Genomic DNA, 288,358 nt, shown 5'->3' with positions numbered 1-288,358 from the left:
ACCTGACAAATTGAGTGATAGTACACAGATCCAAATACACACTCAACAAAAGGGGGGGCCAAATATTCATACTAAGAAACACCACCAATGCCTTAATGCCAGATGTCTAGGCCCTCTTAAAAACAACAAAGAATCGGTAGGAATAACCAATACAATATTTCTTTTTCAAAAATTAATATTCCCTTAGAAACATTCCCCTCCAAAAAACTCAACTTAGATGTCATACAAAACAATGATTTCAAAATAATAATAATAAATATGTTCAAGGAAAGGAGGACATGAATGAATGCCAGATGGAAGACCACAAAACATGAACAGTTGAGTGGAATAATAAAAGCAATTCAAGATGTGAAAATAAAATTGAATAAAAAGGAGATCTCAAAAGAAAAGTCAAACCGAAATAAAACTCATAATGAAAAATTCAGAAAGTCATATTAAAAAACTCTGGAGAAAGCTTCACCAATACATTGGATCAAGTGGAAGAGAGAATATCAGGTTTTGAAGACAAAGTGAAGGAATAAGATCAATCAGGCGAAGCAAAAATTGAATAAAAATAAAAAAAACACATGGCTAGAACATCTAAGAACTCTGGCACAGAATAAAGGAAGCAATCTATGAATCACAGGTGTAGAAGAAGGAGAAGAGACTCGGGTCAAAGGCACAGAAAGTATTTTCAATAAAATTATAGAAGAAAATCATAAATGAATACTTTTTATTGAAAAAGTATTTTCAATAAAATCCATAATCTAAACAGAGATTCCTATCCAATCCAGGTATGAGAGGCAGACAGAACACCAAATGTACAAGAACAGAGAGTAAACTCCCCACAGCGTAAAAATAGTGAAGATGCTTTAATGGCAAAGATCAACAAAACAACTGTCAACCAATCCTAGCAAGGATTCCGGGAAAGGGAACCCTCATTTACTGTTGGTGGAACTTAAAATTAGTGCAGCCACTCTGGAAATCAGTATGTTGAACCCTCAAAAATGCTAAAAATGAATCTACCATAGGACCCAACTATACCACTCCTCAAATTATATCTAAAGGACTTGACAGTTACTCACTCGCTCAGCCATTTTCATGGCTGCTCTATTCACTATAGCAAGTGGAGACAACCTAAATGTCCTTCAGTCAAAGAATGGATGAAGAAAATATGGTACATATGCACTGTGGAATACTATTCAGGTACAAAGAAAAATGACCACAATATAATTTGCAGGTAAATGGATGGAACTAGAGATTATATTGAGTGAGGTAACCGAGACCAGAGAGAAAAACATCATGCATTCTCTCTCATCTGCAATTTCTACTTTGGAGTCTTCAGATGTGAATACATAACCTGGAGTAAGGCAAATCCAGGAAAGGAAAATGGACCATAAATTAAAGGGAACAACAGGAAGGAGAATAAGAGTGTACAAGTTATTTGAAAGGGGAAATGGGAAAAAAAAAATCGGGCAGGGTGTTAATTAAGGATGGAGGAGAGAGATCCAGCACAGAAACAGACTCAAAGACATAAATCACATGCTCATTAGATGCAGAATGGCCTTTGACAAAATCCTATATCTTTTCTCACTCAACAAAAGCACAGGGATACAGGGGACATTAACAGAATTAAGATAATCTACAACTAGTTTACAGCCAACACCATGCTAAATGGAGAAAATCTCAAAGCATTTTCACTAAAATTAGAAACAAGACAAGGATGTCCACTATTGCCCAACCCACTCAATATAGTTTTGGAAATCGTAGCGAGAACAAAAGAACAAATGAAGGCGAGAAAAGGAATACAAACAGGAAAGGAGGAAATCAAGTATCTCTACTTGCAGATGATATAATGCTATACACATCAGACCCTAAAGACTCCACAAGAAAACTCCTATGGGTAATGAAAACACTCAGCAAAGTAGCAGGATAAAAAATTAACACACATACAAAAAATCAGAAGCCTACCTACACACAAATGGTAAACATACTAAGAAAGAAATAAGGGAAACGACCCCATTCACAATAGCCTAAAGAAGATTCTTGGAATAAATCTAATGAAAAGACTTTTAGAATGAAGTTTCAGACACTGGAAAAAGAAATTGAAGGAGAAACTAGAAGACCAAAAGCCCTCCTATGCTAATGGATTGGAAGGATTAATATTGTGAAACTGGCCATCCTGCTGTAGTGGTTTGAATGAGAAGTCCCTGACAAGTCTCAGGTATTTGAATACTTGTTCCCCATTTTGGTGGCTGTTTGGGGAGGATTAGAAAGTGTGACTTCGCTGGAGGAAGTATGTTGCTGAGAACAGGCTTTGAGGTTTCATAAGGCTCTTGCCATTTCAAGTCAGCCCTCTCTGCATTCTGTTTGAGGATCAAGATGTGAGCTCTCTGCTGCTGCTCCAGCAAAATGCCTATATGTCTGCTGCCATGCTTCCTACCATGATGGTTATGGACTCTTGTCACTCTAGAACCAAATGCCCCAAACAAACCTTTCTTCTATAAATTTTCTTTGCCATGGTGTTTTATCATGGCTATAGAAAAGTAACTAAGACATTTATCAAAAGCAATTTACAGATTCAACATAATCTCCATCAAAATTCAAATGCAATTCTTCACAGAAACTGAAAAAAAAAAGTTGAATTTCACAGGAAACCAAAAAAGACATAGAGTAGCCAAAACAACCCTGAACAACAACAAAAACTGTTGGAGTAATTACCATGCACAGGTGGTATGGTCTGAATGTTAGATGCTGGCTGCCAATTGGGCTCATGTATTTTTACAGTCAGTCCCCAGCTGGTGTGCTCTTTGTGGAGGTTATGGAACTTTTAGGAGGTTGACTTTTTCTACAGAAAGTGGATCATGGAGGATGGGTCTTTATAAACCAGCCCTGTCCAGCCAAGATGTAAGGTAGAGTCCTAGCTGCATGCTCCCACCACCATGGAACCTTCCCTTCTGTGATGTACTGTATCCCCTTAAACTGTAAGCCAAAACAAATCCTTCCTTAGTCTAGGTTTGTCTGGGATTCTGTCACAGTGATGAGAAGAGTAGCTAAAGCCATAGTTTCCTCCATTTCTTTGGGTGTTATTTGTGAATCCCCGAACCATGTCACATGTAAACTCATTCTGAATAAATCTGTGCTTTTCTGTTGTTGATCTACTTTTTACCATAAGTGTCTGAGCCACAGATCTAGTAATGGGTGAGAAAGTAAATGTGTTCCCCCTCCTTACAGTGGTGATGGTCACAAACATCAATATATTAGAAACAATTGATTTGTATATTTTAAATGGGTGAATCATATGGCAGTTGATTATATTTCAATAAAGTTGTTAAAGAACACAAAAGAACTCCTTTTTTGCTCTCGTATTTGTCAATAAGACAAGCCATCTGCTATTTTTGTTATCCATGATATATGCTGTGTCCCCAAATTCAACTTACTTTTTTCCTCCCTATTAAAATCAACCATTCTCTGTCCCATTTCTTTTTCATCCATTATTAAAATGAGTATGCCATACACCTATCATTCCTAAATGCTTAGCAAGTAGTGTGTGGACATACTAAACATTGGATCAAGAATGTGCCTGTGATGTGTCACATGAAAAACTCAGGAAACTGGGAAGTCCGGCATGGAGGCTATATTTTGGTAAATGTCACAGTTAACAGGCTAAATATTTTTCTGAGTGCTTTTCTTTTTGTTGCCAAAAAGGATAGGCTCATGGCTAAATCTTAATTTCCAGAAGGAAAAAATGAAGGCAGAAAAAAGGCAGTTGCCCAACATCCTGAGTCACTGGAGTCATTTAGCATTACAGTAGTATCTGGAGTGGCTTTGGTTTCCTGGCAATAAAGCCCTTGGATTCATAGAGGAGCTCAGAGTTTGAGAGAGTAGCAGAGCAGTCCAACAGTAGTCTTGGGGGAGTTGCACATAGAAGGAATGTTTATCTATGTCTGAGATCAGTAATAATTCTTCCAATCCCAGTACCTTCTCCAGCACTAAACTCCTACCATGTATACTTACTTCCTCTAAGGAAGGGCACTTGATCTGAATCTTATTTTAGAACTAATGAACATGGACAAGTCAGGTAGTCTCTAAGTCTTGGTTTCCACATCCTTAAAAGGACAACCTTTGTATAAAGATTGTATCTGTGCCCTTTGCCACACTATGCTTTCTGGAATACTCCAATGGTCTATAAAATCTTAATTAGGACATTTGACATTTTGCATGACTGGGTGGAATGTTTCAGAGAAATTACATATATCAAGAAAATCATTGGTTAAATTAATGACAGGCAGATAATAACACAAAGTAAAAACTTAAAATAGATCTTTGTACAATAAATGCCAAGAAACAAAAAGTGAGAAAATCAAGGTGAAGGACAGATTCATTAGTTAGAGGTCATTTGAATTCTTACTGTATTTATATGGCAAAAATCTGAATATGCACATATGCTTTTTATGTATCCAAAAATAAAGGCTTCAATGTGTTTGGATTTTAGGTCTTAAATACATATACGTGGGTGCTGGGGATTAACAGATGAATTAAATTTAAGATTACTATCTATCAGATAGGATATCACTTTCCCCTTATAGACCAAGCAGCTTTGTACCAAACTACTTTCCTGAGGTTTTTTTTTATATTCAGTAACTCATTTAATAAAGCAAGAATACCGGGATAGTTGTCATTGTCTTTATCACTCTTCCTCTCCAGATGAAATCATGAGGCAAAGAAAGGTTCAGTATCTCCCTCAATGTCACACTACTGTGCCAGGGCCAATGTGGTACTGACCGCATTTCCCCCTCTTTCACCAACATTTAACTTCTTAGCTAATAACCTTGAAAAATGAAAACATAGGGTTATTACTAAATTCTTTCTTTTTCTAGGGGATAGGCAGATGGTGCATTACTGAGAATTGAACCCAGGGCCTCATTCATGCTTGAGATGCAAGTGTGCTCCCGTGGATCTACACCGCCCACTCCCACCCCACCCCCAGATGCTGCTCTCTTCACCACAAAGAAACTGTGATGTTTGGTTGTTGCCATCTTGAAATAAACCTAGACATACCTGGGAAGAGAAGATCTTAACTGAGAAAATGACTCCATCAGATTGGCCTGTAGGCAAGTCTTTAGGTCTATTTTCTTGATTAATGACTGATGTGAGACTGAGTTCACTGTAGGTGGTGTCACCCTTGGTCCTGGGTGGTATATAAAAGCAGGCTGAACAAGCTGCAGAGAGCAAGCCACTAAGAGGCATTCCTCCATGACTTCTGCTTCAGTGATGTTGTGAGAAATCCACCAGAGGAGACCACTTGTACATGAGTTCAAGCCAATAATATCTATCCATTGATGTACTTGTTCAAGCCAATAGAAAGACTTTATTAGCAGGACCAGGGACTATACTGTGTGTTTGGGACCCAGGTGCACTCCTGAGCCTTTTTGGGGGTGAACTTTTAAGCACAAACCTATACACTGGAACTACAGTTAGCAAGAACTGTTAGTCAGAAGTGAAAATACAGAAGCCAAAAGGCAAGGTTAGTTCATTAAGGGCTTCTCAAAACTATGGACTTTGATTTAGGTCTTTGCTTTCATTTTGGCAATTATTTTTTCATCCATGCTGGGTTTCAAGGCCTGAATGGTGCTTCCATCATGGTGTCAGTTGTGCTAAGGTCTAGGAGCCTGTTTCAGTGCCTCTGTCTAAGTCTCTATCCTGATTTCTTATTCTAACTTCTCTCAGTGATACAGTGTGACCTGAAAGTGTAAGATGAAATAGACCACTTCTTCTCCAAGGTGCTTTTAGTAATTTTTTTTGTTTTGTTCTTGTTTTTGTTTTTATTTTGCCACAGCAAGAAAAACTATAAGACAGACAACTATGCAAAGAATTTCTATGTCTCAGTCAATGAGAAACTTTTCCCAGATAGGAGTCTGAGTGCTGAAGGAACACTAGTCCATACCATATTAATATCCACTAGTACACTTGTTCTTACCAACATGTTTGTTTAAAATCTTCAAATTACCAGTGTTAGACACCTTTCACAATTGGGAGAAGGCAGCTGAATGGGGTAATTTAAAGGATCAGAGGTTTATTTGGGTCCATTGGTAAGAGGCTTCAGTCCCTGGTCTGCTGACCTGAGGAGAGACATAATATTACAATGGTGTGGAATGTGGCATGGGGATGCTTCTGTCAGCAGGGCTTAGGGATGAAACGGAGAGGGAGGGGAGGCCCTACATCTAGCTATGTACTCCAAAATGGTACACTTAGTAACTTACCTCCTCCAATGAGGCCTCACTAACAGCTGTGAATTCATCTTGAGATAAATCTACTGGTGAATTAGCACCCTAATGATCCAATCACTTTTCAATACTAGCATCACCTGGACACTAAACCTTTATACATGGTTTCCATACCTTTATAAATGGTCAATCCCATTATGGCAGAGTTGAAAACAATGTAATCTGTACTTGCTTATACTTTATTTCTTCACCTCTAATAATCTAAGTATGAATAAATGTAAATAAAGCACGACATATCCATAATACAGAATACCTGAGAGTTTTCATCAGCCACCGCCTGAGAGTTAACATGGACATGGAAATAACCTTATGAAGATTTGACTGAGAAACAGTTTACTGATTACCAAAGGTGTTCCAAATAGAAACAGCGCTCCATGGGAAAATGTCAGATCTGTCTCATACGCTTCTTGGTTAATTCAGTCAGTTTTCTCAGCAAAGAGACTAAAAGTGGGCTGAACAACAACCAGTAAAGAGGGAAGCGGGAAATCAGACTTGGCATCGCCCTCAAAACACACAGACAGACAGACACAGACAGACACACATACATAGACAGTCACACATAGAAAAACACGGACACACATAGACACACACACACACAGAGTCACACACAGAAAAACACAGACACACATAGACACATACACACAGAGTCACACACAGAAAAACAGACACACATAGACACATACCCACACATATACACATACACACAGAGTCACACAGACACACACAGACACACACACACACACACACACACACACACACACACACACACAGAGGCATGATGATCACTACAGTGATTACAGAAAATGAACAAAGTTCAGAAGAACAAGAGTTAGAATCTTTCACACCACACCTCTTTGAAATCTCATTTCCCCCATTTGTGAAATCACATCCTTCCGATTTTGTTTCTCACAGGAAACAGCTGCAAACTATCAATTTTTTATTGAGTACTGTTAACATGAAGGCAATATAAATAGACAGAAACATTAATGCAAACTACTGCAAACTAATTCACTGGAACTATTGATTCAAATAGACTGCTTTCCCCCACTTGTCTTTTCTCTTTTGATCAATATGAATCTCAGCCTCCTGCTTCTCACCCTCCCCCCACTGCTGGTCCAATTGCAACTTAAGCCATGTGTTACCTATTTCAGATGAACATTCCCTGTCCTGTGAATAAGCCAAAATGTTTATTAAACATGAAAATGAAGGTAATTGCTTCTGTTTCAGTTATTTGCTCATAAGAGGCCTGGTTCATTGAAGAAGAGGGCTGCATGCTGCCCAGGGACTGCCAGCCACTCTTTAGACCCATTTCCTCCCCTTTCAGGGCCCACATCCAGAAGACATTTCCCATCCTGAACTTGGCTCAGTTGGTTCATCGAAACCTCCCAGCTGCTAGCCTCCATGTTCTTGTTCCTTTCCTTGACTGGATGATAAAACGCACGGGATATGTAGAAGCTGCATGATGAAGTCAGAGGAGCAGGGGAATGGAAGGAGACTCCTTACACATCCCCCAGTAAGAGAATGGCCACTGGTGACACCAATCGGGAATTCCTAATGGGTCTGGATGTGAGCGGCAAATTCAGTCTTTCGTATTTCAACAACTATGTAGTTTGCGGTGTCTTTGTTACAGAACCCATTTTTGTTTGATTTATACAAGTTTTCTTCCACTTGGAAAGAACTGACTGGTTTGCAGGAGGCAAGAAATATGATCAGGTCAGATAGATACCGTGATGATCTATTTTGATTGAGAAAGCAGAGGCTCCACAAGATGAAATCAATAACAATAACAAAACACTAAATTGTTTTGTATATAAATCCAAAGACTGGAGTCATCTAAGGTGCTTAAGAGGCTTTTAAATGTCCAAACTCTGACACACGGACACACACACACAGACACACACATACACACCTGCTGTGGGATGTTCTGTATGTCAAATGTGTTGCTGATTAGTCAATAATTAAAACACTGATTGGCCATTGGCTAGGCAGGAAGTGTAGGCGGGACAAGGAGGAGAATAAAGCTGGGAAGTGGAAGGCTGAGTCAGAGAGACACTGCCAGCCGCCAAGATGAGAAACAGCATGTGAAGATGCCGGTAAGCCACGAGCCATGTGGCAAGGTATAGATTTATAAAAATGGATTAATTTAAGCTGAAAGAACAGTTAGCAAGAAGCCTGCCATGGCCATACAGTTTGAAACCAATACAAGTCTCTGTGTTTACTTGGTCGGGTCTGACGGCTGTGGGACTGGCAGGTGAGAGAGATTTGCCCTGACTGTGGGCCAGGCAGGAAAACTTAAGCTACACACACCCACACCACATACACACACATATATATATTACTATATATCTACTATTGTATATACTATATAAATATCAAACTACTATCCAGCACTATATATGTACAAATATTTTATATTTACTTATAATATACATTATTTATATATTTATACTATATAATATATTATAAACTTACAATATATATTTATTTATAATGTATAAAAATATTCATACATAAACAATGCTGGATAGTAGTTTTATGTCAACTTGGAATGAACTAAAGTCATCTGTGAGGAGGGAACTTAAACTGGGAAAGTTCCTTCATAAGATCAGCCTGTAGACAAGCCTATAAGGCATTTTCTTAATTAGTGATGGAGAGAACCTAGTCCATTGTGGGTGGTGCCATCCCTGGGCTGGTGGTCCTAGATTCTATAAGAAAGCAGGCTGAGCAAACTGTGAGGAGCAAGCCAATAAGCAGCACCCCTCCTTGGCCTCTGCATCAGCTCCTGTTTCCAGGATCCTATCCTGCTTAACTTCCTGTTCTGACTTCCTTCCTGTCCTGACTTACTTCAGTGATGGACTACAATACGGAAGCATAAGCCAAATAAAACATTTCCTCCTCAACTTTATATAGGTCATGGTGTTTGTTTAATCATAGGAATAGTAACCCTAACTAGGACACACACACACACACACACACACACACACACACACACACACACACACACACACACATACACACACACATACACACAAATATGGATGTGTATGTAAGTATTAGAGATATTAAATGAAGATGCAGAAGAGAAGATAAAATGGAAACGACAGCATCAAAGAACCTATAGAGAAATCAGCAGTGACAATTACTCAATGGCTGGCTGACCAGTAGGATTTTAGGAACCTGAATGTGTCATATTGATTTCTATGACACTTTGCTATAATGAGGAATATTTATGTAAGCCTCCATGAATCATTAACAATGACAGCAGGATGGTAAATTACATACTACATGTTGATATGCAATAATGCAGCAGTCTTCATCATTGACTCTGATGTAAGACTGTCTACCATTTAAATTATATTAACCAGTTAATGAGTGACTTTGGGCAATTTAAGTTATTTGTCTGGCATTCTCTATAAAAAAGGAATGTTCTTGAGTTTTTGTCAACTTGACAATGGCTATCTCATGATGGAAAAGCCAAGACTCCAGCCGCTGTTCAGTCCATGAGGCTGAATGTCTCTCAGTCTCAGTCTGGTGCCAGAGTCCAGGGGCATTCCAGAAGATCTGCTGTTTTCAGTCTGTTGGAATCCTGAAGAAGTTGGATTTATTACCAGTTGCAGCAACAGAATAGATGAACTTGCCAACAAGAGTGAGAGCAAGCAGGCAAAAAGGAAAAACTTCCTTCTTCCACACCCTTTTCTGTGGGCTGCCATCAGCAAGTTGGGCCCAGATTTAGGATGGGTGTTCCTTCTTCAAGTAATCTGGTTAAGAATATCCCTCACAGGCTGGGTGGGATAACCATGCCTTTAATTCTAGCACTTGAGAGGCAGAGGAGGTAGCTGGATCGCCTGAATTCTAGAGAAGGCAGGCAAATCTCTGCGTTCAAGGCCATTACAGTTCCAGGATATCCAGTGCTATATGGAGAGATCCTGAGGGAGAAAAACAAGAAAGAATCCTTCACAACAATTCCCATTGGCTTAGGTTTAGATTGACAGCTAGGATTAGCCATCACAGCAACCAGTTCGAAAAACAGCTTAGATTTTTACATATTAGTGTCGAACCTGCATAAACCTGTAGCTGAGATATTTCATTTCTAGACATATGCTTGTATATACAATAGAAATATATGCATTTGGCTACTAAAAACCTGTTACAGGTAAGTTCATCATAACATTAATTTTAACACCCTCAATATGAAAAAACTAGAAAGCATAAGTAAAGAAATGAAAAAAGAGTAGATGGATGAACAAATTCTATCACATGACTAAATCTATATAACACAATACCATACAGCAATAATAATGAATAATGCACTCTTGATATGCACAAAATGAATAAACTTCACAACAATAATATTGAGAGGAAGAAACCAAGTATGAAAAAACAGACACTATAGACCTCATTTGTTTACAATGAACATATTTTAGCAAGTGAAATGTGCACATTGTTTCACTTCAAGGTTGTAATGACCCTGTAAAGGGCAGAGATAATAATGGAAAGGAAACATGATCAAGGATTTTAGTAACATTCCATTTTGCCCCTGTGCAGTGTTTATACCTATATATTGTTAATTTATGTCCTCTAATGCTTTAATATATAGTTGTTGTTTTAATAAAGAAAATTCTTGATAAGTCTAGAGTCAGTGTTACCATTGCTAGACTCAATATAGTATTTTCTCTGTGCTCTCAAGATTGCAAATGTTTGTCTTCACCATTATTCAGATATGAATATTTGGGAAATCTCTGATATTCCACAAAATGACCTAAAACAGTGACACTTTTTAAAGTAGTCACAAACTAAAACATATACTACTACTGTCATCTCACAATCCAATAATTCTATCCATATTTTCTCCCAGGTTTAAACTAAAAAGGATGTCTATTTCCACAGCTGCCCCCACCCCATATTTCCATTGTTCTGAAAAATAGGAATTTTCCATTACCTGAAAAATATGAATTTATTTTCCTTTTCTTTTTAAATGATCTGTTTTATATCAGTTGTTTAAATACATTTTTAGTTAAGTTTTTCATCACTGTGATAGAATAACTAACAGAAACAACTAAATGGAGAAGAGATTGATTTGAGATCCAAGTTTTAGGGAATCCCAGCTCATCATAGTGGGGAAGGATGTCTCACCTCTTGTTCAAAGTGACTTTCTTCAAAGTGGCAGGAACTTCATTCAAAGTGGCAGGAATCTACACCTGCAACTTCTTCAAAATGTGGTAGTGGGGGGGGGGCAGTTTGCTAGATCAGAACCAAAGACAGGCATGTGCTTCAAAGGCCAGCCCATAGTACCTTACACCTTCTAGCTAGGACTCATGTCCCAAAGGCTCTTTCACCTTCCAAAACAGTGACACCAGCTAATAAGCAAATGTGTAAACACATGATCCCACGGTGGACAATCAATCTATAATGTGAGTAGATAGCTAGATGCTTGCAAACATGATAAAATTTCAGATTAATACTGTAAGAAGGATTTAAGTTAGTTACCCTGTCATTTCTAGACTTACTGATGCCATTTTCCTTACAAAACATTTAATTATCAATTTAAGAACCAGAACATTCATCCCAAAGATCTCATATCTTTTGTGGTTTATAACTCAGGCTCCTTGGTTTTGCATATCTCTCCCTTTTTAACTTCTATCTGACTCGTCAGACGAGATTTCATTAGACTGGAAATTAAATATCTATTGTGTGACTTGTTACACAGACCCTACAAAATATATGAATAAGTAAATGAATAGATATTTTCATGATGTACCAATGTGGATGTCTACAAATGTTAGAGTGTTTCCAAATGTTTGAGAAAGGGGCAAAAAGAAATAAATAAAATTGTATATAGATATCTGATGTTTCAAGTATCAAAAAGATGTCATGATATTTTTCCCAGGTATTTCTATGTATTCCATGAGGTCCTCAGAGTACAATATGATTACAGTCTGACTACTTCCATAGATCATTATGGAGTTCCCTGAAGATGGTGGGACCATTCATATATTCCGTTAGCAGGTAAGTTTCTAGATGTTTCTAGAACACCTACAAGTAAATAAGAACAAGGAAAAGCAGAAAAGGGAGCATCATTAAACTATCTTCAGCGATCCCACCACTCTTATCCCTTCACTTCCCTCTTTAATTTGTTCCGACAGGAAAATGTCAAGCAGAATCACAGCAGATCCTGCTCATGAGTGTTCTCTGAGCTTGTGATGCTCTAAGAGCTCTGCACACATGATTTTTACGTAATGCATCTTATCTCCATTTTGCAGCTGAAAGCAGAAGCTCAAAGAGGTTTTAAAAACTAGTAATATAAAAATCTAAATTCAGATTTGAGTCAAAGCATGGGTTCATTCAGTGACTCAATAAGTATTTTGGGGTGCCTGTTCTGTTGGGTCTAACCTCTATACCTAAATTCCCCTGTTACAAAGAAAGAAGTGGTTGTGTCTCTCCTGACAAGATCATTCTCTGCCCCTCCTTCTTCATTTGCTTTTTCCATTCTTACCACTTGTAAGCAGTAAATCTTCTAGCTTATTGTTTAAAAAGAGTGACGTTGCATTTAAGTAGAAGAAAGTACATCTTGTCCTTTTGTGCTGTACATCTTAATTCTACCACTGAAACGGACCTTAAAAGTACCAACCCTATTCTGCCAGAAAGAGCCAGAATTGCCATGGCCCTGACCTTGATTCCTGGATGGGGTTGGCATACGGCAGTGCAAGAAATCATGTAGAAGAAACCACTTCTGTTGACTCCACAAGAACCACAAGATGACTCAAAAAGAAAAGTAAAGACATGTTTTCATTTTATTGTCATTCCATCTGTGTTCTTACCAACCTGTAGCAGGGTTATTTCTATTCTGATTCAGATTATACCTGTATTTCTACCAAAGCATCATTTCTATCTGAGAATCACCAGCACCTTTTCCCCAGCACCAGGTTTTATGATGGAAAAGGCAAGGAGACAGAAAATGAAGAATCTCTAGAATCTAACTCTGTAGGAAATAATTCTCAACTCCTTCTTTAAGCTACAATTTATTTCCATGGACTATATGGTAAGTTAATTAGTTAAACAATGATTCTATTTTGTCCTATGGCTCAGAGAACACACAGCTTTACAAAGTGGGAACAAATATGGATTTAAGACTTGCATCATGGGATGCTGGAGTGGTGGCTCAGTGGTTAAGAGAACTGGCTCCTCATCTATAGGACCTGGATTCAATTCTCAGCATTCACATGGTGGCTCACAACCATCTATTTTTCTTGTCCTAGAGGATCTTACACCCCTTAGTGGTGACACCACCTCCATGATAAAATGCAAAATTAAGTTCTGCATTGAAAAATTAGCATGAATAATTTCATAGCTGTTGAAGTGTACATAAGAATAAAGATACTGTCTGGGAGATCAGCTCTCCAATAAGTGTACCATTAGTCTTAAGGTGACTAGATGACAGCTAAGAGCTGAGAATATGCAAAAGACACCCTCACTCTCAATGACTTCCCAAGTCTGTCTAAGGACATCAATGGCTACATACAACAGTGTTTTGTCCTGTGCTTTGTAAAGAGGATGCAATGTATAATATTATAATGCATGCATTTCTACTTTTCCTTGTATGACATTTTCATGTAAAATTCTATTAAGCAGAATATCATGAAACATTTATAGACTAATTTGTAGAAGTCATAATTTGCTGTATAGAGTATTGATGCAAAAGACGTGTGACTTCAGTGTAAATGAGGTTATTTATACTCTATTCTGTAAATTCATTCATTTACTTAATAAATTCAGCATGTATTTATTATATCTCCATTACGAATATGGTGCTATTTATGACATTAAGGTTATAGTTTTTTAAATGGAAAAAATCTCTGCCATAAGAAAATAGGCATAAATTAAAAAATGAGAGAAGCTGCCAAGAGCTATGGAGTGAGATAAAAATATAAGTGAAGAAAGGGAACGAATTGGTTATAATTTTAAAGATAGGTCATAGAAGTCCTCATGAAGATGGCACTTTAAAAGATTTAAAGAATTTGAGTGAAGAAACCATGAACTCAACTAGAAAAATGGTTCTCCTGGCTGAGAGCATGCCACATCCAAACGATCTGAGGTAAGACAGTGGTTGGGACTTAGGAAATGAGAGCAAGAAGACAGCATAACCACAACAGACAAGACACAAAAGAAATTTGGAGGAAATAGCTCCATGACATATTGGCTTTACCAGAGCCTGCACTGTGGGCTGATAAGTGGCCCAGAAGAAGCAAAGCAAACATTCAAATAAGCAGAACTTAGCAGTGCTCCTATCTGGGGGGGGGGGGGGTGCAAGGATTAGTTATCAAAGCATAGGAATTGATATTATTTGATTGATTAGAAAATACTAAAATAGAAGATCTGCTTTCTGGAAAGACTTGAATGGACTATGAAACCTCGGTGGAGGAACTATGTTTGAATTAATTCTCAACAGAAAAAAAAGCATGTAGAATTTGTAAAACAAAATGTAAAACTTGTATTGTACCATCCCAAATAACTGTGTATCTGTCCACCACAGAACAGAAACTTTGTAGCAAAGGAGTATGAACTAATCATGTCATCACTGATCAAATGGGAAGAAGAGGTAATACCCTTCATGACTGAATGGCTCAGAGTCAGGGAAGCTTCAGGACTCATTTGATTCATCAAGTCACTGATGCCAAGATTCTGCCCTGTAATCCACGCTGATACTTTCATCCCAAAGAAGATGTTTCTCATGGTAAAATGTCTGTGTAGGCAGGGTTTAATATCTCACGCCAAGTGATCCACATGATGTATTAAGGTAATTTTCACAAGTTTTTTCAACTCTAAATAGCTCACCTTTTCCTTTGTCTAATTGATGTAAACTAAACCATAAGCTCATTCCTGGCAAATATGAGGAATACCATGCATGGATTTATGTATGTTGAATAACCATTCCTGCATCTCTTGGATGAAGCCCACTTGATCATGGTGGATAATAATCTTTCTGATGTCTTCTTGGATTTGTTTTGCAATTCTGTAACATTGAGAATTTTTGCATCTATATTTATAAGGGAAATTGGTCTGTAATTCTCTCTCTTTGTTGGATCTTTATGTGGTAGTGTATCAGGGTAACTCTGGCTGTGTGAATAAATAGGGCAATATTCCTTCTGTCTATATTTTGTGGAATAATTTGAGGAGTATTGGCGTTAAGTCTTCTTTAACGGTCTGCAAAATTCTGTTCTAAAACCATCTGACCTTGTGGGTTTTTTTTTCTCTTTTGGGTAGACTTTTAATTACTGCTTCTATTTCACTTGGAATTTTAGTTCTGTTTAAATTGCTTACCTGCTTTTATTTAACTTTAGTAGGTGATATGTATCAAGAAAATTATCCATTTCCATTTTTAACAGGTTTTTAAAGTATGTCTTTATGATTCTCTAGATTTCCTTGGTGTCTCTTGCTATGTCCTCCTTTTCATCTCTAATTTTGTTAATTTATATAATCTTTCTCCACCTTTTAGTTAATTTGGTTAAGGGTTTGCCAATCTCATTGATTTTCTCAAAGAACCAACTCTTTGTCTCATTGAGTCTTTGTTTTGTTGTTTGGTTTCTACTTTACTGATTTTAGCCCTGAGGTTGGAGGGAAAGATCACTGTGATCTGCTGGAGATGGGGGCAGAGAGGAGGAAGAGGCTGCAGCAGATGGTCTGCTACAGATATGGGGATGAGATAGGGGGATTGGATTTGGAGGAAAGGAGGGAGATGTGAAGATTGGCAGTTAGAGTACCTGCTTCCCTGGCTGGAGTGGCCTGTGGGTTCTCAGGGAATGCCTGCTGGAATTGGGGACTGGGATATAGCAATGAGAGGACAGAAGAATGTTTGGAGGGGAAGATAACTGGAAATGGGGGCAGGAAAGGGACAGGAAAGCTGCCACAGGCAGTCTGCTATAGAGCAGGAAATAAGACTGAGTGACTGGATTTGAAGAAGCAGAGGGAGTTGTAGTGATCTGTTATTGTTCTACCTGATTCCCTAGCCAGACTCATGCTCTGTTGTTTTAAGAAACAAACAGATAGCATAAGTGTTATGCTCTCTTTATATTGTTGGAGAGTGTTTGCTAAAAAAACAGTGTTCTGAGTATTAAGTTAAGCTCAGAAGAATGCTTGTATGAAACAGTATAATAATGCCACCAAACTCCACAACAAAGAAATGTCTGGGATTCCATCATCAAGGAGGAAAATCCAATAGCTTTGTTTTGCTGCTTTTAAAGATTAAACTAAAAGCTTGAAGCAATATTATCCTTTTTGCTTTGATCGTAATAAAAAATGTTCCAGATATCTTATGCAGACAAGAAGTCAAGGTCTACACTTCATTCTCAAATTCCTTCAAACATACTCAAATACAGACCATTAGTTCAAAGACTTTGAACAAGAAAGATTTTTTGCTTTTTTTTTTGATAACCTAAGAAATTTCTAATTAAACATCAGACACACAGCATTCCTTCTTCCCCTAGAGTTCAGTGCTGTTTTCTTTCTCATGGTAATTGATATTTCTCTTCACCCACTTATAAATTAATATTCTGGACACTTTCAAGGTTCATCATGCTTTGGCTTGGCAGCAGGGTTTTAAATAGATCCTCGAGTACCATGTAACTTGGTGTAGCTTGAAAGCAGTACCCAAAGGGTAACAGTTCCTATGTTCAAATCCTGCTCACCACTTACTGGGTGACCGTAGACAGCCTGTTTGCCCTATCTGAAACTCAGTTACTTCACTCATGAAATCAAGATTAACAGTGTTACCCCACTCCATGGATTGCTGAATTACTATATGAATCCCTACATGTAAGGTTCCTAGTTACTAAACACATATGGTGTACTTATTGAAGTGTTAGCTCTAACTACAATCAGTGACTTTAGTGACAACTTCAGGAAATTCTTTAGAGATGACTTTACTCACCCGTAAAGATAATATGGCTGGACTGATAGTTAATCTCTAGTTCCCTTAAGGAACATCTGGTCTAGTTTTCAATCCAAACAATATCAGTCAGAATGACTCAGCCAGGCCATGACTAAATAAGGCAAACATTCTCTAATTCGACTTTATTGCTGACCAAAATGTTTATTTTCCTCTGCTTAGGGCCAGAGACAATGTTAAATCAGGTTGGTTGTTCATTTTGTTTCATAGACAAGGAGTGTTTAAGCTGAATACAAGGATTCTAATGGTCCAATATCTAGACAAAATATTTTTAAGGAGAAAAAATAACACCATTCTTATTCTGTTGGAGTTTATCTAGCAAATCCCAATTATTTTGTTTAATAACTCCCCTCTCACAGGGAAGAAAGATGGAACCAATGTAACTGATCTCCAAGTAGCTGTCTACACTGTGGTTGTGCAACGTTGTTACTGACAAGCCTTCCGCCCCAACAACTGTTAATCCTGAGAGACTCTCCAATTAGTATAGCTCTTTCTGCATCCAAAGAACTATAGAGATAAGGGGACATCTGAGGTTGTCTGTAGTTCAACCATGTTATCTGAGTGAGAAGATAATTTTAACACGAGGCTGAGAGCTGACTTACCGAAAGTCATGCAACATGTTTAGGAAAAAATCTAAACCAGGATTGTCTCACCTAACTCCCAAGGCAGCATGTTCCACATGATTCCAGCATTCCTAAACTCCACTGCCTGCAATAACAGAGAAAGTCTTGGCACAGTGAGTTCAGAGCTATATGGAACTTAATTTCTTTTCTGTTGTCCATTTGCAAATTGAAAAGTGAAACCAAAGTTCTTCTCCACTATGGCCATCTGGATACCACATGTAGCATTTTTGGACCCACTGAAACAAGTTGTTGGTGTGGCCACACATAATCCTAGGTGAACAGCAAGTCATTGTATTCGGGGTGATTTTTAACTATCTATTCCTGAAGATTTAGGATAGTGAAGTCACAGGCTGAGTGCTCTAAGGGGATTATTTCATTCACTGCTAGAAAGAACTCATGCCTTAGATAATATTATTTCCACTTTTGAATAGGGGAGAAAACAAAGAGAATTCAAGTGAGTTGTTTTAAGTCCCGTAGTTGTGGAGGATCAGAGTTCCTTGGCCACCCTTGGTAGTTTTACCCCAAACCTCTGTGTAGGTTTGTTTTTTGGTTTGAGGTTGTTGCTACCCTTGGGAGATCTGTCTGTCCATCTCCTTCTTATTTTGAAGTTTACATGAATGTACTAGGCTTGTTATCTGGACAATATATCTTCCATTATTCTACCTTATTTATTTCTAAAACACATAACAGTTAGATGCCTGCATTGTTATGGTAATACATGCCTATCATATATGTATTTCCTTAGTTTCCACTACAAGCCAGTCAGTTGGTAACATTAACTTACAAAATTTTATAGATTTTAAATTTTATAGATCAAATTTTATAAACTCAGATGCTTACCCTGTATCACGTTTAATAAATGGCATAATGTTCTACTTTGTTCTCTATTGCCGTGATAGACACCAGGACGAAAAGCAACTTGAAGAGGAAGGCATATTCTGTCTTACAACTTATAGTCCATCTGAAAGAAGTCAGGACAGACTCTCAAGGCAGAGACCTGGAAACAGACACTGAAGCTGAGGCCACAGAAGAAAACTGCTTACTCTGGGGTTTGTGCTCCATGACTTTGTTATCTTGGTTTTCTTTTATACAACCCAGGACCATGTGCCTAGGGGTGGCACCACCCAAAGCAGGATGAACCCTCCCACACCCATCATTAATCAAGAAAATATCCCACGGACTTGCCTATAGGCCAACCTTATCAGGACAATTGAGGTTTCCTTTAACCAGCTGACTCCAGCTCAGTAGTTCTCAACCTATGGGTCTCTACCCTTTCACAGGAGTCGCACATCAGGTATCCTGAATATCAGTATTTACATTACAACTCATAAAAGTAGCAAAATTATAGTTATGAAGTAGCAATGAAAATAATTTTATGGTTGAAGGTTATAACATGAGCAGCTGTATTAAAGAGTCTCAGGATTGGGAAGGTTGAAACCCACTGTTGTAGCCCATGTCAAGTTGACAGAAAACTAACCCCCACACACATTCATCACAAAAGTTGTGTCCTTTAATCTCTCTCTCTCTCCTCTCTCTCTCTCTCTCTCTCTCTCTCTCTCTCTCTCTCTCTCTCTCTCTCTCACCTAACCCCTCTGTCTTTCTGAGATCCACTTGTCTTATTTTCAGAAAAAAATATATTTTGGCTTCAGGAAGAGTGGGTGGTACCAGATCCCTCTCTTCATCACTATTATCATGAAATACTAAGAGCATACCAAGGGTCTTGATTTGAAAATCACTGTTGTAAGAGCTGGAAGGATGGCTCAGTAGTTAAGAGTTCTTGCTACTCTTAAAGAGGATCTTGCTTTTATCCCCACCACCCAGGCTGGGTAGCTCACAACTGCTTACAACTCCAATTCGGAGTTGGAAGGTCTAACACCCTCTTTTGGCCTCTGTGGGCAGCTAAGCACATGTAGTGCAAATGCATGCACTCAAGCACACACACACACACACACACAGAGAGACATTAAATAAATAAACAGATCTTTCTTCTTTTGAGAAAATAAAATTACTGCTTTAGAACCCAAGCTGGTGGCTCACCTCTATGAATGCAGCCTGCAGGAGCCTGGGGCAGGAGGATGCCCTGAGATTGAGGCTAGTGTGGTCTACAGAGCAAGACCTTAAAGGGAAGGAGAGAGAAAAACAGAAAGTGACACAGAAGAAAAACAATATTTAGAATTTTTTCAAATATTTTCTTCTCCAAGTGTCTTATGTAATTTTCACTGGCTCACAACACAGAAGAATTGTGTTACTGCAAATACTAGTTGGTGTGTGATTATGCAACTATTACAATAGTAATAAATACTAATAAATATGACAAGGTGGTAACAATATATGAAGGAAGAGGAAGGGAAAATTGCACACAGTGTCTTATTATATCTCTATAAATGTATGGGAAAAATATGCTCTGGAGTGGCTATATTAGAGCAGAAGAATTATGGGTGTTTTTTTTTTCTTTTTAAAATTTCATCCTAGAGAGACACTGATTCAAGATGGAGGGGGGCAGGAGGGGGGATGGCTCTCTGAGGAGCCTGAGAGACCCATGGAGGCTTCGAGGGGAGACATAGCAGTGGAGAATCAGCTCCCCGAGTGATCAGTACCTCTGGAACTACTTTAAAAAGGCAGATATCAGAAGTTGCTTTTAAAAAGTAGTTTCATGGAATTGGGAAAAAAAAAGAGACAGAACAAAGCAGAGCACCTGGTGGAGAGCAATAGGTAGGACAGCGCTACCACAGCAGACCAAGGAGCATGGCCTCGCTGAGGAGGCTGCAGGAGGCTCCAGCCACCACTGGCCTGCCATGCCCCATCACTGCTCGCAGGCCCGACCTGCAGCATGGAGCTGCTGCTGCTGTTGCTGCTGTCACTTGCTTGGATAGGAGAGGTCAGGGCTACCTGCAGGTTAAGAGCACAACGGTCCTGCCAGGGATGTCAGCAGTGCAGCTGGCACGGAGGGGCAGATTAAGTGTACAGTGGCCTGGAGCTCATGTGGGTCCTGTCCCTGGACACGCTGCCCAGCCACATGATCACCACGACTCTGGGCAACAACAGCATATCCGGGATGAGTCTGAGTGATATTCCAGTATTTATGATACTTCAGAAATCTTAAACCAGATCAATGACTCACTGAAATCAGTATTTGCATGTATAGCTGTTTGGGCAAAATAATATACTGTGTGACCCACAGTAGATGTCAATGCCATTTTGATGGATGGGTGCACAATGGAGGAATGGTGGTGTGGAGAGGCATGTGCATCGGAGAGGGCATAACTGGAGAAGCAGCAACAGGGAGCATGTCATTGACAGTGGGATCAGTCAGCTTGCGGTAGTCCATGCTGCTGCTGGAGGTCATGTTGATGTCTGCAATCTATGCTGCCTACAGTGCCCACATTGATATCCATGGTCCATGTTACTGCCAGAGACCATATTGATATCCCTGTTCTGTACCTGTCTGTGGAGACTGAAACCATGTGGATGTCTATGATCCATGCTGCCTCTGGCTGCTATGGGCCATGGTGTTGATGACTAAAGACTCATAATTGAGAATGAGAGCCGGGGGGTGGGGGAGTGGTGGTGCCCAATGCCTTTAATCCCAGCACTCCGGAGGCAGAGCCAGGCGGATCTCTGTGAGTTCGAGGCCAGCCTGGTCTATAGAGTGAGGATCCAGGACAGGCACCACAACTACACAGAGAAACCCTGTCTCGAAAAAACCAAAAGTGAGAGAGAGAGAGAGAGAGAGAGAGAGAGAGAGAGAGAGAGAGAGAGAGAGAGAATGAGAGACATTGGAGACTTCTGTGATACCCCCTAAATAAGAGACAGTCCAAACAGGAAGCTGTTGAAGAAATTCTTTAAAAACTGTGATAAAGATTTGAAAGTATAGCTCTTCATAGTTAATGGATTCTGGTGGAGGATGAGGAAGGACTAAGTTTTCTTTAAGGCTCTGGCCATTGGGAGTTTGACCATGCTTCAGTGAGTATGTGAGCAACACAAATTGGACTTCCTGTGTTTGTTTGTTTGTTTGTTTGGGGGGGTACACAAGAATGGGAGGGTGGACCTGGGAGGAATGGGAAACAGTGTGATAGGGGTCCATTGTATGAAATTCCCAAATAATTAATAAAAATACTATGTTGAGGGAAAAATAAAAATAGATAGATAGATAGATAGAAAGATACATACATATATACATACATATAATTTCATCTGAGGTTAATCTATCACCAAAATTAGGAATACTTACAATGAAATTATTTTTTAAAGACATTACAGAGAAAGTTTTCTTTCTTTAACTCGAGGAAAGACTTTAGTTGTACGTGGAACACTCTGTACAGTAACCCTTCTTTGGATTGTATTTGGGGATATCTATCTTTTAATGAACAAGTAGCACCTGTAAGATTATGTTAAGGGCAGTGTTTTGATATGGAATCAAGAGCCTGATTCAGTAAATTAAGCTTATATTCTAAATATTAGTTCTCTAAATTACCTCTGTCTTGTCATGACATAGGAACATGCTAATTTTACACACTGGTTTATTTACTAAAAAAACAAAACATGCTGTTGTAATATAGCTCTGACCATACAGTATGTCAAGGTTACAGTCACTTTTTAAGATACATACGATTAGGAAAGAAGTCAATCAGAATATAAAGAAGAGGGAAAGAATGTTGGGTGGGAAAGAAGGTAGTCATTTGGATAACATTTAATTATTTTTCAAGTGTTTTGTGATACATATCAATTATTTTGTAATAGCAAGCAGGTTTCAGGAAACCAAGAACCTATAGTAAGAAGCAATCAGGATCAGTGTCTTAACTGAGACTCCAGTGTGAAGGGGCTATTTTGATCTGTCTTTCAGCTCCATCTCCCTAGATGTGCAGAAAGATCATCCAGTCTCAATATGGCCCCTTAAAACCACATAGCAGATGTTTTAATTCATACTGTGTGTAAAAATGGATATGCCTACAGTAAAATTTTAAGATGATAACAGGCTATCTTCTCAAAGAACTCATTTGATTTACTTTTCAATACAGTTCAACTCAAAGATTTTAATAAAATTCTTTAAAAAAAACTATTACATCTCTGCTGTGTTTCCTATTTTGTAACATTTGTAACATACCAACAACAAATCCATTTATGAGCAATGTCTATTGTCTGTTAGCCTGTCTGGACTGTTTCCCACAAAATCTGGGAACTTTCAAAATAGTATCTGCCTGCACACTCACTCCTAGGACACCAAATAGACAAAGGTCTGAGGTTGCCTCTGGTTTGTTTTAAGGAATATCTGTAACCAGGGTAGAAAACACCACCCAAGTGTGAACAATCATTCTCATTTTCCAGAGTCTATCCTGATGGTGGCACTGAAGGATCCACATTCCAGAACATTCCTCGGTGCTGGGCAACTAGCACACTTGGTCATCCTAAATCACGTGCTTTGGATCCTTATATGGGACAGAAGCTTTACCTTTAGTAATGGAACAGAGAAATCACACTGGGAAGATTGGAATGCCATACCCTTGAAGGATGGAAGTCATCTTTGGGGAGCATAGAAACCATCATAACAGCCACACTAGAAAGGGGAAAACACTTTTTACCTAATTTCAGGAAGTTTCTCTTTCCCAATGGGCATTTTATTTAAGAGACTGTAATAGAGCTTCCTAACTGTTAATGACTTCACTCTAAAAATGCTTAGAAAAAGCTGAAAATAAAAACAACTTCACCTGAAATGTAGGTCTAATATTCAGCCACTGTGGGGATTATTGTCTTTGTTTTTCTTTCCTTTCAAATTTCTGCTGGGGAGACAGGAACTCAAATATTGACAAGTAAGGGATTCCTTCTAGAATCAAAGTGCCTGGGTCAGTTGTCCCACCTGTTGACACTGGAATGTGTAACAAGTCTTTCTTTGTCCTGCCAGCACCCAAATAATGAATGGCCCAGAGACTTCTTATTAATTATGAAAACTCAGCCATAGCTTAGGCTTGTTTCTAACTAGCTCTTGTAACTTAAATTAAACCATTTCTATTCATCTATGTGTTGTCACATGGCTTGTGACTTTTACCTCACCTCCTGCATGTCCTGTTTCCTCTGCACCCAGCTGGTGACTCCCCTTTTCTTTTCCTCAGAGCCCTCTCTGTCTGGAAGTCCCACCTATACCTCCTGCCTAGCTATTGGCTATTTAGGTTTTTTATTAAATCAATCACAGTGACACAACTTCATACAGTGTAATCAAATATCTCACATTTCCCCCCTTTTGTCCAAATAAAAAAGAAAGGGTTTGAACTCTAACATAGTAAAACTATATACAATAATAACAATTATCAGGTAAAAATTGTATTTACAATTTCCAGTCCATTTGTATTTGACAAATTTGGAGAAATTACTCTATCATCTATCTTATCATGATGAGTTCAAAGTTTTATACCTAAACCATTTTTGTCATAACTTGTATTACCAACCTAAAACTATCTGTTTAGACCTCCAAAAATTTTCTTAGATAAACAATTTAAGGTTTTATGCCTCTCAACCTTATACACTTTATACCTCTTTTGTGAGATTATTTTCTGCATTTTGTAGCTAGGAAAACTGTAAGTATAACTATTTCATCTTCAACTCCATCAGAGACCTGAGAAAGATACAGAATTACCTGAATAAACAAGAAGTGAGAGCAAACAACTTCCAAAACTATAGAAATGACAGAAACATCTGGCTGCCTGGACAGTCACTCAATATTCCTCTGCAACTTTGGGGCATCCATCTTTGGCCGACAGTCCTAGAATAGCTGACAGACTTTTCTGAAAAGCAGTAATTTTGAAGGACTATCCTACTTTGCCTTGGCAAAGTTCAGCAGTCATTTTCTTTTGTATCTTGCTTGTCCAGTTTGGACAGCATCCTGTCAGCAGTCTAGGCAAGGGCATTCTCTTTGCTAACTTTGCCACAATAAAAGCAAACTCGATATGGAGGTCCTTCAATGTGCATCATTCTTTTTTTATATAGATTGGTGCTGCCAGAAGCAAATGTGTCTCAATGTCATGAAAAGCTTGTGTTATTAAGAACTTTTAAATGCCATACTCTGTAGATTTCCAAAGTGTTTGAAGATCACCTATCTGTCTAAAATATATCTCTTTATAACCTTGGAAACATGCCTAACATGACTACAATTTTGATTGTTACGGATGACTAACTACTAATCTGTATTTCTTAATTATCCTAAATAGCTTTCAAGCTTACATTACATTGTTAAATGAGGTGCATATGTACAATGTTTTAAACAAGAGTGAAAAAATATATACAGTATGACAAAAATAACCTTAAATTTGTGCCGCGGACTGGGTCTCAGTAGGAACACCAGACCGAGGGAGAACAGGTTGAAGGTACTCAGGATAAGTGAGATTTGGCGAATGACAGACAGATACAGACACGAGAGTATGCTGTGAAACTGCTGCAATTTTACTCAGATCAAGCAGTGTTTTTTATACAATCATTTGAAGAAAACAAGGCAATCTGCCAGTGGGGAGATAGACATAGAATCAACAATGTGGTCACACAATTTTCTCAGAATGATTAATAGATCTCATGAGTACAGGTGTTATTTCCTCTATTATGATTCCTCATCCAGACAGAGAACATTATGGCACTAGCTGAAGTTTTTCCTTCTACATAATTATTAGACCTTTGTTTTGTATCAAAATTAAACCCTTCCCACCATCGTTCTAACCATGGTTTCATTTGTGTGAAAATATTTAACCTTTGCTTGCAGGTGAGAAGGCACCAGGGGGGTTGGGACCTAGCTATTCTTTCCATGAACTGTAACTTATGCCATTCTGTTTTCATACTATTATGATTCACCCATTGGTTCCCATGTTTATCATAAGCTCCCGTAAAGGGCAATGGCTCCAAATAATTATTATATCTAGGATTAAAGTTAGGGGGTTGCCACCACCGACCCTTGATGAGAAACTCTATTTGTCCCTTGATAATTCTTGTAGGACTGGCTAGTTCCTGTAAATGCTTCCTTGCAGCTGCTGTTGGCTGCGCGTGTGGATTGCTTATGAGTTCCTGGACTTTTCCTTTCATTCTCTCCTCGCTAGAATCTTCGTCTCTCTGAGTCATAAGTTCTTTTTGCTCTAAATCATTCATAAATTCCCTCAAACTTCTAGGACCCTCTTTAACTGTTTGCCTAAAAGCTTGAATTATAGGTGGGGGTATTGAGGCCACTTTTGAGGAATCATTATTCTCTTTATGGGGCACATCAGGAACATTGAGAGCTAACTCCCTGAAATCAATACACAAGGAAACAGCAATAGTCACAGCTGCAAAGAGAAAAAAGGCAGAGTGCCAGCCAGCCTCTGCAAGCAGATTTTGCGTGGTTCCGTGTAGCCTGGCACCATGATTCGGGCAGATTGATAAGGGGTCACTGGGGGCATAGACCCGAGGGCCGCGAGCCCCCCTTTCCCACGTAACCACCTCATCCAAGGCATTTGTCACGTGGGCAACACCGTCGTGGGCATGGCAAATTTGAATCAGTATACAAAAATCCATACCAACATAGAATGTTCTACACTAATGATTGTTCAAAGTAGACTCAAAAATCCACCCTTTCATCCCATCATTTCTATACTATATGCCACCACACACTTTTTCTATTCATAAAGAGATCCCTGAATCTAATCTCCTTTGATCAGTCTTTTTCCTGTACATAACTAGTAACAACTTGTAACCAATCTTGCTAAATGATGGCAAACATCCATAATGCACCAAATGACCAAAAACCATCCAACCCACCTCTTGGGAATGTGGATGTCATGTTCTCTAGACTGATTCTTGTTGTCTGGGGGTGATGGCATCTTTTGGTGACCCTGAAAAAACTGGGATAATGGTCAATTCCTGGAAGAGCTATCTGCATCATTTGTTGTTTAGTCTCTGTGTAATGGGAAAGCACAAGGCTTATCTGAAGTCCTGACTGGAGCTAGACCATCTGCTAGCAGCTTTGAAGACATTCTGGATGCAGAATTTTGAGGAAACTGCAACAGAGACATTCTCAGAGGGTGGATCATTTGGGCTACTTGCCTTTATTGTTACCTGGTCCATTTTTATTGAAAACACACAAACTTCTGAAGGTAGCATATATATCTGCATCAACACAAATATGGAATGTGCACAAGACAATTAAAGATGATTTTTTGTTTTATGTTTGAGCAGGTAAAAAGCAGCTGTCAAGTTTATAAGTTTTCTGGACTGTATAACCAATCTGTAACATAAATCTTTATTCATGTCATATGAAAGGATGGCATGTGTCATGAGGACTCTGTAGCTAACAAGATTTGTCATGTCTCATCCAGTCTCAGAGCTGTTCCCATGTTGAAGGATAATCTTATACATCACCTGTCTTGTAGTTTTTCTTTTGTTTCTTTTTGTATGTTTCTAGCCAAGATTTTCAGGAGGCCTCTATGGGTCAAATCTAATTTTGATTAACTTTGAAAGAACTTGTATCTTTTCATTTCCAGTGGAAATAAAAGCACAACCCTTTCCCCAATATAACACATTTTTTTTAACTTCCATTTTGAAGTTAAAACATTCTTAAAACACGTAGGTCGGTTTAATTTAGCAGTTTCCATAATCCAATGTCTCTCAGCAGCTATTGCTTTTAGAACATTAGCATTTAAAAAATTCAAAGTCAACAAAACACCATATAAGATCTAGACACCCTGTATATTTCCTATCTTTATGTAGCTTATTCTTTTTATATGACTTTATTCTTGCTTTAAAAACATTACTTTATTATTTTAAACTTTTTTTCTATGACTATCTATACCTATTTTCTTTTCTTTCTTTAGCATCTAAGCACATTTTTAAACATACTGTACCTTTTAAGAGGTTTTTCTGCCTCTGGACCTGGCTTTAAAAGGTGCCCACAGCATTCTCTGATTCTGTGAGACAAATCTTAAACTTCCATGTCAACTGCCACATGGCTCAGCTTAACACATGGCACTGACACATGGGGCTGGTGGCTGGCTCCAGCCCGCACGCAGCAACCTGTAGCCACACCTCTGTATGCCAAACATTGGCCTGCCTGAGAGACTGCAGGACCAGGAAGCTGCATCTGGCTCTGTGTTTGCATGTTTGGAACTTTTTTAAGAAGCTTTTTCAGGTCCTATGTGGAAATATATGCCCCCACATTAGATGTCATATGTAGCAAGTCTTTCTCTGTCCCACCAGTTCCCAAATAAAGACACAGAGACTTCTTATTAATTATGAAAGCCCAGTCTTAGCTTAGGTTTCTTTATAACTTAAACCATTTCTATTCATCTACATGCTGTCACGTGACTCATAGCTTTTACCTTTCCTCCTGCATGTCCTGTTTCCTCTGTGTCTAGCTAGTGACTTGCTTGTTCTTCTTCCCAGAGCTCTCTGTCTAGAAGACTCACCTATACCTCCTGCCTAGCTATTGGCTGTTTGGCTTTTTATTAAACTAATCACAGTTTACACAACTTTACATCATGTAATCGAGTGTCTTGTAACAGGAATGACTTGTTCAGGGTCTGTACTGCTTTCTTTATCTTTGCTGGACACAGCGCAGCTGGGGGTGTAACATTAGCACCTCTCGAGCATTCTCCCTGGTGTGAGGAGGATTGGTTACTAGAGATGGAGCCTTTAAGAATGAGCACACACGGCTATGAGCAAGCAGTTACACAAACTGAAACAAACCTCACATGAACATGGTGAAGCACAGCTGTTTGTCCTTCCCACATCATGGTCTAATAGTAAACCCTGACCAAACAAATGCTCTTCAGTTCTTGTCCCAGACAAGGTCACATTATTTTCCCCATGGAAAATCAAAGTGGTTTTTTTGTTTTTTTTGTTTTATCTTTCTCCGATCCTGTTAGAGAGAAAGAAATTTTGTGGGACCTTGTAACAAGGGCTCTTAACAGTCACCTCCAGTCCAGAGTCTTGTTGAATGCTGGCTTATGGAATCTTAATAAGTTGGGCTGTCCTATCCAGAGCTGTGTTCCCTTTAACAATAGGCTTCCTAGCTGGGCTCAGAGAGCAGTCTTTTGCAACACTCTAGTCATCCCAGCCACATGGAGGAAAATCAAGGGATGGTGATACTTTAGAAACACTAAAATGACTGGTGTGTGGTCAGCTGACAGGATTGCCAGTGGCTTACACATTGGCCTTCAGGGAGAACTGATCAGATTCTAATCCAGCCTTGTTTTGCCCCATACTTGCCCTGTAACCACAGAGATACTTTAACTTGAAGCTTTTGTCTGTGTGTGTAATAAGGAGTAATGACCGTGACTCCCTGGAGCCTTTGTTGGGTTTAAATAAGCCGAGACCTCTGATCATGTGGGGAGTGAGGAATGAATGTGTTCAGCTGGCACTGAGCACTGATGATTCTCTTTGCTTCCTTATCCGTGTTCCAGCTTCAACAGCCTGATTCCTTCCTAGAAGCCACCACAGGATTGATCGCAGCCTTAAGTAATCACAGGATTGATCGCAGCCTTAAGCCTTTGAAGATGCAAGAAGCAAGTGCTCAAACATTACTAAGGCTTCCTAAACTTCACTAAATCCCACCATGCTTCCAGTCTCTGCTCATCACAGGGGTCTCCCAGAGTAACTTGAATTTCAGGCTGGCCACAATGTCTCTCTGAACTTTTCTTAGAATCTAAATGTAGGACGTCACAAACTATCATCACTATAAAAATGAGTATTATTAAAAATAAAATAAATATGGGAGGGGTACAGCTTTACAAAATAATGTGTTTGCAGCCAGTGTATCCAGCTGCTTCTCATTACAGACAGCCATGCCACAGCAGGGTGTACCACATAGCATTTGCCAAATTTTAGTATTTGAATTAACTTTGTGGGTTTTGCCATACTGACCCAGTAGACACACTAAAACTGACCTATAATTTGCAGAGTGATACTTCATTTTTTATTTTTCTTGGTTTTTTTTTGCTTAAATTGTTTGGAGAAAATATTAAGTCATAAATACCACTGGGGAATCAGTCTTTGGAAACTACTGATCTAATTCAGACCCTCTGCTTTTGTAGACCCGGAAAGCATGGATGAGAAGAAGAAGGAACGTGTCATCACTAAGCATGTTATTGACAGACCTGAGACTGCAAGTCAGACCTTCTTCACAGCAGTTCTGTTCAGCATTGTACATTGTCTCTGTGAGTTCCAATCTAGACATGGCCTGTTCTAGTTAGCCTGATACATTTCAAAGGATCTGACAGAATTATCTGTGCTTAATCTTGAGGTCTCATAAAGCCAGCTAAGGGACAGAGTTGGTGTAGCGGCTTCTAACACACAGCTAAGGCTCTCATACAAGGAGTAACTTCTATCTCAGCTACTGTGATGATTCACTAACCTTTTCCACCTCTACAGTGGCTGCTCACTAACTTACCCACAAGTAAAAAAGCACTAACGTCAATCAGAATCGAATTTGTTCATTTTAACAATGGAATTATAATAGTAAAGCCACCCTTAAAAATAGTGTTATGGAGAATAAATCATGTGCTGTATAATTAAAACATTTAATTTATATGTTTTAATATCTATACAGGGCTGTTCTTTATTAGCCTGATTTCCATCAGTATAAAAACATCTACAAAATAACTAATGATGAAGAAAAAAAGATTAGTTTGGCTCACAGTTCTGGAGGTTCCAGTGGCATAACTCTGGGCTGCTGGGAGGGCAGCACAGCAGAGCAGGAACAAATCTACTCCATGCATGAGCCAGGAAGCAGTGTTAGGACAGAAAGGGTCTAAGGCCACATGAGGAAAGGGGAAGCCAGCACAGGGGCCCAGGGCAAGAACCTGGAGGCAGGAACTGAAGCAAAGGCTATGGAGGAGTGCTGACTACTGGTTTTCCCCTTGGTTTGCTCAGCTACCTTACTTACATAATCCAGACCCACCTTGCCTGAACAGCACTGCCACCTTGGTGGGCAGCTGCCCCATCCCCCATGGGTCAGTAATCAAGAACCTGTCCCCACAGACATGTCTACATCCCAATCTGATAGAGGTAATTCCTCAAATGAAATAGATCCCCTCTTCCTAGGTAGACAGCTCTTCTCCACTTTCCTATGACTCATGAGTCAACTTAAATATCTTTTTAGCCACTGAACACATTGAAATCTCTAGATTTCAAATGCAGTAATATGAATTCTGTCCCTACCATGGCATTCTGTAATAGAAATAATCTACTTTGTCAGTTTTATAGAAAAGGAAAGCAGCTTCAGGTTAGCCTTCTAGTCCTCTATTCCAACTACGTTGCTTGTCTCAAATGCCTCTTAGATAGCAAGTCTACTAATAGAGTCCCAGAATATAGAAGTATTACATCCCCAACAGGCTGTCCTACTAAAATTATGTATAGTGTCTGTCCTGATAGCTTGTTAGATTTTTTCCATATTTCTGTCACTCAAACTCCTATTATTTATATAAAAATAAATCCCAACTTTGAAGAATAAGAAAAATTAAAAGTTTTTTTTTCAGGGACAAACTTGTATGTGAGTAGAAAAAAACATGCCTTGTCCACAGTATACTGTCCAAGGCTATTTTTAATGTGATTCTGTGAAAACTGAAATTTTGCAATCTGTAGATAAGTGACAAAAATGTCAAAAAAATTATTTGCAGAAGATCAAACTCTCTTCAGAAGTGTTCAGATTACCCCTGTCCTCTTCTTTGGGTGAATGAAGAGTGTAATTTTGCCTCCATTTGCATATTCATTTCCATATCATTGACCTATAAATGTGTTGTTGTTGATAGTTTTCCTGCCTATATATTTCTATGTTCCTCATTAACTTGCTGAATAAAATATTTACCTTGTATATAAATATTTTATCCTTAATCAGTTTTGTTTCAGTGTGAGTCAGCCTTATGTTACTGTAACAAATACCTGACAAAAATCAACTTACAGAAAAAAGGTTCACTTGACTCACAGTTTGGAGGGTTCCAGTCTGTGACTGGTTTGTCCTGCCGCTTTGGTTCTGCAGTAAGATGACTCATCACGGTAGGAGTGCACGGTGGAGCACCCAATAATTCATGGCTGGAAGAGGGGGAGCAGGTTCAGAATGTCACCATCTTCTGTGATCCCTCAGTACTCGAGTGATCTACAGACCTCCCTCTAAAGGTTTTCACAACCTCTCAATAGTGGCCTACTTTGGAGTATGGGACCAAACTTTTACTACCTGGACCATTTAAGGATATTTATGAACCAAAATATAGCAGTATCTCTAGGAGAACCATGACTTTACCTAGTTTTGAAAATAATATTTCAACAAATATATATATATATTTTATTCAACAAAAATATATATATATATTACATAGTTTCAAGTTTCTGGATTATGAGTTTGGTACCTCTACAGGTCAAGATAGGCAAATTTTTGGAGATTACTTAATAGCATTTCCTGGGGGCTTTTTCTTTGTCTACATCAAAGGATTTAAGATTTTCCCCAAATATAAAACCCACTGCTGTAGAGGCCTGACAACAAAGAGGTCATTTTCTAATCTCTTCCACTCAGTAGGCAACGGGGTCATTCAAGTTTCAAGAACTGCTTTTGTCCCCTCTCTCCTCCAGGCTTGCTCATGTGAGGGTCCTGCAGGTAGGAGTGATTCCAACGGGCTCAGGAATACAATCGCAGCGATTTCCCAGAACAAACGACAAAGGAATACTGCAAACTTCTATCCATTGAGTGACTGTCTCGTCCTTTCTTTAGAGAGGTAGCCTTCTAAGGTTAACTGGTTAAGTGATGTAACCAAGTTCATTCAAGCACTGGATAATGCCCTGATTATTTAGAACTTTCACAGGCAGTTGTGTGTGTGAGATGAAGCTGAACAGCCACCACAGTGAGGCTATCAGTGACCTCACAAAGGTCAGGAGGGAGAGCTCTCTCCCTTCCCCAAGTATGGCATAAGTGGAACAGTCTCCCTGATTTTAACCTTTTTCTGAAACGTCCTGAATTGAATAAAGAAGATGGGGGTGGACACTTATTGTCTAGTTTGCTGTTCCAGTACATGCTACATTACATCCACAATTCAAAACTTGTAATCGCTTATTTAGCAAATACCTTAAAAGAAACTTGTTTTGATAAAGAAGCATCCCATTAAGGGATTGTTTAACTCTGAAAAACTATTCAAACTATCTTTAGGGCCAGTGCCTGGGTATCATTAATGTAAAAAGCTCGATGATTCTAATGTGAAAACCATTCAAATCAGAAATATCTTGAATTTTAATGGCATCTCACTTTCCTAAGAACAGCATGGTCCTTTTGTAAGTCCCAAACTGAAAAGCTTTTTTCTTACCCATACAGTAAGGATACATAACAAATATTACACTAGGCTGCCATCAATACAGAAAAGGGAAAAAAAGATATATCTGAGAATTACATGTTAATCCTTTTCCATCCCACAATCTCCCAACAAAGAGTCATAAAAGTGACAAATGTCTCATTACCATATTCAAATGGAATAAATTGAAAGTCACTCGGCTTTTTCAATGATTAATCCTGACCAAGCATCTTTTGCTCTTTGGTGACCGAATAATATTAATGTACAGTAAGCAGGTGATTCATATTCTACTCACACTCAAATGTCTTAGCTAGAACCAATGCGGAGGAGGATCAGGCTGTGCTCCCCAGCTTCCCCATTCATCCGTGGATTATTCTTTTACAAGCAGTCCCAGCACAGCAAGACTGATTCACATCCAGCTGAGACAATCGTCTTCCTTGCCCGGGCCTCTTCTGGGAATGCCCCCCCCCCCAATCCCCTCCACATGTCTAGTGTCTCCTTCTGTAAAGATACAAGCAGCCATTTTTGTGTGCTTTCTCGCGCCAGTTGAAGTGTGCTAATTATTTCACATATATTGCTGGGCTTAGGCCTTATGAAGCTTTGTCAATGAGGTAAAATTATCTCCATTTTACGGATAAGGAAACAAACATTGTGAGTTTAAAAAAACTTGACTGTGGGCAAAGAGCTAGTATTTAACACCTGGATTTGAATCCACATCTGTCTGGCTCTTCTCCATTGTATCAAATTTCTTCTTGTCTTACTAAATCCCATCCATATTCTACTTTGTTCTAGCTTAAATTAGGGAGAAAATGCACTCAGCTGCTTTAGGAAACCTCACCTTAACATTTTGATTGCCGATAGTAACTGGCACCCACTGGGAAAGTACCGGACACTAAATATTTGTTATTTCCATCATATTTCTTGAAATATCTATTCTAGACTTCTAAGACATCTATTTATTGATGTGTTTATTGTTTGTAGTGCTGGGGGGCAAGACAATCAAACCCAGGAGATTCTGATTGCCACGCAAGTGCTTTAACACTGAGCCACGTTTCTGGCCCTATATGTTTAAATTAATGAAATATTTTACACGTCCAAAATTATGTATCCATGCTTAACTATGTACATCATATAAACTTACTTGATTCTTTATATTCTTTTTTTTTTTTTTTGGTTTTTTTGAGACAGGGTTTCTCTGTGTAGTTTTGCGCCTTTCCTGGAACTCGCTTTGGAGACCAGGCTGGCCTCGAACTCATAGAGATCTGCCTGCCTCTGCCTCCCAAGTGCTGGGATTAAAGGCGTGCGCCACCACCGCGATTCTTTATATTCTTAGCACCTGCACCTCTGCTCATGGCAAAGCATTTGCTGTTAAGACTCAACTAAGTCACCCCTGTCCTTCTGGCCTTTTTGCATGTAGTATTTCCTTCTGTAGTGTGATTCTCCAACACACTCTCCTCTCTGCTCATTTTTGAGAACTCATTTGCTCTCACCCTCTGAAGATGTGTTTCATGTTCACACATTCTTTCTGTGCTGTTTACCAGGATTTATTTTCATCTTCAATTCACTGTTTTCTCCCATTGTGTCAGGAGTTGCTCACTACAATCATAGATGCATCAGGTGGCAAAGTGACCATGTACGATTCTTAACTGTAAAATTAATTTCAGTTTCTATCATCCGTACTGAATTGCTGAAACTGTATTGCATATGGTTTTGTTAATCCTGCTGGCTGAGAATAAGACCACTACCACAATGTAAAGCCAAATTTGAAGCAAGCTTTAATTAAATAGTGGCCAGGTGGATGGACTCTGGCCAGGTGCTTGGCTGATAGCTCAGGCTTCTTACTAATTAGCTCTTACAACTTAAATTAATCCATCTCTATTAATCTGCATTTTGCCACATGGCTTTTACCTCTGTCCCACTTTGTGTGTCTGACTTGTTCTGTGTCTGGCTGGCGACTCCCCTGACTCTGCCCTTCCTCATCCCATCATTCTCAGTTTGGCTTTCCTGCCTAACTTTAGCCTGTTCAGCTATTGGCCAGTCAGCTTGTTTATTAAACCAGCCATAGCAACATATATTCACACAGTGTACAGAAGGATTATTCCACAGCACAACCCCACGAGGCCACAGTGTTTCCCATCAGGTGCAATCAGGGGCAGGCATAAGGTATCTCCTATGCCTAGGTATCTCCTGCACACATGTGATCAAGCACATCCGATGAAAGGTGTGCCACACAAACACAGGACAAACGGAAACTTCTTCTTCACTGCAAACAGAACTCTTAACCTGCAAGACCTACTTTTCCTGTTTCAGTCTCACAGTTTCACTTCCCTCTACCTGTGAAGGAAACCGAAGCCATTTGGTACAAATGGCAGGAACATGTAAAACTCTTCTAATCAGTGACTTTCTCCTTTCTTTTTTACTTACTCTCTTTACTGGAACTGTCCCCAGACGTTGTCTTTTGATGTACATAGAACACTGGGCATCAGCTTGTGTCAAATTTAGTAAGAAGAATAAGGAGTAGAATGATAGAATTAATTCCTTTGTTAACTTCTGCTTAGATCTTTTGCCATTAACATTTAGAACATGATTTCAACCCTCTGGAATTAATGTTAAAATTTCAAGCAAAGTTCTTTTGTTCTTGTTGTTGTTTTGTTTTGTTTGTATTTTGTTTTGTTTCTTTTAAAAGCAATAAAGCTGGGCTAACTCAGGAGCTGGCCCAGTTGGTAAAGTGTCCACTATTGGAGTAGAAATCACTGGCCTAGTTGGAGACCTGACATTCCACTTAGGCTGGTTCAATCACTTTGGCTAAGAGACCACCCCTAGGAAGATGGGCTCAACTTACCCATGCTAAAGAGATGGGTGGAATAATTAGCTGTTTAATATGATACTGTAATGTGATACCTTCCCGGAAGCCCTGCCCTTGGGGAATACCAGAATTGCAGCCCACAGGGATCCTAAATCTGCCCAATTTTCTGAATAATTCAGAAAAAAATAATAATTCAGAAAAACATGGCTTTTCTTTTAGTAAGTTTTGTCTCTTTTCCTTAAACTTTTGGGCTTCCCCCCAGTGTTCTGGGCTTCCTTACTCTTTCCCAGGCTTTCCTCCCTGCCAAGGGACTGCTCATTGCCAGAGTGTCTGACCTCCACCTGTGGTGGCTTTTTCTCCTCCCCTCCCTCATTTGCCTCTTCCATTCAGGCAGCTGCTGATGTTTTAGAATACACCTACCCCATGGATTTTCTTTTAAAGTCTAATAAAATTGCCCTTGTACTTCAATCTGAGTTTGTTCTTTTTTTTTGAGACAGAGTTTCTTTGCATAGTTTTAGAGCCTTTCCTGGGACTCACTCTGTAGCCCAGGCTGGCCTTGAACTCACAGAGAGCCTCCTGAATGCTGAGATTAAAGGCATACGCCACCACAGCCTGGCTGAGTTTATTCTTAAATTATGTTATTGAGAGTAAAAGCCTCAAAGGGGACCCACAATTTTGCCTGTATCACTACCGTGCAAGCATACTGACAGATCCTCAACACTCACGTAAAATCTGGGAGCAGTCATGAGTGTCTGTAGACCCAATGTTGGGGGCATTCAAAGACAGTTGATTCGTGGAGCTCCTTGGCCAGTGATCTATGTGCATTGATGAGCTTCAAATTCAGTGAGAGATACTGTCTCAAAACATAAGGTGGAGAGCTACTGTGGAAGACAGAAGACGTTCCATATTAACCTCTGACCTCTATGTACATGTGCGCTCATATGTAAACACATCTACCTGTACACACACATGTACACACCACATAGACATGTATATACCATAGACAGAGAGGGAGAGGGAGGAGAGAGAGAGAGAGAGAGAGAGAGAGAGAGAGAGAGAGAGAGAGAGAGAGAGAGAGAAAGCAATAAAGCCAAGACAAAAATCCCTTATCATAAGAACTATGGTCAATATTTTCCTAACAGAAAATTTAAGCCTTTGTCTCTCCACAAAAAGAATATGGACATACTCTTCAAATAAAAAATTTAAATTCATACCATATTTTGCCTAGCTTGGCCCTGTGTTCATCTGGTACATGCTGCCACAATCACTGTAAGTTGTACATGCAACCGCCCTGTTGTATCCAGAAAACACAGTTCCCTTGAGATCTGCCACCTCTGACTCTTAAAATCTTTCCTCCCCTCTGTCATAGATGATTCCTGAGATTTGAAGAAGTGTGCTAGGGATGCCCCATGTAAGGCTGAGCACTCAACATTCTCGTATTCTCTGCACATTTACTGTTTGTAGGTCTCTGCGTTAACTGCTATCTACTACAAGGAGAAGCTTCTCTGATGAAGTCTGAGAGATGTACAAATCTATGGATATAGTGAATTCAACAAGAACTGCCCAAGTTCAAGCCAGACAAGATCCTATTAAGGAGATGGGGAGATCAGCACCAAGTCTCACTCCTTGCTAACGAACTATTGGCAACTGAAAGCTTCTGGGAGAGGGAGAGTCAGTTTTCCTCAAGGGTGGAACCCATTATAAGTCAATCACACTCTAAGGAAGGCCCCTCACCCAAGGGTATTTGGGCACCACAAATTGGACTCAATGGTTTTGTTTGTTTGTTTTAAGAGAGAACAGAAAGTTGGGTGGTTAGGGAGGTGGCATAGATCTGGAAATATTTGGAAGACAGAGGGGTAAAGGTGATCAAAACACATTGTATGACATTCTGAAAGAACTGATTAAAATATTACTTAAAATATTTTACACCAGCGCATTCTTACAGTTTAGGAAAGGCCACAAATGGCTGACTTGCAACCATCATTGGGCCACTGCCTTTGCATAGAGGATTCCAAGAATAGTTGTCTTTTGAAGATGGACCTGGACATTCTCAGACTACATTTACTATGTGTGAACCCTGTTACTAGACCCTGAAGGGTGTGGGTGCTGAAAGAACAGTTCCTCCTGGAGCGTTTACCTAGAGCAGGACAGCATAGTAACACCTGGGATTCTTATCTACATCAGGACTACACGCCAGAAGAGGTAATATTTAAAAAAGCTTATAGCACACAAAATCTGGTTAATAATAACACTGGTAGCGGTATCAACATGGAGGATTAAAGTTAATCTAGTGGTGATCCAGCCTGGAGGATGGGAAAAGAATATTTGCCAGATATATATATATATATATATATATATATATATATATATATATATATATATATATATCTGAAAAAGTGTTAGTACCTAGAATAAACAAAGAACTCAAAAAGCTAAACACCAAGAAAACAACCCAATTTAAAATTGGGTCCTAGAAATGAACAGAGTTCTCAGAGGAATATAAGTGACTAATAAATATTTTTATTTATATAATTTTTATATTTCAAATAATATTTTCACTCCTTTTTTGAGAATTTTATTCAATTTATTTTGATCATATTCACCCTCTCTCCCATAAATCTTTCCAGATCCACCCCACCTCCATACCCACTTAAATTTGTGTTCCCTTTTTATTTCAAGTCCATGTAGTCCAATTTCTGCTTCTCCGATATTCTCCCAGAGTAGATAAACCTATCAGGGATCATAATCCTTAAAGAAAATTAACCTTCCCTCTTGCAGTAGCTATCATCTACAAACAGCTGCTTGGCTAGGGCTTGGTCATGGTGCCCACCTCCCTCCTTCATGCTAGGATTTTGTCTGGCTTGAGCTTGTGCATGTCTTGTGTTAAAAAATATTTTTAAAAGTGCACACCATCCTTCTCCAAGTAAATTCAGATTAAAACTGCTTTGAAATTTCATCTTGCCCTAGTCAGAATGGCTAAGATTAAGAAAACAAAATACAACACATGTTGATAAGGATGTTGAGAACTGGGGACTCTCAGGAACTGTTTGTAGGAGTGCAAACTGGTACAGCAACTATAGAAATCAGTATTGATGTTCAAAAACAGTACTAGAAATAGATTAACCATGAAACAGCTCCTAGATACATGACCAAAAAACTTTTTCCCCACAACAGAGACACATGTCTATCTATGTTTATAGCTGATCTATTCAAAATAGTACATGGATGCAGCCTAGATATCTATCATTTGATCAATGGATAATAAAAATGTGGGATCTACACACATGGAATTTTATTAAGAAATATGAAATTTGTGTAAGCAGATGCGGCTGGGACATATTATACTGAGTGAAGTAACCCCAACCCAGAAAAAAAAAACTTCACACATTCTTATTGGTATGTGGTATTGCATCTTTAGATTTGGGTGTTTCATTCTCTGAACCTGCAGAAACCACAAAACTAGAAAGGAGCCATTGGGGGTGATCTTAAGGGAAGGTTTATAATACCATTGATATGAAGGGTAGGAGGGTAATAATGGGGAGGAAAGTTTTGAGAGGGATGGAAGGGTAGAATGGAGCAAGGGGTGGGGAGGTGTAACTAACAAAAAGGATGTTTGAAAAAAACATACAGAAACCTATTATTTATAAACTTACACATGCATGTTTTTTAATACATGAAAGAGTTAAATTGGAGTTAGCCTACACAGAAGACAATGTGGTCCTCTTAGCAGCAATAGGTTGCCAGATCCAAACTAAAATGCAAGGTGTTGGATACCTCCCCTACAGTTGTTGGGCAAAGGTGTCCTGGATACTCTCAAAATAATATGGACTATTGCCATTGCTTTTGTTGTCCATTAGAATTTGACGGCAAGACCCTATTACAGAAGACATCACATTCTTTGTTCATCAGACATGAATTGATCAAGTTGGTACTGACCAGTAAGCTTCCATTTTGCTGGACAGCCCCTACAGTACTGGAAGATGCCATGGAAGTTGTTGGAGGGAAAAGCCATCATCAGTGTAAGCCATAGCACTAAAAACAGCATGGTTCTAGCACAAAAATAGACACATTGATCAGTAGAATAGAATACAAGATCCTGATTTAAACATACACACCCACAGCTACTGGTTTTTGACAAAGACGTCAAAAATGCACATTAGAGAAAATATAGCATCTTTAACAAGGTATGTCCATGCATGCAATAGTGGTATGAATATTATGGAGGTAAGTAACCACTTCCTCATTGGATTTAAGGCCGGCTTCACAGGATGAAATGCATGCCTGACTATACAAATCTGGCCAAGTACTCACAACTGGGGAGTTCACAGGCCCTAAAGTCAAAACTGCTAGTATTATCTGGCTAAATAGATTTAATGTCAAACTGTTCTCTAAATTCATGTCTTCATACACAGAGAATAATGCAGCTCTCAGACCTCATCAGAGAAGTGTGTGTGTGTGTGTGTGTGTGTGTGTGTGTGTGTGTGTGTGTGTATAGTAGTAGTAGTAGTAGTAGTAGTAGTAGTAGTAGTAGTAGTAGAAGTAATGTTAGTAGTAGTAGTAGTAGTAGAAGTAGTAGTAGTAGTAGCAGACTGTGGTTAATGCAGAAACTTACAATTGAACAAATAAGCATCAATGGACTATTCAACCACAAATGAAACATCTGTATCACCCTCCCACCACCACCCCACATCTAAGGTTCAGGCTTGTTGCACAGAGTGGGGAGTAAGATTGTAAGACCCAGAGGTCAGAGAAGACCAGAGTGAAATGTGTCTTCTGAACATGACGGGACCACTGTACTGGTGAACTCATGTTGTGATTGCCTACGAAAGATCAAACCAGTCAACACTGTATCATGGTGGAGGAAGGGGCTCACCAGGCCTGATCCCTGAGAAGCTATTAAGTTGATGCCTTCTCAGAGGGTATTTTTAAAGAAATGGGCCCTGGTAGGGCACTCATTCTCCAGTGAATGGTCCCGCATTTATGGGAATGTTGAAAGCAAGTATTTGGTTAAGGGATAATTTACAAGCAAACAAACAAAAGACACAAAGTTGAGAGGGAGAGGGAGGAGGGGAGGGTGAATCTGGGAATAGTCAGGGGGAGGAATGTGGGACAAAATGGTAAAAATAGATTGTATGAAATCTCAAATAATTAATAAAATATTACACCAAAATTTAAAAATTAAAAGTCAATATGTAAAGAAAGATTTGGTACAGATGGCCTCAAGTTAGAGACCCCAGAGAATCCTGTATTCCAGAATGGCTGAGAACAACGTACAGCAGAATCACTGGGGGGAAAGGGGAAGATGCATCTTTCCACACAGGCAAGATTACTGATGTCCATTGTCAAATTGCCCTGCAGACATGCTGCACCTATAAACACTCCCAGAAGTGATAGATGCAAGAAGTCATTTTACTATATGTCAACCTAACTGTGTAAACTATAGGTCAAGAGTTGGAAGATTTATATAAAAGTTCAGGTATTAAATATGTTTAGTAGTAGATGGTATTTAGTCTTCATTGCCATTATCTAGCCCTGTTCTTACATACAAAAGCAGCCAAGGTAGTATATAATCAAATGAATGTGATGGTATAATAAATAGTATTTGTGGACATTTAAGTTTGAGTTATATAAATTTTCAACCGTGATTTTTTATTTTATCAACTATCAATAGATACAAGAAGCATTATTTTTGAAGGTTTATTTTTACTTTCAATCGTGTATATATGTGCGTGTCTGTGTGAGTGTATGCCATATGTATATAGGTGCCCAGGGAGGCCAGAGGCATCAGATCCCCTGAAGCTGGATTCCAGGCAGTTGTAGGTTTCCTAATGTGGGTGCTGGGAATATAACTTTGGGCATTCTGGAAAAGTAATGTGTGCTACTAATGCCTGAGCTATCTCTCTAGCTCTCTAGAAAACATTCTTATTTTGGTGCCATAGAAGAACAGGCTGTAGTTTTCCTGTTTCTATCAATGCTGAGTCATCTATGGTAGTAATAGCAAAGATTGCTTTTGGAGTAACAGTTTACTTCCACATGGGTAAACAATACAGCTGATTCTATGCATACACACTTCCATTATTCCCCTTTAAAACTACCCAGGAAGAAACTAATCTTCTCTTTCGTCTTACTCCAAAGCTGTAGGCATCTTCTACAGAACGAGAGTAGAGAGATTATCCAGGCACACAGAAATTAAGTTCTCTGGATTCTCCTCCTCCTCCTCCTCCTCCTCCTCCTCCTCCTCCTCCTCCTCCTCCTCCTCCTCCTCCTCCTTCTCTGGATTCTAGGTACAGGCTATTTTTTAGTCCACCATAGGAATTTCTGGAACCACCTAGAACTGAAAGAGTTAGCTGAGACCACATAACATCAAGGATGCGTAACTTCAAAAGGATCACCTTATTGTAATCATTCTCAACCTGTGGGTTGTGACCCCTTTTGGGGGTCTCATATTAGATATCCTGCATATCAGATATTTACATTATAATTCATAACAGCAGCAAAATTACAGTTATGAAGTAGCATGAGATAATTCTATGACTGGCGGTGACTACAACATGAGAAACTGTATTTAAGGGTCACAGCATTAGGAAGGTTGAGAACCACTGCCTTACTGTGAATAAATGAAGCAAAATGTGGTGGCTGTTTCTTCTGTACCCAACTGGTAACTAATCAAGATTTTGTGTAAAACATTCTTCCCACATTTTCATATTAAATTTCCAATTATAAACTTGCCAGCACCAATTACCATTTGCATCTTATAGCAATACTGTGAAATAAACAAAAGTGAGTCTACTCTCCCACTGTAGACATAGTGAGAAAACTGAAACAGCCTGCCTGAGCACACTGCTAGTAACTGACGCCACATGAGCCAAATCTACGTCCGCCAATATGCTTCTTCTGCTAGTTCATAAGTCTCAGTGCTCTCTAGTTTTATGCCAACTTGACACGAGCTAGTCATTTGAGAAGAGGGAACATCAATTGAGAAAACTCCCCCACAAGACTGGCCTGTGGTGCATTTTCTTGATAGATTGCTGATATAGGATGTCCTCATTCACTGCGTGGTTCCACCCCTGGACTGGTGGTCATGGGTGCTATAAGAAAGCACGCGCTGCAAGTCATGTGGAGCAAGCTAGTGAGCTACACTCCTCCATGCTCCCTTGAGTTCTGTCTGGACTTCCTTTGATTGTGAGGAAGTATAAGCAAAATAAACCCTTTCCTCCCCAGGTTTCTTCTGGTCATGGTGTTTATTATAGCAACTGGAACCCTAACTAAGACAGTTCCCCACCCACCAATTCAACTCAAGGAAAAGATAGGGCATCATACTTGATTCAATGCATAATTTATTGCATATTACCATGTGCTGTGCCTGTACATTGTTTTGTGCATTTGCGATTATGCCCTAAATATACTATGCAGCAAAATTCTCCCACTGAGATGTTACTTTGGGACCAGCAAGATGAATCAGTGAAGAAAGGTACATGCTGCTGAACATGATGGCCTGAGTTCATCCCCTGAGTCTCACAGAAGGAGAGAGCTGCCTCTCCTGGGTTGTCCTCTGATTTTCACATATACATTGTGGCAAAAGTGCATGTACACACATATACACACACACTAAATAAATGTAAAAATACTTTAAAATAAATATTAAAAAACACTAAAGGGCTACTTTGTATCATACAGTCAAATCTATACCCTTGTGGTCATCCTCCAACATCATAAGCAGTAGATGCTTCAAAAATTTCTGAATTGTTTAGTACTAAGTGCTCTGATTTGGGTGAGTTGCATGGACACATAAGATGCAATCCATATAGCTCAGTTTTCAACAACTTTCTCCATGGAGTAAGAACATAAGTAGGGATTCCTCACCTATCAAAGTTTCTGGTATGTGTATAGGGAGCAAGGAGTTCAAGATAGTTTCTAAGAGTCCTGCTCATCTGGACACACACCTACTTCAAATTATGCACTCAAGCACCAATGTAGGTACTACCCTGAGAGGATTTAAGCAGTTTTCCTTAAGGTTAGCTAACTGATTGCAAGATACAGAAGTTATCCAGGGTAGTGATTCAAAGCAACAGCAATTCTCCTTGAAATAAGAAAACAAACCATGGTGAACTGCCCACCAGAGGACTCACATGACAAGCATAGGAAGCAGACTCTGGTAGCTAAGCATGTTCCCTGTTCAGAGCCAACAGGAAACTGGCAGAACAGACTTGAAACTTGCATCTATAAAGAACTTAATTCCATCACCAATCAATGAGCCTAGAGGATGACCCCAAGAGAACAAAAAGAGTCAGTCTTTGGATTGAAGAAGGAGGAGGAGGATGGGAAGGAGCGGGAGGAGGGGGGAGAAGAGAAGGGGGAGTGGAGGAGGGGGAGAGGAGGAGAGGGGAGGAGGAGAAAATTCTTTCACAAAACATGTATTTATAAATGGTTTTCTTGATTCAGTATTATCAGAGGTTTGTAAAAAGGGAAAAAAAAACAAATCAGGAAGACTTGATTTTTATATTATCAAGTACATCACAACCTGGGAATGTCATCCTTTTAAGTGAAATTATATCTGCCTTTCTCACATGGAATTTTCATTTATGCCTTTTCCCAAGTTAAAGACATTTTAGGACCCAGTTATAGATATTACTAGCAGGCCTGTGAGTACATAATGACTCAGAGAAACTGAGTTCAGTTTCCACCACCCACATTTGGCAGCTCACAAGTGCTTGTAACTCAACCTCCATGAGATCCAACACCCCTGGCCTCTGCAGGCATTCCCATGAACATACATATACCCCTACACAGACATATGCTTATACAAGTAGTGAAATGACTCATCATTATATGATTTATGATGTGTTAATTATTTATTATTGGACTTATAGGTAAATACGAATTTACCAGTCAATGTCAAAAATTATGGTCATAAAATGAAAAAAAACTGCTATTAATGTTACATCCATATTTTTATTTTATATAATTGTCAAGATCTGTACCCAGCAGTCTTGCTGCATTATTTTTTGCATTCTAGGATGCCTACCTATGTCCTATGTCTTTCAACATTTTAGTGTGAGATTTTATTTTTAAATAAGTTTTAAACTAAAATAAGGGGAAATTATTCCATTAAAATAAAACATTTTACCAGATAAATAATCCATAATAATTTTTTCATGGTACTTAAACTTATATTTTCTGTTAGAAGTCCTCCTACATATATGGAATGAACGTATGGTTTTAAAAATTCTTGAAATTTTCAGTCTATTTGATATTCCATAGTTAATTCTATAACTTTTCAAAGAGACTTATAGCAGATAGCTAAAATATATATTTTGTAGATTATACTTTTACACATTTTAATTTTGTAATCTGTTATCTGGGTAGAAGATCATATTAAACTTTTTTATTAGAAATAGTTTTAGAAATTGATAATATGCTTTTAATGTGAAAAGAATTCTTAGAGCCAAGCAAACATTAGGTAATATTAAGTAAATTGTTAGACATTGCATGCATGGTTAAAGCTGAGTAAATTTTTATAGCCTGCCTAAAAGTCAATATTTAAAAACATTTGCCCAAACTCTAATACTGGCATATTTTTACATAACAAATCTCACATTTGTGATTGAGCATATCTTTAAGCTAAGATACCTCTAGGCAACAAGTGTCTAAGAATACCATGATAGAATGGAAGGCAGTCTGATATGGCTTCCCAAACTACATTCTTCACTTTGATTGTGCCTAAGACCAATTAACAACCAGTAGCAACATAAATTATATTATTCTACCTCTGTAAGGTGAAAATTTTCTGATGGCATTAGCTCAGTGTTTATTGTTCACCTATTAGATCACAGATGCTGGGGGTAGGCCCTGAAGAAAATGAAAGCAAAGTTTGCAGAACATAGCTATAAATTGGCACAGCATGCCTCTCATTTTTTTTCCTCCCTAGCATTACAACTGTTCGTTTTCATGTCCTTGATGAAAGAATGGAAACAGAATTTCTATAATTCCTCCAAATTTATTCAGCCTCTCGTGGATCCAGCATTGTGGTTCAGAATTTCTGACTTCATGTCCATGTTTTTCTAACAGCCCTGCCATGCATCACATAAATACTCTATTTCTTAATAAGACATGAAAATTGTAGGTACATTATTCAGCTAATTGTGTGCTTGTACTTTTCCTTGTGTTTCCAATACAAATTATTCAGAAAGCCTAGAAATATTTAAAGGATCCCATTTCTTACCCATTTATCATAATAACAGTAGAAGTCAGGGAATGAGGCATTCCAGGGTGCGGTCTAGACAAGGAGTTATTTACTAGGAGAAAAATGAAATCAGAAAAATAGTACCTGGGCAAGAAGCCATAGCCAATGTACTTATATTTTCTACATTTTTACATAGCCATAAAGTTTTCAGTGAAGAAAGTATTTGCCATTTTCCCTGTTGTCCCTGAATTTTAGTCTTGGCTACTTACATCTTTGTCCAGTTTCCACTTAGGAAGGATCCTGAATACTCACTAGTCTGTGGACCAGAAAGCTTCTTTTGGGTTTTGGGCACATTTTCAAGCTCATCTTACTTGTATGCTTTTCCTTGTATATTACTTAGTTTAAACTCAAGGGAATACTGAGTGAAATTTACTTCAGAAAATGTTATACGGAAGTTTCCTTTACAGTTCCAAAAGTGTTCTCAGTAACAGAAAAATGGTTTGCTCTTGAAGGTTTTTGTAACACACTGTCAACTTAATGAGAATCCCAGTGTCCTGAAGACATACATCTTTCAATTGGAGTGGAGGACCATTTGCCTAGGTATATGAATTGTGAGCTCCTTCACTTTAGGATGAGGATGTCTGATGTTACTGCTGCAAGGTCCAGCTTTCCAAGTGTTAAGGATTCTTCATACATCACCCCTGGCTAAAGACTGCTTGAAAGCAAGTAACTAGAAAATTCATTTATTTGGGTGCTTGGTAAATGGCTCAGTTGATATGGTGCTTGCCGCACACTTATAAGATGTGGGTTCACATCCCGAGCACATACATTAAAAGCTGGATGAAGAAATGAGCCTATGATTCCAGTACTAGGGAAACAGGGAATACTAGAGGCTTGCTGGTCAGCTAGTCCAGATAAGTACAGGGTCTCCAGGTTCAGTGAGAGATCCTGTAGTCAATGAAGACACTGCACATTGACCTCTGGCCTCCACACATGTGCACACAGAAAAACATGTACACACACAAATGCAACACACACGTCAACAAATAATCATTTACTTAACAGGGAAAACAGGCTTCAAAATCCTAATGAAATGAGACTCTGAACAGATGGGTAACTTTAGAACATTATGAGTACCAGAGGGGGTAAAGAGTGCCTAGTGCACTTCAATATGATATTTTATTACTCAAAAAACAAATACAAGTAGGTGAAAATTTATAAACTCTACCTGTTGAGTATGGGTGTTCACTAAATTACTCTCTTCCTTTATTTTTTTTAAACTTTAGTTGAAAAGGAAGGAAAGGAGGAGAGATAAATAATGGGTTCCTTATGGTTTTAATCTTTAAAAGCAAAAAGTAGAGGGATTGTTTTATCAAACAAATAAAATTTGGTTGTCATGGTAATAATATCACGTTTAAGTGATTAATTTATAAATGGACTGAAACCATGAATAGTAATTGGAAAAAAATAATACAATGAGTTCATTTTGTAAAAGCTTGGAAACATAGGAAATGCTCCAACTGGCAGGTTGGATAGTAAGTTTGTGTTTTGCTTTGTTTCTTTCCTACTACATCCTGTAACTCAATTTCTTGTCTGGCTCTTGTGTGGAGATCTTTATTTCAGAGTTTAAAACATACCTGTCTGCACCACGGAGACAAGAACCAAGAGCCTGGGAAGGGAATATCCAGTTTGTCATCATGGTCAGCAGCTGCTTTAAGCATTTGCCTCCCTCCCACTGAAGGCAAAAGGAGATTCTGCATTTGTGCTGCCTTTAAAGCATTTGAGGAGGATAAAGTCAAGAAGACATACTCAACATATAACCCTGGAAAGGAAATTCCAACTGCGCTCCACCTGGAGGGTGATGTGTCGTGCCCTATTACCTAGTTGTCTGCTGGAAGGATTTGCCTTGAGCACGTTTGTGAGCCTTCATTTCACATCCTCATCACAGCAACCCTTCCCCCACTCAGCTGTCCAGCTGCACAGGTGTTTGGAATGAGGTTCTCAGCTGACAAGGAAACCGACTTCACCTATTCTTGCTTCATATTTTCAGCACTCTGTCTTCATAGTAGAGTAGGATATTCTCGTTTAGATCAATAATTCTCTGTAAGCAATTTCCCTCATGTATTTTTAGCTAAAATACATGTATTTTTAGCTAAAATATCACCCTGGGTACACATTTGAGAATAATATTTTTATTATAAAAGTAACTCATATTTGCTAATATATTTAAAAATACAGAAATGCATAAAGAAACTGAAAATCACCTACAATCTATTGACTTACTCTCTAATAATTAATAGTATCTTTTTGCCTACATGAACATGTTTTAAAATATAGAGATGCATAAAGAACTTAAAAGTCACTTGTAATACTATTGATTTACTCTATAGCAACACAGTAGTTTATGTTTACAGTCTTTGCCTACATTAATATTGTAAATATTTAATAGGAAAATTCATAAGGTGGATAAAGAAATATGGAAGAGAGCAATGATTTTTATTATCTATCCCAAATATTATTATGGTGTGTGTCATTTTCCTCCGTAAAATTCTGAAAAGTTAGAGGTATGCAGCATGGTCAGTGTAAACCTTGCACACAGAATTAACCATGTATCTGACATTCGGAGAAATCAGGAATTGGTCTTTAGTGCTCACTGTACATCAGGAAGAGTGACAGGCATTTTATAAATACTGTCTCATTTATATCTAGTGTTTCCAGTTGAAAATAAAGTTTTCTTACTTCTCTGACCATGAAGCAAGGAAAAGATGATGTAATTTCAATTTTTTTGTAACAGAAAATGATGGGTTATATTTAGAAATAGTTAAATTCATTGTCAAAATCTTGCAGCTGCTACTGTCGCCTGGAGCTGCCCACTGCCAGCCACAGTTAACTGGACCATACTCTTCATCCTCACTGTCAACCATGAGCCCTGAGGCTGCATCTCTTTTGAGCTGTTTGTGCACATAGTTTCAAAAACAGCAGGGGATATTTATATTCTGACCACCGAAGAGAAAGGATTTGGCTCCAAGTTCCCCTGGTTGCCTAGAAGTATTGCAGGATACAAGTCTAGGCATTCAGGAGGCTGAGGCAGCAGTGTCACAAGTTCAAGGCCAGCCTGAGATAAATAACATGATCCTGTGTCTGTAACACGAATTGCTAAATGCTCTTATTCATAAAAATCTGGAGCCACATATTGGGGTAAAAACCTGAGAGATGAGAGGAATAGGAAAAGCCACAGACAACCTCACCTCACAGACACCTCAGTCTCCAAAGAGACCTACTTCCTGTATACCCACGCCTGTATAATTTTCTGTTCTGTCATCTCATTTCCTCTCTCCACCCAGCTACATCACTTCCTGTCTGTCTGTACAGACCTCCAGGCCTCTATGGTTAGTGCTGGGGTTAAAGGTGTGTGTCACCATGCCTGACTCTGTTCCCCAGTGTGGCCTTGAACTCACAGAGATTCAGATGGATCTCTGCCTCCCAAATGATAGGATTAAAGGCATGTGTTACCATTGCCTGACCTCTATGTTTACTGTAGCAGTTGGCTTTTTCTTCTGATCCTCTGATAAGTTGTATTGGGGGGCACAAAGAAAATATCACCACATGTGTCTCTGAAAATAAAATAAAAGCAAGAATCCCCAAAGAAATATTCGGGGATCCTTATTACCAGGATGGTGACTCTGATACCATAATAACACTAGCAACAGGTCCTCTCCATCCCGGGATGAGGAACTTCATGAGAGTTTCACCCCAAAGCATACAGGGTCCAGCACCTTGTCCAGAGAAAATGCTAAGTGACCACAAGTGGTTTTCAGTTTTTCGTCTGTGATGTCAGGGCAGAATGGCTGTATGGCAGACACTTGGCCTTTAGGTGAAAAGCAATGAGTATGATGGAAGTCATGGAGCACTTTGGGCTCCAGAATGGACAAGCCAGTGAGAAGATCTCCTTTGTGACCACAGCCAACTTTAATACATCTGATTTGTTTGTCTTAGCTGCAAGACCAGCCCTTCTATAGCTCAGGGATATGCTCTTTCATCCCACCTGTTTGCAACACCCTGCAACTCTTGTGCTTGTGTTTTAGTTGTTCTTTGAGTTCCTTATGATCCTTAAGTTTAGTTGTATTATAGAGTTAGGTTTATGATTGTACAATAAAAACTCTAAAAAGCAAACCACAAGTTTATTGTTGACTCAATGCAAATTGTATGAAAGTCTGTTTTTTCCTGGATTTTTGAACATGCATCTCCAGCCTTAGTGAGTGTTAAATTTTATGTTCTGTTGGTTATTACTTTTTTGTCTTATGAGAATGTGGTACAATTTGTTTTTAAGTAGGATGTATTCTGTGTTGCCTTATAGAGATTGTACAGTGCACCCCACTGCTGACTGCTGAAGTGTTCTTGTCTTCTGCTGATCTATGGGTAATAGAAGATGCCTCCGGAAGACATTTCTCTGAAGTTATAATCGGATATGCTATGGACTTTTATCACAAGTCATCCTGATGCAAAGTGGCATGGGATTTACTGCAGTTACAGGAAATGCAAATTTGATCTGTGTGACAAGTTGAAACTCTATTCAGCTGCAGGAATTAGAGAAGTATTTCCTATTTTTGAACATTGTTTTGAGTAACTACTTTCCTGGGCAGTGTAGGTTAAATGCCTGCAGCCGTACTGCTTTTCTTATATGTAATCGTCATATTTATCTTTTTACTGAAAGGAGATATGACACAAATGCTGTTCCTGAGGCTAGCACGTCTAAGTGGTAGGACATTTCTTTGTATGAGTCCTTGTCTGAAATTTAACTTCCACCCAAGAACAAGGTAAGCACTTAGGGCTAGGTTGTTACCTAACACCCGACCTTTGTCCTTCCCAATTATGATGTCTCTGATCCTTTTGAGGGAGCTCTACCATACAGAGATGTTTAAGAAAAACCAGCCAGTAGACTCTTTGAGCTCCAATTGGAAGTGCTAGCATTGATATTTTGGACAAGTAACATAATATAGCTAAGCCTCACTTTTTCTGCTGGTTATAAAAAAGGGAATGATCAGATTACTATAGCTGAAGTCAATGCATATGAAACTTTTACCATGACATATTACTTAAAAGCTGAAACCTTCAATAAACCTGTGGGATGAGTGGGCCAGACATGTAGGAGAAATACACAAACCAGTGAAACATGACACGTGCCTACGACCACATACTTGCAGAACTGAAGTCAGAGTAGCCATTCTTATTCCGGTCTCTTAGATAACTGCTTTGCTTGCTTCATTAAGCACATGTGTGTCCAAGCAGCCATTGACTTTAAAATGTGATGTTCGGACAACAAATGTAATTACTAGGCATGCACATTGCATCATGCATAGCAGTGAGAAAACAGAGCTATAAAAAGGGGGTGCATCTATACAACTGCACAGCCTGATGTGCATGCCTAGGAGCAGCACACATGCGCTCTTGCAAGTGTGCACCTACATTTGAATATGCACTCCCTCAGAGGAAACTTTAAACTTTTCGTACATAACTTGCTGCAAGTTAGGACTTTGTCAAAATCTGAGCATTTGCTCAGAAACTTCAGTTTTCTAAATAAATAAATTAATTAATTAAATAATTAATTAATAAAGATACCTGACCTGCAACATCTATTAAGTTAGTGAACATGTTGCAAGAAATATCCTTAGCACAGAGCCTAGCACTACAAATGCCTAATGGATTCTTTAGACCCAGATGGCCATCCGCCCGCACTGCCTCCGTGTGTTTCCCTTCCCGGAAACGGTGTTCTACAGAAGAGGGGCCCTGCAGCAGTGCATGGAGCGAGATTCTAGAACGTGAAGGCACTAAGAGTAACGACAAAGTTACAAGGAAACAAGTGCCTGAGCAGTGGCGGGAATGAGCTGCAGCACCAGTCTCTCATAGGGAACTCTGGGTCCGTCAGTAACCAGCAGTTCTTTAAAGGAATCGGTGCTTGAAATTGAAGACGGCGATGTTCTAAAATAGAAAGTGGTGATGGTGTCATGGGCCTATGAGGATGCTGGACTGAAGTCTATCAAATTGTGCAAACAGGCAAATTGCATAGTATGTGAATTATTTGTCAATAAAGATTTTTATAAAATGTAAAAAAAAAAGAATCATTGCCTAGAGACTGTTTAAGAAATAATGCATCATTTTCATAGTGCACAGGGCCTTTAGCAAGCGTCTTTTCTGTTCACTGTGTATAGGTGTACCTTGTGTTAACGCACCTGCCTTTGCTTTTCATTCAGGCTGACTTTCATTCCCCCAACCTCTTGTGACTGCCATACGCCTGCCATTGAGATTCTTTATATATATATATATATATATATATATATATATATATATATATATATATATATGCATTGGCATCAGATCTCCTGGCACTGGAGTTACAGACAGTTGTTAGCTGCCATGTGGGTGCTGGGAATTGAACCTGGGTCCTCTGGAAGAGCAGCCAGAGCTTTCAACCGCTGAGCCATCTCTCCAGTCCCCAGCCACTGAGGTTCTTTCGCATCACAGTTCCTAGAGTTACGTTCCACTCTGAAATTGGGGCTTAGCATTTTGATTCATCAAATCCAGTGCAGAAGTCTTTGAAGATCCCCTGTGTCCACAAAGAAGGCTGCTGCATACTCACAAACACCGAGTCTATACGAAACAGTTACAGGAACTTTATAAATGCCCCTTGGCACTGTAATTATTAAAGGTGACTCATGGAGCATCCTTTATGTGCCTATAAATGTGTTATGCAGAACATATACACAGGTGAACTCAACAAAGCAAACTTATGCACTTGTGGAGCTTGGGCAGTGGGAGGAAATGAGTTCTGAGAGTAGACTTGGGTCTGTAAAGTAAAGCGGACAATGTTGGGCCTCGATGGATGGCTTTCAGGCAGGGTGAGGACAGGTCCCATCTGTTTGTATAACTGTTGTTCTAGGGGTCTGGGCAGAACAGACAAGCACTTGATTCATGTCAATTGAGTAAACGATGCACTCATGAGAGGGGCCCGATTAGATCAGGGCACTGTTTACTCTCGGATTAGGCTGTGTGTGCAGGTGCAATGTGAATTCTGTGGTTGGTAGAATTCTAACACCTGGGTCTATGTGGGTGGATGTGCAGAAAGAGCGCATGTTTAGGTGAAGTCTCTGGATGTAGGTAAAATAGAAGCCAAAACCTTTGCCTGTCCAGTTTTTTAAGGTAAATCTAGGCTTGTGTGTGAACCAAAGTGGGAGATTCTGAGAGGTGAATATTGGCTTTGGTCTCTATGTGAGGTATAAGCCTGGAGTTTGTTTGATGGACAAGATCTTAATTACAAACATTTTGCAAGACAAAATCTGAGAATGTATGCTTGACTGTGATAAAATGTAATTGTGTCTGAGGCAAATTAAAGTTGGGTAAACAGCAGTCTGGGATGGCATACATGAGTTCAGAGTGTGTTTAGGTGAGATAATTACAGACATTTTGTGATTGCTAGTGGTATTAAAGTGTTTTCCTCTCGCACTGGCACGTGTTTGCATAGGTATGCATATTCGTGCATGTGTTTGTGTGGAAGGTTTACATGTAATCCAGTTCAGGAACTTGCGTGAACGTGAAGGTTTGTGAGATGATTCTGGAACCGGGTGTAATTTTGAGATTGGATGAGGCAGTCCCAGGTAGAACCAGGAGTCTGTGGTAAGTTTAAGTAGTTAGCTTCTAGATACAAACATCTTGGGCAATTTGCTTTGTGTCCACAAGAGGATCAAAAGGGGTGTGTGTGTGTGTGTGTGTGTGTGTGTGTGTGTGTGTGGAGTTCCAGTAGGCACACAGGGCTTGTGTGCCCATGTAGCCGAGTTTTTCAGCCTGAATTATTTCTAAGACATCTGAATTGTATCAAATTGTGAATCAAGTCCCGAGAGCTGGCGTGACCTGGGAGCGTGTGTCCCTATCCGTGCTGCGCGCCGGGACAAGTTTGGCTTTGGACCTGGGACCGGAGCTGAGGCCACATTAGGGCGGCGGAGTAGGGGGGGGGGGGGGGGGGGGCGGTGGCCGAGGAGGTGCGGCTGGAGCGGGCGGGCGGTCCCGGGGGCTATGGGAGCCGGGGCTTCGGCTAGCTAGCTTGGCTGGTTGGGGACAGGCAGGAACCGGAGCAGCACTGCCGCCTCTGGCGCGAAGGCTCAGGCGCCTCCTCCCGCCCCACCACTGTGGGCTCTGTGCACGCTGCCGGCTGCTGCTCTCTCCAGAAGAAGAAAGCCCGTGAGCCGCTGTCGCTTGAACCATGGCTTCGGGCCGAAGGGGCTGGGACAGCTCCCACGAGGACGACCTGCCTGTGTACTTGGCCCGGCCGGGCACCACGGATCAGGTCCCCCGGCAGAAGTACGGAGGCATGTTCTGCAACGTGGAGGGAGCTTTCGAGAGCAAGACGTTGGATTTCGATGCCCTGAGCGTGGGACAGCGCGGCGCCAAGACTCCCCGGAGCAGCCAGGGCAGCGGCCGCGGCGCGGGGAGCCGGCCAGGGATGGAAGGGGACGCGCACAGGGGCCAGGGTCGGGAGGAGAGCAGGGAGCCAGCGCCTGAGTCGCCCAAGTCCACTGGGGTGGAGATCCGGAGCGCCACCGGCAAGGAGGTCCTGCAGAACCTCGGTCCCAAAGACAAGGTAAGTGAGCCCGGGACTCTTCTCCTCCGCTGGCCCTCGCCCCCTTCCCCAGCCTCAGCCGCCATGGCCCCGGCACAACTTTCTTGCTCACACTTTACAAGGAGATGAGCGACCAGGCTAAGAAAAAGAGCATCCTCCGGGGGCCCAGGTTTCTCACGTGTCTCCAATTGTTTCATCTTCCTGTGTGCACTGTAAGGGTCTCAGGCCTGGGTCGTCACCCCAGTCACCCAGCTGCACCCCTGGCCAGTTAGTTCTGGGTGGGTGTGTCAACCCTGCCAGTCTGGGAAGACTTAGTGATTCTCAGACTCTCCCTCTGAGGAACCAACCGCTCAATTGTCTTGGTCCCCCTTGGCCCCAGATTAAAACAGAACCCAGGTCACCAGGGCAGAGGGCAGATTGATGCTAAGAAAATAGGGTCATCTCTATAGAGTTTGGATTAAAGCATAGAATGAACAGTGTCTTCTCTGACTTCTCCTGAAACTTTTGGGTGTGGGGCCACTAAACACCCAAGTCTTCGTGCCTCACTTCAGTGGTAGCATGACGTTTCACATCTGTGTTTATGAAGAGTGTATTTGTGTACATAGCTTGGCACAAGCCTGGGTCTCAAGGGATGCAGCTGTCTCTGTAAAAATATTACATATTTGAAAATAGACGGGGGTATTCAGAGAGCATATTAAACTAGCACGAGCTGCGGGCCCCCTGTTGCTCTTACATGTGTCAAAGCTAATTTCTTTTCTGTGTGTTTTAGAGAAAAGGCTCACGCCGCACTCAACTGTCTGAGATTGCTGTGGTGATTTATGTGTTTATTTCATAGAAAGTCAGAGGCGCGATTCAGAAAATTCAGGGCCGGCGGAGGTCTGGAGGAGTCAAAGTTCAAATCGTAGGGTTTGAGTTGGTGAACAGTAGTCATCAGAAACCCTCACCCCAGTCTGGTAATGGCTGAGCAATCCACCGCCCCCCATGTCCACCCCCCCCCCATGTATGATTCCTCACTAATGCCATCATGAATAATATCCTGCAATGGAAATGTCTGCTTCCCAGTGATTACCGTTAATACTCATCCTGCTCTGAGCTGTTTTTCCATTAACATGCAATGAGGTAGTGAAAGGACAGCTTATCTCTCCCTGCTTCGATTTTGGGTAGTAGCTTCTTGTTTTGTTTTGTTTTTTAAAACAAACTTTTAAGTACTGCTACCAACCAGGGAAAGCAAGACCCGAAGCTAGTGCTATGTAGAGGGGCCCTTGGCAAGGTAATGTCAGTGTCCCTTGGAATTACTCATCGACTTCATGATTTTCACATCCTCCTTTGAGTAACCGACTCCTTTAGGCCCGGCCCACTAGTCCATTTAGGGAAAGCGTCTGGTATTTTAGAAAGGCTTTGGCAGATTGCTCAACTGAAGAATAGCCCTTTATAGAAAGGTAATTGCTTCTCTCCATGTCTAACCTCATCACTCTTAAAATGTTCCTTCCCTGGCATGAAGGGGGGCAGGAGGGTATGGAAAAGGTCAGAAACAATTGGTGTGAGTCAGGATATTCCCCTTGCTGGAACACCCCTGATGTAAGCCAGATAATATGCTTGGTTTGCAAGACCGGAGCATGGTAACTAGAGAAAGGAAAATGTTCTTCCTTCAAACCCAGCAATTCTCCCGTTTTGTTCCCTCTCACAAACTCTATACTTTTGGCTCCTAATTGAAAAATAATAATATGACTTAGACATCAGCACAGTTTCTAGAGCTACCCGGGTTTTTAAGTTCAGGCTTGCTGTCTGCTTCATGCAGGCCATGTTATTATCTCTAATTTTCTTTAATCATACTGTTTAAAGAAACACACAGAGGTTATCTAGCTCTGTACTTGATGGTTATTCCCTCGAGGCTAGGGACTGTGCGTTTGGATTTATCTCTGTGTCTGGGATGCCTGGCATATTGGAGGTGTTTGAGACATGTTTGATATTAAAACTCCTTATTTAAAACATCTGTTTTTCTAGACTGATGCAAAATGACATCTGCACTGGCCTAAATACTGCTTTCATCGCTGGGGAGCCCACTACCTCATGAAGCAACTTCTGAACATCTCAGATCAGAAAGTTAACCAGTTTGCCCACCTGTATAGTTTCTGCAGGTTGTCCTTAGTTCTTATCTTAGAAGAGTATGCATTTCCTTATTCAGAGACATTTAAAAGACTTTAAGTATGTGGTTTGGCTCTCATGTCTATCTGAAAAAAAATGGGCAATAACATAGTAACAAAACCTAAGCCTCCATGGCTCTACAAAACAATAACACCATCTTCCTTTTCTTGTACCTGCCAGCTGTCTACAAGGGTCACAAAGGGAAGTTCGGTTCATGATTGTCCTTGAGAGATCATCTCCACACATCATCCGTGGAAAGAGTCTGTGGCTAGTTGCACACAGACATGGAAACTTTCTTGCAGAAGTAATGAATGTCATGGAATCTCTGCTTTCATTGGTTAAACCTGATATATGGCTTTAGAGGGACTAAGGGGATACATGCTTACCACAATCCTGTAATACTAGAAATAATTTATAAATTGCTCTACTATCTGTCCAAGAACTAGGGATAGACTACGGGGCGCGGGGGGAGCTGGCTTCATCCCCTCACCAATAATCTAACTTAAGCCTGTAACTAAGTCTCCTTGTGCTCTACATTTCTCATCTACAAAATGGTAACAGTGACTGCTTTGTTTATAACAAGAATTTAGCATGTATTCAACTTCATTTCTCTTTATATGTTTGAGGGCACTCTCTCTCTCTCTCTCTCTCTCTCTCTCTCTCTCTCTCTCTCTCTCTCTCTCTATCTCTCTCTCTGTGTGTGTGTGTGTGTGTGTGCATGCACAGGCACAAGTGAAAACACATGAATGTCTGTTTATCTATCTGTCTGTCTGTCTCCGCCTCTGCCTCTGCCCTTCTCTAGGGTCTTACTCTAGCCTAGGGTAGCTAGGAACTCATTTTATAGTCGAGGTCCTAAACTTGTGATGACCTTTCTGCCTCTGCCTACTGAGTGCTTGGACATGAGCATCTTGCCTTTATCAGTCTTTTTTTTTGGTTTTTCGAGACAGGGTTTCTCTGTGTAGCTTTGCACCTTTTCCTGGAACTCACTTGGTAGCCCAGGCTGGCCTCGAACTCACAGAGATCCACCTGGCTCTGCCTCCCGAGTGCTGGGATTAAAGGCATGCGCCACCACCACCTGGCATCCTTTATCAGTCTTATAATCCATAGCTTTCTTACCTTCCTCCTGTAAGAGCATTGCACTGTTGTGATTTCTTTCTCAGTCTATGCTGTGCTGTAATTTTCTTCTGAGAAGGCAGTGCCTTGGCTTGTGAGCTGAACCTGGGGCTCCAGATGGGATGCAGCCATGGCAAAATGCATTAAGCTGCTTCATTTTCTGGATTTACATGCAGCATATGTCTTGTGTTGTACGAGATTACAGCTAATGATTAAGTATCTGTGTCTTATTGTCTTCATAGTAAGCTTCTTGTTACTCAAGCTTTTGGAAACTCTTCTTCATAAGCTTCTGTCACACTGAGATGGCCCATCCCATCTGGTTCAGATGAATTAAAAAAAAACTGTAGAATTTTGTTTTCTTGCCTATAGATTCAGCACTCTTAGCTGCCTCCTCTAACTGAAGAGTACTTTTGAAGCTGTAGTCTATGATACAGCCCCGCCAGCTTTATGCCATCAACAGACTTGATAGCAAGTACCATGCTTTAGGCACTTTCTCATATAATATATTAGAAAGAAATTATTGCATGTATAAGGAAGTTGAAATAGACATCAAATAATCTCAAATCACATAGATGATAAGTAGAGAGCAGCAGAATTCAAACTCCGACTTTTCTGATCAAGCGCATTTTGTACACAGTGAGTGGCATTATTATTCTAATTTCAGTAGCCTGAGCATTGAGCCAGCTCCTGACATGTTAAGATAACACCAAGCAAGAACAGATCTTCCACCAACACCACTAGAAAACTGTTATCCTGCCGCGTGCTCATTACTCAGAGAAGCTTTGGGATGAGTCGCTCAGCCCATGAGGACAGTTGATACAAGATCCTTATTTGTCCAAGTCCATCTAAATCTACTAAGAGATTATGGAGAAGTATGTGATTGAAAAAAAAAATCAAGATATATTTTGTCCCTGAAATACTAATCACCACACCCCTCTTAAGGGAATGAGTGTTTTTAGTAAATTGTGAATAGGTTAATTAACAAAAGGATTTGGCAGAATAAAAACGTAAAAAGCTTTCTGCGTTATACAGGGAATGCCCAATTCATGGTTTAGGCCACCACACCAGCTAATTTTGTGATTCTAGACCTACATGCAAGTGGTTATTTTAACAATGTGCTTAAACTTTTCTCATGATAGATACTCATACTACCAAAGTTTTCCAAGGTTGGCTCGCATTTATGATATGACACCAAGTGCATAGGAAAGCGATTTTAAGTTAAAAAAAAAAGTGTACTTTAATCATTTCTTAAGATGCTTTTCTGCCCAAGTGTAATTTTCAAAGCAACAAGAAAATTACCAAGAGGAGAAGAATTATGACATGGTGTCTGCAAGAACAAATGATACCTCAAAGGCTTTGTTATCCAGGAAAACAAAGCCATGACACTTTGATTACATGGGTTTGCTGCTGACTCAATTCCAGGGATCTTGGCTCATTGCTAGTTCCCTGTTTCCCATGTGAGGTTCTTCAGTACAAGATGTTTCTCCTATGAAGTCAGCCAAGGCTCTGAGGGTAGAAGAGAGAATTTGAACAAAAACAAAAAAAGCTATGTGGACCCTTACTTTTTTCGTCCCGAGTTTTAAGTGTTCAAATTTGGTTGGTATTCCCTTCCTTGCCCTGCAAAAGGGATGATCGCTGGAAATAGAAGTACAGATTTATAAAGGACCCTGGCTGTCAGAGCCCAAGCCTAGGAGTGCAAATGAATTATAGGAGTTAGAGTACCAAGTACTCTAACACAAGAGCGGATGTATGTTGTCTAGGGAAAAGAGATCTTGCTTTCCCAGATCACAGAATAGCCTTGAGTCCAGTGTTCCCGCACCCGAAACTGAAGTGTCTGAAAACCCTCAGCACTGTTGGAAAGTTTGGCAGTGGGTTTGGAGGAACATACAAAACATGTCTTCTAAGTAATGCTGCAATTGGCAGGGTTCCCTCAAACTAATGGTCCCTGGAAACTGGTTTTTGCTGACTGTTCTTATAATGTGTAAGATGGCTGGAGTGCTGTCTGTTAGGGTTTCCGTCAGCGACTCCTGGAGCTGATACTGGTCATGATTTATTTGTGCTGGGCATCCTTCTGTAGAAATGTCCCTGTGGGATGCAGATAAAGCTTCCTGGAAGGAGAAAACTTACAGAGAGGAGTACAAAGCTGAACCTCCACTTCTGCTTGGGTGGATTTGAACTTCCTATATTAAACTTCTAGGAAAATAATGTTAAAATATATCTCTGTTCTTTATGTGACCTCATGGCATTTCGAAAGACAGTTCAGCTTCATCAGGAGAGCAATAACAAGAGGTAGGGAGAGCAAACAAAACCAGAAAAATTATTAGCAGTCTCAACTTCCAGTCCCAACCAAGTTACCAGCTGGACCTTTGCCAACTTGTCTCCCTCCCCTCTAAGCTATAGTTTCCTCCTTCCTGAAATGAAGGGGCTGGTCCAGAGGGTTGCTATGGTAATGATGCATAAACTTTTCTGACTATGAAGGTCTTATCTAAAATTTTGAACATATTTGATATTCTGTATACCTGTGTTCACACATATTTATATATATATATACAAATACATGTATATATGTGTATAAACATGTTATATTTAAAATATTGTGTTGATAGAGTATGAGAACTCTAGAATGCAAGCAGCAATGTAAGCTGTAAAATAAGAGTGTCGTGGGCAGAGGAGAGAACTCAGTGGGTGAGCTTGCTGTGCATGGATGAGAACCTGAGTTTGAAAAGCAGTACTCACATGACGTCCAGGTGTGGTGGCATGTGTCTGTAACTCCAGCACTGAGACACAGAAACAGACACACTCTAGGGGTCCTTCACTATACAAAACAGAAATCAACCCCCAGCCTCCATGCTTGCAACACACACACACACACACACACACACACACACACACACACACACACACACACGCCAGGGGGGAAAGAGAGGAAGAGAAGAAATATCATAAAAGATACAAATATAATTCTTGTTCTTTTTTCTCTTTACCCTGGTGGGTTTTGTTCATTCAATTGGGCTAGTGTTTGCAAGCATGTGTTCTCTAAACGAGAGACATAGACAGGACAGTTATGTTCTAGCATTGTCAATAATGAGCTCATTGTTACCCAGATCTTTAGTGATGTAGGCTTCTTACAGAATAGTTTCTAGGAGAAATTTTCAAAATGGTGGAGCTGAAACACTTGTGAAAAGGCCAAGTAAAAATAGATTTTGGTTTGTATTCATCATTGTCAATGTGTGGGATTGGACTAAAGAGGTCCAGCTTAGCCAGGCAGGGGTGGCACACACCTTTAATCCCAGCACTTAGGAGGCAGAGGCAGGCAGATCTTTGTGAGTTTGAGGTCAGCATAGTCTACAGAGTTAGTTCCAGGGCAGTCTAGGCTACACAGAGAAACTCTGTCTCAAAAAGCCAACCAATCAACAAACAAAAGAACATAAAAAGAGGTCCAGCTTAAAGAACACTATAGGTAACATGGGAGTTCCCAAATCACCCTTTTCCATTTGTCTGTTACATTGAATCCCAGCTATGTAGGTACACATGGAAGAAAAAAAAAAAACAAAGACAAATTATACTATGTACTGGTGCATGTCTACAGTTCCTGTTATTCAGGAGGCTCAGGTAGGGGGTTTGCTTGAGGAGCGTGGGACTCATTTAAGCATCACACTAAGAACCATTTCAAAAAAAGAAAGGAAGGGAGGGAAAAAAGATAAATCAGGTAACAACTAGAAAACATTAAAAAAAAGACAAGCCTCCATTTCTTCATAATCTTCCAGAGAAGCTCCATGAACACAATAGTGGATTTTTTGTTCATCTTTGCATAACACACACACACACACACACACACACACACACACACACACACACACACTTCTAAATTTAGTGGAAAGACGCAGTATTTTTGTGTTTAAGTTCCCTTTTCCTATATACCACATTTTGAATGTGGTTGCCGTCACCCCAATTTGTATGTTAAAATACACATCTTTGCGTGATGGTTGTTGGGGAGTAGGGCCTTCAGCTCTTGTGAATGTATGGGATTCAGTGTCTTTATGAAAAAGATCCCATGAGTTGCTTTGGCCTTTCCACCATGTGACACAGCCAGAAGGTTTCTTCTGTAAGTCAAAAAGTATGCCCTTGCCAGACAGGGAATCTGCCTTGATGCTCCACTTACGTATAAGAAATAAAGATATGTTGTTTACATGCCGCATACTTTGTATTGTTTTATTACAGTAGGGTGAAATGACTAAGCTACTCAAAAACAAGGCAAATCAAAACAAATGGCAGTAACAACAAAACCCTAGCAAAGGCTTTCAGCCACTTTAGGTGGAGACACAGAATTTCAATGCATTTCTGTCCCCACGTACACACTAGAGTCTTTACCAGCACTACCCCACAGGAGAGTGTTATATTTCCCATAGTCGATGCAGTTATCCTGACATAGCATTAGCACCTAAAGGTCTATAGTTCACAGTAGGATTTACTCTTGGTGTTGTACATTCTATAGATTCAGACAAGTCTACAAACATTTTTCTACCATTCTAGCATCTTACAGAATAGTTTCACTGTGCCTAAAATCCTTCGTGCTGTACCTATTTATCTCTACCTTTCCCATTACCCATTGTAACCACTAATGATTGTACGGTTCAGTCTTAACCTTTCTAGTGTATCAGATGAAGTCACCCTGGGAAAATTGATTCTAGGACCACCTGGATACTGACATCTATGGGTACTCAAGTCCCTTAAGTTTGCTATCTTTATCTATTGGTGGGGGACTAGTAGATGTAGGAAGCTGACTGTAATTAGGATAATACACTATTTATCCTTCCCATATAGGCTTTTTTCCACTGAATTATACACGTTAGTTTCCTCCATGTCTCTCCATGGTTGATAGCTCATTTTTTTTTTTTAAGTACGGAATAATATTGTGTTGTTTGGCCATGTCATAGAGCATTTATTTTACCACTAAAAGGAGTAAGAATAGTCCCAAATTTTGGAAATTATAAATAAAGATACTTTACTTATGTTAACAGACTTTGTGATAACAAACATTTTCATTTGAGTAAATAACAAGGGGCATAAATGATTAATCATTTGGCAAGTGTGTATTTGGATGTGTGTCAATTTGCATGCTATCCAGTGAGAATCTTACTACTCAGAAAGTTGAATAACTCTTGCAATTGACAGTCTTCTACATCTAATAGGTGTAAAGGCATCTTGTTGCTTAACTTGCAATTCTTCAATGGTACCAGAATGATTTGAAGCATTCTTTTATCTGCATCCTTGCATCTGTAGATATTTTGTGGGAATCTGATAAGGGCTTTGGTCCACGTTTTAATCACATTGTTTGCGTTCTTATTGTTGGATTTTAAGAATTTTTTGTGTTTTGAATAACACTCTATCAGATGTGTCTTTTGTAATTATTTTTTCCCATTGGCTTCTCTTCTTGCCTTGATATTAACTTCTTGCAAAGATCTTAATGTCAATGAATCTCAGCTTACCAAGTTAGTTATTTTGTTGATTGCAAAGTTGGTATTGTTTCTAAAGCACCGTCTCGCTCCCAAGGTAGTCTGTGTTTTCTCTTGTGTTATCTTAGAGCTTTGGAGTTTTTCATTTCTCATTTATGTCTGTGCTGTTTGAAATAAATTTACACAAATGAAGTAAAGATTGCATATGTTTTTTTTCACATGGGTGTCCAGGTGTTTTAGCACCATGTATTGAAAAGAAACTTACTTTGCTCCATTGTATTGTTTTTGCCTCTTTGGAATAGTCAATTGCCTATGTGTCAATCTATTTCTAGGCTATTGATTGAGATCCATTGATCAATATACTTGTTCTTTTGTCAATACCACACTGTCTTGATAACTGTAGCTTTGTACTATATTTTAAAGGTAGGGAGAGTCAATTTCTTTATCTTTATTCTTATCCTTCAACATGTGTTGGTTATTCTGTCTGGGTCTTTTTCATTTCCATATAAACTTTACAGTAATTTTGGCAATAGTCACAAAATGATTTCCTGAAAATTTAGACATGCATTGAATCTGCAGATCAAATTGTAATATACTGATAAGTCGACAACATCAAGTCTTTATAACTATGAAGATGGATGATTTGTTCATTCATCCAACTTTCATTTCAGAATTTCATCAGCTTTCCTCTTTTACATCTTATACACACTTTGCTAGACTTACAGCAATTTATTTGGGCAGTGCTATTGTAAATAATAGTGTTTTATTCAAGTCTAGCTGTTCAATGTTGTTATATAAGAAAGCAAGCCAGGTGGAGGTGGCGCACGGCTTTAATCCCAGCACTCGGGAGGCAGAGCCAGGAGGATCTCTGTGGGTTCAAGGCCAGCCTGGTCTACAGAGCGAGATCCAGGACAGGAACCAAAACTACACAAAGAAACCCTATCTCGAAAAACCAAAAAAAAAAAAAAAAAAAAAAAAAAAAAAAAAAAAAAAAAAAAAAGAAGAAGAAGAAGAAGAAAGAAAGAAAGCAATTGACTTCGTACATAAATTTTGACTCCTGTATACTTTCTGTCATCCTTAGTCCCAGGAAGAATTTTTGAGCAATTATTATTATTTTTTATTTTCTACATAGATGATTGTGTCATTAACGCAAAAAGATGGATTATTTCTACGGGAATGACTTTTCTGAATAGTGCTGCCTGTAGCTTGCCTGTACAAACCAAACTTTTACCCAGCCTGTAACCAAATCAATAATGTGCTTTGAGATCATTTATAACTATGTACTCATTCTGCTTACATGCTGTATCCTCAGCTGTTTACGATTAATTAACCTTTAAGGAAAACAATATAATCAGTCTCACTTGGATGCAGTGTAATTAACTCCTACAGCTCAGCTAGGTGCATACCTGTAATTTTTCCATGTTCCCCATTTCTCTCCCCATAGCCTATCCATGCTCTTCCTCTTTTGCAGTTTTCTTGGTTTTTATCATGAATAATAATACTAGGTTTTGTAAATTGCTTTTCTTACATTTATTCATATAATTACATAATTTCTTTTCTTGTTTACCCTGCTGAAACTATGTACTGCATTAACTGATTTTCAAATGTTGAACAAGTTTTGTACTTTGATGTAAATAACACTTCACTGTGGTATATAATTATTATTTACATTTATTATTATACTTGATTTTCTAATTTACATTGAGATGTTTTTGAATTATATCTAAAAAAATATTAGCGTATGGTTTTCTTTCTTGTAATCTATGCCTCTGTCTTTAGTATTACAATAACACTGTTCTTAAAGAATGAACTAGGAGATGTATGTTTCTATCTTTGGCTGTGGAGAATTGGTATAATTTCTTTTCAAAATGTTTGGAAAATCCATCAATGCACCCATTTAGTCTTCATACTTTGGGTTTGAAGTTACTGATTATTAATACTACTTGTTTAATAGATATAGGTATACTCTCTTAGATTTTCTATTTCTTCTGGTGTGAGTTTGATAAATTGTGTTTTTGAGGGAACAGGTCCCTTTCATCTAAACTATCAAAGTTGTTGTTCATAATACTTGTTTATTAATCTTCCAATAGCCATGAGATTTCTAATGATGTCTGTTGCTCTCTTTATCCCACTATATGCCTCTTGTATGGAGTTAACAAAGCATCACAGCTCAGTGGAATCCAACATGTGACACTAGTTTAATTAAGATGAACACTGAAAGTGAAACACATAGCAGTGAGAACTGAGACCAAAATATGGAAGCAGAGTTTGGTCAAATCCACAAGGATGTCATAGTATCAAAGCAAAAAAAGAAAATATCAGAATCTATGAAATCCAGAGAAGAAGCTGAGAGCTAGAACAAAGGGAAGGAGGCATGAGAGGGGAAAACACACAGTTATCATTCTGCACCCCAGCTGCCTAGTGATCATTTTCATGGCCTCTGTGGCTTTCAGGCACTTTGTTGATTGAAAGACATTCACTAAGGGTAGGTATTATTCAAAGGATGGTGCCAGAGACAGGGCTTAATCCAAGTCCACAGGACCCAGGGTCCCACACACTGTTATTATAAATGATCTTTATTGAAAGCAGAGCCATTTGGTTTATTTCCAAGAAGCTTAAGTATTCTAATGAAAAAACATGCCATGCTTGTGCTAGGTTATAAGTGGGCTAGGGAGGGGTTCTTTTCCTCTGGGTAATATTCCCACTTCCTGGCACTTAGATCATAATAAATAAACCAGTGCAAGGAAAGTTGTATGATAAATGGATATTGCTTGAGAAGAAAAACATAGTTGATGAATAACAATATATCATAAGTTTGTTAGGGATATAGTTTTCTTCTACACACTACCCAAGGGGGAGTTATGAAGTCAATCTGTAGTACACTATAAAGTCTTTTCAGTGATACTTCAGGGCGAGGAGTGAAAGTGGCAAGTTTAGATTGGGTATAAGGGGTTTTAAATGAAGATAGTATATCCAATATACATGCTATCAACAAAGACTTTGTAAATGAATGATGCCTTTCATTTGTGTAGAAAAAAAGTCTGTGAACTTTTTCCATAAAAACCAGATAAGTATCTAAGCCTTTATAAGCTATAATATATGTGCTCAATTATCCAATTGTGTTTAGCAAAAATATTTATTGAAAGAAATATACACACAAACACACAGACACATATACACACATACACACACACACACATATGAACTGTATGCCAATGGTGCTTTATTCACAAAGAGTGGCTTATTTATAGGTAGTTTGTCAATCTCCTATATTTCTCTTGACTACAAGAAAAAAGTCACGTGTGTGTGTGTGTGTGTGTGTGTGTGTGTGTGTGTGTGTGTGTGTGTGTCTGTCTGTCTGTCTGTCTGTCTACCTCTGTCTGTCTCTGTATCTCTCTCTATGTGTGTGTATGCACATACATGCATGCATGCTGTTGTCAAGAGCAAAGCAAACCCTAACAAATTTTCAAAGAAAAGATTTAGAACTCTGAGGTAAACATTGGAACTGAGCAAGGAAATCTGAAAGACATTTTAGATTGTTCTCTTTCAGATGCCTAAGATTGGAAGAGGAAATTAAAAAAATAAATACATACCTTCATTTATTGAAGAGGAGAAAAATGCAAGATATTCAGAGAATGCAGATTTATGAAGTGAAACAAGATTTGTTGAAAAACAAAGACAGGAGAACGGGGGAAGTCGAAGAGGACTATCTGTAAATTACAGAGGGAAAGAAACAAATAAAGGAAGTCTGTGTGCTTAGGAAGGAGGGGCTGAATACAAAGCTTTGCTAGGATGCGAGAAAAGGGAGAGCTTGGAAGGCTATAAATATCTGCAGCTGCAAGGAGAAGAGGTACATGGAAAGAAATCCTCTTGGAGTTATGCACAGTACATGATATCATTAAGTGGATGGAGACAAGGTTAGTCTCACTCACACCTAACACATGTCAACTGAGTCAAGAAATAGAGTTTGGAGAGCTGAAATAATGGCTCACTCAATACATGTGGTTCACACTTTGTATGGAAAGAGTCTTCTTTGGGAGAGTGAGATGTTGATCCCTTAGATGTATGTTCACTGTTCAGTAGACTTGTCCTAGATCAGAAATTCAGCCAGAGCTGGGACTGACTACTGGGGACAGTCAGTGAGAATCAATGACTCTCCATTGGCTCTTTCACTTGTTCTTTGGCTCATTCATGGGCCCATCAGATTTCCACTGAGCGTCTGTCATTTGCCCCTGCATGGGTCAATTCACCAATCTATGAGGTTCTTGAAAAGACTGGATGAAAAAGTAAAGGCACCTTCAAATACGAAGGCTCAGAGGAGCACCAAGTGCTCTTCAGGTCAAAAGATAAGGGAAGCAGAAGACTGGTGACTTCAGAGAGATAGGCAGCGTGAAACAGATTCACCCAACTAAACTGCTTGTGCTAGACAAGAAGCAACTTTAAATTTCAGTTTCAAAGTTTGGTCTTACTGTCTCACTTAACATGTAAATAAAATAAAATCTTGAGAGAGAAATTAGGATGAAAATAAAAATAAGTGCTTATAATATGAAAACACTGCATTTTAATTGTGATATATATATTATATATATATATATATCATCCAATTGCCTTTGAGTGATACAAAGTATGTTTATAAGACTCTCTAATCATGACAAATAACTAGTTCTAAGAAGTTTCCAATTACCCCCGAAAGAAGACTGTATGCCCTTCAACATTTTCTTCCCATTCTTTTTTCCCTCTAGCCTCCAACAGCTACTAGTTGCTTTATCTTGTTATGCATTATTCATCCTGGATATTCCACATGAGTAGATTGTATGATATGTATGCTTTGTGTTTCTTTTCTTTCATTTAACGTAATATTTTCATAATCAGTTTGTGTTCTCTGATATATCAGTACTCTATTTTTATGGCTGGATAATGTCCTATCATATGGGTATAGCAGAGTTTATTTTTCCACCATGAACACTGTATTCTTTCCACATTTTACTCATTGTGAATAACAATGGGTCAGGCACTTTGTAAAGTTCTGTGTGTTTATTAATTTAATTTTGTTGTATCTACACACATTCTCAGAGGGAACCACCATAGTTATACCCACTGCATGTGTGAAGGAAGAGACCTCAGGTAAAAGTCTCACTCATGATGAAAGGTTTTGGTGTGTATTAATTTACACAATTAGTAGAAAATACCTATAAAATGGTGGAATTTTGACCTAAATTTCCCTCTCCTCATGTGAGCAGTCTTTCCAGTCTCTCTCAGCTTTACTCTGAATGAGAGAACATATCCCATGCTACTAGCTGCCTTCTGCAGGGTTCACTCAAGTCATATATATTTAGTGTATTTGGTATACATCAGTTTAGTCAAATCCCTCTGTTGAATAACACAAGGAAATGAAGAAGAATTGGAGACTGTGTTTGAAGAAGTCACCCTGTGTATTTTAATAATAAATATGCAATATAATTGAGAATATTAACTAACAGAATTATAAATAAAATATGACACAGATGACCAAAACTGCACAGCCATGACAGATGATGTTGCAGAATGATGTGAGAAAGCACTCCTTATTCCCTCTCCCAGTCTTCAGAAAGAAGGCCTTATCAGTTCCTTGGGTAGGAAAACTATAATTTAGAAAGGATTCATAATCCTCATGGGGCCCAAAGCTAAAATCAATCTATACCTCCAAACCCAAACACACCTACAGTTTTAAGAAACTGAGTAGAACTTAACAAAATTTTATCAGTGATACATTTCTGAGCGGAAAGATAGTGGAGACCATATTTCCTTCTATTTCTTGCTTGTCCTTTAGCTATGTTTCTAAGTGAATAAAAGCAGTGCAAGGCAGAGGAGATGGCCAGAGGGTAAAGCATTTGCTGTGAAAGTTTGAGGACCTGAGTTCAAATACCTATCTATATCCCCAGGCACCCACCTACAAACTGGGCATGACCATACCTACCGATGACCCAGCCCCACACACACACACATGTGCACACCAAAATAACATAATTAAATTAGTTTAGATTAAAAATAGCGAAGTTTGCCGAGCGGTGGTGGCACCTGCCTTTAACCCCAGCACTCGGGAGGCAGAGTCAGGCAGATCTCTATGAGTTCATGGCCAGCCTGGTTTACAGAGTGAGATCCAGGACAGGCACCAAAACTACACAGAGAAACCGTGTCTCAAAAAACCAAAATAATAATGATAATGATAATAATAATAATAATAATAATAATAATAATAATAATAATAAACTTCTTTTGGAAAGAAAAAGAATCGCAGAGGCTAAAGAGGTGGCTCAGTGATTAAGAGCACTGTGTGCTCTTCTAAGGGATCCAGGTTCACTTCCCAGTGTGCAACCATGGGGCTCACAATTGTTGGTGAGTCTAGTCCCAAGGGATATGACATCCTCTTCTGATCTCTTAAGGCATTGAATGTATATGCTGAACAGACTCACATTAGTGGAAACATTAATAGACATAAAATCGAAATAAATAATGTATATGGATACAAAGAAGAACATTAAACCTTTCATGCCAGTCTCAGAAAAGTAAGGAAGCACGCAGGAGAGAATCTGCATATGGAAGGTGCCGTCTGTGGTTTGTCTCTTTATTTGAGATCTATTGATGGATGCTGACTGTTCGTCCTCCCTACATAAGCATTTCCACTTCATAGTTCTTCTGGTTGAGAAGGTAGTTGACAAACCATGCCCAATCATGCGCAATTATAACCCAGTTTTGTGTGACACTGGTGGAAAAGTGGGACATTCAGTTATTCAAACGATATACCTCAATCCTCCTGACACATATTCAGAAATTGTCAGCTGTTATTTCAGGTTATTGCAGTGAGCACTGGCCCGGGGCCTGCTTCTGCCTGTACTGTAGATCCTTCACAAAGGGCTTGAGAAATAACCCTCCTCTGTATTGTTTATACAAAAACAGTATTAGCTTGTTATTGTTGCCGTTGATAGGAACAACTTCATAAAAACTATTCATTGTCTCCAAGGACTTGGTTGATGTTTGATTCCAAATTTATTTCTCCTTTTAAGTTCCATCTCTTTGTTTAATCAGCAGTGATGTGGCTTCACAATAGCTGTAATATTGTCATAATTTCCATAGAAACCATCTGCAAAACTGCAAACACAGGATTACACCCTCCCTGCAGGCTGAGGTAGGAAGGCCAGATGGGTGAGAAGGAAAAAGACTCTCAGGGAGCCATGAATCACTTGGTGAGGGAAGAGATGGTGGGAGAGGAAATCACTTTAGAGAAAAATTGTGTTTGGTGTATTCTTAGCCACAGGGTGAAATCCCCTAATGAAGTGGCTAGTGGTGTGGGGTGCTTTCCAAGGCCGATGTCTGAGTAAGTTACTTGCTGGGGGTGCTAAGAAAGCTGAAGACAAAGGATTCTTCCTCTGGGGCCTGCTGATCTCACAGTCCATCAGCCACAGGAGAGAGAGCCCTAAAGTCTTGGTCAGCTCCTGTGTATGAAAAGATAGAGAGCTGGGTCTAACAACACTCACCTACCGGGATAGACCTTTCACATGACTGTCTCATCACACCTGCATGATATCCCTGAGGGCAAGGCGTTCTTATTCCTGCGTTACAGGTGAGGAGACTGGGCAGTTCTCCAGACCTCACTGTCCTCTTGAGTGTTTTTAGGGCCTCTTTCCCACACCCTCAAAGCCGGGTGAGCATCACCTGTGTGTGTGTTCCTGGGTGCATCTCTGTTTAATAATGATTATATTGTAATACAAATATTAGCTAACTCTCCTTCACTAGCCTGGGAGTGGAAACTTTGAGTGTAATGTCTTTAGCACCCAAGTAGCACCAACCCATGATTGACTCAATAGTCCTCAACTTATCCTTTTGATAAAAGAATGAATGAGACATTCCCAGTTAACTTATTAAGTTGATCATCTTTGTAGCTATACCCCTGAGAGCTAACACGGTGTCCATTGTGTACAGGCCTTCAAAAAATATTTGAATGGAATAGTGAATGAATCAGCCAGTTCATTACCCAGTGTTATCATTTTGTTGGTGACACCAAGCTTTTCTAGTTATAGACATAATGCTACTGTGGCTGGTAAGAAGTTCCTTTCCACATCTGGTCAGAGAATTCTAAGCACATGACTTCCTTTCAGTAGCTTGATATTGCTTGCTTTTAAAGGGATAACCCATTGTATAACAGTCATTACTCCAGCCAGATGCCAAAAACACTTGTGGATCTGACATCCAGGAGAACAGGGTGAGAAGTGGTTGTATTACTTAATTGTAAGCTTGGCCAACTCCTTTCACCTTTCAGAGTCTACATTTCTCCCTTTAAAAAGGTAGTTGAGTTCAGTATGGGAATTTTGTAGCTGCACCACTCTCACGTTTTACGTGGGGTCTTAGTATATTATTCAAGCTGGTTTCAAATTCATGGGCTGAACTGATTCTTCTTCCTGAGTCTCCTGACTATCTGGGCCTGAAGGTACACATTCTCTTGGCCAGGTCATTCCCTCCCTCTAGAAAAATTATCTGAACAAGTTCATAATCCCAGTGAAAGCGAAGCTGCTTTGATGGAGGCCCTCCTTCCCTCCCCTTTCACCTACCCTACCTCTACCCCGACCCCTGCTCCTTGCCCTCTGAGGAGTTCACTGGGAAGCAAGGACCTCAATGCACATAGCTCAGTGTGTTCTCATTTTGTCTAGCAGTCCCTAGCTTTCAGGTTCAAGAATTCTGTAGACACTAGACCTGAGCCCTAAACCTCATTCAGCAGTCTGAACAGATGACATGAGCACCCTTTTCATCATGTCCCATTATTGAACCCACAACCATCAGGTCCCCAAACCATATTATCTTTGAATAAGTCATTCACTTCTCTGGTCAGTGTCTACATCTATATGTTAGGACAGGTGTTATTATGTGATTGGATTCTGTGAGATTTGTGATGGCAGCTACCATTTCCTATAATGAGTAAGCTGTTGGTAAATTATGTGGGAGAGGCAGGCTACCTAGGCTTTGAGTGTCCTTACATGGTCTTGCTGGTTACACTGAAAATGAAAATCTTCAACAGCTCTTATTTCTCCTGTTTTTATTTTCCATGAAAAAAAATCATGAGACATGGGGTAATATTTTTCCAGATAAGGCATTCAGTCTTGTTCTCTATTACCATAAAAGTGGTGAATTCCCAAGCTTGTCAATCTTACTCTGTAGAGACCTACTATGTGTGCAGCCATCTATGACGGGATCCCCACAAGACCTGGGGGTCATGTGCAACCAATGCCAACCATGAGAAGTGTTGGCTAATGCTTTTGCTTGAGTGAGAAAGTTCTTTGTCCCTAACCATGAGACTCCTGTGTTCTGCCAGTATCTGTGAAATAATAACAGATTAACTTTTAGGGTATAAGTAGTAAAACAATTTGAAACTCTGCAAAGTTCTTGACATGTATACTATACTAACAATCATCACAGCAGCACCGAGGTACCATATGTCATAGATAGAAAAATAAGTCTCAGCAGGCTTCAATAGCTTGCTAAGCTTTATGTGGCTGTTATGTGACAGAGCTGAAATTAAGCTTGCACTGTCTGAAAAGTTACACCCATACCTGCATTTTCTCTTCAAATATTGAAATGATGACAGAAGCAGGATGCACATGTTACTATTTTAGTAAAAACATACACACTGATTCACTTCAGTGGTTGTATATTGACTGTGGTCTTTGCTCCCCGGAGCAAAGCTGTCTGTCTCAACTTTTGTGGAAAACCTAGATTTAATGACGACCACGATGGCCACTGGCAACGTGACATTGAACAAGATGTTTCATATATTATCCGTGTCAGTCTGTGTTCAGACAGCCTATCAAGAGTTTTAGCCAGTAATACAGAGAGATGATTAAACGGGTATCAGTCCTGTTACAACCAGAGGAAGCAGCAGCAGCTACCCACAGCAGAGTGTACAAAGAGGTGAGGCTGCCCTTGCAGGGTGAGTGCTCAGGTTTCTGAGGAGGCAGCGCCACCCAGCTGCCTTGGTTCACCTGAGTGGGTCTGACAAAACTAGGAGCCACTGTAGGTGAAGACTATAGCCATTACACAGGGCTGAGGATGTCAGGACAGAGAAACCAAGAAGTCTGCTTCCATTTCTTTGGCCCTCTGGTCTCCATTTTTGGCTTTCTCGTTATGGAAGCTAAATAGGAAACTAGCTGGTTAATGATCCCAAGTCATACAGTGGCAAAGTTTGAGCCCAATACAAATTATGAAAGGAATAGGGACTTGGAGCTGAGTGACAGGCACAGAGAATCCACAATCGCTGTCACTGGTCCCTTATCTGTAGACGAGGATACTATCGTCTATTCCATCCGACTCTCTTAGAATATCCTATGAAAAAAACATTCTGTTTCTTGAAATTGGTTTCAAGTGCTCACTAAATGCAGGCCTTTGAGTTACTTGTTATGCTGTTTTCCTCCTGTATAATCCACTGTCTCTGCTCGCTTCCCGGTGGGACTTGGGTGTCAGGATTACTGAGGGATTATCAGACCATCTGGGAAGCTGTCCTGCCTAAGCTCCATGTGTTGTGCAGGCTTAGGCCTCAGCACTTGCCCCGAGTCAAGATGGGAAACTTCTCCCCAGGGAGATTTAATTAGTTGCTTGTCAGAACAGCATTGATGGATGGACTGCCTGTCTGAGACCGGCTCTCTGGTTGCTCTGATGTGGGATTCTCAGTTTATTTCATTTGTCATTCTGCTTCCTCTTCATCTCAAAACTAAAGCCCCTCACCTCTCCCTTCCTTCATCTCTTTCTGTCTTCGGACAAGATAAATTACCCCTCACTGAGATAGCAAGACTCATCCTCCCAGGCAGCTAGCTGACTTGAGCTCTGGAGACCCGTGGAACACCTCCTCAGGACAGACAACGTGGGCCAAGGCCGTCTGGCCATACTAGGGTTTGAGTCCCTGCTCAGCATTTAGTAGCTTTTTCACACCCAGGATCCTATAAAATGACCATTATAGTTATACAATATAGAAAAAGAAAAGAAAATCTCCGTAACCCTGTACTCTCAGCATGCCTTTTTAAGGCCCTCAGGAAAAGATGGGTATCACTGCTCTTTCTATATACCATTTTTCTTTATGAGTTATTGATATGCTCAGAAAAAAAATTTGTTAATTTGTGTATACCACAAACATTTACTGCTCTCATACAAATGCTAGATACTGTGTGAACAACTGATGAAGACAAATTAGCACACTTCATATCCAACCTCATAAAAATAGCTTTTCTGAGCCGGGCGGTGGTGGCGCACGCCTTTAATCCCAGCACTCGGGAGGCAGAGCCAGGCGGATCTCTGTGAGTTCGAGGCCAGCCTGGACTACCAAGTGAGTCCCAGGAAAGGCGCAAAGCTACACAGAGAAACCCTGTCTCGAAAAACCAAAAAAAAAAATAGCTTTTCTGTCTTTTAAGGAGCAGGAGAAAGGAAGGCTGGCCATAAACCCAAACTTAAAACACAATGTGGTAGACATTGTCATGGCAGGGTGCCCAGTGAACCCCAGAGATTCACTGACAGACAGATGGAGAACCAAACCAGAACTTGGGAAACAGAGAGGGCCCCTCATAACCTCTTTGCACATTTGAGATAGCTTTGCAAAGTATGGATATGAGGCATGGTGGTAGGAATGTATGCTGTGAGGAGGGCAGTACATCGGGTCCCAAGAAGAGATCAGTAAAAGATGAAGTACAGCATGTTCAGGAACCTAAAGGCATAGGCTGAGCAAAACCAGATGTCAGCCCAGGCTGTATTTTCAGAACGTTATGGAGAATTGGCAGGACATTTTAGATGTTCTTGGTGGCCTTTCTTCCAAAGGTTCCACCTGGTTCTTACATCATACCTCTTTCATGCTATGGCATTTGTCTAACCAATAATCAACTGTCTCACCTCTTCCTAAGGCACATCTGATTTTTTTGAGAAATAAAATATGTCCAGACTGAAGACTGCATTTTCTGGTCTCCCTTACAGCAATGCACAGCTCAATAGAAATCCCGGGCAGCATTTATATTTACTGGCTGGAGAGTAGGTGAACCACCTGCAATAGGCCAGTGTATATAAAAGGATTATTTGAACCTGTGAGAGGTCTAGAGACATGTTATCTTCTGTAGTGCCCAGCCTAGAATAAATCCTTTACTGAAAACCATTTTATGTAAGAGTAGTAATTGAGAAGAGAACTCAGAGTACTAAGGTCCAAGAGACACACATTTCAGTCCTAGACCTAATTGTAATTCAGGATAGGGTGTTAACTATCAAATAAGACAAGTCCCATGGAAAACAGAAATAAAGTCTCTTCCACAGAGACATTGTGATCATACAATAAACTGTGATAGTAATAGTAGATGACATTTATTGCTTCCTATATCCCCAGCAATTTTAGGTATTTTATATGTATCATCTCACTTAAGACATAAAATTTCATAGTAACCCATTAGGACTCCTATTTATAGATGAAGAAAATGAAATGGAAAGATTAACTAACCTTTTCTGGGTCATAAAGCTTCTAGACGGTGCATTTTCAGAACAAAGCTCATCACATGGAAAGAATTCTGATACACTGCAAAGTAACAGAATAGAAGACTTGGGAAACCATTTTCATTTACATGTTAGTGATAAAGTAAATGACACATGCTAACCACCTCCCTACCTTGTGTTCCATGATGTTGGTATTTCTTAAAGATGGCGGTGGTCTCTCAAAGCCTAATATGGTTCCACAATCATTATTCTTTGCAGATAACCCTTCTTTTCTCTGTGAGTGCCTTTAACATGATGCTTTTCTTTCAAGCTCTGCAATATTAGCAAAGGGTTAGGTGTTTTGTTTTTCCTTCCCTGAATCCAATGCATTCTTCAAATGTGAGGATTCTAGAAATGTCAGAGACTTATGTGACCTCTCACCCCTTCTCCATTCCTGTTGAGAGTTCTTTGACTTTATGGCAGACAGCCTCTCTAATATCCAGATGTTTTCACCACTCCTGATTTTGCCATAGAGAGGGTTAATTAGTCATATTTCCTTTTCAGCTCACAGATTCCCCTCTTCAGATGCATATAATCTTCTGTTTAACCCTTTTTATGTTTTTTAATTCATCTATTTATTTTACATCCCGGCCACAGCCTCATCCTCCCCTCCTGGTCCCCCTCTCCCATTCTACCCACCTACCCCCAAATCCCTCCTCTTCCATCTCCATCCAGGAAAGGGCAGGTCTCCTATGAGTATCAGCAAAACATGGCATGTCAAGTTGTCGTAAGACTAAGCACTGTTAAGCCCTTTTTAAATGAGAGCCCCCTGTTTAACCATTTTTGTGTATTTAATTTCTTTTTATTCATTATTTTATCCCATTTTCAGATAATATATTTTCTTTTATATGATTTTATTCCATTTTTCTTTAGGAAACTTAAATTTTCTGTTTTTATGCTTTTCTTATATTTATGTGTTAGGATGGGGAATTTCTTAATTTAGAATTTGGGTTTTTTTTTTATAATTTTGCATCAGTTCCACCCTTCCCTGTCCTTTAAGATCTTCATGTACTCTCCCCACTCCTTCTCAAATCCCTAACCTCTTCTTTATTATTTTACACGTATGTACACACACACACACACACACACACACACACACACACACACACACACAAACTGCTGAGCCCATTTGATGTTGCTCAAGTGTTGTTCACATATACATGCATTTAGTGCTGACAATGTGGGGTTAGAGAACCAACTATGGGGTTCCTCCCTGGAGAAGGCTAATTCTTCCTCTCTGAACAGCCATGGATTGTCTATAGTTCTTCATCTAGGGTTGGGGACTGATGAGATTTCCCTCATCTGTGCTTGTATGTCAAATAGTGTTATCATTATTTAGGTTTGGTTTAGAAATCATATTATTCATATTTCGTGGACAAAGTTCCTCTCTCATATATAGAAGAGACTATATATGAGAGAGTGGGCCTTAATCCAATTAGACAGCTGTTAGTTACCACTAAGTTGTAAGTCTCTAGTGCACCATTGAAATAGCTTGTGGGGCTAGTCATTACCTACAGGCTTTACAGCTAGGTGTGACTATTGATTGCTTTTCTCCCTTGACAATTTTCATAAAAATTCAACCATGATGATAATGATGAGAAATACTTATATGGAGAGACAAAGAGTTAGTTCACCACCACGTGGAGTGATAATGCTCCCCTCAAGAGCCACAGACTAGCTTAGCAAGCAGGAGAAATATTCCTTGAAGTAGTTGGTCATTGTTCTTGATTGCCTCCCAGAACTTGGAGGTAATATACTATTGCGGAAGACAGCACAAACCACACACCACATATACTTTAGACACAAGACTTGGAGAAATCAAGCTTACATTGACCTGGAAGCCTCCTCCCTGAGTACTAACATAGTATCGGAAGACATGTGGAGATCTCATCACTTCATGTTGACTTTATCTGCACACTTATTTTGTTTTATGAAGTTTTAAGGGACTTGGTGCATTAAATATACTACTTAAATTTTGTCAACTCACATTATATGAAATTTTTCCTGAAAGTTTCTAATGATCCCTGATCCATTGTTTTGCACTGTGGTAGATAACCCAGTGGTATCCTTATCCTGCCCATTGTTAATGTTAAATGTTTGACTTTAGAAACTCCTAGAGGTTTAAAACAGCACCTGAGCTTGTATGGGGGTCGCTCTGTGTTATTCATTATGAAGGGACTTCTCCCATAATACTTCATAATGAACATGAACCAAGTCAACAAAACTTCATACCATAGCCTTGTGTTCATGAAAACGCCCTGGCCTACCTTTTTTCTTCACCCAGAGACCAAGTTTACATGGAAGTCTCTGTTCCAGTCCCTCCCTGTTTTGGTGTGGACCAAAGGACCTCACCTTTCTACTCAATACATCATTATGGAAATCAATTATCTTATACTCAAAATAATTTGCCCTCCAGTTGAACCCTGGGTAACTGAAATTTTATGTTAATTCTAACAAAACTGGTTTGTTTCCTCTTTTATGACTAGATGATTGAGGAAATGACTAGCACTGGGGCCCACATTTTCCATTTTTAAATTATAGAGTAATTCCCATACTTTATTTAATTTTGAGTTTAAAATGCAGCTTATGACCACCTACTTATTCATCAATTCTAACTGTAACTCCACCATTAACCTGTTGTGTACTCAATAAAGCAAAATAGAATCAATGTGTCTCAATTTTCCCACTTGAGAAATGACCTTAATAATACTATTAACTATAGCCTTTGGAAAATTCAGTAAGTTGACACATGTAAAACATTTAGACAAGCTTCTGGACTTATACATTGAGTAATTAATTTTTCATTATTGTTACTGTGGCTATCCACAGAATAAAATCATACATTCATTTTTGAGGAAATGTGCATTGCTGTGACTTTGTGATAATTTTTATAACTGAAATAAATTAATGTCTCCAGATTTTTTTTTACAATAATTCCCTCTCTAAAACATTTAAAAATATTTTCAAGAATTTGTCGCCTTTCTCGGTATAATATGTTAAGAACTGGTACTACTTTTCCCCCTTCCTTTTATTATCATATTTTCATTCATTCTTTGAGACTATCATAGATGTATACATTTTGATCATATGTACCCCATTACTACCTTCCTCAAAGTCCTCTTAGACCCTTTCCAACAAAGTCATGTTTTATTTTTAAACCCACCAGGTCTGATTAGAGTTGCTCATATCACATGACCATTCACTGCAAAATGGACATCTACACTCCCGGGGGTCGGCGGGGGGGGGGGGGGGGGGGGGGGGGGGGGGAATAGACTCTTCCTTTCCTAGTAGTCACCAACTGCAAATAGCTCCCCTGCTAGGGTATGGTCTGTGCACTCCTCCTCTATCTAGGCTGGACTGTAGGCTAGCTTGATCTTGTGCAGGTAACCAAATGAGAGGACATATAAGCTGTCTCCATAACTTAGCCAATGTGAATAGTGCTGCAATAAGTCCTGATGTGCTGGTGTCTCTATGTATGTTCACTTGGAGTTTTTTTTTCTGGAACAAAATACCCAAAAATGTTAAATAATTTCTATCTAATAATTGACAAATTATTTTCTAGAGAAACTGCATCATGTTGCAATTCAACGACCATTGTAAGGGAGATTGTCATTTTAATATTTATTATTTCCTTTCAATAACCTAATCTATGAAAATACAGTATCTCTGGGATGATGAGACGTTCTACACTTGGATCACAGAACTCTTTGCACAATTCTGTGAGGACACTTTAAAACCAAGTAAACTAGGGGATTTAAATGGGTGGATTTTATGATTATGTAATTTTAGCTCACTAAAGATTTTTTAAAGGTTATTACAAGAGAAGACCTATTTGTATTACAAAATACATTTCATCCCTTTAGAAAAATTGCAATGTAGTAAGAATTTACCATGTGGCATGAATTCTGTACATGGCTTTATATGCATCAGTGTATATAATCCATTACATGTAATTCAGTCAAAAACACTGCCACATCAGGTAACAGAACATATTATTAACCATGGTGAGGTTCCAGCACCAGACTGTTTGAATTCAGGTCTCGACTCACCACTAACTAGCTTGTCAATCAGTGTAGACCTCCGTATCTTTTTCTGTAAATATGAATGTTGAGGTTAGCTTTCTATGTGAGGGTTAGTGAAATAATGCATACGAAGCACTTAAAATACTGTACAATGTCATTATCATTATTAAATTTATGAAGACATTTTCCTTTTTAGCAGTTCATAATTGCATGATAATAGTGTTATGAGAGAGTGAGCCCTGTATATTAATAAAAGATGATATATTTGCACTGTGTTCATGGAGAACAAGAGAAACAACTGACCCTTATGGATCCCCTACCACCAATAGATACTGCACTTATTGAATGTAGATTTGGACATTTCATCCACACAATGCCACATGATAAGCCTATTGTTTATCTTCATTTTATAGGAGAAGAGACAATAGGAGAAGGTGAGTTAGGAACACTCCCCAGTTTAAAAGAGCAAGTATTTGATGTAACAAAGATAGAAAGTTAGATCTTTCTGCTCTCCAGAGTTCATGGTTTTCCTCTTTCACGCACAAAAGGATTGACATGAGACCCTTTTTCAAATATTATAAATAACAAGATATTAATATTTTTAAACTTTTCTTCCTTTTTTACTTAGGAAATAAAACAAACTATTTTGTTTAGAATATAATACATATTAAAAAGAAACTTGAGCCAGATATCCGGGTACACACATGTAGTGCCAACACGGAGGAATGGAGGCAAAAGAATTGTGAATTTGATATTATTCTTAGTTACACACCAAGACTCTGTCTGGGGAACACACACACACACACACACACACACACACACACACACACACACACACGGAGAGAGAGAGGTGGGGGGCAGGGAATGGTGCCTAATGTAGTCATTGAGAAAGGAACTCAAGGATTTATGACAGTTTAGGAATTGAATCACAATTTGCAAATAGGCAAATCCAGAGTTCGAAAGTTGATTTTCAGAGTATCCACAAAGAAATGCAGAAGTATATTTTAGATATTAGAATAAAACAGAGTACTCCATGCCAAGCTCAGTTTCAACATAAACAGAATAAAGAGATTTCCAAATTAAGACGCAGAAAAGAAAACTGATTGGATAATATGACATGCAACCGTTTCTGAAGCTTCAACATCCTTGAATTCATCTTTGTGTTCTTTCATTTTCTTCTTCAAACTCTTTCTCTTCAGAAACTGCCGAGTGTTGTAATGGAAGCAGAAGGGGGATTCTAAGAGCAGCCAATTTATCGAGAAAGACAACAAAGGAAAGTGGCTTACTTTGTTGTCAGCCTCAAAGTTACGTATCCCACTCCCCGGGTTTATGGAAGAACTTGGCCACAGGTCTCTTCTGGAAGGAAAACTCAAGGATTTGGAAGCTTATTTGGAAAATTTGATCTTTCTGATCCCTAAATCATGTGGGAGGCAGAGTCACACTGCTCGGTCACACTGGTGACTGGCATTATGAATGGAGATCTCTGGATGACAGCCCACTAGATGATTTTCAGAGCTCTAAGTGCCCTACTTCATGCGTTGGCATGCTGCAACTTGATTTATTTTATTTATTTTATTATAAGCAATAAAAAAAATGTTTCCCATTTGGTTAAAAGGAAAAAGTCTTGGGTTGTACCAGGGGCTTCTCTCAGTCACGAGAAGTAACCTTAAAATTGGCTGAGATGCCCTGTGAGAAGGAAAAACTGTAATCTGCAAGTTCCAGGAGGATGCTGCAGAGTCCAGCTTTAAATGCGTTTCATTTTGCATTGCTAGTAATGGCTTGGAAAGAGGCCATCAACCTATTAGAGTAATTATATCCGCAGATGAAGGTAAATAGATGGTGCTATAGACACCGATCGGGAAGAGACATAGTGCAGAGCAAGCTACAGAGATTAGAAATGCGGTCAGGAAATGAGCAAATGAGACCAGCTTGGAAGCTGGAAGCATGCATCTGGACAAAGACATAATTTGAAAACCAGAAGGGCTCTTTTTCCTTTTCTTTCATTCTTTCTTTTTTCCTTCCTTTCTTCCTTTCTTCCTTTCTTCCTGTCTTTCTTTCTTTCTTTCTTTCTTTCTTCTTTCTTTCTTTCTTTCTTTCTTTCTTTCTTTCTTTCTTTCTTTCTTTCTTTCTTTCTTTCTTTCCTTCCTTCCTTCCTTCCTTCCTCCCTCCTCTCTCTCTCTTTCTTTCTTCTCTCTTCTTTCTTTCTACTTTTCTTTTATTGAAAATGGATTTTTTTTTCATACAATATATTCTAATCATGATTGCTCCTCCTTCAACTCCTCCAAGGTCTTCCCCACCTTTCCTCCCATCTGGATCCATACCCTCTCTGTCTCTAGCTAGAAAACAAGTATCTAAAGAATAATAAAAATGAAATGAGATCAAACAAATCAGAATAGGACAAAACAAACTAACTGAAGATAAAGGGCCAAAGAAACCAGCAGGATTCTTCACAGGGGGCTCATAACTTGGAAAACGACAGCAGTATATTTGAGCAAGTATTAGTCCCGGACATACCTGTAACACAATGGGGAAAATAGAATACTTAGAGCTGGTGTTCATGTGGTTTTTTTTTAAGATGCATTTTTCTAATCACATTCATTTCCAATATCTCATTTGGTCATAAGCCCAGAGAGGTTAAAGAAAAAGAATGGATTCTTCACTGAAGAAATAAGAAAGAGCTCAATGAGTTGCTTAAAATTAAAGGTTTTGTTAATAAAATACACACGACTAAAACCTGAGTCTCCTAACTCGTTATTCTCTTCACTATATCTTGTCATGATGCCCTGGATCTCACCATGGTAATTCGTGGTTCAGTATTGGCCTCTTTCTTCTGTTGCACATAATTTGATTTCCTTTGAAGCCTAGTTTAGTATTACTGAACGTTTGTGCATGGCAGGAAAGTACTCTAGCTTCCATTTCACCCGTCTCATTGGGATGAAGCAGGGCAACATGTCAAGGTTGATAGCCCTCTGAATTTGAAGCTTAAACCTCACAATGATACCACTAACTGGAGGAGCTATGGGTGAGCAAACCATGTGCCTTTTCCAGTCTCATGCTGTCAGGCTAAGTGAATGGGTCACTGTTATCATGTAGGATCTGTCTTTTTCAATATCTAAAAGAAGAACAATTCTATAGAAAACAGCCAGTCAGAGATGGAGACCATGAAGCCCATGAGGACTCAGGCAAAGAGAGAAAACGTAAAGGGAAAACCATAAACCAGAAGAGAAAAACAGTTCTTATGGCAAACAGGCACATTTAAGCATTCATTTCACCTTGGAAAAATTAATTTCCTTTCTATTTTCTTATGTTCTTGTTACAGCACCCTTCTCTTAAGGGTGTTATTTTGTCCTATAGGTGTAATGATGTGTGAGTGTCTAGGTACCATTACTTCTCTTATCTGTTGATACCAGGTTAAAAATGGAGTGTAACCTGTCTTAGGATTCTGACAACAGCATGATGGCATGTGTGTGTGTGTGTGTGTGTGTGTGTGTGTGTGTGTGTGTGTGATACTGGCAATGTTATAACCTACATTTGCTCTGATAAATGCCTGTTACTCTGAATAGGTAGATACAACCCAACCATGCCTATGCAATGACTCCTTATTTCTACTCCCTAGTGACAAGATTGCAGGTCAACTGACTAGAACACAGCCAATCACATTCTTTCCGATTGGGAATTGGAGGCAAGAGACACTCATTTTATTCTCTGAGAATGTGATTAGAATGAAGAAATACAGAGTTGCCAATGTTGAGGGAAGGGGAGAAGAATTGTAGCTAGCGTAAACACAGGAGCAGGGAGAATGATGGGGTAGCCTCAGAAAGTGAAAGAGACTAGAGCTGGCAGACACTTGTGCTTATATTTTCCCTGTGGCCTGTTTTTTTTTTAATTTGTCTGAGATTGTTACTGTTAACTTTTTATAGCAAAGTGTTATCATTAAAACAGTACATGAACTAAACCACATCCTGTTAACACACAAATAAGTCCATCCAAAACATTTTCCAGAGCTAGAGAGATGGCTCAGTGGTTAAGACTGCTTGCTGCACAAGAATGAGGGCCTGAGGTTAGACCCCAGAGCGACATTAGAACGTTGTGTGTGATCACCCCCACACTCATTACCCCAGCGCTGTGGGGTAGGGGAGAGGAGATAGGAGAAACCTTGGGACTTGCTGGTTCCAGGCAGCTCCAGGTTCAATGAGAGATCTTTTCTTTTCTTTTTTTTTTTTTTTTTTGGTTTTTCGAGACAGGGTTTCTCTTGTGTAGCTTTGCACCTTTCCTGGAACTCACTTGGTAGCCCAGGCTGGCCTCGAACTCACAGAGATCCATCCACCTGGCTCTGCCTCCCGAGTGCTGGGATTAAAGGCGTGCGCCACCACCGCCCGGCGAGAGATCTTTTCTTAAAGGAAGAGGCAGAGTGATAAAGCAGGACACTTGATATCCTCTTCTCGTGTTCATATGTATATACCTCACATACACACACAGGGACACACACAAACCCAAAAGACTACCCTGTGTCATCCCATTACTATGTCAAGATCTCACAATCAGCTAGGACTCACATCTAGTTTAAGTTTCTTTATGTGTGTATACATGCATGCTTGCCTACAAGTAGTACGTATTTATGTCATATTTATTCAAAGCTACTATTCATCAAATATCTCTTTGGTGAAACATCAATATATTAAATGCTATCGTGCAGACAGTGGCTGGACTGATGCACAGACTGATCACCCCCAAGGAGTCCAAAGGAGATGCTCATAAAAACAGATAACAACAATGTACTTTATAATTGCAGTAATAGAGGTCGACAACAACTCTTGGAATGACTGGGGACACTATAGATGGTGTGAGAAGCTTTTCAGAAAAGATAATGCTGCAGCTGAGTCTTAAGGATTGTTTGGCATCTCCAAAGTCAAAAATGGTGATAATCATTTGAGGGAGAGGCTGTGATTTGGGCAAAAACAGCAGGATGTGAAAGAGGAGCTCAAAATTCCTGTGGTTTCTGGAAAACAGGATGCACTTCAAGAGTGAAGAGATGAAGTTACAGAAATGAACGGAGGTTAGACGTAGTGACTCATATGTCGTATCAAGAATCTTGGAATTTACACTGAAAGAGCTGACAGAGAAGTGAATTAAAAAGATGCATTTATGATGAGATCTTCTACAGTGATTTTCTCTGAGTTGATTCAGCCAGGTGAGGGGAGATGTCACCAGGTAAACTTTACTGCAGGAGGTACAAGGGAGGGTTCTAGAATTTATCATAGATTTGTTGGGTGTTCCAAGTACCTTAGGAAGCAAAAGGTACTACTTGAGGGTGCTTTAAACTTGACGTCAACGGAAGGAAAAGAAAGAAAAAGATCGAGGCAGAATTGTATGAGGGTAGAATGATGCCTTAGCTGGCCTTGCAGAGGGTTATAAAGAGAGGATAAGCCTCATAATCTGTCTTCTGTTCCAATAAAAAGGACCAGCCTTTACAGCTTGTCATTTAGTGTCATCGGATGTGGGTTACCCCCAAGTCAGTGGTATCTTGGGCAAGGTAGATACCATTAGTTGAAACAGTGCTAAAAGCTGATTCATAACTGAGTCTCTTGACAGCAGTACTTGCAAAAGCTAGCCCTTCATTCTCCAAGGAGGATCTAAGTAGCATACCACGAGGCTTACCCGGTTGGAAGTGAGAGCCATGTGTTCACTCAGGTGCATGAATAAGTCTGAAGTTCAGGGGAGAGGGCTGTCCAGAGGTAAGTAAATGTTTTTAAAAAAAAAAAAAGCAATGTTACGTCAGTGACGAGAGACTGTGTGGTCTTTTAGGGTTCATACACCCTTTGAGAATCTGAAAAAAAGCAGAGGACTTTCTGTCTCTCCAAATGGGCTGAAATATGTATCCATGGAATTTCTGGATGTTTATTCTCTTCTGATTAAGTTCTCTTACTGACACTATACCTTGAACAACATCATGCAATGTTTTAATTAATTGAAGTACTTAGATATTCTCTGGAAGCGTCCACAAGATGTCAGGACCTATTCTTTATTTTTACCTACTTTTTATAGCATTGGTACATTTAATCACATTATCCTCATTTTACAGAGGAGACTGTATCCAGGGCTACCACAGTCACTACAGGGTGAGGGTAGAAGTTAAATACTGACCTGTGTAACTAGCAGAGTTGGAGTCCGTATCTGGGCTCCATGGTGTGATCCATGTGTTCCCACAATGGCCCAATAAAGGCAACAAATGGCTTCTTGCCAGAAGGGAGGAAAGCAAAGAGGCCTCATCAAAGGGGTTTATTGAAACCACCCCACAGGAGCCTTCAGTGGTGTAGTGTTGCTGGGGAAGAAGTTGACTATTGGCATCAGGCAGACAGCCCTAGAGTCTGGACTGTAAGGCTGAACTACAAGGCTGTCAGATTAAAGGTGCCCCAGTAGTCATAGGAGTTTATCACACTGCTTCTGGTCATAGGTTATAGGATTACCTCAGTCATTTTTCATTTTCATTGATGATGTAATAGAAAAGAGAAAGAGTCTGCACTGTGTTAATTGTCTGGTTAGTTTTTTTATTTTTTTTGAAATAAATTTTATTTAAATATTCTTGGCTCTGTCCATCAGGCTTCTCTCTCTCTCTCTCTCTCTCTCTCTCTCTCTCTCTCTCTCTCTCTCTCTCTGTGTGTGTGTGTGTGTGTGTGTGTGTGTGTGTGTGTGTGTGTGTATGTGCATTTGTGGTGTATATACAGGTTTGTTTGTGTCAAATGTGTGTGGATGCACATATATACATGTGGACGGAGGACTACAATATCATATGTCTTCCTCCATTGCTCCATACCTTATTTATTGAGACAGGATCTCTCATTGAACCCAGAACTTATCAGATCAGCTAGATCACCTGGCCAATGGGCTCCAGGGATCCGCTTGTCTCCACTTCTCCAGCACTGGGATTACAGATATGCGTTGCTGCACCTGCCTTTCCTACCACCTTTTTATACTAGTTACAAAACTCAGTTAACAAGTCAAGTCATGGTAAAAAAAAGTCATCAGAGAGCTAAAGAGTTAAGTGAACTTTCTCTGCAAACATGGTTTCTGTCTTTATCTGAGTAGGATAATTGATACTCAACATTCCAATTACCTAGTCTCGTCTTGAAAACTTTCACAGTTACAAAGTGTTTACACACCTTGGACCTACTTACAAAAAGACTTTCAACAGTACAGAGAGTTGTCAGGAATCAGATATGTGTAAAGAGAAACTCAACCTTACAGTAGCCACATAGTAAGTATAGATTCAACTTAAACTTTATCATAAACATAGAGATATTCATTAACTTTTCCTTCTCTTTTTAGACAAAGGAAAGTTGGCAATATAGTGTACTGTCATCATGAAGTTGATTATGATAGTGTTTCCTTTTTAAAAAAATCACGTCTATTTTATTGTTTAATTGTATGTCTGTGTGTCTGTGTCTGTGTGTGTATCTGTGCATGTGAGGCCAGAAGAGAGTGTTGGATCCCCTGGAGCTGGAGTCACAGGCAGTTGTGACCCTCTCAGTGTGGACGCTGGAATCCAAACTTAGCTTCTCTGTGAGAGTGGCAAGTGCCCTTAACTGCTGAGCCATTGATTCGTTCCACAGTTTCTATTTGTCTGTATGTTGGGGGTGGGGTGGAGGGATTCGGAAGGCAACTTGGCAACTTGAAGGAATCTGTTCCCCGCTTCCATCCTGTGGGTCCTGGGGATAGGATTCATGTTGTCAAGCTTGGTAGCAAGCATCTTTTCTGAACCATCTCACCAGCCCTGTAGTTCCACTTTTCCAAAACCATCATACAAGCTTTTTCCATAGCCTTTGCCTAGGGAAAGAATGCAAACCCATGAAATGAACTTTAGTTTTGATGAAAGCTGAGTCAAGCTCTGTGAGTGTTATAAAAATTATTTTCCACAGTGGCATTGACTAAAGCCCTCATTGCGGCAGAACCATCATCCTACAAACGAGCATCTTTGATGCGCCACTTTTCTTCATGCTGGGAGTACCCTGGTGTCGTGTGAACAGTAGTGTCCCTCCAAATTCAGTTGTGCAGTTCCAGCACTCTGTGATAGTGATAAGAGCTGGGGCTCTTGAAATGATGAGGAAATGATGAGGAAATGGTGAGGAAATGATAAGGAAGTGATGAGGAAATGATAAGGAAGTGATGAGGAAATGAGGGATCTGCCATAAGGTATGGAAATAGTGCCCTGTTAAAGATTAAAAGAGGTTGAAGAGAGCTAGTAGGCCTGCCTATTCCACCCTAGAGCGATACAGAAAACACTATCTACCAGAAAAAGACTCCTACCAACACAGAATCAGAGAGTGTATTTATGTTGGACTTCTGGCCATAAGAAACATGAGAAGTTTCTGTTGTTTATAAATTACCCAATATATGGTATTTTGTAACAGCAGCTGGAATAGACTGAGATAATCCCCATGACAGGCAGAAGCAAATCAAGTATTAATAACACAAAACAATTGTTTCTATTGTCAATGAGCCCTGGAGGGTTTCAGAGGTTATTGTAAAATTTTTGCAGCTATCAGATAACAGAAATCCAGCCTGGTTACTTTTTTATAATATGTAGTAATGAAAAAGGTACATTTCATAATGTTCTGTATTCCATGGTACAGAAAGTCCTTATCTAACTGTGAATGTGGCTGTGAGGAAAGACTGATATTTGCCGGGTCCTGGGAAGGGCAGGGGTCTATTTTCAGTTAATCCACTATCGCTGGGGCTCTAAAGTCTATTCTTTTAGTGATAACTTCTGTAGTAGTTCTTCTTCTGTTGCTGTGAAAAAAGAAAACTGACCAAGGCAACTTATAGAAGTAAAGATTTCTTTGGCTAACTCTTCCAGAGGGACAAGAGTCCATCTTGGTGGGGAGGCATGGCAACAAGCAGGCATGGAGGCAGAAGGAAGCTGAGGGATCACATTTCAAACCCCCTGACCCCTGCCACCCTCCCAACACAAGTCAGAGTTAGCAAACTGAAAGTACGGCAAGGCTATGAATTCTCAAAGCTACCCTTACCCTCCCCAGGAATATACTTCCTCCAGCAAGGGTGTACCTCCCAAGCCTCCCCAAACAGTGCTACCAACTGAGGACCAAGTATTCAAACATCTGAGCCTATAGGAGACAGGTCTCACTTAAACCATCACGCCCTCTGGTACAACGTTATACACTGTCAGCTCTTTTAAAATGAAGCAACAGCACATCTTTCTGTTTCCCGACACCTAGTGCCTCATGCTCTCATCAGCATACCCACTCAGCTCTTCTACCCATTTTATAGATAAGGCAAGTAGGCTCATAAGACTTTTCAGGTTGTTAATTCTTAAGGGCAAAATGTTGAGAACAATTTAGAAAATCTGTGTCCTGGGTTTTGCCTCTTGTGCTCACATAGTTAATGAAAAAGTACTAAGTAGATCCTAAAAATTGTTTATGTACTCTGCTTGGGAGCCTGTGATTATCTGATATTGGGCATCCTGGATACAGAAATGTGAAGTCTCTGTTGGGATCAGAATACAGAGGTAGCCCGCTCAACGATGAAGTATTCATTTATTAATAAAAGATGTATGCACAAAAGAGGCCTGACTCTCAGTCCAAGCTCCCTAGAGACTTTTTCAGTATCACCTGGCTCTGGGGCATCTGTCTCGTCATTCTGCTGCTTCTCTGAAGACAGAGGGCCAGAGGCTGACAGAGCTTTTAGCCCCAGAACATACGCTGTAGCTGAGTACAGGAAACGAGAGAGGAAAACACACAGCCTGAGTTCCTTCCTGGAGACAGATAAGAAACCTGGAGACAAGACCTGGGGCTGCAGCCTCGCGCTTTGGCTGTTCTGCTGTTCTGAGTGTCCATTAGGAGTGAGGATCAGGCCCTTCCTCCGGACTGTTGTGCTGTATACAGTGTGTGCAGGGGGTGCTGGGATCTGAATCCATTCACTGTATTTCCGTTTATTCTCTTGAATTCATTCAATGGAGCACTCAGCGGCTCCTGCATGTGTTCTGAAATGGGCTGTTAAAAGTCCCATCCAGCAAGTGAGCCTGAATGGGGACCCACCTACACCCTCTGAATGTGGGTGACAGTTATGTAGCTTGGTCTATTTGTGGGGTCCCTAGCAGTGGGACCAGGACCTGTCCTTGGCTCATGAGCTGGCTTTTTGGAACCTATTCCCTATGGTGGGATGCCTCGCTCAGCCTTGACGCAGCGGGGAGCAGCTTGGTCTTGCTTCAATTTGATGTGCCATGCTTTGTTGACTTCCATGGGAGGCCTTACCCTTTCTGAATAAAGATGAAGGAGGAGGGGATGGGTGGGGGTGGGGAGTAGATGGCAGGTGGGGGAAGGGAACAGGAGGAGAGGAGGGAGGGGAAACTGTGGTTGTTATGTAAAATAAATAAAACATTTTAATTAAACAAAAAAAGATTCAGTCATGTGGTTCAGGGTTCCCATGTGTAGAGTGTGGTGTCCTGGGGAAGAGGCAGCGCCATGTAGACAACTCTCTGTTCCCCTGAGTATAAACAAGCATTTGGAATAAGATAATTAGGGTCTCCAAATGATCTAACGCCAGAAATTCAAATGACCACCAACCAGGCACGTGGTATAAAGAAATGGAAACCAGAGGCTTGTAAATGAACCCAGCAGTGGACCTTCTGTTTAACTGAAGATATGTTACATCTAGATGGCAAGGTCTATAGTACATGGGTGCTAAATTATCAGTGAGCACAAAGTTGCCAAGTTCCTACATTTTTTGGATCTCTAAATATGCTAGGAGTGGTACTACAACACACCTGTTGTTCCAGCGCTAGAGAGGCTGAAGCAGGAGGGTTGCAAGTTTGAGACTAGCCTGGGCTGCAGAGAGAGACCTTGTAACAAAGAAAACAAAATTTCGAAACAAATAAGAAATATAAATCTGAATGTGAAATGCATATATTTTGAAATACTGCTAAGTAGAAAAGTGTCTCTCCTTTTAGACACGTGATGTCACTCCTTTGTGCTGTTTGTTTGATTTTCTAGGAAGCAGGTTCCGAGGACAGTGTTCAGGAAGTCGATGAGGGAGTGTCCCTGGAGTCACCCTCTGTTGAAGGGCAGGGGAAGGAAGGAAGGGAAGACCGACTGGGCAGAGGGACAAATCCAGCTTCCACTAGGCAATTCTTAAGCGACTTAACACAGGCGGCTTTCCAGAAACAGCTGAGGGTTGAGAGTCTCGGGGAGGACTAATTCAGTCAGCGGAAGGATCTGGGAGGAGCGCCAGCCTCCCTGTAGACAGCAGGCGAGGCAGGGGCTTTCCTACCTGAGCCATTCCCCGGCCCCGAGACTCACTTCTTCGTGTAAATTCTAAAAGAAACTACTCCAGCCTTTAGATGTCTCTTCTCTTGAGGCGTCCCATGGCCTCCCTTCCACAGCTGGTCTTAGACCACAGTGATGCCATTATTGTCTTCTACCAACCATTCCAGATGCCCCTCTCTCTTAGCTGGATCAAATGGCTCACCTGGTGTCAGGATTCAGACTCTGAGAAGTCAGAGCCCCTGGTCATCGTGCCCATCTCAGGTTCAAGTTCACTGTAGTTCATGTGCTTCCTCATGTACCATCAAAGTTGGGCAACTTGTTACCTTGTCACCAAGGTACAGCAGCAGGCCCACCTCTTCCTGATAGGGTCCTATTATGATGTTGACTTGTTGTTGTTGTTGTTAATTATTTTGACACAAAGCACAGCTATCAGGTCCAACTTGTATTTCAGTAGTACCCTTGCTCTGCCCCCTGGTGGAAATACTGTTTCTCTGGTGAAAAGACATGAAAAACAGAACTACAAAAATAGGAAGTATGTATCTCCCAGTTGGGTTCTGGGAGTGAAGGTAAAGAGGGGTACCCTTCTTCCTGCTATGGTTCTTATAACCATGTTTGGACATCTCTGCGGATCTAATATCACTTAAGGACATTAATATAAAATGTACATTGTTTCCAGAAAGTTAGCGCCCTGTCTTTCCTAAACATTCTTTCAGGATGATGTGTTCATGTGGCATTTGACGTAACACATGGGACCTCGGGCCATGTAGTCTTTTTTTTTTTTTTTTTTTTTTTGCAACTTGTTTGCTATTACCCAGACCCTTTGTTACGATTCGATATTACATGGGATTTCATGCCAGGACATCAGTCATGCCTGACACTCTCATGTAGTAGTGTCTTTGACACCCTAGGAACAGGAATGCCAAAATGGTTTATTTCCATAAAGATGAATCACTGTCTCTTCAGATGTGTTCAACTTGCAAGTGGCTGTTTGTGTCTTTGCCAGACATTTGGGAATCAACCACTATTGTTCTCTGTTGTTGGCAGGGTAAACATTGATTGCAACAGTAACCAAGTAAGTGTTGATGAGTGGGTGTTGGTTTCCTGCAGATCCTCTAGCCCTGTCACTGTGTCTACTTCACCGATGCTCCCACTGTGGCACTGATGTGGCTGATGACAGAGTCAGGCTAATGTCAACAGACAATCACTTTATCTACCTTACTGTTTAGTACCTCTCTTTATGAATGAATGCTCTCTGGAAGATTTTAACGTCCAATGTATATATAATAGATCTCCACTCCTGGTACCCATCCAAATAAGCATACCCATATGCTTGTCTCAAATGCTTTTCCTTACCATTTTGATTTTCCTCTTTCCAGGTCCCAGTCAAATATATATATATTACACACACACACACACACACACACACACACACACACACACACACACACACATATATATATATATATATATATATAAAACAAAACCATGTGTTTTCTTCCTCCACCTTCTGTACCAGAGAGTACAGACAGAAAGGTACTTAGCAAGATTAGTGGGTAACATGAGAAAGGATGACCTGATCATCAGACTGAATTGTGCCTTTCAGCTCTCCTCATGCCCCATGTTGGATATTACCAATGGATCTACTTCCATTGGTTATGGAGTCAAATTATTGTATGACACCTTTCATCTAAGAGAACCTAGCTCATGATGGGCTTGTCTCTGCTCAGGCTTCTTTCTCTACTGCTGTTCAGTATCCTTCAAGGATCTAATTTTCAATAAAGGTATATTTCTCTTGTACCAGAGTCAGAAGAATCTAAATTATCATTCTCCTACTATTATATAGCCTCTGAGTGGCATCTTTTACCACCTGGTAATATCACAGTTTTTGCGTCTTATTGCAAGTCATTGCAGCCAGATCATGCTGTAGAGCCCTTCATTCATTATTCTAGTCAACATTCAGAGGAGAAATGCTTTTGCATGAGTGATTTTTAATACATTTCTGGGTATGAAACATGTTGTCTCTAAAACCTGAGGTGGTTTTTCAGACTTGTGTTGCTTCTGTGTAAAAAGTGTTGCTTAGTGCAGTGGTCTGTCCTCTGCTCTGGAGGGATTCGGTGGAGAAATGTTGGAAACTATCTCCCTGTCTCTAGAGTTCATGTGCCTTACCAAAGCCAACAATGTACTTATGATTTCCTACTCATTTAGTTGGATTTGTATCATGCCGTTAATGGATTGTACCACTTAGATGCTCAAATTGTATACCAGCTTAGATCTTTCATACTACGTTGTGATGGAGAGGAGCATAATCAGTATCATCTGGGTTTAGGACTGATAATACATGTATTGTCTGTTCCAAGACTACATAAAGCATTTTTGATCCATCTTTCTCATAGAAAGTCACTCATTTGCTAAATTAATGGCTCTACACAATGGACTTGAATCCATAACAATCTGCTCTAGAAAAACACACAGTCTCTTAGGTTTGGGCTATTACTTAATTCAGTCTTTCTCTGGAAGTTATCTGGCTTATATGATATCCAGACTAGTGAATTAAATAGAGATCTTTAAATGTTCATCTTTCATCTCTTTAAAACTAGAATAAAAATAAAACTTACATAAGAGTGTGGGTTAGTTTTAGAGTCCCCTGCTGGGTCTGCTGTCCCTGAGGCTAAGAAACTTATGTGGAAATTGTTTTGTCATATTTGTTCATTATAATAGTTCTGTGAGAATGACCACTATGTGGATCTGTTCATCTAAGGGGCTAAATGTGAGCCATGGCTCCATTTATTACCTATTCTATGTGGCTTCACTCCACAGAGAACCTTTGTTGGTCTTCAGTTTCATCTGAGAACCTGTTGCCCATCAGGCAACAAGACATTTATGTATATCCCTCAAGATAATGTCATTCCACCAGGTTTCTGAATGTCAGAGGCCACCTTCTGCCTCTATTATGGCAGAAATGATTCCTACTACCAATTTTGACATAAAATGAAAATAAACAATATTTTGTAGGTTTTTTATATGTAAGTAAAAAAATAAAATATGAATTTCTATTGAGTCCCAAGTACAAGCCCCACCACTCTTCACAAAATGTCTAAATCTACCTCCCTGGTTTTCTCACATGAGGATTTCAAATGAATGCTCTGGTACAAAGTGATTTTGATAGAATAGGAAGTTCCTGGTATGGGACAGTGAGTACACATACCATAGCCTCACCAAAACTAAACAGCACCCTGAACCTTCATTCCCAGCCTTACATACATACATACATAGCTGGAAACATGGATTTTATTTTACTTTTTAGGAAAAGTGACTCACAATAACATCTTTGAAAAATTAAAAGCAAAAGATTATTGGAATTCAAATAAATAGATCAGGCTATGACATGCCCAGACAAAGCTATCAAGATTTTCCTAGAAGTGAGAATATAAAGTCACCCGTCTGTCTAACCTATGATGAAGCTCATTGTGTAAAACACCCAACACTTCCCTCCCAAACTCATGTACCTGGCTCATGCCTTTGAAATGAGTGACAGTCAAAGCTTTTGGATCAGGCAAGAACCTCTCAGGATCACAGTCTCCTAAAGAAAAGAGTGAAAAACTCCACCTAGAGAGACGCAAAAGGCTGCATACCTTCGCCCAACCTAACGTGAGTTTGAGATGTTGGAATTAGCTTACAACCATACTATTTTTGTGGTTAGGTAGTTTATATTAATAGTGTGCATTAAAGATAAATTTATTTGTCAGTTTACTTCTTGGCTTAATCTGTAAGCATCAAATAATATCAGGGATTGATCTCTTTAATTTTATTCTGTCACTTTGGAATTCCAGACTAAGATTTTATTTGTTTGAAATATAGGCAAAATTAACATGTCCAAATGACTTAATGAGATGCTCTATGAGTAATTTTTTTTTTCTGTTTAGCGTGATAGCAGCCTATATTTCTCACAAAGGTCTGATATATAGATCTTGTTCCTTCAGCACTTGTCTAGATTTAGATTTATCTTTGAGCTCTTTTTCCTCCATCTTTCAAATAAAGACCAAATGGAAATGTTTTCTTTATTCATAGCACAGAATATAAATATTTTCAAAATATAAATATTATTAGCAGTCAAAACTGCAAGGAACATAGCTAGTTCTGACGGTTTTTGGAGATTGAAGGGTAGACAGAATTTTCTGGGATTTTTCCTTTGTGTATTCAATTAACCTTTCTCTCCCTTGATTCTGCTCTATTCCAATGTCCATTAAAAAAACTTCAGATGATAGAGATAAACGAGACATAAATGAGTTTAGTAGGTAAACATCAAAACCTCCGAGGTGGGAAGGAATCGCTGTTGCGTAATTCACTTCGGTCCTCTCTTCTCTCTTACCCACTTTAGACTCTATCCTTGACCTTCAGTTTCCTTGAATTTCTTTGATACTTCTCTAACCCCTACCCACAGGTATAAAGATAGTGTGGTTGGAGGAACACCTACAACCATGCCGCTGCTCTCTTTAAATGCATGGCCACTGATGGAAAGGTTCCATAGCGCTGCCCAATAACTACACCACTCCCCTTCTCATCTCTTTTCAGCTCTCCTCTAATGTCCCCTGCTGTCTCAGTGGATGGCAGAGAAGATACATGTAAGAAGACAATTTCCATCCACTACCTTTTCAAATGTACCTCGTTGCCTGTCTCTGCAACGGCGTACTCCAGAGGTTGTGGAAGACCCATCTTCTTGCTAGCTTAGGACAAGCCTTTCATTTGAACACTAGGTGTCACCTGTGCCGTCTGTTCAAGAATTCCATGAAGAAATTGTCTCATTTCTTTAGTGCCTCCTTATTGATTCTGATATTTACCATACAAATACATTGTTGATTTTTTTTTTTACTGAATTATCATCTGCTTTATGTGCTAGCCATTACTCTATCCCCCTCTCCCTGCTTACAGCAAATCATTTGAAATAGTTGTCTGTGTTAGAAGTCTGCAAATTCTACCTTGATTTTCTCCCAAAAAGACTCCAGTGAGCTTTTACTCAAAACAACAAGAAACCCACTCTGGAACATACAGATATCCTGTTCTAAAAATATTACATTAATAAGCTTTTAAAGAGGTGCTGGGATTAAATCTAGAGCCGAGCACATGACAGGCAGGTTCTTCACCACTAAACTAACCCCAGCAATCCTTCAATAACTTAATACATCATCTATAACACACACACACACACACACACACACACACACACACACACACACACACACACCTCTTGTGTGTGCATGCACACGTACATGTATCCTACCCCACACAACACTGAAATGGCTAGTAAAATACTCTTTTTGGAAATACTCTAGTCAAAGTCATTGTAATCTTGAGAGTGTTTTCACCCAGTGAGAAGTTAATTCTCTATTATCATCATCTTAGCTTTCCTTTAAAAGTGAATGCATTCTATTTTCCTCGACATTCAGAACACCCTGATGGTGGTGTCCCTCTGTTGCACTCACTTATTGGTTCATCTCCTCTAGTGCTGTTTTTTTAAAAGACACCTGCAGCTTCTAATCTCAACTGTTCATCTGCTTCCTCTGCTTTTCACTTGGATATTCACAGACACATTTCTGACTTTTCCATCCACTCTCATCCTTCCCACAGCTTTTCTATGCCAGTTCAATCTGTTTGATTGGAATAGAAAAGAAGGAAAATTTGCCCTTTACCCACTAAGGTTCATCGGACTAGACTGACAGGTTAATTGGAAAAGAGACATGCACATTTATGATGTGCACAGAGGCAATCATGAGGTAATTATGCACCAACTCCATGTCATTCAGATACTGTGTATCCTGGTTTCACAAGAAAGGGGGAAAATAGGGATTGTGGACAATTTTTAAGGGATTAGCAAATAATTTTAGTGGAGCTAAATGGGTTTGGAGAGCACACAATGGCCATGGACAAAGTGTATGATCCACAGAGTAGAAGGTAGAGTTATATTGAGACTGAAATAGGCACATTTGTGACAACAACATCCAGGTGTAATGACAGACTTTTGTAGATGAATTTCTAAACAGTCTTATTAAATAAGAAACACAGAGCCAAATACAAAGGTAATAGCTGAAGAGATCAGAGAAATGGCGAATAGCCATGACTAGCCTTAGCTTACCACCTCAAAGCCGTAGCTTCCCAAGAGAGCTTCTTCCCGTCTACCCTGTGCTTTTATTGCCTTCCTGTTCTGCCTTCTCATTGGCTCTAAGCCCAGCCACATCACTTCCTTGTCACTGCCTGTCCATACAGACCGCCAGGTCTCTATGGTTGATACTGGGATTAAAGACATGTATCAGGATTAAGGGTGTGTGCTACCATTGCCTGATTTCTATTTATGGCTGACTATTTGACCTCTGATCTCCAGGCAAACTTTTTTATTAACATACAAATAAAATATCACATTTCAGCACAAATAAAATATCACCACAGACTTTAGTGTTTCTTCATATCATATGGGTTTCATCTTTGGTTAATGATGTTTCAGTCAGAAGACTGAAGCAATTCTTTCCTTTGGTAGAGCTGTCCAGGGAGACAGGGAACTTTGCAGAAAGTTTTCCAAGCCTTGCCAATAGGGGAGAAGCAAATGGAGGTCAGAGTACCTCTGTTTGGAGTTGGGCCTGAAATGTCCTGACCCATTAAACACTCGTCTTTGGGACCTAGTTTTCTGAATCCCAACAGCATCCTCATTTTCACTGAGTTGCTCAAATGGAAAAAAAATTAAGTGTGATCCTTTCTCATAATCCAGTCACATCCATCAGCAGTATTGATGTTTTTACTTTATAAGGCACCCAATATGGGACTGTTACTTTGGGAAAAGCTAGCATTATTTCAGGGGGCCTTTGGTGGCCCCTGTGTGTAAACTACTCTTCAAACACGCAATGCCTTTAAGTGACTTCCTCTTCCACTTTCTAACCTCACTCATCTCCAATGTACTGGCAATCATTTTAAATATGACATAAATGTTGTTTTGTTTTGTTTATTTGACTCACCTCTTTTCTTAGAATGCCAGCTTCATGAGAAAAGGAATTTTTGTCTGATTTGTTTAAATATGTGTATTCCTCTTACCTTGGCATCATGACAGAAATTCATCGAATGCTAGTTGAATTATATTATAAATCATCACAAAGCCACTCCACTGTGAGATAGGTAATACAATTTTCAATTTACAGAAAAGGAAACTGTGAAACTGTCTTAGTTAGTGTGAAGTTAGAGAAGAGATACCATGACCAAGGCAATTCTTATTAAAAAACAAAAAACAAAAACAAACATTTAATTGGAGACTTACAGTTTCAGAAAGTTAGGCATTATCTTTATGGTCCAGAGCATGGGGGCATATGGGCAGGCATAGTGATGAAGAAGTAGCTGAGAGACTTATATCCTGATTCACAGGCAGCAGGCAAAGGGACACACTACACCTGGCATAGGCTTTTGAAACCTCCGAGCTCATTCTCAGTGACACACCTCCTCCAACAAGGCCACACCTCCTAATTCTTCCCAAACAGTTCCACTAACTAAGAACCAAGCATTCAAATACATGAGTTGATGGGGAGCAGAGGGGGATTCTCATTCAAACCACCATGGAAACCAAGTTTCAAAAAGTAAATGTGAAGTGGTGAAAATGATAGACACAGGAAATTGACACAATGACCTATGAGCCAATGCTCCTTTTCCTTCCAAGTCTGGGGCCTTAAGCAACACACTTGTCTGGACCCAGTCCATGCTTTTTCCTTGGAAGCCAATATCAAAAGTTTTCAAAATTCCCAATTAAAAAAATGTTTGTTTTTCTATTGCTGTGATAAAATGCCATGGCCAAAGCAACTTTTATAAAAAAAAAAGGGGGGGGTTTATTTGGGCCCACCTCCAATGATGTACTCTCTTCAACAAGCCCATTCATTCCTCCCAAGCCTCCCCAAACATCACCACCAACTTGTGACCAAGGATTCAAATGCAGTAGACTAGAGGGGACATCTCACTTAAACCACACAACCAAGCCCTTGGTCTTCTCCATAAGCTTTGATATAAGCTTCTTTAAAGTCATGGCCTCCCAATCAGTGTTCAGGGACAAGATGTACTCTACTCAGTCATCGTTTGGACTATATGTTGCCTTGGGATTTGGGGGTTTCACCATATTAACAAAATGATTCTCCAACCATCTTGAATTGAATCCAGAATCAGGAGACTCTAATATAAGCTACAGAAAATCAAAACTAGTATTTTAATGTAGAAGAAATTCTAAATGGTCTTATTAAATAAGAAACACAGAGCCAAATACAGAGTTAAAAGTCCAAGAGATCAGAGCACTAGTGAATAGCCTTTAGCTTACCACTCACTGTTTTCCTTCCCCTGAGAGAGAGCCTTCTCTTGTGTGACCCATCTTTTTATTGCCTTTCTGTTCTACCTTCTCATTGGCTCTAAACTCAACCACATGATTTCCTAGTCACTGCCTGTCTATACAGACCTTCAGGTCTCTATGGTTGGTATTGGGATTAAAGGTTTGGGTCACCTCTTGGCTGTGTCCTTGAACACACAGAGACTCTGCCTGCCTTGTAATCAAATTAAGGGCATGTGCCACCACTGCCGAACTTCTGCTAAATAAATGGCTTGCTTTTAGCTCTGATTCACAGGCAACTTTATTTATTAACATACAAATAAAACCACATTTCAGCACAAATAAAATATCACCATATTTTAAAATCTAGATTCCAATTATATGGAATAGTTGCAGAAAGGCTATTCTACCTGTATAGTCTTCCTTGAGGTAGCAATTTCAGTGATCAGGGACCTATTTGAACCATTCAATGAATAACATTGACACATTTCCTGCATGGAGCCCACATTCTCTTGAGGGGGAGAAATCTATTTCCCAGCAATAATACCAAGTGTAACACTAATAAACCACATGGTAAAAAGTACTATGAGGGTAGATAAGTCAGAGACTGGGGCTAGCAAGTGACAAATGGCATTCTTCTGAATGAAAGTGGGAAGTAAACTCTACAATTGACAGTGTTATCATTCACCTTTCTAACTCTACCATCTAGAAAAATGATGCCCTTAAGTGAGTACAATGAAAAGATTATATGTGTATTATGGGGCTGTGTTACTAATGAGAGATCCTCAAGTAAATAACTCAGCCAAGAGTTATCCTGTAAGCTTATAGAGCTGAAGGATGGCTTGACAGACAGAGAAGAATCATAGTCTGGATGTTTTTAAAGGCAAGAACTGAATCTGTTGAAAGATTGATAGGAAGGGTTAGAGTATGACTGATGGAGTGCCGTCGAGGATGAAGACAAACCTCAGTCTGAGTAACTAGGATAGAGTAACCATTGAGTAGTTATTGGGTGCGGCAGGTTTGGTGGCCAAAGTTAAGTTTCTTTGGGACCTACACCAAGTCTCTATTTCTATGTGTCCGAGTCCCTCTGTCTCACCGTTTCCTGAGATACTTAAAGCCAAGTCTCGCTGTGTATCCAAGGAAAGGCATGCTGAATCCTTCTGTGGAAAACATCACACTAATTCCACTGCTCTCTTGGCCAGACACAGAGGCAGCCTGAAATGATGGTTGTCTTGCCTTTCATATTGCTGGAATCACCAAGGAAGGCTTTTTTCTTTAATTATCCCGAAGGCTTCTTCTTTTTTTTTTTTTTTTCAAAGAAAGAAGAAGATGACTGAAGGGACGGCTTAACGGAAGAATTGTTTGTTGTATGTTTCTGATGATGGCAGCAGCTTGAACCAATTAGCTGGTTATTATGCATTCCTGTGCATGGACATTTGCAGCCATCTGATCCCAGGAACACATCACGATTCCTACTGAGCATGGCCTCTAGATTCAATCTCGACCTCAACAGGTTTAGTCAACTCTTGTGATTTAAAACAGCACACACCCAAATATATGATCATCAAGTGGTCAAAAAATATGGCAGGAATCTAGTGAAGAATGTTCTGGATTTCAGTGACAGCATCCAAGGTGATAAAGGCATAGAAACCCATGAAGTGAACAAAAATGAGAGAATGAAGTAAGGAAGAGAAGAGAGAAGAGGAGACAGAAACGGAGGAGGAAGAGAAAGAGCGGGAAAGAATAAGAATAGTAGTGGCAAAGATTTGTTTAATTGTAAGCATTCGGTATCCATCTTTGTTTTTCCTAAGCAAATTTATCAAGAGCTCTTCCAGTAAGAGTTAAGTTTGGGACAATAAAATCCAAGAGAGACAGAGACAGGGAAAGAGACAGTCAGACACGAAGGGAAGCACACACACACACACACACACACACACACACACACACACACACACACAAACACACACCCCGTTCTGCATATTTTCATAGCCCATAGTTAATTCTCTCTTTGCTCTAAATATAACCGTACTCATTTGCATGCCAGTCCCAGAATTCTTTGTGATCTCACAACTCCCTCCTGGCTAGTGGTTTTAGCATCCGTGTAAGAACAAACGGAAATGTTCAGGGTGTTTCTTTGACCCAGCCTTTTCTCTCCCTTTCTTGTCTCATCCTTTCCTGTGTCTTGAAAAAGAATTCAAGGTGGTGACCTTTGCTCGGCATTCCTCCTCCTGGCCAAAAAATAAATTGGGGATTGTTGCCATTTTTCTTGTGAAAATTGCATTCTGTCCAATTGCTCATGACTAACCGGAAGCCTTAGATGAACATACTAGAAAGGGAGTGTTTCAGGCAGTTAGTGTGTCCTTTGATTATGTGATCAGGCTAGCTCATTTCCTGTTTGTGGGAAGCAGAGGCTATGACATTCGGAGCCCTCTTTCTGTAGGTGCCTTGCATAGCGGTTCTGTTGCAGGAAAACCTTCAGTGTAATTACAAGATGTCAAGAAGTGTGGTCGGAGGGTCTGCCTTATAGCAATGTCAATGTCAGATCCCTAACAGATTGAATCATGCTTAATGACATGCACGGAATTCCTGTTTAGTGGAAGGAACATTTGGGCTGAGAATTGGAGAGTGGGGGTAGTCATAGGAAGCTTAAGAAGATTTTCTAATTTTTGCATAGTAAGCCAGTTTTTTGAAGTTATTTAAATTGTATGTTTGGGATTATTTTTTAGGAAAGCATCCCCCCTCCCCCGCCTCCCTCCTTGCCATCGCTGTTCCACCCATAGTGGCCTCTCCAGTTTCTCTTGGCCTTTTCAGCTAAAGGACTTTATGTCCCAGCACTTCAAAGGCCATCTCTTTCACTCTTGCAAATTGTGTCTTTCAACAATAAACTCGAGATTTTGCGCTGCGCACCTGGCTGGTTGCTCAAAGGCAGCAACATTGGCAAAAGAGGTCCCACTCACAAATCCGTGACTGCACACGGGAACGTGCAGGGCTTCTACCTTCCCCTTACAGGGGTTTTCTCTGCCTCGTGCCCACAGAGCAACACAATGCTCTTTCTTGGATTGTAAGAGTCAGGCAGAGAGTATTTTTAAAATACAGGGAACGAGCAAGAAGCCGTTCCTCTTACACACATCCATGCCCCGAGTTAATTTTCTTTGCATTTTTAAATACATGTGTCCATGGTCTAGGAGCATCAGACTTTGAGTCAAACTGCATGAAGTCTGACCAGTTCTCTGCTCTCTTAAGGGCTGTGCCTGCTGTTTACAAATACCCTGCGAGTAGCCAGAGGCGCCGCCCAGCCTTTGGTTCTAACAAAGGCAGCGGCGCTACACTCCGTTCGCAAGTGGCGGAGGACAGCCGACTCCCGGAGATGAGTCCGGTGCCATCTCCTTTTTAAAAGCATAGTAGGGAAGATGGGAGATCGGTGTAGGGGATGGTGGGAGGCGTGGGTGTTCGGAGGGGCTTGGCCCTGGAGGCGCGTGGGTCACTAGCGGGGCTTCGCCCGAGACTGCAGCATCTATGCCCTGAAAAGTCCCTCGCGCCCCCTGGTGGCTGAGGAGCCGGCTGGCTCCGCGGAGCTAGCAAGTAGAGGCGGGGAGGCGGGTGGGGAGAAAAAGTGGGTGAGGCAGATGCAAAGAAGAAAATCAATAGGGATAAGAGAGAAGAGGGAGGAGTCTCAGATCAGCCATTCCTGCCTTACGGGGTCCCAGCTGGCACCACAAAAGAAAAAACAAAAAAGAAACCCTAACCCGGGCGTGAACGCCAGTGGAGGAGGGTGCGAGCGGCCGGGGGCGGGTCGGGGCGAAGGGAGACCGGGGAGATTTACTATTGTCTCTGGCAGCCGCCGCGGGAGCCCGGGAGGGGGGCGGAGGCGAGAGGAGGCGGCGGCACCGGCCAGCGCACCACTCGTTCCACCTGATCTAGGGCGCTGCGCGCTGAGCCAGGCGCGCGAGCAGCAGCAGTAGCAGCAAGGCAGGCATCCCCTGCAGCCAGCGCCGCCACCATGTCCTACCAGGGCAAGAAGAACATCCCGCGGATCACGGTGAGTCGGCCGGTGGCTCCTCGCCGGCCGCGGGCGGGGAGGCTTGGATGCCACTGGCGTCCCCGCCGTGTCCCTCGGGAAATAAGGACCCAGCGCGGTCCGGGTGCTGGAGTGCGGCGGTCAGCCCAGACGGCGCGGCCGGCGCCAAGCTGATGCAGCGACCCTGGGGCTTGAGGAAATCAAAACAAAGAGGAAAACCTTAAACACTGACGCGGAGAACTTTGGGTTGTTTGTCCTTTTCCACCGCCCAGGGCGCCTGGCTCACAGGGCTCCCCGGATCCTAGCCTCGCCTGGGGATGGGGTTTGGGGATCAGTGTGTGCTCCTGCAGCTTGAGGTGTGCTTTTTGTTGATGGATCCTTTGGGTCTGGCAGGGTATGCGAGATGACACCTTTCTCCGCCGGTACTTGGCAGCCGGACCGCGCCCCTCTCCTGGCTCTGGCAGTATGGCTTTGATACCGGCGACTCGGAGAGGGCGCTGTGGGTGCCTGGACTACCAATCCTCAGGGATACCCTCCTTTCTCACATTTAAACCGATCTAGGTTTGGGTGTGTCAGATTCCAATCTCAGTAGCTAACGTGGCTGCAATGAAAATGACCAATTTTCTTTTCGCCTTAATCGTTTACCTCTTTCATGCCATTCCTATTCCTCGTCCCAGAGAAAGCTGAGTTTTCAGAGAACATTTTAGTTTGCAGTTGCACACGGACGCTGAGTGCATGCGGTGTACAACTGCCATTGTGTGTGAGACTGAGGCGCCCGCGGCTGGCTGGTGCACCTAGGGCGGGGTAGAGAAGGGGACATGCTTTTATCAGCTACCGAAGGGGCCCCTTCACCAGTTTCCACCCAGGTGGTGTCCTGGACAAAATACCTTGCCCAGCCTGAGATTCCTCCCTGTTGAATTGACTTGATGTCCTGAATAGTGGGGACATATGGCAGTCTGGGATAGCATTAAAACAAAAAAGCAAGAGCCAATGACATTTGGTAGTTTAGCAAGAAGTAGTATGGTTGTTGTATTGAGTGTGTGTGTGTGTGTGTGTGTGTGTGTGTGTGTGTGTGTGTGTGTGTGTGTGTGTGTGTGTGTTGTGTTAGAGGGATGGGTGGCTACTCCATCTTTGCAAGGGGAACAAAGGAAGTGATAGTTAGCCTCTGAGAGGCTCTGCAGCTGCCCCAGGGCTGACTTCTACCTGCCACCTGCTCAATTTGTAGGGATCTGCCAAGATTTTGCCATGAGCCTGAGTCCGTACACTTGTTCCTCTTGTACTTGGAATAGCCCATGCAATTGAGTGAAGGACCTGCTTCATGCCCCTACTGCACCGCATTGTTAGGTGCCTTATTTGTATTGTAGCATCTCACCTTCAGCATGCACCTGAGCCTTCCTTCACTTTGACAATTGCACCCCACCTCTACCAGCTGTCCACCTGATCCCAGGGAAGAAACACTCCCGAGGGAGAATAGCTGAGCTGGGTAGGGATTCTTTTGCCTGGCAGAGGCTTTGGGCTTAACAGTATACTCCTGTATCACTACCTGACAGCATTCACGCCCCATTCTTGGAAAATATTGTGTGGCTGCAGCACGGCCAGCGTTTGCTTGGTGCCAGGTGTCTTTGCAAAGAGATATAGACGGTATCACACAAAAAAAATCTAATTGGGACCTTAGCTTTATTTTTATATCGGTTACTTGGTTGAAGTGACGAGGACCACATCTCTTCTGCTATTGCAGCTGGAGGTCCACTGCATGCCATTTATTTACACCTAATGGATACTTGCCAAATATCCTTTTTGGGACAGGCAGAGAACCATCCCCCACCCCGTCCAATTTTTAAAGGCCTCAGTCATTCTTCTTACAGACCCAGCCTGTGACATGGCATTGAGGACCACACCCATTCTTCTAGGTATCATTTCAGCTACCTTTCAGGAAAGATAAAGACATTAAGCCAGGATAGCTCGCCTTAGGAACCATAGAAACTGTGGCTGTGCCCTGCCCTGTTCTCAGGAGTGGGCTAATAAGGGGTTCCCTTTTGTCTCTGTTTGGATGCTCTTCCCTAGGGTACTTCCTTCATTTTCAGTGTGGCTCCCATTCTTTCTCTGTGCATGGGTGTGGTGCTACATACAGCCGGTGCTGGAAGCTGGAGCGGCATCTCCAGCAGCTGGCAAGGGACTGGACAGTGGGTGTGAATTTCTTCAAGCCAGGCTGCCTGGCAGTCATTGTTAAAAACCAGGCAGATGACAAGGAGGGCATGGCAGGGGGCGGGGCTGGTCTTTGGGGATCAGGAATCCATTTCTAGATCTTTCTCATGCTTTGTGCTTACATTGCTGTGAACAAGGATTCTTTCTTGGAATAAAACATCTTTGTATGTTTGTATGACTATAAAAGATTATCTTCACACTACAAGTATTAAAATACCTTCCCTAGACATAGGTTAAAAAATATAAAAATATGGACACAGCTCTACACAGATTGAAAATGTGATTAAAGACCTAAATACAACATGTGTTCCCTACTGTTGATATTGGTTCATTTTTTTAAATGACTAACCTTCTAAAATTCGAATGAAATGTCCTATTCCCTGTCTTTTCTGTTAAGGCAGCCCCACCCAGTAGCTCAAGTGCCACTATAGGCTGAAGACTGAAGGAGGCAGTCTTTCCTGAACCTGACCCACTTGTCTGTCTAGACACCACCTTCGGCCACCATTTTTGGTAGAAGTGTAGGGAGGTTTCTCTTTTATTTTGCTTTATTGCTTCCCTCCTTCCACCTGCTCCCGCTGTGAGCTGAAAGCATTTCTACTCTCAGGTGTGCACTGGTTTCCAGAGGGCAGGAGGATTGGCTGTTGCTGACGGAACTGGGGTGGGGCTTTGCTTGTGAGTAGCTCAGGCTTGGGTCTCATTTTGCCTTTTCAGGGCATCAAGAGGAACCAGGCTTTCCACCTCAATACTTGCCCTGGGCTCTCTGTGTCAAATGCTAGTCATTCTGGATTGCTTGACTGATTAAGCAAGGGATGCTCTAGGTCAACTATTTGATACAGTGCCTGCTACATAGTACCAGTTGAATGAATGGGTGATTAAAAATATCTCATAACCTGTTATTTTGTTACAGTATTGTGTTGTGTGCACTGCATGTTTTCCCCATTCAAGCCTAAAATTAATACAGTCTGACAGTATACTTATCCATAATTTAGGGATTTAAAAAATACTTCGAGAATCTTTTATCTAATATGTTCCATAAAAAAATACGGCGTTTGGAATGATACCTCTACCATGTCAATACTGCAGGCATTTTTGATGGGAATGGTCAGTCATTTTCTCTCTCTGATATAAGCTCCAAATTGAAGCTCACCTCAGGAATGGGAAGACCCCTGAAGTGTGGGTACCAGTACTGTCTGTGCATTTTCTTATTTGAGCATCCACAGAAAACCACTTCCTAGTTTGGAATGTGGAAACCTAGGTAGATGGAGTCAGTTACTCAGAGTCACACAGTGAGAGTTTGGAGGAAAAGCTGGAAATCATGCTCACAGCTTAACCAACTTCAAAGTCATCTTTATGCAGCTGGTGCCTCCCAAGGGCACATAAAGAGCCCCAGAATTCTCTTGTTCCCCCACCCTCCCTCTCTCTTTCTCTGAGACAAACTACAGAGAGGTAGCTTTTTCCAGCTACTAAGGGATTTCTTTAAATAGTGTCTTGTAGATAACTACATCTCTGTTCTCTGGAGGTTGTGTTACCTGTGTGACCTTTGAATATTGCTGGGTAACATACCTCAGAATAGCAGCTGGCAGTTTCAGTCTAGAGCATGGAGCCTGAACTCTGAGATCTTGCTGGAAAGGGGGCTATTGTCAGGCTGTAGGTTCAATGGCCATTTTTTTTTTTTTTTTAATAAAAGAGTCCAGTGAACTGGAGGAGTGTCTGTGGCCTTTGGAGTGGGGGACTAGACTTGACTTGGAGGGAGGAGGCAGTGACATCTGCACCCCACATCTGTGTGTCCTTTGTGCTTTAGAAGGTATCACTTAATGGGAAGAAAATGTTAGGAGGTGGAGAATTAGAATTTGGAGACCAAACGAAGGAGACAGCCTATCTAAGTAAGGAATCTTGGAAGGGGAATTCCAGAGTGAAAGACAGATGAAATATCTTAAACACTTAGGAATGGGAAGCATTTGAGCTAACTGATTGTGGAAATGTCAACTCAGGTCATGCCTGTAATATCTGTTTTGTTCCTTTATATTCTGAGCAGGTATGCCATGATTCCCAGCCAGGCTATTCTTTCTGAAGAACAAGCAAAATGCCCCAGGTGTACTAAAAGCTTTGAGTACCAGTTGCTGTGACCAAACCAGTGAAATACTTGGGGGAATTCCAAACAGAGTTCTTAAGAGAATTTGACACTTACCTGGTTCAACCACCAGCGTGTAAATAAAACTCTTTCCTCTTCATTCCACTGGGCTAATGGGAGGTTCAAAGAGCCCTGACCCCTGAATATGGTCCGTGAACCCAGATGTGTTCAAGACAGTAAACACTGGTTTGTTTAGAAAACCTCCATTACTTCAGAGTGTGAACATTAATAAAGGAACATTTGGCAGCTGTCTGGTTTGTAAGGAGACTCCCCCGGGAAACTTTTAAAACATGTTTTCAAACACACACACACACATACAAAAAAAATGAAAATGAAAATTATGTCATATAAAACATTAATAACTTTTCTTGCCTTGGCTATATTATAAGTCTGTCGAATTGTGCCTGTTATTCATTTCTGACCATCAGACCAGAGTCCATCTTTGGACAGATCCAGAAACTCTCGGAATACATTTGAATTGTACTGTTTTCAGTCCTAATCGGCTTCAATCTTGAGTGACGGAGGCTGGAGGACCCTTTCTGTCGGGTTGTTCACAACTCTACTTGTCATGGCTTTTTCTCTCCCATTTTCTTCCTAAACCAGAAAAACTAAATTAAATTTGAAGAAGAACAAAAACCCCTTTGTATCCTATACAGCTCTTTGGTTTTTAGCTGCTGGCATGTTTTATAGAACCATTTGTATCTGCTTATTATGCTTAAAAGCTGCAAAATGTTAACCCCAGTAGGGATGTGTCCCTAGGGTACAAATGTGCCTATTTGGTCCAGCCCTCTTAATCAGGAGGGAACAAGAAGATGGGAAGCGTCTTCCGCTCCCAGGTGATGTTAATAGGTGAAAAGAAACCATGCCCCCTATACCCAGTGAAGCCCTCATCAGGTCCATGCACAGCTTCACCTGTCCTCCATCTTCCCTCAGGCCGGTGGGAAACAAGTGGAAAAGACCTTGGAAAACAGAATCTTCTAGAAGTCCCTCTTTCATCAAATCAAATTCAATTCATGTCTGTGTCAACATATGAAATAGAGTTCCCTCCAAAATAAAAGCACGTCTGGTGAAATAGGATGAGTCCTTCCACCTGGCTCTTATTTTGAACTGAGTCCCTTCGTGGAGTAGATATATGACTTCTCCTGAGTATCCTCTGAGCTTCATCTCTGGTTAGCAAGATGAAGCTTAAGCACAGTGGAGCTGTTATAGTTCATTAAGTGACTGAGCACAAACTAATGGAATTATCCCATGTAGCCCACCACAAACAACATGGATTAGTTCATTTAGTTCATTACAAGTTGTACATACAGTTACATATCACTATTGTACATTCTAGAGAAAGGATCAGATTCCCTAACTTGACTAAAGTCACAAGGGTAAAAAGAAAGACCCTGGGATTGTTCCATCCAGAGACATGAAGAGTTGCCTAAGCAAGAAAGCAGGAGTTCCATGGATACACGTGACTACTCCCTTCCCCCGCCCTCACCTCTAATTGTCTACACCTGGTAGCTGAGGCAGCAAATGTTTGCAGGAGTTGGGGGTTGGGCTGGCCAAGTGTGTAACATCACTGCTGGAAGAACAGGGGAGCCTATGCCCTTCTGACGTGGTTCTTTCAGGCCTCTGAGTTTCCTTCTGGCTTTTGCCCAGGAGCACGGAGCAGTACAGGATGGGAAAGCAGATGATGTTTTTTTCTGCCTTGCTTAACTGCAGATCTGAGCCCAAGGCCCCTTCTCATTCTCTGTCCCTGTCCTTTTCCCAGACAGAAGAAGCCAGGCTCCTATTCCCATTCAGCTAAGCAGTGACACACCCAGCACTCTAAGCCAGATGGAAGCTCCATAACATAATGGCCCAGGAACCTATGTGGGACACCAGGAACTCAAAGACACATTTCTCATGGCTTACTTTTTTTTTTTTTTTTTTTTTTTGCCATAGAAATACTAAACGATAAGCTATGAAGGATAAGTGAGAATTCTTGCCCCCATGATAATATCCAGGATCTTGTACATCTTATCCATGCACTTTAACTTTGTACTGAACTACTATAGCCACAGCCCAGATTTTATCTGAAGAGAGGCATCCCTTAGTGAAGAGTCTCTTTAATAACCACAGTGTCAGAGGGCCCTGAAAGGAGTGTTCTCAGGTCTGCCCTTGCCTCTCATTTACCTGAGACTTTAGGCAACCTCAGAATCTGCATGGGTAAACAGATCTTTGCAAACTCTGATCCCCAAGGTCCCTGCTAATGGGAATGATGCCAGGGGTCAGCCCTTCCTCCTCTGTTCCACGCCCACATAGAAGTTATAGACTCCTCCTGGGAGGGAAGCAAGAGTAGGGGAATGCATGAGACGCTGTTGGCTTCCACTCAGCAGGACCAGCCAACATCTGTGTTGGATATAAGGGACTTTGGTTGCTTTTTACCCGTAAGGTCTCAGCTTTTCTTATTTAGGGAGTGGACAGCTAATAGACTCTCTGAAAGAACAGTGGGGTGATAATGAGTGATAGGCCCTTTCTTTAGCAGAGCTTAGGTTAATGAAAACGAACATTATTAAAGCGATGCCATGATTCATTTGCTGTCACTGTGCCTCCTTCAGTGAAGGCTGCCATTGATAAAGGCACAAAGGCGACAATTGCCCCAAATCTAGCCTAGTCAAACAAACAAGCAAACAGAAAACAACTCTGAGCCTGTGCTCGCCCAAGCCTTTTTGGCTGCCCGTGCTGATGTTTTAAATATGATGGCTGCTGGCCAGTGGAAACAGCCGCCTCTCAAAAGCCCAGTAATGCCGCGGGCTCTGTGTGAGGTTACCAGTGAACCTCCTGCACTCAGATAGGTGATCGGCACATAGTAGGTCCTCTGTGTAAGCTAAAGAAAAACCCACAAACAATGCTGAATGAATACATACATTTGACACTGACCTGTAGCATTAATTTAAATAGAGAAGATGACCTGAAAGAACGTGCTTTTGCTCCTGAACACCAGCCTCTCTTTCACTGACAACTTTGGAGAATATTCATTCCTAAGACTTAAAGATACAGTCTGAGTGTAAGAAACTGCCTCACTGAGCCAAGAGAAACGGGACATCACTTTCACTGAATAAGCAAGTTTCTGTGGTTCAGGGCCTGCCTTCAGCAAATGTACCTGGAAGCCCTCCATCATATTTACACCTTTCTCTTACAACGTGCCCACTTCCAAAATCCGTGCACCCCTGTTTCAGGGATCTACTGGTTATAAACAGACACATCATTTCTCTTACGAAAAGCACCTTAAAGAATGCATTTAGATCATTAACTCTTCTTGCAAATAAAAGAAATTGTCACTGTGACTCTTTGAACCTGAATGCAAAGTAAAACTTAAATGGCTGCCTCTGTCTGCCTTTGTACGTAAACCGCAAAGTCATTAGAGTTATTAGCTGCTATTAAGCCCATTGGCACATGCACAATTAATTTGGTATTTTAGAAATACTGACTAGGGGAGCAGTTTATTGCTCTTTGTTTTTCTTTTTATATTAGAGTTGAACATTCAAATAGAAGGTTGTTATGTTTGCTTGTGTGTTCTCAGAGATTTCCAGAGTCTCACCCCACAGTTGTCCTCTTTTTTAGGGCTTGTATTTGGAGTTATTCTTGGCATTCAAGTGTTTGGTAAACCTCATGTATTAGTTAGGTTGGGTCACCACTGTGACCAAATGCCTGACAAGAAGCGACTTGACAGAGGAGGAAGAATTTATTTTGGTTCAGAGTTGGGTTCACAGTCCACGTTTTCAGAGGAGGGATGGCGGTAGGCAGCTCCATGGTAATGAGAGCCTGAAGCTAGAGCTTCGCACTTCCTTACACCCTGGCAGGGCAGAAAGTAGATGAGGAGCAATGCCAGCCTGGAGCAGGGCTTTTCATGTCCCCCATTTTATTCATTCTGGCTCCTAGCCCATAGAATGATGCTGCCCATATTCAGGCTGGGTCTTTCCACTCCCGTTAGACCTCTCTGGAAACACAAGCTGAGAAGTGTCTATAGATGACTTTAAATCCACCAGAGTTAGTAGTTTAGATTAGCCATCACCCTCCCTGGTTTGGTTTTCAGAGTGTGGTCCGTTAAAGCACATTTTTTGAAGCTCATGTCAGTGTGAACCATGGAGTGACAATGAGTCTCTGTCTTTGCTACTGTTTTCACTGTGGTGACAAAATTTCTGGAAAGGGTGACGTAAGGAAGGGAAGGGTTGATTGTGGCTCACAGCTTGAGGGGATCCAGTCTGTCATGAAGAGACAGCATTGCAGCAGGTGCCTCCATGGTGACAGGAGAGATTCCTCACCTTCTCACGTCCTAGTGAAAGATGAAGCAGAGAATGGTAGGAAATGGGACTTCCTCATAAAAACCCAAGGCTTGCCCCTAGTGACTCTATACATGAGCTGATGAGGGGCATTTCAACACAGAACATTCTTGTTGTAATAGCAGTTGCTGGATCCCTTTGCTCTATAGGAGAAGGTAAAGCCTGGGAGGTCACTCTATTCATGGATTTAGGACATTGAAATCATTTTGAATTAAGTACTGCATAGTTTATGATGGTGACATAATATTGTATTGCAATTCAACCAGATGCAATAGAAACATTTTGATATTTTTATGTTGTTAAATTGCTAGTATTTTTTGACCACTAGCCAAGTAAAGATCGTCACAGGAAATCTAATGCAGATAACATAAGGAGCATTAGTTTTACAAGAAGATTCGATATTTACTGCACCTTATATTAATTGACTTCACTCAGTGTCTCACTTAATCCTGAAAACAGTTTGATTAGGTAGAGTCCCAGCAGAGATCTTTTCATTTTATTGGTGAAAAAAAATGTAAAAATGAAGCTTTTAGTTCACAGAAGCCTCGAGTGGCCGAAATTCAAATTCAAGTTTATCTGACTCAGAACTCACATTCTTAACCCTATTACATGGAGCCAATTTATGTTCTACAGTTCAGAAAATCTCACATTTCTGGAGACACAAAACAGTCTCTCCTCAAGTCCACACTATACCCTCTCTTGTGTCCCATGAGACATAAGTGGTACAAGAAATATGAGAAGCAGCTCATTGGTGACCCTCCTCTGCATGGGGACTGGACCTGCAATCACTGTTTCCCGTCCAGAAGCTTTCCAGCCTCCCCACTCAGAGCCCAGTCCTAACTTGTCTTCAACATGAGCAACTTGGCATGGAAATAGGTAGGCCTCACTTTCACCCCCAAGGCTGCTGTTCACTGAACTAGAAGAAATACCAGTGAGAGGGTTTCTTGACAATGGGAATTTCACTTTTTCATTGAGGACTCCACACTGCACATAATAATGGTAGCCAAGATTCTGGAGAGATTTGGTTTGCCGTGGACCTGAAAACTTCATGTAGTCAAAGTGTCCTTAGCGCTATTTTAGAAAATTTGTTTAAGGTGAGCCAACAAAGACCCAGTTGAATCTGGCTTTTTTCCCATTATAGGTTACCGAGCATTTAAACTTAAGTTTTTCTTCCGTGTTACCAAAAAAGTAGTTATAGAATTATTCATCAGCAATATAAATAAAACAAAGGCAATAATCATAAGTGCCAATGAAATTAGCAAGAAATAGTCATTGAGAACCTTATTAGCATGCCCATCCATTGGGAACTTTTTCCTTATATGTGTCATTTATTAAAATATTACTACATGTTGTTCATGCTCTTCAATGCTCCCTCAGTTTTTCTACAATACAGTATTACAGTTCTTTTTATTTTAAGTACTTTTCCATAAAATTGTTTTAGCCTGCTCAATATATTAATTATCCCTTTGCTTGGGGAATCCAGTTAAATGAATCCTAATTTTTTTTCTTTAAGTTTGGATTGTTTCTAAGATCTTTGTATCAACAAAAACTAGAATGACATTAATTTCCAGCTCTAGGTTTACATATATTTGAGGTCAAATGAAAAGCTACCATGTGAGGAGAAGAGTCATTTGTTTGGAGTCCCTCAGCTCACAGGGCTTAGAAATGAGATTTGAATAGTAGTCTTGCCTGGAATCTCCCTATTGACATCGCCACAGCACTGTACCAGTTTTCATGGAAAATGCCTTTTTTCTCTGTTTCTTTCACTCCTCCAATGAGCACATTTATTTCCTCACCAACATCCTTTGCTTGCTTGTCTGTTTTCTTAAAGCTCTGATATTTGTGGAAATGGGTCGTGTCCTGGAAGCCAAGGTTACCCAGCTGGAAAGAGAAAGTGGCTGGCTCTTCCTTGCCCCTCCCCTCACTGGCTTAATCCATAAGCTTGGAAGCTGATTTTCATTTTCCATTTTCTCTGTCCTTTCTACTCTCCAGGAAAGCTATATTTGAAATTATTGTCTCTTTTCCCTCAATGTTGACCTGTGTCCCAGATCATCATGAGATTACTTGTGTAGAGTTATTGATAATTCAGCAACAGTTTTCTGTTTTATCCAACACAGCAGATTTAAATTATGGCCTGATAGAAATGGGAAGCCTCAAGCAATCTTAAAGGTTTTAAAGCCATTGGCTCCAACCCTCTGCTTCTAGAGCCTTTATGCTGGGTTATTCCCAAAGAAGACACCTTTGATTTGTTTCAATCCTTCCCTGGTGTTCTATCACAGAGCCTTTTTGCTACAAGAACTCACAGGAGCACATATTTTGCTTGGTTAAGGGCAGGAAGACAAATTTCCTGTTAGCCCAGTCCTTTTGTTTACATGTTTAAAACAGTGCAGGTAAGAGGTAAAGTCATTTGCCAAAGGCCATATAAGATGTTTTCTTTCTTTCTTCTTCTTCCTTTTTTTTTTTTTTTTTTGGTTTTGTTTTGTTTTTGCTTTTCAAGACAGTATTTCTCTTTGTAACTGTCCTGGAAGTTGCTTTGTAAACCAGGCTGGCCTCCAACTCAAAGATCCTCCTGTTCCTCTGCTTCCCTGAAGTGGTGGAATTAAAGGTATGAGCCACCACACCTGCTCTCTCTCTCTCTCTTTCTCTCTCCCTCTCTCCCTCTCCTTTCAAGTGGCATTCCTCCTTGTTGGCTTTGGGGATTTTTCTCACTTTTTTTTTTTTTAAAGGTAGGAGAGAAGAGAATGTTAGGAATCAAACAGTCCCTAACCAGATCCATACATTTGCTTCCTAACTTCCAGTCCTTAAAATGTGACTGTGTTTGGAGAGAGGATTTTTACTTTAAGTACTGAGAGAGAGAGAGAGAGAGAGAGAGAGAGAGAGAGAGAGAGAGAGAGAGAATCAAGTCAAAAGAAACCTTTAAGGGACAGTCTTAATCCAATATGAATTAAAAAAAAATCACACCCCCACCCCTGCACGCACACACAGGCAGAGTACAATTAAAGATCCTGGGAAGAAGAGAAAGTGGTCCATAAACCGAGGAGGGATGGATGTCTCAGCAACCATACTTGCCAACCATCAGACCTGCAGCCCTCACAGGGTCACCCAGCGTGAAGATTAAAGGCGGAGAACTTAAACATTTGAAAGCTTATCTTGTGACAAGAATCATTATTTATACAAAATAATACCACGCTGGAGCATGAATTTAGAGATGGAATCATATTCCAACCTTGAAGGATGCCTGGGATATAGTTACTCTTAGCTTTACTTCAGAGGCGAGCGAGCTGAGGCTCAGAAAGTCAAAGGCCTATGGTTACTGATGGAGCAAGGTCCAATGCTGTGGGGTATTTGTACACTGTGTGAAAATCTATTGCTGTGATTGGTGTAATAAAGAGCTGAATGGCCAATAGCTAGGCAGGAAATATAGGTGGAACTTCAGGGTAGAGAGAGAACTCTGGAAAGAAAAAAGGCAGAGTCACCAGCCAGACATGGAGAAAGCAGGATAAGCACTAGGGAGATGAAGTAAGGAACCTTGTAGAAAAATACAGATTTAAAAATACAGATTAATTTAAGTTATACAAACTGGTTAGGAACAAGCCTAAGCTAAGACTGAGCTTTTATAATCAATACTAAGTCTCTGTGTCATTATTTTTGGGTTGGTGGTGTCCACAAGAAAAATCTGATTACAGCCCAAATTTACCTTCTTGTCTGACTTTAAGTCTTCATTGATACCCCATTCTCCTTCCCAGTGAGAGAGTTAAGCAGGCTGTGAGGAGCCCTTTCTTACCAGGAGCTTTGGTGTTCAGAGAAAGAAGCAAAGGACCCCAGTACTTCAGTGAACTTGGACCCAGTTCAGTTCGGAGATAAGACAAGTTTGGCTTCTGATTTCAGGGTAAAAATTGTGATAGGGGAATATAAGAAGACAATGTAGTTAGGTTTCTCTACAGTTTACACTTCCAAAAAATGAGGGTATGGATATCTACATACAATAAAAAATTAGCATTCCTAGTGACAGATCCCTGACCCTGAAGAAATCTGACCCTCCAAAAGAGAATTAATTACCCACTCTACTCACCTTTGCTAAAGCAAAAAACCAAATCCATACAGACGTGTTATAAGTAAACACAGAAGCTCTATGTGAGATTTTCCCATAATATAATTTAGAAATATTTCAATTAATTTTAAGATTTTACTTTGATTGAAACAATAAGATGATCAATATGCAACCAATGGAAAACAAGAAGTAGAAATCAGACACGCAGCACTCCCTCCTGTGTGGTATGCAGATGCATGCTCATCTATGCTAAGTTTGCCTGATCTACCTGTGAGCTAGATCTGTCGGCAATAAAATCTTCAATTCAGACCCTGCTCACTATTGGTCATCATTGGCTCCACCCTAGCTCGAGCCCATCACCTTACTGTAGGAATTCCCCTCAGAGCTCCATTGTGTTCACCTCTAAATTTATTCTCCATGGGTAATCACAACATAGACCAGGTCAAGTGACTGTCTTGTTGAAAAGTCATCTGTCGTACCACAAATAAAAACCAACCAATGCCCTGGCTCCCGAGGCTGCATGTGTCTCCTGCTGCCACTGGCTTCTGGTGGCTTGGCCTCCCATCCCCCCTTGTCCTTGGTCATGTACTTGCCTCTAGCTTACATTGTCTGTATTTGTTGTTGTCTCTAAGTGAACATGGGATTTTCTTTTTTCTAAGACTCTGCCATTCAGAACTTTCTTACTGACAACTTCTCATATGTACCTTCTTGGAAAACTTAATAAAAAAATGTAGATGTTGTGTTTATCTAAGTTGTTTTATTATCAATAAAGACTCGGGAGTCAGATGTTGGGGTGAAAACCTGACAGATCACAGAAGGGATGGAGGAGTGACCAGTTGACTTTCCATCCACTCCCCAGATCGAAGAGACCTCGAAATCTCTAAGTCCCTCCCTCCTCCTTCCGATGCATCTTCTCTCTCCATATTCCTGGCTTCTCTGTGGCTAATTCCAGTCAGCTAGTCACTGGCTCCACCCTCTGATTCAGGGTTAACTTTATTAACATGGTCTTGGGGTGTCACAGTGTGAGCAAATATCCTGCAACACCTACACTCTCACCTCTGCATTCCGCTGTCAGCTGTCTCCTTTCTTTTTTTTCTTTTTTTTTTGAGACAGTGTTTCTCCGTGTAGAGTTTTGGTGCCTGTCCTGGATCTTGCTCTGTAGCCCAGGTTGGCCTTGAACTCACAGAGATGCGCCTGACTCTGCCTCCCGAGTGCTGGGATTAAAGGCGTGCGCCACCACCGCCCGGCCTGTCTTCTTTCTAAATGTCTCTAGTCTCTGCTGAGATTGTACCCCCCATCCTGTCCCATGTTTGCTCTTTCTCCTTTCCATCACCATAGTGGCCGATTTGTTGTTGTTGTTGTTTGCTATCATACCACTAGACTTTAAACAGGACACACTTACAAACATCAGACAAAGAACTGGAAACATGAATGAATAAAATATCACACTGTACCTTGGCTTTAAACAAACGTGCTCTCCCCGGTTAACTGGTTTGAGGGCAGGAAGGAAACAGGATTAAATATGAAGACAGAATGGGGGACTATTTGGAGAAGGGAAACAGCCAGAGGGACTGTGGAGAGCAGTGGGGGATGGGACAAACTGGAACAAAGAATACTGACACATCTATATGAAAATGCCATCAGGAAACCCGTTAGTAATGTAAAAATTAATAGCCATGAGGAAAGGCCCCTAGACTATCTTCTCAGGGATAAAGGGGTCATATCTGTGTGGTTCCCTGCTGTCTAAGCAAGGCCTTGCTTGGGCTCCCCTTAGGAGTGAGGTAAGGAAGAAAAGAGGAAAACTAGGGAGGATTGGGGTGGCAGGTGGTGCAGGGGAGTACTTGGCTCTTTTTCCAGACACAATTTAATACATCTCAGAGTGTATAGTCCTTTGCTGGGCATAGAAAGCTGGCAACTGTTAACTTGAATTTGAAACATTTCTGGGCAGGTGCACGTCACAAGGGCTAACTGCAAAACAATTCCAAAAGGTTGTTCTCCCTGGTGGTGGGAACATAGAATGTTAAGTGAGGATCCAGAAGAAGGGAGCACAGCTTCATGGCTTTGTGGGTAAGGATGAAGTCAGGTTGTCTTCAAAGATGGGGAGCGTATTCCTGTAATGTTTGCATGCTCTTGGACAATAGGAAGCAGTCTTGAGTGTAGTCCAGAAATTGCCACTTGTTCCTACAGCCTGAGAAGCTGGTTGAAGATAAAACTTTGCTACAAGTTTGGATTGCTTTTAAGTGGGGCCTCATTTGTAGCTCCTTCAAGAGTTCATTTCAGTCCAGGCCTTCCTTGTTCTCTAGGAGTTTGTAATTTTCCCTGTCAATATAACTTGGGAAAGTTTGGAGTCGGTGAGTCAAAATAGTTGCTGCTTTAATAGGCCCCTTGCTAGTGAAAGCGGCTGTGGGTATATAGGTTTGTCAGACAGATGGAAGGCTGCGACCAAGAGAATTACTCATGACCATAATCTGTTTTGTGTGTTAAGAAAGGACCAGAGAAAATGTGGCCTGCCTTCCCACCCTACGTTCCTTTATAAGAAGTGTGCTGTGGTCTTTACCATAAAATAGTTAGGACTTTTTTTTTTTCTGAGCTGAACCAAACTTAAAAAAAAAAAAAAAGAGGTGTGGGGGAGGTAAAAAGTCAAACTTTTTTGAGAACTGAGGAAAAAGGAGGCAGGTAGGCAACAAGATAGATGATTTTCATCCTGAGATGTGGGTTCTCGCTTTTAAAGGAACAGATACTTGTTGAATATCTTCTGTATCCAGAATTTAGGTTCACAAAAGTCTTTGGGGGCAACAACCATTTTCCGGAAGGCCCTTCTTCCTTCCTCTGTCTGGCTGCCCGGGCTCAGGCCCATCACATGGGTTCTTGGACTGCAAAGAGGACAGGGGCCCTTCTTTGTTCTCCTGTTCAGAACATTCAAGTGTGCACCAGTTACGGCAAGCTTGAGCCCATCTCTGGTCTTGAAACAGTGCCTTTCCCCAACACCCTTTCTTCCAGGAATGTCTCTCCGGTGGGAGCTGGAACAATGCAAGCTGTGCCGTCTGTAAAACGTGTCCACCATGGGACAGTTTTAGGGAGTTGCATAAGTCAGTGGTTGCATGCTTTTAACCACAGTTCCCAGGAAGTCTTGACCAACTTTTAAAATATAATCTCAGACTTGGAAAAGGATCCCTGTGGCCTCTACTAATTGCTGGGCGCAAACGCCTGTCATTTGAAGGTGCCGCTCACATATTCCAAGGCCCAAGCCGGCATTTCGCTTCTGGGAATTACATTCTGGCTGGCTTTCAGATCTAGTGAAAAGGTTTCTTGTTTCTGAAAAGCAATAGGGTGAGAATTCACCAGGCTTCCCTGTCACTGTAAAGATGGAGTCAAAGCCAGCTGTCAGTCAGAAATGATTAAAGGGAACTGCCTCATAAAAGAGGGGTGGTGTCCATTCATCCACACAGCAGCGGAGACAAGACGTCACTTGCTGGAGCCACAAATCTATGGTTCTTGATTCCTGATGATCTATCGCCTTTCATTGTCTTTATGGACTTAGGAATTTCTAGTGTGGTATTAACGCAAGTCCATCCATTAATATCATTTTCCTAAATCCCAGGCCCCCATTTCTGCTACCTATCTATTTGGTTGGCCAGTGCCCCAAAATTATTATTCAGTTTCGCATCTCATCGTTTTGTTACTTTTTTCCCCCCTCTGTTTTTATTAATGGCTCTTCCTTGGGAACCCTGTTTTGAACCGTGGTGAACTTTTGTACATCACTCCCCTTTCTCCAGCTCTTTAGGGATCAGACTGTCCTCAATAATACACTATGCATTTTAAAATTCATGTTCTTGGTGTCATATCAGACCATAATAATCACTTCAGTCTTTATCCATTTTGTAATTCCTGCTATGAAATCTCTTCAAAAAGTTATACAATGCCTTGTAGATTTTGCAACTAAATAATGTAAGGAGTTAAATAGAGTTTTTCGAATTCCCCGTATTGCCTTCTGCCTTCTATTCTACTGTCATTACCACGTTAGCAGTCTGATGTTTACTCTTCCAGACTTTTCTGCTGCCCACACAAAACCACAATAAACATATTGTGATGGCTAATCCTGGTTGTAATTTGATCTGGGACTAACTAAAACTCCAGCAGCTGAGCACACCTGTAAGGAGATCTCTTGATTGAATTATTAGAGGTTGGAAGACTTACTCTAAATCCAGATCATTTAAGGAAGGAGGGCTCACCATAAGTCTGGATAATTTGAGGTCTGAAGAGGCACCCTAAATCTGGACTAATACACATGTGCACGTTTAATGTTTTGTGCATTTGGACAAGAATTACACCCTGTTTTGCCCATCCATCTCTAGTGTGGTTGTTTTGGGTATTTCTTTAGCTCAAATTTACAGCTTTAACCTGCTTTTAAAAATAGCTTAGGCACCAAAATAAATAAGTCTAAAAAATAATTTGGGGCCAGAGAAATGGCTCAGGGGGTAAAGGTGCTTGCTGGCATGCATGGTGGCTGGAATTCAGTTCCTGGACACATGACCGAGGGAGAAAACCAATTCCCAAAAGCTGTTCTCCGTAGACGAATTTCTAAACAGTCTTATTAAATAAGAAACACAGAGCCAAATACAGAGGTAATAGCCGAAGAGATCAGAGAAATAGTGAAGAGCCACGACTAGCCTTATCTTACCACCTCACCGCAGTAGCTTCCCCAGAGAGAGGGTCTTCCCGTCTAACCTATGTTTTTATTGCCTTTTGCTCTGCCTTTTCATTGGCTCTAAGCCCAGTCACATCACTTCCTTGTCACTGCCTGTCCATACAGACCTCCAGGTCTCTATGGTTGGTACTGGGATTAAAGACTCATGTCACCAGTTTGGCTGTGTCCTTGACCACACAGAGACTCTGCCTGCCATGTGATCAGATTAAGGGCCTGTGCTATCACCGCCTGACTTCTGTTTATGGCTCACTGTGTGACCTCGCTATGTGACCTCTTATCTCCAGGCAAACTTTATTTATTAACATACAAATAAAATATCACATTTCAGCACAATTAAAATATCACCACAGTTCTCTAACTGCTACATGTGTGCTGTGGCATGTATGTTACACACACACAATAAATAAATGAATAAATATAAATGAATAAATAAATAAATGTAAGATAGCCTTGGAGATAGGGTACAGCTCAGTGGTAAATCATTTATATAGCATGCTGAAGGCTCTTGGGATGCTCCCAGTATTGAAAAAACAAAACAAATAAAATCCCCCAAATAGTAATAAAATAGTCAGTACAGTAGGTCATGCCATGGTTATGTTGTATGTCGTGGCTCACTATTGGATGTTACTTGTTCTCCTGCTTCTCTGTCTTCTTTTGTGACCCTGCTCCTAGACCTTTGTGGTTCACATTAATAATCTCCGTTGCCTTTGGCTCTAGTTATATTTCATTCACGTGGTACTGGTAAGAGGTTGGCAAGGAGAAAGTAACAGGGAATACGTGATATTTTTCCCCCTGGACTCTCTGCAGGGCCTGAGATGGTGGAATGTATCCAGGAAAGGAGTACAGCTCCCTACCATGCAGCCCTCAACATACATCAACCCTTCCCAGTTCTAGGAACCACTTCCGCATCTGGCACCTTCAAGCCTAGCTGGTGATGAGTTCTAGGCCCCGCATGTGCACATCCATTGACTTTTCTTAACTCAGGTCCATAGTGTGTCAGACAATGCCATCGTTAAATTCTCCTGAATAATTCAGGCTGAGTGTTACTTCTATTTCCTGCTCTTCTCTTTCCACATGTGCTAAAACTACTTCTGTCTTTTTATCCTTCTGTTGGCTGCTGTTTTCCACGTAGGCACTTCCTGTACCTCCAGCATGGCCGTTCTGTCAACTTGACTCTTTCTACATTTTCAAGTCTGGGATTAAATTTCATACATCTTTCTAAAATGGTTTCTAAGAGTTTTCTATTATTCACAGAATAAACGTTGAACTCCCTAAGTGATTGCCTCCCATCCCTGGCCCCTCTTTGAGTACCATTAGTATTAGGAGTCCCGCCCAAGTCCTCAGTTTCCCACTGGAATACCTTTCTTACATCGGAACCATCGATTCTCCATTGACTGGTAATATGATATCAGATTATGAGTTAACTCCATCAATTCGTTGGAATGATGAGGGCATGTAAGTCAGCACTATATTGAGGTTTTGTTGAACTAAAGTCCATAAACTTATGACCATTTTGACATGTAAGAAGTTTCTAGTAAGTGTCATAAGTCACAGTAATAAATAATTATTTATTATATAAATTAGTTACAAATTAGTGCTTCCTTACTCTGAACAGAATTTGTTCTGATCCGTATGTTCAAACCAGTTACTCTCCTCCAGATTTATGTCAGACAAGGCCTCTAGGGGTTCTCTGATCTCTGCAAAACAGATCTCTCTCTCTCTCTCTCTCTCTCTCTCTCTCTCTCTCTCTCTCTCTCTCTCAAGTTTTCTGTTTAGACTAGTTTTAAGATTGTGGGGGAAACTTTGCATGGAGTACAGAGGGCTCCCAGTCTTCTCTCGAGTTGGTTGGGCACACTTGCTGCAGACGATGAGCCAACATCGATACCACTGTTGGTGGCAGTCCGGTTTCTATCAGGAGTCTTTCTTTGTGCTGAATGCATGATGTTGTTTAGCCACAACTACGGCATCATCCCAGAGAGTTTCACCATCCTAGAAAGCCTCGGTGTGCCGCTTTTCACCAACTCACCCCTCCCCACACTCCCACCCGCTGGCAATCATTAATCCTTTTATGGTTTCTAGTCTTACTCTTTTGTTTTCACTCTGCATTCTTACTTGAGTTCCAGGGTTACTGTTATTACTGTTTGATCTTCATTTCTGCCTACACCTGACATCAAACATTCTGGCTAATTGTCATGTAAGCCTGTGTTTCGGGACTGATTTAGGAAACGTGTTTGTCCTTAGAATCAAGGCCAAAGATGAATTTTCACATTTGTTTCCTAATGATATAGGCACAGTGCTGATGGATTCTGCTCAGTAGGAGTCGGGCCCTTCATCCCTAGAAAACACATGAGCGAGAGAGAGAGAGAGAGAGAGAGAGAGAGAGAGAGAGAGAGAGAGAGAGAGCCAGAGAGCTTTTACCTACAGTGCACAGGTTTGAGATTCGCTGGAAGAACAGAACCAGTGGGATGTGACTATTTTATAAAAGGGGGCGATACTAGAATGTTGCACATAATAAGGGCTGGGTAATCCAATACTGGCCATCTGCCCATGGGAATGGCTAAAAACCCTATAGCTGCTCAGTTCACAAAGCTGGATACCTCAGCAGTCTAATCTCGAACTGAAGACCTAGAAGAGTACAAGAGAATCTCCGTTCTTCAGTCCACACTGGGAGGATGAAGAATCTGAGTCTAATCAGAGCATAAGATGACAGAGGTGGAGGTGGCAACTGCCGCAGCAAGGGTAGATGCACTTGCCAGCAAGAAACAAAGGTAGGCAGGCAAACAAGGCTGATTCATTTCTGGGTGTTGTTATAACTGGATGGTCCATGAGAATGTGCTTCCCACTCTAGAAGAGGCTCTTGTCCATTTATTTAGTTAATCTTTCAGTTAATCTTTACAGGCAATTATCAAAGACCTATTCAAATGTATCTTTCAGTTGATTCTAGACCTTATGAAGTTGACAATCAAATTAATCATCACGGAGTCTAAGGGAAAACTATGTAAAATCCAGAGCAGAGACGGCATGGAGTAGGTCTTCAGAGCTCTGACTCTTCTTCGGTCCTTCCTGAATTTTACAGTATGTTCCAAGAGCATCGTGCTTCTTAGAGGGTTTAGTACAGTGAAAATAGCTACTTGATCCTTGGGCTAACTGGTGTGAGTTTGGCTGTTATCCTACTTTGCTCTCTGTTGCTGTGATAAACACCATGACCAAAAGCATCTTGGGGTGGAAAGGGTCAATTTGGCTTATACTTCCACATCCCAGTCCCTTATTGAGGGCAATCAGGGCAGGAACTGAAACAGAAGCCAAGGAGGAAAGCTGCTTTCCGACCTGCTCTCCCTCGAGGCTCAAGTTTAGCAGTCTTTCTTCTACCTCCCAGGATCACCAGTCCAGGGGTGACACCACCCACTGTGAGCTGGACGCTTCTATACCAATCCTCAATCCAAAAAATAAAAATGAAAAAAAAAATGTCCCACAGACTTGCTTACATGCCAATCTAATGGAGGCATTTTCTCAACTAAGGTTCCCTCTTCCCAGATGATACCAGCTGGTGTCAAGCGGACAGTAAACTAACCAGCACAGCTTTCATTGACATCTGTATGATAAAAGTGGGAGAGCGGAAGTCATAGCACAGCAACTGCGGTCATATTTGTAAAGTTTTCACTCACAGGCCAGCTGCGCCCAACCCTCTATTTTGCCACTAGTCCTCATGGTTGCCCATGAGGTAAGCATTCTTAGCTGTGCTCTATACAGATAGGAACTTTTCATCCCCGGTAACAGTGTCGCTGCCACCATCAACAGGATGAGAAGCAGCTGGCAACTGAGAGCAGCAGCCACCCCCTCCATGGTCCCACAGCCACCATTTGTGGCTCGGCCCAGCTGCAGCTTCTCCTCAGCAAGCCTCCCAGGCTAGCCTCAAACTCTGGATCCTTCTGCCTCTGCCTCCAGCAAATCCTACCAGCGTGAGTCACCACAACCAGCTGCATGCAGCTCAGGCCTTAGCTGAGGCCCACAGGGCTACAGGCAAGTTAGCTTTTTCGAGAATTCATACCCAAGAAGTTGGGTACCAGATGTAGCACGAATCTTAAAAGGTCTTATTAATAAAAAACTCAGAGCCAGGTATTGGGGTTAACACTGAAAGATCAGAGAAACAGAACCAGCCACAGCTAACCTCACCTTGCCAATTCCTCAGCTGATCTCATTTCCTCAGAATGAAATCCTCTGAGTCCTCATCTGAAATGAATGTCAGCTGTACTGCTGCTAAAAGCCTAAAAGCTTAACCAGGCTCTAGTTCCTGGTCCTCATACCTTACATACCTTTCTGCTTCCTGCCATCACCTCCTGGGATTAAAGGTGTGTGTCACCATACCTGGCTGTTTCCAGTGTGGCTTTGAACTCACAGAGATCCAGATGGATCTCTGCCTTCAGAATGCTAGAATTAAAGGCGTGTGTGCCACTATTTTCTGGCCTCAATATCTAGTGGCTGTTCAGTTCTCTGACCCCAGATAAGTTTATTAGGGTACACAATATATTGGGGAATACAGTATCACCACACCTAGGCTTACTATTTGGGGCTTTGAATGTATTGTAGTAAGACAGTGTGTACTTTTAGAAGGCATTATTTAAGGGTAATATTAGGTAGACAAAAGCATAGTTTGAACTGGGTTATGTCAAGAGTGGTGAAGAAGATGTGCACATGACTAATCAGACCTTTACAGATCCGGCTGACCTACAAGAATGGGAATTTCTCCTGGCTCCTCCTGTCCTGTGCTAGCATCCTTCCCCTCTGTGTTTCTTTACCCTGCCTGACCATCCACTTGAGCTTGTCAATGTCTAGACTCTTGTTGAAGACTGTCTGTTATCAGGGAGCTAGGATTAAAGAGCCATCTATAGTTCATTCCCCTGTCCACTGTGACCCAGGACAGACCCCATCACTCATCGAGGCCTTTGATAGTTTCATCTTTAAAATGGTTAAAGTGAACTTCTGGCAAGAGAAGAATGCACATGTCTGGCTTTGACGTGCCAGCCACCATGCCCTGGTTCACACTGCTGCTAGCTACTGCCCCCTTCACCCTCTTCTTCTCCTCCCATTTTCAACCATCCAGGACCAAACCCAAGATGATAAAATGAAAGCAGTGCTTCCCACATACTGTGTAGTCTGCGTAGTGGCTGCATTTTGAAAGGGGTCTCATTTGCGTCCAGCAAACCTTTGTGGTCCTTTGTGTGTTTAGATGACTAGAGGAAGAAAGTGGGTTTGAGAAGCGTATCAGCACCAGTTCAGGAGTTTGAAATGGGGTTACCCTGTTAAACTGTGCCCTATCTCGTGGAGGGCTTGGAGCTAAGAACCTGCTCCTAAGAACTCCTGAGAGTTTTCTCTGTCTCAAAATCATGATTGTCACCCAGGGCCCTGGATACAGATCCATATGCTGGGTGAGGAGCCTGGGCATGGGGTGGTTTTAAGTCCTCACCTCACCTGCTGGAAGAGAGTGGATTGCTATATTCTCCTGAGGGCTTATTTGCAGAGGAAGAACGACCTGGAAGGGCCTTGGGAACTTGCCCTGGAGTGGGCTGGTGAGGTTAGAGGAAGAAACCTTGGCTGTCCTTGACAGTTGTTGAGGGCAGGCTGGGGTCTAGTGACTCTGAAATTCCCTTTATGGAAAAGTTTGTTATATTTTGATTAACAAAGTGTTTGTTCAACTCTTATTTATTCGCAGTGTGAATGATAATACAAATGGGAATTGCTCACATTCACTGATAATTTAGTGTTCAAGCAGATAGCACTTCACATACATACCCCTAAATCCTTACCAGAACCCTAAGAAAATGACACTATTTTCCTTATTATATAGACAAAGTACCCGAAACCCAGAGAGGGAATGCCCCTTGTCCAAATCCAGGTAGTGTTAAGGCTCTCTCAAGGAACTGTATTTACTCAGAGGCAGGCTGAGGACTTGAGTGCTTAGAGCCTCACCGGTACCTTTTCCTGAATTCACCTCCCCACCCCCACCCATCCCCCATGAGTCAACAGGACTATCTTAGAAAGCCAGGTTTCCTCTCTTGTTTTTGAATGATGCTGCTTTGGGAAAGAACATCAACAAGATTTCATCCATCGAGTTTACCCATCCTGATCTATTCTTAAGGGTAAGAGTGTTTTTAGAGAGTGAGATCTAATTGCCCAAATGGGAATTTATTTAAAATAACCACCTGTGCCTTCATCTACATCATAAAAGGATAGTGAATCACTACAGAAGATCAGGGTCTGTTCTTTGTGGTCATAAGAGACTTGATTTTGGACAATGCTTTGACCTCCTTCCGTGTTCCCTTCCTCTTCTTGGGACTGCAGCCTCTATTCTAAACAGCTGGGGTGCCTGCAGAATTACAGAACACACAGGAGTTAAGTACTGTTCTCTGGCTGACCCAATGGCTGTACAGAAGTCTGTGCAGACTGTGGCTGCACCAGGATAGTCTTCATTGCCTCAGACAGCGGTGGCAATTGACACCCGCGTCCTTTATAGCAAAGACTAGAGGAGGAAGCTGAAATGCCGAACAAGTCCATTAGGGTTACGTTCCATTTCTTTCTCTATCCTAATTTGAATTTGCAATCAATCCACTCATTCCTGTTCTCCGCATCTTTAAAGGTTTGTTTGATATTCTTTTTCTCCTTCCTCCCCTCCCCTCCCTCTGTCTTCTCTCATTTTCAATTTCTCTCACAAACGTATAGTTTTAGTTCCTCTAATCATTATTATACCCCAGTGAAGGAAAAACGTTCAACTTTTATCATGTTTTAAAAGCCCTTGCTACCCTAGATCATAAATCAATTCCCTTGATGAACTGCATTAACACTTTGGGGCCATAAGGGGCAGGTCTAATGCACTGATTTATAAGCAGGGCTGAAAGTTAATGGATTCCTAAAGTTACCTACCGCAGAGAACTGGCTGCACTTTAAACACCACAACAGTTAGATTCCGTATCAGAGAAGAGAGTCCTGTCATGATGGAGCCCTGGTCATAAGATGTGAATATTTTTGGTACAGTAGTCCGGGGTGAAGGATCAGTGTGGTGCCAAAAGGGGAGCCCTTGATTTGCTTGTACCTATAACTGCCCCACTCTGTTGCTTAGAGTAAATCACCCTGTGTGTAGCTCCTTATTTAGAAAACAGGAACTTGAATCTGTCCTGAACATATGGTACTCCAAAAGGCTTTTAGAGGTATTAACACAAACATAATAGTAAAAGAATAAATAGGACTGAGACTAGATGGATTATGATACGTACTGTCAATAATCCTTCTGGACAACAGCCTGAAGAGGTGAAATAGGTATAGTTTATCCACCCTGTGCTAATGGAAAAACAAAAACAAACAAAAAACCATAGAGACTCTGAGAGGGTAAATCCTAACCCAAGATCACACACCTATGGAAGTGTTCCATGGAATTCTCATAGTAGTAGTAAGAACACAACTGGATCCAAGCTGAGCAGCAGGCCACCTGAAGCACTCTGGCCTGCAATACATTGAGGTATTCAGTCCTTGCTGGCTAAGCAGGGTCCGCCTGATGATATCAGACTCTTCTTGAGTATAGACACTAAAGTAGTTACTTTTCTGTAATAACATGCCATGGTCCAAAGCAACTTATGGAAGAAAAAGTTTATTTAGGCTTGCAGTTCCAGAAGGAGAGTCCATATGGTGGGGGAGGCATGGTAGCAGGCAGAACAAGAAGTTGAGAGATCACATCTTCAACAGCAACAGCAAAGCAGAAAGAACAAAGAGGAAGTAGGGCAAGGCTATAAGCTCTGAAAGCCCACCCCCAGTGACATACTTCCTCTAACAAGGCTGTACCATGTCCCCAAACAGCTCCACCAACTGAGAACCAAGTGTTCAAATATCTGAGTCCATAGGGGACATGTTTTCAATCCACAAGTATCTTCCAGATTATCCCAGAAAGCTCTGGAAGTATCCTAGTTCTTCATGCTTATCACTATATGACAAAGATTGGGCATTCTTAACTTGACTATGGATGCTTAGATGCCTCATTGGCAGGAATAGAAAATAAGAGCCCACAACTCATATATGCTTTGTTGAAGATAACTATCACAGGTGTTGGGTTTGTGCATACTGTTGGGTTTTGATCCTGCCACATGCATATCTATGAGGCTGGTCCATGAGTTCATAACAAGCATTGTTTTATGTGTACAAAGATGATTGGTTTTACCTGGTTTGGGGGTGACCAGTAGTTCCATTCCTCACAGCCCTTGCATCCCTTGGTATCAATCTCAATAGTTGCCTTTCAAATTCTTAGTGTCAAATGTTTTGCCTAGGCTTCCCTTTATAATATAGCCCTTGTACATGGGGTTAAAATGAGTCAAGTGGGTTGTTGTGGAGGAAATAGAGAGCAGGCTAAAGAGGAGCCCCCATGGAAAGTTGTGATCTGTTAGTTCAACTTTTCATGTCTCTGCTCTGCATAATGAAAACAAATAATAATAATAAATAATAAACAGCAATAACACTTACAACCCATGATCAGGGTCCCTGTTCCTTCCCCCTGAAACCTACACCAGGCCTATCACTTGTTTTTGGACTCCGTTTTCATTTACTCATCCATTGTTAAGCCAGAAAGGATTTATCTAATTACCATTTGAAAAGTGTCCAGTGATGTGCTCTCAGTGGTGTTGATTGTATTTGGATCCACTCCTCCTTGTGTGGAACATCAAGGAAGACTGCACAGTTTTGCTGATTCATAACCTTGTACTCCATCTCCATTCAATCTATGATCTGCAGAACTGATGTTGGTTTGATATTCCTCTGACATACAGAACATATATGTGTATTTTGTGATCAACCATAGAGCATATTTTCATTGTTCCATGTTGGATCACTCATAAATTTCATCTAATTTGCAGTTTTTTAAAAGACTTTATTTTTCTCATGATTAAAGCAATAAGGGAGTGCATTCATTCCTAGTCAAAATGCATCATATAACTGTATGAAAAATGTCCTTAGAAAACTCAATACTATGTATCATGGATATTAAAACAAAAAAATGAAATGGATTAAAAGAATGTGAGAAATACTGTATATAATGAAGCAAATATAAATCATACATAATTTCTCCTTCTCCCACGTTAAATAAGTACAATACAGTTTTTATATTTTTCCCAACAATGATTCTCTTACACTTTGTGATCTAACAGAATTGAGCAGTAACATGAACAAGTTTTTCATTTTGACAATATAGGTAATATATATGTATATTTCTAAAAGCTGTGACAGTGACAGCTTTCAGATGCAAGAGGTGAAACCCTGGAATAATGTGAATCAGAACTGGATCCCCAACAAATATATCTCACTCAAATGTGTAATGCACTGATCACACAGAGGTCATTTACCAAGTGTGTTCTTGCTAAATGTCTGAAAGAAGAGGTAGTTAGGAACACCTTGGCAACACACTCTTCCCCTAGGTACTGTGATAGTGACTCATGTCTTCCTTCTTTTCCAGAGTGACCGTCTTCTAATCAAGGGAGGAAGAATCGTCAATGATGATCAGTCCTTTTATGCTGATATTTACATGGAGGATGGCTTAATAAAGTATGTTTATGAAACCACCTTCTACTTCCCCTCTGCCTAAGAAGAAGCTTCAATTTCATAAATAAAGTGAAAACACTGAAAAAGTGAAAACAAAAGAATCATTTTGAGGGCCCCTTTGTGCAAAATGTATTAAATGGAATGCTATGGGTGATAGAAGATTGGGTGATGTCACTTCTGTTCTTAAGGATACTGATAAGTGTATATGAGTGACAGCATCCTAAAAATACCAAGGTGTGTGTAATAGGTTCCAAAGTAAAATCAGAATATACACAGACTTTTTGTTAACAGGTAAGGCTTTAGATTAGAGAAAATACTTAAAAGTGAACTTGAAAAAATAGTGGTGAGTTTTAGAAGGGCAGGGTACAAATAGGACATACATATAAGGCATGTTTTCCAAATATATTCATCAGCAATCTACAATTTCTCTATAGAATGATTTGCTACTGAAGAAGCACGGGCAGTTGATGTTCATGTATCAGTTCATCTTAAAACAGGGTTGGATTAATATGATATCATATCATGAACAGCAAGGTACACCACTATATTAATAAGATGTTGTATATGTCTAGAATATCCAATTCATCCTGCTAGCAGGAGTGCTTCCTATTGGCAAAGCATTTGTGTAAGGTGCTAGACATTGCTATGTGACATTCTATAGTAGGCATTCTGCAAGCTCAAATCAGCATTCCCTCTGTCCTTGGGACCTTAGAGTCTGAGGGAAACTGAGGTTTCTGAATATATAGCAAGGATCCAGCATTATGAGGTAATAGCAATATCAAGAACTGAATAACAGGCTAGATGGAATTCATAGTGAGCAATTGTTAATTACAACAGCTCATGTTTATTGATCCCTAAGGTGCTTAATAGTATTTTGTGGGTTTAGCAGAGATGAACTTTTAATCTATATAACTCCAATGAGGAGCTGTTACATTTTTCAATCAAAAGAATTGGGTCATGGTGAGATTAAATAATAACTTGTCTATGGCTAGTAACTGGCACAGTCAAGACTGTAAATCCAGGTAGCCTCCAGGTAGCACACCTACACAGAGTAGACTTGGCTACCAGCAGAATGATTAAATAAGGAGACAGAAGCTGAGATTTTAGAGAACACTGTGGGCTTAATTAGTGTATTGGAGAAAAGTGGATGAGGCATTTTTCTTTCGGATAGGGTATTTTGCTAGTTGCAAGGATGGGTGAAACAATGTATGTAAACATCTATAAACACACACCACACGGGTCCATCAATTCTTCATCCTCTTGATTCTCAATTTCTCCTGGAGGAAGAACTAAGAAAAAGAGTAGCAGAACCGGGCAATATCTGGACTGAAGTAGAATTACAATCAGAGGCTGCATTTTTTCCACTGTGTGTTTTGAGTTGTGGTGGCCCTGGAATGGCCCCGTGGTGATGCGGTGAAGTTGAACTCTCAGACATGTCAGGAATACATTAGCTGTGGACCTAGAATTTGCTGGTCAGTGACTTTTTTTTTTCCTACCCCAAGAGAATCTTTTTGGCTAGGTTCAGATGGAAAGTACTCACACCAACCAGTAGTGGGTTACACATGTGTCCAAGGTAGGTGATATTCATTGTTAATGTAAACTGTGAATCCTAGGTATACCATCAGGACAGACTTGACCAGATACCTAGATCAAAGTTATAAAGTCAAGCAGTATTGAAAGTAGAGATCTTCAAGCAGCATTTTAAGGCATAGGTAACACATTCATTGTGAGGTGCACCTTTGAAACACTCATTGAGTTGCCTCCAACCCCACCTTGCTTCCCACCCCTATTCCTTCCTGGGATGCTCTAAAGCTTCCTGGGTCACACCGTACCTTAGGGAGATTGTCAAAATAATCTTCCTTAGTTTGAAGCCTCTATTGAGATACTGACAGTGCAAAAAGCAGTTGGTGTGGGAGAGATCTGCATGTTTGACTCTTTCATGGTGAATCTGCAATGGAGTGCCATTGGCTGATCAGGGAAGGGTGGAGTAAGAAAAAGAAGCCTGAGGTGGGGGGTGACTCGAGCAAAGGTCTCTCACTAGGGCACAGCAAGCCTGCTTTGAAGATGCCTGAGTTCCATATCTGTTGTTGTACTGAGTCTTTATCTTCTGCTGCTCCTAGGCATCATGCATTTCACACTCTCCCTAGCTTTCCCGGTGTCATCCCACACCACTAAAAAAAGGAGCAAAGTGAAAGAAACCATGAAAATAGTTAAGTAAAAATATTAGTCACATGCTGTGCTCTAGACATCGGCAATCCATAGATTTCAGTACAAAGCCATAACTCAAGGCCCATACAGATAATTTTGTGTCCACAAAAATAGTTTTGTGCACACAACTATCTCTTCTTGTTTAAAGACAACTGGAGTTGTGAGTGACTTTGAAGACCCTAATTGTAGCAGGGTCCTATGCTGTTTTTCCCTTTGGGGGGCTGGGGGGAGGGGGGCAAGTAGGTGCAGAGTCAACAACACAGACTTTGGGAGAATGTCGAAACAACAAGCTCAGTTTATTCAGGAAGAGGCAAGCCTTATATACCCTCTACCCCACCCTGGGGGAAGGTTTGATGAATATACATCTGTCAGTATGACATGGCTGCCTCTCATTGGTCCAGGTCATATCCAGATCATGTCTCAGCTGCTGCTGCTAAGGTCCTTAGGCAGACCCAGGTTGGCTCTCAGAAAGTACCTTTTTTACTTGTTTGGGCTGGCTGGCCCTCAAGCCTGTTAGGGATGAGTCATCCCACAACCAATGCCTAAAATCCTTACATCCTACGCTTGTCTTGAGTGTCTCTCTTCTTAACTGCCGGTTGTCCCACTGTCTCACCAGGCAAATTGGAGACAATCTGATTGTCCCCGGAGGTGTGAAGACTATTGAAGCCAACGGGAAGATGGTGATTCCTGGAGGCATTGATGTCCACACTCACTTCCAGATGCCTTACAAGGGGATGACCACAGTGGATGATTTCTTCCAAGGGACAAAGGCTGCCTTAGCAGGTGGCACCACCATGATCAGTAAGTCCTGAGACTAGACATAGTCCTGCCGCTCAGAGATCTGGGCTTGCCACAGGTGCCAAGCACCTGCCCTCTGATAACACTGACACCTGACACACTTCTCTCGATTTGGTTTGTGGAATTTGTGTTCCTAGAGGTGGTTACTCTTAAGAAAACTGCCAGCTCCCTGGAATTACACAAAGGAGATGCACAAGTCTCATGCATGAGAGAAAGATAAGTTAGAAAGAATACTCTTTGAGACTGACAGTTCTTGGGGTACTCAGTGGACTTAGTACTATTGGGTCATTGCTGTATTTTGACCAATTTGTATCTTTAAGATTAGAAAAGCTGTGAGTGGTTTCCTTTATTTATTTTTGTTTTATTTTACTTCTGGTAACTACTAACTCTAGGGGAGCTTGGGAAGTGGCATGCCCTTGGATTACTGAACTGATAGCATTCCAGACAGCCCTTTCTGTCTGAGGAATCTCAATGAACTGGGTACTGGCCCAGAGCTAGCCTCAAACTGGGGAGACAGAGCACTGTTTACTTAACATCATATTCCTCTACCCACAGGCTCAGAGCAGCCTGAGCCAGAATTACAGTCTGTCTTGACCTTCCTTCAGACTTAACCACTAGCAGCGGTCAACTTTAGCTAGGAGGTAAAAGCCCAGAAAAACTGTAGCAAGGCCATAAAAGGTGTAGTCCAGGGAGGCCTGAGGTTTCCTCCCAGCTGATGGGAAGGAGCCAGCTGACTTCTCAGCAGCTGTCTGCCCAGGAAAGCCCTCATGTCCTTGAAGACATTAGGAATGTAGCTGGATGCATCTACTTTCCAATCAGTGTGCTTAGGCTTCTCTGACAGAGGAAATGCGTGATCTTGGCTTTGGCTTGGCTGCCTGCCACCTGGGCAAGGAATTGGGCCTGTTCTGCATGCCTGCAATGTTTTCTATGCTTGATCTTCTACATCAGTGAAGGGGCAGAGGGAAAATCAGAGATCTAAGTGAGGAATAAAGCTTCCAAGGAGCCACAGATGCAGTCTCGCCCTTCGTAGATAACTTAGAGATGCTAGACGTGCAGAAAGCAAAGGGTGCATTTAACCCTCCTTCACTGTTAGAGCTGCTGTTGCACAGTTTCCAGCTTAACAAGAGGATTGTAACCTTTGTACCGTATTTCAAGCTGCTATTTTTCACTAAATCATGGACTATGAATGTCTTTCTGCTCTTTTGTTCATATTCTACTACAGGTTTTTAAGTAGATGTCTTTTGTCACTCTGTGGAAGTTTTCTCTAAGTTTTAACTAAACTTCTCAATTTTTTCAACTTCAGTCACTTGCAATTTTTCATTTACATAAATGTATTCTCGAACACCCTAGAAACTAGCAGCTACAACTTGTTTTCCTAGGTATGATTCTTGGGCATGAGGATAATTATTGAGTCAGGTCTGAAAAAAGGTCCAGATTTTTGATACATATTTCAATGTCAATCTCAGGATAGTTGAACCAGTCGCATGCTTTACCTCAGCTGCCTGGGGGGCACTGATGAAAGTGGGACTTTGGCCTAACCCTTACTATAATAGCAGCAATTTATTTAAAAATGCGTACCATCCATGGTTGCAGGGAAGAGAGTGAGTTTGAACTCAGCGAAACCAATTCTTGTTAACCTTGGCCACTAGTTCCTGTCATACATCTAGAACTTCTTCTATCCAGGGAAGAGAATACAACTGTTGTCACTATCAGTGACTCAACCTCAGCAATCGTAAATCCCAGGTACTCATCAAGACCTAACATTTATTAATGCTTAATATGTGCCAAGTATCAGTATAGTACTTTATATGTATTTTATCATTTAATCATACAGCAAACTCAGAGGGAAACTGCCATTATTACCTATTCCCCTATCCTCTTAACACCCATTTTAAGAAGAGAAAACTGAGGTTTCAGAAAGCTAATAATTTGTCCCAAGTCCCAGAGTTAGATATTTAAAGCACCTGTCTCTTTGAAGGCACCAAGACACAGAGGTTGTACAGTCATCGCTAAGCAGGAGGGAACAGACCTGTGGGGTGCAGGGAAGAACCAAACTGTTGTGAGTCATTTGGCCCTTTGTCTTTCAGTTGACCATGTAGTACCTGAACCTGAGTCTAGCCTGACGGAGGCCTATGAAAAGTGGCGTGAGTGGGCTGATGGGAAAAGCTGTTGTGACTATGCTTTGCATGTGGACATCACCCACTGGAATGACAGTGTCAAGCAGGAAGTACAGAACCTCAGCAAAGACAAAGGTGAGCAAATCATGCTCTCCAGCCTCCTGTCTCTTGGCTGCCATGTCTGTCTTTCCCACAGTGACCCACTTATGGGAGTCACTCCCCTAGTTTAGAGTCTGGTACCTTAAGCACGAGTGCTGAATGTAGGGCTTTCTCCTTTGTTCCAGGCACTTTGTGTTTATGCAACTTCACTTACTTTTATACAGGATCCTCACGGGATAAATAGTGTTAGTCATAACAGTGCAGATGAAAAAGCAGAGGGTTAGAGTAACTGCCCAGGATCTCATTTAGTAAGCAATAGGTCTATCCAAAGACGACGCTTTTCACTTCCATGAATGTCTTAGGTTTCTATTGCTGCGATTAAACATCGTCACAAAAAGCAACTGGGGAGGAAAGGGTTTATTTCATTTTATAGCTGGTAGTCCATCACTGAAGGAAGTCAGGACAGGAACTCAAGCAGGGCAGAAACTTGGAGGCAGGAACCGAGTCCAGGGTTTGAAGAAGTACCGCTTACTGGCTTGCTCCTCATGGCTTGCTCAGCCTGCCTTCTTATATATAGCACCTCAGACCATCAGCTCAGGGATGGCACTGTCCACAGTTAACTGGGCCCTCCCACGTCAGCCATAATAAATCAAGAAAATGCAGGACAGGCTTGCCCACAGGTAGGGGCGTTTTCTCATTTGAGGTTCCCTGTTCCAAAATGACTCTAGCTTGAATCCAGTTGACTTAAAACTAACCAGTACAATACATTTTTGCCAGTTTTGCAGAGGAAGAAACTGGGGCAAGATGACTGATCCTCCCTGAAGTCACATTGCTAACAATTCTGAGATCAAAGATTTCTAACCCTTATCAGTTTTGCTCAAGGCCAGACTGTTAATATTGTATAATAATGGCATCCTCAAGATCCTCAAAAAAGGCTAAGACATGCCAGGAACAAGAATAGATTGATTATCTGGTTACGAGCGAAAATATGTTCCTTCAGTATGTCTCTGGCTCTCTGGCTCTGTCTCTCTCTCTCTTTCTCTCAGTGTGTGTATGTGTGTGTTTGTGTGTATGTATGTGTGTGTTTGTGTGTGTGTGTGTGTGTGTGTGTGTGTGTGTGTATGTGTGTATTGTTGGAGGAGGTCCTCTCACTTTGAAGATGATTTTGGTTCCATTATCTTCTTAGATGCTCCTGTTTTCTGTTTTTTCCTATGTTCTGATCACCAGACATTTAGCACCCACAGGAACATATATACATATGCAAATATGTACCATGTGCTCAGCTTTGTAAGGTGATCTAGGTAGTCAGAAATGGGAAAGCAACAGCCTCCGCTGAAGGTCCAGTGCAAAAGCAAGCAGTCCAGTGAAAGGCAGAAGAATGGATGCTTAATGCACAAGACCTGTCCGGTCACTGTGCAAGGACTTCAGGAAAACATCATGTGTCTATGTGGAGGGGAGATGCACCCTCAGAGAATGCATCTTTTCTTCTCTCTCTTGCTGCACCCCAAAATCCTGCCCAACCCTTGGGAACACAAAATATGCTCTTAGCCCCTCCATCTTTCTGGTTTTTTTGTTTTGTTTTGTTTTTTGCCTGTCAGTAGAAAATTCAGTGGCTTTAATGAGCACACAGGGCCTGGGCCATTCCAAGGATGACTTGGAGGCTTTTGGAAAGGGGAATGTTGTGGAAAGCTGCCCTGAGCTGACCCACGCTGAGTATGGACATTCTTGAACTATAATCCACTTTTGGCTGGGGAAACTGTGGGCTAGGTTGACCCTAATGGTTAAACCAAAATTATTTTCCTTCTTCAAAATGGTTTTCTGTTCTACCACCCCACCTACCTATTGACTTTGGGTGAAAATCAATAGATCTTCTCCTATAATGCTGATGATTTATGTATTTAAGTAAAATGTACAAATTATTATCTGTCCTCATTTGCTGTTAGTTCACTGAGGCCAGGTTTTATGTCCATTTTTATTTCTACATTTGAAACTTAGTATTATGTGAAAGAGTCAGTCTTCAAACTATGTGTCTTAGTCAATGTTCTATTGCTGTAAAGACACCTCGACCAAGGCAACTCTTGGAAAACATTTGAGACTGGCTCACAGTTTTTGAGGTTTAGACCATTTTCATCATGGTGGGAGGCTTGGCAGCAGGAAGGCAGACCTGGTTCTTGAGAAGTTCAAAATTCTACATCCAGATCAGCTAGCAGCAAGAAGAGGGAGACAGTGGGCCTGACTTGAGCATTTGGAACCCCAAAGCCCACCCTCAGTGACATGTTTCCTCTAAGGCCACACCTCCTCCAACAAGACCACACCTTAATCCCTGTCAAGTATCTCTACTCCCTAATGACAAAGCATTCAAAAAACTGGACCTATGGGGTGGGGGCATTCCTATTCAAAGCACCATAAAGAGTATGTAGTCAACATCAACACCCTTTTATTATAAAAATCCAAGTATTTCTAGGTTAAAAAGCTAAGTTTGACTTTGTACTTTCTTTTTTGTCTTTCTTTCTTCCTTCCTTCCTTTTTTCTTTCTTTCTTTTTCTTTTTTTTTTTTTTTTCGTTCCCTAGATAGGGTTTCTCTCTGTAGCTTTGGCTGTCTTGGAACTCACTCAATAGACCAGGCTTGAACTCACAGAGATCCACCTGCTTTTGCCTCCCAAGTGCTGGGATTAAAGGCATGTGCCACCACCACCCAGTTTATTCTTTAAATGAATTATAGAGAATGGAGGGTAAATAGTATACTTACAAAAAATATACGTGCACTCTGTGTATGTGTGCATGCATTTGTACATGTGCTGTGAATGTGTGTCTTCAAAAGTACAGTTTCAATAACAGAAAATGCATAATGTAAGAATATCCCTGCTATATCTTAGAAGCAAATTTTTAGGGATGGGGCATTTAGGATTTGGGTTTTATTTTGATATAGCACCTTACTGGCTGGCCTAGTACTTTTTATGTAGTCCAGCCCATCCCTAAACTTTAGAGGTGCAGCAAGGGATAGAGAGAAAAATTCACAGCAGTTCTTCTGCCTCTGCCTCCCCAGTGACAGGATTAAATGCTTGTCTCCTCACCAGACCTGACTCAGAAGAAGGGCTTAAAGTTAGCTTTATTGTCATCTTTCTCATAGACACCTCACCCTGCAGCCTAATATATACCAGTCATTCACCAAATAGTGAAATCAACCCATCCCCATGGAGACCAAATGCTTGCCTCACAGGGACTAAAAGCTTTTGAAGTATTGCCTCCTTTAGTGGCGAACTGCTACCTTATGAGGCGGGAGTTATTTTTCCAATTCACAGAGAAGGAAACCGAAGCCCAGAAGTTAAACATTCTCAGCTCATTGCAGTATAGGGTACATCCACGTGTTGCAACCTCTAGTGTCTGGGCACAGCTGGTGTGCTATCGTGATTTCTCTGGTGTCTGCGTCCTTGAACAGTATGAAAGTTATCAGTCTTCTGAACTGTAATCCTGGGAATTGGGGTTAGCAAAGGATACCGAAGAAGACATCATTCTTCGAGGAAACCACTGATGAACTATGGATTTTATAGGCAACAGAAGGCATGATAAGATGGGGCATTCAGAATGTCCCCTTTCTTTTGGGTAGGCACCTGAGCCATGTGCTCAGAGCGCATGCGTGGTAGACATGTGGCGGTGGTGGTGATAATTAATGTTGTCTTTTTCCTGATTTTCTTCCTTTCCTTGTCTTGCAGGTGTTAATTCCTTCATGGTTTACATGGCCTACAAGGATTTATATCAAGTGTCCAACACAGAGGTAGCAACCCATTTGATTGCGTTGTTTGGATTGTCCGCAAGCATGGGTTTCCTATTGTTGCTAATGACCTGGGCCCTTGGAACATGAGTCATGGTGCTTACTGGTGTGGGGCCACTATGTCAGGCTGTCTATTGAAGCCCCTGCAGTCCATGCTGCATTTCAAAGAAGTGAATGGAACAGGTGCCCATGGCAAAGCAGAGAAGATCTTGAATTTCTACTGGCAACAGTTGTCTTAAAGACTAAGAGGAACACTATTGTCTCTAAACCTCTTATAAACTTGGTGAAAATGTGGAGTTCTCTGCTTCCTAAGATTAGGCGGGCTTCCTGCTATTGGGTACCAGCTTGGCTGTCATAATTGTATCAAGTGACCTCCTAGGAAACCATGGGTGTGTCTCAATTTGATAGATCTGAAACAATCAGGGGGAAATGTAAGAAATTAGCACTCTTATCTTCTAGGTGGAGAGTAAGGGCATGTTTGTCTTAAGAGGTTCAGATTAAGAGTTTGAGTATTGTATTAGCTTTGACCAGGCTGTCAGGGGCTTGTGGAACACTTGTTGAAAAGAATTCTGATACCATGTCTCAGCTCAGTGAGAAATTACTCCAGGAGAGATGGATACCACAGAGAAGGCTTGTTAGATATTGGTCCTGTCTGTGTAAATCCAGACAAGTCTTTCATAGAGACAAAGCCTCCTAAAATGTCTTTGTTTTTGTTGTTGTTTATTTGTTTGTTTTATTTTGATTTTGAGATAAGATTTCTCTGTGTAACCCCTGGAACTTGCTCTGAAGACCAGGCTGACCCTTAAACTCACAGAGATCCGCCTGCCTCTGCCTCTTAAGTGCTGGGATTAAAGGTGCATGCCACCATGCCTGGCTAAAATGTCTTTGGACTACATTCCTCTCTGGTTTAAGATATTGTTTCAGGTTTGGTTTCAGTAATTGGCCTTTATGTGAAGCTGCTAAAGGTGGCTATGAGGTTGTTTGTTTCTATTTCAGCTCTATGACATCTTCACTTGCCTGGGAGAGCTGGGGGCCATTGCTCAAGTTCACGCCGAGAATGGAGATATCATTGCCCAGGTAACATCATGGATCAAACCTTTTATGTGTGTGATCTTGGGTCTGCATCCCACCCATTTCCTCTCTTCAACATGACTTGAATGCCCCAAGGGTTCAAGACTACCATAAACACATTGATAAAGCCAAAAATCCACGCTAAAAAAGCTCTTAGCTCTAGGCTCACACTTATAATTCTAACAAGGACTGACCATCAAATGTTTACAGCCATTAGATGTGATAAGTGAGCTTTTTATTTCTGGCTGTAAACAGTATATCTTAAAGAATTAATCTTCAGCAGCACAGTGGTGGCACACGCCTTTAATCCCAGCACTCAGGAGGAGGCTGAGTTCTCTGAGTTCAAGGCAAGGGATACACAGAGAAACCAAATAAGAAGAAGAAGAGGAGGAGGAGAAGAAAAAGAATAATAATAATAATAATAATAATAATAAGAAGAAGAAGAAGAAGAAGAAGAAGAAGAAGAAGAAGAAGAATTAATCTTCAAGGTCAGGTGGTGGGTACACATCTTTAATCCCCCAACTCAGGAGACTGAGGCATGAAAGATCACTGGGAGTTCCAGGCCAATCAAGGCTATATAGTGAGGCCCTATTTCAGAAAACCTAAAACCAAACAAAAAAGAATTCATCTTCAGATTAATGTCCCCATAAATTATAAGTTACTAAGCTTACAAATTTTTTTTTTAATATTTTGCCTGATGTCTTCCTCTCCATTTGCTTTTAATTTTGAGAAAGCACCTCTAACTCAGATATTTATCTAGTTATGGAGTGAAGACAGGTATGTCTAAAAGTGGTCTACTAAGTTTTCTCTCCCTAAAAGCATTTAGGCCTAGAAACTTCTGACAGGATTATAAAGAAGACAGTGTGATCTTGGTTGTCCACTTAACTTCTTCTAGAAATCAACTAAAACAAACTCCTGAGCACTTCTCTGGAGGTCTCTCTCTCTCTCCCTCCACCTTTACCTCTTACCTCTTCCCCCACCCCCACCCCAACCTTGTTCTGAGACAGAATCTCACTTCGTAGCTCGGGCTGTCCAGGACTTTCCATGTACACCTTACTGCTCCCCCCATCCACCCCTCCCAACCCCCCGGGAACTCACAAAGATCCCATTGCCTCTGCTGGGATTAAAGGTGTGTGCTACCACGCCCAGATACAAAGGATTTTCCCGCTCTGATCATTGGAGGTGGGAGACCTTCCCTAAAAGTGGGCGGCATCTTCCCGTGGCAGCCCATATAAAAGGACGCGGTAGAAGGAAAATTTTAAGCGACTTGCTCTCGCTCTTGCTGGCAAGTTGCCCTATCCTGGGGATCGGCGTTCCTTCACCGATATTAGGACCAAGTTCTTCAGGATTTCACCCAGGACTCCTTCAGTCTTCGGCGCCAGATAGGATCTGCTGAGAAGCCTAGCATTCTGCACTGAACAATTCCAGGATCGTTGGCCTCTCCAGAGGAAGAGAGACGGTTTGACTTCCCTGAACACATCCTTATTGGAGAAGGCAAGGCTACTCCTACAGTGTTAGGCCATGGCACACATGTCCCATCACCATGACCCCAGTTTCTACAACCTGGAAGAATATGAAATTGAGGTGGAAATTGAGAATGACCAAGTGGAAATTGAGAATGACCAAGCGGAAATCGAGGATAACCAAGAGATAGCAGCGGCAGGAGGGAGCTGCGGTGTTAATGATCGAGGCTTCATGGACAAACCCGAGTACCAGGGTACCCCAAACCACCAGGGTGATATGAACCACGTGGTCAATTTGAACTACATTGGTTCTGACGTCGCCATCACGAGCCAAGGTTACCACCAAAACACAGGACAGCTACAGTTGGAGGAGAGGAAGACCTTAGTTGCTAGGGTCCCACAGCACTGGAGGAGCACTCGACCACAGACCCGCAGGGGTCTCACACCATGGCAATTGAGCGAACTGGAGAGTGTTTTCCAAGAAACTGAATACCCTGATGTGATCACGAAGAAGAATCTTGCGAAGGGCCTCTTTCTTAAGGAATCAGAGGTTCAGTCTTGGTTTAGGAAGCGAAGAGCCAAGGAAAGGAAAATTTAGAGCTTACAAGGTGCCCCTGATGGTACCCAAGAGATCTTTCACTAAAAGTTTTTAGAGGAGCCCTGGAGTACCAACCTTCTCCAGGAGCAAACATCCCTTCAGCAGTAAAGAAAGTTAGTACAAAGCCAGCCATAGCTAAGGGAGACCCTGATTTAGAAGAAACAAAAACAAAACAAAGGAACAAACAAACAAAAAAAACCTCACTGAAGTAAATACAAGAGCCACATAATCTGTGAAGAAAACAATGGTAGAGAAAGCAAGGGATGAAAACAAGAAGAAACTAGAAGATTCAGTAGAGACCTGACCAGTCTTGGCAACCAGGCTAGTTTCAGATTGGGCCCTTTCTTGAGTGAGAGCAGGGCGGGTTCTTTGCTGAAAATGAGCCAAAGCTACGTGGCATTCTCTATCCTAAGGGAGCATTTCTCTGAAGCCAGAAATCTGATCCAGGACTGCAGAACTCACAACCTTAGATAATAACGAATTTGGGTCTTATGGGGATCCGTAGTCCACTGGCTTCCTAGAAACCATATTGAGTAACTTGATGAAAGAATGATGAAAGCAAGTGCCCAGAGCCCCAAACTGATCATTTGTAGGAAGCTGAGCAATTTCCCATCCATCTCCTGGGCTGCTTCATGGAATAAATGCACAGATGTGTCTTCCTTGGGGATATTCATTCAGCACTGGCCTCTGCCAGGAGGAGCCAGCAAGAAAGCAGAGGGTGACCTCTGTTCATGTGATGACGTGAACAGCAAGAAGCACAGTTCCTTCACACAGAGCCATGAATAACTGGTAGAACTAGACTTTAGCTCTAAAATTGATATGCCCCCATAGGCATCTTTACTCAGAGATCCTGTGTCTGGGGGTTCCTTGCTCTTCATATCCCATACATAATACAGGGTTCTAGCTGTTGTGATTTCAGAGTCTCAGCAATCCCTGGGTCCTCTTCATCCCACCCTTTCCTGACCTCAGGAAGATCTGTTCTCCATCAGGAAAAAGAATTGGGGCATTTTTCCATTTGGATGAGTTTCTGGTGTGTATTTATTAGATTCAGCTTTAGCTGAAGATTGAATCATGTCATCTAAATGAAGGCAGCTGCTCGCCTCAGAGTTTCGTGCTATACTTTTGCAAAACCAAGAGCAAAACAAAATGTTTGCATACAAGGACAACTTTCAGATCTTTCTAATTCTAAGCTGGGCTGAGCTTTCTTTTTTTATGCATTTGAAAAATGTCCTTATGCCCACAGAGAACTGTAGCTTCCACTCCTCATTAAAGAAGATCCCTTTTGCAAAGTAGTTAGCCCTGAAATTATGTACCTACAAACACCTCTAAAAACACTGAAGAGGGTGATTATATATTTTTGCACTTCTGTATGTGTAACAATTATAATTAAAGAAAAAGAGACCAAGGGGCCATGGATTTGGAAGGAAGTAAAGGGTGGGAGAGGTGGGAAGGAAGGAAGTAAAGGGAAGAAATGATGTAATGGTATTCTAATTAAAATAAACAAACAAAAAAATTAAAAAGAAAATTGAATGTATCAAATTTACTATGTTCCAAGCCAAAACAAAGCAAGGCCATTGGAGAAAGCCAATGTTCTGTGACCAGAATAGTGAGGTTAATTTCGGGTGGTAGTGGCACATGCCTTTAATCCCAGCACTCGGGAGGCAGAGCCAGGCGAAAATCTGTGAGTTCGAGACCAGCCTGGGCTACAGATCGAGATCCAGGACAGGTACCAAAACTCTCAGGGGGGAAAAAAAAAGAATAGTGAGTTCGTTGTTGTGATGTCTGCTAGGAAGCAGTGTGTTTCCAGAGTGTGACCAATGAGCTGGCTGCATCCCATGTTAACACATGTGACTAGGATAGAGGTCAAATAAGGCAGAAGATATCTAGTTGTAAGCCTTAGCAGCCCTTATGTGCCTCCTTAGGGAGGACTCTTACTGGAGTTTGAAAGAAAATATGTCTAGAATTCAATCAATGAGAATGGCTAGAAGACAAAATGGATGTGGTTCAATAGAAAAATCAGCCTAGGAGGGTTTTAGAGAATTTTCTATGTGTGTGATACAGTGCTGGCTTTCTCCTGCCACTCCCCCTTTATTTATTTATTTATTTATTTTTATTTATTTATTTTTTTTTTGAGACAGGGTTTCTCTGTGTAACCTTGGCTGTCCTGGAACTCACTTTGCACACCAAGCTAGCCTCCAACTCAGAGATCCCCCTGCCTATGTCTCCCACGTGCTGGGATCAAAGGCACGTGCCCACCAAGCCCAGCTTCCTGTTCCCCTTTTAATTTGTCTGGGTTCCAAGCCCACCCATGGAATAATTCAGCCCACCTTCAGTTAATCCTGAGGCACACACAGAGGTATGCCTCACTAATCTAGTTTCCTAGGTGATCACAGATTCAATCAAGTTGACCTGGGATGAGAGGCCATAAAGCTCATAACCTCCAGATATGATCATTTTCCTTATCACTCCTCTTCATCTGAATTACTAACAAGAAAAGAGAGGTTCTTTTCAGCTTCTAGGAATCCTTTTGTGCCAACCTTACCTCATAGTTTCCAGGTGATACAGGCTTGTCCCCGCTGACATCTCTCCTAAATTACTAGCATCTCTCAAGCCATTAGACCGGGGTCACTGAAGCAGAAGTTCTTAGGAACTAGCCTTAACAATTTCAGGGTGCAACTACAGATGATGGTAGCCTAGGGTTTCTGCTACCCCTAATTGTATTTACCAACCACCTGCTTCTCCATAAAAGTTGTTCATAGGTGTGAGGATAATTGGAGTCTGCCACAAGAAGCACACCTGTCTGTCATATCATAATGTACATAGCATTTTCACCAAACAGTAACTCAAGTAATGCTGTCAAGAGGCATGGTTCTGTCTGGTTGAATTCTGCATCTACTCATCTAATCCATGAATTTGAAATAACAAACCCAGAGGCAGTTATTAAAACACGAGTTGTTGGAATTTGATGCCGTAGCTTCTCATCAGGCCAGAATAGGGTTGGAAATTCGCACCTGGACTAAAGCAGCCCAGATGAACCTGAAAGAGATGGCAGGTACTGTGGGATCTGGCCCTAAACTGTGAGCTACATGGCCTTAATCCAGGTACTTAACCCGAGCATAGCATGGAGCAGATGTCAACGCCTTTTATTGAATATAAACAGCTAAATTCAAGATTGAATCAGCTAACAGCTCAGGCAAGGGTTTGTTCACAGGGAGCTGTGTCTGAAAGAGATGAAGAGTAAGTGACATTTTATTGGTAGTGTAGACAAAACAGGAACACTCTTAACTATCTTCCTTTTAATAAAAACAAGAAGCCAGTTAACTTTTTAAGGATTCGACTTTACAACTCCAAATGTGGAATTACATATTTGTCCAACATATAAATTTTATTCTTTCCCCCTTGAGAGCATCTTAGCCCAGAGCATACAGATGTAATTTTCCCAAATCTTGGCTGCAACCATCTAAGAACTTTCTCCATTCTGTTTTTATTTTAGGAGCAGGCCCGGATGTTGGAAATGGGGATAACTGGCCCAGAAGGCCACGTTCTGAGCAGACCAGAAGAGGTGGGTTGCATGGAGTAGAGCAGAAGGGCCTCACAGGGAAAAGACCAAGACAGCAGTAAGAGTTGAAACTGATGGTCACAGTCTTAGCCTGCCACTCACTTTACATTTGGAGTGATTCTGTTTGGCCCCCATTTCCTGAGCCACATCCACACACAGTGTAGGCATGAGCATGGCTGAAAGGAAATAGCATCTATGAACATCACCTAGCATGACTTCTCTCAAAGACCTCTTCTTGAAAGGAATGTAAGGGAGGAGATGCTCACCTCTGACCTTCAGTTGCAGGACCCTCCTTCAGTAGGAGTGCTGAATGTCTAAGTCTTTGTTAATCATCGTGAGTACTGGAGACATTCTTATGTACTCTCATATTACTTTGAGTCTAGCAAAACACAGACAATGTGGAGAGGGGGTTGAATAGACTTTTCATAGGCGTTATGCCTATTCATTTGAATAAAGTGATGATTGTGGTCAGAAATGGAAGTTTTCCACTCATGATATGAATCAGGGTATGCATCTGCAGAGCCAGTCAAAGGTGACTAGGGGCTAATTCCTATCTCTTATGTCAGCAATTTCTCAGGTTGGCACAGGGCTCAGAGCTTGAAATTAATCACCCACCAGTCTGAAAGCTAGGTGGTTCTGACCTACCAGCCTTGAGTGATATCAATGGTCCTCATGTCAGGGGAGCTAACCCTGTTATGCCAAACTCCACAGAAGAACCAGAACCTAAAGATTTTGTTCTTTCCTCATTTCTTCTAGAGCCCAGAAAAAGTTTAAACGTAACACAAATATAGAGGAAATTTCCTATTACAAGGAGGTATCCATTTTCACAAGCTGAATACACTTATATCAGGGCATCCAGATGGAGATAGAACACAGTCAGCTTTCTAGAGGTTGCCAGTTGTTACAGCTGTTATGGTTAATGATGAATTAAATTATAATTAAAATTAATGATTGACATCTCAGTTACACACAACATTCCTGAAAAAAAAAATCTGTGCCCTAATAATTCTAGGCACCTTCTCAGGGACACGTATTTCTGGCAGTGCTAACTGCTTGCCTTGTCTCAGTTATTCTTGCTGCCACTCAAGGTAGTGACATTGTGTGGGTAAAGAGCCTGAAGCTTAGAGAAAGTCAACCAGGGGGCTGACCATGTTTAAAGAACTGGAAAATCACTTATATGGTGTTACCTGGCCATAGTTGCCAACACTGTTTGTGAAGCGATAAATACTGGTCACTGGAGGGATATGCTGGCAAGACAGAGTTCTTTAGATGCCGCCAGGGGATTTCACAGCGAAGTCTATTTTTGTTCCTTGGTTTGTTTTTTCAACCTCACTCCACCCCCACCACCTCAACCTTTCCCAGTCCCATCTCCTTTTTAGTAAGAAGGCTACTTAGCTGGAAATCTCAACAACTCCAGAAGCTCTTTTGAGTAAAGCAGAAATGTGATGTAACCTTCTAAAGATAGTCACGTCCTCAAAGTGCAGAAAAGCCTGCCCTGCTGGAAGGGAATAGGATCAAAGAAGCCAGGACTGAGGTCATGGGGCTGCTGAAGTGGTCAGCAAAGGTAGGAAGCGAGAGTGAGTGCAGGAAAAGCCAGCTGCTCTTCAGTTCAAAGCTCAGCCAGATGTAGTTTCCAGTGATGCTGTTCAGAAAGGATAGCCAGAGTCACACAGCATAGTCTGTGGGTTGCAATGTCTGGGAACTTGAGAGGGCTTCACCTGCATCCAGGAGCCTTCTGGAGGATGCCAGCTCAGCCAACCCACTTCCTCAAGCTGACTGAACTACACTCACCATAGAGTGACTGGTTTGCATTATGCAGCCACTAGACATCTGTAAACTATTTGGAGCATATTTTTCAAGTGTTGGTCTGTGCAAGCTAACCCAGAAAGTCATATGCATATGAAAAAGAATGACTGATGATTCAATGAGAAATCACCACTGTCTCCACTCCAGGCTGAACAGGACTTGTTCAGGGTTTGAGCAGTAGCAGACTTCACATTGGTCAGAAACTATGGTCAACAATCACACCAATAGCCTCTGTCCTGGGCACTAATTTCTAAAAAGGATTAATCATTTAATCCTTACAATGGCCCTAGATGCCAGAACTCACTGTTACTCCCACTTAGACAGGAAAGCAGCAGTACTGAGTGGTTATATGATGTACTTGAGGTTACCTGGCTGGCACACAGCAGAACCAGGATTCACTCTTAGTCCACCCAACGAGCCTGAGCTCTCAAATATCACTTGGTTAATCAAATATGGGGAAACCCATTACTTCTCATGTATTAAGCACAGCTGGGTTAGTTGGCATATTTGAAAACATGAATTGGAGTAGGTTGGAAGAGAACAGCAATAAGAACAGTGTTTGTACTGTGGAGCTTGGCTTGGGAATTATTTTAATAAGAAATCCTTCATAGCACCAACTCTTTGCTGACCCCATTGCTGCAGGAAAGGACCTGATGTCCTTGGGTGCCTGATTGTCTTCACTGGAGATTCTAGACCTGATGATGTGATTGGGTTTTCCCAGAGACTCTGCTCTGAAATCGGGAAGTAGAGGCTTCCATTTGGGGAGAGGAGAGAGGCCGTGCTCTAGCCCCACCCTGTGCTGTTCTCTTTAGCCTCCTCACAGCCTTGTATTACCACCTTTTAAACAGGCAGGCAGTAGCAAGGGTGAGAGAGGCTCATGCTCTTACTGACTCCTGGGGAATTTTTTTGTTTGTTTGTTTGTTTTTTGTTTTTTTTTTTGTAGCTGGAAGCTGAGGCTGTGTTCCGTGCCATCACCATCGCCAGCCAGACCAACTGCCCCCTCTATGTCACCAAGGTCATGAGCAAGAGCGCAGCTGATCTCATCTCACAAGCCAGGAAGAAAGGTGATTAGTACTCTCAGGATCGTGAACCTCCTACTGCACTACGTAGCTCCCCCGACCCCCAATTCCTGGCTGTTCACTGTATTAGAAATGGCACCGCCTTTTCTATTCCTTGTCATGCTCTCTAGGAAGCCTCTGTCTACAACTGGGGTTCTATGGTTTCTCCAATCTGGTATATAAGTAAACTGAAGTAGCAGGAAGGTTAAGTATTTTGCCTGAAATAACAGCGTAAATTAATTTCTCTGAGACTTGGTACATCTCTCACTCACTTTCCATCTGTCTAATGTCAGTTTGCATTATCTGAGCTTTGTAAATAGACACACCAGTCTATATTATATAAGTGTAGAAGTCGAAGATCCAGGCAAAATTGGCTTCAACAGCAACCCAAAAAAGCAGAGTATTGGTTGTAACCGGGGCATGATTAGCTTAGAGGTTTAAGCAATGACATTATTACGCTAAAGCTTTCACTGTTTCCTTCGTTCTTTTTTTCTTCCTGGTGGTTTCATGATCAGTATTAACAGTAACAGGAATAGATGATATGGGGTTTCTGGGGGTTGGGGGGAGGAGATCTATTGTCCTCAGTTTCTGGTGATGGATGCAGTGAAGAAATGGCCCAAGCAAGTGTCTAAGAATAGTGTGGATTACCTTGTCTGGGGTCTGTATGCATCCCTGAATCGAAGCACACCCTAAAGAAGACAGCATTGTCTGGCCCGATCTGAGAGTTCTCATGACAGGGGTGAGGTCATGCCACCTGAGCATACAGGTCAGCACAAGTTCGCTTAGAAAAGAGTTTTATACTGTGGTCTTCACGGCCCAGGGCTCTGTCCTCACTGCCTTTCTGCCCTCTGCTTTGCTGTCCACTGCTATTAACTGGGGCTTGCAGTGTCTGTCTCAAATCCCATTTCAAAGCTTTTTTTTTTTTTTTTTTTTTTGAGTTTTATATCTTGTCCTTAGTGATAGGCTTATGGGCTCGGTGGTGAAGCTGTGCCCGTAAACAGTGTGATTGAGAAACCAGAGATATGCGCTGTGCTTGATTGGGAAAGAAGATACCCCATGAGTCATGCATTTGCTATTGCTGTGTGCTGATGGTCATCTGCTAACAGAGAGACCCAAGCTGAGTGATTCCTCAGCTAAGTGGCCCTGTTCAATTTCCATGTGGGGGTGACTAGGGTGCTTAAGAAGAACTGGGCTGACTTCTGACAGTGTTTTCCAGCTCTCTAGCATTCTAGGAAAAGGTGGCCCTTTTCTATGAGAGAGGCATCTGTCTAGGTGTCCAGATGTCTGCTGAGCAGTCAGGTTCTGGGTTGCTTCCCATTTATTTCTCCATGATCACAGTAAACCTGCTCTTGTCTCTCAGCAGTTAATGGTGCCACTCTGCTGGATGAGAGGTGTTCAGGAGAACCAGGAGAGCAGTCAAATTCTCCTTCCTAGAAGTAGGGGGGGGGGGGGGGAAGAAGGAAAAAAGAAGAGGAGGAGAGAGGCCACCACACTCACTCTTTCAGCCCTAACCACCCAGGCCATTAACCTCTAACGCCCTCTGCTGGTGTTCATGCCCTACTTGAGCTCTATGCTCAGAATAACTAGGGAACCTGAGGTTGGATTGTTTTCAAGCATATGCTGTTCTTGCTTCATATTTCGTGGTAGACATTTCTTTCCATTAGCCTCCTGGCTATGATTCTCTGCAAGGAGAACTCACACAACTGTGTCCACCAGGCAAAGGGATGTGGAGCCTGGTGACAAGACAGGGCTGGGGATACTGAAGCCATGGACACCTTTTGGACAGTCATTCTCAGGGAGCATTGAGAGCACCTCCAGCAGGAAGGTGGGGGGTGGGCTTACTCCTTCCTCCCGAATCTGTTTCTGGTCAAGTTCCAAAGAATCTCATCACCCATCCCTAGTGCTCTTTAAGAACTCTGCTGCTCATAATGAGTCTTAAAAAGTTACAACTTAAAGCAGGGAGAGGGGTTGTCTCTCTGTGTAAAAAAGCATTTGTGTAGAAGCTCAAGGGCCTAGGCCAGTCCCTGCGCGCGCGCACACACACACACACACACACACACACATACACACACATACACACACACACAGAGCAATACAATGAAGTACTGAAATTAATATTCTAAATGCAGAATTCTCAACTCTGAGACATGTGACAGGGGCATTATTATCACACTTTTAAATGAAGAAATTGATGGAATCAGCTGGGCAGTTCAGTATTCAAACTCAGATACAGTGGAGAACTTCAGTTTCTTCAACTTCTCTTCTAAATGTAGTCCCAAGGAACAGTCGGTCCTCTCTTAAGGATGTGCTTCTTGTAATAGCTGAGTGTTTTCCTTGAATCTCACTTCTTCCTTTATCCCGATCCTATATTTTTGGTCAATCCTTGTTAACACCATCCCTGAAGGCAGGGATGCATATGTGAACCACGGATATTTTCTTCTGGTTTTCTGCGGTAGACATCACTAATCAATCATGGATATTTTCTAGTGAATGCAGAAGCATTGTTAGAATTTCCCCCTACCTAGTATTCTAGGATATCCTTGATTGAAGTTGAAATGAGGCTAAAACCTCTTCATAACCCTGGCTATGAAATCCTGCCTAGAAAACGACTGTGCAAACTTCTATGGCAGAAGGCCGAACAAGATGAAGGTTAAAGATGCCCGAGGCTTATCGGCATATTCCTGTCCTGACGCTGATGCAGAGAAATTGAGGGGCCAGCCAACTTTGGCGAGAAGCATTTCCTTCTGGATCACTATCTCTTTCTAAAAAACATCCAATACAAGCTTAATCCAGCATCCAAGGGCCAGCCCCATCGTATGCATTTCACATTGTTCGGTCTCCAGCACCAAGTCAGTGTTTGTCAAAAAGGCAAATGCATAGCCAAAGGAGACAGTAGTTAAAAAAAGAAAACAACAGCAAGATAAAAACATGTAAGAGCCTCTTATCCTCCAGAATGGGTTTTACACTGCAGGGCCGAATCTTGTCCTTGGAGCAGGAGAGCTGGCAGTTCCCAGCAATGTGGACCACACTCGGGACTTCAGGCCTCTCACAGTGGAAAAGTGCAGACAGTAAAGAAATTAGTGTTGGGGACCAGGCCCGGTTGGTTAAGTGTCTGCCTTGCAAGCATTAGGACCTGAGCAACAAGCTGGCATGGTGGCCTGCTCTTGCAGTCCTAGCTCGGGGATGATGAAGACAAGAGAGCCCCTGGGACTTGCTGGCCAGTTGATTTTGTCCAGTTGCTGAGCTGCCAGTTCAGTGAGAGACCCTGTCCCCAAAAGTAAGATGGAGGACAGTGGAGAAGGGCATCTGGCATTGGCCTGTGGCCTCTACACCCATGTGTACAGATGCATAAATACCTTCCAAAATGACTTCCACTCACATGCCAAACACATACACAGACACAAATACATACAAGAAATTAGTATTTATTAAGGATCTACCATGTGCCAGACCCTTCATGTACGCTAAGTCCTTTCACAAGTCTGAGAAGTAAACAGAATCTCATTTCATCAGTTATGAGATATAGGGCATACTGTTCTGACATTTTAATATTTCAAAATGAGCATGGCTCTTGAACTCTGTATAACCAGTATGTAGTTTTATTTTCTTCATTTTTAAATTTAAATTTGCTTTCAAAGTGGGAGGCTTACTGCCACACCTTACAGCTAATGGCTTCTTACTATTTACAGAATACAAATTTGTTCACAGTTAATAGAAAAAGAGACTTAAAAAGCTGTGAATAGAAACTTGAACCCTAGGCTTGCCTAAGTTCAGAGACAGAGCCTTGAGAAGAGTTAGAGTTCTGATTAGATATGCTGGATTGGAGCAGTACATATTTCTTGCAAAACTGACATTCACCCCTTCCAGGAAATGTGGTCTTTGGCGAACCCATCACTGCCAGTCTCGGAATAGATGGAACTCATTACTGGAGTAAGAACTGGGCCAAGGCAGCTGCATTTGTGACATCCCCACCTCTGAGCCCTGACCCAACTACACCTGACTACATCAACTCCTTGCTGGCCAGGTTGGTGCAGAAATACCATGGGTTCTGTGGAATCATCTTGGGACCACCTGGGATGGGGGCTGCAGTAGTATGGTCAAGACAGTAGATCAGAGTCTGCAGCAGCATCAAATTCTCCTGCAGTCTGGAGTACAGAAAACCGGCTCTTCTACATTACAGTTCAATTGATGACACAGTTTCGGTGTGAATAAGGGTCTCAGCAGCTGATTACTATAATGTGCCAAGCTTGTGCTTACCCTTGTCCCTCGTAACAACTTTATGAGTGAGGCACTATTATCACCATTTTACAGATGAAGCAACTGATGATCAAGGCACTTAAAGTTATTTGTCAGAACTCAAAGCATTTGTCATGATGACACTTAGCCAGTAATTATAGGGAGACTCAGAATCAGGCTACTGGTCATTTGAGTCCTTATATTTCTACAACTTTGTGTGTGTGTGTGTGTGTGTGTGTGTGTGTGTGTGTGTGTGTGTGTGTGTGTGTGTATTTATACAAGCATGCATGCCTACACCTGAATGCTTGCCTGCTTCTCTTTATGTGCACCTTGTGTGCAGGTGCCTGCAGAGGCCAGAAAAAGGCATAAGATAACATGGCACTGGAGTTAGAGCCAGTTGCGAGCCACCTGATGTGGCTGCTGAGAACGAAACCTGGGTCCTCTGCAGCAACAGCAAGTGCTAATAACCACCGAGTCATCTCTCCAGCCCTCACCTGATTCTTTGACATTTGCCACAGAAGACAGTCTAATGATCTAATTCTATCGCCTTGCTTTCTGAGCCCAGAGAGGAGAGGAAACTACCCATGCTCACTCACACAGCTTAGTGAGGGATGGAGGCGCTGCAGACTGAAAACATGGTTCTGCCATTCCTCAACCCTCTCTCCCTGCCGATGTTCTCCAGCTATCTCTCCTAGTCATGCGAACCTTTCTCCTTTCCCAGCGGTGATCTGCAGCTCTCTGGAAGTGCCCACTGTACCTTCAGCACTGCCCAGAAAGCCATCGGGAAGGACAACTTCACAGCCATCCCTGAGGGCACCAATGGTGTGGAGGAGCGCATGTCTGTCATCTGGGACAAGGCCGTGGTAAGGGACTGCATCTGCTTCATCAGTCGCTGGATGAAGCCTCTCTGATGACATTTGGGCTAGGTACCAATCTATGAGTATAGCAGACTATTGTTAGGCATCATTACACTGACATTTTTTTTCTCCAGTTGTGTTTGGTTCAATCCTAGGTCTCTGGGCCAAACAGCTTCTGGGTCCTGGCCCTCCAGGCAGTGTCAGAGGTGGGCTTACTCTCATGGCTTGGGTCTCAAGCTAGGCCAGTCATTGCTTGGCCACTCCCACAATGTTTTATCTTTACAAATCCTATTTGAATGTGTTAAAAATTAACATAAAACTTATATGCTGCATACAGATATTCCTGTCAATATGAATCCCATAACTGGCCCCCTAAGATTAAGACCCTAGTGATATCATAGATGATTTACTGTGTAAGAGAACTCTGTGATGGTCACAGGACAACAAAATCAGCACTAACACACTTCTCAGAACATATCCTCATTATTAAGCAATGCTTATCTTTAGTTTTTTTAATTGGCAACATGATACATGCTCAACAAACCTCAGACAAACACACACCTGGAAAAAGACACATAATTCTGTAACACAGGCATATCCACTGTCACTATTTGAGTAAGGCTTTGCATATCTATCCTCTGAATATAGAAATATACACATATACCTAAAGAATGGGCTCACACTCACTTTGTTTTTACTGTAAATTCTCTCTGATCTTTCTTGGAATTAGTAGTAAATGTTTAAGTAAACGATATGCACATAGCTAGAAAAACTGCATTTTCAGAAGTAACTTCGCTGTTAAGTCACATGTCTCCCTCTTTTCCCTGTGAAGTTCAGGCTATCCAGTGGACCCCTAAGCTTGCTGGATAGATGGAATCTGTGCTCAATCCCTTTGAACTCCTGGGCCTTTTGTGGTCACTTTGCTCTGAGCTCAGAAGCCTGGTATGGATGGAGCCGCCATCGACCTGGAGACAGGCACAGATCTGCAATCTTTGTATTTCAACAGGCCACAGGAAAGATGGATGAAAATCAGTTTGTGGCTGTGACAAGCACCAATGCTGCCAAGATATTCAACCTGTACCCGCGCAAGGGGAGAATAGCCGTGGGCTCGGACAGCGACCTGGTCATCTGGGACCCAGACGCTGTGAAGATTGTCTCTGCCAAGAACCACCAGTCGGTGAGGCATAGGTTGGCGGGATGGAGAATGTGTGTGCAGAGCTGACTCCGAGGAATAAGCTGATAGGGTGGGTCAGTCTCAGAGACTAGAATGAACTGCAATAATCATCTAACCCCGAAGAGCTTTTTGTTTGGTCTGTGTACTGCTTGGTTTTGAAAGCAAGGTCTCCTGCTCAGGCAGGCTTTGAATTTGAATTGCTAATAACCCTACTTCTGCCTCCCAAGGGCTGGTATAAGAGGCATGTGCTCCCAACCCCAGTTTGCCTTAAGTTTTATTGGCATAAAAATACTTAAACTGTTTATTTCTTTCTCTTGCTTTCCTGAGTGAAGTAGTCTGCAGAGAGGCTCTGCCCTTCCTGGCCACTTGGGTTTGGAGGCATAGAGAGGAAGCTCTTCTCTGCACACTTCCAAGATTGCAGAGCCTCTGACAGACTTTATGTTTTTGAATAAAGAGAGAGTTAACTATTTTCATTATTTGCTCCAATTCTCCCAGAAGATTGAAACCCAAATCCAATACCTTAAAGAGGTACTGAGTACTTGGTAGCAAAAATAGTTCTTGAAGTAGTTATATGTCAGGCACCTTGCTTTCTTTCTATTCAGTGAATCTCATGAACAGTGGATACGTTTGGGTGGGTACTGTTATCCTGTGATTGTAGTTTTGCCTAATTTCTAGAAGTGCATAGAAAGTAAATAATCTCTGTAGCTGGTGGCGGAGCTGACATTCAAATCCCAGAATCAAGGCAGTACCCCCAACCAATGCAGTTCTATCTTCCTGCTGAGCAAGTGAGGAAGGTATGCAGAAATCCTATTTGAAGTAGGAATGGCCTTTGCTTAAACACCAAGTCACATTGTGGTGTAGAATTTTGCACTGTTCTGGGCCAAGGGGCCATGTGTTCTCCATTCCCCACTCAGTGCAGGCTCCATATATGGCAGCATATCCCTGGGGGTCTTCTAGCTGAACTCTGAATACATCCGGCAGTGGCAGTGGAAATCGAATTTCCATTAAAGATCTTACTAGAAGTGAGGCACTTTGCTTTGCTTGAGGCATCTTTATCCAGGGTGCGTCAGTCTCCTGTTCCTTATCAAAGCAGGCAGGTGTGTCCTGAGCTTTGCCTGGCTTTATTTGGTGACTCAGTTCCTACTGATACCAAAGATGGGGTCCCAAACACAGGAGATAACCTCATTCCTCTTTCTTTTCATCCTATACCCATGGTCTGGCTTTGTTCTCGTTCCTGAATCTAGGTTGCAGAGTACAACATCTTTGAAGGGATGGAGCTTCGTGGGGCACCTCTGGTGGTTATCTGCCAGGGCAAGATCATGCTGGAAGACAGCAACCTGCATGTGACTCAGGGGGCTGGCCGCTTCATTCCCTGCAGCCCGTTCTCTGACTATGTCTACAAGCGCATTAAAGCCAGGAGGAAGGTGAGTGCCAACGAGCCAGAGGGGTCAGAAAGGGAGTGGGGTCCCATACAGTCCTGAGATTCAGAGGACCAGCCCTCCTAGGCCCTCATAGTAAGTGTCACAGCAACAGCTAGATGCTGGAGAAATGGGGCACAGGACCCACAGGCTATAAGGAAGACTTCTAAAAAGGTTTTGGCCAAAGAAAGTTTTTATTTCCTCAAATACTTTCTCCGCATTATTATAGTACTTTGGTTTAAAATTGGAAGGGTTTGATGTAATGATAGTATATTTTCATAGGAAACTTGTTCCCAAAGGCTTATAATGAGAACAGATTGACACCCAGCCATCTCTCTTCCAGTCTACTCAAGGTTGCTTGCTTGGAAAAATGCCCAGAAGCCTCTCTTTCTCTCCCTTCCTCCCCCCACACTCTTTCTCTCACACACACAAATACACACATACACACATACACAAATACACATACACACACAAATACACATACACACACAAACACACATACACACACATGTATATACACATACACACTTATACACATATGCACACACATACACACACATATATGTACACACATATGCACACACACATACATACATGCACACACACACATGCACACATACACTTAGATACACACAAATATACACATATATACACATATACACACATATATATACACACATATGCACACACATACATACGCACACATACATATACACACATACACACACATATACACACATGCACACACACACTTAGATACACACAAATATACACATATATATACACACACACATATATATATACATACACACATATACACATACATACATACACACATACACACATATACACACATACACACACATATACAGACACACACACACACACACACATATACACACAAACAGAAGCTTGGGTTGATGTAGAGATAGGGCCTGGGCATTTCTTTCAGAGTCCCTCTCCTGCTTCCAGCTCTTTCTGGAACTTTGGGGACCCATAAAGCAAAGCTAGACCAGGTCCTAGACTGTGATGGAGGTGCGAGATTTGAGCTCCCTGCTCCAGTTTTGTCTTGCTAGAAAAGGGAATAAACGTCAAACTTGCCCAGTAATAGACTTCTTATATTATGACTTAGATTCTGGGACCAAAGAAATGCCACAGCTATAGTATTGCTGGGTGGGGAGTACTACGCATTTCTTATCCCATGAGGGACAGCTGCACTGTGCCCAGGTCACTGCACACACGGCAGGGCTAGGGCTCCATACAGGTCTCATCATGGCCCATCTTCACTGTCAGGCTCAGAGGGATGCACGCCCCCATTGCTGCACTATGGCCAGTGCTGTGATGGAGTTTGCATGCAGGCTCTGCTCCTACTTTGGGTGGTCTCACCATGTTAATCTCATAGATCATAAATGCCTCTGGGGGACACAGCATGATTCACAAAGCTATAAACCCCAGCTCTTGGCATAATCCCAACACAGAACACACACACACAGTTGACTGGTGCTGCTGACTGGCTCTACAGTCCCTAGGCAAGTTCACAGCCAAAGGTCAATGGGTCAGACCACAGACTCTCAGTTGAGGGCTTCAAGACCCTGACATGTGAAAAGCCCTGAAAAGCCAGGGGTGGACCTCCCATGGGATCTCATGCCACCAGTGTATGTGACCTCAACTAAGACTCCCGTCCTTCCTGCTGGAGAAGGCTCTTCTCCAGCCATCCTGATAGTACAGGTCTATTCCATCATGCCCCTACTTCCAGCTAGCTGTACTTCTGATTCCTCTGCTGCCAGCATCGCCACCTACTGGTATCAGCATACACTCAGCTGTTTCCCGCCTCCAAGGGCAACATCATCAAAGGGCCATTTGATCCTAAAAGACCAGCGGTTGGTCCTCAATCTGGGGGATGAATGACCCTTTCACAGGGGTCACCTAAGACCATTGGAAAACACATATTTACATTACGATTCACAACGGTACCAAAATTGCAGTTTTAAAGTAGTAATGAAAATAATTCTATGGTTGGGGGTCACCACAACATGAGGAGCTATATTAAAGGGTCGCAGCATTAGGAAGGTTGAGAACCACTGCTCTAGATAGAACCTCATGTCTATAGAGGCCTTCATGGATGATCTCCATCATCAATTTCTTGTGGCAATGTCTCTTATTTCACATTCATATCTGCTGTTTTCTCCTGGATTCCTTTCCACAAACTTTTTACTGATACACCTCCCAGAGCACATCCTACAGTGTTGGGTCATTGACTGTAAGAATGTCTGATAACATGTTTCTCTGGCTGCAGATGGCAGACCTGCATGCAGTCCCAAGGGGCATGTATGATGGACCAGTGTTTGACTTGACCACCACCCCCAAGGGGGGCACCCCAGCTGGTTCTACTCGGGGCTCTCCCACTCGGCCGAACCCACCAGTGAGGAACCTCCATCAGTCAGGATTTAGCCTGTCAGGTGAGTGGAAGGAGCTGATGAAGAGGGGAAATGGGGAGAGAGGAGAAAAGAACAGCATCCCTAGGCTACACACTCAAGTCAGACACATTTCCCAGCCCAGCACTGGTGTCCTCTGTAGGGAGATGATCAGTATTGAGAACAGAAATGTTTTCCTAATCAGCAAGTGATCCTGGTAAGAAAACCAAAGAAGGCATTGTCAAGTTTGAGGCCAAGTTCAAACGTTAGCAAATTCTTCTTAGAGATCAGACCTAGCTGGGGGCAGGTTGATGGAGCTGATTCCCACTATGAATTGATAACAGTGTTCTATATCAGTGTATAAGAACTATGGGGTGTGTGTGTGTGTGTGTGTGTGTGTGTGTGTGTGTGTGTGTGTGTTCCAATCTCAGTGTACATACAACTCAGACTGGTTTTTATGTTCCTCCACAGCAGCCTAGTTCCCCTCCATAGTAAAAATGATGCCAGCAATAGCTTCCACTGACTTCCAGTGACTGAATATTTACCATGTGTTTCCCGTATTATCGATCTCATCTATTCTCCAAGAACTCTTTACCATAGAGAATGATTGTTTAATTGCTCCATAGCTGTCTTTCAATGGGGGTGGGGGGTAAATGCAGGTGTGTTACCCCATGATAGCAATTGTACATGTGAGGGGAGCAAGATAACAAGAAAGAAAAGACATATTTAAAGGTGAGGCCGCAGCATATAGAGAAAAGAGAGGAAGGGGCAGAAGGAATAGAGAGACCACGGAGGGAAAGATGTGGGAGATTCAGGGAGAGACAGAGAAAAGGGACCCAACATTTTGAGGTAACTTTGAGAAACAATTGAGGTAACTATGGTTCCCAAGTAGTTCGGAGTGTGTTCACCTTTTCTCTGGCTTTTTGGCCACTGTCAGTCCTTAAACATTCAGAGGCTCCTTTCTGAATGGGACCAAGTATACGTTAGCACTTACATTAACAGGAGACCTTGACCCTCCAGCTTTGGAGGCCTTGGGCAGGTGATCTCCCCTCTCCAGAATCCCTCTTTCATGGAATAATTCATTATTTTCCTCCCAAACCACAGTATCGAGGATGCAGTGGAATAACCTTCAGGCTTTAACACATGGCCAGCCACAGTCAGTATAAGCAGCCATCCCCATGTTCTTACCAATGTTAGCGACATGTGCAGCACCTTACCTCTAGGGAGGAATTTGGGTTTTCCTACCAAGACAGTATTTTTTCCAGGAGAGGGTGTCATGGATATGCAAAGGTCAAGATACGGTGTTAAGTTTCTTGTGCGCCAGGAAAGTTCTTAGTATTTATCCTTCTCAAAGTTTCTCACCGTCTCTTCTCCCTACACCTTCTGTCCCCTTTGCTTCTCCCTGGGAATTTTGTCTCCATCTGCAGGCACCCAAGTGGATGAGGGGGTCCGCTCAGCCAGCAAACGCATCGTGGCGCCCCCTGGGGGCCGTTCTAATATCACATCCCTGAGTTAAGCAAGCCCTCCCAAAGAGGGAGACAGAAGCAAGAAGAGATTTTTTTCTGAAGCCAAAATGGTACACCGATATTTAAGAAGGAAAGTGAATCCAAACAGTTGCGATCTAAAGAATCAAATAAGCCTCAAGCCTTATGTTTCCCGATGTTATGCTCGCTTGCCTAGCTTTATGAATTGCTTTGATTTCTGTTTATGCATAACCTTGATTTCTTCGATCCCCCCCCGCCCCCACTTACATGCATGCGATCAGACAGGCCGCTAAGGTAGAGTCTGCATATTATAGTGTTGAGAGCGTATGTAGCGCTGCATCTTACGACAAGGGGACCAGACGAAGCTGGGACGTCAAGACAATGAACAAAAGGCAGGAAGATTTCTTTGGGTGATTTGGGTGGTGGGAGCCCAGGGCAAGGTGGAGGGCACAAAGGGGCTGGAGTGGGGTGTGTAGGAGGGAGGTGGGTGGGCTGGGTGAGCAGGAGGGTATTGTGTGTTGTGTTGATGATGTACGTTAATTTCCACGGGAAATGGCCACTTGTGGCAACTGGATGCTCCATCACAGTCCCCTGGGATCTGCAGAGAAGGCAGGAGGTCTTTGGGTCCTGGACTTTGTCATATTCTTTCCTAGTAGATTTTGTTTCTTTAATCATTTGTTAAATGTCAGAATCCAGCCAATTCTTCCACTTGTTTTATGATACCAGTGTTTGCTTTCCAAGCCTCTTTTCTGGGTTGTGAAGGCCTCACAGGCAGAACACATGGAGAGAGAGGTCTCTTCCTCTTCTGCTTCCTTGGTGCTCATCAAAGGCTGCCATGGACAGTGCGGCACAGGTTCTGGTTGGGGAGAGCAGTGACTTTTCGATGGCCTTCCTCTTAGCCCTGGGGAGGCAGCGCTCTCTCTCTCTCTCTCTCTCTCTCTCTCTCTCTCTCTCTCTCTCTCTCTCTCTCTCTCTCTCTCCTGCCTGCAAGCTGAGGGGAGACACATGCTCTTGCCTGCTGACTTAGCATCATGGCAGAGAGACTCAAGGGTGATGTGAGTGACTATCTCTTGATCTTCTTGGATCAAAACACATTTGTGATTTTTCTTTTTTCTTTTTCTTTCTTTCTTTCTTTTAAAATCTTTTTGGAAAACTGACTTTCTCAGTTGTTCTAAATCTTGACCCCTAATAATAATCTTAGCTTCTATGGCAGTAAAGCAGAGATTTAAGGAAGCCAGCCTTGAGTAGCAGGAGTATACCATGTGTTACCATCTTTTCAATTCTAAGCCATGTGTTTCCTCTTCTACTAGCAGGTCCCAGGGGTGGGGAATGTCACTTTTTCATTGGTACTAAAAATCTCCAGGGTGAGATGTATGAAGTGACAGGATGCACCCTTCTTGTCGTGGCACATGAGGGGAGTGGGCAGCAATGTTGCACCCTTTTTTTTGTTGGAGTTGGAAGTCCATGTCCCTATCACACTATTTCCAAAGCCACTTGTGAACCTGATTCTGTGAGCAAGATAGGGGTCTGTGGAAGCCAGTGGGCTCTCCCGCAGGTAACATGCTATCAGCTTTGGCTCAGACGTCTGTGCTCTGGAGGCCCACTTGGAAAGAAATACCACACTGTACTAAGTATTCTGAAGATCAGAGCAGGGCTCATACACCTTCTAAGTACTTAGGAGAAGCCACCATCTCTGCCTGCAGGTGGCTTTTGTTTATTTGTTCTGGTGTTTTTGGAGGTGGAGGATTTATTTGTTCCTTTTGTTTTGTGGAGCCGGACAATTGAGTCCAGGGCCTCTCCCGTGCTAGGCAAGCTCCCTGACACTGTGCTACACAGGGCCCCCAGCCCTGACTGCAGGTTGTAATGAAACTGAGAAGCAGAGAAACATGAGCAGTTTGGTTCTGAAGGGATTTGGAAATAGCAGAGGAAGGGGATTTCCCTGAGCAAGTTAGTTTCGGCTCCAATCATGGAAAAGGCCCTTTCAACTTCTCAATAGAGAATCTTGCTTTTTAAAGCTCTCATGGTGCTTTCATTTTAAAGGAAAATTTAGCAGAAGAAAATGAGGGGAGTGTAGTCTTGAATTACAATTCAAAGATTGGGGGATTTCTCCAGGAACTCAGAATGACTTTTACAGGGAGTTTTCCAGATCCGAAGCATGTTTACTATATACCTCAATAGCCAGGCTTGGCTGCAGCATAGGTTGTAGTACCATCAGTTGCCACCAGATGGAGGAAGAGACATGCAAATTAACTAATTCTGGGCCACAGCTGTGTGGTTTCCCATGCCTGAGACCAACTGGTCCCTCCAAGGGCCTCCCTGGTCATGAGAAATAACCTTCTCTGGGTCATCTGTGCTGCACTTGGGTCTTCCAAGATGTGCCACTGTGCCGAAACTTGATGTTCCACTCAAGCATTCTCTGTGTGAGGTGCAGCTTCTTGAAGCCCTCAAGGTGGGCCAGCACCATCTCAGGACGTCTCCCTTTCTTCATTCACTGTTAGTTAACACCCAAGCATAGAAATTCCTGAAACTTCATTGACAACTCCCCCACTGTTTTCTCAATATGAGGATTTTTTTAAGCAGCGTGTTCCTTGAGTTGAAATTTTATATTTAAATTGGTTCTGCTCCATAGATACATCAGAGAGACAGCCCCAGTCACTGGGTTTCTGGGAAGGAAAATGACAAGGATTGGGAGCTTCCTCCAAGATCACTGGTATTTTATTTAAAGGTGGGAGGCATGATGGGCACTATCTTCTCTCAAGAGGCTTTGTCATCCGGGCTTTCCACCCAGCTCCCCTCGAAGAACACCATGTAATTTCTAAACCCCAAGTTGTTTCTAAGCTCCGATGGCAATCTATTGACATTCCCTCCGAAGGGCCACAGGCTTGAGCGGTTGAGAAGATCTTGGCAGAGCAATGAAATCAGCTTCCCAGTGAAGATATTCCTTCTAGGTCTAAGTTTTTTGAAACTAATAGAATTATAGTCATCCTCCAAAATGGTCTTTTCCCCACTTCAACGTCCAGTGGTTCTTTGGGTCATTTCTTCGTGACAATACCCAGAGATATTATCTCATCTCCCAAGGCCTGAATCCTAACTCTGGACTCCATTCTGCTCATTCTGCTAAGTCCCTTCCAAGAGGCGAGTGCTTCCCGATGTTGATTCCTGCCCCAAGGCCCCAGGTCTTCTCCCCTAGCCGGCCCCAGCTTGAGTCCTGATGCAGTCATGGGCTGGCCCAGGCAGCCAGCATTCCTCCTCGTAATCCCCCTTTGAGACCTGGTGTGTGGGTGTTCAGTTCTGTGTCTGGTGGCTATGGACAGACAGTGAGTCTCCCTGTGACCTGTGCTAGCTGTGAGGCAGCTCGGAAACTGAAGAGCTGCTTGATTTGAACCGTGAAGAAAACTGTGTATCGAGTTAGCTGAGATTAAAGAAAAAGAAAAAAAAAAAAAGCTCATCAAGTGACTGTTAATGTAAACCTGGTTATTAAAATAATTATAAAATTACCAACATCGTTCTCCAGTCTTTTGTGCATGGAATGCCATTTCACCTACTGTATTGAAACTCGGGGAGACTGGGAAAACGATTCAGTGGGTAAGAGTGCTTGCTGTGTAGGAACAAGGATCTGAGTTCCAATCCCAGCATCCACATCAAAAGCCGGATATGACCACCATGCATGCCTGTAACCCCAGTGATGCGGTGGGATAGAGACAGGAGGATAGTTGAGAGACCTTGTTTCCATGGGAGAAAGTGATAAAGCAAGACAGCCGATGTCCTCCCCTGGCCTCGGGGACCATGCACATAGATGCATAGCCACATACAAATGTACATGTTTCACACACACACACACACACACACACACACCACACCACATAAAAAACCCACAAGGCAAAGAGAAAGAAACCCCCATAAGAAGACACAGTTGGAAGATGACAACTGCGTACAGTTTTCGATCACATTCATTCTTAGTGTAAAAAAAACACACACACAAAAAAACATATATCGGGGGATAAGTCTAGCTGACTCTAGGACAGACTTTAAAAGGTTTTGTTTTATTGTACTTTGGTGTGTTTCTGTCTTCAGTCAAACCTTGTTACTATGCTGTTCTGTAAACACGTTCTACTTATTTCCAAAAGCCTGGACTTGGAGGGGAAAACCCCCAAGTAAATCCATGATATATTTTTTTTCTTCAGAGAGTTGATCTCAAACAGTCCAATGAGTGTCTGAAAAGAAAACTGTTGGCTATGCCCACTCTTCTAGGAGCTTCCCTGTGTATATTAGAGAGTTGGAGGTTCTGATTAGTAAAACGAGTCTTTAAATGTTGTCCAGGCTTGGGGATGCAGCTTAGGGGTAGAGCATTTATTTAGCCAGCAGGCAGAGGGCCCTTGGTTAGATCCCCAGCATGGCAAAAACAGAAACAACCCCATGCCCCAAACAACAAGGAAATAAAGTCCAGTTCAGGGCTCTCAGATGATTTTGGCTACTGTACCTCCATCGCATCTCTCCCAGTGTTGGGAAACATTCCTGGATCCAGTTCTCGTTTATGTAGGGCATTCAGTTGGCGAGGTGTACACTGGTACATGGGGGCCACTAGAAGTGGGATTTTAGGATGTCTGAAGAGCTCAGATAGAATCGTGAGACACGGCATTGCTAAATGTAAGTGGTGAACCCAGGCAGCTTTCCGTCTCAGCCCAGCCTTGCTGAAGAGGTGCTTCTGCCTCCGTAAAGCTCATTCCGTGTGGAGGCAACACCAGTCATTGGCATCTCCAGGCCTTCACTTTACCTTCCTAGTGTACCCCAAAAAGAGATTCCCTCAATAATCCCAGCCAAAAAGGATAAGTTTGATCACCTTCAAGACTGGTGAAACATGTCTCCCTTTTCATGACCAAGGAATAGCTAAGCCTATTAAAGACTTGGGTGACTTTAAAAGGAGCCATTGGCACCTGCAATGATCCTAGTTGGGATGCAGTGTTCTGGGAAGGATGAAACAGCTTTTTAAAAACACTGATGACAGAGACACACTGGCTAACTTTCATACCTATGGAGTCTGGAAGTGTTCAGCAGCTGAGTCACACTTGACAAGGTCAGGAATGAGAACACTGAACAGGGATAAGAATAACAAGGGTATTCTGGTTTCCAAGAACTTTCCAGAATCAGCTCTCCTAAGGCCAACCCATCACAGAGGGAACAAAAACCCAAGGAGATGGGAAATAAAGGTACCAGAGCAACCTGCAAAATGAGATCACGTACCTAGGGCTGGCTCTCTTCAGAATCTAGGGTGCTGGATCCTGATCTTTGCTCGGCTAGCTACTGGGAACAGCATACTGGACTCTTGGCATGGTCTGGGCAACAGGGCAGCTGATATGCAGGACTTCAGAGCCCACTAACTCAGGACAAGCCCAGGAGCTCGCAGACTGTGGAGCTGTTGTGAGCCTGCAAGTTAGTTGAAAGTTCTCAGCGTGCCTGCTGTCCTTTACCTCAGATTATGTATGGGCCTTGGAATATCCTCCCGTGGCTATGGCATAAGAAAAGGAACAGGACCCTTAGGAGTGGAGACCATCTCAAAAGAGATACCAATGGGCTGTTTGTATAACTCAGGTCACAGTAAAGGGCAGAAGGCAGGATTCTGGTGGCATGCACTCTGTGAGTTCACTAAAATGTACAGGCACAGATCTCCAACACTATCCCTGCTAAAGGCTCATTCTTCTCAATGGAAATGGAAGTAAGGAGAGGTGACCTGGGATGGCCAAACACATACACAGTTGACAAAGGAAGGCCAAGGGCATGTTGTTACAGAAGACATTTTAATCCGTGCAGGCACATTTACATCACATACACTATGGCTCAACAGAAGCACACTTTTTTCTTTTTTTAATTTGGGGGCTTCTAAATCAGCCACCAGTTTAGAACAGCACAGAAAAATGAAATCTGGAGTCTCGGTGTCTAACATTGGGCAGAGACACTGAACTCATGGTGAATAGCAATCAGCAGTGGACAGAAGTAGGAGACAGATTTTGTGTGGACAGAACACAGGAACACGGAGGAGCTGAGCAAAGTGCTAGCCATGCCTGTTCACTAAGCGGCTGAAGCATTGAAGTTCAGCATCCCTGTCAACCTCGAGCAGCAACATGGGTCTCAATAACCGCACTCTTTCTTCCTAATTACATATTCACACATCCACTAGGAAAGCCATAGCAATAGTCGTTTCTGGATCCCCACTAATTAGATTACTGTGGTTTATTTAGCAGTGTTCTGTGCTGCTTGTAATTCATTCCTGTCCTAAAGATGATCTTGGCCAACACCAGGGCTGCTGTGGGGCCATTGGGTCCTAGCAGGGTACTTCCTTCTAGGGAGTGGGGATCATGGCCAGGGGTACTCCATGGGTAGGCTGTCCCACCTCTCTACTCTGGGTCACTGGGAATGCCTGGAGATAGCAGTTCACTGTGGTGTCACAGCCAGGACACTCTGGTTTTCAAACCTTCCTCAGGCCTTTTAGATGCTCTGGAATGTACGGGGGGAAACTGCATGGAGAGGTTCTGCAAGTAGCAGAAAAGAGGATGAAGTAGTCACACGGTTTTCTGACATTCTCAGTCCCTAATTCTTCTCAGAAATATAATCGAAGGGATGTTTCATCTGGGGGGTGCTAACATTTAGCTCAAATTAGGGAATAAAACCAAGACGCAGTCACCAGGAACATTGGGAAAGTTTTGTTTCTGTTGCTTTTAAATCTCTTATTTAAATACACAGCAGTGGGCAGTGCTGAGACTCAGTTATTCTGCATAGCCAGATGCAGGGATTCTGTTTCTCCTGGTGCTGGGGATCTAACCCAGGCCTTCATGCATGCTATGCTCATATTCTACTGTGGATACTGTGGAGGTACAGACCCAGCATAATGAGTTTTTTGTTTTTGTGTTTTTCTTTTTTTTTAAACTTGAAATACACTGTGTGCCACTCATCTGACTGGCACTAGAAATCTACCCAACTCCCACACTAAACTATAACCAGCACATCCCCAGTTCTGAAAGCCAGTGGTTCTCAGAAAGATGCTCAATGGGAATAAAAACTAGAGATTCGAACTTCAGAGATTGCATGGGATCCTATGCCCACCTTAATGTTTAAAGATGCCTACAGTCCACAAGTCCTTATCATCCCCAGCGGAGAGCTGCTGACCCTACTGTCCTTTGGAAATCATTTCTGAAAGCTGATGTTTTGGAGGATGCTGACAAGATCCAGGAGAAGGAGGAGCCAGGTGAAAGAGGGTGAATCCATAGTACATTAGGTCCTCAGTACAGACAGACAACAGGCAGAAGCTGGAGTGTGTGTGGTTCCTGACACTTGTCGAGGTGCCAGCCTGGAGCAGAATCCAGTCACCTCGGGGTTGCTATGTTTGACCCATTCACCTGCCTGAAAGTCAGGGCAAGTGCTTTGAATTAAACAGTGACTAAACATAACCAAAATATCACAAGCGACACGAGAACTTCAGAGACAGGAGTTGGATAAAAGAGGCAGTTTTTGATTCTTTAAAAAAATATGGCTGCTCTTAGTAGAGAGGCACTATCACACAGCTATGCCAGAAGCTCTGGTGAACCATCAATGCTGGTCTTAAATTCAGCTCTTGCTTGTCTACACAGATTTACTTGCCACAGTGTCTACCGCCAATTTCCACCTGTCTGCCTGCCCCAAATGACAGCTTGCTGTCATCATGGTGACCACTAGATGGCCTCAGTTTCCAAGGAGTTGAAAACAGTGCTTTGTAAAGCCCAACTACTTCGTTCTACCCAGTGATGTCAGTGGGGCACCCCAAAAGGTTCTAGATTTCATTTACGTCAGCACAGTGGTGTTACATCACATGCACATTTACATGAATACACTTTGCACACAATTGAAATATAAAGACAGGAAAGAGTGAGACATCAGTAATATTTTAAGGGGCTAGGCAATTCTTGCCTACCATCTCACAGTGAGTATAACGTAGAGGCATCAGTCTCCCTGAATTTGACCTCTGGGATCTGTACGCATCCTGTTGCTTTAAATGTAAATCTAGTCTGTAGCCATGTGTAAATTGTTCCATATGTTAGGTGACCAATATGAAAAATAAAGGACCAAACGAAAGGTAACATGTTTCATGACACAGAAGCAATGGACTGGCTAAGTTTTCCTTGCCTTGTGCTACTTGGAGTTAGGAGTTTCTCAAGGGAAACTTTCTCCAGCTTCCTGTTTTAACATGCAAGATAACTCTCCTGTAAGGTGTAACTTCACTGACCCGTTGAAAGCCTTCACTGGGGCAGCACTCTGTTAATCCTCTCCAGAAGCAGGTCTCTGCCTTTCCTGAGGAAAATCAGCCTTCAAACGGCGGGCGTACCAGAGAACGGCAAATGGAGTCCAGTATTTCACCACTGCCATGCTGAAAGTATCAGAGCTTGCGGCATTTACTAGACTGCTGCCCGTGACTCCTTCCATCAGTTCAACGGACCAAGGCCTTATCACTGAAGAGAAGTTGAGAGGCCATGCACACAGCAGATCCTTGTAACAGATACCATGCCAACATAGCTCCCCGCTGCAAGGTCCTATGAGTCTCTATGACTCCTAATCTGACCTATGCACTTGTTTCTGATGGAATATCCTATTCCTGTCTAATCAGGCCTTGGAATTCTGGTCTCTCTATGATATTTTCTAGCCCTGAAGAGGCTCACTGTATACAGTGTCCGTTTTTACAACGTCATCAAAAAAGAATGAAAAAAAAAAAAACCTACATTCAAATATTCATTTAAAAATAAAAATAAAGCCTGTTTAGAACAAGAACTGTGGCATTAACAGACTAAAGGCTAGCTCATCTGAAATAACGCTCTACCTTTCGAGCAGTGAACAGAAACAGAGGAAGTAGTTAAACGAATTGCTTAAGGTCACAGAGTTCACTAGTGGTGAAATCAGATCTGAGGAGCTCAGATCCAGGGCTCTCTTCGCTGTAGAGTGTTACCACCTTCGAAGGATGTTCATTCACATTCTGTAAGTCGTGAGGTGTGAAGTGGTAAGGACTGCCCTTAGCTCTTCCGGACGTGATCATCAGAAGTTTCTGGCCAGGTACGGAGAACTGTCCCCCCAAAATGATGAAACCTCACAGGTTGTTATTCTCGCCATCCTCCTCATCTGCATTGTTTTTGGTTTGTTCCAAGGCTAGATTTGCTTGTCTTTGATTAAAGTCTCTTTTTACTCTTAAAGGAGGAGGAGGAGGAGGAGGAGGAGGAGGAGGAGGAGGAGGAGGAGGAGAGAGAGAGAGAGAGAGAGAGAGAGAGAGAGAGAGAGAGAGAGAGAGAGAGTTGTTCATTCAAAGGAAAAAATGAGTTTAAGAAATGATAGCATATAATCAAATAACTTTTTTATTCTTTTAAAACAATTAAAATATAATTCCATCATTTATCACTCCCTTTTCCCCCCTCACCCCTTATGTCTGACTCAGCCCCCTCCCAAATTCACTGCCTGTTCCTCTTTACCCATTGCTGTTACAAATACAAATGAATAAATATATAAATACGACCTGCTGAGTCCATTCAGTTTTGCCTCAATTTACAGAGAGGCATGAGCTAAGAAAACTTTTAAAAATCATTACATTGGGCTGGTAAGATTGCTCAGTGGGTAGAGACACTTACCAACAGACCTGAGAGTAACCCGTGGGAGTCACAGGTGGAAGGAGAGAAATGACTCCTACAACTTGTCCAATGACTAGCCCCTGTCCTCCAAAATGTTAAACCCTTTTAAAAAGTCCTTGTGTTTACATCCCAGTTCTCATAAGCAAAACTACAACACTAGGGTTATTTATCAGTTAAAAAAACACTGACAGAAAAAAGGCTCCAGAAATTTCAAAATTTTTATTCTAGATTTGCATCACTTTTATAATCAGAAAAATAAAAACTCTTAAAAACATATCAAATCTCTGCAAATAAAATCTGCCTAAATAGCGCCATTTCAAGCTGCTGGTCTGCACCCCACCATTACTCACTTTTCTCTGTTGAAAATTATAAATTCCTTCTGCACAGCATCAAGGTGCTCTTGAAGAAGACATGTCTTCAAGGTGAACATAACAAAGAAACAGAGGCATGCTTAGCTGGCACACAGGACCCTCAAATAGCCAATAACCTATATTCACCGAGCAACCTGGATCAAAGAAGTCCTGTTTCCAGATGGGGAACAGATTCTGGGAGCATGGCAGGAGAGGAATCCCTCTACCAGGGCCATTGTTCTATCAGAACTAGGTACAATGATTTTGGAATTCTGGAATATATATATATATATATATATATATATATATATATATATATATATATATATCACTTTCAACTTCCATCGGAAAGTTATTACAGTAGTAATAACAGGTTAGTTACAATTTCACCACTAATGCAGCAGTGGTTAACCCACCCTATGTGCCCCTGTCAGGGAGTCCTGTACATGCACCTTCAGCAGCCTATACCGCAGCTTTCAGAAAACAGGATAGGAAATTACGATGATGTCCTTCAAATCCTGGGGCTTTGGTAGGTTCTGCTTGCTGCTGGTCATCAAGGAGGGGCAGACAACCTAGGGGCCATGGGAACTGTGCCTCCCTCATCACCAAAAAACCCCCAACATCAGATAAACACAGGCTTCTGAGATGACCTCCCCACGGCGGCAGCTCTGGGATGAACCGCACTTCCCTGAGCTTGTTGCGGGGGGCGGGGGTGGGGGGTGGGGATAGGGGGGCCCACCTACCTGAGACGAGTCACATTTTCTCATCTCCTTCTCCTTTTTTGCCAGGCGCTTCTTTTTCTTGTGAAGAGGTTTGGACTCCAGAATCATTTCTTCCAGTTCAAAAGTCGGGTCACAGTTGAGCCTGCCTTTCTGTAAAGAGGAAAGCATGACTCAGTCCTCAGATCCTTGCATCGTTCCTAAAACAGCCTAACGCAGAGAACAATACCTAGTCCTAAAGGGAGCAGTCCAAGCTTAATAACTTGGGCCCCACTGAGGTTTTATAGCCTTTACTGCCAGCATTGTCTTTTACATTCTTTGATTGTATAGCTTGTTTATTTTTACAAACTTCTAACTATCCCTCAGTGAGTAATGAAGGAGACCATATTAAAATAATACTTCTAAGGTCTGAGCTTCTGGCTTTCTCAGTTTGTTCCAATAACCGCATAGACCAAAATCATGGCCATTGCTTGTTCAGCTTCCAAGGTCACCAACCAAATTTCAACATCAGGATTTCGGAGCATGAGGCCAAGAATTTGCCACTTGATAAGTTCTCCAAACGAGTCAGATTCACAGACAGACCCAAGATCTATACGGTGGAGCTTCTCCCAGGAGTTAGGAGTGGCTAACAGAAGGAAGTTTGAATCTGCAGCAGATGGCTCCCTCATAGTCATACATCAGCTATGCACACAAGTACAAACCTCTTCCCACTTTCCTGTCACTCACTAATGTAGACACTTAGACCCTTGAATGTCACCACACCACTCTCTCCTTCCTTCCGCAGGGCTTTCACTTGACACACTAACTGGCACCTTATCCAGCTGTTCACTGAAACATCCATGTGCCCATGTCCCCAGAACAAGTACCTCGCTTGGACTTGAACAGAAAACTCAAGTCTCCACAGGAGCACATCATTCTTGCCAGTGTTCCTTATCCAGTGGTATAATGCAAATCCCAGGCAGAGGAGAGGGGAGCCTCAGTAGGGCCCTCGCCTAAATTTTATCCAGCAGTATGGAGTGGGACACAATGACCCTTGTTTGGGTACTCACCCAATGGGAATCATCTCTCTGTAATTATTAGTTCCTAAAACTATAGATCAGTACAATAAAACTTACAAAAGAAAAGGAATGATTCTGGGGGTGAAGTTTCCCACTAACCAACTCACAGATTTCTGTGGACATCAAAGATCACTTCCTTTCAAAAAGAAAAAAAAAGTATTGTTCTTTTCAACCAGCATATTTCTGGAGATAACTATTTGGGAGACTAGAAACCTCTTACAGCACAAAACATGGTTAAAACCTAGAAGCCCAGACATCAACATCCCTAGATTAGAATCCCAGTTTAGCTTCTTGTGGGTTGTGTGATTTTTAGTCGCCAACCTACCCCCTGTATCTCTCTGTTTTCTTCTCTGTGTTGGGACATTTTTACATTACTGGTGTCATCACCAAATGAGACCCTGGATGGACTTGTAATGTGGACGGAGTGTGGGAACCCTTAGGGCTTGTTAAGCTTGACTTACCGTTGGAACGAAGCCGGGGATGAGCCTCTTCTGCAGCACTGCATCCCAGTTTGTGTCACTCATGTAAGGGAAATTCTGAATGTCAGTCAAGTGAGAGAACCGTTGGTCTGGATTAGGTTCAAGTAGCTGTCGATGAAAGACAAGCACCATTGTCACAAGGAAGGCCAGATAGGTGGGCCCCCAAATTTCCCCCTAAGTGTTCTCAACCAAATATCCAAGGGGAGTTCCTTGTAGCAGAAATCGAGCAAGTGGTTTGACAAGACAGCGATCCCCTGCTCCTCCCCACGTACAAATCAAGTGGAGAATGCATGCTTTGGAATAACACTAGAAGTAATGTTTGCAACATGACAGAGACAAATGGCTTGTCCCAGGAATTAAACAAAACTTCCCTTCCTGACTCTCCTACTGAGCAAGTTTGTTTCCTAAACCTTGGCTTGCCAAGCTCAAGTCACAGGAAACAGTATGAAGTGAACATCGCTTTACAGAGCTAAGACCTGAAGCTGTGTTTTTCAAATGATGAGAAATGGCCGCAATTCTTTTTTCTTTGTATTGTTTCTTCAGTTTATGACCCATTCAAGCCCATATGTGGTCTCACTGTACCTGGCTCACATGCAACTCCAGACCACACACAACATATGACTTCAATTCAACAGCAGCCAAACAAGCTCATTCACTACCCAAGGAGACACATCCATTGACCGGGTGACAGTGTAGTATTGACAGAGCAGTGTCAATATGCTTCTCTTGGTTTCTATACTTACAATGGAGTTGTAGAAAGCAATATAAGGACCCTTGTCAGTCAGAAAATCACACTAAGTTGTATTGCTCTCAGGGAAGGTGTTAGAAGAGCTAAGGTGTGAAGCAGTGACCCAGGAGGAGAGGGTGTCATGTGTAAAACCTAGTGGTGATATGTTGGTGAGGAATGGGAGGAGAAGGCCAATCAGCCAAACCAACCAAAGGGTGACCAAAATTCTCAAAGTTTGAGAGGCTGTTTATAACCATTGTAATGTACAATTTAGTTTGATCTTTATTCAAAGACCAATGAGAAGTTGCTGAAATATGGGAAAGGGAATGGAAGAGAGTGGAGTGGCAGAAGCATGTGACACATCAGAAAGGACTTGATGGCAGCTGGATTGGAGAAATGCCAAGGAGACAAAAGGCAGTGAAGGTGACAATGGCTATTGAAAGGATAAATTCAGGATCAGGTGATAGATTAGATATGAGAATGATGAGTGAGTCCTGGTGAAAGGACCAGCCATTGGGAGGGAGGACACTGGGAGAGACCCAAGAAATACAGGGAGATTAAGAATTATATGCCAGACAGTGAGTTTGAGAAGGCCTTGAGACACATAAAGACATGATAAGAAAGCCATGTATTTGAAATGGTTAGTCACAGCAGCCATTTGACAAATGTGTGTTATCCTGAGCACATCTTGACTTCTAACCACAAACCGGGATATACACTTCCTTTCTTGACTTCCTTCCAACATGCTTCCTCCTGTCTCACCTTTTTAAGAAGGGATACCATCTCTTGCGACCAAGCAGAAGGGTACGTTACAATTGCCGTCTCAAACATGTTCACAATTTCCTTGCTGGAAGTACTGGAGCGGATATGATATGGTCTCTTAAGGGAGAAAAAGAAAGAGCCTTCATTTTTACAAGTCAAAGGGGGAAAAAAAGGCATGCAAGTATTTATGAGGTAAACTTTGAAATAATAAAACCTCAACAAGAAAACCTTCAAGATGATTGACAGGTAGCCATATGGGGTACCTGGTCAAGGGTTGTCAGAATTACTACAGGTTTTTTTAAAAGAAATGTCATGGACTTTAGTTTTTCATCAAAATATCCTAAGTTTTAAGAACTTGTTATTTTACAGATCCAAACAAAACATTTCAGTGGATTGAACCAGTCTCTGATGCACTGATTTCAAACTGTTTTGTTCATAACTTTCAGGTGTATTTATATAAAAAGTGAATAATGAAGAGAAAAACTTCAAATTATTGTAGAAGATTGATTACAAACGGATCCATAATTTTCCCATAGCCTTATCTGAAATACAACGAAAACTAGGTGTTGTGGTGTGTGTTTGTAATCCCAGCACTTGGGAGGTAGAGGTAGGAGGATCAGGAGGTTAAGACTGGCCTCAGCTACATAATAAGTTCAAAGCCAGCCTGGGCTACCTGAGAGAGATGCTTTTAAACAAACAAAAAACAAAAATGTAAAAACTAAACATAATGAGAAAGTTAAGGATAGGAAATATCAACTCCAGTGTCTAATACTCTGCTTCCATGAAGTATGTAGTGGAGAATTTTATGCTGGGCTAAAAGGTTAAACAAACAAACAAACAGCAATAACAACAACAAAACTTTTCTAGAACAGTCACGGTCATCTTTGGCTTTAGCGTGAATAAAAGAAATTACAAACCAAAATGAAATCCGTATGAAAATCTCATTTGGAAACGTGTTACTTTCTAACCTATTCTGAAAATTTAAAAAAAAATAAAATGTTTTTTAAAATAAAAGACAAGCTAATGATGATTTTACATCTGTCCACTAGAGGGCAGACGTTATGGGTACTAACCTCTCTGCTGGGCTTTCCTGTCTTCTAGGGAAACTGTGAGCAACTTAAGAGCCAGACAAAATTTCCACATTAGATTAATCACGGGACGCTAATGTGTGTGTACACATTTAGCACATGACTGACCTTTTCCAGATGTTTAAGTAATCACTGACCGATGGACTAATTTGGAGGAAGAGGGAGTGTTTGTTTTTCCCAGCAGACAATTAAAAGGTTTTATAATGCAATCATGGGTTAGAGCTTCGAGGTCAGAAGGCTTTGGATGCTAAGCCAGGTCATTCATTTTCTGACCCTCAGTTCCTTCATGTACAAGATGGAGCTACTTTATCAGCAAAATGAACCACTGCCAAAAGGTTGCTGGGGAAAACGGGAGGAGGTAATACAGGGAAAGTTCTCTGTGGAGTGACTGGTGGCTAGCTGACAATATGATGGGACATGTCATAGAACCTGAACGTGTGCTGTCAGCAAAGAGGGAGAATATATGACTAACGGGCGTGGCATGCAGGAAGGGAAAGGGTTAGATGGGAGTAAATGGTGTCTTGTGATTGTGTTTCAAGAGTACAGAATGAGTAAGGGTCAGTGGAGAGACAGCACAAGCGTTGCATCCCATCCCAGAAATCAGGAAGCACAGGCAGGAGGATGGCGAGCTTGGATTTAGCCTGGGCTACACCATGATTCTGTCTCCCAAACAAAACACAAAGAGCTGCAGCTATGGGACAACCAACACTACAGGCATGGCTCCCTGGAGTGCTATTTACCGTTAATACAAAAGTATAAAGGACATGGAGGTACTTTGGCCTTCTGATGACTGAGACTGGGGGGAGGGGGTGACAACAGGTTAATGTTTAAGGTCCGATCCACCCAAAGTGCAGCTAGGTTCAGTAGGGGCTCTTAAAGCACATTTTCTCATTATTTTCTTTTTTCTATAGATAAGAGTGTGCAAATTAGCAGGAAATTATTGCTCCACACACCTCCTCTGTGGTTTGGTTATGATGATATTTGTAATTAAATGTTGCTATTTCATTTTCTTCCGATTAACTGTATTTTTCCAGCATAATCACGTACCGTCTTTTAGTGATTCCTTCCTAGAATGTGCCAAAATGGATGTAGAGTGCTTTGTCCCTCCCCTCATTTAATATGACATGTGTTGACGAAAAGCTACACAGTGTGGATGATATTAAACTATGTAAGCTATATATCTCAGTTTTAAAATGAATCAACAGTCTGATCACATGGAACAGAAAACACAAAAATTGATATGCCTGGAAATATTTGTAAGCTAATGTATTTACAAAATAAGAGTTAGTTGTGAAAGTAAAATACACTGAGTTATTATCATATAGAAAGTTATATTTGTACATATATACATATATATGTCTCAGCAGGAAGTTAAGGCATGATTTGTTTTTGTTGAAACTGCTAAATATTTCTACATATAAATATTTGAAGAGGGTTTATCCACATGAAAATAGAAAGATTTGGGAGTGACAACAAAATACTAGGGATTTGTTTTATTTTGTTTTGTTTTGTTTGTTTGCTGGTGTAGATTTTGTTTTTGTTTGTTTTAATTTTCTATTTAATTTTTTTTTGAGTTACATAACTTCCCCCCTCCATTTTCTCCCTCCAAACCCTCCCATATATTCCCCGCTGCCAGCATAATCCCTAAATATTTATCCTCATACCTACAGCTAAGTATAGTTCTCTCACCCCTCACCAAGGAAATTTTTCTTTGCAACAGATGGAGACCATTACAGAAAACCACAACCAATCAAAATGCAGAGTTGTGGAGTCCATTCCCAACAGATATATCTACAACACAACTCCTGCCCCTAAAGATCTAAAGATCATTATGCAAGAGGCGTGGCTCCACCTGGTGACTTATGGTAAAACGCAGAAGAAGAGGGGTGAATTACAGATGAAAATTATGGAGCAACAAAGAGTCAGAAACTGAAAACTTGCATATTTGGACTCTATTCATAGTGTAAAAATAATGCAAACAAAACAAAAAACAGGAGAAGAAAAAAAATTAAAAAGGATAAAATAGAAGCTCTTGGGGGTGGGGGGTGGGGAGTGCTATTCTGAAGAGAATGTGATGGACAAGGCTGGACAACTAATTGATGAGGAAATGCTGCTTGTGAGCCACGGGCTTACAAGAAAAGTCAGAGGTGCGGGTCGGATTGTGCCAGTAGAGAGAGCGTTTGTTTGAGTTCAAGCGTTCAGACAGTGGGCTGCATTGAAGGAAAGGTGTCAGACAACTCAGCATCTTCTGTCCCATCTTCATGGTCAAAGAGAACGAGTTCGACTGTTGATTTGAACTTGGTACCCCTTCCTGCCTTCTTATTTGTCCCCTCTTGAGGGGGACTGTCTAACTGATGTCCGTGCCCATCACTCTATTTTGGAAGCACATGATGTGTCTGGCTTTACAGGCTCCCAGCTAGATGAGAATTCTGCCGCAGGATGAAACATGCCCTGAGTCCCATCCACACTGGATTTGGATGACATTCAGATAATGCTCGGGACTCTAGAGATGATGCCGGAGGGAGAAATGGCTATTGCTAATGGAATATAATGAGTGTATTTTACATGTGAAGAGGAGGTGGGTTTTGGAGATCCAAGAGAGAGAAACACCAGGGTGTGGATGTGTCCCTCACACACAGTCTTATGTTGGAGCTCTAACCCTCAATGAGATGGTATTTGAAGACAGAAGTATGGCAGACAGTTTGAGACAGAATATATCCTGATGGAAGAACCTGACAGTTTAAGAAGATGTAAAGACTCCCCCGTCTCTGTTCTTTGCTTTCATATCCTCTCTGCATCCTTAGCTTCTTCCCCCTGTTTCCCTCCCCTCCCTCTTCCTGTTTCTCTGTTGTAAGGACACCAGAACCCAGCGTTGCTGACTCTCTGACCCGCGGACTTCCAGCCTCTACCAGCTATAAGAAAATAAATATCCTAAGTTACCCAGTTCACAGGATGCTATTTTGGTAGGCTGGGCTAACTATGATGAAACTTGGAGAGATATCTGAATTCTGCATTAGTTTGTAAAAATTGTATAAAATATCATTTTTTATTATATTTCTTTGATTTTTTTTTTCTAGAGAAGAGTTTCTTGTGTGAGAAATGTTTCCATTGACAAGAACCCTACTCCAGTTTGCCAGGGAACTCATACCCAGCAGCCACGCCGGACGGGGGACAAACAAGCAGTGCACAAGTTGTCTAGTGCCAACATCCACACTCTTTTGTGAGAGGTGTATCTGAATTAGAGCTCTGTCGGGTGATTGCAAAATGATTTTCTTTAAACACGCACGTATATTTACCCAAGATAGTGAGGTGTATTGATTTCCCTTCACTGGGAGTTTCTGATATCCATATTATTAATTTATCTATGTAATTAATGTTAACTGACAGATTTGGGGACACATATAGGACACTGGACTAATCTGTGCAGAGGTCTCAAAGGGTATTATTAATACCAGACAGTGTAGGTGTTTTCTGATTTCAAGTAAACTGCTGCTTGGTTCTTAGCAATTACTGCATTCTTTCATTCAGAAACAGAATCTGAAGAGGCTAGGAAGATGGATTAGTGGTTAGGAAACTGGCTGCTTGTGAAGGGTTTGGTTCCTGGTACCCACATCAGGTGGGTTACAGGTGCCTGTAACTCCAGTTTCAGGGGATCCAATGCCCTCTCCTGGCCTCTGTGGGCACTGCACACATGTGGGGTACATGCACATACTTGGGCACACATACATACACATAAAGAAACAGATCTTGAAAGCATGTTTTCTAGAATAATAAGAAATGAGAATGTGTGGTTCTACTGTACCCGGCCTCTCAACAGTTCGTAAGCTGTCACCCCCAGGGACCACCAGTCGACAGCAAAGGAGTACCCTGTTTCCTTCCTGGAGCTGAACATCTCAGGTGCTGCAAAACACAGAAAAGGTCAGTTTCACTCCCCATGACTCCAATCAATCTATTTTCCCAACACATTCCTCCGAAGAAGAATTAGCAGCCTGAAAGGTGTGAACTCTGTCAGCGATGTTTATTATTCATTGGTAGATTGCTCACAGCAGGCAACATTTTCTAATTTTTTAGCTCTCTCAGCACTCCCATTCATCAGCTAGCACAAACAGATACACATAGATCTTAATGGACAAATTCTTCTCTTATTTAGAGCCAATTACTCTGTAGGTCCTATTGGGCCTCAATTGAGCCATTACCTCTGAGACAAAAAAAGCTGAGGGGTAGGGAGGGGTATGTGTCTTGATCTGGAAAGTCTACACTAAAGGGGCTGAAATATATAGCAATCTCAAACAATACTTAAGAGTTGTACAAGACACATATTGGCTTGGGGATACCTGGCAGCATCAAGGGAGGTGAATGCAGCCTCCTATTGTGTGTGAGAGCAGGAGAAAAGGAGAGAGGTCACTCAAGGGGAGTATAATACTTTGCAATAACCATGGGACATTCATACTTTATAACTACAGTTCTTTGAATTGACTCTACTGGAAATCGGTCACCATCAACTGAACCTTCAGAGATGACGACCCCCCCCCCCGCCTTCTTTAAGCACTTTGTTATACCTTTCTAAGAATATACTTGCAACCTAAAGGTTACAACAGGGGACATGAAGTGCAAAGCAAGGACAGGTATGGTGCTGTTGCTCACCAGTACACACACAGTGTCTACTACAGAACCTGGCACTCAGAGTCGGTAGATAGAAACTTATCACACAGAGGAATGAACATTGAAACCACCAGACTTGTGGTTTCATTATCTCTCTAGTTGTGCTGGGTTCAAATGCTGCCTCGACCACTTACGGTGCCCATGAGCAAATCAGTTGGCACCGCATAATTCCTGCCCCCAGCGAAATCGGAACACTAAAAAGACTTCTTTATCAGTTTAGAGACTAAATGAATTAATGCATGTCTAAATGTCAACATAGTGTCTGGTATTTGCAAACAAACAAAAGACACAAAAGCAAACGTCCATAACAAATGAGGAATTTATCTAGCTCAAAGGTGCACAGAGTTGATGCCAAGCCTCCTGTAGTGAGTTCCTGGGCAAAGGAAATCCTGAAGACATAGCTTCTTTATTCAAGCCTGCTTACCCGTGCATTTGAATCCTAACTAAATTTCTGTGGACAGCTTCCCATTACAAGGGCAGAATATCGACATCCTGATGCTCAGGACCGACTCTAAGAGCTTCGTGCTGGAGGACTAAGTGGGTCTCCTGCCCTGGTGAATTCATGTTTCACGCATCACTGTGTCCGCTCTTCAAGTTCCAAGTCCCAGTGCAACTGGGGAGATAATGGCCCTGACCCTACAGTGCTCCTGCACCCCTGGATACAATGGACTGTATTTTCTCATTCCTTCTTCAATGTTGTACCACAAATCACCTCTAAGGCGACAGGTGGCCAACACTCCACTTAGAAGACATCCAGACCATTTGGAACTACGGCAGAGACACTGTTGTTAGGAAATGCCAAACAAAGTAAATATTATACTATCAAAACAGTATACTCTCTAATATCAAAGCATCCTTGGAGGAGGTATGACTATTCTTTTTTTTTTTTTTTTTTTTTTAAGACGGGGTTTCTCTGTGTAGTTTTGGTGCCTGTCCTGGATCTCGCCCTGTAGATCAGGCTGGCCTGGAACTCACAGAGATCCGCCTGGCTCTGCCTCCCAAGTGCTGGGATTAAAGGTGTCACCGCCACCCGGCGTGACTATTCTTTTTGATATTCCGCAGTACAAGTAGATGTCTACCTTTGATCTGCTATTTGCTCTGTTTTCAAACATGAAGCCATTTGCATATGCAATCCTTCACTAAACAAAGCTTCACTGTGTGCTAAGTAAGCCCCGAGGAATTGTGATGGGAGTTTAAGAACAAAAGCCATGACAACATACAGAAGTGCAGTGACTCTTTAGGCCCTCACACAGGCAGACGGTGATGGGAGAGGCCGAGGGGCTTTCTCTGATTCTTTGGGAAGATCCCCTGCTCCCGAGAGGAGCCAAACAGAACTGGAAAGGTATCACTTTCCCTCCAAGTAGACAGGAGGTCTTTTGTGTGGAACTTTTTTTTTTTTTATTTTTTAAAGAGTTTTTCAATATACACATTTAGAAAGCATCTGAAACAGAAGAGAAGTGAACAAGTACGTAGAAGCCAGTGCCCCTGTGGCCATCATGCATGATCTTGCTCCCACCACAGCACCTGTCCTGTCCACTGTGCCTAGAACTCACCATCCTGAATTTTAATTGAATAATGCTGTTTTTTAATATTAATATATAAATTTCTAAAGAACAGTTTAATTTTGCCTGTATTATATATACTTCCTCAGGGCTATGAATTAATGGACTGAGGGAGTAGCTAGCGGCCTGTTTACTTAATTTGTTTCAAGAAATTATAATAAAGGAAACATTAACAAAGTAAAAAATGGAAAAAAGGTGAAGGAAAGCATCCTTATATTCTATCAAGTCCTTTTAAATGAAATGCTAGTCTCTGTAGTCATTTGTGTCTTGCTTCTTTAGCTCAATAATATTTGCTCATGATTTATCCAAATTACCAGGCAATTTGGTTTGTTTGAATTTAGTTCTACATGAATACATGGTGATTTACATACCTGTCCTATTGTGGATAGCTGTTGGAGTTATTTTCAATTTGGGAGTATTGCAAACAGTGCTGTTTGGACCACTGCTGTGCTGCCATGCTCCTGTATCATTAGTGATGCTGTCAGGAGGGGACATGCTGGAGATGGGGCTGTGCATTTCATACACCTAGATAAGTACCCAACTAAGGGCTGTGCAGTTCACACCAAGGCCAACAGCCAAAGTTCCTTTTGCTCAACACTCTTTTCCACACTTTGGGTTTTTACTGATTTGTTGCATGTGCCATTTTATTTCATTGCAATTTAAAATGAATTTCCACTGATTATTAACAGGTTTGCTACAATTTCCATGTTTAACTGGGTATTTAAGGATGATCATTTGGTGTTCAGAGTTTAAAAACCTAGACACTAGGTTTTTGTCAGGAAGTAAGGAAAAGGTCTCCCAAATAATTCTATAATATAATGAAAATAACTCACAAGATTTAACAGAAATTACCTCAAATCTCATCCTTTAGTAAACTGTGAAAATGATGAGTTTTGGAAAAAGAACATAAACCCATATAGCCCATACATTAACCTACATTATAAAGCTATGACAATTAATACTGAAAACCCCAGAGTACAGATATTAGTATATGAAGTTACTTAAATGATGATTAATGATTTTCAAATTGGCATGGGAGGGCTATAATTTCACACAGAATTTTCAAATAATTACTTAATAACCTAACAAAAGTAAAGTAAGATTCTTACTAAATGTATGTTCAGTGAAAGTAGTGTAGAACTGATAATAAGTAAAAATGAATAGAATAAATAAAGTCTTAGGTAAACTTACCTAAGATGTGGAATAAGAAGATTTAGCTAAGAATAGCATCCATGACAAAAACCCTGAATAAGTCCACAAGCAAACCTGAGAGACAGGACATGTGCTCCACATGTGCCAGGCCCTGGGCATGAGTCCTAGCCCTCCACACAAATATGAGTAGTTTGATCATATTAACAAGAAGTTCAGGGCACGTGCGTGCAATCCCATCAGTCCGGAGACAAAGCAAGGAGACTGCTGCACGTTTGAAGTCTGAGCTCATAGAAAGTTCCAGGCCAGCCAGAGCAACATGGAAAGAGTCTGCCTCAAAAACTGAATCTTAAAGCCAACAAATTAAGGAGACAGAAAACTTGTGTATAATAAGACAACAGATACTACACAGTAGGAGCTAGGATTTAATATACCCAATGCATAAAGGAAGGGATTATTTACATAATCACTAAGAAGCACAAAGTAGAGAAGAAAAGCAGACCCAATAAGAAAATAAGCAGATTCTATGAACATGAAATACATAAAAAGCCACAGAGATGGATTTCAACATCACAATGTGGTCCACTCCTACTGATCGTTTTGGGGAGGTTGAGGTCCTGATAATTGGGCACAGGTGAGGATGCAGGGAAGTTCATGTGTTATGTTCTTCCAGCACAAGTGGAAATCAATATGAACCTTCAGGTAGAAGCCTTAGCATATGTGTCCTGTAACCAGGAATTCTTTTTTGCAATGTTAATTTTAGTTAATAAGTAAAACTTATATATGTTCATTGTGTACAATACATTTTAAAATATGAATATAGTATGAATGGATAAATTAAAACAACTATTAATTCAACACATATTTACCATTTTTTGACATTTTGTGTGTGTGTGTGTGTGTGTGTGTGTGTGTGTGTGTGTGTGTTTGTACACTTGTGCACATTCCATTCTGTGATGTGAATGTGGAGGTCAGAGGACAACTTGTAGGAATCATCTCTCTCTTTCTACTATGTGGGTTCCAAGGATCTGCTCAGCCATCTTCTTGGCCCCCTCCTGCTTTTTATATTGATAAAAAACCAAAGTTACTCTCGATTCTCAAGCATAGAAGACAATGTTTTATAATAGAAGTCATCACAGAGAAATAATGAAGTTGGTAGAAATGATTCTGCTAACAAGATTTCTATTACAAAATTATATTTCAAACTGAGAAACAACCAAGTACTCAACAATCAAGGAAGCTGGACACATTGTTGTGGTGCACTCTGATCTGCAGCACATGATACAGAATGTTAGCTCTGTTTCCTGACATGGGAAAATGAACAGTGTTAGTTATCAGACAAGACTCGGGCTCTGTTGGCAGAGGAAGGAGGTGTGTTGACTGACTTGAACGAAGGGCATCAGATGGCTCACAGCTGTGGTTCTCAACTTTCCCAATGCTGCGACCCTTTAATATAGTTCCTCATGTTGTGCTGACCCTCAAACATAAAATTATTTCATTGCTACTTCATAACTGTAATTTTGCTACTGTTATGAATCATAATGTAAATATTTGATATGCAGGATATCTGATATGTGACCCGTATGGAAGGGTCATTAGAGCCTCCCTTCCCAAAGAGGTCACAGCCCACAGGTTGTGGTTTAGACCAGGCTCCTCATCTTTCCTTGGACCTGTTCGCTAACTGCTCAGATTGCTCACTTCTAAAGTGGAAACAACAACAGTTATTGCCTTGCAGAATTGTCTTCAGAGTGAGTGATCCAAGGCCTGATGTCAGAATATACCCAGCAAGCTAGAAATGTCAGTCATTACACCATTATCACTGCCATCTCCCCAAACGTTCCAGGCTAGGTGTTTCTAGATTCAGGTTTAATTTCATGCTCTGTCAATCACTTGCTCTGTGACTATGATCATGCCATTTTCTCTCTGGGTTGGATTTTTTAATGTTGAAATAAAAATAGTAGTAAAATCTGTCTCATGGAGTTGTTTTAATGATGTAATAAATATTAAAGATGTAAGAAAGCACCTGGGACATCAAAGTACTTACTACATGCTAGCAAATGTTGTTACCTTTACATTATCAAATGGATATTTACATTTAAGAAATTTAGTCTAATCCAACTTCTAAAAATGTAAAGATAAATGTGTTTGTACATAGAGAAAAACATTCAAAAGGAAGCTATAAACATCTATTGGTAGGAGAATTAATTTACTTTTTGCTTGTCAGCATTCTGCACTTTTTTCATAGTGGATGTGTGTGTACATTCGTGTGTGCGCATGCGTCCCCTCCCCCATGGTTTCTCCTCTAATAGGGAGAAGGCTTTAATTGGTGAACTTCTAATTGATCTGGATTATACTCACACAGCTCTAAGGAGAGCTAGAATAATGAGGTGGAATAGGAGGGCAGAAGGTAAGAGCATGTGGAGGACACGCCTCTCATCTCATCTTTGATTCAGCCTAGACTTCTGTCTTCTTAGTTTTTTATTCTTTCTTTCTTTCTTTCTTTCTTTCTTTCTTTCTTTCTTTCTTTCTTTCTTTCTTTCTTTCTTTCTTTCCTTCTTTCCTTCCTTCCTTCCTTCCTTCCTTCCTTCCTCCTTCCCTCCTTCCTTCCTTTCTTTCTTTCTAGTTGATTGCTAGTGTTCTACACCACCATTGTAAAGTGGGTGCTAGGAAATTACCAGAAGGCATAGTTTACTAAATTATATGAATACAATTTTAAAAGAAAAAGCAGGCTCGTAACCATAATTCTTCATGAAAAGAGATCTATCAAAAAACCCACACACGCTGGGCGGTGGTGGCGCACGCCTTTAATCCCAGCACTCGGGAGGCAGAGCCAGGTGGATCTCTGTGAGTTCGAGGCCAGCCTGGACTACCAAGTGAGTTCCAGGAGAGGCGCAAAGCTACACAGAGAAACCCTGTCTCGAAAAAAAAAAAAAAAAAAAAAAAAAAAAACCACCCACACACACACACACAAAAAGGCAAAAGCAGTTGTTGGTAAAGCCATAGGCAATGTCCTTCACACATTCCTTTTGGAATACAATGGGAAACATTTCTAACATGAGTGGCAAACTAAACTGGTTTGGCTCTTAAAGAATCATGAGTGGAAATTACCCAGCACTCATTTCACCCCTTATGCTTCCGAATATCTGAAGCCAGACAAAGCTTGACTTAAGGCTAAGACTTTCATTTCAAGATGACTAATTGTTACTGTGCAGATCATGGTAAATTGCTGAGGGTCGGGATGTCTTCATGTAAAAATGATAGGTATAGTCAGCCTTATAGGTCAGGTTGAGAAAAATAAATGAATACATGGATGTAAAGTATCTAACGCATTGTCTGGTCCACAGGAAGAGTTTGATAAATACTAGCAATAGCAATTGCCCATTAAAAGGGTGAAAGTGGGATGGTGCCTGGCCTGGTGTCTGGATCCCAATTTCCTTGTTCTATCCTATGAAGATGCTAGAAACGACAAGTGTGAAAAAATTAAATTATACAGATATTACACTTAAAATGACTGGGGAGAGGAAGAAAGTGGTCCTCCCGTGCTCCTGTCACCATGGAAACCATCCCTAGAAACCTCAGATGCATGCTTTATGATTTGGCGCCAAGAAAATAGCCTATAATGTGGAAACCTGTGGAGTAAACTGGACAGACCAGCAGGCCTACATATTCCCTTTTATCACTAGAGTGCCATGGGTAGTAGGCAGGAAAATGGGCTGAATTATATGTGCTCATTATTTTAGAAGTGACAAAAGAAATTTATTCTCCCCACTGGTCATTGAGAGCCATGAAATCTGCAGTTGTTCAAATATTACATATAATAAGGCCTCCCCCCACCCCGACAATCTTATGGTGGTCTTTCATGTAAGAGTGACCCCCCGCCCCTTACATGGAGGAAAGAGAATAAAAAACTGGTAGGAAATAATTGAAAGTGACATCGCTCTTATCCTTGATTTTTCAAGTTCAGACCTTTTTCTATGAAATTCTCTGGCCGTATCTAGCTTGTTTCATCCATTCTACCCTTTACTGAATCCCTTCAGTTTCAACAGCTTTAAGATCTTCACTAAGTAAGAGAGATGCACAAGCAGAGACTAGTTTCCTTCTCCTATCATCTACTAGTAATCCTGCATTGTTGAATGTCTTGTAACTGGTTGGTACCCCACCCCCATCCCATTGATAGCTTATCAATTATCACGATCGAATACATTTTAATCCCTTTGCTTATTATAATGCTTCAAATATCTTAAAATTTAGTATGGTGAATCTTGAAAGTAGTCTCTCAGAGCTCAGTCACCCACCTCACCAGGCTGGATTTTCAAACCTCGGTGTAGGGATGGAGGACTGGGCTGGCTCTTACACACCTCCATCTCTTGTTTCCCAGCAAGCACTGCTTGTGTTTGAACATGTAAAAGGGACCATGAGTTCCTACTGCAAGTATGATGAGTCTGCCACAGGGTCGGCAGAGCTTGTCATTTCAGCTTGCACATCAGTGACCTGATGACTTTGTAAGCCTGTTGATGACAGGGGATCTACCCTTAGAAAGTCTGCGGCAGTTAGTCTGTACTGCAACTGGTGGCATCTCCAGTGTGCCATACAGACATGAGTCTCCTTTCTAAGCTGTAACCCAGCACTGGAGGTACCCCTGTGAAGCTGGACCACAAGTTTTACCAATCCCTCTCCACACACCGAAACAGTCAAGTTCTGTCTCCTACTACTAATATGTGTCTCCGTAGTCAAGAAACCCTCACAAACAACTAGGGTCTGTCAACTCAGGAAACAGCAAGCCCAGCAGGCAGACAGATATCTAACTCGAATCTGAGGGTTAAGATCCTGATATTACAGCCAAATCAATAATTAACAGATAATTATGAGAATTAACTCACATCTGTAGCAGTGATGTGAAAGAGGATGCACTTCATTACTGTGAGAACCGCATGTCTCCTGATAAATAGTTCTGTATATTTTTCAGCGCAGACATGGGGTACAGCAAGTTCTACTAAAACGGTGTTTCTCTGCAAATGAAAGCACCACTGACAACTGAAGATGGAATTTGTAGCTGATTTGTTGCTACAATTAAATGTAGATTTTATGGGCTATTTGACTCCCAGCCCTGCATTGTTAAATTCTTAATCATCAAGGCAAAAACCAGTTTTTGTAAACGAAGGAGTGCACATAACCGAAGAGTTCTTAGGCATAACCTATTAAGAAAATTAACTCATGAGATTGCTGTGGAAACAAAATTGAAGCTAACCCCCTAACTGGGAAGGTACTTTGGAAACTTTACCACATTGTGCATGCATACAGTATAATTTAAATAATACTAAAATCATTACTCTGGTCATATGTTATGACTCAACTTATTTCTGATTCTTTTTGTTTGATTTGTTTTGGATCTCTCCTACTGGCATGTAAGTTCCATGAGGTAAAGACATTGCATGTGTTGTTTTTTAATGGGTCATGATCATGTCAAAACCCTTTCACAAACATGGGTAATTAGCTATTGACTGAATTCATACTTTCATTCAGAAATGAATAGACAACTAACTAGGACATAAGCTAGCATTTGCGGAATGTGATCGATGTCCCTGCTGGATCAAGGTCACCCCATGTAGCTTACTAATGCAGGTGCTTCACTTCAGACCTATGACATCAGTAGTCTCTCAGGTAAAGCCAACCAGAAAGGAGTCTGTCTGCTCCCAGTCCAAGTCCTTTTGAATTTGACCCTCAGCAAATGGTATCTAGAAGAATCAGAAATAAAAGATCTGTTCTTACAAAGGAAAGACACTTATGAAGCTGCTCACACCCACCCATGTAAGGCTTGGTGCCAGCCACGGTGGTGATCCGAGTCTCCTTGGGCAGCAGAGCAGCAATGTTGAAGTCTGTGATGTGCACATGCCCTGCGGGGAGAGGAAGACCAGGAGAATGTTAAATCCCTTCAACCTAGAAGAACAGCCATCCATCTAATTGAAAAGATCTGGATGCTTAGCCTGTTAGTTCTGGTATGCTAGCTGCAACTGAGTACAGGCAATAAAAGCTCCCTTATTCCATCCTCTAGGCCAATGAAGTTTTAAACCAGCAGGTCTGCAGCAGCCAGAGCATGACACGCAGCCATTAGTCTCCGACTATAAACTTGTAGTACAACCTCAGACTGTTTGAAATGTGGTAGACGAGTTCATGCTCCAGGAACTCTTCTGGGTGTTTTTGTCTGCTGACACCAGTCTAAACTGCCTATCCTATATATACCATATAGGCCACAGCCAGGGCCTTGAAAAGTATCACAATTCTCATAATCTCATATGAGATCATTTAAAAAATACAAGTAAAACTACTGGCACAGGTATGGGTGCATATTTTTGTTGTTGCTGCTGTTCTCCTTGTTTTGCTAAGACCCCATTTGTACGGGGGAGGCAGACAGGTATGTTGCATTCAGTGACTTCTAACAAAGTAAATTCTACTAAGGGACAACAGGAAAATGTCAGAATTTTATTTAAAGGGATTGGGGGCCAGGAGATGAGGTCTGTGTCCAGACCTCTGTCCCTGACCAGTAGTAGACATTAAGTCTTTTTCCTACATTGAACCTAAATTTCCCCACACTAAAAAATAATGGGTAGATTAGACGATGTCTAGGGACTCTGAGTTGTGAAACACAGCAATAAACAGGTCTCTCCTGGTTGTAACACACTGCAATAAAATGTGTGTGTAGCACTTAAGTTTGGTAAAAAATATACCTTACATAATGTTCCAGGGTTCCTGTGTATACAACTGGAAGGAAAAAATGGGCAAAGCAGGAAACTCAAGCTAAGTTGTATGTTAGCTGTTGACACAACAGGTATCTGCTTGCTAGGAACTGGGAGTGTTGGCATTCCCATTTACATGTGTTGGCTGCTTTGATGAAATAGGGTTAGAAGAGGGAATACCACTTTATTCTCCTTCCAGGGTCCACAGTCCAAACTCCCCACACCAGACTCCACAGTCTGCTTCTGCCTATCCAGCCCATTGCTAAGGAAAACTCTCACTCTCTCCATCAACATGGCTCTGTTTTGTGCAGAAAGTACTTTCTTTTTGTTTGTATGGCATTTTCATAAGGTAGAAGCAGCATTTGTCAAAATGAAAGTTAAAGTATTCTTGGCCAAATCATATCAATGAATAATTTCACTAGCTCTCTTTAACATAGTTCTTGGTTTCTTTTTACTTCTATTTCTCCGTAGATCATGCTCCAAATATTGGACAACTTTGGATTTCGATGCAGATTAGGTGGGCCTGAAATTGCCCCTGTTATGAGTCTGTTCTCTGGAGTCAGGATGTGTGGCTTTAAGTCTAGTCCCCGCCACTAACCAGCTAAGTCACCTTGAAAAAGTCACCTGTGTTCTCTGACTGTATTCTCCTTACTAGGTAAGGTTATGGGAAAATGAAAGACAGTAGTGACTATGGGAGACTTAGCCCAGCACTCGTCAGGGTACCAGAATTTTGACAATCATCAGAAACTAAATCATAGTTTTTGCAAAACACACGTTCCCCTCCAAACTCCCCTCCAACTACAACTGAATGGATAGGAAAGTCAGGCATCTGCATTGAAAACAAAAAACTCCATAAGATGGTCATGAGCAGTTAGGCATGGAATCCTTTCCTAAACCTTGGGGAGGTTTTCCATCATCAGTGTATGGTTGCCTAGACGCGTGTTGGAGTAGAATGTAAAGGATGCTTTGGATACGCCCAATCCTGAAGCCTGTTCTCTGGACCAGAAGCATCAATTCACTCAGGAACTAGTAAGAAATGCAAAACTCTGAGCTTCTCCATATTTCCAGGTCAGAAACATGAAGGTCCATGTCCCAACATTCAAACAAGCCCTTCAGGTGACTGATGTCACAGAGAGCTTGACATCACTGTTTTGAAAGAAGACCTGGCTCAGTGGAATAGTGAGACAAGTCTCACAAGACTACAAAGTCAGTATGGGGGAGACTGGCCCAAAGAAGACAAACCCAGTCAGCACTGACTATCTTCTGCTCAATGTGGGTGAGTGAATGATGAGTATTTACTAGAACCCGCACACGATTCCTTCAGTTTTCACAGTGCTGTCACTACCTGTCCCAGCGAAGTGGTTCCTGTTGTATAGGTAACTGGCTTATAGCTAAGTTCATAGGGTCCAGAAGTGGCTGAATTGAAATTAAGATCTAGAGATTGGTTTAGGATCTAGATGTTGTTCTAGTGACATTTTGGTTCAGATTCTGAACCTCTCAAAATGTTGTGTGTTCTGTCACAAAACCAAAGGACTGAGCAACTTGAAACACGTAGTTTTTGATTGACTCAGACATCTTCCCCTGCCAGGATGTGAAGGAAATATGTGAGACCTAGGATTTATAGGAGCTCTAGCTGGTGCTATGCCAACTTCCCAGTGCCATGGGCAAAGCTGAGCCTCAGTTCCCACGGGTGCTTCTGTTCTGAGCTTAGCCTGCCAGCTCTCTCCTGTGCAGTGAGGGTGACTTCCAAGGCTGGGTTAGAGGGATGGGTCCACTGGAATGCTGATGGAAGGAATCAGGACTTTCCTTGAGAATGAGGGAATGTTATTATACCTTCTTCCACAACCCAGGGCTCCAAGCAACTCCTGGAATAAAGTGACCAACCTTAACACTATAGAGATACTAGATTCATTGTCTTTGCTTTGGTGCTCACCTCCGCATTGTAGGATGTTTGCTGTAAAGTTTTTTTCATACAAGACTAAGGACTTCCTGATCTAGATACCTGGGGGAGAGTTTCCACCTTGGACAGCTTAAATAACCTGAACTCATCTTTCAGGGCTATTCAGATCAGCTATCACTGTTATCTGTATTCTTCTTCACTGTGCTCAGTTTGAGGCCCCTTTCCTCAACACATCTCTCTAAGACACCATATGTAATCAGTTGGCAATGGCCACAACTGTTAAAACATCCAGGTTTGCACGTGTTTACAGTATGTGCAATAAATAGAATTTCCCTGTGATGTCAGCTATTCTCAGCTATAGCTAAGACGTGATCTTCGTTATCTGGGGCCACATGTATTGTCTTACATTTTAAATAGGATGCTTTCTTGAATTTTTTCAGCATGTGTTGGGACTCTTCATGGAGGAAGCTGATAAGATAGAAGGCTCCGTTCATTCTCATTCTCAAGAATGAATTTTCACCTCCCTCTCTTGTGACTACAGATATTACGAAGCTAAATTATGTATAATTTTATAATCACCAAAGTCTTTGATATGCCAGACAGACATTATTGTTCCTCTGAATATAACATTCATTTCCCGACTAACTTAAGAAAAACACAAGTTCTTTAGACACTGTGTAATTGATAGAATTGGATTGGCCAATTCAACTGGTAGGATGTGAAAATACGTATCACGACAGTTTGCTCCGATTCATCCAAGACCTGATGCCATATTGGCCCTGAATTAGTATAAGTGAGATATCTGGGGAGAGCAGTAACTTGAGTGTTCAAAATGAAAAACATTTTTTATGTCAAATGCTGAATCATAAGAGATGTTCATTCACACTGCAAAGAGATATTCATACACCATCTTGTATGATCTCACACGCATGCCACCACGTGCTGGTGAAAATGAACAATATGAATCATTGGAATAAAACAAAGCTTCATCCATTTACTGAGCACAGGTGAATTAAGACAGGACCCACAGGATGTATACCATACTCAAGTGGAAGGATGGGCACAGGAGGAGGCGTGTAAGAAAAATGACATGGCTGCCCTTCTCTCCATGCTAGGGGTGAAATACCGAAAATGTGGTGGCAGAGATCAGTGACGCTTCAGCTCTAAGAGGAACATGGGGAATCGGAACAGCTACTGCTCCAAGGGGCAAGCATCAGTTTGTGGTCCAGCTGATTCTCATAAGAACAACCACGTCAGAAGCTTGGAGGACACAGGCTTGGGAATGTAGTCACTTAAAACCGACTAATAATTTTGGTTCATGAACAGTGCTGAAGTCCTAAATTGTTTGTAATCTAAGTGAAAATGATGTCAAAACAATGATCTTTTCTAGAAAGGGAGCCCCAGGATAGGGTTTCCAGAATGGATCCCAGACTTTTCACCCTGTCTGCTTCTATATTACTCATAATCTTTTCTTTTATTAATAGCAACAATTCTGAAGGTGAGTTCAGAACAGGAATACAATATAGTTCCTATGGCTGTTGCTGCTGTTCATTGTTTAAATCAAAGCCTGGAGAGTGAAAGGGGGCAATGGAGATTTCCCATTATCTGAGACACTGGAACTGTCCCTCAGGAAGGCTAGGAAGACAGTTTCCATATCCCAAGCCACAAAGCCCTAACCAGAATGAAAATGCCAAGAACAGTGACCTCAGATAACTGTGTAAATGAAGGAAGACAGGTTGGACCATTACAAGGAGAGTTACTTGAAGATTAAGGTAAAATGACCTTGTTTAAACCCAGGATTCAACAAGAAAAAAAGGATCATTGGTACATCACATCTTAAAAGCCACAGTAATTCTCAGGGGAAGGCTGGTAATCGCTTAACTTCCATAGACTCTATCTGTAGAGATCTGAGCTATATCAGATACATACTGCTCTACACAACCACACAGAACATCATCAACACAGTCCTTGGCCAGCTCTGAAAGCCTCTACAATCTCATGGAAGCCCCACTCCCATTTGGTTCTAAGTGGTTTCTGTTCATTTGTTTGTTTGTTTTTATGGCCGACGTTGCATCATACGTTGTCAGTGTTGTGTCGGTGCTTAAAAGGATTCCAACATGTTCTTGTTTTCTGAGAAACAAAGGCACAGAGACTGTTTGGGCAACTTGACCAAACTCTGAGAGCTAGTGAGAAGTGAACTGGGTTTTAAAACAATCCAGCTCTGGTATTCAGACTCTAAACAACACTATAATCATTCTTTTGCAAGAGTAGACTCTCTGTGGGGCTAAACTTGAAAACTAATTGACTAATTAACAAATAATTCACTCACTTTCTTCCTAATCTATAATCACCAAATTTCCAAGAAAAAATAATGATGATGATGAGGACAATGATGAAGAGAAAGTAAAATGAAGGATGATGGGTGCATGTGTAGTATAAGCATGATCAAGCATGTTCTAAGAACCAAGATTGAAACTGGAGTGAAAAATGTTTCCATTGGTAAGGTCTACATGTCTCCTCAGAGTCTTACAAATGATATAGTGATAGATATTCTTGCCTAAGGGCAGCTGTCTGTCATGAAATGTAGACCAAAACCTGGTTCTGCTAGGCCAGCCATGTTTTCCCAAAAGCTTGGTGGCACAGAGTTGCTTTTTGTCTAAATAACAGAAGGGTGGTGTGTACAGGCTGCCCTTCTCTCCAGTAATGAAAATTCATAGTGTATTTAAACCAGGCATGGGAAGATCATGCCTCCCCTGGAAGTCTGGGAGAGCTGGTGTTTTCATGAAGGTCACCTTCATGGTAAGTCTCAGCAATGCTCTGAATCTCAGAAATGTGTTCCAAAATATCAGAAGCTATAACGGTAAAGAAACAAGACACTGGAAGGAAGCGGGGGCAAAAAAAATCCCTTCAGACAGTCCATAAATAAGTAATGACTTTGCGCTTTGAGATTAGGGGCCATGAACAAAGGTGTTTCTTAGCTCTCTGAGCCTAGATGGGGCTGGGGGAAAAAATCAAGTTTCAATTCAAGAAGGTAAATAAATAATAAGGGAAGGATGGTCCTTGAAGTTTCAGTTTTAATTGCAAATCCTGCCTATCAAAGTTGAAAACATAAGGCTCTTCACAGATTCAGGTTTGCTTTGCAGAAGTTTTTCAACATGAAACAAGGGTGAAACTGCCACTGTGAAGTCAGGTGAGGGCAGCTAAGCACCCTGGGACTCCACAGAGCTTGAGTCACACATACCACTTTCCTAACAATGCACCTAGTAACACAAGGGCCCCCTCCTGGATCAATCCACATGTACCTGCTGCTTTAAACAATAAAGTGAGTTGCTCTTTGACTGTCCTATAGCAGTACCCATTTCCATTTGAACATATTTTAAGATACAGTAAGGAATGAGGGAGGAAGAGAGATTAACCAGTGTACTAGCTGGTTTTGTGTGTCAACTTGACACAAACTGGAGTCATCAGAGAGGAAGGAGCCTCAGTTGGGGAAATGCTTCCATGAGATCCAAACAGTAAGGCATTTTCTCAATTAGTGATCAATCGGGGAGGACCCAGACCATTGTGGGTGGTGCCATCTCTGGGCTGGAGGTCCTGGGTTCTAAAAGAAAGCAGACCCAGCAAGCCATGGGGAAGAAGCTAGTAAACAGCATTCTTCCATAGCCTCTTCATTAGCTCCTGCCTCCAGATTCCTGCCCTGTTTGAGTTCCTGACCTGACTTCCTTCAGTGGTGAACAGTAATGTGGAAGTGTAAGCTGAATAAACCCTTTCCTCTCCAACTTGCTTTTGGTCATGGTGTTTGTTGCAGGAATAGAAACCTAAGACAGCCATTACTTCACACTAGTTTGGGGCTCATGTACTTTAAGGTAACTGTGTCCTCTGAGTGAGCTTTTAGGTAACATCCTCTATTTACTGTCTTATGCTTGTGCAAAATTGGACATGTCTATGATTAAAATCAGATGCCCTGTGGAAGAAAACATAGTAAAAGGAGCTTACATCATTCAATCCTATCAATCAAAACAGAAAGACCTTCCTAGCAACCAACCTTTTCTCCTGGGCTGTATAAAAATGAAGCCTCAAACCATAACTGGGGCTCTCGGACACTCTAGCTGCAGTAGGCTACTGCTTCTTTGCAGTGTATCTTCTACCGTCTTTAAATGAAACTGCTTTGCCATTTGTGTGCACTTTTTCAATTATCTTCATGAGATGCCAAGAGCCTTGTTGGCACTTATTGCCAACAGTGCCCACCGGCAGTACTCCCCCATTTACAGCAGGCAAGCTGTATGCCCTACAGTATCCCCTGATGTAGTACCAATAACTCCAAAATGACTTTTTAAAATGTTGCGAAGAGGGCTGAGGAGGTGTCTCTGTGGTTAAGAGCACTTGCTGCTCTTCCAGAGGACCCAGGTTTGATTAGCAGCACTCACAGAGTGGTTCAGGGCCATCAGTGACTAGAGTTCCAGGGGATCCTATTCCTTCTTCTGGCCTCTGCTGTCAGTGCACACACATGATACACAGATATACATGCAGGAAAAACACTTATACACATAAAATAAAAATGCTAAAACATGTTATAAAGAAACCATGCCTATTTCATTATGTTGGCAAAATCTTTTTTTTTCTTTTTTCTTTTTTTCTTTCTTCTTTCTTTTTTTTGAGACAGGGTTTCTCTGTGCGGTTTTGGTGCCTGTTCTGGATCTTGCTCTGTAGACCAGGCTGGCCTTAAAGGCGTATGCCACCACTGCCCGGCCATAAAATCTTAGCCAGTGAGCTTGTACTTTAGGCAGCTTCATGATTACTGCCATTTTCCACTATCAATTTTATATCTGGGCCCAATAATACCATTTTTACCTACTTTACATTTTTTTCTTTAAGCTCATTTATTTTCTTAACTGAAAAAAAAATGAACATAAGACTTGATAATCTCTTATGTGTGGAAGGAATTTGCCTTCATGAGATGCCAACTATGAAAGAATACACTAGCAAAATCATCTCAGTTACTTGGTGGATACCATTACCTGACAAATGCTCTGCATTCAGATTAGCTCTATCTTTCACTGGAAGATATTAGGAAAACTAGTATTAAAATAACCAGATAGTTTTCTGGAAGAAATGTAGCACTGGAAGAAAATAAAGTGAAGAATGACACTCTCATTGTGTTACTTATCTCAATGTTATTTAAGAGTCTATTATTGGAGTATTATATTGCTATAAAGTTTTCCTATCTAGTCTCTCCTACACACAGATGAAAGGTATATATGATACGTGTGTATATATATATATATATATATATATATATATATATATATATATATATATATACCAACTGAATCAAGCTAGGGTAATCAATGTGCTTTTAAATACCTGTCACATAGATGATTGCAAGCAAATCACTTACTTACCATGTTCATCCAGTAAAATATTGTCAGGTTTCATATCCCTAGAGAAGGAAATAAGGAAAAGATAAAGTTGTTCATAATAAAACAAACAGAGCCATATGGTAAAAGCAAAAGTGCTCAATAGATCCTATTTAGGGTTGAAACATTGTACTAGCATTTCATCCTATTATCATAGAATCTGAGATGGTTAACATTAGCTGTGTAGATTAAAAAACTAAGGATTCAGCCAAGGTCACAGATCAATAAATGCAAGAATTGGGTTCTGAACCTGGGCTTGTCTCATGCACAAAGACTCTTAATTGCTATAGCATGAAAGTATTGGTCAACCCGGGTTTATGGGACATTTACATTGACATAAAGTAGCATGAGTAACATTATCCATTGTCTTCCTGTGAAATCCCAGTTGCACATGATGTAATGCCTTTAACTGATTAATTATTGTACTCGGGGTAGTAACAGAGACAAATCATCTATAAGTTAGTGTATAACATGATAGCTATAATTACTATATATATACTGCATTGTGTAGTAGAAATTTGCTAAGCCGGTCAATTTCTGACTTGCTCAACTCAAAGCTAAAATGGTAATTGCATGAGAAGGTAATGGCAATCTGCTTGGTAGTAATATTCATTTTATTATGTATATATTTATCAATGCGTCATATTGTATACCTTTAAAATGTACCTTTGTTATTAGAAATGAAAAACAAAACCAAAAAGATGATAAGGGGAAGAGAAAACCACTCTCTTCCAATGAAAGGAGTTTGTGTTGACAGATGTGAACATTGATGGCTACAGTGTTTTCCATGTCCTCATGAAATGATTACACTGGGCAGTTCTCCTCAGTCAGAGACTAGCACTATAGTTCATAACAACCCAAAATTCTCTATGCTCAGATTTTAACTACCCCTCCCTAATGTGCCATTAAAATACTTCTTCCTAGATTCAGAAAAGCCATTAGGAAGGAAATTGTAAAACGGGCTTGGGAACACATTATCAGCTTGGTCAAGTGGCTTTTATGTTGTCAGATTAAAAAAATGACCTTAGCTTTTGTCAGACCAAGACTGGACATCATCTTTTCTTGACAAAATCAATAAGCTTTAAAAAAAAAAAAAACCTTACTTATAAACAGAAGTCAGTACATGCTACATCCAGCATTCAGGTGGCATGAATTAAGTTGTGAGTCCTGAAAATTCCCTTTCATGCCGTGGGCATGTTAAATTCATTTTGGACCCATAGAGGGATCACCTTTCTCTGTGGCAGGATTCTTTTCTATGCTACAGGGTATAATTTACTAAAAAGGCAGTGTAACAGGTCTTCAAATTGCAGGTTGCTGTGGCAAAGCACTCTTGTAATATTGAAGACCTGTCTCCACACCCTTTGTTTGAAGAATTAATAAGTCCAAACTCACCCATGTCATAGAAGCTATTGCATTATCTGGCGCTGTGTTCCAGCTATGTGAACATGGAGGATCCTCTAACATATTTCCTGCAAACCCTTGCCTGCTTGTTAGTGTACTTGTTGCTCTTTAACCTGAATCAGAACCTCTCACCACCCCTTGGAGACACAGCAGATTCACCCTGGGCATCAGAGATCTCACTTCCTCCAAGAAACCTTCTATGACTTTCCAATGCTGGACCAAATGTTTCGATGTGGTTTTGCCCCCGCCCTATAATATGTGTCACACTTATATGCAACTCTTCTTCACAGTTAGATTCATGACTTCCTTGACGCTGGGGATGGTTTCTTGGACAGCACATAGAGTCATGGTCTGTGGTGGTCACTAACGGAGACCCAGGGAAATTCTAGCACACAGTAAGGGGGATCCAACAGTACAGGCCAGTAGCTACTGTACATCACCAAAACTCTCTGTAGGAGGAAGCTGGAGGTAAACCAGGTATCAGGCTCTTTCTGCCATTTTCAGATTGTATTCAGTTGATATCACTGTTTTCCAGGAAAGCAAGAGGCTCAGGCAGGAAACAGTTGGGTATGGCAAGGCCAATATCAATATCTCTTTGCCTGTGTTTATGAGGGCGCATGACAGAAATGAATCAGCACAGATTTCATATTTTGTGAGCTTCCTATTAAGTACTTGAGTATCTTGGCTGACTCTTTTCAGACTTTATTATCTTTTTGTCCACTAGGTTTCCCTGAATCTATCTGGAAACTTAGACAATAATACAGAGAAATCAGAGAGATGAATAATTGGTTGAATATGCTTTCTTACTTCAATACTATATTTCCTCTCCCTGTATTTATCTACTTAGGTAAGCCACTGTGCTCAGATAACAGAGAGAGAAATGAGACCTTGTTCCCTCAGGGATGGGGAGGATGAGAAAGATACATAAGGAACCAAACCAGAAAGGTATGAAATGGTAAATGGGCTCATTTGTCACAACATCAGTGAAAGAATGTGAGGAAATCTAACAAAAATGTGGATTTTTAAGCACTGTAATAAGTTACATAAGCTTAGACTCTAACTACACAGTTTTTTCAAACTATAATGAAGTAACTTCTAAATCAGTTCAGAGAAAATTACAGTATGATAAAATGGCTTATTCGTGTACCAGAAGAAAGAAACTGAAAAGAAATTGAGAGAGTTATATTAAAATTCTTACTAGATCAAGTTGAGTTTTCTAGTTCTGAATTTCAACTCCATTTCCTTTCTTTAGAAACACTTCAGTACCCTAAAGTAAATCAGAATAAGAAACCACATTTCCTAAGATGATTATTTCACTTGTAGCTGGTTTAACTTAATAGCCAATAGAACTGGATATGTTTGAGGTTCCCTTAGAAGCTTGGAGCATGGAGGACTTTCTGCCCTAGTTCAAACCTAAGCCATCAGACTCTGTGTCTGTCCAGAACTAATGGGATCCTCTCAAACATTCTCAGGAAAAGCCACATTCAGAAGGCTCATCAGGAAAGCAACAACCACCAACAGTAGATGCTGTTGAGCATGTGAAGGAAATATGCACGCTGTTGGGAGAACCTAAGTGAGTCTGGCCATGGTAGAAATCAGCATTAAGGTTCTTCTAATGACCAAGACAAAAGAGACACAGCTATGTTCTCCACACAATAGAATGGAAATAAAATTGAGGGTTCATATTCAACTAAGTGTCAGTGTGCCAGGCAAGGCTGTGACACTGGCCTACTCTGAGGTCACTTCACATTTTGATCATTCCTCAAACCCCTCACACCCTCCCTCACTTATTGCTTCCTCTCAATAGATGACTGTATGTTGTCACTTTGCAAAGAGCAGAGAACCTTGTGGACCCACCTACCTTTTAATTTACCAATGGCTATGGCATACCAGCTCTTCGGTGGGACTTGGAGTCCTGTCCTCTCTCCTTTCATACATTCCCTCGGTAAGTGTCCTTGCAGTCCACACCAACTCCTTCTCTTCCTCTATGAAAATATATTACGACCGAATCTCGAAGAAGCCACTTCCATCCATTGCTACATCTCACTCTTGCCTTAATGATGACACTTCTGAATTGGATGTTGGCAGGTGGAATTGGGAATGGCATCTGCCACTTTAATCTCAGATCACTAACCAAACTTTCATCTTCTTGAGTCCTTGAGATTACCCTCATCAGGTACGTCGGCTCCCTCACTGTGCCAAATCCAATCATCAGGCAGTTACTCATGCCTCAGTCCTGGCGTGAGGTGGGGGGGTTGATCACTCCTTCCCACATAACACACTTTGTTTTCATGGCTTAGAAAAAAAACCTCATTTACTGGATTTCTTCTACCATGGAGATCCCACCTCAGCCTCCATTGCTAGTAACTTCTTGGTCGAATCTCTAAATGTGGGGCTCAATCAAGGTTTAAGAATATGCAGAACTATATCCCACTAAATGACTGCATTTAGTCTTATGATTTTAAATAGTATTTACATGCCAAATGATAATGCATATGAAGCACATTTCTAGTCCTTACCCTGGAATTACAGATAAGTACATAAAATTGCTTATCTGATGGTGTCATCTGTTTAAGATACACGAAAAATACAAAATTCCTTGAACAGAGCCTTCTCTGTCTATCCATAACCCTCACACAATAACAAAATGATCCAAGAATTTCTTACCCCAGTATCTGGCCCCATAGTTCTCCCATTTTAAAATGGAAAATCTTGAACTAACTCTAAGCTTTCCCTTTTGAATTCCTAACACCAATTGCTTAGCAACTGCTGATAAATCTACCTTTAAAATAGAATTGCTGGAAATAGCATGGGGATCTCCCAGAATACGAAGTATGAAAATACCACATGATACAGCAACTTCATTTCTAAGGTGTTTAGCCCAGAGGTCTGAATGGGAATTTGCATAGGGATTTGTGTGCCCAGACCCAAAGCAGTGTTATTATTCACAACAGCTAAAAGGGAAAAGCAACCCATGTGTCTATTGTTACGTGAAAAAGACAAAATATATTTACAATGGAGTACTGTTCTCTTAAAAAGAAGGAAATTCTTATAAATGCTGCAGCATTAATGAACACATTAATGTCTAGAAGACATTGTGCTGAGTGAAACAAGTCAGATACAAGAGAGCCGTTATTGCATGGTTCAAGCTATATGAGGTATGGAGAGCCATCAAATGCCCATAAATGCACATGCTAGAGCAGATAGAGAACGATAGTTTATCATTTAAAGGTATAGAGCTCTAATTCCAGTCAATGGGAAAGCTCTGAGGATGTGAGGTGGCTACGGTTTCAACCATGTTCAAATATTTACTGTATTTTGTTATTAAAATGATCCAGGTTCATAGCTTATGCAATGTAAGCATAAATAGATGAATTAGTAACAGAATTAACATCTGCTGCTGCAAAAGCACTTCTCCATCAGATACTGCCATGGTACCTTTTCCTTGCCTCCCCGTTTTCTCCTGAAAATCTCTCATCTTCTTAGCATCTGGCAAGGAGTATCATACTCCATCTGCCTTCCCTGCTTGAGCTCCCACTGGCTTCCACCCCCCAGGGAATAAGAATGACTCCACATCTGCTGCCCAGTACACACAGTAGTGTGCTGGTGCGGGGCAATTTGCACCACTGGCCTTTCTCCATCCAGCTCCCTAGCCTCCTTTCCCCCCCTCTCCCAGACATCCCCTTATGCTCACAGTCCTGATCCCTGCCCACTTCCATGGCTGGAGAACAAGGTGCATCACCCCCACCCCATCCGTCCTAACGTTTCTACCTGTCCTATAGTTAGTAAAATACCATCACCACCAGTTGTTTCATTGTTGATCAGCTCATTATTTCTATGTCTTCTATAAGGACGAAAGCTCTCTGAGCAAAGAGTGTCATGTTTAATGCTGTAGATACTGGGACTCATAAAAGTGCCCAGAACAGAGCAAAGTGTTTTAGTAAATGTTCATCATAAAAATCACGCATGAGCCGGGCTGTGGTGGTGCACGCCTTTAATCCCAGCACTCAGGAGGCAGAGGCAGGTGAGTTTGAGGGCAGCCTGGTCTTCAGAGTGAGTTCCTGGACAGCGAGAGCTACATAGAGAAATCCTGTTTTGAAAAAAAAAAAATGCATGAGTCCTGGTACTAAACTCTGTAACACAAAATAGAAACACAAAAGCTTCCAATAGGTCTTCCATGGCAGTTATGCTGCATTCGCTGCCAGCCAACTGCAAACCTGACCCCTTTTAGCAAATGTCTGAGCATGTATCAGAGTGAGGGATGACAGGCGAACTCTGTGCAGTGAGCGCAGGTGACTTCAGACAGGGACTTTGAATTTGGAGAGTGGTCAAGTCTAAGTCTAGGGACGTACCTATTCTATGGCATTTCTCTGTTGCATTTTGGTTTGACAAAATAAACCACAAACAAGGCTATGTCTTTCTGAGTCTGCTCTTTCCACCTTCAAGGACTGACTATAAATAGTAGGAAGAAACCCAATGCTCCCTGTGGCACGGTCCAAGTGGAACTGATATATCTGTCATTCTCACTTGAGTGACTTTACAAGACATTAGCAGAGTTTAATAGGCTAATTACATCCCTTCACTGCACCTACCCTGGAGTCAAGTTGCTCACCCTGCAACTTCACACGGGGTGTGTGAAAATGGGGAACAAGGAACTCATTGTATCCAAACCAGATCATCTTCCCAAGCATCCCAAAATTTCTGACTAGGCAACAGGTTTGTTTGGTTTTGGTTTTGTTGTTGTATAGCACACCCTCAAGCGGAGTCATCTTCAAGTTCTTGAGAGGGGAAAATTGTGTATGTGTGTGTGTGTGTGTGTGTGTGTGTGTGTGTGTTTGTGTGTGTGTGTGTGATTTAAGATTCAGAGTGTCACATAAAGACTATTGGTCCCCAAACTAGACCTATATTAAAAGCATGGGGTGGTAGGACAGAAGAAGAAATTATAAACAAAATGTAAGTTGAAACAGGAAGCAGAGTAAAGAGTTTTCTGGACCAAACTGTGTCCCAGACACAGATATTATCCTCTAAGATTACACTTCACAAGCTTAGCTTACAATCCCAGTTCTATTCCTTGCTTCTCATGTAATCTTGGACCCATAATTTAAGCTAAGACACCTGCCCCTTCACCATCTGCACACATGATCTGATCTCTGTAATGAAGCCATGGTAAGGAATAAAGGCGGAGCCCTGGTGAGGAGTAAGGGCTATACAGCCTGGCAAGGGTCTGCACTTAGTCTCTGTTTTGCCAACTGTCTGCTGAATCTGCTCATCTCCAGCATCTCTTGCTCTTTGCTCCAAGGAAGATGAGTTACAGAAACCATTAGTAGAGGATCAGATAAAGGGACTGTGGGCTCTCAGGACCACATTGAATATTTCCAATGTTCAGTAAATGTGTTGGACATACTTGATATTCCTTTTAGATACATAAGACTATTTTAGGTTAACAATACTTTCTAATTTTCATTCCAACAAACACATCCATTATATGGTAAGAAAGCAGGTTCTATTCGTTATCATGGTAAGATTAAGAGGGGAGGTGTTTTAGGGATCAATGAAAATGTCATTTGGCATGCCTTAAACAATTTGTGTTTCTCTGCCCATCATGTCACTCACGTTCTCTTCTCAGTACCTTCCCATCTCACCTAGCTTCTCCTATAGTCTGTGAATTTCTGCCCAATTGTTCCTGACATACCCCCTTAGCATACAAAAGCTACATCATTAGACACCTATCCCAGCACCCCCTGCTTCTCCAGATCCCCACCACCTAAGCTTTTATCACCTAAGAAAGCCTTGCTTTTTCAGTAGAGTGGGAAGAGGGTAGGAGGGAGCAGATGCTGACGGACACTCAGTGGAAAACAGATTAAGCTTCAGTGGAGATTGTTCAGGGAATTAACAGAAACATTAATTCAAGACACGGGAAAGAACCTCTTCACAGTCCCCCATTTCCAACGCTGGCAGGAACCATGATGAAATCTTAGTCTGTGACACAGCTGTCACTAAGGCTTGAAAGGGCCTGGCTGAAAGCTATGTTTAAGTGCAGAGTACAGTGGAGAGGCCAGCCTGACCTCCAATGTCTTTGAGCCCTGATCTTTAGTGATTCACCCATGTCTTTTTCCAAAGGAGCACCCCGTGAGAGTTGGTTCTTATTCCTGATTCATCCCCAAAATAAATCAGCAAAGCTGATTTTCAGTCAATAATCTACTAATATTCTCATAATTACCCTGTTTATAAATGGCAGAGGTGGTATTTAACTCACCTGCCTTTTCCTCACTGACTAGCTTAGCTATTTTAAGTAGAATGGGAGCTAGGATCCCTAAAGACCAATTGAACTAGTAGTTTCTGTTTAAGTTGATGACGAAGGCTTCCATGGACAAAGGGAATGAGGGTCATGATTGATTAGCAGTCCTTAATATGAACACAGAAGGGGTGCTTGGGGACAATCACCAAAACTTTCTGGACCTGTCCTACCTTCTAAACAATGCCACTGCTTCTAGCTGAGGTCATTCTTGCCTGTGCCATGGTAGCTGAGTGACAAATGTCTGATAACAAGTGTCTTTCATGTCTCAGAACAGCTCTGTGCTATGGATGTCACTGCATTTGGACAGATGAAAAGGGAGAGGCTTAGAGAATGACATCTCATCCAAGATCACCAGACAAGACCTCACAGAGCTAGAACCCTACCACAAACTGGTGTAAATCTGACTTAACATTTGGGATCTTCATTCCTTACTTCTCCTAAAGAAAGAGAGAGAGATGTTTTTATATACTCAGAGGTTGAGCTCAGCTCAAGTTGTCTTACAGCAAGTATATTTTTGATCATATTTTCCTACTGTAGATTTATAAGTCATACACATATTCTACTTTTTGATGCATTGCTAAAGATCAGATGTTATGTGAATGTAGTTTAAGATATGTTGATATTGAAATGGCAGAGCCTAGTGAAAAGCTGGCTTTGCTTAACTATTATTCCAGTTTCCCATGTCATGCTATCTCTCCAACTCCATGTATTCCTGCCTTTGTGGTGCCGTCTGCCATAAGATGTCTGCCCCAGCTGCAGGGGCCTCACAGTGCTATAGTATTTGGACTTCCAGTCTCCACGAGTATAAGATAAATAAAACCCATTTCTTTATAAGTACCCAGCTACAACTGGTTTGATTTAGCAATGAAAAATAGACCAATATATACATCTAAGTCTTCTTCATTTTTTTTTTTAAGTTTTTACTTTCTCATTGTAGAGAAAAAAATCTGTTCTCTGTGAAGATGAGATGCATTCATCCTGATGACACAGGTTCCCAGCAGTGGAGAGAACAAACACCCCAGCTTGAGAAGTGTGTCCGTATACAATAGTCCTAGTTATGAGAATTTTAAAAATTGCAATCTCTGGAAACAATGCTTGCCCAAGGAAGAGTCTCCTTTAGGGCTTAGCATAAGTCAATACTCACTAGTTACCATTAGCACCTTTGATTCAGATCCACTCTGGTGGAAACCCACATGCATCAACTAATAGAGTAACAGGGACCCGGGCCAACTCACACAGCCACTGAGACCACAGTGAACTCTCAACTCCACAGGGTTCAGGTAAAGATGCCCGGCCTGGGGAAGAGAAGGCACCTAGAAGTGAGGCAGAACCAAAGGGAATAAGGTCTATTAATCATAGAGAAACCAGGATAAAATGTCTTTTAAAAGTCAGGTGATGGAGACGAGTATTCAATTAGAAAGAAGATGCAATCTCCTATACTTCAACTCCAGAACCAAAGGCACCCTCTCTAGCAGAAGGAAAAATAAACTTGTCATTTGAAAATGAAGCAAATTAACTCTCCAGATGCCAAGAGAATTAAAAATAAAACAAAGCTAGGAGAACATCTGTATCTTTCCAGAGCAGACTACGACTCCAAGAGCCCGGGGATGACAGGATTTGTATGTCAAGCACATGCCTTGTTTAGGAAACAAGTCACAGAATACAACCAGCTGGTCCATGCCCTGAGCTGTTTTGTTTTACTGTCCTATCATAGCATACAAGGTTATAATGAAATGTCTGTATCAATTATGTATCATTTGCCTGAAAATCATGCTAAGTGTTTTACTCATATTATTTCAATTACTTCCTCCCCTGCTCCACCAAATACCTGATGGTAAACAGTGTTATCATTTTGACCTTAAAGATAGTGATACTGAATTCAGGAGAGACTGGGAAATTGTCTAGGTCCCATAGCTACTGAAGGGTGGAGTAGAGCCAGGATTAGAACATTGGTTACGTAAACCCAGACCCCCATTTTGAGTGGATGGAGATATGCAATGTGAAAAATGCAGACAAGTGCGTGATGTGGTCACAGAAGGAGAAAACCAGACATCAGAACAATGGGGTGCAGACAGAAGTGCCGGTAGGAGAGTGAGAATTCAAGGCAGAGAACAGCTGCTTGGGCAGACGCTACAAGAAGGAGGAATGCACCCATGCAAATTGCTTAAATGAGCAAAATTGCAGTTCAGCTGACTGGCCGGGTCCTGTATTAATCGCTGCCTTGGTTTTTTTGTATTTATTTTTTTTACATGTTTTTTGATGCTAGTGACAATAATCTTACCTCTCTGACTTATGCAGGGAGTGTGAGGATGCCCACGGCAGCTTTGACTGCTGCCAGCTGGGATGTGCTCTGCTTTTTGATCATTGAACTGGAAGGCTGCTGCACTGTGACCATAGCAGAGGGGGGAAGACAGCCCTACAGCCGTGTAATCATGTCTGAGCACGATGGAAATGCACCAGGCAATCCACAAAGCTGACTGTGGAATGGTGGCCGTGTCTTTACCTCCTACTGACCTGGACCACTCTCTTTCCCCACCCACTTCCCAGGTAAAATCTCTCAAGATGGACGGACAGTCAGTCACTGCACTGTTTTTTGGCAGGACCTGATTCTAAGGAATATGGTGCTTACTCAGTACTCACCAAAGCACCCAGCAGAGCCCAGACCCTCCTGAAACCCCTCCTCACACTTTCTAAGATTGTCTGCCATATTCCCCTGCATCTGCAGCTTTTTCCTTTGGAACAAATACCAACAAGCATACTGGGTTTTAGACTACAGATGTGCTTCATGCATTCCTGGGGATGTGAGCAGGTAGGAATTAGGTAGACACACTTCAGGAGGAATGATGCATCCAGGCTCCTGTGCTGATTCCATGCTGGCACCAAAAGCACAGCTTTGAATTCTAGATTGCCATTTTGTTCCATTAGTGATTTGATTTGCTGGTTCCTGATCTCAGAACATTTGCTACAGCTTTAGACCTCGCTTATAGCTCTAGGGAAGAAAGCAGCTGAACCCAGCGGCACTAACTGGGTTTCTCCTGTTTTATTAGGGAAGCCAATAACCTTTTTTCTTCCTTTTTGAAGAAGTCACTAGCCATACTGACTCATACCCATATTGAAGTGGGGATGTTGGGAACAGGATCACTGTGATTGACCTAGTCCAAGCACTGAACACTAACCTGGATCTTTGCTACCAAACTGGGGTTATCTTACCAAGAAAGAAGGGAGATTTCTATATAACCAGGCAGTTTGGAATGCCACTGATGCCAAATAGCCTGAGGGTGAACCACAGTCTGGTTATGTTTGACTCTAGAAAGTTAATGAATCTCACCTTGGTGTACAGTAACTACTAAATGAGCATTGGAAAGTTGTAGGAAGAATAAGTTGTACATAAGGGCAGTGTGATAGATTTAAGTAGAGTAGGAATATAAGTGTTCTATGTAAGTATGTGAATTTGCAGATATTTAATGACTAGAATCACATGCTCACAAAGCTCAAAGAATGGAGACTAGTGGGGTGGACACAGGTGTAGCGCTCTGATGGACCTCTTCTGGGCCAGGAGTTGTCACTGGGTTGATGCATCTAGGAGTATCAGGCAAACATACTCTGGCATTTTATAACTGGTATTGAGACAAAGAACAACCCTCCCTAAACGCATTTGACTGATGATTAGGGGATTAGACAAAGTGCTCAGAAAAAGACATCATATCTTTGCTGTAAACACTCTGTAACGCTTTCCCTTTAAATAATCGAAGTTGTTAGTGGCACACTGCTTGATGGACAGCTGCCAGACCCTTCTCTGGTGCCCAGCTGCCTTGAGTGAGGAGCTGTCAATCACAATGTCCCTTGTATGATTGTGATCAGCTGGCTTGTGATCATGGCCGCTTAGCTGCTTTGAATACTTCCTGGACCTTCTGAGGAAATTCCACTCCAGCTGTAAGGACCACAGCAACTGTCAGCATCCACACTGCCCATCACACACACCCACAAAAAACACCCCAAGGATTGAATCTGTGCTTTATTCAGAGAGCTGCAATCTGGGAAGTCAGAATGAAATCTGCCTTCCCCGATCTTTCTCTCATTAGCATTTTCATACAGAACCCGAACAAAGGCATCAAATCCATTCAGAATCACTTCTGTCCAGGTGGGTCTTGTCTCTGAAACCGCCCCCCCTCCCTCCACTGCAAGGGGAGGGTTGACATACACCAAGGCCACAGAGCCTTGCACACCTACTGAGCCATTCTGGACCTCAGCTAGTTTTAAGGTTAACTCACAGAGAAGAGATCATTGGCCACGGGCATGTGCCAACTCCATCCTTCAGAATAAAGTACAGATGTGCTGACTAGCAACATGCCACAGCCACAACTGCAGCGGGGGCACTGATGTTCATACTGGAAGGCCTTTCTCCAGTCACAACTGCCCAGGACAGTTGGCAGCATCTTGGAGAGATGTCACTCAAGTCACAACAAATGTCAGTGACCTCTAGGTGAACCTGACTGCAGTCATTCCCAATGGTCCTTCCCATCTTGCTGCTGTCTCCAGCCAGGCCAGGTAGGGAGCAGGTCCCAGCCTGACTCAGTGCAAAGCCGGCGACGGATGAAGTGTTGACTATGCTGCAGAACTAGGGTCTGCGTCTGCCTCTCCCCTGTTCTGATTATGTAAGCATCCTATGTCAGCCTTCTTTGGTCAGTCAGGAAAGTTTGCCGATGCACTGACAACCTCCCTATGCTGTGACACTAGGCCATGTTTTATTTTTTACATTTTTATGATCTTTATGATGGATAAAGTTATCTTTATGATGGGCTGAGCAGGTTACAGTAAGAATAGAGGAAATCAACAGGCTTCCCGTCCCAGGCAGTGAAGAGCAAGAGCCATAAGGCCACTTGAGAATGACTTATGGGGCTATAAGCCCTGGAAACTGCTAGGGCTATAAGCTTTCAGAACACTCAGCAACTCAGACAGCTGAGGAAGAATTCTAGAGATCTGCGCTACTGACCCTGGAGCCTGTCGGGGTGAGAGGCTATAAAGAGCTCAGTAGAGTAACGGCAGATCCCAGCCCCTACAAGAGTTCCAGAGCTACCAAAGGGCCTGACACTGAGAGCTTGGACTCTGTAATGGTATTATTGGCTGTTACTGGGCCACTGTAATTCAACACACAAAGCAATAAACCTTTACTGGGATACCTACAGCCACTTGCTGGCTTTGAAAGCAGGGAGGCCCTAAGCCTTTATTTCTGAAGGTGCAGAGCCATCAGCTTCTGGTTTTGAAAGCACAATATGCTTTTGAGTTGTGTGCCTAGATCTATAAGTGTCTGGCACTGAAAGCTGTAGCTATAGGTCAATACTTCTCAAGATTCGGAGCTTTGGGTCTCTGGAATTAAAAGCCACTCTGTAAGCCTCAGGTTCTGAAAAGTGTTAGACTTTCAACTCCAGCAGAAGCTGCCCTTTGCCTGTTCATTATTTCCACCTGACTGGAGTAAAAGAACCCTCATGTATTTGTGACAGGATGATGAAGCAGACTACACACAAGGCCCATACAGGCTTTACTGTGTTACATGGTATTGGACTATATATGCATGCATATATTTTATAAAAATATAAATGTATATAACAATTAATAGGTTTTATATACATAAACACATAATTAATATACACATGCAACCTAAAATTAAATACATAGATATATTAATTTATAGAGTCACATGATGGCAATTGTCTCAGTAACAAATGGTTCAGTCCAGCCCTGGATATTTCCAGCTTCACTTGAGGTAGAAGTTTGGAATGTGTGCTTTATAGTCAGATGATCCAGGTTCAAATCCCAAATCTGCAACTTCCTAATTCTGGGACTATGTGTAAATGTGATCACCTTCTTAATATGCATTCTTCACTCTCCTAATAGTTGCTGTAGTTTTCACTTGGCTATTTAAACAGATAAGATTCTATGTAGCTTAAGGACACCTACTCTATGCTGACTCTAAGCATAAGCTAAGAAATATCTTGTCATGTGACTACAGTTACCAGACCAGGGATGGACTGGTGACCCAATTTGAGCTACTGAATAGGAAGGAGAGTGATTGGAAGCTAAAATAAAAGCCCCTTTGGTATCCTGAGGCAGGTTTTTAGAAGGAATGCTGATCACTGGATTCAGAAGAGTTAGCATGGAATACAAGTACTGTGTTAGCATTACATGGAGGAGCAGGCTGAGGATGGAGGGTCCACAGAAAGAGCAGACGAGAGAAAGAAGCTACTTGGTCAATGCTGCTGCTGGATGTTGAATACGTAATCTGTAGACAAGCTTACATCTGGATTTTCCAGTTTTATAGGATAATATTTATTTTATTATTGGAAGCAATGTGTGTAGCATGAATCTTAAAGAGTCTTTATTAATAAAACAAACCCGGGGCTAAGTATTGGGGTGAACACTGGAAGATCAGAGAGACAGAACAAGCCACAGCTAACCTCACCTGGTCAACTTCTCAGCTGATCTTGTTTCCTCAGACTGGAAGCCTCTGTGTCCTCATATCTGAATGGCTCTCAGCTGAACTGTGCTGCTCAAAACCTAAAAGCTTAGCCAGCCAAAATGCTGCTACTTTCTGGTCCTCACGCCTTATATATCTTTCCTTTCTACCATCACTCCCTGGGATTAAAGGTGTGAGTCACCACGCTTGGCTGTAGCCTTGAACAGGATTTTTTTTTTGCCTCTGGAATGCTAGGATAAAGGTGTGTGGTAGCACTGCCTATCCTCATGTTTAATATTGTGGCTGTTCTGTCTCTGACCCCAGATAAGTTTATTAGGGTGCACAATATTTTGGGGAACACAATGCCACCACAAATGTGAATTTAGGTTTACTATTATTTGAGCTCTAAACTCATGCACATAATAGAACGAAGGACAATGAGCTTTACTTCATAAAGTTGTGATGATTTAATTAAATGATCCACATAAATCTCATACTACAGAACCTGGCACAAAGTAACTGTTCAGCTAAATTTCATAAAACATTGAACAAATTATTAGCAAGTGCCCAGTGTAGGAAGAGCTAGGTCATGAGACACTAACGGTAAACTGAGAGTGTCAAGAGATGAACAGGTGTTTTCAATGTTTGTTTAACCATGGTGATATCACAATGGTGACAGGTCTCACTCGCTACACATGGCAACTTAGGCTAAGCTCCATTATACTTAAAGCCCATGCCTTTAATCCTAGCACTCAGGAGGCAGAGGCAGGCAAATCTGAGTTTGAGGCCAGTCTGGTCTACAGAGCTAGTTCCAGAACAGCCAGTGGTACACAGGGAAGCCCTGTCTTTAATAAATAGATAGATAGATAGATAGATAGATAGATAGATAGATAGATAGATAGATAGATAGATAGATAGATAGATAAAGTATACTCAAGTCTATATTATTCTCCAAAACCCTTCTGTAGCATTCATGACAAAAATTTGGTGGTGTACAGTCATGCTCACTTGTTTCCAATCTGCCTATGACCACTGTCACTCAATATGGCAGAGGTGATGTATTAAGGTGGAAATGCTGAGGTCCTTAAAGTATAATGCACTTGATAGTTGGGCTTTGCAGAAAGTGTGTCTGTCTTGTATCATCACAATGAGAAGGTGAGGGGGTCAGCTCATGGGTTCTTTCTTACTCTGTGAGATCAGCTAACAGGACCTCTCTAATCCCGCCCATCCTTCCCTCCTGACCACACACTGTGAGTGAAAATCAAGTTCAAGAACATGCCCTCTCCTGCTTGCTCTGCCTATTCCCTAAGCACAAATATAAAGCAGGACTATGCCTGCACACTTGTTTGAATGTGGTAATGGTCTGGCCTCTGCTCACACTTGTTGCCTCACTCCTACCCTCACATGCCCTCTGCTCTGCACCAGGACATAACAAACACCTTAAGAGCTGTTTGTCTGGCTAGCCCTGCCACCAATGCTGCTAATATTCCAGGTCACCTGTGGGCATAGTGTTAAAAATAACCCCCAGAAGTGTGTTTGCTCAAATCTTTATTTACTATAAAGTACTGAACACAATCTGTAACTAACACAGCTCCCTCAGTATTTAGGTCCTTGTTGATTGTGTCATCTCATTAGCTGTAATCTTTAAGAAGGCAAACGAAGAAGAGGAGGAGGAAGAGGAGGAAGAGGAAGAGGAGGAGGAGGAAGAGGAGTCATTGTAGTAGTAGTAGTAGTTCCCTTCACCCCCAAAATTCTATTCCCAGCTATGTCCCTGACATATACATAAGTAAGCAATACTGTTTAGTATTAAATGATTAAACCTAAAAGAGTGACGCTTGTACTTCGTATTGCAATGCATGCTAGACTAAATGAAATTGTATTTAACGCAGCTCACAGGTTACATATTAATGAAATTCTTAACCTTATTGAAATTATTAAAAGTTCAGCCTAGCCTAGTTAAATGTTAACCTGTAAATGACCACCCCTTGCCTTTTCCAAGGTGGGTAGAAAGAAGGTACATTTTAAAGGCTCTTTGCAACTGTCTGATGCATAACACCAAGAGGGCAGATTCTCTTGTTTTCACAGTGTGTAATTCATGCTCATTCATTATTTGGTAGCATGGCAGCAGATGCTGAACAGAGCACAGCAATGTAATACCCTTATTACTTCACTGTGTTTTGTTTCTAGGGCTCAATAACCACTTCGCTACAGCAGTTAGGAAAAGAGAGCATTTGCAAGGGCTTGTCATCTACTGAAGATAAGATTTAATAAGACAAGGAGGAAGGGCCTTTCCTTAAGCACTCCAGAGAAGACGTTAGCCTGAAACCTAATATTTCAATGCAATAAACAACAAGTGTTGTCATTACACTGAAAGAAAGGCAAACTTCAAGCAGAACACACATAGTGAGAGCAGTAAAGTCATCAACAATTACTCTGAGGCTCATACTTTTCTCAGGCTGAACACAATGCTATGGTAAATGAGGAAAAAAAAATAAAACCTCCTTTACAGATATATAAAAGCCAAGCGAGACACCTTCAACCTGAGAATTCAAATTCAAATGCTGTAGATAGCTGAATTATCTCACTAAAGTTGAAAGATAAAAACAAGGAGTAGATCGAAGCAGGAAAGAACTGCATGCTTCTGCTGTGTCATGAGCTTGACTGCTGCTGGAAGTTTCTGCCTTGTGGTTCCAGAGGCTTCAAGTCTAAAAGGTCCTTAGATCCAGCTTCCACAGAGACCATCCTTTCTGGCCTCTTCTAGAATCTTCTGGTATGTAGGTAATCTACTGTTCTTTGGTATATATATATATATATATATATATATATATATATATATATATATATATATATATATATATATATATATTTCCAGTCATCCATCTTCCTATGGCTATCATGTGTGTGTGTGTGTGTGTGTGTGTGTGTGTGTGTGTGTGTGTGTGCGCGCACGTGCATGTGCATCCACATCCAAATAGCCTCTTTTTATAAAGCTACCAGTCATGTTTGAACAGGGTCCATCTGAATGGTCTTATTTTAATTTTAATATTTCTATAAAGATCCTGCTTCCTAAAAGGTCATATTTTGAAACACTGAGGGTTAAGACTTGAATGTATCCTTTATTTGTAGTATGCTAGTTTTTGTCAACTTAATACGAACTAGAATCACCTGGGAAGAGGAAACCTAATCAGAGGAATTATCGCCATCTACTTGGACTGTAGGCAAGTCTATGGGCCTTTTCTTGATTGTTGAATGATGTGGGAGAGCCTAGACCACTATGAGCAGTGCTATCCCTAGGCATGTAGTCCTGAGCTGTATGAGAAAGCAAGACAAGCAGGCCAGAAGGAGCAGACAAGTAAGCAACACTCCTACATGGTCTCTGCTTCAGTTCCTGCCTTGAGTTCCTGTCCTGACTTCCCTCCATGAAGAGTTGCTGACCTGAGTGTTGCAAGATGACATAAACCTCATCCTCTCTGAGCTGGTTTTGGTCATGGAGTTTATCACAACAAGAGAAAGCAAACTAGGAAGGGGAAATATAAAATAACATACAGTCGTACCAACCACAATCATCTTGCAATTGGCTAAGTAGCACTACACAGCTCATGTAACCTGGAAGGTGTGTGTCAGTTATTTTCGTAAGGATAAAACTAAGGAAGCCTACAGTTAGAGCAGGAACAGTCTGGTTATTCTGTTTGTTTGTTTCTGTGCCGGGGTTGAACCTCAGCTCCCAATGAATAAAGCAAGAGCTCTACCATTCTCCCTCCAGTCAGGACCTTTAGTTAGATAATCTTGCATTTGAATTTAGTCTCCATATACAGGCTGTACATGGCCAAGCTACTTTAGTTAGATAATCTTGCATTTGAATTTAGTCTCCATACACTAACTGTACATGGCCAAGTTACTTTAGTTAGATAATCTTGCATTTGAATTTAGTCTCCATATACTAACTGTACATGGCCAAATTACTTTAGTTAGATAATCTTGCATTTGAATTTAGTCTTCATACACTAGCTGTGCATGGCAAAGTTACTTAACTCTGCCAAAGTATTGTTGACTGTCAAATGGGGCACTGTGTACAGCATGCTGAGTACCACAGGGCAAGGTCTTGGTATGTGTATAATAAATAACTCTTGTTAAGTCATTAAAGCAATGACGTATGTACTTTGTATTATAAATTAATTGGGCAAAAAGGCTGGTGAGCTTAAAGAAGTAAACACATTCAGGAATGAGAAAAATATCTCACCAGGTGACTCATTCTTAAGGGCTTCAAAGCTGAGCTGTCACTGGGTTAGCATATTCATTCATTAGGAACTGATCTGTCACTTGAATGATTAGCACCAAAACGATCTCATTTTTGCCTATGAATTAGCACCTCAAGAAAATAAAATATGACTGCTAAGATACTACAGTGTGTGTAAATTAGATGCCAAGGTGACCTCCCGGCCTAGATCTCTGCCTGTAATAAGCTAAAGAAAACAAGTATGATTTTGGTTCACAATTGAATTGCAAACAAGAACTTGGCTGGTAAATGTGCTAAGAGCTGTTTGCCACACTTCCATGCCGCATGCTCACCAGGCAGTTCACTTCAGTCACATAGCCTTCCTGGAGGGGAGTATATGTGTGGTAGAGAGCAGAGAAAGACAAGCTCATGTGTAAAGACCATCCTGCTGAGGCAAAGAGGATGCCATCCTAGAGACTTATGCATGAAGGAATCACTTCTTACCCCTGTCAACCCCCTCTCTTCTTCCTCGACAGAGAAGTTCGAGACTCTGCCTAAAGTTGTAGAGGAAACTGGCATTGGTATGTGGCACAGTATACTTCTTCAGGAGAAAAGTGGCAGACAGATATTATGGGGACCCCCCCCCCTTCATGATTTCCACCTCTTGTTTATATCCTTGAGTAAACAAGTTTTGTCACTTGCTTCTAACCAACACTGTTTTGGGATTACTGGGACTATTGGGATTATGTTATAGAATATTATATATTGTTACTTGAAGATATAACTGCTGTCCTACTAGTCAGCTCATTCTAGAGTCTAGGTGTTCTTCTTAAATTTGACAAAGCAAGCTGTCATGAATCCTGCAGCTTCAAAAGGAATGAATTCTATTAACTTCCTGTCTGAGCTTATCTGGCCTAACCTTAAAGAAACCTCAGTTACACTATGTCCACATTCCAAACCAAGGAAACTGGGAGCTGATAAACGTGGGTTCATTTCCTACAAAGGATATCAAAGGTGTCACGGAATCTCTTCTCCTGTAGCCAAACAGTAGGAATTTGTAGATCAAATTAAGATTTACTTCAGAAAATACCATCCATTGTAAACTTACCTTGTACGATTATCACGTGTACTTGCTGTTTTCATTCATATGTTTACGTACGTTTACTCTGAATTACCCGGTGACCCTCTACTTTGATTGCTGTGCTGGATATTGGTGATTAAACATGGGTAAAACATTCTCTATCCACAAGTAATTACATTCAGGAGAGAGAGAAAGCATTATACGAATAACATCGTGGCTCAAAAGCCACAATTAGAAGCCTAACCATGACCACTGGGCAGATGTAACAGAGTAGGAGTGATGGCGACCTAGCCTGTGACAGAGTCACAACCGCTTATAACCTTTATAATGCATGCTCCCAAATTTAAAAGCCTTTCTTATTTGTAAACCATTTTTCATGATCAACTGTTATCAGTGCTACAACAGAGTGAACATCTCCCTCACCACCAGAGCCTCGGCTCTGCAATGCTGTCTGGTAACCACACGCTTTGAAGGGATCCTTGAGTATTTAGGCTAGAGTCATTGTTCCCAAGTTTTGGTTTTTTTTTTTTTATTTCATTGTCGAGGTACTGCTTCTGAGAAGGATGATAGGAGTTTCTTAAAAGTTGCTACATCGGTTTGAAGGGTTGACAAGTGAGGATTAATTCTTATCTGCACCTTGCTTCAGAGTGAAGCTGGCTGCCTTTATTACTTCCTCCGCCCCTCTCACTATAACAAAGAAGACAAAGGTAATAAGTGAAAGCACAAGCACAATCCCGTGTTCTTCTTGATAATCAAAACTTTTCTATTATTCCCTGTTCAATATTTCCATTATTGATGGGAGATAACATCTCACAATTTTCTCTGTTGTGCTGTGATTATTTATATGAATTGCCTAATAGGATTTTTACCTCATTCCTATAGGAATTTGGAAAATGATGAATTATAACTTCATTAGAGTGAGTTTTTTGGTTTTTTTTTTACTATGAGGAAAATACAATCAACCATCTACTGTAATCTGAGATGACTTACTGTTAATTGTCTCATATAGCTCATCTCCATAGCCTAAATTTATAATTGAGTCTTCTTTAACGTCTGACAGGAAAATGACTACTAATTCCTTCTTGGCCTGCAATAATTAGTTTCCATCAGATTATTCATTGGAGGGACTATGGCATTCTAATCAAATACTGTTCTCCTCACAGGAAGTATAATGAATTTAGGCTCTTTTATTTTTAATAGATGCAAATAATCACCCTGTTCTCACTTTAAAGCCTTACTGACTTAATATAAATAAGGGGGTATTAAGATAGGATCTTCCACACTTTGAAAACTAAAGTCAGTTTTCAATCTGTGAGCACAGGAAAACACTGAATTTCTTGACTAACAAGAAACTTGTCTAATTATATAAATCAAAACTAAGGTTATTATGCAACTTCGCTTTTATCAAAGAAAGCTCTGGAAATTGATGAAAATCAGCTCAATATTTTGCATATTATGGGAACTTTAAAAATTCAAGTCTACGGATTGAAAAATTCTATCAATAAATTAAGACAAAGACCCATTTATATCCCACCAGAAGTTTATGGCAAAGAAAGTAGGTGCAATGTTTTCGAAAAATAAGACACACATCTGTTGGCAGAGACATCAATGTAAGAACACAATTAAAACAGAGCCCATTTCACATTTCTCAGATAGAATGAGCTCTGTCTCTCTCTCTCTTTCTCTCTCTCTCTCTCTCTCTCTCTCTCTCTCTCTCTCTCTCTCTCTCTTTCTATCTGTCCCTCTCACTCTCTTTATTTCTGTGTGTCTGTGTACTAGTTTTATGTCAACTGGACACAAGCTAGAGTCATGAGATAGGAGGGAGACTCAACTGAGAAAACGCCTTCATAAGATCGGGCTGCTGGCAAGTCTGTAGTGCATTTTCTTAATTAATGATTGATGAGGGAGGGCCTGGCTCATTATGGGTGGGCCATGCCTGGGCTGGTGGTCCTGGCTTCTATAAGTAAGCAGACTGAGTAAGCCATGTGGAGCAAACCAGTAAGCAGAACCTCTCCGTGGCCTCTGCATCAGCTCCTGCCTCCTCCAAACTCCTGCCCTGTTTGAGTTATTGTCTTGACTTCTTTTGATGATGAACTATAATGTGGAAATGTAAGCCAATTAAACCTTTTTCTCTCCAACTTGCTTTTGGTCATGGTGCTTCATCACAGCAACAGTAACCTGAACTAAGACAGTGTGTTCATGTGGAGGGAGAGATTATGGACTCACATGGATACATGTACTTGTTGAGGTTAACAGGTTGAAATTAGGCAACTTTGTCAATTACTCTTCACCTCATGTTTTGAGACAGAGTCTCTTACTGAATCCGGAACTGAACAATTCAGTTCGGAAAGCTTGTCAATGACGTCCAGGGATCACCGGTCCCCAGTCATTGAGATTCTAGATGTGTGCATTTCTTATTTGAGTGCTGGTGATCCAAACTTATATCCTCATCCTTTTATAGCAAGCATTCTCCTGACTGAGCCATCTCCCTGGCCCCTGAATAAAGACTCTCGTTTATTCGGTCCCTGTTACATGGTCTAGGTCTGATTGCTGTTTTGGCCATTTAAACCTCTTTTGAATCCTCTGAGTTCTTACAACACTGTTTCCTTATCAAACACCTTCTCTCATGTACTCCAGCTTTCCTCATCAGTTTAGCTTCTGGTTTTAGATCATCCTTTAACCTGGTGGCTTCAGTGTGCCATCTTTGCCTGCGCAGCTGGAATATGGGTACTTGTGGACTAGTGGCCATGCTCACCTTACTGTGTGCTCTCCTCAGGCTCCAGCGACATTCAACTTCATGGGACGAAGTGTGGTCAAGAGCTCTGCATTTCCTCAATCTGATGCTTCACCTATACTCTCACAGTGTAATGTGGGGTAAGAGCCTTAAGGTTTTTTGTTTGTTTGTTTATTTGTTTTTTCAAGACAGGGTTTCTCAGTGTAGCTTTGTGCCTTTCCTGGATCTCGCTCTGTAGACCAGGCTGGCCTCGAACTCACAAAGTTCTGCCTGCCTCTGCCTCCCAAGTGCTGGGATTAAAGGCATGCCCCACCACCGACTGACCAAGAGCCTTAAGTTTTTTTAAACAGGAGTTCCAGCCGTAAAATGGGGATAGTAACGCCACCAACCTCCTGTAACTAGAGGAAGACTGACTGGTAATTCTCAAATTCTGAGAAGAGTCCCTGAACTGGAAGCCACTGGTAAATGGTGGGCTGATATTATTCTTGTTCCATGCACATTCACTGAGTACTTAAGATCATTTTGAATCATCTACTGTCCAGAGGCAACACATGGGTTGACTCTAAACATAGAAGTTCTGTATTTTATAGCTGCTGTTCCATGTAATTGGCTACTGCACACTTGGACAAATCCATGATGCTTCATCTATTCTTTTTCATTCACACATTTTATGTCTTGGAATTCAGAGTTTTACAGTAGTATTCTAAGCAGCTGAAAGATGATTTATTCTGTCATCTTAGCATCAATCAAATGGAGCATTTATTTTACTGATTCTTTTGAAGGAAGCTATAGTTTTTTGAAGAGTTATATTTTTAATATGAATGTATTCCATGAAGAAGCCCATGTTATGTATCACTAAACACCCTGGGAAAGAGCTAAACCATCAGAATGGAAAAATATGTGTTGTAATAAATGAAGAAGGAGATTTTATAATGAGATTCCAGAAGCCCAAATTGTTTCTGAATTCATCTCTCAACTTTACACCCCACAAAATCCCATTCTCAGAATAACACTATTACTACCTATCATTTAAATTCCTTAGGCAGAGGGATATTCCTTAATTAACCATGTATCTGGTTTTTAAAGCCATTTTAAAGATAACACATTTAGTTGATATCTGGCATTTTAATAGTAAAAAGCCTAGTTATTGGACAATTGAAGTATCTATTTGGCCCATTGTCATGAAAGAAATTTAACACTGGCAGTATGTCTTCAATTTACTAGAACATATAAGAGTTTAGCCAGCATCTATTCCTTCATAGTTTTTCCAAATACTGGCAAGGCAATGGGAAGCTAAGCAGATGTGGCTTCACTCCTGGAGTAGAAGGGTACAAATGAACTAAGCAACTGCATATCAAAAAAGTGTCAGAGCTTCCCAGAAGTGCAAAATGCTCTGATGGTCTATAAAATACAATGCATGTGAGGTGAGTGGGGCCCACAGGCAGCAGACACACACTTGAATTGTTCTGTGACCCCAAAAGGACAGCATCTTAGTTTGTTTCAATGCTGCATCCCGAATGTGCAGATTTGTGTCATTCATTTCTATGTGAGAAGACGTTTTAGCACAAACAGGCCCTCTGAGAGTGGACAGAAGTAAATACTGTGTGAGTATAAAAAGCTAGGAACAGGAAGTTCATCCCTTATGTGTCACATGATTTCAATGGCCCAAACTAGATAAAACTAGTGAGGTGTGAGGGAAGAAGAGAAAGAAAACAGACACCAGCTGGGAGAGATCTCCTTCTGGGTTCCAGGTGAATTTCTAGCCTGAATTCCTCTCGGAATAAAGCCCTTCCCAGAAAAAGCTGCCAAGAGCCAGCAAGCCTGCTCTTCCAAACAAGATTTTCAATTACTCACCAAATACCAGGTGTGTAAATTGCCTTCTGAAGTCCTGTGTGATTAACTGGTCAGTTTTCCATTTAACTATGACTTAAAGAGCACATTTCCAGTACAAATAGCCTCTCCAAAGATGGAAAATTAAACAGTTACTTAAGTCTACCCACTTAAAGCCAGAAAAGAAAAAAAAAAAAGGATTAGTTCATGTGCCTACAAATTGTGGTAGTACCTGTTCATCCACAGTCTCAGAGCTGATCCAGAAAAGTTGCAGACAAATATGCTATCCAACTCAAGCTATACTAAATGAGATATAACTGTACTAAAATCTCAGTCAGTTCTTCAAGGATTAGAGAGAACAGTAGTGAGGTTATTGGCATTGGATTTTATCAAATGATGTGTAATCGATGTTTGTATTTCACATGTATATTTAGTACTCTCAGTATAACATGGCTCTTTCTCTCTCACTTAGGGTTGGAGAGATTCAGTTTTAGATCCTGACAGGGCCAACTGTTAGAAAATCTTTGACTCACTTTCTTTTAAGGTACAATGGGGACACTATAATTAAATGGGAAGTCCTTGTTGATGCTTAAATTTTTAAAACACTAATAAAATGTTTCAGAGTGCCCAGCACAAAGTAAACCTCAGTAAAAGTAATGGATATGATGATGATTTGATTATTAATAAACCTAGGCGATAATTTCATATTTATAAATCATGGTTTTCTCATCTTTAATACAGGTCTAACAGCAGCTCTGATCTTTATCCAGGTTGTTTTAGTGATAAATGATATATGGTATATGAGATCATCATTAAAGCTACTAAGTTTTTTTATAATTGTAATGTATCCCTTCCTGTCTACTTGGATGTATCCCCTTATCACCCTTTATTTTCTTAAAACACATTCTTTAAATGTAGGAGACTCCTTGTTTTTGTTGCCCCTTTAGCAGTGGACACCTGGGGGACTTACTTAATACAGTTGTCATGACAGGAAGACATTAAGCCAAGTTTTCTCCTATGAGGAATTTCTTTCTTATCTTGCCCTCTGCATGTTTCCACCTCTATTTGAATTAATTAATTTAATATTGAAGTTCTCACCTGTCACCATTCCTTCTCTTTATATATGCAGTTATAACCAAGTACCAATAGACATTGATAGTGATGTTTAGTCTTGTCACATACTGTGACCTTGGGCAAATTAAACTTTATATGTCAGTCACCCACAGGGGCAACGAACCAACCCCAAAGGGCTGCTGCAATAACTAAATGAACATTAAATGCAGCGATGAACAAGATTTGTTCAATTCAGCTTCTTATCAAGCCCATGGATTGTCTTCTTGGACTTGACTGACCTGTGAATGATGCGCTGGCTCTGTAGGTAGTCTAGGGCCATGGCCAGCTCACAGATGAAGAGTTTCACTGTGTCTTCCTGAAAGTGGACATTCTGCTGAAGGTGATAACGCAGGTCCCCACCAAGTAGCAGGTCTACCACCATGAACATGTCTTCCTCATCTTGGAAGGAATACCTGGAACAACATTAGGAATATAAATATCAGGGCTAAAGAGATGACTCAATGGACAAAGTGCTTGCATGTCAGCCTGAGGACCTGAGTTTGAATCCCCAGCTCCTGAATAGAACCATGGCATGGTGGCTAGTGTGAGAAACCCTGTACTGGGGGCCAGACATAGGAGCTGATCCAAGGTTGGGGGCAGACCTCTCAGGCTAGCCCATCTTGCCAAAATAATGAGCTTCAGGTTTATTAAGACAATCTGTCTCAAAAGTAAGGTGGAGAAGCAATTGAGGAAAGACACTGTCAATGTTGGCCTCCATGTATGCCTACATGAGGGGGTACATCTGCCTGCACACATGAACACACATGCAAAACACACACACATTTTTTTTTAAATAAACACCAACTACACTTACAGGATAGAGTACTAGAGGCAAGCTCTAGTAGACTACTGTCATGCTCCCATTTCTTACCAAGAAATTAGGGAATAGCAAGTTTAAGTGACCTCCACCAAGTAAAAATCCTAACAAATTATACAGCCAAGGGTTCTCCAGAGACGAAATGAGATATGAAAGAGAATAATATGACATCATGAAGCACAAACAAAAGAGAGAACTCTGTGGATAGGGTACAGTCAGAACAATAGGTATGATGGAAAGGCCTGAGTTTGGGGAAGAATGCATGGGCCAATTCTATGACAGGAACTTATTCACCAATCTATAGACATTGGGGATCACTGGCAAGTGTGACGTCAGCTGTATGGCCAGATACCAGCTCTTGAATTGAAGGAGCATGGTGCTGAGGACTGGGAGACAGAGTGAGACAAAACCAGCCCCACATGGGCCCCTGTTGAATACAGCAGAGATATGGGGATTTGTTTATATGCACAGAGCCTTGGTAAGGACGTTCTTCTCCAGCGAGGATTTGTCTTGTGCCCACAGCTCAGGCATGATTTATTGTCATAATGAAGTTCTCTAAATCAATACTGCTTTGATGTGTTTCTGTTTTCCTAATGTCACTGATTTCATATTTTGAAGTTTTATTTGCATTAAAGAACTAAGTGTCTGCAAGCAGTACCCAAGGAAGCATATAAATTCTCGGTGATGAATTCTCTGCTCAGGAGTAACTGTCAAACACCAATGTCAGGACAAATACTAAAAAGTGGGGTGGGGGGTGATTTACAAACAATAAGGAATGAGAATTTCAACACAGCATTAATCTGAAGGAGGTGATAGACTAATGAAGACTGATGGTCCCTGATATTTGTTCACTGGTTCAATAAATGAAATTTCATATTCACAGAGAAGATGTCAGAAATTAAGCTCTTGGGGAATTAAGACAAAAGAAGGGAATAATTTTTAAAACTTTGAGATGTGCACACTTGGTATTATCTTTAGAAATTATGTATCCTCTTTACCTCAGTGAGACAACCGGCTGGCTAGCTCTGCTTTAGGTTTAAAAGGCACCAGGAGAGCTGCTAGGTCTGGATACTTCCATTTGAAATCCTTCCAACTGCACCAATACAAACTATATTCACTGTGTTCTGGACACCTTTCAGTGAGTCACCCTGGGATAGTTAATATGTAATCACACCCAAGGTCTACTTCACCTCAGGCTGCTCTCAGCAGTGGAACGGAAAGTATACTTTCTCATGGGATGAATTGCTGATGGAATAAGGATGGTGAGAATGGGAACTGGGTACCAAAAGAAGGGAAAACACGGAGCCAATCATACATATAACTAGAAGCCAATGGAAAGTTACCCTGTGGAGCAGACTTATGCTACACTTTGCTGTTGACTGCCTTGCACTCTGAAGTGCCTTGCACTCCCAGACCTGCTAACACATCAGGGGCTCTTCTCTCCTATTGTTGCACTAAATTCCAAGTGTAAATGTTCCTTGTACTAAATTTAGTGCGAACAAGCAAACATTTTTATTAAGGCTTGAGTTAAGAGATTTTTATCCAAAGAAGAAACTGATACGAGTGCCAGTTGTGACAAGCTGACCACAGTGTTCCAACATGTAGGGGATTAATAATCAAAGAGAGAAGAGGCCAAGGCAAGAGGCAACATGCTCCCCTGGCCAGCAGAAATAGAAATTTAGTAAGCTGTGAAGGCAAGTCTGACTGTTAAAAATCATCTTCCTTCTTCAGCTTGTCACATCTGAATCCTACTTCAGGTTCTTAAGTCTCAAAGGGAAAAGATAAGCATTTAATATTCTGAAAACATTTCATTAAAAATATGCAGGCATAACATAATTTAGTGATACACAGAATGTTTGGGTTCTTAATATAATCTTACTTTTTAAAATAAACAGACCTTCCTGGTAACTCAGCATGTGTCACAGAGGCTCATGACTGGGTTTCTGTAGCCACTGTTTCCTATGTGTGTCATAGTTCTTAGCCACCTATGCTAAATTAACAAGTCTAACCTTGATGCACATGAAATTCACTAGGTTGTATATTCATTAATACTCCCACAGGCCAATCTGATGGAGGCAATTTATCAACTGAAGTTCCCCCTCCCCAGGTGGCTCTAGTTTGTGCCAAATTTACAAAAACCTAACCAGCATGGTGGTATTACACACACAAAACAAATAAACAAAAACATGTGTCATGTGTATGTGTGTGTATGCACAGTGTACATATAATGGATATATTATAAAAGACATAATACATACAAAATAAAAAGGAAATAAACAATGCTGATCCATGCAGTAAGTTTTCTGCCAAAAACTTACTTTGTCTAAATGATGGGATTTATGTCATTTTCAATTTTGTAGTTTTTATTTTGTATTTTACTTGATTTTGAAATGCAAATAAACACAAGAAAAAATACATTCTTCTACTTGTATCCAATATTAGTTGCCTCATTGAAAAAAAAAGAGCTAACAGTGTTGGCTTCTGATGTGTATAATCAAACTAGGAACATTCACCAAACACAAACTCAATGTCCATAGTTCTATACTATACAAATATTCCTTTCTTTAAATCGAACTTTTATACAATCCTGGGAGGTCAGGGTAGCAGAGTGTTGTTGTTTGTTTTTTTACTCTTTGGCTCTTTTAGGGGGCCCACCATCCAGCTCCCAAATAAATACATACAGAGTCTTATTCTTTCTTATAAATGCCCGGCCTTAGCTTGGCTTGTTTCTAGCCAGCTTTTCTTAACTTTAACTTATCTCTTCTACCTTTTGCCTCTGGGCTTTTCCCATTCTCTTACTTCTATAAATCTTACTCTTAACTCCATGGCTTGCTGTGTAGCTGGATGGATGGCCCTTGACGTCCTCTTCCTTCTCTGGCTAATTCTTCCTCTCCTTCCTGATTTCTTTTTCTGTTAATTCTTTCTGCCTGCCAGACTTGCTTATCCTTTCTCCTGTCTTGCTATTGGCTGTTCAGCTCTTTCTTAGACCATGAGGTATTTTAGATAGCAAAGTAACACAGCTTCACAGAGTTAAACAAATGCAACATGAACAAAGGTAACATACCTTAAAATATCTTACAACAGCAGAGAGGAATAACACTAAAGACCTTTGAAAAAGTCATATGGAAAGTTACTGCTGTAGAAACTTCCTAAAATATACATAGACATATATATCATATATAAAAGGAGTTAAATGGAATCACTCTATAAGAGGGGAAATGCTTTTTGCAAACAATATAGGCTATCAAATAAAATTCCCAGAGATGTGTATGGGGTACCTATTTTCAAGTCATTGGTAAATGTGGTTCCATAGACCCCCACCTCTGATGTATTACAGACTATTGTCATTTTCTCCAAAGCTCAATGGTAAGTCCCTATTGATAAAAACATTCCAGGAATTTGAGTCATAAGGCATGGAGAAAACAAACTGATACTAACCTGGAAGCTGGATCATTACTGGATAACCTCCATAGTTCTGCAATGGTCTAAGAATTCTACTAGGAGAGAAAAGTTAATCAACAGTATTACCTGATTGTGAAACCTGCAAGCTACAATAGCAAGTATTCTGACATGATAGGCCCAGCAGTACATAGGTGGCATGAATGTTATGGGAGTAACCAACCACTCTATAATTGTATTTAAAGCCTGCTAAACAAGATAGAATGCATGCCTAATACCATTAACTTGGTACAAACAACATGTCTGGCTAGGCCCAAGGCCCTATGGGAGAAACCAATGTTTTTATTCTGCTAAATGGACAAAGTACAAAGTTGTCCCCAAGCTTTTGTCTTAATACATACATATTACTGCATCTTTCACCCTCATTAATAAACTTCTTTTTTCATTGGTGCCTTTACCAATAGGGACTCATTCATTCATCAGTGAACTTCCTTTTCAGTAGATGGTGATTAAAACAAAACCCTACAACTGGTCAGCATGCATAGAATAAGAAATTGTGGAGTGCTCAGTTCTAAATGGAACATCTATATCACACACTTTCCACAAGTCTCAAGGATCATCACGGAAGAGGGGACATAAAAACTGTGAGAGTTGGGGGTAGTGAATAACTGCAGAAAAGCTGTATTTTTTTAGACATGACAGGACTGTTCACACATGAATCACCATCACACTGACTGTGTGCATAAGATCTGTACAAGATCAAACCAGCTAAAATCTAATCATGGAAAGAGGAGTTCAGGAAGGCCCACCTGTGTCTGAGGAGCCATTGGCAATTGATAGCTACTGAGGCAGGGCAACTCAGTGTTTCTGCAGCCTTTGAGACTCTACCCATGCACATACAATCGTCACTAAGTGGACTCAGTGAGTTTGGGGAAAGGAATGGGAAGGTAGTGGAGGAATTAGAGGGGAGGGAACAAAGGGTGGATTTGATCAAAACACATAATATCTGTGTATGAAATTCTCAAACTGTTTTTACAAAGAACTTTTATAGATCCTATGGGTTTTGTATTCTATAGCTTCCCTAACATCTTTTATAGTCTAGCAAAAGTTTTGTTGAAGAAATCCAATCATTTTTGTCACAGTATTTCAACAGGCTGGAGTTTTGCAAATTACATGCATGTCCTGCATCTGATTCACGTCACAAGTCTGTATTTTGTGAAAACTGGTAGACGGATCTAAAGGCTTACTGAAATTCATGTTGCATGGATTGTTTATTTGTGGGGAGTGCAGAGCTACTTTACAGCTGAGTCTATGCACTTTAATAAATGTGTATATAATTAATGCATCTATCTTGTACTGTTATCTGCCATTAGGCATCATTGCCTAGAGCCTAAAGTTCTTTCAGAGTGGTAAAATTGAACCCTGTCATTTCTCCTTATGTTTTAAATGGAGTATTTTAATAAGAAAAATTATTTATTAAACTATTTAGCTATGGGGAGATGTGGTTCAGATAGGAAAGATTAAAACAGATGCTTAAAAGTGATCTCTCCTTTAGCAATGATTTTCAAAATGATTTGTTTCCTAATAACTTTCAAAAGCAACCAATACAGTTTTCAAAAGTGTCCCAATGAGCTCAAGGGTTTGGTGTTATCATTCCTGTTGTTATTTGGTTTGCAATGTTCATTCTTGAACTGGGGAGACATAATCAAGCAACAACATAGACATATGACCAAGTAGGCTTCAATACTTTTATGGTATAAAAACATATTGCTAGGTGTTTTATATAATTTCTACTCCAGACAAATGTGGTTGTTGGAAGTCTTCTCTCTCTTTCTCCCTCTGTCTCTCTCCCTCTCCCTCTGCTTCTCCCTCCCCTACCCCCTCTCCCTCCTTCCTCCCCCCCCCTCTCTCTCTCTCTCACACACACACACACACACACACACACACACACACACACACACACACAATGAACATGTGCAGACTCAAGTGTAATCCACAATAAACACACATTAACTTTCATAAGGAAAATAAGTCCTTCTCCATCACTGAAGGTGTTAGTCTATGATGACAGACATATAAACATGTGTTAGCTCTATCCCATCAGACACACACTCCACTGTCAGAATGGCAGCATCAGCACCCACCGAAGCATCACTGAAAACTCTGTGTACTACTTTTACTCTTACTGTCTGTTATAATATTTCCAACTGATCAAGCACAGTAAAGTTGCTGTTAGTAACTCTTGCCACAAACTGGATACAGTATGCATATTATGAGAAAAGCTGAGCATTTTTGATGAATTCTCACATCATTTTCTGCAGTGGCTGTACCATTTAACATCTTCATACACAAAGATAATGACCCCAGTTTTTTCACATCCTTTTCAAACAGTAGTCATCCCAATGCACAGGAAGCAGTGTCCCACTATGGTTGTGATTGCAGTTTCTCAATGTTTACTCATGGTGTACACTTCCTCGGGTACCTATTGGCTACTCACCATTTTGGAGAAAACCCTCTAGATTAACAGCTTTTAAAATGGGATTTTTCCTTTTTTAAAATTTTTCAAATAAGAGTGTCTTCTGTATACTATCTATGGAGACTCTTGCCAGCTATAAACTGTCTCTATTTTCTCTCATTTTATGTGGTGCCATTTCACTTCTTGATCACAGCTTTGAAGAACTTTTTTTTTAAATTGGTAATGTCCAGTGTGTCTTTTAAAATATTGTAGCACACATTCTCTGTACCTCATGCTTAAGAAGCAGTTAATGTATGAGCTTGAAGAACTATTCCTATATTTTTGTAAAAGTTCCTAGATTTAGATCATGTTTATGTCTATCATCTATTTACATTAACTTCTATATGTGATATAAGGTAGAATGTGGTTCCATTCTTTTGCTTTTTGTTGCCCAGTTGTCTCGTTACCATTTGGTTGATTTATCTAGTTTTTCACTACTGGATTATCTTGACACTTTGGTTAATAGTAACAACTGATGTGAGGATTTACTTTTAGATTCTCAATACTCTGTATATCTATTTTTAATGCCTGCTACCCTGTTGATCCTGTAGCTTTGTATTAAATTTTGAGATGGGCAAGTATGAACACCCCCAACATTGTTCTTTCTATTCAATATTGTTTCAGTTAGTTCTTGGATTGTTAAAAAAAAATTCTCAGATCCCTTGAATTTTTATGTGAATTTCTTTTTCTTTCTTTCTTTCTTTCTTTCTTTCTTTCTTTCTTTCTTTCTTTCTTTCTCTCTCTCTCTCTCTCTCTCTCTCTCTCTCTCTCTTTCTTTCTTTCTTTCTTTCTTTCTTTCCTTCCTTCTCATTTGTTTGTTTGTTTGTTTGTTTGTTTGTTTGAGTCAAGGTCTCTCTCACTATGTAGTCCTGGCTGGCCTGGAACTCATTATGTAGACCAGGTTGGCCTCAAACTCATTCAGATCTACCTGCTTCACTTCCTGAGAGTTGTGATTAAAAGTCTGCAAGCTTCCACATTAGCATGTCTATTTGGTGTCATCCTTATTCAGCTCATGCTTAGGAAGCCATGTAGGTGAGAACTCATGGATGCAGCTTCTGACATCTCTAGGAGTCACAATCTCACAGCAAACTCCAGGTTTTGCTGGCTCTTACCATCTTTCCGCCCCGTCTTGTTCAGTGATCCCTGAGTCTTAGACACAGGAGTTCTGCTGTAGAAGTATTGTTTGAGACTGGGCTATATAACTCTACATTTTTATTGGATGTGTTTTTCTGCAGCGGTCTCTGTTGCAATGAAACATTTCATAATACGGACTGAGCAGGTTGTATTTATTTATACATTGAGAAATACACACACACACACACACACACACACACACACACACACACACACACCAGCACCTAAAGAAAAAAGAGGCCACAGATTTGAAAGAGAGAGAAAGAGGGGGTACATAGGAGGGTTTGGAAAGAGGAAAGAGAAAGAAGAAATGGTGTAATATAATCTCAATAAAAAATAAAAATTAAAAAATTTCTCTTTTAGAGTGTATGCCACCACACCCAGTTCTTTGTAAGTCTCAGGAGCAGTTTGTGGATTTGGGTTTTTTGTTTGGTTTGGTTTGGTTTTTTCAAGACAGGGTTTCTCTGTGTAACCCAGGCTGCCCTGGAACTCTCTGGTTGGCCTCAAACTCAGGGAGATCCCACTGTCTCTGCCTCCCTAAGTGCTAAGATTAAAGGTGTGCACCACCCCACACACCAGCTTCGGTTCCTGTTTTCTTAAACCATCCAGGACTTTCATAGGGAAAGTCTATAGATTTTCGGAAGTCTGTTGGCTTTTTTCACTTAGCAGTACAAGCTGGAGAAAAGGCCATAAAGAGTTATCTGTCATTTCTTTTTCTTATCTGTGACACGCTACAATTTAGGTCCACCACCTTGTTTGCTCAAGCTATCCTCTGTGGGAGACCATAAGGGCTGTTTCCAAGCTTTTACTATTGGAGACTCAGGTAATACACTCGTACATACATAGTGCATGTGTCTTTTTATATTCTACTTAGCATTACCGTATATTGCTAGATGTAGGTTTGCTAGTATCAGGACTCACTATAAAAGGGGACAAAGGCACACACAGTTGCGTTACATACTACTAAGTTTGTCTTTGAGTGTCTGTGCCAACTCTGAATCCCACCAGGAATATATAACAGTGCAGACTTTGTCACATTCACTTTCTGGGAAATATTGTTAAATTTCCAGGGATTTTTCAACTTTGGAAAAAATTCATCAGTACACCACGCTTTGAAACTTACAAAGCTCTTATTTCTCTGTTTTCTTAGTGCCTTACAGAGTTTACTGAGGAAAAATGCAGCTTAAATACCCTCCTTAAACCAATGGCCAAATGACATGACCCACTCTTGTGTATTTTCCAGCCACATCACTGAAAGCCATGAACGTGATGACTCAGAGTATAGGCAGATCTTTTAGACAGAATAGAATTGAGAAAACTACTAGATAGTCAAACTTCCTATTTTGTAAGAACAATTTTCATGTACATCTCAGAGATATAAAAGCTTGGTCTGAGTTTATCTCAGCTTTACTTTAGTGTCTCACGATCTCAGGGTTATTTCTATTTCCCTCCTGTGCAATTCCTAAGCACTCAGACGCTTGCCTGTGATAGAGCATTTCAGAAACTTAGCAGTGGATGCTCTTCTGAATCATGCTGTATTTTCACAATTTATTCATGGAGCTTGAAGTCCTCACTTGAGGGAAAATTTTGAAGATCCTATGCTTTCTTCCTCTCTGTATCCACCAGGAACCCCTGACATATAGTGTGGTGTATCATGTGTACCTGTTTATTCAATGATGTTGTACAAATATTTATTGCATATCTATATTCCTGTACAATGCATTGCAGTTAAAGGAGTGGCCCAAAGAATATGGGTTTTGTTCTCACTTGAAATCAACCATTTTAAAAAATAAATATTTACACAAATAAGTGGTTAGAAAATTTTGACAAGAAATATGAAAGTAAAATATAAAGCACTATGATAGAAATTAACAGAAGGCCCTAAAATTAATTATAGGGATCATAAAAACCTCAAAGAAATTGGACGTGAGCCATAAACTGACGTCTTCACTAAAACACATAAAGATGTGAAACTTTCACAGTGAAAAACATGGTGTGTAGTTTTTCATTTTAAATCACAGAACAGCCTCTGTATTATTTTCCCATGTCCTTATGCCATAGCTGATTGTTCAAAGCATTGACCTTTCTCTGGACAGAACTCTGCATATTTTGTGATCAATAAGCACATCATAGTTGCTCTAGAGATCTTGTATATGAAGCCTCTCTGGGGGAAATTTGACTACTATAATTTGTACACAATCTCCTGAGATGGTTCCCTTAGAGAATAAGATCTGCAGTAAACAGGCAAAGGGGAATAACACTTCTTGTTCCCCATGTAAATGGAAAAACCAAGACACATGCTCAGATGTTAGTGAGGAGCAATTAAATCAGAACATTACACAAAGGGTTAGAAAAAAAAAAACAAGCATTAGAAATTGATAATTTGTGGGCTCTGTGACAATCACAGACCACTGCAGAGAGACCAATCCAACTTAGTGATTCTGGGTCATTGACAGGATAGTAGATGTCCACTTGTGCTTTGGAATGGATGGGAATGTCTTGGCTGGTATTAGCAGGGTTCAGAAGGCTGAATCAGAGGTGTTGATCTGCCATTCCTGAGTAAAGAGATAGATCATTCATCTGGCACAGTTGGACTGTCCATTCCTCTGTCTCTCTGGCTCAAAAGACGATACATTCCTTACTGAACAAGATGGAAAACTCCAAGAATTCTGTGGCAAAGGAAGGCTTCCCCAGTATAGATACAAGTGTTCTTCCTTTGTCCTTCATCTCCTTCTTTCTGATTCTCTGTATTCAATATGCCTAACTTCCTTTCAATCAAGTAATGCCTACATCCAAACTGGACCAACATCATCTTCTGTAGAGTTGGGAGCAGCCCGGTATCCTGTATTAGCAGGGATGTACTACCTAGCAATGTTTCTGACAGTCAAAACTCCTCCAGGCAAGCAAATAAAGAACCACCCCCGACTTGAGTATTTTAAAGAACAAGTTATGATTTCGTTCCACTAAAATATATTATTTATCATGCTAAATGACATTCATATTTTCAATTAGTTCTTTGACTGTATTTATTTGTAAATGCTTTGTTGAAGGAATGATAACTGAATAACTTACATACATAATGTTAAGATGGAATGTAAGTTAACATTGATGGGATCCAGATTGGCCATAACACTGGTTTTGTGGCTCTGACCTAGTCTGCCTATTTTTCTAAAGGGACAAAACTAACACATACCACACAGGAACTGACATGAAGACAGTATGAGATGTCATCACTTTCCATATGATATAGGAGATTGAATTACTTTCCATATAGATGTTCCTAAGTTTTTCCTAAGAATCTACATCCTTTTTTTCTTTTTTGAGATGACGTCTTGCTAGGTAGCCCAGGCTTGCCTCAAACTTTCAGTCGCCTTGCCTGAGTCTTCCATGTGCTGAGGTGACAAGTCTACACCACCATCCTCGGCAAGAATCTTCTTGAGTCTATGAGAATCCTTCATGATGAAACCCTAATCTGATATGTCTTAAAACGTTTTAAAAACTACAAAACTAATATTTTCTATGTACAATCTATGTAGAAAAACACAAAATTGCTGATTTGATTCACTTAGAATTTATAAACACAAATTTTAAATGGATACTTAGGAAATACCACTCTAATTTTTAAATTGTACACTTTCACTTATTTCTCAGCTTCTCTCCTTAAAATTTCCACACCCTAGCCGGGCGGTGGTGGCACACGCCTTTAGTCCCAGCACTCGGGAGGCAGAGCCAGGCGGATCTCTGTGAGTTCGAGGCCAGCCTGGGCTACCAAGTGAGTTCCAGGAAAGGCGCAAAGCTACGCAGAGAAACCCTGTCTCAAAAAACCAAAAAAAAAAAAAAAAAAAAAAAAAAAAAAAAAATTTCCACACCCTTCATTCTTAGTTTATGATGTCATGAGGTAAGCAGAAACAGTAACATGACCATTACTTCCTCATAGGCCTATTAACAAACCTGCTGCCCCCCGCCGCCGCCGCCTTACATATGCTTAATATGTGGTGTTCTCTCCTAGTACAGTGAAAGAAGCATCCTCACTCCTACCTCAGGCTAGCCCTTTCACCTGTGCCCTCACCTAAGGCTAGTCCATTCACCTTCATCTTCCACATAGGGGATAGCCCATTTATACTTGTCAGTCATTCTCCTTCTGCCCTTCCTTGACAAGTCTTTCCTCTCACTGCTTTATCATCTTTGACATTCACCCCTATTTGTATATATCTCAAAATGTATACCAAATAAAACATGAGTTTATAAATAAAAGAACTATACAAATAAGGTGAAAATAAAGAATCTAACACGTTTATGAATCTCATAGTGACCCAGGATTTTATATAAGTGTATAAAGGAGACTGGAATTTGACCGAATTTGACCAAATACAGTTTATTTTGGGGAGTTGTTTTGTGAGTCCCAAATCAATTTACTATTTTTTCAGTTTTTCAGGATAGGATTTCTTTGTGTAGCTTTGGAGCCTGTTCTGGAACTCGCTCTGTAGACCAGGCTGGCCTCGAACTCACAGAGATCTGCCTGCCTCTGCCTCCTGAGTGCTGGGATTAAAGGCATGTGCCACCCCCATCCAGCCACAATTTACTTTTTATGCAATAGAAATGATCTCAATTTAAAAAGAAGTTACTTGATAACCTGTAGTACTCATTCATTTTAAAATTCATAGAATCTAGGGAACTTACTTATTGTGACCATGATAATAGATACCCTACAGAAAACTTCACATGGCATTTTAAAATATTAAAACCTGCTTCCAGGAACTCAAGAAAGACCAACGTGCCCAGGATCACTGTTGGGCTCAGCTTTGCTCCCTTTGCACAGGAACAAAGGAATGAGACCAGAAAGAGAGAAATGAAACCACCATTGTCTGCTCACGACATGGTTATAAATATTGAAAATCTATTGGGAAGTTACTGAGGAAGCTCAGCAGGGCTTGTGGGAATAATGCCAATATCCATTTTATTTTAGTATTCAAGCAACAGACTACTAGAAAACACAAATTTAATAAAAAAAATAACATTATCAAAAACATCAAATATTTAAGAGTAAATCTTAAAAACAGATAAAACAGGCCTCCACACCAGGGTTACATTAAAAACAGAAAAAAAGGGAGAAAATCAAGGGTTCTCTACATTAACAAGAAAAACACGTAATGTATGAATGAAAAGATTTACTATTTTAGTATGATACAAGTTCTTGAATCAATCTATGAATTCGACAGTACCCAAAATAAACACCAGTAGCTTTAAAGTACAAATTGAAAGGCTATTATAAAATTTATATAAGATTGAAAAGCTTCAATTATAGCCAACAGATTGCCGAAATTGTACTGTTGCAAATGAAATAGGAAGCCACAGGATGTGGATGTTCCAGAGTAGCCTCTTCATCCATGGGGCTGAGTGCAGACATCCACACCTGTGTAGTACCTAGGGCGATAGGTGATAAACAGGGCTGTGCTGCAGTAAGGTTCACTCTCCATCTAGCCTCCTGAAGCTCCCCCCTCTCCTATGAGCACTGTGGAGCCCTCAGAGCCTTTAATCCTCAGCCCTTATGTCTAGTCTGCACTCTCTCCAAAGGGGTTCCCTTGCAGTCCCTGAAATGCAGCCACTAGCCAGTGCTCTGCACATTCCTGTCTTCTCTGACTGCTCCCTGGAGTTTGGGCTTCTCCAAGAACATGGTATTTACTCCCTACCCAACAACTGTATTTAGATCACTGAGCTTAAGCCCAAATCAAATCTGCTTCTCCTCAGATCTCCCCATCTCTGTGGACGACACTGTCATCCAGGCTGCTCAGGCCAACAAACCAGGAGTCTTTCTTTCCTCTGCCTTGTTAGATAAGGGGCAGGTTTGCTTTTCTGAGCAGAGCCGATTAGACTTCTTCCTGGGACTCTGAATCTTGAGTGGTTGACACAAGGTTAGGAAATTGGTCGGAGTTGACTCATCTGGGCCAGACAGCCTCAAGAGTTTGCCCATTAGTCCCTGTACCTGGATTTCCTGGAATTGCCTTTGTCTCGGCTCTTCAACTTCATTTCTTCATCTAAGTTATCTCTCATGGGCCCAGTGAGTTTCCTTTGAGCTGAGTATTTTTAATATCTCTGTGCTGTTTTCTATAAAGCAACGTCCCTAATAAGATGAGAGAATAAAGAGTGGATGTGTCTATTATGAAGACCCAGCTAGTCCACGAGACTAGCCCATCACTCCATGAGACAGCCAGTCATCAAGTACATACGGTACAATTACTGTACATGGGCTACCCAATAACACTGGGCCTCTGCTAAGTCCTTCAGGGACTGCCCTTCTGTCTTATCCATGTACATCAGGATCATGCCCAAAAACAATTATTGCAATGAGGCAGAATTGGGGTTTAGAATATTTTAATACAGGCTTACGTACAAGGGCTCAGAGAAAGGAAGGGACTCAGAAGAAAGCCAGGCGCACTTGAGAGCATGCGTGTAGGCTTCTTAAAAGAATTACATACAGTAAGACATATATATATATATATATATATATATATATATATATATATATATATATATATGAGTGTGAGTGCAGACTCCTTAAAGGAGAGTTACTTCAAAGACACATTCTTCCTTGAAGACTTTTGCAGCTAGATGCACTTGGTTACCTCTTACAGTTCCCAATTCTAGCACAACTGAGAGGTTTTACCAGTCACTTGATCATTTGGTTGTTTCTTAAGGACATTTTGCATTTTGTGGTGGACGGTTCCTTAATTGACCACAGTGGTTCCTCTCCCTGCCCTCCTGAGATCCAGACTTTGCCATGGCCCTCATCAAAGTAAAACCTTCTTCTCTAGCCCTGTGATCTGATCATGACCTCATGATTCACTTTGGCCAGTGAGACAGGAGAAGACGTGAGGTAGGCTGAGGCTGGAAATGTGTTTCTCATGAAGTGTGTCCTTGTGTGCCTGTGGAATCCTTCCACGGCCACTTGACAGCACCCCATATCTTCACCGCTGTGAAGATAGCAGCAGAGATGACTAGTCCCAGTTCTCAAGAACTAGGTGGATTATTTTGGATGGCTGCCACCTCGATCTCGAACAACTTCAGATAAGTCCTCCCAAACCAGAAGAAATGCCTGGCCAGGCCATAGGGTCATGAGGAATAAAATATCGGGTGATAGGGACAGAGAGTCACTCTTCTTCCATGAGGAGCTTCACTCAATTGTTTAAAGGCATGATTTACTAAGCAACTACTATGTGCAGTATTTTATATATGTATTTGGATCATGTATAGCTATCTAGATGAGTATTGCTATTATTCTCAATTATGTATAGGGAAACCAAGCAAAGTACCTGGGGTAACTGGCTTAACTCGTAGTTACCAAACAGCAGAATAGGAATTAAAACATGGGTCCCTCAGACCCTAAGGCCAGGTAGGATCTGGAGTGAGTGTGATTATAAAAGAGTATGTTTGTGAGGGTGCAAAAGTGTTATTGATATGGTGGGACAAGATCAATCAACCAGGAGCCAATAACCCGGTCCTACCACCGACTTCCTTGATTCATTCTCTCACTGAAAAGGTATTTATTGATAGCTTGCTGTGTGCTAGGCACTGCTGTAAGAGCTGAAGAAGGGGACACAGAAAAGTGTGTAAGCATACCTGCTTGCCTTGTTATATTCCTGTGGTGGGTATGAGAAATAATAAACAAAATTAATTCTGCTGCTTTACATATTTTGTAGGGGATTGTATAAGACAGAAAGAAGGCAAATTTGAGGGCAGGTTATCAGATGTGAGCCCAGGCAGCTCCTTACAGTTAGTTGGCTCTGTATAACTCCTGGGGAAGCCCCTCAGTTTCTCCAGGTGTAGAATGGAACTACCAATCCCTCTCAACTGAGTTTGTTAGGATAAACAAAGACTCTAATATACAGCAAACCAAAAGCAACAGGAGGCCATTCAGAGGCACTTTGTCAGTTACTGAGTTCTCAGTCTGTGACTCCAGAAAACTGAGTGAAGATCATTGGTAAAGCTTCCAGGCAGCCATTGGTGGGGCTGTGTGTGCAGCTGTCTGAAAGGACCTCTTGTCACGCTCCAGGTACAGGTGGTCTTTTCCACTTACAATAGATGACTTTGTCTTCTAGTTTAATAAAACCACGTGTGAGCCCTTTCTGTTCAGGGGGCCCAGGGACCCAAGCAAGCAGGGAGAGAGGCCTCCGGAGTGCCTTGCAGCTGCAGGCTTAATCTCAATTAACAAAAGCCACCTGGGGAAGCTGCTGCAAGTCTATTTGTTTTCTGACCGTGGGTTGCCAGGGCTTTGTTAACAGCCCTCAGGGAGGGACTCACAGCGAGACTGTATTTACTTTTCCTGGATGCCAGCCCTGTCTAGCAGCTTTCACTTGATAACATGCCCTATATCTGAAGAGTCTTCCTGATTGGGTCCAGGACCAGGAGGCTGGCAAGGTTGAATGTTAATTCAAATGTTCTTCCTCCCTGACAGCTTGTCCTACAGGGGTGAACTTCTGATCCTGTTACAGAGGTACCCACACGCAGGGGCATTCTACTAAATCCTTACATGCCTTCCTCACAGTTTATATTTCAATGACCATTTGATTGACAATAGTGTTTTCCTATCAATAGTAATAGTGTGCAGATAAGAGTTCTGTCTATTCTTGATCATCACTATATCCTCTCACTGTGGGTGTGTGTTACAATTAGGATTGCCAGATGGAGCAAATAAGAGTACTCTATAGCCGGTTAAATTTGAAATTCAGATATATTCAATAATGAATAATTTAAAGATATGTCTGTGTGGCACTTGGGACCTAGGCTAAAATTATTGGGTGTTTATCTGAAATTCAAAAAACTGTGCCTCCTATATTTATATGGCAACCTGAAATATAGCTTGATTCTGATGCTCAGTAGGTGGTATACACACTAAAGAAGGAAAGAATGGGACTAATGAGTGACAAAACTAGAAAACTATATGCAAATATTTTTCTGGAATGTACATATCAACATACTAAATATGGGTGTTTGAAGGAGTTAAGCTGTCTAAGGATTTTCTGTTTGTCTATAAGATTCTTTTTCTATTTTTCAAATTAGTTGCAATAAGCAGACAAATTTTCCAGCAAATATACATGCACACAAGTGGAGAGAGATACACATGCACACACACACACACACACACACACACACACACACACACACACACATATACACACATACACACATCTATACATTCATACTTCTTAACATTAAAGCAAACAGTGCTTAAAAGAAATGTGTTTCTTTTTCTCTGCTTGAAAAGTAAAGTTTTCTGAGGACAACCCCAGAGGCTGGGTGTATCTTGAGCATGGATGAGGTTATTCAATGAAATACAGGAAAAAAAATTAGAAAAACAGAAGCTGTGAAATGGGTAGAGGTTTTATATCTTAGACAATGTTTCTTAAGGAAACAAGCCTCCAAAGCTTTAGAGATATCCAAGTAAATCTAATAGTTGAGCCAGAACATAAACCTGAGTTATATATAATATTCTGGGGAATATTTAATTAACTTGTGTTTTATTTGATGAATGAGAGTGGAAAATCAAAATCAACTCTAATAAAGGGTGAATTGCAAACACTTCCCATGATGTTTTGGAATCGAGCATCCTTCAAGTTAGTTGACTTTTGGGCATCCACACTGGCCAGTTAGTGACTAGTATTTTTAGAATATTATACCTGCATGGAGCAAGGAAGAAAAAAAATGCTAACAAATAGTTGCAAGAGCCTAGATGCTAGGTAACCCTTTTCATCCAATGAAACAACCCATCATTCATTGTAACCATGTCTTCTGACAATGTGACTTAAAAATGACAGATCATTCATTATTAAGACAGATCATCATTATACAGAAGCTTTGTAACATGCTGATTTCTTTTGAAAAGTCTCACTTAAAAACACTGTAACTTAGGACAGAAAGCATTACAAGAAGAAGGAATACATGCCCTCTGTGAAGATTTTTATCTTAAGGATTAAAAAGTTAAACTGGCTTCTGCTAAGGGGCAATGAATGGGTAGCAGGAGAAAACTCAAGGGAACAGGAACAGGGTGATGCAAAGTAGAAAGGGCAGTATTAGGAACAGAGAGGTTTCAGTGGACAAGAAATTAGGTAAGATGGCCAAGGAGATTTGTAGAGGAGTAAGCAAGACTAGGGGTGTGTGCAAAAGCCATATGAAGACCTATTTTATAGACATTAAAGATACAGTTTCAATAAACAAGTTTAAATAAAGGTACCCTACACAGTGTGACAATGTTCTTCCTAGAGCCATAGGTTATTAAACAAAACTCTGAGTTCCAGGTATGGGATTCCCCCTTATATGCTGCAGATCAGGTATAGAGACCCACGGAGTTTTCTTAGTGAGAACTTACTCAGGGTCCAAGAATCTGAGCTTGCTTTACCCAGCAGGGCTGCATAAGGGAATGATTTGAACACAGGCATGGTTACCAAGTGTTTGGAAGGGTCTACACTTGGCTGTGTGGTATGCTTTGATCTAGCAAGAGGGAGGTCTCTTGCCCTGCCCTTTGGCATTGTTATAAAAAGCCCCTTTGAAAAGGCAGAAGGGACCATTGGGTTTTGATCCAGGTCCTCCCAAAGCTATCCTGTGTTTCTTCTGTCTTTCTCCTCTTCACTATCTTTCTATCTAAAAGTTTCTTGTACCTCTCTCTTCCCCATAGGAACCCTTTTAAAAGTGGCCTCCCACAGATGGTGGCAGAACTAGGAACTTAGATGCAGAGGAAGTAAGTGGGGGAGGAAGCCCCACAGAAGGAGTGGACATGTCCAGTTTTGTATTAAGATTAAGGCAGTGGTAAACTATTCTTCAGGAGCAAAAACTGTATATAGAAAAGTTAGGCTGTAGCAGGTATCTCTCTGTCTAGGTTTCTCTCTTTCTTTCTCTCTAACTTCCTGTCTATAAAATTAGGTAAAAATATAGGGTTAGGTATATGGATATTATGTAGGCTTAATAGGAAGGAACTTAGAGTAAGAGTAGAATTTCCCTTGTGCCATACCTGCAAACAACATTCAGGAACAAGCAGTCACTGCAGACTTAGCAGTCTGAGAAAGATCAGCTGCTATGGGGCAAGGAAATAATAAGCAGATATTTGGATATTCGCTTACAGAAAGTTTGAAAACTAGGGGAGTTAAGGTAGAACCACAACAAGTACAGAGGCCCTTGGAGTTCATAAAGGAAATGTGTCCTTGGTTTTCTGACTATGGGACTCTGGACACAGACTCCTAGGGGGAGAATTGGAGCCAAAATGCAGCAATATTATGAGAAACACAAACCAGAAAAGGTTCCCATGGAAGCTTTTGGCCTGTGGGCATTAATTCAGGACAGCTTAAATCTAAGTCCCTGAGGCAGATATGGGCAGAATAAAAACCTTCACTTCACTGGAGCTGCTGCTAGATGAGAATTCTTTTACAACATTGATCAATCAGGGTCAGTTCCCTCTTGGCCATGAAGCCGAGTTTAAGGAATGAAAAACTTGGGAGGAACTGAAGGGCTTGAAAGACTCTTTCCCCAAAACTGGAGGCTCTTCAGGTCTCTCCTTCTCAGAAGGGTACTCCTTTTCCTTCTGTAGGGGTAGAATTAGACTCACCTGGGGGGGTCATCTATTAGAATGGAAAAGCTGCCCATAATTGCCCTGGCACAAAAGCCTCCTGGAACATGGCAACCCCTAGGCTGCTAGTCCTGTGTCTCCCCTTCAAGCCAGTATTAAGGAGGAAGCTAGCAGAGGGTTAGAGGTGCAAGGATTTCAAAAGTTCCCTATAATTGAACAACCAGGCACCCAGGGTAACATAGTGTGTGTGAATGTAAGCAGAGCTGGGGGTGCAGGGGCTGCAACTGGCTGCAGCTGGGTTTCCTCTCAGACCTGAAATGGCTGCAATGACAACTGCAGCTCATAGCAGCTGGGTTTCCTCTTTGGGCCAGGGCTGCTTGAGAGTTGTGGCTCATAGTAGCAGGAGGAACCTTGAGCCCCTAGGGTGAGAGGCAGTTGAGAGTGCTCAAGCCTCAGGACTAGGATTGTAAAAGCCTTAACAGATCTAGCAATTAAAGCCACATAGTTTCTGTTTACTGGCTTTAAGAAAGTCTCTTTTGAAAGGACTCTTCCACAGCCAGCTAGCAGCTTTTCCTCTGGAGCAACTCTCCTAGGGAGAGCTAATTGAAAGTGCCTCTGTAACTGAGAGTGAAATCTTATCAACACTTGGTTAAACTTAGTTGAACTTTTGCATTCAGAGGAGCTGCAATGAATTTTGGTAAAGGGACTGCCCTCTGGCTGGTGACTAGCTGCCAGCTGCCACTGGGTGCACTTCCACCATGGGAGTGCACCACAACCGGCTCTAGGATGACTAGGAAGGCCCAGAGGGTAAGGTGGTTGGAGGGGTGCCACCTCGAGTGTTACAGCCCCCTGGCAGGAATCTTGGGGCTGAGGGAGCCAAATACAAAGATTCCAGAGCCACTGATAAATTAGGCTCTGATTTCAAACTTTCAGGGGAACATTAAGACTGTTATGAGAACTGACTTTTTTGAGCTTTTGCAAACCTCAATAATGAAATAGTTTTGAGTTCACCTACAATTTTAAATGTGGTGATTCACAATTTACAAACCCTCTGTCTTGTTGGAAGAAAATGTAAATAGTTCTGTTAAAAAATCTTTTTTGAAAGTTTACTAAAGTGTGTGAAGTGTAAATAGTCCTATAGAGTTTGCTTTTGAACCTAAGTTTGTAAGAATTGTAAATATGTATAGTAATATTCATGCTAGTTGTTAATATGTATAGTAATATTCATACTAGAATTATGCTAATCTGTTGATATTAATGAACCATGGTTTGGTGAAACTAAGGGAGTCTTTAAGTTTGATGCAGTTGCATCAGGAGTTTATTGATTTATTTGATGCAATTGCATCAAGAGTTATTGATTTAAAAAAAAGGGCTTGGCACAGCTAAGGCTGTTATAGACATCTTAGACCCATCCAAAAAGGACATTCTATCTCGGTCATCCTCCACTCCTTTACTGGGGGTGTATGGCATCCCTGGGTATTGCTGTGGTTGTTCCAACTACTTCCAAGCTCTTAGTAAGAACCTGAGTCAGAACTGAAGCTCTGTATTTCCCCTGCCAGAGGCTGGTAGAGATGGGCAACATTCTTCTTGCTAGCTTCCAACCTAAGACAGAGTACACTTGATGGAAAGTATAGCTCCATGACAGGTAAGGCTGATTAGAGAAGAAGAATGACCCAAGGCAGGGATAGTCTGAGAGGCCCTTTCATATATTAAGAAGGGGGAGCTGTAGAGACCCCACAGATTCTTACTTAGGGTCCAAGAACCTGAGCTTGTTTTATCCAAAGGATGATTTGACCATGGACGTGATTACCAGATGTTTGGAAGGGTCTATACTTGGCTGTGTGGTGTGCTTTGATTTAGCAAGAGGCAGTTTTTTTGCCCTGTCGCTTGGCATTCTTATAAAAATCTCTTTTAAAGAGGCAGAAGGGACCATTGGGTTTTGTTCCAGGTCCTCTCGAAGCTATCCTATGTTTCTATCTTTATCCTCTTTGCTATCTTTCTATCTAAAAGTTTCTTATCCCTCTCTCCTCCTCCTAGGAACTTTTTTTTAAAAGGTGGGGGCTGGTCTTCCACAATCAGGGAGTTGCCATAGGTACCCAAAACAATACAGTCTATTGTCATTGTCCTGGGTGCCCACTAGAGCTCGAAGGTAAGACTTAATTGCACAAACTTTGGTCACCAGATGTGGCAAAATCAAGCTGGAACTTATCTGGAAGCTTCCTTTCTGCTGGTTAGTTCAATAGTGCTGGAATGAGCTATAATGGCTACTGAGGAAGAAAATTCACCTACAGTCTTACCCAGCTGTAAACACATTGAACTATAATAACAATCCACCTGGTAGGATGTACCCATTGGTGCAATAGTAGCATATATGTGATAGGATAACCAATAGCTATCTGACTGAATCCCGTGCCTACTCTAACAGAGAGAAATTATGCACAGTACAATAAACCTCATCAGGACTGGTTACTGGGGGAATCACTGGCCCTAGAGAACACACTGCTATTGTTTTTGCTAAGGGGACATGTAGTCCTACTGCCTTCTAAATACTCATGTTCATAGCCACAGATTAGTGTTTCTCTCAAACATTATCAAAGAAGGTTCTTATTACACTATGTAGTGGTTAATGCAGAGACTGTAACTGGTGAAAACACCAAGTGTAAGGGATTGTAGAGTGCTCAGCTCTAAAGGAGATATCTCTATATCATCTGCTCCAAGCTCAGAGGACATTGTAGAGAAGGCAGTGCAAAGAATGGGAGAACTAGAGGAGGGGAAGGTGTGTTCCAAAAATCTTCTTTAGATATGATGTAGCTGCTGTAGTCATGAATTAATTTCAGCTGTGTTTCCCTGGACAAGCCCTGCACAAGACAGGGCCTGTCAATATTTCATCATGAGTCCCCACTTATCCCAAAGGGATTATAAACAGCTAATAGCAGCTTGGAGAAGTGATGTCACTTTCTTTCATGGTGTAGGCACTGATAAGTTGCCTAGGCCCCATTAAATAACCTTCCACCTATGCTCATACAAGCAATCCTAATTAATTTCAGTGGACCAAAACATTCAAAAGAGACATGAAAGAAAGAGGGGCACTTACTGGGAAAAAGAAAGTTCCAGAGGGAGAGACAGAGGAAGAATGAAAGAAATGAATGGAGAATGAAATGATGAAAATTCACACACACACACACACACACACACACACACACACACACACACACACACACCTACACACACACACTACTGTCAATGAATAAAAAATAATTGTGTGTTCTGCACTGTGTATGATGGATATGGGGCTTCTCTTCCTTCTCTTCCATCAGTGGAGTTCGCCCAATATTTCACTGTGAGATTCAATGAAAACAACAAAAGAAGAGGGTACATATGTCACAACACAGTGATTCTCAACTGTTGTTCATGATCCCTTTTGGGATAGAATGACCTTTTCACAGGGGTTGTAGATCAGATATTTACATTATGCTTCATAACAGTACAAAAATACTGTAACAAAGTAGCAACAGAAATAATGTTATGGTTGGGGGTCACCATAAAATGAGTAAATGTATTAAAGGGTTACAGCACCAGGAAGGTTGAGAACCACTGTGAGAGCATGTCTGTCACACTATGGCCAGTTCTGCACATACAGTGAACAGAATGTGGTCTGGAATGAGAGAATTTCTAAACATTTTTGACTTATTACATCCCGGCGCCCAGGTTTCATTGCCTGTACCCACATAGCCAGAAGAGATGAAGCACAAAAGAGGAAAACTCTAGGTGTGTCCTCATAAAGAGTTCTTGACTCTAAAAAGGGAAAATGAGTTGGCTGTGCTTTTTAAGGAGGAAAAATATGACTTTGAACAAAGGGAGGCTATGAAGTGACAGCACCTTGTCATTTTTAGGGAGGAGAGAGAAGAGAGGATATGATGATTGCTAAGCAAGAGAAAGCCTGCATCCATTTTAGCATCTTACATGGCAGCATTTTGAATAAGCCACTCTAAAATACTGATTAACAAATACACCGAGGCTGTATCAAAATTAGACTCTTAGGAGGTCTGAGTAGTGCACAAATTATAATAGATCTATTTCTAAGTCACACAGAGCCCTCTCCTTTTCAACTGAGAAGTATCTAACACATTGCAGATTAAGTGGACTGTGTTAGGTAAAGATGGATGGAAGCAGGCTTTATGCACTGATGCCTCCAAAAGAATCTCCTCCAACACATAGTGAAATCTCAATTATTTTTCCATTAGCATTCTCTGGATAAAGACTTTCATTTTCTTTGCTCCTGCTGGTGAGTAAGAACTGCTTGGCATGCATATTTAAATAACCGTCATACTGAATTAACTTTAAGATCCGGCTCTTAACATAATAGATGCGTTAAAATGTACAGAGAAATGAGAGAGAGAGAAAGATCTCAATGCACAAGAAAAGCACCAGAGGTAATAAACATGACAAGTGTCCCAATGTCTTCTAAACCTTGGTTTATGGTAAAGAGTTTGAGGACTGACCCCAGATAGCTAATGTATAGCCAATGACATTTTAAGCCTGTCTAAACCTATTGGCTGAGGAAGGCAGCACCTGTCTTTAGTGAATCACAGGCATCCATAGCTGTTCCCAAAGTATAGCTCAAAGAAACCAGCCTGTTACCAGATACCTTAAGGAGAAAGTGTCTTCTACAAGATCCCAAGGTAAACCTCATGTTAACGAGGGAGGCCATACTTGGTTCATGCCCCACAGTTCATCAGAAAAATCTATCTAATTAGAGATACCACATCTGAGCACATTCATTATTGGTCCATGTAATTAAAATTCTTTAAGAAACACTAACCCCAAGGGCAAGGGGGAGTATTTATTTGTGACAAGTTGCAAAAAAACAACAACTTTTGGTTGAGATGGTTCAGTGGACACAAGCATGAGAATGGGAATTTGGATCCCCATAACCCAGGTAAAGCTGGATGCAGCTGCACACATCTGTAATCCCAGCACATCAAATAGGAGGTGGAGACAGAAGAAGCTCTAGAAGCTTGTAAGCCCCACCAGCCTGGTATATGCAGCAATAAACAAGAAACTCTATTATTTCAAATAAGGTGGAAGAGAAGGACAAACACCCGAGGTTGTCTTCTGATCTGCACACAAGTACAATTTCACACACCTCTGCACTCACATTTAGAGGCACATATGAACTTAACCCCCCCCACACACACACTACACACAGACATCATATACACACACTAAAAGAAAAACCATTTTGGTAGAGTGCTTAACTCATGTGTGCAAGGTCCCAAGTTTGACCCCCCAGCACCGTAATAAAACATACAAAAAAAACCCAATTTTTTTTCTCACTTTAACATCAAAGTTTTGTACAACATAATAAGGAAAACCATAATGAGGATTGGCCAATGCACATCAAGCAGTCATGATGTGATGATGTAACTGTGTTTGCAGATGGATTCAGGCGTGTCCATTCAGAGGTGCAGTCAACACACTTACCACAGATTCACCAGAAAAGGATGCTCCAGGCCCTTCATGATCTGGAGTTCCTTGAAGACATTCCTCACTTCATTGCGCTCCACACACTTCTGTTTATTCATGTACTTCATGGCATACATCTTCTTGGTATCATTCTTCTGCACGATGCAGACCTGATGATGCAAACCCCGGTCAGCAAGTGATTAGGGAGAAGGAAGACTGTGGCTGAGAGACACAAAGCAAGACTTATTCTTCAGCATGGCATAGAGCCCTTGTCATTCTCTGGGATTAAAGTTCTTATTTTACTCAGGGTAAAGATTTCATTTTCATCCCCCATGTATTTAGTACATCAATAATTGAATCTCTGCTTCCTCATACTAGTTTGCCTGCTTTTGCTCCTGGGATCTATGAGACCACATTTAAATCTGCTTCTGTGTTAAGAATATTCTGATAACAAATAGCATCCTCGATCCTCCTTGAAGTGGCTGGAATGGATGTGACTAGAGAAGTAAGATTAAAAAAAATAAGAAAAAAAAAAAACCACTAAGCAAAGTGTTTCTTTTCCCAACATGGGTGACACAGTGGAAAAGAGCAAGCATAAGGAAGCAGCTACATAATTGTCCATATTTTGTAATTCTTTTAGAGGCCTACACAACACTCACCAAAACAATAAGCAAATTTAATATGTACTCCCTGTTTTTAACTTAAAGTACGTCTCCATGGAGAAACTAATACTCAGTTCGAAGACAGAAGACTCTCACAGGAAGCTGGATGATATATATTTTTCATGGCAGCATTTTGGAAATTGGGGAAAATATAGAAACTAAGTGGATTCTTTTCCTCATGAAAAAATTATGTCTCATATTCATAATATAACCCTTACTGAGAAATTTGCGAATCTGAACTCTTACTGAGAAATTTGCGAATCTGAAATCTTAACGTTCTTTAGGATAAAGAAAAAACTCCCCAAGTACCCTGACAGTAGGAGACTTGACTGACTTGAACAAGGTAGTTCTGAGCCAGCACAGGGTTCATCTTATAGTTGACTTTCATTATATGATGGTGACAATTTTGTAAAAGTGCATTCTAAACCATTTCCAAGTTATCTGTCTTTATAATGCCAGCACCTCAACAATCTCTGACTCTGTCTGTGACCCACAGCTCTGCAGGTAGTTGGACAATTCAGTTCTTACCTTCCCAAAACTGCCCTTCCCAATGGCTCGCAAAATTTCAAAGTGATCAAAGTTGACTGTAAAGCAAGAGAATGAAGACTATTAGGAGTTATGGTAAATTACTTTTCAACAGCTAATCAAAGGAACAAGCACTGGGCTAAACCGAAGCACCTTGTCTAAAGTGACACAGCAAACTATGTTAAAATACCAATTTATTCACCAAAAATGACTTATTAGCCACTAATCACATGTAGCTATAGAGCTTAGGTAGTGTTAAGTGAGCAAAAATAGGAAAGCTACCTTTGTGAAGCCTGTAGTCTAATGATACTGTATAGAGTGCTTTGAGATGAAATACTCACAAAAATACATGGAAACTTAAAAGTGCATTCAGTCCTAGGAAGCCCAAAGACAGTGGGGCTGTCTCTAAGAATACAGAACACTGATTTGCCTGTAGACACTGGAGAAGTGTCTATGACTCCACATGGCTTCATGGAAAGCTGCTATGCTTTCAACTTTTTTCCCTGCTTGCCTATTTTGCCCCTACCTCACTCTCTTGTACTTAAATGATTTCAGTTTCCCTAAGTAGTAAAATGCTGCACCCATAAGTGCTGTGGGATGGTCTGTATGTGCTCTGATTGGTCAATAAATAAAACACTGATTGGCCAGTGGCCAGGCAGGAAGTATAAGCAGGACAAGGAGAGAGGAGAATTCTGGGAAGTAGAAGGCTGAGTGGGTAGACACTGCTAGCCACCGCCATGATAAGCAGCATGTAAAGACGCAGGTAAGCCATGAGCCACGTGGCAAGGTATAGATTTATAGAAATGGATTAATTTAAGATGTAAGAACTAGATAGCTAGAAGCCTGAGCCATTAGGCCAAACAGTTTAAATAATATCAGCGTCTGTGTGTTTATTTTATAAGTGGGCTGTGGACGGCTGGGGTTTGGCGGGACCCGGAGAGAAAACTCTCCAGCTACAAATGGCACCCAACGTGGAGACAAGAGTTTCCACCTAAAACTTGAGAAAAAAGATTCTAAAATGGAGCTAAAAACAGTTCCTAGTTGTCTCTTTCAAGTTAGTGGCAACCTGTGTGTTTGAGCTACTATGGCGGGTTCCTGGCATGCGTGCTCGACCTGCAGTATGGCGGGAATGAGGCCTCTGCAAGTGGCACATTAAGCTGCGTGGTGGATTTAGTCTTTGCTAGTATAAAACAAAAAAAGAGGTTTCTGGGCTACACGCTGCTTTGATAGAAGCGTAGACCCACTATTTCTGAGAGTTGAGGGCTCCCAGAGCTGGCAGAAAACGTACCACCGCCATGTTGGGAAGCTGAAGTGGGCAGAGCCAGCAGCCACAGGGCCGTTTCAGTCTTAGAATGCAGCAGTTTAAAGCAGTAGATTCAAGGTAATATAAAAAATAAGCCAGGTAAAGATGGCTACCACACAGAGAATCTGGATTATGTTCTCTTTGATATTCGTAACTGAAGAAAAACATTTGATTGCAAAAGCTGTTGAGTTATGCCAAAATGTATATTTTAAAGGTACCTTGACTTCAAAATTTGGATGTAAGGATATGTTGCTTTGGAAAGGAGGCTCTGCTTTTGTTTCCACAGAAAGCCAGAGGCTATGGATTTGTTCCAGATTAAGATACATCAGGTTTGACCAGCCAAGACCCCCTGAAAGGTCTCCAATGACACCAAGGCCCAGATGATCCAACATCCAGAACCGTTTCAAGGCAACTGGCTCAGACGATCCACCCTCATGGATTACTCCATAATCCTAAAATTTTCTTTGTGTTCCCATAAGATACAGCACCCCCCTCCAGCAGGAAGTAGTAAGAGAAGCTATGCCCAAATTCCCAAATATACCAAGCTGACTTTGGAGATGTGTAAAAGTTAAAACCTTCCTTTAAAAAAAAAAAGGAAAGAAAGAAAGAAATGGGGAAGTGCTGTGGGATGGTCTGTATGTGCTCTGATTGGTCAATAAGTAAAACACTGATTGGCCAGTGGCCAGGCAGGAAGTATAGGTGGGACAAGGAGAGAGGAGAATTCTGGGAAGTGGAAGGCTGAGTCGGGGAGACACTACCAGCTGCCACCATGACAAGCAGCATGTAAAGATGCCGGTAAGCCATGAGCCACGTGGCAAGGTATAGATTTATAGAAATGGATTAATTTAAGATGTAAAAACTAGATAGCTAGAAGCCTGAGCCATTAGGCCAAACAGTTTAAATAATATAAGCATCTGTGTGTTTATTTTATAAGTGGGCTGTCGGACAGCTGGGGTTTGGCGGGACCTGGAAAGAAAACTCTCCAGCTACACATAAGTTCACAGAATGAACTCATCTCCAGCTTACAGATGAGAATTTGTACATAGGTCCACTGAGGTGAGCTTTGAAGACAGGATGATCTGCACATGCTCTTTTGCATCCACAATGTCTCGTGATGAGAAGAGATATCCACTATGAGCACACATGATCTTTCAGGTTTAAGCTCATAAAATAATTCCCAAAGAGAACAAAATTCAGATTCTCTCTGGCAGGTGACAATCTTTGGTTTCTTGCCCTGATGACCATAAGAAAGTGTATTTCCTAGTGTTGAAATAAGGATTTAGACACATAAATTCTAAGTGAGAGATTAAAAGAGTTTCTAAGGAAATACTGTGAAACACTAGAATGTATCTGTTATTGCTTAGAAAATTTTGTACTCAGTTATTTATGGGAAGGTAACATGCTATATCACATGTGTGCAGGTGAGGAGACAGATTGGAGGAGCCAGCTCTCTCTTTCCAGAATGTGCATTCTCTGGACACTGAGCCATCCGTTCAGCCCTCTCTCAAGCCGTGAAGAGCTGTTTTCTGTCTTTATTATCAACAATTAGCTTCTCTCCCCATGAAGGGAAAAAGAGATCAGGGGCTCCTGAAAGTCTCTGGGTTTTCTGAAGCTCACACATTTTTGTAATGACTTCATCATCACTTCTCTGAACTTCCATTTTTTTTTTCCTAGCACAAAATTCCTTTAATCATATGAGATCATAAGTCTACTTCTGTGGACTTAGGTTTTTTACAAATGGTCCATTCTAGACTTGGACCCCCAAATAGCAATGTGATTTGATAGGAAAAACAGCCTCAGTTTCTCCATTTGCTCCCCAGTAAAAATCTCCTAGGTAAGAAGACATCTTTACCTAGAATGTGAAGATAAAGCTGTTTCCTTCCTGAAGTATTATTCATGTGAATGACTCATCTACCACAGCACACACTCCAGGACAGACTGTGTGTCATTTTGCTCACACTGGTTTCTCTGCAGCCTCAGAAGATTACCCACCAAGGCAGGTGAAGCTGTAACTCTCTGTAGCCCCTGCAGAGCCTAGTGCCATGATTTATATAAATTTGGCCCCCAGCAAATTTATCAAACTAAGCCATAAGGACATTCAAGACTCCCCAAACAATTGGGTCTTGTAAATATGAATAATGTAATCATTTGGGCCATCTTGGGGAACATTTTGCTAACTGTGCGTGGAATCCCATTAATAAGTTAAGAAATAGGTTTGGCATTCATAAGAAACATTAAATTTTTAAATGGAATAGAATAGAAAGTACCAGAAACTACTCAAATGAGATATGAGTAGAATGTCAGCTCTGAAACATTTATTTTATACATGTGGATAGATATGCAATTTTTGGTGCGTGCCTTACCTTGAGTTGTCATGAAAATAGTTAGCAAAATGTCCTCTCGAATTACATATTGACTTGACCAGATCAATGACTTTTTACACTCAGTACATGAATCTCAGGAATACATTATTTACTATGATAACATTAAAAGAAATTAACCAGAATTTATTTGCAAACCAACCCAAGATTTTATCTTGAGCAAATCCAGTAACTCATTATGACTTTTTTTCCCACTAGCAGCCAGCCTAGTAGGCTACAACAATATCCCTAATCTCCAAGCACACAGCAAGTACCAGGAAGCTTGAAGTCTCATTGTGATGTTAATCTATTTCACAAGCCATGTCTTTTTCTAAATCATTCTAAGCATTAGTCAAAATTAATAAAAGATTGCATGTCAAAGTACCTGGTAACTTTTGAAAGGACAAGTATCAGCTCAGGACCCCAAAACCATATTCTCAGCACAAAGGAGATTTAATTGCCCCAGAGGGACAGAGGGCAGGGAATAAGAGACAAAGACAGGAGAGAGGGGTTGAGGGAGAAGGAGAAGGGAACAAGGAAAAGGGGGAAGAGGTATTTGTCCAGAAGGGACAAAGGACTGCCACTGGGTAGAGAGGAGATAGACGTGGCACATAGACAAACGGCGGTTTATAAAGTACAAGGGAAGTGTACCCCATGGGAAACCCCATGTTAGGATAAGGTGTTTAATTTTAATTGGGCATGTTAATTAGGTGAGCCAAAGGGGGTTTTTGATTGCTGGACTTCAATACTTTGATAGCTGGATCTTCATAGTCAGCCTCAGGAAGAGGGATTGGCCCAATAAAGGAAAAGGCCTTCAGGAATGTAATCTAATGGTTTTTAGCAAGGCAGAGGGAATTGAGAAGGTCAAGGCCTGCCAGAGCCACATGCTCAAGTCAGCTAGTGTCCCTTCAATTTTATATTGGCAAAACTTCCTAATGTAATATGCCTTCCCAAATGTCAGTTCTCAGAAAAGTCTGAGGAAAAAAATAAACATAGAAAACATATCTTGCGTCTCATAAGTAAAAGAGAAAACAGACTTGGAGCTAGTACCTTGCCATGCAAAGTCCCTCCTTCCTGGAATACAGCCTAGGAAGAAAAGCAGCTGCTGATCAGAAGTGACTGGGAGGGCTTGAGAGATGGCTCAGTGGTTAAGAGCACTGGCTGCTCTCCCAGTTGACCCAGGTCTGGTTCCCAGCACCCACATGGTAGTTCACAACCTTCTGTATCCAGTTGCAGGGGATCTGATGCCCTCTCTGGCTTTTATGGGCACCAGGCATACTTGAGGTACAGAGATGTACACGGAAGCAAAACACCTACACCCATATTTTAAATGATTTTTTTTCTTTTTCATCATCTTCAAGACAAGCTCTAAATCAATCACAACAGTCCCTCTAAATGCCTAACAGCACAATCACCAGTTAGTAAGAAAACTAATTTGAAAATACAACCAAAATTCATACATTGAGACAGTACTATAATGAGAGAGACAAATTCAGAATTGTTGATTTCCAACAGAAATCCCACAGTGTTTTGTAGACTTACAGTGTTTGCCTTTCTGATTCTGGACCCAGGATCTTCCACTGTCTTCCCAGGCATCATAATGCAGTTTTTACACATCTACCCACTCCAACTGAAGAACCCGGGAGAGCAATATGGAATTTTTCCTCTCATTTAGAATTGTTTGAATCAAATTATACTCGCTAAGTCTTTCCCTAAACAGAAGCTTGCTGTCTCTAAGACACATTGCTGATGATGTTACCAGTTTCTTAATTTCTCTCACTCTACCCTCCGCCAATCTCAACATTTTGTGAAACTAACATTATTGAAGGAAGAAAAGAGGACCACCCCCTTTCAGAATATGAGATAAGACCCTGACCCTAAGGCTTGGCAGAAGGACATTCTAGAAAGGGAAGCAACGCATCTTCGTTATTCTATTTTGAGATAACAATATTTGAAAACCTTGATTCCAGCCTTCGGAAGTAGCAAATCGTGAACATATGTGAGTCTATTGAGATCCAAGTCCCACAAACTGCTTATGTAAATCTTCCTATTGATGATGGAACAAGGACACCAGCTGTGTGACCCTGGACAAGTTACTCAATCTTTCCAAATCACAATGTCCCATCTGTAAAATGGAGCTAATTAAACCCAACAGGCATGATGCTTCCAAGATGAGACACTGTACGCCAGAAGTGTAGTGTCTGGCCCACTGAAATCTGAAAATGACAATCACTTTTAAATGTGCAACTATTCAATGGAAATTGGACCTTATTTCCAAAGTTTCAATTCTGTTCCTACAGTGCAACCACTGTTACAAGTGCTAGGATGTCCTTTTAAGGGTTTTTCTCAGCATGTGTGGGTTCCTTTCTGGCAGCAGGACAGCACACTATCATTGGGAGAGGAGCAGGTTTTCTAGTAACTCGACCGTGTCTGTCCATTCGTATAAAAGACAGAGCTCTAATTATTTTAAACTGACTGTGTGTCTTCCGTTGTCTCAAACTACTGCACTAATTGATGAGTATTGAAAGGTGATTTACTTATCTACTACCAATAACACTGCCCCAGATATCTTGGATGAGTTTTTGTGCATATATTTGTAAGCTTAATTTATGGGAATTGGGCCAAAGTATGCCAGCTTTCTAATGTAAAGATATTGTCAGTAGCCCTCCAGAGATACTGCACCTATCCTCCTTCATATCAATGACATACAATGTCATTGTCTTAATTAGAGTTATTATTACTGTGATGAAACACCATGACCATGACTTGGAGAGGAAAGAGTTTATTTGCCTTATACTTCTATGTCATTGTTCACCATCGAAGGACATCAGGACAGGAACTCCAATAGGGCAGGATCCCGGAGGCAAGAGCTAATGAAGAAGCCATGGAGGGGTGGTGCTTACTGACTTGCTCTCCCTGTCTTTCTGAGCCTGTTTTCTTACAGAACCCAGGACCACCAGCCCTGGGGTGGTTCTGCCTACAGTGTGCTGAGAGCTGCGACCTCCCACCTCCATCACTAATTCAGAAAATACCCAACAGGCTTGCCTTCAGACCAACCTTATGCAGGTATTTTCTCATTGAGGCTCCCTTCTTTCCATTGACACTATCCTGTGTCAAGTTGGCATAAAACTAGTCAGGACAAGAAGATAATTTTTAACTTGCCAACACTACTACACACAATTGCCTTGATCTGACAAGATAAAAATATGCATATATTTACTTATTTCATCTCTTTAATGAGTCAAGCTGTATAAATATGTTATATATTTTTCAGCAAACTGCCTGTTCACATATTTTGCCTATTTGAATTATTTGTTAGTCATTCTGATTTGCATGTGCACTTAAATTTAAGTAAATTAATTGATTATAAAATATCAGTTTAATTTTTCTTGGCTATCCCTTTGAACACATTTAAATAATGGAAGTCTTAGAGTCAAATGTATCCATCTTTTTCTTTGGCCCTTCTGAGTTTGTCTTATTTGAAAATTACTTTTAAAAACATGTTCTTATATTTTAAATTAAAAGTCTTTTATAGAAATTAGTGCTTATTAATTAATTATTTTTTAAAAATTCATTTATTCTGGTTGGAAGAGAGTGTGAGAATGTCACTACATACAACTGGAGGTCATAGAAAAATATGCTAGAATCAGTTCTCTCCTTCCAGGTCATCGAACTCAAGTTGTTGGCTTACGGGCAAGCTCCTTTACCTGCTGAGTCATTTTACAGGTCCATTAAAGCATTTGACATGAATATATAATGTATATTATATATTCTATAATACAAATGCTTTTTAAAAAAATCTTTTTTTTGGTATAAACATAAAATACAACTTGTATTGTATACTCTCATACACAGAACCAAAAAGTTTCTAAATCCCGATGTTTTCAAGAACCTAAACAAATCTGTATGCATGGATGCCAATGCCATTTCCAAGTTGATGCTCTGACATTTTTTGGATGGCTATCAGCTTCAAGGGGGTCTTCAGAACTTAATTATGCTGATAACTTTTGGGTAAATGCTAGTTTATAAAGTACAATGCTAACTTTTGATGGTTCATGATTCCAGTCACTAGCATGTTAAGTCAGGACAGCCTGACTCAGGTCAAGAGCATCAAAATAAGACAAATTTCTCAGAAAATGGAAAAAAATGAAATAAAGTTTTTTTTATTCATTTTTCTACAATCTTTCTACTTAAATGTGGTGATATTTAGTTCTGTGCTCTGTACAGATAAAGTCAGTTCTACATGAAATCTTAAATGCTCAGCTGTTCTATACCCCACTTCATCTCCAGCCTGCAAACTCCTTTACTGTCCTCCCCAGGGGAGCAGAAGATCAAAGTGTGGTAAAGTCCAGCAAAGACAATGCTCATTGAACTAGGCTGATCCTCAATGAAAATACAGTCCTTGATCACCTAGTCAGCAGCTGTGAACACTGTCTTAGGCCCTGAGAAGTCTGTCTGCCCACTGGAACTTTCAGTCTAATGGGATGAGAAAGTAATCAATCATAGCCAATATCCAACCTTATATAAAGGATATCCATCGTTATTCTAAGCATGTGCCATAATTACCCCATCATTCCACCATTTCTACAAAACAGCACTACTATAATTGCTATTCTTTTTTAAAGATGGGCCAACTGCAGCAGAGAAATTAAGTAATTTTCCCAAGGCCAGAGGGCCAGAGTAGTAGAGTGAGAATTCAAATTGACTCTGTAGCTACACTCCAGCCCTGTTCTCTGCTGCCTTCCATTAAACATAATCTACCTTTCTTTTGCATATGAAATACAATAAGCCACAGAGTCTGCCAAGGCCTGACAGCATTTACATCTTAGTTTTCACTTTTCTTAAGTAGGTATTTGTAGTTTTGATGGGTGCTATCCTGGAAACCAAGTCCCACAAACTACTTACAGTCATTCGATGACTGTCAATCATTCCATCCCTCATCCCTAAGCAGAAGCCTTAGTCTAGATGTTAGATTGTAATTCAAGCCATTTTATTCTATATCCTTACACTGGTTTTCCTGATCTGGAAATGTATGTTTTTCTCTCTCTGTTACTGATGTCCAGAAAATGAAAACAACTGTCTAGACACAAAGGAAAGGGGTCATCATTTCAACAGAACAAAGCCAATACAGAGCATACATTAGAATCATAAGATAGGGGAGCAGCCCCATGGCATTGAAATATTTGGCTTCATGTTCAGAAAGTTCTGATTTTGTTTTCTATCCAGGAATCTTCAATATTCCTTCATCAATTCCAATTTTATTTATTTCATTTATTGTGAAACAGGGTCTTACTCACTGTGGTTTTCAATCCTGATCCTCCCAAGTACCGAGATTATAGGAATTTGTCACACCTGGCCAAATATTAACTTTTGAAATTATGACTAATTCAAGTTCAAAATAATGCTGATGTGATTGCTCTAGGAAGATCAGAGTTCCACAAAGAAATCAAGTTCTGCTCCTCCAGGGTTCAGAACCCACTGAAGCACCCTGATGGAGCTACTCTAAGTGTCGGTTCGGGTCCTTCTCCTTCTTACAGCTTTTGCTCTTTTCATTGCTACATTAGAATCTTCATTTGTTTTCTGCTACTATGACCTAGTTTCTGAGACTGGAAATTTATTAAGAAAAGAAAGCAGAGTTTTGTTCAGTTCATGTTTCAGAGGCTGGGAGTCCCAAGAGCAAACTACTATTGGCTCATGGTTAGGCTTCCGTTGCATTATAACACGGCACACAGGCTCATGTGTGACACAAGGCACACATGTGTCTTCTCCTCATAATGTTATAAAGACACCAGCCCTATCGTGTTGTCATCTTGACGACCTTATCCAATCCCAGTGACATCCTAAAAGCTCTACTCCAAATACTACCAACATGTTGATCTTGGTATTGAGTCCCCAACACAAGGAAATCAGGGACCCACTGAAATCATAGCAACTGGCATATCAGAAAGAGTCGCAGGAAAAGGGATAAAAATTTGCTATGTCATTTTTCCTGGGGAAAATGAACAGACTTTTGTTGAATCTCAACAAAACACATGATGACAACCAAAGAAACAATCCCAGGCAAGTCTAGTTTGGTGAACCAAGTGAGTTGACTGGGGTTACTTAAAGAAGTACCTGTCACTCAAAGGTAGCTGCATCACTGTGAAGGTGACCTGGGAAAGCTTTGTCTCTGGAGCTCCCTCCATAGACTGGGGAAAGCAACTGGTGTGACAGTCTCTCTTTCTCCAGCAATTATAACCGCTTTTATCACCTTGGGGAGGGGCCTGTGAATCCAGAGTTTCTGCTAGAACCTGCCTAGCACAAGTCTGCATGAATTTATTTAGGAACACTGTTCTATGCAGTAAAACACAAAAGATTTCTAAGGCTAGGGAAAATTTTCTTCTTACTTTATAAAATTAAAGTTTCAAAGAAAGGCAACAATCATCTGGACCTTCCAAAATGAGGAGCAGTTTAGCAGTTAGCCAAGCAAAGAAGGGCAGGGAGGATGCTCTTACAAGTGACCCAAATCCCTAGGAGAAGAGTTCATTAAGGTACAAGTGAATGAAATTATTACCTCAAATCTCCATTTCCACCTTGATCCCATCCTTGAGTCTCAAGAAAATTTATGCTTTTTCACATAAAAGATTGATAATACATTTACACTGCCTTCCAGCATGCTGTATCTTGAGTCATATTTATTTAAGTCCTACCTACATGCATGTGTATCATACAGACACGTTAATACACATAGTTTTATATAATCCTTGTCCAAACAGTGTGAAGAGGTAATATTATTAGTGTTTTGTTGATGAGTTATATACACCCAGAAATGAAATCCCCCAATATTGGGACTTAGATTTCAATCTAACTATGTATGGCCCCAAGTTCCATATTTCAATATTGTGATGAGCCTGAAATCCAGAAAACATTGTCACAGCTATGGAACTCTTGAGTTTGGATTTTGGCTATGCTACTACTTAGGAGCTAGCAATATTAAGCACAGCATTCAATGCCTCTTCATTTCAACTTCTTCCTCTGTAAGATTCTGATCACACAGAGTCCAACTTCTACAATTATTATAAAGTCTAGGAAACAAAAGCTATAGCAATGGTGGGGCTCAAGTGTTATCAGTAGAGTAGGATCCAATAATTATTACTGCTTTTGTTTTTGCTAGTGTTACTAGACAAGCTATCTTGACATCAGCCCAGAATTACTCCCTTATTAAAAAAAATACTAAGTGAAATGATGGAGAATTTGATAGAGGACTTCAGTACAGAGAATATAGGCTGAGTGAAGAAAGAAAGACATCGGGTGTGACTTTTTCCCTATGTCATATCACCTAGGGACAACAGAAAGCATGCTTAATAGACACTTGGTAACTAACATAGAGGAACGGAGTGCTGCACCAAGGAGCTTGGATGGCTTTAGAAGAAAAATATAAAACATATTTTGTTCATCATTTCCTAATACATCATTATTAATAGGGTGCACCTCCTAAGAGGTCACACCAACAAGCTATTATTAAAAGACCTCTTAGGCCAGCAAGATGGCTCAGCAGTTAAAGGCAAGTGCCACCAAGTCTAACAACCAGAATTCAATCTCTAGGCCCCAGACAATGGAAGGAGAGAACCCACTCTTGCAAGTTGCTCTCTGGCCTTCTAAGACATACATGCACATGCATGCCTGTGACATACGCGCACATGCAACACACAAATAAATAAACAAACAAACAAATGAAATGAAAACTTACTAAAACTTCTTAGTAGGGTAGATAGTAATGGAAGTCTCCATTCAGATGGTTTCCTGGTACTATTACAAGTTCAGATTTCTTAGCAGATACTGGATTTCCATATTAAAGCCTCAAGGTTTCAGTTACTTTCAGAATGAGTCCCAAGTGTTGAGAGCTGCCATTTTTACACTCCCTCTACTTCATAGACACCAAACCTCCTAAGTGAGGGCAGGGATGGAAGCTCCACAGCCACTGAGGATAATTAACATGAGAGCCAGAGGATATTTGCTTTGTCAGAGCTGCATGATCTTTGAACAGAAGTAAGTGTGTTTCACTATGGCAACAGAAAGGCATCAAAATTAAATCACAGCCTTCCAAATAGAGATAGAATCAGCCGCTTTTCTAACCCTGTCTGCTTATAAGAATGGACACTGCCTGGTTGGCCAGGGAAAGAAGAAAAGGGCCAGACAAATTTGAGGTAGCACTTAAGAAGATAATTCTTTGGGTTTGTTGTACAGTTCTGCGTGAATCCGTTGAGTGTCTCATTTGCTGTATTGCATCTCAAATGGAATGACTTAGCAAGAAGTGCTTGCTTACAGCCTTTTAGGACAGTCACAGTAAGACAGGAAAGAAGCTGAAATCACGCCCCCAGAAGCCACAGCTGTGCTAGAGAGTCAAATCAGCAAGCCTTCAGTGAGCATCTGGGTGCCTGGGACTCTGTAAGCACTGATAGGGAAAGCAAAGGGGAGTTGGACTCAGTCATGTCCTCAGGCAACCTATGCTCTCCAAGGGGAAGGAGGCTGAGACACAGGAGAGCAGATTCAGCCGCTGGAGGATTAGAATACCTTGTTCATTTTCATGATTTTATTTTTCTATAGCACATGTGTCACTGAAATTCACTCACCTTTCTGGAAAGAGATGATGATGATGGGTGATAGATAGATAGATAGATAGATAGATAGATAGATAGATAGATAGATAGATAGATAGACAGAGATAGATAGATGATAGACAGAGATAGACAGATAGAGATAGATAGATAGGTAGATAGATAGATAGATAGATAGATAGATAGATAGATAGATAGATAGATAACAGAGAGTGATGATAGAGCAATATGACTAACAGATGATAGAGTGATAGAGAGAATATATATAATAAAAAATGATAGTGTCCCAGTTAGCAGTAACTGTCAAGTTGACAAAAGACAGTCTCAACTGAGTAATTGTCTTTATCAGAGTATGTCTGTTAGAGATTATCTTGATGGTTAATTGATGTAGGAGGCCTCAGCCCACTGTGGGAGGTACTATTTCCTGAACAGAAAGTTCTGGACTGTACAAACAAGGTACTGAAGCATGAGCCCATGAGCAAGGCCACAAGCAGCATTTCTGCACGCTTTCTGCTTCAAATCCTGCCTTGAATTCCGCCAATGATGGGCTATAACCTATCAGCTAAAATAAGCCTCTTCCTTCCTTAAATTGCTTTTTGTCATGGTATTTGCCATAGCAACAGAATGAAACTAAAACAGATTAATAGGTAGATATACAGACGAATGGATAGATGGATAGCTAGATGGACAGACAGACAGGCAGAGAAACAGACAAGAAAGCAAATACATATGAGTAGTTTTATGTTAGTTCAGTTTTAGTGTTGTTGTGGACCTTCAGAAATGTGAGAGAATGGTAAAGTGCAGCTGTTTTTTTTTTTTTTTTATTTGTTTGTTTGTTAGTTATTTTGGGACAGAGTTTCTCTGTGAAACAGTTCTGGCTGTCCTGGAACTCAGTCTGTAGACTAGGCTGGCCTTGAACTCACAGAGATCTGCTTGCCTCTGCCTCCCAAGTACTGGGATTAAAGGTGTGTGTCACCACCACCCAGTCTGTTGTATTTCTTAGGTTTTAATGAGGATTGAATGGTTTGATAAAAGATGAAAATGATTTGATTCAGCAAAGGTTGCATTAGACTTCTATAGCCTCCACTTACAAGATACTGGCCTTTCTGAGCTTCCAATTTCTTGTTTACAATCAAGATTTTTTTTTAACTGAAAAATGTTTTCAGTATAAAAATACAGTGCAGTAGGAACAAGAACAATAAAACTACCTAAAGATAACCATTACTCATATTTCTTTCTTTCAAATTATTTTGTTAAGTTTTTATGCTTATCTATGTATAAAAATAATCAAATGTTTCTAAAGGCTTTGTATGAAAAACTAGGAGTTATGCTGCTCACTATTCTATCTCCCATTCTTTCCCACTTAGAAGCAGATACTCTTCCCTCTTTTAGCTAATACATGGGTAGTTTCCATCACATCTTAAAACCGTATACCTTTATTGTCCTTTTTTCTTCTCAGCATTAGTCATTTGCTGTGGGATGTTCTGTATGGCAAATGTGTTGCTAATTAGTCAATAAATAAAACACTGATTGGCCATTGGCTAGGCAGGAAGTGTAGGCGGGACAAGGAGGAGAATAAAGCTGGGAAGTGGAAGGCTGAGTCAGAGAGACACTGCCAGCCGCCATGATGACAAACAGCATGTGAAGATGCCGGTAAGCCACGAGCCATGTGGCAAGGTATAGATTTATAGAAATGGATTAATTTAAGCTGTAAGAACAGTTAGCAAGAAGCCTGCCATGGCCATACAGTTTGTAACCAATATAAGTCTCTGTGTTTACTTGGTCGGGTCTGAGTGGCTGTAGGACTGGCAGGTGAGAGAGATTTGTCCTGACTGTGGGCCAGGCAGGAAAACTTTAGCAACAGTCATTAGGTACTGAATTGCAGAGATGGGTGAGGATTGTCTTATTTGCTCATTCTTTTGGTTTTAAACCCAGCATGATTCCCATCTTTCCAACATGATTGCCTCTGCCCTACTCATTTCAACTAGCTCAGAATCCTTATTTCAGTTCTTCTGACTACATAATTGCACGTCCTATGAGTGTCATGTAGCCAACTAGGATTCTCTTGTTGCGGTTGGTTGTGTGTGCCACTGTTGCACAATTTTCATTTTCCCCGGGGTGACTGTCTTGTTCACACGTGCCCTTACTTGTCTGTATGTCTTTTCTCTTTTCATTTCTAAACTCAGTTGTTTAACCCCTTTGTTTGAGTTGAGGGGCATCAGTCATGATGACACCTAATGGATGTCCCCGAAAGTCCTCTGGCTTGTGCCACTCTGGTCATCCCCTTTGCTAGGCCTGTCTCCTGAGCTGTCCTTCACCCTCACCCTGGGACTGTTCTGCATTTTTAGTAAACTTGTGCCACAGCAGCTTTATAAGAAATTTTATGTAGATACAATTTTAAAATATTGTGAAAACTCTTTTTATTGGCTCACTGGTAGTTTGGCTCTGTGTTGAATATCAGGATCAGAAATTGCTTTTTTCTTCAGAATTCAAAGGCACTGCTTTCCTTCACGCCAGCTTTTCATGTTGTCACTAAGAAGTCCATGACTGTTTCCATGAACCAAAATTTTCTTCTCCAGAACTTAACCGTATATTTATGTTGACTATTTTCAAATTTCATGATGACATAGGTTGCAATACCAATTCCAGGGTCATTTTTGTAAATTATATTGCTGGTCGCCTCTTCCCTCTATGCTGGCTTCCTCCCTCTCTGTACTTTGTAGGTGTTTGTTGTTGCCTATTATTTTGAAGCATGGTCTCACTATGCAGCCCAGGTTGGCTTTGAACTCAGAATCTCCTGCTCTAGCACTTCGTGCTCTGGAATTACACACTTGTCCCACTATACCTACTGTTTTCTCACCTGGTACTGTTTAAAAATGACAGCTCTTCTTGTGCTGCCCTTAAATGGCCTTAGACTTGTCTTTTTATCTCCTATCTCTGTTTTCCTGTTGTTCTAACAAACTTCTCTAAATGTATCTTTTTAATCATCTTTGAATTTTTCCATTTAAGCTCAAAGATGCTTTCCCAAAACTCATTTTTGCTTTCTGGCTATTACTCCACCCCCTCTTGCTCTGCATTGTTTATAAGATCTTTTTCCCTCTCAGCAATATGGTTTGCCTGAAGTGGTTTCTCCTATTTATCCATGCAAATCTGCTTTAGTTTCTACAGGTCGTGTTATAACCTTTCATAAGTGTCTGAAATCTTCATATTTCAATGTGCAGCCCTGATGCCCTGTTAGGACATTCTAAGCATGTGGATCTTGTGAGCAGCAATGCCTCTATATACCTTCTATACAGTCATGGCTGGCAATCAGACTTACAAAAACCTCTAGAAGTACTCCAGTAGGTACTAGGGTTGAGTTAGTTACCACTTTGAGAAGTGGGGAGAGAGCGGGAAGAGAAGCCCGTGGCAGCAGGAGGCAGAGTCGATCCTCCCAGTCTCTCTGTCCTCTGTAGCCATCCCCAATCTCTTCACTAGGGTTGCTTCCTTTGTAGAGGAAAAGCCACACAACAGCACGAAAAATCAGTTGTTTTCTATGTTGATTTTCTGTTTGTTTGTTTCGTTTCTTTTTCCCTGTCTGGCGGGGTATTAGAAGGAAATGAATTTCTGAACCAATAGTCAAATACTCTCTATTTTAGATTTCCCCATTCACCTCTGCCTCTAGTGGCTCCTGACACTGCACTTCCTAATCACCAAAGGCTTTAGTTGGTGAATCTGCCCATGACCCAGCTCTCTCCACAGTACTTAAATCTTGATTTTCCTGATTCTAGGCTGTCTGCTTTCTAGTTTCTGCTTTATTAACAGTGAGATCTCCTCTGCCCTGTTTTTCAGGCTTCTGGGACAAGATCTTAAACCAAATGATGTTAGAGAAATTTTCAAGATGGGCATGGTTGTGAACACCAGTAATCCCAAAATTCAAGAGGCTGAGCCAGGAGATTGTGTCTTTAAAGCTAGCCTGAGCCACATAGGGAGGCATACACACACACACACACACACACACACACACACACACACACACACACACACACACACACACACACACATCATTGAAAAAGAGAGAGTGAAAGTATAAGAATGTATCCTGTTCATCCTCTTTCTCCAGAGGGTGTTTTTCCCTTACCTATGCAGTGGGATTATGATACCTGCTCTACTTTATGAGGAGGTGGTAGTGATTAAGTGAGATAAGGCATATTAAATATAGAGAGAGTATACTAAATACTTAGTAAACAAGAGCTATTTTTTTGACAGAATTACATCTAAGAGTAAGAATTAACTATTTATTTACCATTCACTGGCTCTGTCACCTTGGTTAGTGGATCTTTGAAAATCATTTCAGACTCATCTCCTACAATCAAGCCAGCAAATGATAATGGTTTTCTTATCTATAGCTAAAGATTATTTCAAGAGCCAAATTAGTAAAAAGGATAAGCAAATATGAGATGCAAAGTATTCTCCTTGGACTTGGAGGCAAGCAGAAGAGGGTGAGCATTTCATTTCCATCTCTTTCTAAAGAATGAGCTTGTCCATGTTTTCCTCTCAGAGTTTTGGTTCTCAACTCTGCACATCGGTGTGGCTTATCATTTCCTCATAATGTCTCATGATATTATGATGAGATGGGTTAAGAAGGGATCTACATTATAAGCCCTGCTTTTATAAGCACTGATCCATCCTCCTCCTGTTGACAGGTACTGCTCAATCTTTCTCTCCAAGCCGAATTGTCTAGATTGAAGTTCCCCTATACAACTTCTCACCCAAGAGAATCATAAACTTTTGCATATGAAGGCAAGCTCATTCTTCAATTTGGCAATACAGCATGGATGTCTTTGGTAAGTCCATAGATCATTTCTTCAAAAAACAAACAAAAAACAATGGAATACACAGAACAAATTCAGCTTTATAAAACTTCTTACTGGGCTCCTTGGAATTCTGTTTATGGACCCATGCTAACATTCAGATCTCCTTTAAATGGATGGTGGTCTTCTCTAAGCCAGAATGCTAAAGTAAACACTAAACATAGGGCTGTTTTGAAGACGAATGACAATCTAATCTGCTAACACTTTGGAACGCTTGGTTTGTGAAACAATGTGCCAGCCATCTTACATTATTTCATTTAATTGTCATTATTCAAAAAAAGATAAAATAGTGAGTCTTGAAGACAGTGGGTAACATACTCAGGGTCTGAGAGTTTGTGAGAGTTGAAATTTTTAATAAAACCAAGAATGTCTATTACAAGTTGAGTGTCTCCTAAAGAGATATGTTCTAACCCCTGACACAAGAATAATATGAACTTATTTGGTAATGATTTTATAGAAAATATGTTTAGTTCAATTTAGATGATGTCATAATGGAATAGAGAGGCCCCTAATCCAATATTAGCATTTTCCTTGTAGAAAAAAAATTTCATATAAATACAGGCACAGAGTGAAGATATTTTTGCAAAGACACAGACGTATTTGGATTTACCCTGCCTCAAGACACAGAACACTGGGCTACCAGACCTTTGATGAGTCTGGGAGAAGGATCACCAAAGAATGGAAAGGGCGTATGGCCCTGATAATACCTTGATTTCACACCTCCAGCTTCCACTGTCCTGAGACAATGGATTTCCCTTTTTATAAACCATCTGCTTCGTGATACTTACAGCAGCAGTGCTGGGAAAATTTATGTGATGAGTAATTCCAAAACCCAAGTTCTTTTACTTTAGATAAAAAGCATGCACTTTCTCTATCCATACCTAAATGGAGGTAGAATCACTTATCCAGTTATCACATTCAAAATGTGATAAAATGTTAAATGGCAGGAAAGTATTGGCTAATAACAACTCCAATAACAAATTCCTAGAGCTTGCAAAACAGCTGGAATTGTATATTTATTATCAGAAAGTGTTAAGCAGAGCAACAGAACCATGCTAAGATCCTGGATGGGAGCACCCTAAAATTCCGTGGGATGTCACTGGTGCCAGTACTAAACCTGAGAAGAGGATTGCTCCTCCTGTGTATCATTTCTGTCAGAATCCACTGAAATTCCCTGTGCACAACACATTCTGAATGAAAGCAACATGGTATACCCTGGTCTTCAGAGCACCCACTCCTTCCATATAAATAAGCAAATGAGATGTGCAGGCCGCAGGCTCAGGCATAGTCCTTACTCTAGCTCATAGCTCACTACAAGATTCTTTCATGGCAAATATTTTGAAGGGGAAAGAAGGATCATTCTTCATCCTCATGTAAGGGTAAATGCAAGTCCTCCATGATAAATGCCTTGAATGGCTGGGCTGTAAGAGTTTTTGCTGAGCAATATTGCTCCTAGAAATATACACTAAAGATTAAAAGCAAAAACTCTAACAAATACTTGTATACTGATATCCACAGCAGTAGATCTCAATAGTTCAAACACACAAACAGCCCAACAATCTACAGCACAAATAACGTAAGTAAAGGTGAATAATATCAATGTAATATGCAATATTATTGGACAACTAAAAATAATGAGATTTGATACACACTGTAGTAATTAACCTGGGTGAAGTGAAACAAGGTGGACAGAAGGGACAATCTTAAAGGAGTCCCCTTTTATGCAGTGGACAGAATACCCATGTTCCTAAGGACAGTAGGAAGAGATACTAGGGGCAGAAGGCAGAAGGACCTGAGTTGTTGTTTAATGGACATCCTATTCCTCATTGTAAAGAAAGAAGGTTCTAGAGATGGGCAATGGTAGTGGTTGTACAACATCGTGACTGTGCTTAATGCTGCAAAAATGTACACATAAACTATCTAAAATGTTCAATTTCACATTATGTGTATTTTCCACACTATAATGCTAAAATATCTCACTTTTAAATAGATGGTATAAAAGCATCCATAAGTTTCTTAAGAGCTTGTTAATTGTATTTACTAAAATACAGACTTTACTTATTTCTAAAACATAGTCATATTTGCAATTAATTCTATATAAATAAACCAAGCAAACTTCTTTACTGTTTCATCATGTGTAAATGATTTGAATTCTCAACTATAGAGGATACCTGTTACTTTCCTCCTATAACAAAGTTTTTTCAAGGTTAAAGATTTATTAAATTACAGCATTGCAATGTAAAAGATCTCATTTTATTTTAGCACTTACAGTTAAAACTATGTATATTTTAGGTAAATTGAAATATGTTTGTGTTGTAGAATTTCCCAGACACTAAATTATAGTTTCAACAAATCAACAAATGTTAAGCAATTGGAATAAGCTACACACAATATTTGGGGAAGTGGGCTTCTAGAAGTATATACACTATCACCCCAAATATGTCTCATGCCTCTTATAAATGTACCCAATCTTTACAGAGACTTGAATGTATTCATTTAGTCAATAATTCAAAGACCAAGGATTAAAAGATGGACAAAATAGACAGAATTAACAAAGTTTCAGAAACTTTAAACTCCAGTAAGAAGAGAACACAATAACAAACACATAAATTCAACAACAAATTTTAAAAAATCCAGGATTGTGGTGATAATTGTGTCCCCCAATATATTGTACACCCTAATAAACTTACCTGGGGTCAGAGAACAGAACAGCCACTAGACAGACATAGAAGCCAGAAAATGGTGGCACACACACCTTTAATCCTATCACTTGGGAGGCAGAGATCCCATCCAGATCTCTGTGACTTCAAGGCCACACTGGAAATAGCCAGGCATGGTGACACACGCCTTTAATCCCAGGAAGCGATGGCAGAAAGCAGAAAGGTATATAAGGTGTGAGGATCAGGAACTTTTTGTTCTGCTTCTCTGATCTTTCAATGTTCACCTTAATACCTGGCTCCAGGTTTGTTCTTATTAATAAGACCTGTTAAAATTCGTCTTACACAGGATAGTCGAGATGAAAGATACTAGGACAGAGAAGGACCTTCTGAATGCAAACACCTCAAAATATTAGCTATGATTTTCTCCTTGATTTCGTTTTCTGAGCATTCTATAATTCATGCACATTGCTTTCATAATTATCAAACTTCCTCTTAGGTCCATAGTTATACATGTCCTAAGAACAGCCACCATGAAGCCCATGAACCTTTGCATCCAAGTCTCTCACAATAGTGGCATGTAGAGAATATGATGTCTACAGTCTTCCGGAGGTCCTGGGGAGAGCAGGCAGGCTTACTTATATGAACAGGAACTAAAGACTTAAACAGAAATGTCTTATAACACTGCAATCAGGCATTAATTTTTGAACAGTCATCCTTCTATTTTATACTATGGGCAGAAAATGAAGTTGTCAAAGCAGCATCCATATTTTATGTAAATAAATACAGGTTATCTCACAGGCATATGCATTAAGTTGGTCTAAAGCAGTTAAAGAGAGTAATGAGCATAAAGAAGAATACATGATGAAAGCCACTGAAATAATGCTTAGAATCAAAGCGGGTAAAGAGAGGTGAGCAAATCCTGAGTAGCTCCATGATTGATTTGAGGAAATAACCTCCAGTCTGCAATATTCTAGTTTAAGAGGCACGGCTGTGACTTACTGCAGAACTGAAGAGGAATGTCACTCGGAAATGAAACTACTCACAGCTTTGTGAGCAGGAATCAGAGCAAGTTGAAGAGTGATTCCCCAAGTCGGTTCATTTAATTTTGTCACTTCTCTCTGGTCATGCATACAGGGAGTATGTACCTGTAGCTACAATAACTGGGGTTCATTTTATATGGGGGTTCAGGATATGATATAGATATCTGATTTCAGGAGTTAGTTTAACCTTCCTCTGCCTCAGTCCAGACCATGCATGTTTAAATTGCAGGCTGGTCTAATAATAAAATGCACTATGATTATTGGCTGTCTCTACCAACACCCCTAACAAAAATGTTACTTATTTCTTGTATATTTTTATGTTTCTTCTCTGAACTTTCATCAGTACCTAGATGTAGAAACAGGGCTGGCTAAGAACCCAAGATACAAGAACTCACCAGATAAACTGCCATCTTAGAGTGGAGAGCTATTTATCATGCCCTTTCTAGGGATGTCATGGTGGCTCTCACACACCAATTACCTTTAAATCAATACACAGACTCTTACTATTGATAGAATCTGGCAGACATCTTGGTTCCCAATGAGCATCCATCCTCTATCACTAACAGGGGAAGCAGAAGGATATGCGCCAAGGCATCATTCCCAGGAAAGATCCATTATCCCATTCAACTTCTCTTATTCTCTTAGACACACAGTTCAAGTGTTAACTGGCAAGAACTTACAGAAAATCAAAGCCCATGAATAATACTAAAAAACCAACCAAACAAACAAACAGAAAACGTCTACAAAGCGAGTTCCAGGAAAGGCGCAAAGCTACACAGAGAAACCCTGTCTCAAAAAAAAAAAATAAATAAATAAAAACCCCAAAAAACAAAAAAAACAAAAAACAGTTGTAATCTTTTGAGTGCCAAGCCATGTGTGACTACCAAGATTCCACACTGCTGAAGCCAGCCTTGGTCCCCACTCTGATTTAACTCTTCCTTCACTTTATATAGGTTCGCTCCCATCAGCATCAGTACACTCGAATACGCCTCTGAAAAGATTTCTCTGTCACTATACTCAGCTTTGACTGTTGGTTTATCCTCTCCTTACTTGCAGGTCACACTTCTTCAAGAAGTCAGGTATATTTGCTGCACCCACTTCCTTACCTCCCATCCACCCCTAACCACTTGTCATCTCATGCTTGCACAATCCTTCTGACATGCTCTTGTCAATAACACCAGGTTCCTCCTTGTTTCCATGCCTTTAGACATATCCACCTGTTCATCCACACAGGAGCATCCGACACAGATGACTTCTCCCTCTTTCTCCAAACATTTTCATTGCTTAAATTTTGGGACCAACCTTGTTCATTCTGATCTGCCTGTTACATCTTTTTCCTTAGCTGATGTGCACTCCTCTACCTGACTTCTCCATTCGGTACTAGCTTCCTCCTTTCCATCCCTGCCCTTCCTTAAGGAAGATGCACCAGCCTGTAAGGAATCAAATGCCATGCCTCTGTTTCTAACCCAGATTTTGCCCTCACCACTAGGCCCTCCATTCTAGTCTTCTAGCTGTGTCCTACTTTGCTTCTGGTTGCTGTGGTAAAACAATGACTAAAACCAGCTTGGGAAGAAAGGGTTTATTTCATCTGACATTTCCAGGTAACAGTCAATAACAGACGGAAGTCAGGACAGGAGCTCAAGACAGAAATGGAAACAGAACTGTGGAGGGACACTACTTACATACAGGCTTGCTTTCCACAGCTTGCTCAGCCTGCTTTCTTATACAACCCAGGACCACTTACCCAAGGGTGGCACCACCTATAATGTATTGTGCTTTCCCATGTCAATCATTAACCAAGAAAATATCCTTACAGACTTACTTATAAAGCCAAGCTGATAGAAGCAATTCCTTCACTGAGGTTCCTTCTTCATAGGTGACTCTAGTTTGTGTCAGACTGATAACGAGTAACCAGTACAACTGGACAATACCAGATTCAAAGAGAATTTATAACTCTGCCTCTATCTGTCCTGAACTCCTATCCCCACTTTTCTTAAGCAAAGACCCAGGATTCCTTCTTTTTGTCCTTTAAATCTTACTCCACATTCAAAACACCAGTAACTTCTAATTGTTTTGTGGAGGGAAAAAAAATCAGTTTTCAAGCTTCCCAAAGTTTCTGTAAACTCCATCTCCAGTCATTATGTCAGTCTGGGCATTATCATGTTGCACTTACATAATGAAAGTGCTCCTAATGAAAACAGATCGTTTAATATTATCTCCACCTCAATTCCTTAAGTGAATTCATAACAGTTATACACAAAACTTCTGATAGAACTTTGAATTTCACAGATCATAAAACCTTCTATTTCTTTTCCATCCTCAAAATAATTTTTTAAAAAAGCATAAGGGACAAAAGGAAATCCAACACTGAGTGACTTATTTTTTATTTACCAAGTGAAAGCATTGAAATCTGTAATTCTAATAATTACAATGAACATGGATAATATTTATTATTATGTGCCTGACACTAGTCAAACTCTTTACACAAAAAAAAAACTACATGAGGCACACATGATTATCTGCTTCCTTTTACAATTAAGAAAACAGGCCTGAAGCAAATTGCTTATCTAAGTTCTCACTATGAAACATAATTTCAATTTTCACAATCCTCAGATACTACAAACACAACAACACAGACCTAAACACAATTAGAATTCTAATGGTTTAGCTTGGTGAGAAACATATTGCCTTATCCTAATCTCCTCATTTTACCTCAGTCAGACAAAAACTTGGTCATCCATAGCAGTGTCTGGGACTGTGGCTCTCTGACAGCTTGATACTGGTTATGGGCAAAGGGGAGCTCTCAAGCCTGTCCCTTATGATCCACTAGTGAAAACTGATTTTGTACACCATCATCAATCCGGCACCATCCCAGACAAAAGTGGCAATAAATGGTTAAGGCGTTGACAGTCTGGCAAGACCTTTAAAAAACATGGTGGAATTTCTCCAGAGAAGTGGCCTCCAGGGCAAAGGATGGCCACTGTGTGCACTGTCAGCATTTCCTTTTATGAGACATGGTGCCCCAGGAAGTCTGGGATTTGCTGTGACCAACACTGGGGCCAAGACAAAGCAAAGGATACTTTTCATGTCCCACTGCCTGGGCCCCAAATCATAAATTTATTTGGAAATCAGAAGTACGTTAACACTCTAGAAGAAACCACAAAGTAGGACAGTGAAGCAAAATGAAAGATTAATATCTCTAACTGTTGGATGCCCTTCAGTTGAACACATATCCCTATTGGGAGGCAAATTCTGCTTTAGTCATATTTCAAATACAATACTGGTTGTAATTATTTACTTGAATCCAGATTATGGAGTAAAGAAAATTTGTGTGTGTGTGTGTGTTTATCTTTCATCTATCTATCTATCTATCTATCTATCTATCTATCTATCTATCTACCTACCTATCTATCTACCTATCTATCTATCTAATCATCCTCCCAATTTGCACATATTATCTTCCCAATTTGTACATATTATCTTTGCAAACACTAGCTTATTGTTCAAAGTAAATCTCGCAGGTGAAGTAAATGAGAGTTAGTGAAGGCTGAATTATCCAAGAACAGATTCTGGCCTCTTTGCCCCATCTCTTAAATTCAGAGGATTTAGTTATGAATAGAAGAAAGGTTCCCAGGATGTGTACTAAATGTCTACAAGTTACTGGAAGAGAAAAATTTACACGGTATAGTCTCTGGACAGAATTTAGCCCATCATCTATTTTCATACATTTCATGAACAATCATTTTTACATTTTAATTGACTGGAAATATCAAAGAACACCATCTGATGACAACTGAAAATATTTGGAAAGCCAAATTTTATAATCTGAACACTTGTATTGGTATAGAGCTATATTTGTCACACTACCTGTCAATGACAAGTTGACTGGCGGTGATTGAGGCTGTCCACATTGCCTACAAAGCATAAAATATTTACCATTTGGTTGTTATAGAGAACTTTTCCTACCCTTGTGCTAAATTAGTCTCACAAACAAATTTAAAAACAAAGATACAGACTCTTCAAGTAGGAAAGGAGCTTAATTGTATTTATTTTACTGTAAACATGCCTCCAGAGAGGAGACAAAAGTAATCTAAAAAGGAAAAGTAAAGTCTGAGTTGGGCAGTTAAATTCCAAATCTACAACCCTGAATTTTCCAGTCTTTATGTGCTATTTATATTGTGTTCACTACCATGTCTCATAAATATAATATTCCATCACTGGCTTCTTACTACTTCCTGTTTCTACATGTAACTACCACAAGTGTCGCACGACTCCACACAATTGAGATCACTACAGAACCCATAAACTGAAGGTTAATAGTTGTCACTATAATTAACATTACATGTGCAAGCCAAACAGCAAGACTTGGCTTTTCAGGAAGGCCTTCATAGGCATTCTCATTGAACATCAGCCGCATACAGGCACAGGCTTGCTACAGATTCAGTTTTTCCACTAACAGGGTTCTGAAGGAGGGGACTGGTCACTGAGCCTAACCAATTCACCCTGCCCCTCTCTGGTTTGGTGCTGATTCCAGAAACCACACTGATTGATAAACAGCACTGTGACTGGGGACTGAATGCACCTTCAAGCAATGGTAAGCCTGACAAGACAGGCCACCTACCAATGAGGGGCAGTATATATGATAAAAAGGTTGCAACCTAGAGCAGATATAATCACTTCATGGGGACCAGACTGCTCCTCTCAAGTAGTAACATGGTTAGTAACTTCTTCTGACCACTCTTCTCATGATCAACCAGGAATATTAACTAACACTACTTAATTATGCATACTTCCAGCATGCTCATCTCAGTCCTTTCTCTTCTTATATCATATCAGCACCCCAAACACAAACTTGGAGTCTCTGGACACTGTTATATGTTCCTTTTCTCAACACACCGTGGATAAATCTCTCTCTAGTTTGCACAGCTAGTCATCTCTTTGGTTGACATCTTAGGAAAGTGTCGCTTTTTGGAATTTCTGGAGCTAAGGCTTTTGTCCTAAATCTTTAGTTAAAGTTATAAGATGAAAATATTTTTTAAAAAATCTAGTCTTGGATAGGATTTTTAAAAAAAAGGTTATCATTAGCAACTACTTCACTTTCACTTGGTCATAAAATATTCTTGATAATAACATCATAAAAAAAACAAATTCAAATTAAATAAATCCAGCTGCTATTTCAAACAGATACATCCAACATCCCAAAATTAAACTAAGCTATCCTGTGTTTTCCTCATTAACCTTAATAAACATGAATCACACAGCAATGAAGAGCTTATGAAGAGGACTTAGGGAATAATCATCACTCTTCACATGTACTATGAAGATCCTATTACGCTTCTACAAATTGTATTAAGAATATTTCACATAAAATCTGTTCCTATTGAACCAGAAGGGGCAATGGCAAGAAAGGATGTTTTCAAGACAACCTCTCCTTTGTTTCCTAAACTGTATTCCACAAATATTTTGTGCCACAATAGATTTAAAAGTTTCCATATAGGTAATGGTTCAATTTCGACATATATCAGAAAAAATCTCAAGAAGACTGAGATTTTAATATTGTAGGTCTTTTATGAACCTTTTTTATACTTGTACAATTGTGGATCACTAAGGCAATGTGGTTACCTTCCCAAATTTGAATAAATTCTCTTGAATGTGTTTCTAACTGATTGCCGGCAGCACTCAAGTGTCCAGTGCTGGCTAAAACTTTAAGGTCAGTTTTCTTGGCTTTCTAGTTGCTGTCTCTTACCTTTTCCAATGCTTTTTCATGGAGAAATAAAGCACTTGCAAATTAAAAATATTTCCACAAGAAGTTGGACCTGAGGTTATTTAAGATAAAGGAATTGACTGAATGTTAGATGACAGAAGTATTTAAATAAGCCAATTCTCAGGGGGAAGGGGGAATTACCTTTAACTTTTCTGGTTATTCCAATCTCAATAAATATAACATAAAGCAATATTGCTCTACTCTGGTCTGTAGGAGAAAATCTGGAATTCATTGGCCTACCCTCTTGGATAGAAACATGCATTGCATGGGTGTTTAAATTCCAGCAGTTTCTAACGTCCTTCCTAGCTGGAATCAGTTCAGTAATCCTCCCATTTCTTTTGGATTGCAAATCTGTGACCAGTTTTCTTGGCCCAATATTTTGGAGAACCCCCATTGCCTCTGTCACTGAAGAAGATGTTGGAAACTGGAAATAGCCACATATCCTAGGAGACGAGTGTTGCCAAATGAAAGAACATTGAGTTTTCACCAAGTCCAAAGAAGAAGGCAATAAATGAGCTCTCTCTGCAAACTCAGGGCACTGATGAACTCTTTGGAGAAACTTTTTAACCTAAGGCCAATTTTTCTTAGCTGCAGAAGGCAGCTGTCTCTTGGCTTAACTAAACAAACTTTTCACCTCTATGTTCTCTGTGTGTGCTTGGAGACACATCACTACCCATGATCATGGCAGGATACTCTCCTCTTGTTGAACTGTATATAACTTTTCAACGTTTAAAATACTGGATGAAGGGGGAAAAAAATGAACCAAACCAAAGTACTGCACTCCAAATAGCTAAGGTAGATTTAAAACAACAATATGAACATTAAAAACAAAGGTCATTTGCCTTCATTTTCTTTGTGAATAACATATTTTTCTATGTTAGTAATTTTTTTTCTCAGCATATGTATATAGCCACTAGGTGTGGGGAAAACTTGCCTGCTAATCAAATTAGGTTGCTTTAATGGTCACTTTGAGTTTAAAAAAGAAAAGGAAAGGAAAAAAGAAAATGTCATCTCAGGGAGATAAAGACAAGCCAAATAAGAGACCATAATTTTGTGTATCCAGTAACTTGGCTTATATAGATCTCCTCAGAACCTATAAAATCCTGTGTTCTGTCAATCAATTCAATTAATATTGTCACCAGTAGGCCATAGTGACTGTGGCATCTATTGAGTCACATTTAATCTATTTGTTTTAAGAAACTGAAATACTTCTAAGAGCTCATGCTAAGAATTTCTGCCACTAGTAAATACTACTATTGATTATCATTAATTGGGTGGTTACCTTATGCAGAACATCTTACTGTTTTACTTGCATTATTTTACTTAATCTGCACAGTTACCCAAGGACATATTCAAGACATGTTTTGTTAAAAAAAAAAAAGACTAGATAAGCCAAACTTTATTCTCTTCACTAGCAAATCTCCCACTTCGCTTCATCAAAGACCAACCTAAGTAAAGAACAGAATGACACTTTCAAGCTTAAACATCAGATGAGCCACCACAAAATGCTAGAGTCAGGATGAATCCTAACAAGGATAGCTCACCTCAAGGGACTTCTTGTAACAGTCCATCTCATTTCTTAATTATCTTCAAAGTGAACAAAACCATTTTCTATGAGAAATAACCCTTAAAACATTGTCTGAGGAAACTATTATATATTCTTCTTAACTCTATGTACTGGGGATATGAAACCACTTAAAGGAAATGTTAAATACTTTTTTCATCACATTAAAGAATTCTTCTCTGCAATATTTTTAAGTAATTAAATTGGCTCATTTTACTGCTCTAGATTCTGGCCCAGTTTGATTATTTATACAAAATTACAGATATAAAAATTACATAGATATTAATGTTCTTTGATTGACCCATTGGACAGAAGCTGGACAGTAATCAAATGAAGCCTTGGTTTGTGCTCAGTCCACAACCACACAAAGTACCAAATGGACCTCATTGGATTTATTGAGCTGAAACACAAACAGAGGCCAGAGAGGTGGTTCAGTGGGTAAGGCATTTGCCACACAAGCATAAACACTGAAGTTCAGATCCCCAGAACCAATAAAAGCGGAGCAAGGCTGTAATCCTAGAACTGGGGTTGGGAGATGGGAAGATACAGGCAGATTCTAGGGGCTTGCTGGCCAGTCAGTCTAGCAGAAACTTCAAGTTCAGTGAGAAATCCTGTCTCAAATATATAAAGTAGAGATGAGATTGAGACATGCACCCAATGCCAACCTTTGCCCTCCAAACATGAATACTTGTACACACATGAATATCACACACATACAAAGTAACTTCATCACAATGGCATACCTTTCCTCTTCAAAATTTAATATTAGAAAGTGTCTTAGTTAGGTTTTCTATTACTGTAAAGAGACACCATGACCACAGTAACTTATTTATTTATTTATTTGTTTGTTTGTTTGTTTATGGTTTTTTTCAAGACAGGGTTTCTCTGTGTAGCTTTGGGGCCTATCCTGGAAATTGCTTTGTAGACCAGGGTGGCCCTGAACTCAACTGCCTCTGCCTCCCAAGTGCTGGGATTAAAGGCATACGCCACTATTGTCTGGTCTGACCATGGTGACTCTTATAAAGGAAAACATTTAATTGGGGTGGCTTACAGTCCATTATCATCATGGTGGGACACGGCAATGTGCAGATAGACATGGTACTGGAAAGGTAGCTGAGAGTTCTATATCTTATGCTGGCAACAGGAAATTGTTTGTCTCACTGGGCATGGCTTGAGCATATATGAGTCATCAAAGCCCGCCTCCACAGTGATACACTTCCTCCAACAAGGCCACACCTATTCCAACAAGGCCACATCTCCTAATAGTGCCATTCCCTATGAGCTTATGGGGGCCATTACATTCAAACTACCACATAAAGAGATAAATTGTTATGGAAACTAAGTGCAATCTCTTGGACAAACCCATATGCACCAAAGCTTATTATGATGCAGGTGAGTGTGCACTCCCAAAATTGTCATTACCTAAGCTTTGGAGTTGCTTTTTCTTGTGCTTGAACTATTCTTCTGAGGCCCTTATATAGCTAGCTTCTTTGAGCTCCAGCTATCACTGTCATACTGTTCCCAAGAGCACTCAGAGTCTTTTTTTTTTTTCCTGAACTTTCCAGGTTTGTGTCCTTGATAGATGTTTGCCTCCTGTCTTTAGGTTACAGGTTTCAAGACAAAGAACAAAGGCCTGGCTCCTTTCTTCCTCAGTTCTCTGTATCTAGCAAAGTGACAGGTAGAGCAGTGGTTCTCAACCTTCTTAACATTGCAACCCTTTAATACAGTTGTTCCTCATGTTGTGGTGAGCCCCCTCAACCATAAAATTATTTTCACTGCTACTTCATAACTGTGATTTTGCTACTGTTGTGAATTGCAATGTAAATGTCTGATATGCAGGATGATCTTAGGTAAAGGGGTCGCCTGTGAAAGGGTCATTCATTCCACCCCCAAAGGGGTCACAACCCACATGTTGAGAACCATTGAAGTAGATGCCTTTGCCTTTCACTGGTAGCAGCTTATGTAAACGAACTGGGAGCCTAATCCCTCTGGGAAGCATAGACTAATGCTTATTTCAGATTTTCCCCTTATGGGGGCTGTTGTAGGTTTTCCCATTGGGTTCTGGACAAGAAAGCAAAAAAAAAAAAAAAAAAAAAGGAGCAATCTAGGGGATGTCAAGGCCTATCTGGGTATTAAATCTAACTCTTCTCTAATCTAAGTTTATTGTTTTGGTTTAAGAATAGTTTAAAGAGGGCTGGAGAGATGGCTCAGCGGTTAAGAACACTGGCTGTTCTTCCAGAGGTCCTGAGTTCAATTCCCAGCAACCACATGGTGGCTCACAACCATCTGTAATGAGATCTAGTGCCCTCTTCTGGCCTGCAGGGATACATGCAGACATTACACTGTATATATAATAAATAAATAAATCTTTAAAAAAAAAAAAAAAAAAAAAAGAATAGTTTAAAGAGTTATAAAGTGTAGCAAACTGTTGGATATACAACTGTCTCTGCTACTCCATAAGAAGGAATGGCTGTGCCTTTGCAGCATCACAATACTCAGCCTTCAGATGATGGAAATAGCCCTAGCAACTTAAGTGTGAAGCTGATGTCCATTTACTCACTCTGTTTACTATGAAGACCTTCCTCATGCAAACACTGGTTCTTCGTCCACAGAGAGCATAGTGAACCACATCAAAAAACACAAAAACAGTCTACTCATCTTTCTACTTCAGAGATGGGAAAGTCACATAACATTGCTAGTCTCTAGAGCCTTCCTTAAACTTCTTGATAAAAAACAAAGGGAAACACCAAAAAGAGCAATGAAAAGTTTAAGATCTTTCCAGTTATGTAATTCTTTTTGTCTCTGTGGAATATTTTTTAGAGACAGTAGTGATGCTATTCCTATGTTGACAGTGAAGAGCTTGATATTTGAAACACAGCATGTAGACCAGTCAAATAGTCTATATTTAAGTGTTTGCATCCAAACATTCAATACCAGAATGTGACCATTAGCCATGACAAAGATAGTGGCTTCCCATCCACGACAAACTCCAAATTACACCCCATTTTGTAACAAAAACTTACGTTTAGATGGTTCATGGCTACCCAAAACGATAAACTGCATTTTGCAGGCTATCTTAGAAGTAAAAATGTGCATGTGAACCAAAGTGCTAGACCATATCAAATCCTTAGAGGAATGAGTACATCTTCCTGACTGTCCTCTTTCTCAATAGCTGGGCATTGGATATAGATGGGCCATCAAGAGGCATGAAGGGATGGGTACCACTCTTGAGACGGGGGAGACAAGAAAAGCAAGACAGTCAGAACCAGTGCCCTAGCTATGTGCTTCCAAGGCCACTAGAGAAGAAAAAGCATGTCCATTTTGCATCACCCACTGCTATCTTCTGTTTGAAAGATCAAACTCACATTCTAAAACAATGAACTCCCTGGATGATCCAGAAGTGGCCGTGTGATCCCTCAAAGTGACTTGTTCTGAGCTGGAAAGGACTTCAAGGTTCTGTTCCACCTCTTCACTTTACTGAAGTGAAGATTGAAGCTAGAAGAGTAGACACATCTCCTGATCGTCACAGCTAGCTGGTAGTAGAACAGGTCGCAGGCACCCTGAATTCCAGTTCATCCTTCCCCTTTCTGGTGCAATTAGCAAAACTCCATAGAAGTTATTTTTGACTTTCCCTCTTGGAAGGTTGAACAGCTTGTTACTTGGGACCAAATGTCTCCTTTGTCTAAGACTGCAACAAACAGCTACCGTCCAACACATTCCAATAAGGATGCTCAACCTTCCACCATAGGCAGAAAAGAAGACGCAGCAAGGCCCAGGCCCCCATCCCAATGTGTCACTGCTGGGGACTGATGAAGAAGGAGGACTCAAGCTTGTACTTCTTGCCTAATGAACCCTAGCCTTGAATGTTTCCCTGCTCCTCAATGAAACTGGTTATTCTCACTGTGACATCCCACAATGAAATGTTTGGGATACAGAAGCATGTCAGTTACAAATTCAGAAGGCACCTACTTTTTAGAACCTGATTCTATAATACTGTGAGGAACAATTATCATCGACATGAAATTTTCTATAAAAACTTGTGTAGTTTTTTGTTGTTTTGTTTTGTTTTGTTTTATTTTGTTTTGTTTTGTTTTGTTTTATTTTACTTTTTACTCTTTGGGTGCCCACTACCCAGCTCCCAAAAAAATACACAGAGACTTATTCTTTCTTATAAATTCCTGGCCTTAGCTTGGTTTATTTCTAGCCAGCTTTTCTTAACTTAAATTATCCCATCTACCTTTTCCTTTTGGGCTTTTACCTGTTTCTATTTGTATATATCTTTTCTTTCCTTCTTAGTCTATGTCTGGCTGTTTGGCTGGGTGACTGGCCCCTGGCATCTTCCTCTCCTCCTTTTCTCACTCCTCTTTTTTTCTTTCTCCTTCTATTTATTCTCTCTGCCTGGCAGTCACACCTATCCTTTCTCCTGCCTAGTTATTGGCCATTCAGCTCTTCATTAGACCAATCAGATGATTTAGGCAGGCAAAGTAACATAGCTTCACAGAGTTAAACAAATGCAACATAAAAAAATGCAACACATCTTTACATCATTAAACAAATATCCCACAGCATAAATGGATGTAACACGTCTTCAACTAATATTCCACAACAAACTTGCAATGGGAATAACTTCAACTGTCAAAGGGTCGGAAAAAGAAACACATAAATCACCCAAATATCTGCCATGGGCGGCAGCTCTCTTTGGAGAAGGGAAGACACTACATAGTAGTGATTAAGAAAGTTGCCAAATGTATCATAAAAAGTAAACAACACATTCTAGATATTAACAAGGTCCTGGGGATTCATCCTTCGATTCATTCTCCCTCTATCCTTAGATACCCAGCTTGTACTTACTTGTGAAGCCATACATTTGTATTTGAATTTCACAAAATTCCATTTTTACATGCCAATGCGGCCCATTTCTTACCGTCCTCATTTTCATCAAACACTGGTGATTTGCTTGACGTGTTGGCTCCCATGGTAAAGTCTGCACTGATGTGGTCACTCTAGTTACAGTATGCTGGAAGAAACACTCATCTTTGTCCAGTATAGGTCCTGGAAAGTTAGGGGTATCTACAAAAAGAAGGAAACAAAGAAATAGTATAATATAGCTGTGATATATGCCCTGAATGAAGATTGTAACAAAAACATTAGCTTGTATTGCTATAGTGGAAATGTTTTGTCCTTAAAAATTATAATAGATACAATAGTGTATGAGACGACAGGAGAAGCCATGCTACACAGTGTCATCAAAACCCAATCTGTGCTTAGAAAGTGGGAGGACAGCAAAATATTTTCCCAGGTATTAAGAAAAAATTAAGGTAATAAGTGACTATAAAATAAAAATAATATTAGCAAACCTCTATGTTTTAAAGAAAATAGGCTAACTTTACATTTCCACTTTTTGCTGTGTGACCAAGAACAATATTAAAGTCTTCACTCTTAAGCATGAAGTCTTATTTTTCCCATCACCTTGGAAGGTACCACGCTGGATTGGATGTTACTAGCTAGTAGAGGGCATCCTCCAAACATTTTTCCTTCTCCTGGACTTGGGGATGATAATAGTTTTTACCAAAAAGGAGAGTTAAATGTGATCTACATACATTTAACTCTTTATAAATATATGGCATATATGTAAATGTATTATATATTCATATTATATGACTCCTATGCTGTATCATATGAATATACATTATGTGACATTTGTAAATTTTGCCTGTTTGGGGGGATATTCTCTTACAGAGCTGAGACCAGCCTTCAACTTCCATTACCTACCTCAGCCTCAATAGTTTGGAGAGTACAGGTATTCACCACTAGCCCTGGTTCTTATACATGTCCTTATGTACTGAGTACACAAATGTAGATACATACTTAATACAGTAAATTAAATACTTTTATAGTATACATATTCAGCAATTGCTGATCATCCTAAAGCTCAAATTAAATTATATAACCGAGAGATAAAAGCTCCTTTAAAATGTACATTTATTCATTGATTCCTTTTAAAATGTAAGTGTAAAGACTCTTGCCATCCCAGAACCTACTAAGCAGAGTCAGTGTCTGGGTTCCAGTGCTAAAAATTGCATGACTGTGGCCTTGAAACAGTTACTTAGCCTCTGGCCACGAAAATGGGGACATAATAGTGCTTCCTTCAGGAGTCACAAGCTCAAATGCCTTTAAGTGCCAGGAAGCTCATACAAAAGACCAAACCAGACCAGGTACAGGACATTCAGGCATTATGAGGACAATAGAAACATTGGCTTAATCTAAAAAATGTACTTGAGATCAGATGAAGAAATTGTTGCTATGTGGAAACACTGGCCAGGGATCTTTAGAACTACTGGAACAGGCCGAAGAGCCAGATTTTATAAAAGGACATTTTAAAATTCAGTTCAGCTCTACAGCTCAAAAAAATATTATGCTTGGGACAAATATGATTTATAGATACAGATAGAGAAGCAATAGAAGTATAGTAATTAACAAAGTACTTGGCATATACAGTATGAAAAGAGTAAATGTTTGTTTCTACTATTTTGACAGGTACAATATTTTCTTAGCATTTATTATTTTTCAGTTGCGGACACTTGTTGGCCTTTTGTTCTGTTTTGTTACTTTTTCCCCTTGGACTTTTTACACATTAAGTAAACACAGATTAGATGCAGAAATAGAGAGAGCACCCAAGACAGGCTGGTTTACAAATAAGTTATTTTTAAGAGGACTTGGGGAGTCCCTGCATATAGAAGAAAAGCTCATTTTCTCATTAGGAAAACGTAAGTCAAGCCTTCATTTGGAAGGAAGATCCATTAAGGAATCGTTACTTTTCCAACTAAGTGCCAACTGCTGGCAAAATGCCTTATAGTCTTTAAAAAGAATCATTAACTGTAGAGCAAAGAAAGAGTCAGCAATTAGGAAGTGACCAATTAAATGAGCTAGGCTTGGGGAGAGGGTTGGGGCAGGTGGCTGGTGGCTGCATGGAGCTCAGTGGGATTATTGAGATCCAGGAAGATAGAGAGAACTATTGTCTATGTAAATTAAAAAAATCAAAAGGCTTTTAAACAAGAGAACAATGAATAAAGAAAAAGTATGTAGACTGCCCATTTCATTTGATGGAGGGTCAAGAAGCAGAATGGATCATCCTTTGTATTTTATTATTGCATGGAATGCAGAAGGAAAAGTGAATAGCAATGACTCTATTACCAACAGCATTAGAAAATTGATCCTATATATTTGAAGGAACAATGGTTGTTACCACTGCAGAGTTGGACTATATTCACTTATATCTGGTAAAAACAAATCCTGAATGCATGCTTTCACACCACACAGCAGCTCTACCATTCTTGTATTTTCCTTCACACCTTATGTTTTTCTCAAGTAGCCCATCTTTCTGCTACACAAGATGTGCCAAGCATTAACCTTGCACTTTGTCAAATCAGATGGAGAAAGAGGTGGAAATATTATCGCCTTTTCCCACATTTTAGACTTACACTCTGGTGTGCAATTTTATCTACTGCCTAGCCATCAATTTCACTGAGAGAAAAGTACATGTAAAGTGAACCATTGCCATGATGTTTAGAGAACAGGTAAACAGTACTAGATGATGATGTCTTCCCCCATAATCTAGCTGAGAACTGTCTTTAACTTTTTCTCCCCCCGTGGATAACCAAATTAGGTAAGTTTCTTTCATAACTAGAAAAGAAATGGGCCTTTCTCTGGCAGGAAAATGGTGACTCATTCTTTCCACTCTGTCGAATAGAGAACAGGAGAAACGTTAAGACTCTTTCCCATAACACCTCTACCCCTTCTGACCTCCTGTTCTGAGTCCCCGGGGTCAGCTAAGTGTAGAGAGCAGCAGCTGTGTGAGGAAAGGGATCCCAAAGCATAGGAGGAGGAAAACAGATTTGCCTTGCAAGAATGGATAAGAGTTCACACTCTACTTTGAGTCCATAATTACCAGATTATTAAATGTAGCCTAATTTGCCAATATCGGCATTTCAAGTGTGGCTCGTAGCCCTGAAAGGTGGGCTGCTCTGAGTAGCTCTGTCTCCCTAGAGATTCCTAGAACTGGAGAACACCAGGTGTGATGCAAGAATATTGCAACATCTGACAGAACCGTGTAGATTTCATTATCACAATGGGTGCCCTGTCATAATTATTTTTTTTTTGCACTTGAAAAGCAGAACTTAAACTGAAAATATTTAGAAACACAAGAAAGAACGAAAATGGGAAATAGCCAAGTTAGCAACATTCTCTGTTAACAATTGTTTGTATTTTATAACTTTATTTCATCGTTTTTAGTTATTGAAAGTTAGCCCTCAAGCCAAATAGACTGCCTTTCCCATCTCCCAAAGACAGCTCATGGATCAGCACACACCCCCGCACTTTTAAAATGGAGAAGTGTTTTAAAATAAGCCACCTGAACCGCACCACGGAGGGTGCACCTAGCGTCTTGCTGGCCTCACATTAGCCATCCTATTTCTCTGAGATATAAGTATGAGCACACACGCACACACGTCTTTACAACTGTGGTTTTAAGTGCCGCCTAGCCATCCACGGTGTGAATACAGCACACTTTACTTTTCTGTGGGAAAATGTTCAAACTCCTCAGCATTGGATGGGGCAGGAGACGATAACAAGCACGAGAAGATAACAAGCAGGAAAGCAATGGTAGCCTCTTTTCAATTTAGATGAGAGAAGCTGGTGGGAAAACCACCCCCCACTCATTTCAACCCAGAGAGTATTTTAAGTCTTTGGGACAGAGGTGGTGCAAAGCTGGAGAAGCCAATGAGGGCGATAGCTAGAGTGGGTCCTATCCTCCATCTGGTTGTGCCGGCCACGCTGACCGACTGCCTTTGTGTTCTTTCTCATCCCCATCCCCTTGAACTTCTCAGCTTCCCACCAGTGCCCTTCTTCACCCGGGGCTATTCCCTATGTGCAATCTCTACTCACCCACTCCGTGTCCTTCCTCCAGCCTTTCCACTCACCTCAGAATGATGCTTCCATTCGAGGAGCTGGGGCTGACCGCACTCCACAGGCCAAGAGCAATGGGCACAGAAGACACCTGCCTAGCAGGACGCGGCGGCAGGAGCAGTCAGTTAGGGCTGCGAGCGGGCTCAGGCACCTGCGGCTGCACAGGGGGACCCAGTGCAACGGAGCAGCTCCCCAGCGAGGGGCGGGTCCTGGGCGAGGAGGAAAGCGCCGAGCAGCCCGCCAGGGGCGTCCCCAGACGGCGCCCTCCCCCGGAGCGGACTGCCAGTCGCCTGGACCCGTGCCAGTCGCCTGGGGACTGTGCGTCGTTGGCGGGGGCCGGACGAGCGCCCCGGGAGGGCGAGCTGGAAAGCAAGAGGGCGTGGCTGGGAGCCGGATCGCTGGCTCCACTGGCTCCGTCTCAAGCAGCCGCCTGCTGAGCGCTCCCCAACTTCTCAGACCCGGGCATGAATCTCCCCAAAGTGGTCCGTGGAGAGAACTCCCGTTCCCCCATCCCACTCCGTGCAGCGATGCAGGTGGTGGGTGTGAGGGGGGCAGGTACTAGATTCGGAGAAGTAAGGGTAGTCCATGGTTTTTTATTGCTGGGGTACTTGAGGCACAAGACAAGGAAAGGTTGCCCACTGTAGCAGGACCATCTGTGGGGAGACTCTCCTTGCCTCCAGCTTTTCCTCCATCTCTGTACACTCACCTGCTGGTGGAAGTAAGAGGGGGCACCCCCACAAGTACCAAGAGAGAGCTGTCAGGTCATCTTCCGTGGCAGTTCCGTCTACTTCCCTTGGCAGTCATCACAGCTGAAGTAACTTACTATTTCTCTCCAAGGCCAGGGTCACACTATCCCAGCCAAGGGAAGAGTGGTGCAGCAGCTGCTTCAGAAATGACCCCAATGACAGCGGGGCAGCTGCCGGGCGGGACAAATAAGCAGTGGAGCATCTAGTTTGAAAGTGGCAACAAGTTCTGTCCATCCTCACGTATCCCTGCCATATGAGAATTACAGATAAATGCTGTCGAACACTCACAGAAACTGAAAATGAGAACTTCAGGATTAAAACTCCCATTATTTCTAAACATCTGCAAGTTTTCACAATGTTTTTAAAACTGTTTAAAAAATAAAACGGTTAAACAGAATGTGTCTGCGACTAAAGTGTCGTCTTCAGAGTGCTACTCGCAGATCTGTCCGGCTGTGGTTCCACGAGAGTGGAGACACAGAACCAGAGAGTGGAGACACAGAACCATACTGGAACTTCTCAGGGTGGTCCCTGGTGTCTGAGATTGTTGAAGCCTCATCAAGTACAAAACGGAATGTTTCAGAATGAAACTTGCCATCCTCCAGCCACTTCCCTAGTCTTTCTCTTAGATAAACATGAACTGTGTCCTTCCCAGGTATTTTAAAACTCGGAGGCGCCTTTATCTTACCCCACGTGATCGTTTTGCCTTGTGCATCTAAAAGGGAAACCGTGCTTAAAGCCTTTGGAGGAGTTTGCAGCCAAACTAGGGTGCACAGGGAAGTGGGGGAGTGGCGGGGGGGGGGGGGAGGCTTGCTTCTCTGCTGTTTTTGTTTCTGCATCTTTATGTTGCTCGCTTCTTATGAAATACCTTTTTGGACAGGAATTGGACGCTACAAATAAACATTTGATGTGAAGATTGGCACAGCTTGCGCATGGAAACTAAAAGCAACTGGGGGGGGGGGAGTAAAAAGTTAAGGAATTTATTATGGCAAAGGTTTTATTTTTAAAGCAAAATGCAGGCTCCTGTCAATAATATTATTTTGTGTAGCCTCTATTAGTTAACAAAACTCTTGATTATCAAGGAATTGGACATGCACTACAAATTGACTTAGCCTATATTGATATCATCAATACCTCCCTAATCTCCCAAGACATAATGAGTTCTATTTTATCATTCAAGAAACGAATACAGCCAGAAAGTAGACTGAGACAAGATGAAAGTCCCTGGGCACCTTTCTGTTTGACAGACATGGAGTGCTGTAGAATCAGACAGTCTTCAACCAAAAGCCCAAACTGCCATCTCTGGGGTGTTTGCTAAGTCATGTAAGGGTCCCAAGCTTCCGTTTTTCAATGTCAGTAAAAACATCTGTATCAGGGAGCATTGAACGAGATGCATAATAGTAAAGTTAACATGGACAGCACAGAGAACACACTCAAACCAGCAACTGTTAAAAAGTTACCATTTCAGGGCTAGGGAGGCTGCTCAGGGCTTAAGAGCACTTGTTTCTCTTGCAGAGGACCCAGCTTTAATTCCCAGCCCCCACATGGTGGTTCACAACCTTCTGTTACTACAGTCTCTGGGGCCCTGATGCCCTCTTCTGACTTCAGAGGAAGTATGCACGTGAATACAGATAAATGCATGCAGGGGGAAAAAAACACATAAAACTAAAATTTAAAAATCTAATGAAAAAGTTAAAAGATTGCCATTTCCATAAACAAGCCACCAGGCTGTACCCTACCCTCCTGAGACCTGCTCTGTAAGCCATCCTTCTGCAGCTTCCGTCACTTCTGCTTAAAACAAAGCTGCATTTCAGCCAAGTGCACGTGCTCCTTATAAGCTTGGCATGCAAGAGGTTTTATTTTTAAAAGTTATAGTGCTCATGACACATGAGTTATTAAATGAAAATGTTAATACAAGGCACAGGATACCTTCATATGAGTTATTGGTCAGGGAGGCCCTAGAGGTCTCCAGAATAATACAGGTTATTGCCATGGCCATACCATAAATACTTGGTTAGAGTCGATCACTGAAGACATAGAGAATTCAATCTCAAACTGACAGGTGAGTGTTTCCTCCCTGTTGGCTACCCTTTATCATGCTGGCAAGTGCTATTCAGGTTGCTGGTCTTACCCAGCACAGGACTCTGCATACTATAATATGGAATGTCCCACCATGCAATAGTGGTACAAGTGTTATAGGGTAATGACTTCCTAATTGGATTTGAGGTCTGCTCCACAGAAGGGAATGCCAAGTCTGGTACTGTAGTCCTTGTCAAAAGTCCATGGAGTGGGAAGTCATAAGCCCTAGGTTAGAACTTGCTATTCTTATTTTGCTCTGTAGTCATGTT

At 41.0% G+C, this 288,358-nt stretch overlaps 2 protein-coding genes across 3 annotated transcripts; one reads left to right on the top strand and one right to left on the bottom strand.

Annotated features, from left to right (window-relative positions):
* Nucleotides 1-54,334: 54,334 nt before the first annotated feature.
* Dpysl3 (dihydropyrimidinase like 3) lies at nucleotides 54,335-164,215 on the top strand. Of its 2 annotated transcripts, none has more exons than XM_052742113.1 (14): nucleotides 54,335-54,727; nucleotides 130,501-130,589; nucleotides 133,411-133,595; nucleotides 135,680-135,844; nucleotides 139,522-139,583; nucleotides 140,577-140,657; nucleotides 146,206-146,274; nucleotides 149,021-149,141; nucleotides 153,003-153,159; nucleotides 154,093-154,234; nucleotides 155,235-155,405; nucleotides 156,647-156,826; nucleotides 159,117-159,279; nucleotides 160,662-164,215. In XM_052742113.1, the coding sequence occupies exons 1-14, from the start codon at nucleotides 54,350-54,352 to the stop codon at nucleotides 160,748-160,750; spliced, it is 2,052 nt and encodes a 683-aa protein (XP_052598073.1). In that variant the 5' UTR covers nucleotides 54,335-54,349; the 3' UTR covers nucleotides 160,751-164,215. The 2 variants fall into 2 exon arrangements, with proteins under 2 accessions (XP_052598073.1, XP_052598074.1); XM_052742114.1 differs by lacking the exon at nucleotides 54,335-54,727 and adding an exon at nucleotides 103,303-103,626.
* A 525-nt stretch (nucleotides 164,216-164,740) lies between these two features.
* On the bottom strand, nucleotides 164,741-285,544 carry Stk32a (serine/threonine kinase 32A). The gene is made up of 13 exons (XM_052742116.1): nucleotides 285,282-285,544; nucleotides 281,228-281,373; nucleotides 248,166-248,221; nucleotides 246,994-247,145; nucleotides 222,330-222,503; nucleotides 196,949-196,986; nucleotides 188,717-188,806; nucleotides 179,342-179,439; nucleotides 174,452-174,568; nucleotides 172,945-173,070; nucleotides 171,450-171,578; nucleotides 170,707-170,771; nucleotides 164,741-169,921 (listed from the first exon to the last, which is right to left on the bottom strand). The coding sequence occupies exons 2-13, from the start codon at nucleotides 281,277-281,279 to the stop codon at nucleotides 169,825-169,827; spliced, it is 1,194 nt and encodes a 397-aa protein (XP_052598076.1). The 5' UTR covers nucleotides 281,280-281,373; nucleotides 285,282-285,544; the 3' UTR covers nucleotides 164,741-169,824.
* Between the last annotated feature and the right edge of the window lie 2,814 nt (nucleotides 285,545-288,358).

Source organism: Peromyscus californicus, unplaced genomic scaffold (assembly GCF_007827085.1).
Source record: "Peromyscus californicus insignis strain IS unplaced genomic scaffold, ASM782708v3 Scaffold_17__1_contigs__length_78620276, whole genome shotgun sequence".
NCBI classification, from domain to species: Eukaryota; Metazoa; Chordata; class Mammalia; order Rodentia; family Cricetidae; genus Peromyscus; species Peromyscus californicus.
This window is presented reverse-complemented; position numbering and strand designations above follow the sequence as displayed.

Coding starts and splice junctions, on each gene's coding strand:
- Dpysl3 (XM_052742113.1), top strand. CDS start 54,350: ATGGCTTCGGGCCGAAGGGGCTGGGACAGCTCCCACGAGGACGACCTG. Junction 54,728..130,500: donor ACCTCGGTCCCAAAGACAAG/GTAAGTGAGCCC, acceptor CTTCTTTTCCAG/AGTGACCGTCTTCTAATCAA. Junction 149,142..153,002: donor CTCACAAGCCAGGAAGAAAG/GTGATTAGTACT, acceptor CACCCCTTCCAG/GAAATGTGGTCTTTGGCGAA.
- Stk32a (XM_052742116.1), bottom strand. CDS start 281,279: ATGGGAGCCAACACGTCAAGCAAATCACCAGTGTTTGATGAAAATGAG. Junction 222,504..246,993: donor CCTTTTCTGGTGAATCTGTG/GTAAGTGTGTTG, acceptor ATGTTGTTCCAG/GTATTCCTTCCAAGATGAGG. Junction 170,772..171,449: donor GAAAATGTGACTCGTCTCAG/GTAGGTGGGCCC, acceptor TTCACCTTGAAG/ACATGTCTTCTTCAAGAGCA.